This window comes from Acanthopagrus latus, chromosome 13, assembly GCF_904848185.1.
Source record: "Acanthopagrus latus isolate v.2019 chromosome 13, fAcaLat1.1, whole genome shotgun sequence".
NCBI classification, from domain to species: Eukaryota; Metazoa; Chordata; class Actinopteri; order Spariformes; family Sparidae; genus Acanthopagrus; species Acanthopagrus latus.
In genome coordinates, this window is record NC_051051.1 from 24716 (window position 1) to 236010 (window position 211295).

The 211295-nt window shown below is 40.7% G+C and overlaps 7 protein-coding genes, 1 long non-coding RNA gene and 1 pseudogene across 16 annotated transcripts; 2 read left to right on the forward strand and 7 right to left on the reverse strand.

The window, feature by feature from the left end:
• Positions 1–8976: 8976 nt before the first annotated feature.
• tbl2 (transducin beta like 2) lies at positions 8977–14128 on the reverse strand. The gene is made up of 7 exons (XM_037119119.1): positions 13904–14128; positions 12388–12509; positions 11916–12100; positions 11214–11365; positions 10635–10761; positions 9929–10081; positions 8977–9589 (listed from the first exon to the last, which is right to left on the reverse strand). Exons 1-7 carry the CDS (start codon positions 14028–14030, stop codon positions 9130–9132), a joined length of 1326 nt encoding a protein of 441 aa, XP_036975014.1. The 5' UTR covers positions 14031–14128; the 3' UTR covers positions 8977–9129.
• A 1162-nt stretch (positions 14129–15290) lies between these two features.
• Positions 15291–29114, reverse strand: pom121 (POM121 transmembrane nucleoporin). Its single transcript, XM_037119117.1, has 13 exons — positions 28501–29114; positions 26036–26245; positions 24616–24765; positions 24209–24289; positions 23896–24067; positions 23495–23583; positions 23336–23415; positions 22031–22152; positions 21835–21934; positions 19574–19849; positions 17313–18923; positions 17082–17180; positions 15291–16765 (listed from the first exon to the last, which is right to left on the reverse strand). Exons 1-13 carry the CDS (start codon positions 29073–29075, stop codon positions 16665–16667), a joined length of 3666 nt encoding a protein of 1221 aa, XP_036975012.1. The 5' UTR covers positions 29076–29114; the 3' UTR covers positions 15291–16664.
• A 731-nt stretch (positions 29115–29845) lies between these two features.
• Positions 29846–32655, reverse strand: LOC119031364 (annotated as a pseudogene).
• A 2712-nt stretch (positions 32656–35367) lies between these two features.
• zw10 (zw10 kinetochore protein) lies at positions 35368–43816 on the reverse strand. Of its 2 annotated transcripts, none has more exons than XM_037120348.1 (16): positions 43626–43816; positions 43103–43237; positions 42910–43011; positions 42457–42534; positions 41970–42129; positions 41284–41436; positions 40454–40651; positions 40216–40352; positions 39911–40099; positions 39571–39794; positions 38766–38837; positions 38490–38659; positions 38134–38264; positions 37890–38021; positions 37211–37413; positions 35368–36740 (listed from the first exon to the last, which is right to left on the reverse strand). In XM_037120348.1, the coding sequence occupies exons 1-16, from the start codon at positions 43728–43730 to the stop codon at positions 36620–36622; spliced, it is 2310 nt and encodes a 769-aa protein (XP_036976243.1). In that variant the 5' UTR covers positions 43731–43816; the 3' UTR covers positions 35368–36619. The 2 variants fall into 2 exon arrangements, with proteins under 2 accessions (XP_036976243.1, XP_036976244.1); XM_037120349.1 differs by having other exon boundaries at positions 39917–40099; positions 43626–43815.
• Positions 43817–45765: 1949 nt separating this feature from the next.
• dpysl3 (dihydropyrimidinase like 3) lies at positions 45766–92785 on the reverse strand. Of its 3 annotated transcripts, none has more exons than XM_037119726.1 (14): positions 92394–92785; positions 71839–71927; positions 69721–69905; positions 68294–68458; positions 67931–67992; positions 66163–66243; positions 63999–64067; positions 61711–61831; positions 59555–59711; positions 58188–58329; positions 57019–57189; positions 52611–52790; positions 50842–50995; positions 45766–47509 (listed from the first exon to the last, which is right to left on the reverse strand). In XM_037119726.1, the coding sequence occupies exons 1-14, from the start codon at positions 92736–92738 to the stop codon at positions 47415–47417; spliced, it is 2016 nt and encodes a 671-aa protein (XP_036975621.1). In that variant the 5' UTR covers positions 92739–92785; the 3' UTR covers positions 45766–47414. The 3 variants fall into 3 exon arrangements, with proteins under 3 accessions (XP_036975621.1, XP_036975620.1, XP_036975622.1); XM_037119725.1 differs by having other exon boundaries at positions 50824–50995; positions 92394–92784; XM_037119727.1 differs by lacking the exon at positions 92394–92785 and adding an exon at positions 82829–83034 and having other exon boundaries at positions 50824–50995.
• Positions 92786–103823: 11038 nt separating this feature from the next.
• Positions 103824–140307, reverse strand: jakmip2 (janus kinase and microtubule interacting protein 2). 2 transcript variants are annotated; one of them, XM_037119667.1, is made up of 24 exons: positions 140035–140306; positions 125547–125795; positions 123881–124135; positions 123536–123778; positions 122654–122863; positions 119086–119184; positions 118857–119003; positions 118621–118761; positions 117233–117289; positions 116366–116488; positions 116143–116271; positions 114364–114447; positions 112424–112486; positions 111173–111271; positions 110134–110235; positions 109137–109190; positions 108985–109050; positions 108821–108889; positions 107853–107930; positions 107537–107587; positions 107022–107174; positions 106808–106873; positions 106501–106577; positions 103824–103998 (listed from the first exon to the last, which is right to left on the reverse strand). In XM_037119667.1, exons 2-23 carry the CDS (start codon positions 125673–125675, stop codon positions 106527–106529), a joined length of 2469 nt encoding a protein of 822 aa, XP_036975562.1. In that variant the 5' UTR covers positions 125676–125795; positions 140035–140306; the 3' UTR covers positions 103824–103998; positions 106501–106526. The 2 variants fall into 2 exon arrangements, with proteins under 2 accessions (XP_036975562.1, XP_036975564.1); XM_037119669.1 differs by lacking the exon at positions 103824–103998 and having other exon boundaries at positions 106378–106577; positions 140035–140307.
• On the forward strand, positions 104010–106728 carry LOC119031297. Its single transcript, XR_005078564.1, has 2 exons — positions 104010–104868; positions 106303–106728. It is a non-coding gene; the product is annotated as an uncharacterized LOC119031297 (long non-coding RNA).
• Positions 140308–142053: 1746 nt separating the features above from the next.
• LOC119031296 (sodium- and chloride-dependent GABA transporter 2-like) lies at positions 142054–157936 on the forward strand. Its single transcript, XM_037119670.1, has 15 exons — positions 142054–142195; positions 142456–142707; positions 142826–142960; positions 143915–144055; positions 145618–145705; positions 146813–146945; positions 150688–150822; positions 150917–151020; positions 151339–151463; positions 152717–152829; positions 152912–153049; positions 153539–153641; positions 154004–154104; positions 154528–154698; positions 156160–157936. The coding sequence occupies exons 2-15, from the start codon at positions 142518–142520 to the stop codon at positions 156292–156294; spliced, it is 1812 nt and encodes a 603-aa protein (XP_036975565.1). The 5' UTR covers positions 142054–142195; positions 142456–142517; the 3' UTR covers positions 156295–157936.
• A 7239-nt stretch (positions 157937–165175) lies between these two features.
• p4ha2 (procollagen-proline, 2-oxoglutarate 4-dioxygenase (proline 4-hydroxylase), alpha polypeptide 2) lies at positions 165176–196299 on the reverse strand. Of its 5 annotated transcripts, XM_037119708.1 has the most exons (18): positions 195416–195543; positions 186916–187039; positions 185940–186013; positions 184135–184237; positions 182462–182558; positions 182073–182224; positions 180523–180660; positions 179686–179925; positions 177720–177916; positions 177371–177547; positions 176885–176955; positions 175535–175634; positions 175169–175222; positions 173021–173080; positions 172884–172949; positions 171149–171217; positions 167351–167447; positions 165176–166316 (listed from the first exon to the last, which is right to left on the reverse strand). In XM_037119708.1, exons 3-18 carry the CDS (start codon positions 185949–185951, stop codon positions 166246–166248), a joined length of 1704 nt encoding a protein of 567 aa, XP_036975603.1. In that variant the 5' UTR covers positions 185952–186013; positions 186916–187039; positions 195416–195543; the 3' UTR covers positions 165176–166245. The 5 variants fall into 5 exon arrangements, with proteins under 5 accessions (XP_036975603.1, XP_036975604.1, XP_036975600.1 ...); XM_037119709.1 differs by lacking the exon at positions 185940–186013; XM_037119705.1 differs by lacking the exons at positions 185940–186013; positions 186916–187039 and having other exon boundaries at positions 195416–196298.
• Positions 196300–211295: the final 14996 nt, after the last annotated feature.

Genomic DNA, 211295 nt, shown 5'->3' on the forward strand with positions numbered 1-211295 from the left:
AACCCTAACCCTAACCCTAACCCTAACCCTAACCCTAACCCTAACCCCCTAACCCCTAACCCTAACCCAAACCCTAACCCCCCCTCACCCCGCCTTCGTTTCTTTCTCTGACCTGACGCTGGACACGCCCTAGTCAGCATTTTTTGTAGATATTTCAGGCAGTATTTATTGAGCCATTACACACTCTACTGTGGTGTGGATTTGTCCTGCCATTAGGCATAGCTGGTTCGCTAAAGGCGTTCCCCCTCTCAACCAACTCTTCCTCTTCCTCCACCTGTTCTTCTCTCCTCTATCACCGGTCATGCTAGCAAGTGGGAGGTGAGATGGGGACTAACTTGCGGCGGCCCGTGCATTCCTCTGTCTCTCTACCCCAAACTATGTTGTCGTTGGTCAACATAGGGAGAGACTCTGAGTACTTCACCACTATACCTAACCCTAACCCTTATCCCTATCCAGGTGGTATCCCCTAAACTTAACCTTAACCCTAATTTTAAACCCTAAACCCAACCCTAATTTCAGGCCTTGTCATAAATCTTATCACTATTTCATTTTATCCCCTAACCCTAAAATTTGGCCCTTATTGTTTGGGTAGAAATAAATAAATAAATAATTAAATAAATAAATAAATAATTCATACATTTATTAATATATAAAACATAATTTATAAATGTATTATCTATAAAACCATTTGATATATTAATAAAAATATATAGTTGTAATAATAGCTAATATATCTAAAAACATTCATATTTAAAAAAACACATTTTGGGAGGATAATTCATTGTAGAAGGGGAAGATAGGATTAAAAATTCAGAAAGGGTATACAACTTTAATTTTTAACACACAAAAAAAAGAGAGCCTATAAAAGGGGAGGAGCTTGTGGGGAGGCTCATTTTTCTCTGGGACATCGAGGTGGAAACATCTAGAGCCAGCCAGACAAACTATTATTTTTAGTGTGTCCAGTGCCTGAAGAAGACTCAGTTAGTCGAAACGTTGTAGAGGACACACCTATTTTCGTTCATTATTTTATTTTTTCGTTTTTTAATAAAAAAGAAACACTCTTTGGAGTTTTTGTTTTATTAAAAATTTATTTTATTACTTTTCTAAAAAAATACAAATAACCAAAAAAAACAAAAAAGACAAAAACAAAAAAATTAGAGACACAACAAAAGAACTTCACCCATAGTCATGGGTGATTATAATACAGGCTGGACCCTGGTCCAGCGAAGAGGGCGACGCCGGCCGGCTCGCCCACCGTTTCAGGACCGTCGGGGAGGGTGGACGGAGAGAGCCTATGCCGTTCCCTACGGGGGGCGGAATCAGTTCCCTATCCCTAACCCTAACCCTGACTCAACCCTAATTCTGGCTTATTTTTAATTTATATATTTCAATTCATATTTCAAATTTCATTTCATAAATAAATTCATTACAATAAATAAATAAATAAATACATAAATATGAATAAATATATGCTTAAAATTCATACATAGTAGCAGTAATAGTTCATACTATTAAAAACATTCATATTAAAAATACTTTTTTGTCAGGATAGTCGATTTTATAAGGGCAATATAGGGTTAAAACATTCTAAAACAGAAAGACATGAAACCACATTTTTAAACCAATGCAAAAAAAACGGAGTATAAAAGGGGAGGAGCTTTAGGGGAGGCTCATTTTGCTTTTGGATTTCATGAGACGCAGACCTCTTGCCAGCCAGACACAGTTAGTTTTTGTGTGTGTCCATCACCTGAAAAAGACTCAGTGAGAGTCGAAACGTCGTGTTACGGGACACACCTTCTTCAGTTTATTACTTTTAATTTTAGTACATATTTTATTTTTTTATTTTTTCTTAAAAATTAACAAAAAAACAAAAAATATAAAAAAAATATATAAAAACAAAAACAACAAAAACAATTTAGAGAAATAACAAAAGAGATAAGTACACCCTCGTTATGGGTGATTGGATCCTGGTCCAACGGAGGGGGCGACGCCGGCCGGCTCGCCCTCCGTACCAGGACCGTAGGGATGGGTGGATGGCGAGTGCTATTTCCGTTCCCTACGGGGGGCGGAATAACTTTTCTATCCCTAACCCCTAACCCTAACCCCAACTAAAAATACAAACATTTATACTTGATATATATTTAATTTTATGATAAATAAATATTAAACTAGAAATTTTTATACATTATTATATAAATACACCACGACGATAAAGCCCAATTAGTGGATGATGGGGATGGGAGGCTAGCCATCCTTGGGGTGGAGAGTGCACCATGGGGACGACATAGTGGTTCCCATTCTTTCCCTATCACCTAACCCACCTAGATACTTACCTGTACAGGAATAAAACTAACAAAAGACCTACCTGACATACTTACCTGCAATGTGGAAGCCTGACTAACGATATACTTACCTTAATGACTGCGATCAACTAAATTCTTACCTGAAAAAATAGGAAAACAAGAGGAAAAGGATTAATTCTTATACTTCTATGCATAGTGCACAGGATGTCTTAGGGAATTAGGTTTAAACTAGTTCTATTTTTTAGCACTATTTTGTATGATTTAACCACATTTCTTCAATAAGTTGGTTTTTTAACTCAAACAGGATATTTTTCTTATGATTTTACAGGATCTGAACAGAAAAAAACAACAGAAAAACCAGGAAGTTTACTTACCTCATGGCGAAAGCTGTAGAGCTCTCCTCTGCAGGATCCGTAGCAGGGGGGAGGGCGTACTTGTGTACAGTCCCGGGGGAGGGTTAGGCAGCAGAGGCAGTCACTCCTGCTCTGGCATTGAAACAGTGAGGATGTCTGTCAATCAGTGGAATAAACAGCTCTCTATTTACTTAATATTTACTTCATTATTAGTGTGCTTGGCCTGAAGAAGACCTGAAACAGGTCGAAACGTCGCCGGGTAGCAAACTATTTTTTGTTTTCTGCAGCAGCTCAAATTGAGTTGTTTTTTCTTTTAGAAACACTTGGTTTGTTTTGCCGCTTTCACTTTCTTTGTTTTCTTCTTACTCCTTACTGTCTTTCCTTGTCTATATATCTGTTAAATAAAAATATAGCTCCTTATTATCGCATACTGTCTCACAAGCAGACTAGTTTATTATTATATATATCTACCTAGATCAACCCTAAACATAAATATACAAACCTAGTGATTATTTACATACACCGCGAGGTAAAAAGCCGCTGAATGGACGGGGGATGGAGAGAGGTGCGCTACGGGCGCAGAGGAAAGAGGAAATATGATCCCGGCTGGGATTACTTACGACAGGGGCACTGGGGGAAGGACAGTGCACCTCCCGGGCCTCCTCCGGTACGGGCTCAGTTCCCCGCACCTAACCCCTACCCTCTACCCCTTACCAAGTATCACACAACTCCACCAGGGAAAATTATTCCTGGGATCGCAGGGGTAGAGACTTCGGGTGGAAGGTGAGTGCACCACCTGTCTCCCGTGCGGACGGAGGACAGGGCACATCCTTCTTTCCTAACCCTAACCCCCCCTAACCCTAACAGGGGAGTTATCTTCACTACATTAGGGATACATGAGACTACCAACTTCCAATCTAACCTTGACAACAAAGGCATGGACGTGGAAACACAATGATGTCTGTGCTTGCCAAGGAAGGGAAGGCAACCTTCCTACAACTTTATGTTGACTCCCCCCATGCACACATCAAGATGCCATTCAAACCCCCTGTCAGTGGGAGAGTTGTGACATGTGGGTTGTCACACCCTAACTTTCAGGGTGCTATCATGTCAAACGCATCCAACTACATCCACCACATGTGGGAATTGAATGACAGGCTGGTTGTTCGGCTGGCTTGTAGGATTGAGCAGGTGGTAAGGTTTGAGGAAGACATACCAATGGTGGTGGATGCTGCAAACCACTTTCACGGAAAGAAACTACGTGCTGTCTTAAGCCTCTACCGGATGGTTTTGCCATTTGAAGACAATGAGAAGGGAAAGGGCTTGCTGACTGCTTTGAGAGAGGTGACAAATACTCTAGCACAGCTGTGCCAACACAGCAGCGGCGCGGCACGTTTTGATGCCATATGGACGACGTTTCAGGCAGAACTTGCATTGGAGGAGCTGTTGTATGGGCGGCCTCTCTCACCCATGGACTTCCACCTGAGTGTCAGCCTCACTGACCACTCACTCACTCACTCGCTCACGACTAACACTGTGAGCGAATTCAACCTCTCAAGGCAGAGCGGTATCGTAGGATTGGCTCAACACAATGCTGCTGTTTCCAAGGAAACCACTCCCCCGCTGCAGCACTGGACAAGAGATGCCATTCAAAAAATGCGCATTGAGTGGATTTTCCCTCTTTGCCACATACTTGAATCAGCACCCTCAGTGGAAGCATAAACACTCATCAGAGTTCTGATTGGTGATATCTTCAAGGATCATCACATCCCGCTGTTAGGGTTCCAGGGTTGTGCAAGGACCTTGCGACAAAGGAATCCTTCCCTGTCCCCAACACATTTGGCAGGGCACGTCTCCTGGTTAAGGCAGCTGGCAAAGACGTTGACATTTGCCTTCTGAAAGGCTTTTTGGAAGATAAGATGACCTTCTTTCCAGCAGTCAAATTCAGGGACATCAGGGGAAAAAGGAAAGTTTGGTGGAATAGGCGTGACTTTGTCCATCGCCACCAAGGGGAAAAGCAGCCGTCACCCCTCAGCCAAGTGGCAGATATGACTCTGAGGGTGTGCAGCAAAATCCAGAGGTGTGGAATCACCTACTCGAGGGATCTTGAGAAATACCGTGACAACGGCATGCCATAGATGGAGCTGGTGTTGTCAAGACTGCCCACAGGGATGACGACTGCTGGTAGAATGGAAGTAGTCACATTCATAAGTTGTGTGGGTATCATAATGAATGGCGACTACATGGAGTATAACCAACTGACAGATCTGATAACCCACTCCTCCTGCACCCTCTCTCAGGGAAAGCTGCAAAAGCTCCAAATACAGCCGAGATTCTACCTGGCAAAGGTGTACAACGTCATGTGTCCATACCCGTTCGTTTGCAGGCTGTTCTCCCCCCAAGGAAGAAGCAGCAGCCACAGGAGGAGAAGCCTGAGAAGGAGTTCGTCCAGCCGGATGAGACTGACGTGCAGGCAGTTGAGGATCAGGAGGGAATCAGGCCAATGGCAGAGTCGGCTGCCATGTGCAAGCCTGCAAATTCCTCCAAAGACTGGAAAGAGTTGGCAATGGTGAACCTGGACGCTAAAATAAAACCAAAGCAGGCATATGAGATGTACCTGGCAATCTGCAAAAAGCACAATGTGATGATGAGGACTTTCAGATCATTCCAACAGAAAAGGAAGACATTGATGAGTGGGAAGTAGTTTATGGACAAGGCAGTGTGACTCCCCTGCTTTCTTTAATAAACTTGTCCAGGCAGTGTAAGTCCAGAAAGGCATCCTGGGTTATATGAAAATTTGACTGGCTGTAGCCTATAATTTTGGGCAAATATCTAAATACTTTAAAATGATGATTTATGTTACATTGTTTTATTATTTACCCATACAATTTCAGTTGAATACATTTTGTTGGCATTTTAACCTCCACATAGACTGTGCTTTGACGTGGTGTGGAGGCTTATGTGCCTCAGCACTCACAGGGACTCTCCAGAGTGGCTGTACAAAGCACAGCATACGCCTGTGTTGTAAGGCAGGAGTATGCTATGCTGGGTATAGCCACGCTGGAGAATCCCTGAGACGAATGAGGCCAGACGAAATAGTCCAACACTTACCAATTACAACACCACTTCCCTGTTTCACTTACCTTATTTGCACATGACCATGCCGTTTTGACTAGCACATTTTAAAAACAACAAAGTTACCAAAGTGCTGCAAAACAGATACAAAAGTAAAATAAATAAAGTTAAAGTTAAAATACAATACATTAAAAGCATATCAAAAGGCAATATGATCAGATCAAAAAGAAGAGATAAAACACTGACAAATATAAACATACAGTAAAAGCCAGACAGAGACCACACAACTCTCAAGCTGTATTAAAAGCCAAGGAGTAAAAATTAGTTTTTAGGTGAGATTTAAAATTATCCAGGGTGGGGGCCATTTTGACATGGGTGGGTAGCTCATTCCACAGCTTAGGAGCTACCACTGAAAAAGCACAACATACAGAATATGCATAATAATATAATAATTCTAAACACAAAAATACAACACATACATACCAATATTCAAACAGACATATTTCTTATACAAGTAATATGGCTGCAACAATGACTGAACGGTTGCAAATGGAGTTCAATTAAGTTCAATTCACATTGGTCATCCACAAGTGTGTGAGAGCAGTGGCAGTCCGACACAGAGGCCTACAGGGTTTGCCGAAAGCGATTCCAAACTGACTCAGCATTCTACATGGATTAATTGGAGACAAGCATCCAAACACTGTCTTGCCGAGTGTGAGATGAGAATGAGAAAGGCAGAAACAAGTTTTGAAGACAGGAGCCGCTCATGTCTTGGTGCAAGAGGTGAAGGTATGCTAAACGGTTTAATCTCTAAGGGATTTGTTGCATGTAACAGTGTTACTGTTGTTCCTCACTCCAATAAGAAAATTAAGTTTGTACATGTCTGGTCTCGCTATGTTTGAATATCGAAGAAAACTCACCGAAGCACGAGCAAATATCCAAATATCAGTGACATCCTAGCTAGTTCTACACAATGGGGCGTTAACCACATAACTTTATCAGTCTTGGCTGTTGCATTTAGTAATATGTTTATTTAGTATTCAACAGTATCTGTCTGGGTTAAGTAGGGAGGGATGGTTACTTGTGAAATGAGATGTATGCCTCTATGTTTCTTCTTCTAGTAGTTAGCATGAAATGAGTAAGGGACATAGCAGCCTTTTTTGCCCCAGTAAATAAAAAAGTGAGACAAACTTATCAAGGTGTTTAGAGAGCTGAGGAGTTGGTGGAGGGCAAGCCAGAGGAGTTAGTGGAGGTTGGAAAGAAAGCAGGTGATGAAAGACACAGACAGGGAAACTCTTGAGGGTGAGGAGGGAGAAAACATACAGGGATAGAGAGAGGAAGAGCCTGAGGGAAAGCAAGTAGATCCATGTGTTTCAAGTAATGTACCATTAGGTTTGTGATGTAGAAAAGATGTTATTGTACAGGCAATTTGCAAAGCAGTGTCATTACAATTCATAGTACAGTGTGTCCATAAAATGGTGCTTTTCACCATAAATTCCTTTTTTGCATCACTGATATGTAATTCAAAATACTTAACCTACCTACATTTTAAAATAAAGGCATACAAAAGTAAATACATACACAATAAATAAATGTTGCTTACAGTTGTGCCCTGTGTTTACTGTGCATCTTTCCACAGACATCAGCAAATCCACGAACAATGTAGCAGTGCAGTTCAAGTTAAACAAATTCCCAACCACTCTGGCCTAAAGCTCCGTCTCCTGTCCCCCATCAAACTGGTATGAGGGGGTCAGGAGTCCATGCCCACCTTTTGCAGCATTGTCCTACTGTATTTAATTTCTAAATTTTGATGGCCCTACCTCATTGTTTCAATTGATGCACTTTTTATTTACAAAATAAACTTTAGTATGATTTTAATGTAAAGCAAAATTATTTAATTTTTGAATGACATTTTTTGAGTTAGGGTTAGGGTTAACCCTAACCCTATTTTTCAACATGCCACTCAGATTAAACACCCCAGTTAAACTGGTCTAGAAATGCCACTGTGTGACAGTATAAGTGATATGTATGTAAGTGTTTATGGGGGAGGGGGATTGATGGGGTAGATGGAAACAGGCTGAGGGGTTTGGAAGCTTAGCCTTTTCCTGAGAGAAGGTGAAGATAGTGACTTTGGAAGGGGGAAGAAGCCTGGAGAGCGACAGGCAGAGACAACTTATCTGCAGGGGTTATCAGCCCAGACCGGCTTTGGTGCCACACCACAAGACATCCGCCCACCCTTGCAAACACTCCAGGTTGCGTTGGTCCTTTCCAGCTTGTACACTCCCTTGCAGACTCTCTGTGGTGTTTCTCCTGTTCAGCCTCACTTCCTCCTGATCTCTTCCATGCTGTCTGTGTCTAATTGAAAGATCACCCTTCCCCCAACTGCCAGGTGTTCTTAACTTTCCTCGACTCCCTCCCCTTGCCTCTGGGGAGGAAAAGCAATGATGCAATTCCTGCCACAATAGGTAGAAGCCATCAGATGCAGAAATTACTTATTATGCCTTAAAATGATATTTTCAGATACAGGATGGGTCAAGTAAGTTTTTTTTTTACTTTCTTTATAAAGTCAGGCTGCTGTGTATTCCACCCAGTAATCATACTATATAGTCATGTGACTACATTAATCGGTACATGTAACAGCAATGTATACACAACATTTAATTGGTCATGGGGAAAACTAAATTGGTTTTAGACTTAACTATCCCCTCCAGACATTCTCAAATAATATTATCTCAAAACTTCTTAAAATCGTAATGACTGATTCTCTCATTGGAAAACACCTTTAAATGAGGATAATATTTGTGCTTTACAATGAAGTTGCAGAGATGCTGTTCCACAAGTTACATTTGTTAAAGTCCATTCTCAACGTGTACTGGAGGAGGTGTCCACATCAAACTTGTGTCTCACTAGCCCAAAATTCTCTTCCGCGCAAGTTTTACCATGACAAATCTGCTATGACATACACATGGTAAGTAATTTCCCCCTTGAGTAGATCACTGTGCAAACAGACTTCTAGTTAAATTTCTATGAGCAAAACACATTTTTGATTGGAGAGCGAGTGAAAAGGCCCATGTTCCATTCCCTGTCAGGGATGATACATTTTTTTGCTTCTAAATTTCCCATAGGATTATTGAAGTCTCTCTTTAAAGCTGGAGAGGGCAACTATAAAAACAACAACAGAGATTTCATGAGATATGACTTAACATGATGAAGCAGCAATAATAAAAACTTTGGAAATCAAACTGTTATCTTTGCTTAAAAAGATTCTTTATTAAAACTGCATGCAGTTTCCATTACTCCAGACCAGATTTAGTGGCAGAGAGAGAGCTGAGGTTGCAAAACAGATTATCAGTCAAGAGTCAGACATCACAATCAGAGTGTAGTTTCTTGCGGCTGTTTTAGTCGATGGGACCAGCCAGCACTGTGTCCAGGGTGCTCTGAGCCTCTTTGATTTGCTGCTGCAGTCTCTGCTTCATGCCCTCATTCTGGGCCTTCTTCAGCATGTCCTGCATGTCTCTGATGGCTGCTCGGTAGCCCGGGGCATTGTGAAACACTCGGATAGCCTTGTCGCCGCTGCAAACCAAGTAGCGTCCGTTGATATCAAATCTAAGGTCTGTGATCTCCTCGCTGTGGATGCCTAGGAACTCCTCCTCCAGCTCACCGCTGGTAGCGTTGAACATGGTTATGTTACAGCCATCACTGATGGCTACCACCCGGCCGTCTGGAGACAAGGCAACCAGACTACCCTCAGATGATGTACAATGGACTGTTTTCAGGAGGTATGGATCCTGCTGCTTCTTGTACTCCACATCTGTATTCCACAACTTCCACGTGCCGTCTTTGGAGACAGTAACCATTCTAATAAGTTGAAAGAAAGATAACAATATAATTCCATGCAAGTCTAACACAGTAAAATCACTAATAGACAGTTTTGCAGTCTAACCATTTCTTGGCCAAGGGCCGTAACTTCCTGGAGTCTTGTCATCACTAATGCTGCCAGGCAACCACTGGAAGCTGCAAATAACCCCAGTATACCAAAACATATGGGCTTTATACTTTGGTGTTGTTGTGATGTAATAATTTTAAGGGGGATGTATTTTTTGCATTTTGTTTCCTCCTGGTTTCAGACTTTCAGAGCAGCTACAGCAATATTAACCACGTTTAGCGTTGTATTTTAATCAGAGAAGCCTCCGTTACCTGTGAGAGTCATTGGAAAAGGCGAATGCATGAACTCCTGCAGAGTGGCCCTTCAGGTCAAAAGCTCTCACCACCTCTTTAAACTCTCCTCCCTTCCCAAAGCAAACCTCCCACACCTTCACGTCTGGAGTGAAGCCACATGAGGCAACGAACCTGAGCACAAGGATAAAAAGTGTGCACACACAATTACATACAAAAGACTTTGTTGTTACTTCTTCTGTTTTTGGAGAAGTTTTTGACTGAGTGATGAGGATGCTTAATACAGTATGCTAACAAATAACTGGAAATACTGCAATGGCCTTTACTATAACTAAGCCTTTATTTTGAAGAGTAATGATTACAGTACTTGGACGTTTGGGCTGAAAACTAAATGGGATATTTTACTTTGAAACACAATGTAAAGACAGCATAAAAGTCTGGACTAGCTTCTCAATGTATGTTGGGTAAAACAATCAAAGTGTTCCAACATCGCTCTGATGATACTGATGATACAAGATACTCAAGAGGGCATAACCCTCAGTGTCTTAAAACGCTTCATGTTCTAGATACCGGTTTTCATTTTGCCAACATTAAAGAATCTCGTTCTATTTATTACAGTCATAACAGGAACATTATAAATAATTTGATTCATTGTTGTTAAATAAAATCAATCCAACCCTAACCCTTTGAAGTGGAACATTTGTGGTGATGGAGACGTGGGACTGACCTGCCACATGGGGAGATGGCAGCATAAGAATTGGTTATCTGGTTAGTGTTGATAGAGGCAAGAACCTCTCCTTTCAAGTCCCAGACTAGAATGGTAGTGTCAGTGGAGGCACTCATGATGAACTTGCCTGTGGAGAGGAGAAACAGAATCAGCCTGTCAATCATCACACAAACTGATTTTAGAAGCTAATTCATAAAGGATAATATAGATAACAAAAGAAGATATTTTCATTAATTCTGCTCACGTGATTCACTTTGGGATTTAGCCAGACAGGGACTCAGTTTAAAGACTAATTGTTTTTCTTGGTAGAAATGTTTCAAATACACACCTTAAGGCTGCTATGATTATTTACAGCCTCATTCACACAGCGGGCAAATACTGGGTGTACAGGTGTCAGTCAGAGCGATATATTCATTAATTCTGTAGAGTGTTTTTATGTGCTGCTGGTAGCATCCACCCTAAAAACGCCTGTATCCCTGTCAATGGCTGGCTTAAACATAGTAGTAACATAGTATCAACAAAAAAGAAAGCTAGACGTAAGAATTCATGCTTGACTTTGAGACATCATGTGTTCTATACCCGTCTCTGCAATGCCAATGTTGAGGATGGAGGCCTTGTGTTTCTGTGGGAAGTCCTCAGGAGCAGCTTTGAAGCTCAAAGTGCCGTCCTCCTTTTTCATCATTTTGAAGATTCGAATAGTATCTCCATTCGCCAACCAGGTGATAAATGCCCTGCCGTGAAAACATGAGAGTCAGTGAAGAAGGAGGTGAGACTTTCATGTGCCTGAAGCCAAAAGAATGCCCATGAGATGAACCAAAGCCATTTTGCCTTGACAAACCGTTTTTAAGATGTGCAGCACATAACAGTAATCAGAGAAATAAAAAAATAAAAAATCAATATCACAAAGTAATGGTTCATTGCTAGAATTGCTGATGTGGAGGTTAAAAGCTGTGTTATTTGCACAAATTTTATCAAATGAGTTCAGTCTGTTCCACTTTATGATAGATAGACAGATAGACAGATAGACAGATAGACTGATAGATAGAGTTGGGGGGGTATAGATATTAATCACTGAAAGGGAAATTGGGTTATCATAGCAGTGGGTACAATCAATTACATATACAATCAAAATACAAGGGCAAATATGTTCTTTATCTTTTCGTACTGTTTCAAGTTTGTCTTAGTTTAACTTTATCTGAGACTCAAGGTTTGTTTGGGGGATGTCAGAGAATGCTTTGTCAGTGAGGGCCTGCTGAAGGTCAGTAGAAGAGAAGAAGAGACCTGGAGTCTGGGCTAAAGCGGACGAGTGTGGCGTGATCCAGTTCCACATTGGCCCTCAGACACTTGTGTTCCCGCTCCAGAAAGTCTTTCGTGCTCCAGATCCGGACAGTGCGGTCGTCAGCGCATGATGCAAGATACTTCCCGTTACTGCTGAAATCAAGGCATGTCACATTCCCGCTGTGGTTCTGAAATGTACAAGCAAACATATACAAACATGCTGAATGGATGTTAGAGAAGGAGCTTAAAGACACCATTTCTTGCCATCTAAAGTGTAATTAAACATATTGGATACATCTCACTAAAACTGATGCATGTTAATACAACTGTCAGAGACGTTTCTAGTATATTCAAGTAACCAAGCTGAATAGAGATGGGGCCCGTTGATCTTAGCAACAGACAGGTCGCTAAAGAACAGCAGTCTTCAGCTCTTTCAAAGCGGGTGTATTCCCTCTCATTGTGTTTCTTAGATTACCTTCAGTGAGGCTGCCAACAGTGGATGGCTGAACGTGTGCTGTGAGGCTTTGTCCTTGCGGCTGCGCTGCTTCTCCTGCTTCGGTTTTCTGGATGCAGGGCCTTTCGCAACACTGCCTTCAGCTAGGAGACAATGCACACTGTCACTAAAGAACATCTGAATTCAAGAAACTGGAGTAAAGGCAAAGCATGTCGAAGACTAATTAGTCTCTCAAAAAAAGTCTCAAAGACTCTGTATTTGTCAGTTGTAGAAGGTCTCTGGTGCACAGGATCATAGGGGTGGGAGATAATATCCATAGAGTAGTGGCAAATGTCGATACTTTTGCTATGTTAGGATACTTTATTATGTATGTATTTAATTTACACATTACATTAATCATATTACACAAAAATCATTTATTGAGCCATTGTTTCTTTTTAAATCTAAGTTGTGTCAGATGTGTTTTGCTTTCTGATGGCTTATGGCAATCAAGCATATATTAGTATAAACCTACACTCTGTCCTATACAAGGCAATATAAACAGTTCTGTTTTAGAGATCATAATGAAGAGAAAGATGCTTCAGGTAATTTGGAAGTATTAATTCCTGATTAAGTTTACTTTATCAATGCTCTGATGTAATTTGGACTGTAAAGTGCTGTGCTAAACTATAAAACGTCCTGCCATCGTTACCTATATTTGTTACAAGCATTTTTTAAAGCCTGTATCAGGGATCATTGCAAAAAATGTGTGGATGATGATGGATATCACAATTTTTTACTTGCCAATCTCGGGACCGCCCACCAAAATCTGGTAACTGCCAGGGTGTAATTTTACTTTTGAATAACATGTAACACAAACACAGGTCGCAGTCAAGGCACTAAGCTGAGACTATAGCAGTGGTGTTGGAATGAAAACCTGCAGCCACATGGCACTTTACTGGATCAGTTTGACACCACTGGACTATAGTCTTTATTCGAGGTATTTGTAGGGGACGACTGATATCGCCTTTTCAGGGTTCAGACTGACACTGAATAATAGAAAGCATGGAGACTGAAAAACGATATTAGTTTGCAGTAAGACAGCTGACTGAGGCTCTGAAAAGTAATAATATCATCAAACTATGTTCCTTCTCTAATAATCACTTCTGCATTTGCAGTAGTTAGCCTTCAAGTTCAGAAGACGATTGGCGACAAGGGAACGATTACCTATGTTTGCTTAATTAACAGGTAACGCTTGTTCGTGGAGCAGTCATCCCACTGCTCAGTCACATGTAGCATTGAAGGGTTAGGGTGGCCATTGACACACGACAACCCTGACCCTAAAGTTGCATTAGCTTTCATTCCTCGGTTCAGAAAGTGTAATAGTGGACGTGCTCCATGCCTACCACACACACACTGCTCTCCTGCTCCCTCTCGTTATGAATGAACACAGCAGAAGCAACGCGTGTGTCAAAGTGCACAGAGATAGTTGGTGACTCACCGCCCTCCCCTCAGTCCCCGCTCCGGATAGAGTTACGTTAGCTAGTGTGGCTCTTACCGGCAAACTCCGCTGCCTTCTCTATTTCCTCCCGTATTTCTTCTTTCCGTCTGCCCACAGCCAATGCAACCAGAACAACCAGTGCACCCAGTAACAATGTGAGGGCGACCAGTGCGACTAACTCCATATCGAAAGCTTTATGCCACGTACTTCGCCCCGCTACCGTCCACTTCGCTGTTACTCACTACTAGCGCAATGCGCATGCGTCCGAATCTTCTTCGCGACTTTTCCCCCTCCTTCTTCGCTTTAATTATGCGGCAAACCGAGATAACCGCCATTACCGCCATCTACAGGACTCTAGCCGCACACTATCGATTAAATCGCAGTTTCAAACTTAATCTTGACACGATGTTTACTCGCTAGTTTCTCATCTATGAGGAAACAGCAAAGTTTAAAGACAAGGGAGCGAATGAACACCAGAAAGAGACGCCAAGCGGTCTGTGAAAATCAGACGAAATCACTCAAAGTTCAAAGGTCATTACCCAGGAGTACCTGGATGGCAGTTTTAGTGTAGAATTTTAGAGAAAGATCTTCATTTACTGATTTTTTACAATTAATTAATTGTTTTTTTTTTTATACACAGAACATACTCACTGACATTAAAGGACAACTCAATTTCAGACTTTTATTTATATGTGGTGGACCCTGCCAACTTTCTAGTTTCAAACAGTGTTCTGGGGACAATAGTTTCCTCTGAGAACAACTTGTTTATTCAGTTAGGAATCAATATATAAAAACTTTTGCTATCATCACCTAATTAATATTGTAAGTATTGAAATTCAGACTTTGAATTTCCCCTCCCAAAACTACAAAGTACCCCTTTAAATCACCTGAATGTGTGTGTACATTATAGCTGTTAACCTCTTTTGCAATGTTTTCTGTTTTTTCCTCACCCCACGCAAATGTAGATTTCTCGTTTGGACTGTGAGCAACTTATTTCATTATCGGTCAATCTGTGCTTTAATTTCAAATAACCCCTATTGTTTTGTCAATAAAGTTGTGAAAAATGCCTGGTATAATTACAGAGAAGTTGGCCCTCAATTATTTGCCTTCTTCACCCTTTTCATGCAAACCGATGAATAAAAACATCAAATTGTCGTATTTGAGCAGCTGAAACCTGTTAATGTTTTGTAATTAAAAAACAAAAGGCAAATTATTATATTATCTAAGTAAATTCAGATATATTTTCTGTCAATTTACCAAACCTGTTACACCTGTGTGCTCACTATTCAAAAGATGTGTTATCTGTACAGGAAAAAACAAAATACAACAATACTAATATGATGAGCTGTACCCCAAACCCAGACTACCTACTAATTCTGACCTGACTGACAGAGTTTAAGGTATTATATGAAAAACGTAGATGGAAAGGACCCTGAAGAGTTGATTGTGTTTTTGTTGGAACATCAAAAATCCAAAATTCACTTTTTATTAATTCAAAATTAACGATGAAAAACTGCTTCAGATACTTGCTGACTTTTCATAAGCACTGATTATTACTGATAACAGAACTCATTCTGATAAAATAACTCTGACTGCCAACATAAATGGATTTATTGTCATCTTTCCTTGACAAAAGACCTTGGACACTACAAAAATCCCTGCAACATAGTGACTGCAACTGTTATTAACAAGCAGATAAGGGTTTCCACTCTGACATATTTCTGTATTTCTAGTAAATCTATTGTAACAGTGATATTTCAGAGGTGGGGACAATGTGTTGCTGTGCAGATGTTCAAAGACTCACCATTTATTAAGGTAAATCTGTAATAACAGTAGTTAAAAGGTAAAATCGAATTGATCTTCGTGATCTTTCAGTGGATGAACACAGATTCAGTGCCGGGAATAAAGAGAGGTAGTCTGGCACAAACAAACACATCTCAGGAATTAAAGATCACAGATTCTTTTCACAGGCATGAAATTTAAGAATTGGCTTTGGTTGTCAGCACAAGTCAAGAGCAGTCATCCTAACGAAATACTGACCTGCTAATTACATCAGTGTTGGCAATCACTATCAAAAAAAGGCCGTCCACAGGAGGACTCTGGGAATGCTTGCAATGACAAAGAATATGAAATAAAAACACAAGGGTCTGCACAACCTACATTAAGACTAAAGTTGCCCTTTAAGTGCAGAAACACATCATTCATTTAGAGAGCCAATTAAAAAAATAATTTAAAATGCAAACGTCTCATTACTTTACACACACACTGCCGCGTTGTGTACCATATCTGAATCAACTGTGCACTACCCCCTATTCCGACACATTCAGATAATGTACTCAAATATTCGGTAACATACAAACCAGTGAGCTCATCACGTAAAAAAATAAATGTTTGAGCCGAGGCTCCACGTCTTTGCCAGACTCAACATTCTCCTTGAGACAAACCAATGGGAGTGTCCACATACTGTAAAGGAAAGAGAACTTTGGATATGCTTTTGTTCAGAATGAAACTATGTGACTGTCTTTTCTCCTTCTTCAAGTATAGTGCATTTTTATGGATCCCGTCTCCTCACTGCTACATTCCCTCACCGGGTCATGTAGTACTCCAGGCAGCATGAACTCAGCAAGCTGGTGTGCACTTTCTAACTCCTCTGCAAAAACAATGTTTCGGGCCAGCACAACCCACAGGAGCAGGGGCAAGAAGCAGAGGGCAATGTGGTGGCCTGGGTGGGGGAAGTTGGGCTTAGTAGAGAGCAACGTTAACCAGATTAGCCATAGCAGCAACAGCTGAAGTCCTCTGAAAAGCGGTGCTGGACAGGTTACTTTTTCCTGTTGTGTTGCCTCCGCGCCTGCAGCCTCTGCCGTGCTCCAGACGGCTTTGATCCGGCTCCAATCGAGAAGGAGGGAGTCGCCGGAGTCCCTGATATAAAGAAATGCAAAGAACATGTTGGGATGTGCCATTTACATTTCTTTTAATTTCTTCATATTAGGTGTAGTAAGGGGTGCCAGAGTCTCATCTGCTGTATGAGTGATTACACCAGTGGTGCTGGTAAAAAAATAAAAAATACAAAAATCTTAAGCCCTGGCTTCACCTCTTCATCTAATGACTACTACTCATCAAGTTCTATTTTAGAGTGGATAAACACTCAAAGCCCAGCCTAAATAATCGTGGCTGCACAAAGCTCACCTAGACTCAAGAATTTCCGTCACTATCAAAAACCGCATCAATAACTTACCAAAAGGAACAGCATTGAAGCCTTGGACTGGAGTTCCAGGACTTCCAAAGGGAATTGGTCCTGCAGGAGCACTCTGCCCGAAGGATGGGGTAGAAGTTCCTGCAGAGAAACCAGTACACAACTTGATTAAACTAAGCCAAAATTGTGTTTGTGGCTTTGTTAGACATCACACTATCGAAATCCTCTGTAAAATATTAAATGGCAAACAAAACTGTTGTCATTATTTCTTACCAAAGGCTGATTTCTCAGTAGCAGTCGCTCCAAAGTTGAAGTTTCCCATCTGTGGTGCAGGATTATTGGCGACTGGTGTTCCAAACTGGGAACAGGGCATACCAGCACCAAAGTTAAATCCACCAGGTGCTGCCTGAGCAGGGCCAGAGGGAGCCGGCTGAGGAGCTGCACTGCCGAATGTGAAGGTGCCTGAGGAGGAGCTTTGAGTCTGAGCTGCAGCACCAAAGTTTGGCAGAGCTGAGGGTGCAGCTGACGGAGCCGTGGTGCCACCGAACGCAAAACCTGTGGAGCTGGCTCCAAATGCTGGTTTAGCTGTGCTCCCAAAGCTGGAAGTTGTGGTGACAGCAGCTGTCCCAAAAGCGAAAGGGGCTGGGGCTGGGTTAGAGGCAGGTGTGGCTGATGCTCCACCGACTCCAAAAGTGAAGGGTTTTGGTGCCGGTGCTGCAGACGAGCCAAATGTTGGCTGAGCTGTTGGCGCTGGTGCTGCAGACGAGCCAAAGGCTGACTGAGCTGTTGGTGCCGGAGCTGCAGACGAGCCAAAGGTTGACTGAGCCGCTGGGGCCGGTGTTGCTGACGAGCCGAATGTTGACTGTGAAGCTGGTGTTGGAAATGACGACTTTCCAAATGTGAAAGTCGACTGGGTAGTGGCAGCAGCAGTGGTGGAGCTTGTGCTGGCCATGGCAAATCCTCCAAATGAAGCAGTGGTTGTGTTATGGTTGGGTGCTGCCTGGCCAAAGGCGAACATATTCTGGCTGGCTGCTTGAGGGTCTAGATGTGTGGCACCAAATGTGAATGTGCCGTTGCTAGAGGTTGTGGTAGCAGGAGCGGGAGCAGCAGCAACGGGAGGAGCTGCAGCTGACGTAGTGGTGGTAGCAGCTCCAAACTGAAATGTAGTCCCTGTATTAGGGGCCTGCGCTGTGGTTGAGCTGGTACTTGTTGAGGATGGTGCTGACCAGTTTCCAAATAGGGTTGTCACAGCTGGCTGGGCTGTGGGCTGCATGGTGGTGATAGAACCTGTGGATGCTGTGCCAGTGGGGGTGTTGGTCTTGCCAGGATAGGCAGGTGGAGCAACTGTGGTACTGCCTGTGGATCCAAAGAGTGAGGCTGTGCTACTTGAAGAAGCTGTAGAGGTGGGGTTGGTGGTTGTGCTGGATGGACACTGTCCAAAGGCAGCAGCTGAAGTGGCATCTCCGAAAATTGACTTAAAATTTTGGAGAGAGGGCTTGCTCTCTGGGGTTGATGTAGCTGGAGAAGTGGTGGTGGTGACAGCAAAGATGGGCTTGAACCCTGAAGCCAACAGAGGGTTGGTGTTACCAGCTGACCCTGAATTGCTGGATGGGGTAGTGGTAGTAGCAGTGGCCAGGTTAGAGGCTGAAGAAGCAGTAGAGGTGCCAATCTGGCTGGGCACTCCGAACAGACTTGCTCCTGCTACGGGTGGAGTGCTGTTTGGAGCTCTGGAGACCTGACTCAGCACCTGAGTAAAGGCGGATGGCTGCTCCATCCCAGCAGAAGACGACTGAGGCTGGGCAACAGAAGGGAGCTGTGGGGCCACTGCAGTCGAAACCTTCAAGGTTAAGCCCTTGGGTTGTTCCAGTGTGGTTGATGCAGACACTACAGACACAACAAGCCAGTTATGGAGAGAAAAACATGTCAGAATCAAAGAAGAATGGGGTCAAAACATGTGATGAGATATGTGGGACATTCTGGATGAAAGATGTTTAAAATGTTACACAGACTGACAATTATATGAGTTCAGAGTTATTTTAATGACCCTTTTATTATGCAATAAAAAGAAAGACAAAGAATATTGTATAATTTTGAACTTAATGTTCACGTTATTAAAAATTCATAATGAGAATACCAAGCATTTATTAGTTTCTTTTTTAACTTTATCAAAAATTGAGTGAATATCACATTGTAAAAAAGGGGGGGAAAGAGGGGGAATGAAAACTAGATTTTACAAATGCTACTTACAGCCTGTTAATTCTGGAATTTAACCACTCCTGTCTTAAAATGAGTTACTGTGGCATTATTTGCTGCTCATAGGCATTGTCCTCACATTTTTTTGGTCTTTTCATTAACGGAAGCATCGACCTGTTACCAACGTTTGAAAGTGCTCTATTTCAAAACACTGTGGGGGAAGGCGATTAGTCGGAACTACCGTGAAACTAAAGTCTACTGCTCATCTCTAGCTGAGATTTTCTGGAAATTAATGCAAGAGAACTTCAGAACTTACTGTGGAAACAGTTCAGTGGTCATACCTGTAGTTGTGTTAGCAGCAGGTGCAGAGCTAGCAGGATTGTTACTCTTCATTTTCAGCGCCTCAAGAAGCGGGTTGGAGGCTACAGGTGCTGCAGGCCCTGTGCTGACACTGCTGCCTGGACTGGGGTCCAGGTTAATGACTGGCACAACTGAGCTGGAGGATGTGGGCAGAGGGGCTGCTAGAAGGCTGCTCAGGGTGGTGGTGGATCCGGTAGAGGAGGGAGGCTGGGTGGACAAGGTGGCTGGGGGAGAGACAGACTTCTCTGGCTCTGGAGCTACAAGAGGGCAAATTAACAGAAAGTATAGAGGTCAGGGTAGAGGCTTATCCAGGCAACAGCTTCATGAGACTAGTCAAGTCCAATTGTCCTGACACTCAGCCCGGAGGAGCAATTACTCAGCAACATCATCTCAGAAGCAAGCAGAAATGGAAATCTCATATGATTTTTAGAAGAATAAATCTATTATGAAGTTTGAACACTCCAGCAAGATGACTCAATGGGACAGCTGAATCTGTGGTTTTACCTTGTTCACACATATGGACTCACACTGGCAGGTGCCCCTATTCCTGTAATGCTCAGCTAGGACAGTTATTTTCTCGTGTTGCCACATTTGAAATTCTCAGAATAGGAACTGACACAGATTTGCAGAAAGCCGAATGTTTCTTGATTCGACTTTTGAGTCTTGAGTTGCGTGGGGAACAGCGCAATATATTTAAAGGTTTAATTAACAATAAATGGCACACTGACAATGTTAGAATCCGTATGTGTGAGTGGAGCACAACAGCAGCGCATGAATCAAACAGTAGGGATGGGCCAATTACATAAATGTCAAGCCAGATTAATATCAGGTTTCATGCCTGACCAGATCGGTAATATCAAAATAGCTGTTACACATGACATGCTGCCAAGAGCAACATAAGTCCACCATTGTTGGAAACCCAAACAATGACAGCAGCACTACAGTCATGTCATTGTGATGCATAATATTTTTATTTCTCAAAACAATTCAACTATCCATATTCTAAAGATTGACATCAAAATAATGAATAAGATTTCAGCTGAGTAAAACTGGAGGAAAATAAAACACATAAGCTACAGTTAGCAAGTCCATGAGTTTTCTGCAACACACTCCTGCAAATGTTTCACAATAAAAGCCTTATTAAGAAACAGGGTTTCTGTCAACTAAAACACCGGGGCTTCTTATATGTAACAGATACGCGAAATGCTGAGTTTGTATTCACAGCATTAAGCACCAACTTGAGGGCATACAGAAGTGGCGATTCAAGAGGAGGCTTCTTACTAAAGGGTACAACATCAGCCTGCAACACTAGTTAGCTGCAGCATAGCCTGCATCAACTCACCACATAGTATTGTGGCACTGTGTGCACAACTCACAACTCAACCCTAACCCAACAACACAAGACATAAGCATTACAGCACTAATGGAACCGAGCTAATTGGCTATTCCGGGGCTCCTGCTAACTAGCAACACGTTACTAGCTGTCTCCACCCTGCTGGTTCAGTCAGTTGGCAAAAATTCAGACCGGTTGAAGCTCACAGACCTGGAAACCTACCCAAACTTAGTGAACAGTGTACAAGTGAAATAGAAGACGGGGTTATATTGTTTATTGCAAGAATTTTGTTTATAGCAAGAAGCGGGAAGCTGCCCGACTGGACAGACTGGTGAGGAGAGCTGGCTCAGTGGTGGGCACAGAGCTGGACTCTCTGGTGACTGTGGCAGAGAGAAGGACCCTGGACAAACTGCTGTCCATACTAGATAACACCCACCACCCTCTGCACAACATCTTCAGCAGGCAGAGGAGTGTGTTCAGTGGCAGACTGCTGTCTCAATCCTGCTCCACCAACAGACACGATAACTCTTTCGTCCCCCTGGCCATCAGGCTGTACAACAGCTCGCAGTGATGTCAGGAAGCACAATAGACAATGGACAAATGCACTCAAAAGCACTCATCTTTTATAGCCCAATTTAATTTAATTGTACACCGTCCCCTGTCCCCTTAATACTCTTTACCTCTATGTCACTTTATATTTTTATACAGTTGTACAAAACATTTTTATAACATTTTTTATTCCATATTTTTATTTCTACTGTTTCTTTGATATTGTATGTATGTTCAATGTTTGTTATTGCTACTGGATGCTTGAATTTCCTCCAGGATCAATAAAGTATCTATCTATCTATCTATCTATCTATCTATCTATCTATCTATCTATTGATCGTTGTGGCTGCTTCTGCTCACCAGGTGTCTCCAGGACCTTTTGGATCTTACTGATGGCAGCCTTTTTCTCTTCATCCAGGTCCTTCACAGTAATAGTGTAGCCCAGCTCTGGAGGTGGGGGCTGAAAGTCAACAAACACAGATGGTAATCTAGAGCCACAGACTATATGAACAAGGGCATCTAGGAGCATGTAGTCGGAGAATGTGGCACTCCCTACCAGAGAGATCTGGTCATCTCGGTGGCTGGACACCAACTGGATCTTGCGTTTCCTCTTCCCACCACTACCAGTGGAGTCTGTTGAAGTAGTGACTGGGACCTTGGGGACTGTCATCAGTTTGACTGCAACATCATCACATAGTGGAAAATTAATGTAAATCAGAGTATTCAGTGTCATTTTGTCTTATTTAGAATATTGTAATATGTTTTTAAGGTAAAACATATCAGTCTTTTACAGGGATAAAATGTTTTATTCTGGACATATTTCCATTACGGTTCTTTGTGTTCTTTTACAGTAAGATCCTGCTGTAAATCATCAGAGCTGTTGTCTCTGTTGAATGGATTAAGCATCAGCATCTACTGTGCAAATACCAACCCTGAAATATCAGCCAGGTGCAAAGTAGTTCCTTCCTACATTCATTCAGTCATAGCGTTGTAGTCAAATCCCTGTCCTCATGTTATTGAATGTAAAAACAAAATAGAAGTCAGGGCAATGACCATTTGGGCTGGAATGATGCGTCGACGTAACCGGCAACATAGATTCGTCGACATGAATAAATTTCAAAGTCTGAGAATAGCCCCCTCATACAGAGATGCTGCATTAACGCTGCAGCGGCGGTTCGTCAATTCTGTGCCGTTAGTCTTTTACACAGAGCGAAGCACCGCTGGAGTAAAAATGAACCACCGCATAATCCACACAGAAAGCTGCGCTGCAGCTCCTAAAGAGACATGACAGTACATGTTATTATGATCAGTGTGTTTCCCAGGTGTCCCCTCTGTTAATCTAAACCCGCGGACCGTTTATAATGTGTGTTGATTGAGAAGCCAGCCCCTTAAAGATCCTGTGAAGTGAAAGAGTTACATTTTTCGCGCTGAATTACATTATCACATAATCGCCATCACTAAACAGGTCGCTGTGTGACTGTCACTTGCGGGGATGGAGGCCGTTTTCTGGGGGAAAGTTCACTTAAGTCTCGGTCGGGAGGGCTGACCATCGTGGTGATTTCTATCAACACAACCACTTGAGTGAGTTAAAGGTTTTTGCCGTTGACAGACGCTGTTTTTCGGGCAGAAATGTGACAAAGAGTCGGTAGGACAGGCAGGAGGACAGACGCTGCTCCGCCTACAACTGCAGTATTTTTTTCCTCATAAAAGTTACCAACGACAGTTACAATGTTACTTTTGTTTGGTCATGTAACGTTAAACTGACCATAAACCATTTGTAGTCTACATCTGTCTGTATACTTTGTTTTTGCGCCATTGTGTATTTTGTTTATTCAAGCCATTGGAGATTAATGACACTTACAACTAACAGGTGCCTTTTCAAATGCTGCCTGGTCCGACCTCACCGAGGACGCTGAGCTGGGAGACTGCCCGTCATCCTCTCTGGTAAAGAAACCACAAGTTAAAAACAGCATCATTAAACTAAATATGGACGGTAAGCAGGAAACTAGTGGAGACATACCTGAGTCTTTTTGAGGCTCCTTCTGGAGTCTGAGAACGAGATGATCCAGGGCTGGACAGAGGGGAGCTGGCTGCTGACCGTTTCTTCAACTTTGAAAGTAAACATAGAGATTAAGTTTAAAACCTCCCTTTGATGGGGCACCATCTAGCTCAGTTGGTAGAACAGGCATCCCATGTACAGAGGCTTTGCCCTTTGCAGCAGCCCAGGGTTTGAGTCCCAGCCTGGGGCCCTTTGCCGCGTGTCACTCCCCCTTTCTCTCATCCGATTTACTGTAGTACCTTCAGCTGTTCTATCAATAAAGCCGGTAAAGGCCAAAAAATATACCCTTAAAAAAAAGAAAAAAAAATCGACTTGATCTCAGCTGAGACATGTACGGTAAACATTCAGCAGGTAAGTGTTACCTGGCTGATTCCTAGCGTAGAGCTGTAGGAGCTGTAGATAGGGTTTCTTGTGCTCCCTGGAGTTCCTCTTGGGGCATGGGCACCACTGGCAGAACTTATGGAGGATGTGCGAGACCTCTTCATGATAGACTCCTCCACTAATGAGGTCATCCCTCTTTTCAGGCTTCCTGGCCTGGAGAATGGAAAAAGGAAGGCTTTTACACAGCCGCTCTATACTTGGAATATAGCAAGTATAATTAAACGCAGTCAGTAAAACTCAAAGACAAGCCGTAACAATGTAATGAAAAACAGCAGAACACAAAGTAAGACTCACTTAGGGACTAGCTGTGACGGTGTTCCATTCGGTAAAAGAGGCCCAAAAGCAGAATGTGCACTCCCACCACTGTCGTTACGCCTTGGGAAATGAAAATGGATAACAAACATGCATACGACTTTAACTGACAACGTGAATGATCCAAATAATGCTCTTAAATAAGGATGTGTTGTTTTTTGTAAAGGGACAAAAGCTGAAAAAATATCTAAAGCCCTTTTCAGACATAAAATGTGTGGCTTCAACTGTCTGTTAAATTCATGTTGTTTCCTCATTCAGACGCACATGTCTTTAAAGTTAAAATTCCCCCGGGGCTTCAGTCAGACATGACAACACAATTTCAAAGAGACAGAGTGTACTATATATTCCTTATTCAGTTCAGTTGATTTAGTTCAGTTCAGACAAGGTACCTTCTTTTGCTTCTCTGCTCAGTTATGAAGCTTCTGTCCTCATCCTCCACGTCTCTTTTACGGCTTTCCTTCAAAACCTTGAGAACACTTTCCCTAGAGCAGGGGTCTACAGGGGCCCTAGGATGCCCTGCAGCACTGAAGTGGTCAAAACTAAAAACAGAACAAGTCACAGTTGGTCAGTGTTAACATTCCAAACAGCAAAGATACAGTAGAGTACAACCCAGAAAACCAGGATTTCACTGAGCTTGACCTAAAACTTTAGCAATTTGAACTAGTGCTGTGCGATATTGACAAAGCTTTATATCTTGGTAGAGCTACTTTTAGATCCCGATAACAATATATATTTTGAGTCGCTAATAACTTGTTGGCAGCACGTTTTGCAGATTACCATTGTCTGGTTGGTAACTGATTTTTTCCATTTTTAACCCCCTTTTCGGCACCAAATCTTCTTGGGGTTCTGCTTCTGTACCCGCATCTGATGTAACATTACTAGTAACATTATTTTCGTCTTCCATTGCGCTCTCCTCCATCTCCGCCATGCTGCTTTGCCTCTGTTTACTCCCGAGTGACCAGTGCCGTAAACGAGTCCTTGCAGGTGACGTAAAATGCTACCACAAAGCAGAAGCGTTGCTGCAGTTACATTTGCCTTCATACAATGAACTTGTTTTGAACTCAAAATTTGGATATCCAACGATCATTCGGGCATCGAGTTGTGCTTTACACGGCGTACTAAATCACAATCGTAGTGTACGTTAAAGTTAGTCTAGCAAGAGTGCTAAACAAGTAGCCTACACGTTAAAATTATGATAGAAACAAATGAGGGTTATATCCTACGGTAGACATTTTTATATCACACTTTGATATATATTGTAATATCTCACAGCTCTAATTAGAACGACTAATTACTTCTGTCGGTGGGTGAGATAAACTCTTATGTATGGAGGAAATTCATTGTAGTCGTGTCCCATCATGTCAATCGTTAATGTTGTTAAAGTTATGTTACTGTTACTACTAAAATGGCCACAAATGTATTATCTTCATAGTCAAATATCTACTTATATTCTATTGATTAATTTATTAATCCTTTAGTCAAATACGTTTGAAAAATACTTGTTTTGTGTGCCAAACAGGTTCAACAGAAGAGAAAGATGGCAAATGATCACATTTGAAAAGCTGGAATCGGCAAGTATTTGCATTTTTTGGCTCATCAAGTGGATTAAAAGATTCAAATAATTATCAAAATGATTGCAGATCAATTTTCTGGCAGTTGCATAATTATAACAGCCACAAAAAAAAGGCAAAAAAGATAAATATGACCAATTGCATGTTTTTATATAATGTGTGCCATTTATTTCGATACATTATAAAAACTGATGAAAAAGGGCATGATGGCAGACTAAGTCTGTGTGAATGTAGAGACCTGGGCGTGTTGTGGTGGTCAGGCCGAGCGATCTTCACAGTGACGGGGCTCAGGACAGCCGGAGAGTTGCGAGGACTCAGGACATTTTTCTTCCTGAAGCCGTCCCAATTGACAGGAGGTAGAACTCCCACTGATGAGGCACCTGGCTGTTGTAGGGGGTAATGACGCTGGGGGGTGATGGTGAACCTGCCCACTGTGCCCAGTGGCTCCCTGAGGAGTAAAAACAATGTGATGCAGCAGTAGATACATGTAATTACCTCCAATAAACAGCCAAGATTTAGAGGACACATCTACATCAACAGGCATCTGTAGCCGTACCTACAAAACTCTGGCTTTTTTGTGACACCTAAGATGTCTATTATCTGATTGCACTGACCAAAAGTTTGCCTGGGCTGAAAACAACATTTCAGATATATTAGATTTCAAATATTAGGCTAGTTTCAAACGCTGTTTTTTGCCACAGTTACATAGTTTATCTCTGTGGGCAAGCTGTCTTTCAGATCACATAATGTTCCCCTGAAACTAAAATCAGCTTCTACTAGGGATGGACAATATATCGGCAAAAGCAATAATTCGACTTTGTGGTTTAGGACAATTTTAAAAAAATAAAATACATTTTTTAATTTAAAATGAATTTGTTCCAATGCTGCTCCTCATGGGCTCCCATAGTTCATGATGGGCTCCACCCTCCCCAACATAGACTTTCCACAGAGAAACAAAAACAACAACATGCAGTGAGCAAAAAAAAAAAAAAAAAGGCAACTTTCTTGTTAGAGGCTTGGTTTTGTGGCATCGGACGTCTAACAAACCACAGTCTGCGCCAAAGTTTGTTCAAAAGCTGTTGCAACTAAAGGCAGTGGACCGACTCATATCAGAGTGGAACATTTGTTGTTCACTACAGGATGGGTTATGGTTAGGGTAAGACCGCGGCAGCCCACAATCACCCGTTAAAACGCGGCCAACATTAGCGAAAGCTTTTAGTCATTGTGTCCTGTATAAAAAGAAATGGTCCCGGTGGACAGCTGTTACAGATGCAGTCATGTTGCATATCAGTAAAGATAAGGTGGCCGTATATACAGTGGAAAAGCCGGAGGTTCATCCACATCCTGAAAATGTTCGATCCCAGGTTTGTGCTAAGAGGCCGCAACGGGGCTTCGAGCCAGAGGAAACAGACAGGCTCCTGTTCCTGGCCAAAAATGTGTTTAAAAGAATGCCAGCACACACCTCATGTCCTGTACATCTACCAACATGTGATGTTTACAATGCAATGCATGCAGATGTTTAATTTAGTTTACATATCTTCAGGGAGATAAAATGTTTTTTGTTAACAAAAGGCACCTTTTGAAAAATAAAGTATTTAATGAAAGTCATGTTAACATGTATCAATACCAATATGGAAACTGATCTGTTTTTATAATAGCAAGCAATCTGATATGTTAAATTTATGTTTACAAAAGCATTTTTATTACAAAGGGACACATTCTTTCTTTGAAGGTGCACTGTTTAAAATAGGTTAAAAAATAAAAGCATTAAAAAAAGTCATGCCGTTAATAATTTATTTGTAATTTTAAGTTTCTATGTGAGAAGGAAAATTATCGTTTAAAATCATAAATCAAGTTTGGTGTGAAAAAGTGGGAGATTCAATTTATAGGCCATATTGCGTACATTTCTAAAAACAAACATAGGTAAGGCTATGAGATCAAATCACAGAATAAAAAGGGTTAACATGACAAATTGTCAGCTGTTTACGCTTGAATTACTCTTTACAGTAGCTTCTAAGGACCAATATACCTGGTAGTAGCAGCAATTTACAAAAACAAGCCAGACCTTTTCTGGGGCTATCAATGGCATTCTGGGAAACAGAATAGTTAAGCCATTTACTAAAGTTAGTGATATATTTGCTTTTTTTGAGGGGGGGGGGGGTCCAGAGATAATTTATGGACTTATCTGCTATCTGATTGTTTGTTTAAATAATTAAGTATTCTAGTTGTACTCCCTATTCTCTAACATGTCATAATGTCAAACAATGCATGTCTTGATAAATACTGACTATGAACAGCAACAACATAGGAAATATGTCCATGACTTCAATATTTTTAAAGGGCTGATGTTTCCCTTAAAAACTGCCAATATGGTAAATGAAACAAGTTAAGACCACAGACAAGGCATGTTAGTGTTTTCTGTTTCTAAAATCTCAGATGAATTCAAGCCTGTTTCCCATTAATTATGTTTTTTTTTTAATGCATGATGTACAATACATTGCCATAACATCAGTAATAGAGGTTATTATAGTATTCGTCATTAAAATTTTGCCGATAATGATCCTGCCACCGGCTTAGGAGTTAATAATTAATACCCGCCAAGAAATTGAACCTTTATCTTATTCGCCAGTGCCGGTAACGTGCCGCCTCCAAACACACAGCGCTTGCGTTGGCGGTTGTAGCGTGATTTTATGATGAACATACCCAGCAAATGACAGCCTCCTGTTCGGTGTATAGACAGCATGGTTAGGTCTGGATAGTTTTTCCCGCAGCTGCTCTCGGGGATTTCTCCCTGCTCTCGGCCTCCCAGGGTCGGCGGTTGGACTTTCGGGCTTGCCGATGTAACTCCCCATGAGGAAATCCCGAGGGCTGAAAAGAAAGGAGTCAGTTTCCAAGGTTTCCCTCCGATAAATACCTGGTTCACCGAACCTTTCTCTTAAGTGTCCCTCTGACTCCCGGAGGCCAGGGGTTTTGTTTCTGCTACTCTTGGATTTCCCCCGTGCGGCCACCGACACGCCGGTTATCCCCCAACCCACCAACCACCGCCGGAGCACGGGTGGGACGTTAAGCCCAGCCCGCGGATTCAGGCCTAGCCTGGCGGGAAGCGGTTCTTCGCTGTGATAGTAACACACTATACAACAAACTGCAATAATTAAAGTCGCATAAAGAAAAGTGGGGACATAATAGAAAGCAAAACTAACTATGCCTAAAGCAGAGAGAAGCGCTAAATGTTTCTCTCTAGGTGACATGGCGGCAGCGCGCCGCCGGAGGACTTTCATATCCCATCATGCTGCTGTTCTGGCCCCTTCTTCTTCTTTCGAATCAAAGCGCTGGCCGTTTTGGTACAACAGCGCCCCTCATCGGGCTGGAGGTTGTTTTTCCCCACGATTGAACAGTTTCCACAAAATGCTTTGACAATATTCAGTGGTGAAATGTGGCTGCTGAGCTACGCCAGTGCTTTTAATAAGTGCAGTCTTAAGATGTTTGTATTTTACTCGAATTTTACTAGAACTGTATTTTATTTTCATTCTTACAATATGTTCACATCTGGTCACTATTTGGTCACTTCTACCTGCTATGTTCATGCATCATTAATATCTAATTAAATAATGTAATATGTAATAACAATACATTGGACTAGTCTGCTGTATATTGAGTATTCAATTGAATGACCACCAAATATGGTGGCCTTGGTAAATCATAAAGACATTTTAGAAAGTACAATATTTCAGAAAGCACAAACATTTTGGAAAACACAATGGCAAATTTTTACAAAAGACAACATTTGCTAAAAAAAATGCTGAAATGTTTCTTCATTGTGTCTTCTAACATGTTGCTGTGTTATCCTAAATACATTGTTTTGTAAAATTTGGTGTTTTTTGAATGTTATGTCATCCTAAATGTCGTTGAGTTTACGGAAATGTTCTGTGAAATGTTGCGTTTCCTGAAATATTGTGCTCTTGTTGTGTTTTGACCCTCAGGGCCACTGTAACCATAGACCTGAAATTTGAGCTTTAGATTATATGATATCAACCAAGGTAATTTTGTTTGATAAATGAAGACTGTGAAGTTTGACCCTCAAGAGTTGAACGATCCACGAAAAGCAAGTAGGTAATTGGAACATTGAAATAATATTATTTTGCCAACCTAATATTTAAATTGCCTTTAAATGACCATGGATAATTGGTTTCAGCAGGACACTTAAGGGATTTTTATTTTTTAAATATTATTTCAACACAACATCAAACATTGCATAATGCAACACAGATTTATAGGCTTACTATAAGAAAACAGAAAGCAAATCTTTTAAAATCTACAGAACAATAGCAATTCTGGCAGTCCTGAGATCAATATTCAAGATGTATGCTTGTATTCTATCAGGGAATATTAAATCACTTTTAAGTCACTCATTAGGTTGTTATTGTGTTATGTTATTATTTAGCCAACGTTTTCTAAAACACATTTTCTTGTTCCTTTATTGTGCTCCTGTCTTTTGCACTGAACGGGGACATTTGGACTTCAAAGATCTTGTCAAATGCACTGTAGTCCACACGAAACGCCCCTTTCTCCAAGGAAATGCATGACTCAAATCGGTGGCCCCAGAGGACCTCATCTTCAGTGTAAGATGTCCTTGCCTGGCATGTCATACCTGGAAAACAACAACGCATCAATGAGTCATATAAATGTTACATCAGCAGTATTCACATCAGGAGATATGCACTGTTACACACAGACTGATTGACTTTGTCCACTTTTAATCAAATTAATTTCAAATAGGACCTCCATCCATCCATCATCTGTACACATTATATGTACGCCGCTTAATCCTCTGCAGGGTCGCGGGGGGGCTGGAGCCTATCCCAGCTGACTTAGGGCGAAGGCAGGGGACACCCTGGACAGGTCGCCAGTCTATCGCAGCAAATAGGACCTTTTCCCTGTATATCTGGCTTTCCATCCACATCTCACATAACCATCTTTTGATATTCTGTTGCTGTGACAAATAAATTTCCCCATCTGCGGGACATTAAAGAATTTCTGATTCTGATTCCCACGTCCCTGATTGTGCAGAAAAAGTAGGTAATGTGATATAATTAACATCGCAAGATTAGCTATAACAAATATATATGTTTATGATTAGTTAGCTACGCCTGCCATAGTTTTCATATTTTTTGGTCTTGTGACTCAAGTCATTTGGTCCAAGTCAAGGCAAGTCAAGTCCCTACCCTTCACAAATATTCTGCAGTCTTACCTGCAGGTTTCAATCTTTCTAAAGAGCAAAGACAAGCTATCAGTACCTGTCTAAGAATTATATTATTGGCCAATTGATGTAACCTGTTAACCCAAGTAACAGTAACTGCATTAAAACTGAGAATCAATATAAAAGATAAATGTACATTAACAAAACAAATTTAAGCATATTTATTTTTATTTTCTTAAAAAAAGTGGAGTCTTTTATTTTCTCAAGTCAGATCAAGTTATAAGTCATCTAAACAATGACTTGAGTCGACTGAAGTCCAAGTCCCAGTGACTCCAGTCTAAATCCCCAGTGTGCACCGAAAAATTGGTTGAGGATACAATTTGCACGTTGGTTGTTTTCAGCTTGTCAATTACTCAAACATGCCGAAAAAATATAGCTGTGATTACTTAGAATACACATAACAGTATAGACACTGCAAATGAGAGAATCTCAAATCTCACTGCAACAAAGCTTGATCTGATTTCTGCCTTAAATCAACAACACGTTTCATGTCCAGCTTCCTCAGGGTTACACATTAGCAGTGAGTTTTTGATAAATCCTGAACTCAACATTTAGCACCCTGTCTGAAGGAACAAAGTCTACATTAATTTACTGTCATTTAAATCTCTTACTGTGAGGACTACCTAAGTAAAAAACAGTAATTCAACTGAGGGTCCCAGTGTAGCATACCAGAAATCATCAGTAGCATCGAGACCTGCCATCCTAGTCATGCAAAATAAAGACATGTCAAGGACAGCAGCTGTGTTGTGCTTGTGATCAGAGAGAGTCAGAGTAGCTAGAACAGATCTGTATCCTGAAGATGGAGCACGAGGTGATGGTCTTTCCATCCACCCACACTTCTTACTTGATGCATCACTGGCAACTCTCTGTGTGAGGACCTCAAAATGCATCTTTGAAGCTGCTTTACTACAGGCATGACCTCTTTTTGAGGACTGCACAAAACTTGAAAATAGATGTACAAACCTGATGCTTCCACGATGCCCTCCAGGATGACAATGATCTCAAAGGTCTCCCTCCTCAGACGCTCGGACCCCACCTCCCAAAAGGGGCTGCTGTCATTGATGACATGGGTAATGGTCTGGGGTTCCACCAGGAGCAGCCTGTCTCCTCCAGTGTCGTAGCCCAGATTGATTTCTGATTGCTCCAGTGGGATGAACTCGCCCTCCTTAGTCTGCCTGGACTTGATCAGCTTGGCCCGGATTTTGGCGTCAACCATGTGGCTCTCTCTCAGGTCACCAATGCGGAAGAGCATACACAGCTTCTTGTCACGCTCACAAATGACACAGTGCTTGCTGAAGATTAGAGTCTGGGCCCTCTGCTGTGGCCGGGAGATTTTAACAAACATGCAGCCTACCATTAGAGCGTCGATAATGGAGCCAAGGATGGACTGGACCATCAGTAGAATTGTTCCCTCAGGGCAGTTAGCTGTCACCATCCTGGAGCCATACCCAATGGTTCTCTGGCTCTCTAATGACAGCAGGAGGGCTGAAAGAAAGCTGTCTACATTTTGAAAGCATGCTTTCCATTGTGGATCATCAATGTGTGCAATGTCGTCACGCAACCAGGCACCAAAGAAGTAGAATCCACCAAAGACCACCCATGTGAGAATGTAGCACATAGTGAAGACAAGAAGGAACCAGCGATATCTGAGGTCCACTAATGTGGTGAAGATATCTGAGAGAAACCGACTCTTGTCTGCAATAGGTCCGAGATTGACCCTGCACTTGCCATCCTTGGTAACATAACGCTGGCGCTGATTGCTTGCAGTGACATGCAGCAAGTCCTCATCACCTAACAGCTTACAGCGCTTCTTGTGACTCTTTGCAACATGCAGCTTCTCTATTGCAGAGACGGGAACGTTACTGCTGCCAGTGGAGCCTCTCGATTGCCACCTGGTGCTGAAACGTTTGAGGTGTCTGCTGCGACGCGAACGCTGAGGCTTTGGGTTCTCTTCCACTGGTTCCAGAGGTGCTACTTGGATCGTTTGCTGCTTGGGGGGTTCTTGCTTAACCAAAGTCAGAGTCAGAGAGGACTCGCTCCAGGGACCGTGGGTCCGGGAGGGAGAGGCCTCCTGAGTGTTTCGTAGTGGTGAAGTGTGGTGCAAACTGTTGATGAAAGAGGTTCCTTCTGCGTTCATTGTGGAACCATTAATTGGTTTAGTTGTAACCTGAAATGAGGGAACATTTTGTAGGGAATGCAAAAGTGTGCAAACCATCAAATAAATAACTAGTAGATCATAACTGATTCCTACTGAAGGCTGTCTAATTCTAACGATCATATCACATCATCATCAACATATTTTTGAATGTATGGGGACTTTAACGTAGAGAGCTGTACCTTGAAAGGGTAATGGACTGACTCCGGCTGTGGTCGGGGCAGGTATGCCAGCAGATGTTTAGCGGTAAGAGTCTGCGTTGGGGGAATGGAGTTCCTGCGAGGCTCGATCCTTACGGGGGACCTGATGTGACTGCTGCATGGAATGTTTGGTAGTGTCTCTCTGCTGCACATCACAGTGGAGATCATTGCTGATGACCTCAAGATGTTGATTAACCTTCCAGCCTGACTTCTGTTTGGGCAAAAGAACTAAATCGAATCAATAATTTTAGCTTTCAACAGCAGCTACTGAGTCACATGGCAACCAAATCTCTTTTGTTTTGCCAAATCTCTTTGTTTTGTTGCTTGGGTTTGTAGAATTGGAGAAAATACAGTAAGGATCATTAAGAAAGTGGTGACGGCACTGAACTTCTTATTTACATTCTGCTGCCTTCAAAGAGAAAATCCCTGAGATACGTCTGTAGATCAGCCCAAGCTGTGATGTTGAGTGATGATGTTCCCAGAGCAAATATTACTTTACTTCCTTATTAGTACAGCATGAGGTTTCATTGGTCTGAAGTGGGCTGATCAGTGTCTCGGTCACTGCCACAGTTTATTTCCCATGTAAGGATTATCACTAATCCTCAAAATTAATCAGAGAAAGACCAAGGAACATGATGGATTTTAGAAGATTACTGACTGTATTTGCCAGAAAGCTTAAAGAAAGTATTGTCCAGATGTGGCCAAATGAATTGTGAATTCACCTTTCTCTGGTGAAAATATTAAAACAGTGTGGTGTTAACTGTATCACAACACCAGGAGGAGTCAGCTGGGTAGTTTTTTCTGCTGCTTAAAAAGTTTGTTATTAAAAGAGACTACTTGTTGCATTGATTTTTTTAGTTGTTGTATTATCTGACACACAGAAGATGAAATGTGCCTGTACATTAACAAGTGGCAAAAAATATAATGCATAAACACAAACATGTGTCATGTACCATCATTAAAAAATAGAAATGTTACAGATAGATGTGATACAAGATACCTCAAAAAAAGATTTATCATAAACTAATTGAATGATTTTGCTTTAGCTGACTTTTTAGTATGCACTGGTGAAAATCCTCTCCAGCTGCAGAAACCTTCAGTTGTGTAAGTGACTTATTGAAAATCTAAATTACAAATAGTTGCCAATTACTATTTGTAAATCAGAAATGCCAAGCACTCCCAGATTTCTGCTTTTCAAGTGTGACGATCCGCTGCTTATTCTTGCATTTTTTTCATTTTGTTTTGGACTGTTGGTCACACAGAACAAAATACATCTACAGACATCATTACATTTTATTCCCTACCAAATGATTAATCAGTTTATTGAGAAACTAATCTGCAGATTAATCTAATGGCTTATATTTAGCTGTAATCTTATAATTATTGGTAAATTACAAACTAAATAATATGACAACTGTGGTAAAATGTCATAAAACATGGAAATGTGACATTAGAGAGCTGTTTTCCTGATTTATATTCTTAGCTGATGCTTGAAAACACTGAAACTGCAATAGTATTCAAATAATTGTAATTAATCCCACATTTACAAAAGTAAAATAACTTTTTTCTGATTTCCTCCACTGATTATAGCTCATATATCTCAAAATGAAGAGAAAATAATCACATACCTCTGTCAAGCATAACTCAAGATGAAAACAGCTGCTGCTAGGAACACCACTTGCTGGTTGAAGTTTGATCAGATGGAGGAGGAGACTGCAAGGAGCTGCTCCATGACCGCCCAGCTGTTTGTCTCCTCCCCCCTCTGAGCAAATTCTGACATCACTTAACTCAAAGTATTGCAGGTGGCTGTGATAACTTTATGGTCAAAGAACCTCCTATGTGCCATCACATCAGGTCGGCTTATCAAAGTGACATTTGCACAGCAATCTTCATGAACAACAAGCTTATTAACTGTGATTGCCTTTGGATCCATCGCTGGTCAATCATCTGTACTCATCTTGAAGAATCAGTCAATAAACCAGAAAGGCCTTTATTTGCATTCAAATAAACACGCCCAAGCTCTTACACCAAGCATTTCTTTCAGTGCCCCTTTAAAGAAATATTATAACATTTTGGAAAAGCAGTAATTTATTTATACATACAGTATGAAACTTGGCCCGGAGTGGGCCAGCTTAGCTTTGAATAAAGACCAGAAACAGCTCCTCTAAAGCTCATAAACTGACATGTTTTCTCTTGTTATTTAGTCAAAAACAAAGTACAAAACAAGTACAAAAACATAAGTGCAAAACTAAGTTATTTGTTACCTGTGGAAGTCACAAGTTACTCCTCTCATTTTGAAGAAATCAATCACAAGTATTTCTTTCTGTATTTTCAGTATTTTCTTTTCAAAGATGTAGATATTCTTGCTTGGGTTGGTTAAGAAGAACAATAACACTCTCTTGCAAACATGTTCAACTTAGCGTTGCATAGACTGGAAACATAGGGAAACCATAAGCATGTTTCTATCCAGAATCTCCAAATGCTCACATTACATGTCATAATTGAATTTGTCTGTAATGTCCATTTTAACGCATACATTGGTAAGATTATAAGCTTTTGCAATTTCTACAATACAACCCCCCAACACACACATTACTGGGAAAATTGATTAAACTATGTTCATTAAAAAGACTAGAAATTATTCTGAATGGCTGGAAACTTTTGGTAATTTGGACAGGCAATAAATACAATACAGAAGAGTTCAGTTTCATGCCTTGTACAAGAGAAGTTGGTCCAGGGATTCTTGTTAGAACTAAATGATTTGTGAAAGGCAGTTAGGTTCAAACAAACAAACTGTCTCCTGAAATGACATAAGAACAGAAAAGCTGAGACCTCTGAAACAAACTACAGATGAAGTTTGATTAACAATGTGCAGCCAAGTTAACCATGGGAGCAACATCACATGTCAGCAGATGGCGAGCCACTGGTTACACAACCCCAGTTGGCTTTGTAGTGGTAAACCCACAAGCTATACTGATAGCTGATGTAAAGAAGCATTCATGTAATCTTCTGTAGGACTAATTGAAGTCTGAGAAGGAACTTATCCCACAGATTGATTACAACCAGCTTAGACCGTCAATGACAGTGCCTCCATCAGACTGGGCGAACAATTCTCTGGCAAACTGTTCTGCCTACATACAATTAAATGTATATATTAAATGAAACAGATAAAGGAAATTAATAAAAGGCATGAAAAAGTGCAATAAGTTTCTATTTGATTTTAGACAGAGCTACAGCTCTCCTGTCTGTGTTCTGAAACAAGGCTCGGATCAGATTCTTCACCTCTGAACTGCAGAACTCCACCGCCAGTGGACCTTTACCGTCAGCCCACCTGTGAAGAGGAGTCACAGATAGATCAACCAATCAAAAACACTGATGGAACAAAAAATATGATGTAACCAGACATTTTATTTTATAAAAGGAAAAGTCATTATTTAATTGTAAATATACCCTAACCCAGACCAAACAGACGGGAACTATTGGACATAACTTCTTTAATTCTGATAAATCTTATCAAAAAACTGTCTAGCCAACTTAAATGTTTTAATTTGTACAGTTTATTTAAAAACTATCCTAACCTTAACTATAAAGCAGAACAATTGTAGAAAACAATACATTATCTAGATTCTTCAGTATGTTATCATTCATTCTACTGTAGGTACATTTTGGGAAATGGGAAAGCAAAAGGCAGAATGAATATGATAAAACATTTCATAACTTAAAGCCTCAACAGGAGAATTAATTGACATAATTCATCATCAATTTAATATTTTCATCCTCATTGTCAAGTTTCCTTCTTACCTGTCGACTATCTCCTGTAGGTTGGCCCGCAGCACAATAACCAGCTCCTTGAAGGTGCTCCACTTCTTCACATAGAGAGGGACTTCCTCCTGGTATTTCTTGTTCTTGTTTTTTTCAGCCAGAGGAATGAAGACCAGTGGACCCTCCTCGATGATGGTTTGGCACAGAGTGTGAAGGTGCTCCCCATCCTCAGAGGAAATGTCCTGTAGATAGATAAGTGATAAAAACAAATATATCAATGAAAAATCTTTAATGGTCATCAATAAAGATAACGAACTATGTGTATACAGCAGATCATTATCAAGATGATATGACTTTTCTGTGATTTGTGTTTGGGCAAATTTGGGCATTTTATCAACCTACGACTGCATCAAAGATAAAACAACGATGGAATTAGTTCCTCTGAATTTGTCTTCTTTGCCATTAATCTTCATGTACATGAACCCTCCTTTTTTTCTTGTTTTTTTAACCTAATCGTTATTGCCAACAAGTATTCATCTGTTTTTGGAAGTCCTGCTTTTATTTTGAGAATGTACTACATACTACACAGCCAGCTGGACCTCACAATTTAAGTCCAAAACCTGTTTATATCCTGGTTTTTCAACAACTGCTTACTTGCATTTATGAGGCAAGTTCCATGTCTAAGTAAAAGGGTCATGAATTAAGAAAAAAGACAAACCTCAAGCATCATTATTTTGGCAATGACTTCTGTAATAGCTGTGTTGAGGAGGCTGCCCATGGCTTTACAATAGATGCTGACTGGTAGGACATCTTGCCAAACTGTGCCCAACTGCTTCAACTGATGGATGACCTGCAATCAAGCAAACAGATGATCACTCAGTTGATCACAAATGACTGGATGACAAGCTGAATCATATCATCACAACAACTTTGCATTTCATTTTTGTGCCGTATTTTCTCACCTGTCTGACTGCCTTGCTGGCTGCAATGTAGTTGTCTTCATCGTCCAGGTTGCAGAAGTTGTGAGCGGTGGAAAGTCTCTCCAACAGTTCAGCTCTCTGGACGTTCATCTGCGTTAAGAAGCACCGGGCACCTGGAGGAAAATCACAAAAGGGTGCTCAGCACACTCCAATGCAATCTGATTGGATTTTATTAAGTTACATGTAGAAGTGGAAATATTGGCCCACAGAAAGACCAGAAAGGTCATCAAAATAAATGCTGACTTGTTTCAATAACATCACATCAGCAGTTTTGGGAATTAATCTCTGCACCACATTTCATGTCAATGTCGATGACAGTTGTAGAACTGTTAATTTACCCAGCTTCTTGAATCCGGGCACCATGTCAACAAATGTTGCAGTGCCCTCGCTGTGAGGCTCTGGCAGGTGAGCTCTGAAATGGTGACCCAGGGTGAGCAGGTGGTGGGCCAGGTACATGCAGTTGTTGTGTTGGATGGCAGCCAGGTGAGGGAACTTGAGCAAGTTTTCCCTGGATGGAGTAGCAGAAAAACAAGAGACAACCATTGACACCTTCATGGGAAATGTGTTGGTGTGATCTGCTATGTGTCATTAATATATGACAGAAGCATTCTTACTTGTGGTACGTTGGTACAACATCGTAGAACAGCTGGAAGATGTTTCGAACAGTGTAGAAGAGTTGTAATGCACTGAAAGGGACAGCAAATTGCAATTTATTCACAATACAATACTTATCGTGCATCAGTATATATACTACAGAATGCAGTGTCAATTGTGTTTTATTATTCTTATTATCATTATTAACAACAACAACAACAACAATAATAATAATAATAATAATAATTTTTTATGGCTTTATTGATAGGAAAGCTTCAGAAATGACAAGAAACAGGGTGAGTAAGCAGCAAGGGGCCCCAGGAGGTGAATCAAACCCAAGGCTGCTGCAGCGAGGACAAAGTGTCTGTACATGGGATGCCCGCTCTACCAAATGAGTTAATCTGAAGTTTCATGTGCACATAGAGTTTAGAGTACAGCTGCAACCAACAGTCCTTTTATTGATAAGTCAAAATTAACTGGTAACTATTTTGGTAAATCATTAATAGTTTCAGTCATTTTTCACATCTATAGTCAGGATATAGTCTCAGGATTTACTACTTTTCTTTGTCATTAGTGATAGTAAATGAAGAGTCTTTTTTGGACTCTGGTTTTGGATTGTAGTGTTGGACAAAAGAAATCTTAAGACGTCAGGCTGGGCTCTGGGAGACTGTGATGGACGTTTTTCAGAATGTTGTGACAAAAATAAATAAATAAATCAATAATGGAAAAACAATGTTAGTTGCAGCATATTTAGGAGTCCAAAGGTTAGGGTCAACAGAGTAGAGCAACAGTAGCTCAGTTAGGTGATTGTGCACTGAAACGTACCAATATGTGGAGCTTCCAACAGCTTCAAACAGCGTGTTGAGTGCCAGCTCCATCAGCTGCTGCACTGACTCACTGATGCGACACGCCGGCAGACATAGACTCCATGCTGATAGCTGCTTTGAGTTTTCAATTGTCATCTCCTCATTTGTGGTCTCTTGCTTCACTTTCACCTCTGGACCTGGAGCGGGCAGCTTGGGAAGACGCAGCTTGTAGTCTGGTGTGATCTAAGAGAGGAAGATCAGAAAAAACAAAAGGAAGCACTTAAATAATCATATTTTCACAGGTTTTCTTGCAGCGTTTGATTACTGTAACCTGAGACTTCACGAATGAAGACACTCACACATACTTTAACTGTGTTGTGCATCTTGGAGGTCATGAGTTTGCGGGCTGCCACGATGACATCCTTGCACTTCTTGCTGGCAAAGTGACAGTTGACATCTCTGGCATATTTGAGCAGGTCTGTGGAATCGCCCTGCAGAAACTCCAACTCCTTCAAAGACTTCTCAAACTCCTCGGTTTCTTTGATAACCTTGAACACAAATGTATATTGAATAAAAATGTAATTCCCTAACTCTCAACAGACAGTAACATGGCAAAGACAAAAACAATATCATCACACTGCACAAACTGCTGTTAGGCTCTTACAGTGTTATATTTTTCCAACTGGCTGCTGTTGCTGGGAATGGAGTACAGCAGACACTCATGGATGATGCATTGGGAAATGTCCTCCCAAATCAGCTCTCCCAAAATGGCAGACAGCTTTTTATCCCCAATGGACACGTCTGAAAAATTCCAGAGGATGTGACTTGCCTTTCTCAAACTCATTGTGCAGCAGCCTTAAAACACGACTTATCATTTCTGTATGAGCCCGGCCGTACTGTACCTAGCAGGTGTGCATGTAGTGTCTTGAGCACCAGGAGCAGTTTGCTGTAGACCTGTGAGGGAGCTGATCTCTCTTTGTCGCTTTCTTCCAAGCAATGTAATGCCAGGACGATTCCCTCATCCTGCTGGTCAGTCACGCTCACTGACAGTGAGGGGTACATCACTAACGGCTTCAACATGTTCTTCAAGAGCACCTGACCTAGATGATGATGATAGAAACCAGGAGAGAACAGGTTCTGAGTTACGGTTCAATGAGTTGCCTGTTGCAGACTTTGAATAGGATGATGAGATTTTCAGTCACTCAACTTAAACAGTGACGGTGAAATTATTGTTGGAGTACTAGTTAGAGCAAAGACTGAGGTGCCAATAGTGTATAAGTGCCTAACCCGTGTCGCACACTGTCTGACGTCACATCATCGATACCTCTCAAGTCCCACTCACACATATAATTTATATAAATAAATTAACGTGATTTTTAGGAGATAGGCCAGCACTTACCACAAATAAGAGAAATACCTCATATTTGGATAGTGGTTCGAACATGTAAAACCTCCTCAGATGACGTTTATTACTTTTTAATGGCCTTAATTTTTGCTAATTTAATTTACTACCTTTTACTACATTTACAACCCTGCGGACACCCTGAATAAACTGCAGTGGAGGATTGTCAAAGAAGATGCTTTCCATTACAGTTTTTAAACTAGAAAACATCCTGCTCAGCGCATGTTGGTCACAGCTCTCTAAAAAAAAACAAAACAAAGTGGTGCTAATTTCATATTAACTGGAATTAAGTGACAGCTTTTTACAATAAGTAGTGTTTCTTGCTCTTACTGAAGAGTTTGATCTTGTGCTGAAGGTCTCCCTGGATGGCCAGAGCTTGCAGGACAGAACACAGCAGAGCAGGAGGTTTTGGTTCACCGTCCTTACTGCTAGCATGGCTCATATTCAACTCCACCTTCAGGAAGGACTTTGGGCCTGCAGGCTCTAGTGATGAACATACGGTCACTAGCAATGCCTCACAAAAGCAAGATTTTGTCATGTGCCTTATTTGACAAAACATTTTTTTTAATCACAAGGTTCAAACACCATATCAAACAATACCAACAAAACATTGCATTTGAGAGGATGATCCGGAGAATAATTACATTTGTGTTTTATGATGAGTCATGGCTCTTACAATTGTAAGCAATGTTTGGTGGTTAATCATTTCAGCATTACTATTGTCCATACATTTACCTATGATAAAACTAATTTAGACCCTCAAACACCTCTGACTGTTTATCAAAGGTCTATCAGACAGCAGCCATGCACAGGATTTGTGCACAATGCTTAAGTCAGTAAATCCAATCAATTCAGTGCCTGCTTTAAATAATAATAATAATAATAATAATAATAATAATAATAATAATAATAATAATAATAATAATAATAAAACACAAATGGCTAGAATAATTCAGAAAGCTGTACTAGTGCCATATCTGAAACTTATAAAAAATAACAGTTTTCTGAAGTCTTACCCTTTGAGGAAGGTAATTTCCAGATGACAAGGCGCTTCCATTCATCTCCCAGGTGGTAGATTAAATTTTCTCTCTGCACTGTCAACTCAGAACTGAGAGCACTGAGCAGCGGGAGCTGGGAAGTCTTCCAGCCCTTCAGGGAAATCACACTGGCCCTTGCCTGGGGGAAAATCGAAAGTACCCATCAATCAATACGTGGTGGGGATAGTGGCCTTTTTTCTGACATTATTAACATTAGGCAATTAGCTAAAGCCACTTTGCACATAAACAAAAAAAGGGCAGACATAACTTCTGCCTTTTGGAAATAACTCACAGCACATGGCACTGACTAACAGTGATTTGATGTTTGTAAGATGAGATGTTATATTTTGTGTCACTGAATGTGTTGCAGGAGTAGTTCTTGTCTTAAGAAGTTTACCAAATGTTATGTGTCATGATGTCATTTTTTTCTAGCTCAGTGTAGAGGCAAAGTTGTGTGGACTCTTACCCGTTCCAGCTGATTGGCTGCTTCGACAAAATTCTTGTCCTGTGTAGATTTGTTGGATTCCTCCATTGCATTGTGAAACTGAGCCACAAAGAAGATACAGCAACAAGTATGTAAATAATATGTAAATAATGGATGCCCAAAACATCACTTTTTCTCTGCCAATCCATTTCTGAGAGCTAGACTTTTATTTAATATATGGCAACACAAACCTATTCCATTTCTTTTTGAGAAAAAAAATTAAGGTAGAGCTTTTGTTAGCCAAATTGAATTTTAAAAAATCATGTTTTTCCTAAGTGAACTTAGATCCTTTTATTTGAAGGTATAGAACAGCTTATATTCCATATACAATATGTTCATAATCTGGGCATTGGAGCCTTATGGAAACTCTGACACTAGTGACAACATACTACATCACATTTTAATAAAAAAAAATGCCATGTATTGTGTGATGACCTCCTTTAGATGTCCAAGGATTTGTATGATGACAGTGTTTCTCTCCAGCTGCTGCTTCAGCTTTGCATACTCAGTCACAGCCACATGTAGATTCTGCTGCACCTGTGTATCCACAGACCAACAGTTAAAACCTGCGCACTGATCTAACTTTGCCCAACTGTTCTGCTCTTCCTAGGAGCAGTTTCACACGTACCTCATTTTCAATGTGGTTTTTGAGGACATCCATTTCTTTAGAGACCTCATCAACTCGTACCATCAGGTCCTCTGCTCCTTGAAGACCAGGTAGGAAGTCTGAATACTTCTTGTTCATCATTTCACATACTTCTTCCTATTAAAAAAATATGTAAGAAGACAACAGAGTTACTCTTTTGTAATGTGGTATAACTGAAGTCATGATCCAGATAGCCTAACGTCATCAGTCGTAGTTACACTGAACACAATGGAGCCAGGAAGTCAGCTGTCACCACTTTGCACCACATATGGCTAGCTAACGCTAACAGTCTTGCGAACGAAAATGCATTTAATTAAATAAATGAGAGTAGCTTGAAAGTCCGATGTAAACTAATGCTGTAGCAGTTACAGTTAACCTGAAACAAAGTGTTATTCCAGGGATCCCTACTTAAGTCTAGCTATTCATATTCAGTGTTAGCGCTAATGGCTAATGCTAATTGAAACTTTAGTAAGCGGAGCTAATGTTACGCTAGCTAGCGGATTACCTTTGTATCTTCCACCTTGCGTGACATTTTGCTGATTTTACCGGACAGGTCCTCTTTCTCCAGTTTGCCAGAGCTGGCGAGTACTTCTGTCACAAACGACGCCATACTGTACAATAATGGTAACAACCGAGGATCGAGACCCGCCACCTGGATTACAGTTTATATTATGGAGACGGCAGCACCCGCCCAGCCCTCTGATTGGCTGGTACTCGTGGCCTCAGTTGTTCGGATTGGTGAGGTTGAGGCACATCCAAGATGACGTGGATCATCCGCGCCGTTAATGATGGATGGTTTCAGACAGCAGCGACTAAGTTTAGAGCAGTTTCAGCAAATGTTGACATGGAATATATATTTATTGGTACCTCGATTACACGCATGTTCAAAATATGCAATAGCATGTTTTCTGACTGCAGTGGTGGAAAGTATGCAGCGTATGATTTAGTATTTAGTGCTGTACTTAAGTACATTATCGGGGTACTTATTGTACTTCAGTATTTCCATTTTCTTAAACTGCCACAACATTCAGAGGCATTTATTGTACTTCATACGTCTATTTGAGGACTTACTTTGCATTGACATAATAATAATAGACCTACAAATATATAATCAGCAAATAAATTCTGATCCCACAGCCTACCCTCTACAAGAGGAGTTGGACACAGACTTTATGAGCACTACTAAAGAGCACAGTTTAACGACATCATGTCCAGTTGCCAGATTTAGAAGGTACTTTCCTGCAGGCTGTAAGTTCAGGGGCAGGAGATCCAACGTCGCCTTCTCCCTCAACATGCATTTTTTTTTTTTTTTTTTTTTCCTAATGTCCCTAAAAAGTAATTTGCCCATCTGAACTGATTACACAAAAAGTGAAGACAACAGGTCTTATTGAGCAGGACTTGTGCTCTTTGTGTCCACAAATGATGAATAGTTTGGCATCACTTCAAGGTCAGGATGTGTCTCCTCCTGTCAGCAGTCGTGATGCGGCTGACCATTCCTAAGAAAATGGCTGATGTCTCAGCAGAGTCAAACAGTGTCCTCAGGAGGGCTCCTGCACTCCACTGCACCACCTGAGTCTCCTCAGCTGGCACAGTGTAATCATTATTCTAACTTGAGTAATTGGTAATTCATTCAACACTGTTCAAAACAGTGCTTTTGTTACAATCAGTGAAGTCTTCATATAGTAACAGCGCAGACACCTTGTGCAGGCATTGCAGCAGATGTGGTCAGAAATGGACTCGTTCCTGCCTGTACCCAAAGGCTGAGCACAGGCACACATTCAACGTTATGTCTATTTAAAGTGCTCGGCCATCACGAATGACCAACCGCACTATGTAAAAAAAGCCTCCATGTGGAGCACTCTTAGTGTCAGTGTCTCAAACAGGCCTAAGTATAAGCAGGCCTAAGTAATCAATATTTCACTAAATAATCAAATGAAATGGGCTATTCTACATAATAAATACTTTTAGTAGTACAAGTACTTTTTGTACCTTGGGTATAGTTCAATGCTACTCAGGACATAGTATTTCTACATTGTAGTGTATTCTATACATACTGATTTACAGTATCTATGTAGTAATAATTTTCTTTTGCTTCCATGGTCTGTCATGTCATGAGCCACTGTTGAAATTAATGGGCACTGTATCAATAGAGAGATAGTGCTCACTAAATTGGAGTAAAGTGCAGACATATAAACACAGAAAAGGTTTTGGTACAGACTTTTAATGCAATTTGGTTTTAAGCAATTGCGGTTTATGAAAATAGTAATTCAAAGGAGAGTTTTGAGGTGTGAAGTTCATCTGCCTGGATGATACATGAAAAGGAAATTGTGTATGCATTTTTAACTTACAATGCTATTTAGGCAAATTATATCTGCACCCATATTTATGTTTTATTTCAAATGTAAATGTAATACTAACACACATGCAAATATAAAAAAAGTTTAAGGGTTGCTCATGAAACGGAATATTTGATCATCATTTACAATATATTGTCATATTAACATAACCTGAATCCTTTAATTGTAAGATCAAATGAAGCGTGTAACTTTACATCTCATTATTTAAAAAAACATTCTATTCTTTAATAAACACTATTAACATAAACCTCGATTTCTTTAAATTATTTAAAAAAGAGATTTCAAACATTCAGTTGCAACTCATGTTTATTCAGGAAACAAATCATACCTCCACAACACACCTTATTTTTGACCTGCCATCTCTGGGTTTTTGATACAACAGTAAAAAAGAAATAACATAAAAAAACAATTAACAAAGGTCGTCAAACTAACATAAATACAACAAAACACCACTTGTGTCTGCCTCATCAGAGTCTGCCACACCACTGCTAAATAAAAATCGCCATCTCCTTCCCCTCCTCGCTCCCTTCCTCGCTCCCTCTCTCCCCAACGGTGGGACAGTGACTAAAGAAAAGCTTCCCTCACTTCACCAAAACCCCCTGCCTCGTCAAAAAACAGCAGAGACGTTAAAAAAAGCTCTTACGACCTCCAGCACTATCAGATCCAGAGTGTTTAACTGAATTGGACCCACAGTTATTCTTAGGCTGATGATTTATTGGTCTGGATTGCGTTCGAGGACTGCGCTTGAACCTCTTGTCCTCAGAGTGAGAGCTCAGTTTGTCAGCAATGAAAAAGTAAAGCCAAAAGTGAAGTACTGTTATCTGAAAGCAGGTTGTTGTTACTTATTCATTTCATTGCATCTGTTTTTATGTTTTTTTAATCTTTGCCCTCAATTGTAAAGCTAGTTAAGATTGAGCTACAAGGGGCAGTTTAATCGTGTTTCTTTATGTTTTTTTCCTCCTTCTCAAGATGACTTCGGGATGACAGGAGCAGGCAATAAGCTAGAAGCAAATGCAAAGGACGGATTCTTACGATGTTCATTTCTTAAAGAGCTATGATTGAGTGCAGAAAATAAAAAACTGACATGAACCTTTTTGGGGACAAAGAATAGTACAAAATCTTTTCTAAAGCAGGTGTTTCTATATTTAGCTTTTACACCAATAATTATGCAGTCAATACATCATGGGGATGATATTTATCAAGCTCCTCAGGGGGGAGGCTCAGAAGATTGTGGATCACGTCACCCATGTTAGTGTGGCCCATGCAGCCCCACATCCGACGGGGCTCCCGTCTCTGAGATTTGATAAATACATTTTACTTGGTTGAGTGTACCCAAACAGGCTGCAACAACATCATTCACAAAGCTACATTACATTTACCGTACATATAATGCCACCTAGAGCTAACCAATGGTACTGCATGATATTACATGGCTAATGTGGGATCTAGTGTTATAAAGCAGGCTACTGAAAACGGGGTGACGTTGAAAGCCGAACAGGATGAAAGAACCATAGCGTCATTCTGAGCAAAGCCGTATCTCTTTTCCTTTAGGAGTGTAGTTTGTTTTATTTCTTTATTTCTTGAATGTGGTGATAATTCCCTTAACCAAAACACCAGGTGAACACCTTTTCACTGTATTTGTGGTGTATTATAGACTGAGAAGAAGTGAGGCTAAGACGGCTAATGTGAATAGTGGTCTGGGTTAGGGTTAGGGTGACTTTTTCTTTTGTAGGAGAGGAAAAGGGATACAGTTCTCATCTGAGCAAGGTAGCACTGTGACAGGTAAGGCATGAGGATTCAGTGTTTTGCTCTTTTAACTTTTAACTAATTATGGTCCTATGCATCTCCCCCTCCCTCCCTCCCTCCCTCCCTCTAACCCTCCCCCCTCAATCCTGCACTCTGGCTGCTCTCCTTTCGTGGATGCGTCCTCCCACGGTTTAACTGAGGGATGTGATGTTGGAACGGCCACCGGGGGGCACTACAATACGGCGGCCAGCAGGCCTGATTGGGATGTCATCTGGGGTGGGGGGACCTGCAGAGAGAGAAAGGTGGGGTGAGTTACAAGATAAAAGTGAACATGAAGAAGAAAGGGAAAAGCTTTTTGAATTTGAATTAAAAGAGAGCAATTTTAAAAGACTGTATTCATGTTAAAAACCCAACCGATATATCAGTTGGTCAATATTAGTGGGTAATAAGTATCCATCTATATGTTGTCCAATAGGCACTGATGTAATATCGTACTTTTAAAAGATTATTTTGCCAAAAAATATGCTTGGGGGAATTCATGATAATGGAATCACTTAACTTTCTCTGCACTGCTCAATCGTGCTCCTCCACTCTTTGTTTATTTGTCTTACACAGAGCTGATCATTACACCTCATGACTTTACACATATATCCTTTTATGTGTTCTGGATAAGTAGGATGTTGCTTCTTCTGCAACAATTAAATCAAGAGGACTGTAGACTTGTGTGATGATCTGTGGGGAATAGGTTTTCACACTTCCCCAGCCTGATATGGAGACAAAAGGAGTAAGAAAAAGACCCGGTACACCAAAGCAGACCGTACCAGCCAAATTAAAGCACTGGTTCAACTGTAAAATGCCCTGCCTCGGTTTGAGTGTTTGATAACCACATTTTAGGGATCATTTAAAAATGTGTGAATATCAGCCATTATATTGAATTTGGAATGTTTTATATTATCTTATATTATATTTGCATTGGCACCAAATATCAAGCATCAGTCTGGCTCTATTAAAAATGTCCTCAGCTATAATGGTATTATCTAAAATGTATGTTAAAATATCCAAATAGCACAATAAAAAGGATCCATCTTAACAGACCTGTAGACTACAGGCTCCTTTCACTCTCCTCTTGCTCTCCTCTTGAACTAGCGTAATTTGCCAATCTTTTCAAACATACTCCCATCAGAATAGCTTTTATGCTGTCATAGCACTAAAATCCTTGTGTGCACACACATTATTACTTTCCAGGCACTAGAGGTTTTTCAAGACACATCATTATTGATTGTGATTTATAGCATGTGCCACTGAGATGACAGGGGAGGGCACATTTTGCTGCCAAAATGTTAACAAAAGCAGCTACAGTTTGACATAAACCATCTCAAAAGGATGAGCCAGGGCTGCAACACATTATCACTGCATATATAAATGGAAAGTAAGATGATGTCAGAGTATGATGCACTGTTTCTAAGCAAACAATCCTTCGCATCTCCTTCCAGATGAGTAAATTAACTCTGCAGGTGGTGACCGTGGAAAAACTAAAATAGATAAGAGAGTGACTCACACGAGAATACTCACATTCTTAAACACACGCACAGCTATTACAAAGCCTGGGAAACAAGGAGTAGCCTCACTCCCTCTAAAATCATGTTCTCAAATATGGAAATTCTTTCCATCCGAGGTCAGCTTCTTTTTTCATCGATGAGGTATCGCACATAAGCTGCGCTTGTAAAGATAAGTTGTTCACTTTTCTGAGTTAACCACTGTTAAAAAATACAACATGCATTCACAGAAACAGCCAACACCATTCTGACTTAGACAGGGTAGCTATTCCTTATATAAGGTCACACACCGTCACATTTAGTCTGTCAGGGTAGGGCAGAATGACTAGTAGCTACAGTAACAGCTACAGTTGCTCTGTTTGATTATAAAACAGTGGAAACACTGACTGATCTGGTTCATTATTTTACCACCTGACAAAATCTGTCTCTCACACTGGTTGTCTAAATCCGAGATAATCCAATGCAGACCTTACATAGGGGCAAAATCAGGCTGTCACTCAGCAGCTCAGCATAATGGAACAGATGTTAAATGTGAATACAGGGTGTTGTGATGCAAAGCGAATTTTAAGCAGGTCTGACGGTGATGTAAAGCAGTGTGAATTTTCCCTATACAATGTACACTTGAACTGTTAGAGATTTTTTAAGGCGAGCCTTGTTTTAGGTGGTTTATTTCGCCTTCTCTCTGGACTCTGTTCACTGCGGTACAAAGCTGAGCATCTGGGCTGGAGCGGCTCTCTACTTCTCCAAACTGCGCTGATTGGTGATTGCGGTAGGAAACAGATCGACTATAGATATGTACTTTATATGACCCCCCTTCAAACAAAAACTAACTATCCCTTTAATGTACTGCTGATACAAACTGAACATTTCCGACTGCTGTGCCAGCATTCAATGGTGAAACACAAGCTGACTTCTATTTTGAAGTAGGCTGGTCACATGCTATGCACCTAGTGCTTACCACTATCGTTCATCAAAAATGTATCTACAGGGCAAAATCATTTTTTGCATTAGTTGGCAGTGGATCAATTTCAAATATGTCAGGGAGTAATTTTATCTATGTCTATGTAGCGTAAAGAGCTGTTTGATGAGGAGCTGCAGGTGACAGGCTGCATACCTCCAAAATCCAAAACGATGTCAAATAGGCCATTTTGCTTTTCTTTGCTACAATAAATCATCTTCCATCATTTTGTCAGTCAACTGTCCGTAGTCTTCTGACATTTTAGTGAAACATGACTCTTTACATCTGATTTAAAAGAAAAGCAAAACCACAGTGGACGCAATGGCCAAATAAAGAAATATGTGCATGCCCAAGTCTAAATCCCACGGCTTTAGCTTTTAATGGTTTTTATTATGCCTCATTCTAGGCCCCCTCAGCAGCACTAGTTTCTGCATCCATGTATAAAAACACATGCAGGAAAGCAGGATTAGAGAAAGCACAATTTGCTCAGTCAAATGTGCACAGTACAGTAATACACCAAAGGCCTTCACCAATGTCTTTAACTCTGATTCATCGACAAAAACATAACAAGAAATACAGATTTTTATGGTTTTAATATGGGGTAATGTTTATGTCAGACCACACAAGAGCAAACAGACAACTTTAACTGATGTAACAAAGTTTAACTTAATGCCATTAAATGTGTGGTTTACTAAAACTCAACTGAGCAAAGTCAGCCAGCTTAATGACATGCATAAGCAGATAGAATATCACATAGACTGTGTGTAAACCCTTTTATGAAGGAGTGTGATATACTGCAGATAAATGATTGCGCTCATCTTTAATACTTGATACTTGATACTCTTCACAGACTTGATGCTCAACAACATGGGCTGTGAATGCATCATTCATGAAGCAACAACATGCTCAAAATCACCTGACTGCTGTCCTTTACAGCATCAAGTGTTGAGATTAAAGGGCAGGGGCGTGTAGATTGACTGATGCACATGCACAATACTTTGATGTTTCTACATACAGGCCGAAAACAGATGAAACGAAGGACTGCATGATAGAGGGGTGGGGGTTGTAATAAGAAGCTGAGCTCACCGCAGGGTGCAGGGTTACCTGCTAGACTAAATCCAGATTGGTGCAGGTTTCTGACGGGCTGTTTGGTTGGAGAGGTACGTGCCGAGGCCGAGGGGGTACCGCCACGGGACATAGAGAATTCAGACACCGGACCATCGTACATTCCCCTGGGAACTGCCCTCAGGACAGCCAGCTACAGGACCAAGAAGCAGAAGTCAGGATGGAGACGAGGTGGTGGAGAGAGAAATAAATGTAACCAGCTCCACACCTGTTTAGCATTATACAGTTGTTTGTGCAACTGGTGGTGTTTGAATTACATATGCATTTTCCTGCCAAGAACCAGTTCCAGATTTATACAATGAGAGACACACAAACAGAAGTAAGATTGGAGCAGAAATCATCTAATGTTTGTATGTTTTCAAAGCAAGTTGAAACTTTATGTTAGTAGTAAAGAAGCCATTGTCTGTCTGTCTGTGTGTGTCTGTCAGTGGCGTGACTCAGTGGAATCTTGGAAGAGTTAGAAAGAGACATCTGTGAATGAAGAAAGCATAACAGCGACTGCTACCAAGATAAACAGCGCACTGTTACAACAGCTCCATTTTCTCATCACCAGCCAGCTGCAAATTAGGAAATGGTTGGACAATGAGATTTTTGGCCCACAAATAGGACGGCAAGAGAGCAGACAGCAGGGTCTGCTACAAGTTCACATTCTCGTAAATCAAAAGCTTAAATGTGCTCATCTCTTTATAGATTGGACCCTAACCCTAACCCTTCTTTCTTAGCAGTCTTCCATTAGGTTCCCTTTATTTATTTTTCTCGAGGTTATAGCTGCTGTGTCTGGCAGCAATCGATTCAATCTATTCAAATGGTTCTGAAGATAAAGATTTGTATATTTTACAACAAACATCACCATTATTTTGATTTAATACTTAAATGTTGAGTATGTAGGGGTTTGAATGATCTATTTGTAGAAATAATACCATATACTATCTTTTATATTGTATTTCTACAGAGGGAGCACTAATTATGCACTAAACAAGGACCTCATTTGAAATATTATATGTGTAGCTATAGATTTTATACTGTAATTACATTCAGATTTTTAGTCTTCTGTTGACATTTGAGTCTGTAAAGGTCTTTCCAGATAAAGTATAAACCACCCTGAGTAGCTTTTAGAATCAGATCAGCCTTGTGAGACTACAGTAAATTGTCAATTTGGGTATCTTTGGGAACCCCTTTGCTGTGTTTATGAGGTCTCTCTGGAAAGTTATCCAAATCCAAACCTGCTGCATCCTTTTTTAAAAACCAAGATGACGAAGCCTCGACCACCCTCACTGCATGGAGTGCCCTGTGGCTGAACCTTGGAGGCTGATGTCAGACTGACTGTATCTCCCCCACATCCCACTTCAGTGCCTCCACCCTCCTTTCTCTCCCCACTGCAGCTTCGATTTCAGCCCAGACTCCCACACCTCCCGGATACAAACTTGACCACTACCCTCCACCCTACATTATTCTTAATAAATGTGTGTCACTGGGTGAATAAGTGACAAATCATGTTTCTGCCATTGTGCCATTCATATTTCCTTTTGTATTAGGAAGGTGTTTTACATCAGGGTTAGGGTTAGGGTGTTCCTGGATGGATTGTCTGCATCTATTCAGCAGTTCAACTTCATTCTGTAGTAAAAATTTGCAAGGGTAGCATGAAACCATACAATAATCAGTACCAGTAACTAAACTAAATGTGACATACTGTTTAAAGATAAGACATCTGCCTAAACACAATAACTCTTGTGTAACCCTGTATTTACCTGCTTCCTAGCTTTAACACGCTTGTAGGCAAAGTCTGGGAAGGCAGAGCAGGGAATGAAGCGTCCCACACCGGAGGTCACATGAAGGTTTCCATCTTCCAGAATGATCTTCCCCTGGCAGATCACCACAAGCGGGGCTCCACGCAGCTCCATGCCCTCAAACACGTTGTACTCAGCAGTCTGAAACACAAACATAAAATGATTGGATACTTCAGAAAATTAAGCAGTTCATCCTGACTCATAGAGGACATTTGTATCAAATTTGAAGAAAGTCAACCCACAAACAAATTGGATCTGGCCACAGTTGTTGCTGGTGCGGAAGCATACAAACATCCTGCTGTGGAAGAAGTAATCAGATCCTTTATCTTAAGTAAAAGTACTAATATCACACTGTAAAGATAACCCATTCCGAGTAATACTCCTGCATTCAAAACTTTACTTACTTAAGTATGCAAGCATTGTCAGCTGAATCTACTTAAAGTTACGAGTCCTGCAGTAAAATGTTCCATGTCCGTGTTTCACTATTCATGTGATGTCTTTGTCTAATTCATATTACTGCTGCATTATATTCTGTTGGGTCGTTTCATCAACAGCAACACATCATAGTCTATAAGATCATTGTGTGTTTGGATCGTGGCTGTCGTGTGAGTACCACATACGTATAAAAAGTCGACTTTTCCAGTAAAACAGCGCATTTTCAGGATATCTAAATAGTTTATCTGGTTAAGAAGTATGTTCTCAACTCATAACGGAATACTTGATCCTTCAGTTTATCACAAAGGAAGGAAACTGTAGACTGAAAAGTCGGGAGTTACTAAAGCGGTCAGGCAAATGTAGTGCAGTAAAAAGTACCTCATATTTCTGCCTAAGTACAGTTCTGGGTTACACTGCACCACAGAAAACATTATATCATGTCAAGCCCTCAATAGAGCCTCCTGCCAAACAAGCCTAACATTTTAAACCCATCTCACAACTATATATATATACACATATATGTATGTATATATATGTTTGTAAGGTGGATAAAATGAACAGAACAAGGAACAAAAGGGAGCAAATCCAGTGTACAAATGATGAGCAGAGGTTCAAACTAATATCTCCAATGACAGTACAAATTGACAGAGTGGCATTTTCAATTCATTTGTCATGGGGCTTTTGATTTGGAAAATTGAATCAAATCATATTCGCTCAATCAAACTGAATTCTGAGGGAAGACAAAAACATAAATTAACCCCCTCTGTAGAGATGTAGAAGGAGAGGAAGAACAACAGGGGGAGCTGTAGGAGAATGGATGAAGGGAAAAGGAGCAAAGGCACTCCTCCACACTCTCCTTCCCTTTATCATTCATCACCTTGTTTCTTACACTTGTCTGTCTGGCATGTGCAAACAGCTGCCATCATACAGCTGCTGTCTTTCTCTTCCTCTCACTCTCTTCACGTTATCTCTCCAGCTGTTCACTCCTTCATTCATTTACTCCTCTTTCTATATCTGTCTTTCACCCCTTCACTCATTCTTGCTTGATTTATGTTATCCCTCACATTTTTTCAACCTTTTGCCCTCTTCATCCTCCTCCAGTTCCCCTTGTGCCAACTTTTCTTTTCTCTCCATGTTTGTGATCTGTGATGGTCCCCTCCCCTCATTCCATTGTTGCTGATTTCCACTGCACACGGCCCTGTTTTCTGCTGCCGTCCAAATTCAGGCCAGAACAGGACATAACTAAGACCTACTGCATGCCAAACATGATGTCATCACTAAGCTGAGTGTGTCTCACGAGTGTGTGTGTTGCTGCCTGTTTTTGTCTATGTGCATCTGAGTGTTTTTACGTTGACAACAACAAGCAATCCAGACCAGATGTGGGCTCACCGATAACAAGCTAAGACGCTGCACAGTCTAAGTCATATTTACTCTACTGGGGACGGCATTCCTCAACAAAGTGTGCTGGTAAACAGGGGCGCTGCTGTTTGGCTTGCCGTCAGACTGTCCATTAAGGTAGATTTATTGGAAAGTGGGAGCTTCCGTGCGCAAAACTTCTGCTCTCTTCTGTTTTATTTTATCTGGAAGGACGATCGGCAGGAAATGAAAGGGTGACATCATTATGTAAGAACCCGCGGATCCTCGGTGGATGTACTCCACATTTGGAGAAGGCGTATTATTAGTCCAGGTCTCTCTTTCTCTTTCCATTCCTCCATTTAGAGACAGAGTCATGTTATTACTCTCCCGCTAAACTGCTGCAAGTAGGCAAATTCTACTAAAATCTACCAACTGTTTTCACTTTTTAATACACAAATACATATGGTCCAAAACTGAAAAGCCAAAAGCAAGTATGTACTGTGTTATACTGTTAAGATGCAAAATTGTACAGAAGGCTACAGGGGCAACTGAAAAATATATTCAAGTGATACATTCTGTAATCTAAATGTTTATCTCTCTTGTGTTAATGACATGAAAAAGGTTCACATGCCTCTCGGGGCTTCTGTAGAAGGATCCAAAGTTCCTTTGACTGGCTGACTTTCTGCACAATTAGTCACTTGTTATGTGCTAATAAACCAAAAATGTACAATCCTACTGGCTGTTGGAGCCTAGATTGCACAAACACGGCTTGTTCCAAGTTCACTGCTAAAAGAAAAGTGTACAGTGAAAATCGGCAATTCAAAGAAGAATGGACTGAGACATTGGCATTCATTCTCCCTCCAACCAGCACAAGACCCATGTGCTTAATATGCCAGGAGACTATAGCTGTGATAAAGATTTCCAATTTGAAACGGCATTATGAGATTGAAGCATAGGGATTTTGAAGAGCCATTTCCTCAAAATTCAGAGGTGAGAACAACAAAAATAAATGCACTGAGATCGTCATATCAAGCTGCAAGCAGGATTCTTGTCACATCTATGACACAACAACAAAAAGCAAGAGAATGCTAACTTAAAGTGGCGTGGATTTTGGGTAAGCACAAGAAGCCATTCTCAGATGCAGAAATAATATAATATGTTGTTGCAGGTTAACTCTGAGACACCTTTTACATATTCTGGGTTGAATTAAAGAGGCAAAAGGTTTGGGAATTTGTCCAGTGGATTGCCTCAGCTGTCTACAGAAGAACAGGCTGCAATGGTTGCAAGGTAATTCTTGAAGGTATCTGAGCCTGTCAAAGTACGTCCACAAAATATGCTTGTTTTTGCCATTCACATGTTTAGATAGTCATTCTATGAGTCAGACAACACAGTATTGGAAGCATCCTTAAGGAGCTAAACATGGTAGCTGATGGTCTAACGCTGCATGAATTGTTTTTTGTGTTGTGTTAAAGCGTGCTTTTGGTGTTTCAAAGACTTGAGGGTTAGCCTTTAAATTGCAGCCGGGTCAAAAAATGTTTTCTGAATTTTAATATATAACAATTGTGTTGTCTTCAGGCTGTGACCCATGATCAGTGCCTTAAATCGCTAGGCCCCAAATTGCAAAATAATCTGGATAAAAGAAGTGGACCACAAAGCAATTGGTGACCATATTACTCTTTTCTATTTTGATTCAGAATGAATGTTGAAACGTTTCCCAAGAAATCAAATGTATTCTGACTGAAGCTGTTTTTCTTACAAGCAACATATACAGATGTTCCAAATCTCTGCGGTTTATAAAAGAATTTGAAGAATTAGTATCTTGTGTTGCATAATTCTTTTGAACCCACAATGGTCGTCCAATCATGAAAACATTCTGAGTAAGTCATTCAAGTGAAAATGATACAGAGGAGGGAAATATCTCTTGATTATACAGCACATAGAGTCTCTGTAATTGGACCAAACAGGACATTTTGGAAAATGTTTGCATCACTGACAGAATGTTGTGGCTGAATCATCCATATCTGGGGGTTTTTGGATTTAGTGTGGCTCAACTTTACATTGAAGGCTGGTCATGTGGCGGGTGCAGTGCAAGTCGTATTAGTGGCGGACATCCACTGAGACTTCATTTCCGCTCAGAGGAACTGAGAGCTCTCTGGAAGCTGCTCAAAAATGTGTTCTCTCTCTCAATCTCTCTCTCTCTGTCTGTCTCTCTCTTTATCTTACTGTCTCTTGCACATGCACACACACAGAGTTAGACACTTACCTCATATTCTGCTGTACTCTCTGTAAAAATCAGGCCATTTAATGTCATCTTTAAATTTCTCTATCTCTCTTTTTCAAAGCAGCTCTTATATTAAGCCAATCATATTTCTGCACAACAGAATAGATGGATTGGTGTAACAACAATGGCATTATCAAACCAAGTAAGATTAAAGGTGTAAAAAAAAATAGTTTCAGTTGTTTTAAGCTGAATTGTTTCTTAAAATGTCCACCTTAGCTGATCAGTAGAGTGAAAGAAATAGTGAAAGTTGTGTGTGCTGAATCGAACTGAAATTTGTCAATTTTTTGCCATTCGTACCGAGTTGTGTGTCTTGGCAGTGATGGTGCGGATGGAGTCTGTGTCCCAGATGACCAGGTCGGCATCAGAGCCGACGGCAATCCGACCCTTACGAGGGTACAGGTTCAAGATCTTGGCTGCATTGGTGCTGGTGACCGCCACAAACATGTTCTCATCCATTTTACCTGTGGTCTGGGAGGGAAACGGGCAAAAACAGGAGACAATAAACTCTCTTTTTTGTTAAAAAAAAAAAAGGGTGACTGGTACTCCTTTTACCCTGCATGAAAGGTATGATATATACTTATATACTGTATGTAGCTTTTTTTGTTTATTTTGTTGTCTTGTGGTATGCATTGCAAATCCCACTGATTAAAATGTCAATTTGAAATGCTCTGACATCAGATACTACTACAGTTAGGCAATGTCTTATTTTTGGTTTCTTTTCAAGAGTTAGATATGAAGATTGAGACGATGTTCATGTCTGCGTATTATTTGTGGCGTGTCTGTCAGGAGGTGATTTGCTTAGCTTAGCATAAAAGCTAGAAGCGGGATGAAAATAGCTACCCTGGTGCTGTACAAAATGTAAAAATTGCCCACTAGCATCTCAAAAGGGCATGCACATTTCAAGTTTCGATTTTAAGTAACTTTTAAGAGCCTATCTACTTTTTTACAGGCAGCTCAGCACTCCACAGCTGCACGGACCTGCATGCTCTGTGTCTGCTGGCAGCACGCTGATGCTTGTGATAACGAATGAGAAGGAAGGGGAAAAATGAGGGCAGTGTGCTATATCCAAGGGTGAAAGAAAGGACAGATGTGGAGATAGAAAAGGAAAAGTGAAAGGCAGAGACAGTGAAATTAATCTGGAGTGAAGAAGGACTGACAGCTGAGAAGAGAAATATTGGGAAAAGTAGTATAAAAGTATAAAAGGAGGCAGACAGAGAACAAGAATGTCCTTATAAAAAAAAGAATAGAAACCGCAGAGATGAGAGAGATGTGGATTTGACAGCTGAGCAGCAAACAGCAACAAAGTTTAGAAAAATAATGATTTCCTCAGGGGAAGGTTAGAGAGGGAGTAGATCAAGATGAAAATAATGAACTAGAATGAATCTCTCACTTTCTTTACTTTCCATTCTCCTTCTTCTTGAGTTTAAAAAAGAAGAAAGTAAAATATAAACTGAAGTAGTCCTCACCACAGCCTTGTCCCAGATGAGGGACATCCTCTCCTCCACCCCGTTGACACCTTCCGGGATCTGAGTGAAGTCGTCTTTGCCGATGGCCTTCTGGGATACACTGAAGGTACAGTGAGCACTGCCAGTCACACTCAGGTCTCCACTGGAGGACAGAGAAATACAGAGTTAATAGAAATATTAAGATGGAAATACATCTGCACAAATCTTTGTACACCAGAAAAGTTCTGCAATCACAATCTTACCTTTTTATTATATTCTTTTATTTTTACTATTATTATTGTAATATTACTGTCCTCTGGCTGCTGTGACAGAGAAAATTTCCCCATTTGCGGGACAAATAAAGGAATTCTGTTTCTGAAACTGAAGGAAAATATAAATGTATTTACTTGAACGGGATATTTTCTGAACAAGGACTGCTAGTGATTTAAAAATGCCTGGAGCCATTGATTTTTCTTCCAGTACAAGTTTCCTTGTGAAGCTCAAACTCACTTGCCAGACAATGAATGCCAGGATTTATCATAGGCAACTCAAAAACCCACAACTCCAGTTTCATGCATTCATTTAACCGATTAATATGTTTTTTCTGCCTCAAGGGGGTCTCTCCATCTGAACAAAACAAAAGACTTTTGCCAAGTGTTGTGTGAGGGGGGCTGTGCAGGAGAGAGGCAGATGCAGAGTCAGACATTCTGGAGGAACAAACACCCAAATTCATATAGGACTCTGCTCTAATTTGCAGTCCATACAGACGGAGGGAGAGCTCAAAGATAACTTTTCAACTTCAGGGATTAAAAAGTGTATGTATCTTCATTCCTGTAATAATTATAATTTTGACTGCCGACTGGAGATGGAGGAGAAATGAACTTCATGAACATAACTGTAATGTGCTTTGAGCGGTCAGTAGACTGGAAAAGTGCTGTAAAAATGCAAGACCATTTACCATTTGAGATCTGTATTGGTACAGTGTGTGAGGAGTGAGGCTTACTTTTGACTTTTGCATCTTTTAGATTTCTAACATTGCAGCAATGGATATTGCCGAAGGGTTCAAGCGTAAAGGCAACATTTTCAGTAAGAAATGAAATCAGTCATGGTTTATTTATTGACATGTAAAATTTAAACTTTCAAATTTAGGTCACTAACAAGCAGTTTGTGGCTCAGAACAATTAATGAGTATGATACAACTGAGTACACTGTCTAAATGTGCTGTTTCCTGCTTTGCCTTGCAATGTTTTCACTCAACATTAATAATAATAATATGACATAATATCATGTGAAACATTTACTAAAAACATGTTGTATCGTGTCCCAGCTAAGCACAAGATGATAGACAGGTCAGCTACGAAGCCAGAGGGAGGTGCTGTGATATGTACCTGGACAGCAGTGTGTTCAGATAGTCTGGAGTGGTGGGATCAGGGCTGAGAGGAGGTGATGTTACAAAGGAAGCCGCCTTGGCCCAGTTCTTGCTCCAATAATGCGTCCCATCAGTCCCCAGGCTGGCTGTGATTGGCTCCCCAAACACAACATTTCCTGGGAAAAAAAATAACAGCGTAAATCTGTTGAAGTATCCAGTGTAGTGAGCATACAATTATTTTTAGTGATTCTTGGCATTGTCAAAAATACATCAATCAAATCTGATTAAACTGTCAGCAGTTTAAGCTCTCTAAAAGCTTTCAGAGTGTTTGCAGGATAGAAACCACGTACAATCTCTGAAAAGCCAAGCATCACCCTTGTCAATGTAAAAATTTCTCTTTGGATCGATTGTAGCTGAACTTTTCTGCAGTGCATGATGAGCCAGTTTTGCCTGTCACTAACTCTTTTCTGCCTTTGTATTCTTCAGCATTCCTGCTCACTCCCAAAACGCTTGTGAACAGATCCAAACTGAGGTGTCAAGCTCATTAATGACCCTGAAAGGTGCACATTACTGCAAGAAGAAGCCATTTTGAGGTCACCAGAGGCACCTAAACACACATTCTTCTTTTATGCCCACTCTCTTCTTGCTGTACATTCTCAAAAATGTTATATTGCACAATCCATCACTATCAGGCAGCCCCTTGGCTCACTTCTACTCTATACTAGGACGGTGAGGGATGGTCTGTGTGACAGCATAACCATAAAGACAACCTATATGACAAAACTGGAAACTCCTTAGAGAGTAGTATCTTTTCTCATTATGTCAAGCATTGCTTAAGACTGTGTACATCAGCAGCCTCATAAAAGACAGGAAAAAACATCTTATAAGGACCCAGGTGCAGAGAGTGGTACTGGTAGTTTCATTCAAAAAGTCTGAAATAAGACAGAAAGATGGCAACAACTGAGCAGAAAGAAAAAAACAGACAGATCAAAAAAGTGGGCTGCAAAGTAATGAAGATTAAAGGCAGATGTCTTATTTGTTTTGAATTAATTTAAGCACCAAGAATTCACAAAACTTCAGCGAAACACACAAATGATGTGAACAGGATTATAACATGTAATCAGCGTCAAGTTTTGTCTTATTTTAGTAAGTAACATGATATTTGAGGTGATACAAAGATAGATTGGGCTCTACTACTCTTCCATTCAGATAATGTACCAAGACACTACAGGGGATGGGCAATATATTGATATCATATGATTATTGTACCATAAGGCTATACATTGTCTTAGATTTTGGATATTGTTATTATTTGGCACAATTGTTGCCTTTTCATAATTTGAGAGGCTGCATTACAGTGTTCCACTGCTCTACTTGGTCTAATATTTCCCTTAACCTAAGTCGTTGTTTCCACATACTGCTGATTTCTGATCAAAAAGCTAACTGTGTTCATATTTTGTAATAGTACCAAACATCCCCATAATATCATTATTAAGATGCTTGGTCTAAAATATTATGATATTGGATTTTTTCTATATGTCGCCTATAGAGCCTAAAAATATTGGGATATTATTTTAAGGCCATATTGCGCAGCTCTAGTACTAAGGCACCCATCATGATGGGTTGCAAGATTAATCTAAGTGGCCACAAAGTCATTATCAAGGGGAAGTAAAACATTGTTCCCATACAGAATTACATTTGTTTATCTAATCTGTGCTTTTATTTGTGAAATATTGTAAATTAGAATATTGCATATCTCACATGTAAATGTAGCAGCCTAAGACAAGGCAAGTACACATGAGTTTTGTCTTTAGGGGTCACAAGCAAAACATTTTTGGAACAACTGTAGTAAGGCACTGCAATCATCACATAATTAAGTGCTCAATGCTCAAAGATAATGCAAATTAAATAAGGGGTTTTCTGTCTGAGGTAAGATGCCTGTTTTAATCCAATTTCAAACTTTTTATTGCACAGTCTGCTCTTGGTGATACTGTTGTTCACACGGTGGGAGAGTTTGTTTTCTCCACATGCTAACTCCCCCAAAGGCAGTCTCATTTATCCATCTCACATTGTACTCAGTTACTGATACTAGTCACCTAAATACAACCAGATTTTGTTTCTTGTTTTTAATAAATGCTCAATGGATACAATGCTCAATGGATACAAACACATTACCTTTTTTCCGGGCCTGTGAGATGATGTCTGCAGCACTCTTGCTCATGACCCGGGTCACATAGAGAGGACAGTTGGTTTGGCTGGCGATGGTGATGGCACGAAACACCGCCTCAGCCTCCAGCTACAGCAGGGACAGGACACAGTGGTTGTTTTACTCAAATAAACTGCAAGCATCTTAACCACTGCAAATTATATATTTATGGATTATTATTGTCATGTCATTGTCATGTATTATTTGTCATGTCATTGTCATGTCATTGTCCACAGCCGCTTATCCCTTTCCAAGGGGTTGCAGGGTGTTGCTGCTGGAGCCAATCCCAGCCTTATCTCAGGGCGAGGGCAGGGTACTCCCTGGACAAGTCACCAGCTTATCACAGGGCCCTTACTGATGAGCAATGTGGGGTTCAGTATCTTGCTCAAGGACACTTCGACATGCAGCTCAGCCCTGCCCAGAGCCGGGATTTGAACCAGCGACCTTCCGATCACTGGTCGACCTGCTCTACCCGCTGAGCTACAGCCGCCCTGTATTATTTGAATAATTCATTTTGAACCAAAGTGACAAGTGTAAGCTTGTAATTTTAACATAATAATCTGGTAAAGTTTATTTCGTTACGTTGATTTTTGTTAGTTAAACACTCAAAGAGCCAGACACACAGCAGCAGCCAAATATGGCTATTGTTCTAAAATGTTGAACTGCTAATTCTATCCATATGCTCACATAAGTCACATAAAGGAGAGTTTCTCAGCATTTCAGTGATATTCCATATGTCTTGTTTGGCCATTCAGACGCTCCGTAGTGAACATGATTATGCAATTACGTTCTAGTGCATTGATTCATTGAGGAAACCCACATAATTCCTTCAGCTTGGCCAAGGCAACGGCAATGATTGTAGCCAAGCTTCTTTTGTTGTTCATGTTCGCTAGCTAATACATTTCTCTACAATAATGTCACTTTTGCTTCAATGTCCCCTCCTATGTTTAATGAACACATCTACATGGTCAGTATATTGAACAGAGACCTACAGTTGTATAATAAATGGCTGTAACTTGCTTAGGATGATCAGATGTTGACAAAAAAGTCATATGGACGTCTAGAACAGCAAGGTATACTTACATTTTTAAAAACAAAACAAAAAAAGCAACTAGTTCACACTGAAAATATACACACCCATAAAATATAAACACCCACCAAATTTCGACTGCCATTTTTGTTTTTGTTTTTTTCTGGTTAATTCAACTATTTTCAGACAAGAAAACTGTGAAATTGTGACTTTGAATAACAGGAAAAAAACTTAAGGTTCTCCTGAATCAAGTGATGTGTGGCACCTGATGCTGACTGCTAGAATAGGGTAGAACACAAGTGATATGAGTCTGTCACTCTTCTAGTTAAAGTAAATTCATGAGCTGAGCAAAAAAAAAGCTAACTTAAATACCTCATGTGTCTGCACTCCTAACTGGAAGACTTTCAAAATGACCACAATAAAATTCAGTATATGAATCAAAAGTAATCACCAGAGAGCATCTGGCATTTTATTGTGAAATATCCATTCTGTGTTTCCATATCTCTAAAAGTCAGCAAACAACAACAAAAACAACTTTCAGTATGAAATGGTGAAATGTCCACATGGGACGACGTGTTCTGTAACTTGCAAGGTGATGCAAACACCTCAGCTAACTGTGTTCTCAACCTGGGTCCAATAACTGATAAATTAAAACCAAACAGGACACAGACGCCGATAAAACACTGATCCAACTTAGCCTCGGCTCAATTAACTGATGTCAGCAAGCTTTTGATTCTTACGACTCCCGTAAACTGATGCTATAAGACTGGTGGGACAAGACAGAGTGGAAAAATCCCAGTTAAGCTAGAAGTAGACAAGTGGCTGAGACGAGGGCTCAGCTCTCAATTTTTCTGTTTGAAGAAGAAACATTAGCAGCAACAATCAGGGGAACTGGAGAATTTTCGCTCAACACCTCTCTAATCATGTTTGTAACGAGAACAATGTGTTTGTGATGATCAGTCCAAGAACGCCATTGCGGATGATGTAAGTGTATGTGTGTTTATATGGACATGTTTGTACTGCTGTTTGCACTTATTTATAAAATATGGACTTCAGGATTGTGTCCTGAGATCAAAATGTCATTTTCAAGATTCCTCCCAAAACTGGGGATATGTTTATATTACTCATACCAGCACAGAGATAACAATCATTTAAGGAAAATGATTTTTAAAAAGGCATTAAAACACATTGAAACACACAATATTTCAATAAAAACAAATATGCTACCTCTTCTGGCCTGCTTAGCACATGTCCCTCTGGTCCAGTGATACCCATCTGCAGCATGCGGGCCTGCTCCTGTTAAACAAACATGGAAAATTAGGCTGTTACCTGCTCAGATCATCTATATATTCGCAGTAGAGTTTTTGGTGTTAGGGTTAGGGCTGATGTAAGGTTTTTGGTCACACTCCAAACGATATTCTGTTTCTGCTTCTTTGTGCCTGTGTGAAGACTATGAGCAACAGTTTTGTCATCTGGGTCAGGCCACACATGGAGGAGGGCTGTGGGAATCCACAGGCTGTTTAGGGTCTTTGTATACATGTAGACCTACCTCCTGGGTTGCAGTAAATGCACAGAGACACTTAAGCATAGCACCTCTGATTATGGTATTTTTCAACCTGAAGTTTACCGTTTGACTTTGGGTAATGATGGGTCAGGGTTAACCCTAACCCTTGGGTAACTTTGCTGTCATTAAGATAAAGGAAAGGTGGACTTCATGAACTATGCTTATACCACATCTGGGTGAATTATTGATTCTGATTGGCTGCAGGGTGTCAGTTTATTCCCGATATACGGACACCTATGAAACAACTAGTAGTAGTTCCACTGAAACTGTCCACCTGTACCTAGAACGAGTGGCATCAAGTGGTTGCAGACACTTCGAAGTCAGAAGACTTCCTTATCATACTCTTGATGGAAAAATGATTTCCAAGATTCACAAATTCTCTCCAGAGAGTGCAGGGGCCATTTTCCTCTGATGTCATGTTCAGAGTGGGAAATTCAAGTGTCTTACTGCTGTGCTTCACTTTGAGAGTTGTATAAATGTAAGGAATCTTACAAATTCTTAGAATTTAACCACCTCCTGATTGATCAGCAATTAAAAAGACAGTGGACAGTGTAAATTTGGAGGGACATCAGGTCATCATTTAAGCTAAAACAGCAGATATGCTAACCCAATAGATAACAATAGCATTCCACTTCCTAAATAACATTAATGTTTGATTAAATCCAGTGTGCTTTGCTAACTTTAATTATTCAAATCAATAAAGTTGCTGTTTGCTGTAAAGACAGTAAAACATCATTTTGTTTTTTGAACAGTGAACTACATCGTCTTGCTCAACATGTCACCACCACCAACATGGCCACCACTCCGAAACAGAAAAAAGATTTTTAAAACGGTGAAAATCACAGTACATCCACTGACATATTGACAACCGCAGTTACGTGAAAGGAGGGTTTGTCAGTTTCGTGAGCTGCTAATATATGGGACCAGCTCTAAAATGTTTAGGTTTCAGGTTTTGTGAACGGCACTTAATGCAAGTGACAGATGTGTAGTCTTTGTAGTTACATATTTTCTTATATTTCATTATTTTTGTGACCATGTCAAAAGGAAATTTTTTTTTTTTTATTGAAAAGCATCACAAGTGTAGTACATGTTACGAAATTATTTGTCTCTCTCCACTCACTATCATTTATATGTCTTCCCAAACAAGGTGCCATGAGGAAAGCGGTAAGGGGTGTGACTTCGGCTCTCTATTGACATTAATGTCAGTTTTTCTTAAGTGAGCATCTTGTATGTACAAGAGGAACTGCAGCTTTAGAAACTCCTGCAGTGGATTTAGCACTCCTCCATGATGGCTGTCACTTAGTTACAGCACTAACAACATTCATCACACACACATCCAAACAAGGCTGCTCTGTCTCAGGAGATCTGAAGTAAAGTCAGGGCATGACATAATCTGGGAAATTCAGACGATTTTGGTCTTAAAGCTGATGGAAATCAGACTCCCTCAAAGACCTGGTTGGGATTTGTGATGAATCACATCCAACACACACACAGTGACAGACTCCAGAGCTCTGACTAATACCAACCCTCTCAATCCACCAACTGTTACGCTTCATTGATTGTCATTTGACCACAATACGACAGAGCCCTGTGTATACTACACACATTACTGTCCTGCGGGAAACATATTCTCCCTCTTGATGGTGACAGCGTGTTAAGTCTGCAGGTAGAGGAGATTCACTGCAACAGGGCTGAAAAACTGAAATACATCACAATAAACTAAAACAGATTTCAGAGTTGGACACAAGACAAGTCATTTAAGAGAGAGGTTGGTGAAGAATGTGCGAAATAAGAGAAGAAGAGCTGTTTATTTAACTTAATTCTTACCTCTGCGATGATCTCGCCATTCTCAGCGTGGACCTGAGCGATGCCTCCCCTCTCTGCCAAGAAGGTGAAGACCTCATAGAGCTGGAGGAGGAAGACACACAAATTACAGTGGCTCTGCTTTTATATTTAAAATCCTGCCCGGCTGTTTACACAAGAATCAGATGCTCCTTTTAATCTGATGGTCGCCCTCAAGCCTCAATTTAAAAGAAGCCCACAATTTACATGATGTCTACCGCGACACGCTGCAATTATTGTGTGTGGTCTCCTGAAAATGGTTAAACTCATGTGGGATGAGCTGCAGTTGTTGTTATGTTGCCGCACCACAATTCCTCAAGTGAGCTGCATGACATCAGTTTTTCAAGCTGGACTATTTCAGTTTCCTCATGTGCTCCTCTGACCGACCGAATTAGCCATGGCTGCATGAGAAACAAGAAAAATCCTGTCTCGCACTGTGTTGACTGTTATTTCTCTACATTTACCAGCTAACTTACAGTATGAACTCACACTGTACATCCCAGGCTACAAGTTATATGAGGACAGGGTATTTGAAGGGAGAAAAAAAAAAACTTAAAAAAACCCAAGCCTGTAATGCTCCTCTAGAACTTACTAACATACATTTTTTTGCACTGCCTTGGTTCCTAGACCAAGGCAGTGCGATGTTCTCTTGCTTCTCAGTTTCTCAGAAGTCAGCATTTATTGATTATATAGACTGAAATTGCTCTTGTTTGATTGTTTAAATAAGATCACGATGTTTAAACTACACACTGAGAGAAAGGGAGAAAAAAGGGGAAAAAAATGCAAGGTACAATATTGCAAAGAAAATGAAATGATTGATTATTTTTGTGAAGGTAAGACGCCCTGCAATAAAGTACTAAAAAAAAACTACATACTGAGTGAAACTGAGATAAAACCTCACCATGTTCGGGATTTCTAGTGCAGCCGAACTGCACATGAACACATGTACAATGTAAAGGTAAGGTTCAGTCCATGCCCCCTGTGGGACGATTAATGGCCGTCATCGGGGATGTTATTTAAACTATGACTGTACTACTACAGGGTTAGGGTTGTGTGCACTCCTCCAGGGACACAAGGAGTATAGAAGTCAGATGGAGAAAGATCCAACTTCTATACCACCCTAATAAAATTTGAGTCAACATTATGTTACTGCACTGAAATGCTTCCAGAAACATATTTTAGCCTATGACTATTGATGAATTGTTGTGGTTTTATATCCTTCCTTGTGAGTCTGAAATAAAGTGTGGGCTTTATTCAATTGTATTGTTTATCTGTTATACGAGATCCCAGCTGGCCACTACATAGACACAATCAGTTCCTGTTTTATTTTGATCCTCATGTGTCATGTTTATTAGTTATTAGTTTCATCTGTCTCTTATTAGTCTGTTTTGGTCCCTTATTAGTCTGGCCTCCCTTGTGTATTTAAGTCTGTCTTTCCTTCTCTCTTTTTCTTTCTCATGTTTTTTGCAGACTGTCCTTTTTTGTTAGACCGTCCTTTTTGTCGCCTGCCTTTGCGCATTTTTGGATTTTGGTTTATTGAGTTTCCTTGTTGAGCTTCAGTGGAGGAACACAGAAGGGGAGTTTTGTACTTAAAAGACTTTGGAAGTTAACCACTGGCTTATGGCTGGTTGATATTCCTCATCTCTTAAGTGAAGTGAGCAAAACCTGATTCCAAACTGATTAAATGTACATATAAAATTGGAGTATTGTTTGGATCCAGAACCTATCCCGAAAGTGTGCACAGATATTGTACCTCACTGTTGGTCATTTGGTAGTAGTCCTTGTAAGCCATGTAGACCTGGAAAGAGTTCACACCTGTAACAATGGAATACAACATGAAAATAAATGAAAAACCAGGTTCTGATCAGTCATGTTAAGGTGATTTGAGTCTTTTATTCATCAGCTACAAAGTGTGTTTTATATTTCTCTTCAGCATATCATTTCATTACAAATAGCTGAATTCCATTCAAATTTGTATGCCAACGTTGAAATCTAATAATAGAATAGCGAAGCATTTTAGCTTTATTTTCATGCTATCTTCAGTTAGAAGTTGTAATGTGGCAAACTACACAATCCCTTCTTTAGTTAGATGTTACGTTGCACCAGAACTGCCCACCTTTCTCCTTGATGAGGTTATCCACCTCCTGCTTTACGCTGTCGTTCCAGTGGGTGATGTCAACGTGGAGGGAGTAGTCGCAGCAGGCCTTCTCATCTGCCCACTGCCTCCACTGGTCATAGGACTCCATCAGGCTGCTGCCAGGCTCTGGGATCACATGGTCCACTGAAGGAGATGGATGGTAGAGGAGAAAGGACAGAGGAGTGAAGTGATGAGGGGAAGTTTGCAGAAAGAAAAGGTCACAAAGAGGGAACAGAGTGAGTTGAGGTGAAGAGAGTGTGATGTTGGGATTTGTCTGCTGGTGTTTCCACTTTCTGCCTGTAGTACTGATCTTGCATAATCAGCTGTCTGTCTGTGCTCCTGCAGTGCTCAGCCTTTGGGGACCAACCTTGTCAGATGTCACATTACATTGTGAACATCTTTGTCAGTGCTGGGTGTCCTTGATACATTTAGGGGCCAACTTCCAACTTTTTTCCAACTTTTGCTTTTGGTTATTTAACTGTAATACATTTTTCACTGATGAGCTGATTTTTGTGATAAGCATGTGTATACATAATCAACTGTGTCTTATCAAGACTAGAGAGTACAGCTTTTGTATTTGTGCTTGGAGGATGAATATTCACTTGTATATGTGTTGTGTCTCTTTTCACTGAAATTATTCATGGACAGTTAATCCTCGCCATACACAACAGTGTCACTGTGCACAAAACATCCCCCTCCATCTTTCTCAGCTGCGATACAATACGGCTGGCTGCTGGCTCACCACCTGACTGTCTTCTTTATCTTATTAAGGATGACCTAATCTGCTTATATAGACTTTGCATGTTAATAGGATAGAGCTGAAAACAACAACAAAAAAAGCCCACTCCTGTTTACTATCAGTCATCTGAATTACTTGTTTTTTCAGCCTTGCACGAACACAAGTTAGTTAGTAGAAATGGACCCATAGATGTACAATTCACAGAGATAAAGATTAGACTCTCACACATCAACCCCTAGAATACAATCCCTCCATGAATGGATCCTATGAATAGAGCTTAGTACAGTAGCATGCCTGTTAGTGAATGTGTCTGTTTGAATGCACTGGCAGACAAGCAGCAGACTAGCAGCCAGCTCTAAAGAAGTTAATGGTATGTGATAGGGTCTCTCAGCTACACGAAGCCAACATGTAAACCCACACTGTACACAGACGAGCATGCAGACACACACTGGTGTTGTATTTCCATGGGAGCAGAGTGCCCCCCCCCCTCCCCATTCTCACCCCTCACACTCACTCTTTTGTATGGTCCTCTTTTGGAAAACTGCCCAAAACCGCTTCACAACCCTTTCTCTTGTCCTCTGTTGGGGCCCTCCTTCCCCTCCTGGTTTCCCCTCTTTTTAGCTTCACACCCTGTCTGAAACTCAGTAACCTTTCCTGTGGCACTTACCGATCATGGTCGTCCCCCCAGCAAGAGCAGCCTTTGTTCCCTGGGAGAAGTCATCCACAGTTGTTGTTCCACGATATGGCATCTGGAAGTGGGTGTGGATGTCAATGCCACCGGGGATCACCATCTTCCCATTAGCCTCGATGGTCTTCACACCACCGGGCACAATCAGGTTGTCGCCAATCTGCCTGTTGATGGGAAATATTGCTCATAAATTAATGATGAGATGATGTTGCATCCTCTAAAGACATTTAGAAAGCAGAGAATAATACAAACATTGTCATCAGACAATCTACCCATTAGTAGAAAAGAATGGAATCTTGAACGTCACTGACATGTTCAAATTAAGCTGATGTTCTTTTATATACATTTGAGGCTGTTTTTATTGAGTTAAATGTTAATAAACATATTGTTCAAATTGTATTTATTCTTTTATTAAAATGTTTTGAGTGTATTCGGACATTTTACTGACACCCTGAGTGATCTGGTCACAACTTGACAGCGGAAGGATAGGCGTGAACATCCTATAAACGCATTGAGAATGCATTTGAGATCTGATCGCTCAGACCACATTCATTTAACAGTGTTTATACATGTGTGTCCTTGTCCACACCGAAAGAGAATAGAGAACGGATTAGTCACTGACTCATTTCCATGTGGTTCTATAATGTAAATGACACGTTTGGGCTCGCTTAACCTGCTAATGTTAGCAGCAGATGTTTGTGACACAAACTGTTCCAACTAACTGTTGAACTAGTAGACATAAATCCCCAGACTCCCTTACAAATTTTAAGTATCTAAACAAACGTTTAACTTGACAAGCGTTGCAAAATCGCTATGACAAATTCAAACCATTCATGCCTTCTGATATATTTGGCATTAAAATGAAATACCTGAAGTTGTTTCTTTTATTCTAAAAAGTGATGGTTTGTTGCCAGCCTGTCTGCTTCTGTGTCTAAAGTGTGGCATACCTGCCAACCTTTAACAGCTGTACGAACACAGTTTACACTGTTTTAATCATTTACAAAAAAAGAATAAAAGAATCCAGTATTTTATTGAAACATGTCAAATGTGACTGATACGGCCATTATAGGCAACTTAATGTCTGTGGATTAAGTTCCCAGACTCCCATATAAACGTGAGATCCGATCACAAACGGTCACTCGCGACAATGTAGGGTAAGTGGGACGGATGTTAATATCAGGTCTACAAACATATTATGTCTGGACCCCTATTCTCAAACTTCAGACAGCTTATCAGGGCATCCCATTTTACAGATCTTCATTATGTCTTTACGATTGTTGTTTGTGAATTAACAAAACTTGCTAATAAAAATAATAAACTCGCTAGAAAGAAATCTTTCAAACTTGGACTACAAGCAAAAAGAAGTTTGCTTGGTGTTAGAGTGACCCTAAAACAGAGTCAGTCACGCTTGAAGCAGCACACTGTCACCATGTCGACACATCAACATTCACCCCACTTGTTCCCAAAAATCTTGTTGTTCAGACTTTATAAAGGAGGCCAGACCAACAGGCAGAAGCCACAGTGTCTCTGTGAGTCTGCCAGAAGCCCCATGGTCCAGCAGGCATCTGGGTGTTTATCATGCAACACCAGAGTTTCTGTGGATGCCACTCTATGAGCTTCCTCACTAAGTGGCAGGGGGGACAAAGGGCCTGTAACTGCAAAATCAAGTGGGAACAGAAGCAGGAGGAAAGGGAGTCACAGAGACTGATTCAGGGAAACACAGACAGAGGAATTCAAACTTCATCTGGAGGGGTAGGGACTCACTCATACCCTGGTTAGGGTAACCCTGGGGCCGATACCTCATCTACCCAACGACTAAGGCAAACCCTAGAAACAAGGACTCTGTGTGTCTGAATATCAGCTTGAGTTCTCCCCAGGATGTCTTACTTTACATTTGGAACACATGGAAAAGACTTATACATTTCAATACCTGCATAGGAAATATGCAGATCCATACAGGGGAGAGATAACAGCTGAGATGCAAACAATTTAATGAAAGATTGCAAATGGACATGTTAGCTTGAGTGGTGCTGGAGAAATGAAAGCAAATGGGAATAAATAAAAGCAGAGCAGAAAGGAGGACAGTGAAGAACTTACTTAATGAGGCCATCCTCCATGTAGATATCGGCATGGAAGGACTGGTCATCGTTCACAATCCTCCCGCCTTTGATCAGAAGCCTGTCGCTCTATAGAAAAAAAGATGGGAGGAAGGGAGGGACAAGAAGAGGGAAGATTATTTAGTGTAATTTCCTCCCAACACAGACTCAGTTAAGGCTCAAACACCATCAAGTAAAGTACAAGTGAAGGACGATCTATTTCTGTTCTATATTTAGAGGAAGGCAATGTTTCTCTATTTCTGTGTTATTAGATTACGTCCTTCTTTTTCCCTCCCAGAGGAAAATGAACAATGTTTCATTCATTCATTAATTTAGTCATTCTTGGCGAGGATGAGACGGGCTTGTTTGTCAGTCTTATCCCATGTAAACACACCACAGACAGTTTAGCTGAGGACCGCCCTGCAGATATTCCTGCCCACTTAGAGTTTGAATCCCCTGCCAGGAAACCTGTGTTTGCACTGACATGTGCATCTTGATATCCCTGTTAGAGGGGCACTATGTAGTTCTGGGGATGAAATTCAAACTCCAAAAATATTAAAAAAGTAATAATATAAACTCAGAAACATTGATTCTTTTCATAACTGAATAAACAAGCTGTTCTCAGAGGAAAAATCAAAACTGTATGAAACTGTGTTGTCCTTTAAGGGCAGTTAGTTCATTCAGTCATGAGAACAAAGAGAGTCTGTTTAAGATCTTTCTCTTCTGATCAACATTTGTTCACCAAAACTACGCAGTGCTCCTTTGAGTCCATCAAATAATAGTGCGTATGAAAAGACCAGCAGCTAGATGGTATTTCATAAAGGCCGACGAAGCAGTTTTCGTTGTCACTTCTGTTCCCCTGCACCAGACTGAACATGCTGAGGACATTTGGGAGGATGACAGTTTGCTGTTGGAGGCAGAACTGAAGCTGCTTTTAAGGACTGATCATAGCTTAACATCCAGACCCTGTTCAGCCACATTCTGGTATGCAACCATGCAACAAACTGCACATGTTATTTCCTCAGTATGATCCATTTATCCAACAGACCGAGTGCAGTTGCCAACATTGATTACTGATCATTTCATGAGGCAGGATATTCTTTAATCTGCATGAGAAAAAAATCCTCAGACACTGTCACATCTGAGGGACGTCACATCTCGTAATATGGTGTGATCTGGGCGTTGCACCAAGAACTGACTCTAGCAGGCTGTTGTCATGGCGACCGATTGACTGCAGGGAGACTACAGAGGAGGGGAGGCTGGGCGCCTGGTTCCGCTGACTTGTTGGATCACTAGTTCAGTGGAGAACTGGTCATCCAACTGAGTGGAGAGCTGCATTGATAGAGGGGATTTGTTAGTGCAGGTTAAGTTCTGGGGATCCGAGGGAAAACTAATTGTTTAAAGGCTCTCTATATGCTATTTTATACATTATTATAGCATCGTCTATTTGCTCGTCTACGTGAAGCGAAAGCAGAGAAATGGGCAGAGAATGGGTTAATAACAGTACTAAGAGCATGACCTCCCACTCCCACTGGGGAGCCAAGAACTCAGCTATTGTCCTATCGGCTTGCTTCCACCTTTGGATGTTAAATGTCTTAACTGAGATGAATGCTTTCCACAACAATACAGTCACATTAGTTAATTTCAAATAGATAATATAACCAGGGCAAAAAAAACTCTAAAAAAAACTACCCTACTCTTCACACTCTTTTTCTTTCTTTCTCTCTCTATTAATATGCTTTGGGATGGTTGGTCAGGCCGCCATCTTACATATTGCACTTTTAAACTAATGGATATACATTCCTTGGTAACATAGCCTAGGTGTTTGACTCAGCTTGGGACTCTTTGGGACAAACCAAGCTGTCTGACGACATCCCCTTCTGAAATTGTGATGATGAGCATTCTGGCATTTCAGAAACCAGCCAGTAAATCAATACAATAGTTAACTCAAGAGATAAACCAATCATTGAAATGTACATTTTCATGCAGGCGTACCTGATGAATAAATGAACAGAACAAGCAATAGTTGAACATTAAATGTAAGATAAATAATTGATAATGAAAATAATCATTAGGTACAGCACATCATTAATAGTTTTTATATTCTGTGTGGGGAAAAATGGTTCCTTCAAGGCCAAATAAATCAAGCATTGTTCTAATGATACAAACAAATCTATGTGAATCCACCTTAATGGCCTAACTAGTCAACTAGTTAGGTTCCACCCCAAACAAAAGTAGCCTCAGCAAATAATTCCCATCCTATAAAGAAGCAGGACTCGCCCTGCTAAGAAGGACAGACTTCCATATTTTCTCATCAGCCCACGTGTGCAGCGTGTAACAGCCCTGGCTGATGACCCATTGTTTCATCATCGCTGCAGCCGCTCCTTCAGAAAAAAAGCAAAAAGCATAATAGAGTTTTGTATGAGGCTCAAATTATACAAGATCAATAACTGCTGAGCTCATGAGTGCACGCAATGTATATATTATTACATCTTGGTGTTTGTGTGTATGTGATGGTGATGATGATGGAGTAGTGAGAAGCAGAGCCCAGAGCATTCCCGAGAAAGAAACCACACCCTGAAGCAACACATTACAACACACAGTCATCAGCAGCTGGAACGCAGCAGCAGCATAGATCATCCTGCAGAGCATGCTGCCCTGAAACTGTCACTCATTAGCTCACAGACAGTTCCCTTCATACTCTCATTTCTAACTACTCATCATAACTCATTTTCACGTCTTTCATGGAAACACTGCAATACCATTGTAAATCTGATGTGGATTAACATTTAAATTCATAAATTACCTGCACTGACAATACTTAGAAGGACTGATCTACTATCCAAGATTCGCTGCTTCCTAATTGATTAGTTCTCAATTATTTTCATAATCCATTTACATTTAGGAGAATGTTGATTTTTGAGTCTCATTCCCAACACACCACATGCTTCAGGATTACATCCGTTTTTGGCGAGATGGGGATGAGACTCAAAAATCAACATTCTTACAAATAGGACCTTTCAACACTTAAGGAGGTCATATTTCGTTTTTTGCCTTTCCTTTCCTTTATTGTGTTATGTAATCTGTAAAATCCTTAGTTGCGGCCCTCATATGTTAAGAAGAGAGTGTGACTCAACAGCACAGACCTGCTTTCACCAACTGCATCAGATGAGCAAACACTTTTGAACTGATTTATAATACTGCAGTGTGGGGTGTGCCCTCATGCATGGATACCTTACTGAATGGCTGCCTCTCTCTCTCTCTCTCACACACACACACACACACACACACACACACACACAGAAAGAGACCACAATCATTTGACAATCAATAGTTTTCCATTTGCATTACATCCCAACAACTGTCAGTCTGCTTAGTCCTCAGTTAGTGCATCCACCAGTGAAATACGTAGCAAGTTTACAACCGGACTTGACTCATTCCTGGTCGATGGAAAAACAGATGTTGAAAAGCTTAACGCCGACATCATTCATAAATTATAACGGCACAAATCTGCTGAATGGCAACCAATGTGGCAAAACTGTCAAAGAATCTCAATAACACATGACTGAAATTGAAACTGTCCAGCTCTGTCAAAGACACCTCACCTCATTTGAGACAGGAGTTTTTTCATTAACACTTGTTTATCACACTTCATAATTCTAATTGCAGACCCAGCATTTATTCTAGCTTTTTCCTGGAAACTGTGACACCATACTGGCCAACACTCATTTCATTCGAAGAAGCAATATGTTACACATACAACGCTGAAAAGAAAATGTAACATGTATGCACGGTTCTGTAATTTTCTCCTGAAAATGATTCTGCAGCATTTGTACATTCTTTTCACTATTTACACAAGAACAAAAGGGACACTACATACGTCAAAATGTTTTTTCCTTTAAGTGGGAATATTGTGGGTATTCTCCATTACCAATAAATGCCACTGTACATTTTAACAACTTCACAATATGGCTACTTTCTTCCTTAGGGAGCTGAACTCAAACTCTTGTGCCTGTGTAACAGTGGCAGAGTTAAACCATCTGTGCTATTATGTGGTTATGAAAGTAAACCTAATCATTTGTTACAACATTATCGAGACAGCACCATCCACATAATAAAAGGATACCGCAGTCATAATGCTCTTTGGATTGTTGTTGCAGCCCTCAGTTTGGCAAAAACAGTTTAATGGCACTGTATGTGGCTGTATGTGGAGTCCAAGATGGGGCTGGATGTCCACCACTGTTTCAAGATGGTGGCTCTGATATGGTGGTGTCATCATAGTGTGCATATATGTGATGTGAAACTTAGTACTGACCAAGGAATGCTTTATGGAGCTATTACAATACACGATCACCTCTTAAATGTGTAGAGTTAAGAGTAGAGTATCCTGCCAGTCCAGGGATTTTAACCCTTAACTCTACTCTTAACTCTGCTTTCAACTCCTAAACTTAACCCCACTGACCAGCAGTGTTGCCATGGTTACCTTGAAAAAGTAATCTGATTACTCCTTTAAAAGTAACTTAGTTACTTTACTGATTACTTGTTTTTAAAAGTAAATAACTTAGATTACAAGTTACTTTATTTGTTACATTCAGCAGGTGCCGAATTATTTCCCTGAAGAGCAGACTGAGATGTGGGAAATTATGGAAAATAAAATATAATTAGGCCACAAATAATAACACAAGCATACAATGCAGATCTTGTACCAGTGCAGAATTTGATCTTGGTCTAGAATATTAAGATGAGACATCAATATTGAGGTTGATCTTGATTTGTTGTGACCTTCCAGGGTCACTGACCATGTCCTCATTCGTCAATCATGTCTCTAATACAGCAAACGTTTTCTGGAAGAGAAAAATAGTTTCACTAGACAAACTGCATATTGGGACAATAAACTGCATAGTTCAGACAGAAAAAGGAGCACAAATCTGACAACTGAAATGCCTGTGCAGTCAATGTTTATTTACCAAGCTCTTATAAGCCTATAAAAACAAAAGAAAAAACTACACAGAACAACTGAGGCACCAAAATCTACACAGCTGTAGAGCTCAATTCATCTATATATTAATCTCCATACGACCTATATAAGCAAAAGAGACCATCGGCGAGAGGATTGACTTGTTAAAGTTATTCTTAGTGCCTGCCACCAGGTTAATTCAGATTAAATGATTTATGGCATGGAGACCCAAAGAGCCTATGTTTACATTTTCCCAGACAGCGGTTGACAGCGGTTTGTACAATAGCCAGTAAGAACGAAGCGGGAGGGGATTTTTCTTTACAGAAAGCCTGGACAGCCATGGCAGCCTATGACAAAAAAACAGACATAAAGATTAAGAGATGATTAAGTTGATTAAGAGCAGTGGACCCCACCAGTCAGACCAAATGCCACTGCAAGTGATCCAAATGTCTGAGGAGGAGGGAGAAGACAGTTGCATGACAACTAAGCTAACTCATCTTGGACCTGTAGTGGAATTACATATGCTTCTTTCTTTTATTCGGTTCGAAAGCAAATGCACTCGCTAGACGGATCAAAATCTTCAAGACACAAGCAGTGGTGCATAGTGATTTTGTCCACGGGGCGTGGCAGTATCAACGCAAAATAAAAGTTCATTGTAGCTCCTATAAAAGAAAAAAAATCAAACAAATCACAAAACGTTTCAGTTGATCTAAACATGGAAATTTTTGTCAGATCTCTTGTTTTCAAGCGAGGGTTCACTAAGAGCAATCCCTGATCTCATTCACACAGTTACACATCCACAACTGGAAGCAGCCCAGTACTACCACAGTGTGATCTGCTGCCGCTGGAGCTGTTAGGGTTAAGGGCCTTGCCTGAGGGCACCTCAGTGGTGGTAAAGGAGAGGCAAGCTCTTTCTCTCAACCAGATTTATCCTGCCAGTCCAGGGATTTGAACCTTCAAGATAAGATACAATGGTATTCTCTAACCTTTAGGCCACCACTGCCCATAATATATACTAATCTGACTTATGTCTATTTATTTGAGGGGAAACAATTGCAATAAAGAACTGTTAGCAGAGATTTTTTTGGCTCTAACAATCACAAATGTTTCTTGTGTATCTGCTTGTGTGTGTGTGCGGGACCACAGTATGACCCACTCTTATTACTCTGGCAGTGGGTAAACACTAGAGGATTTAGTGTTTTACTAGAGTAAGTGCAGGATTTCCTTCAGCTATCCACAAACTGGGACAGTTGTAGAAGGATTAACACAAACAGCATGCAAACAACACAACTTGGGTCAAACAAACATGCTTATAAAAGGTCTGTCCCAAAATTATTATAATAATTTAATTCAATTATATTTATATTGAATGTGTTTGATCTGCTGTGTGCTGGTTTACAGTTCCATAATTTGAAGTCAATGGAAAAAGTAATGAAGCCCTTTTTACCTTCTTCATCTGCAGCTTCACTCTAGTGTTGACAGGCTCATCTGTTCAATTCATGGCAAAGTTCAGGTGGAAAGAATATCTTGTCTTTCAACTCCTGAATAATAAAGCCCTGAAAATAAACCACTTCTCGCTGCACAGGAAACAGTCATTTTCTGTTACAAAAGCCAGCAGTAATCAAAAATAGACTTCAGGATGTTGTTCTTGTACTACTACGCTGATATGCACTGACAACTCTTTTCCATTTCCACTGGACTGGAGGGAGAAGCGCTCATAAAGTGGGATGCAGATTCCTAATAGCAAGTCATTTGTGCTTAATAAGTGGGAATGGTTGTGGAAAACTCTAGGGCTACAAAACAGGCCGATGAGAGGACATGAGTTGAAGCCCTTGTGAGGGTGGAGGGAGCAGTGGGGAGGCAAGCGGGAAACCAGTGGAAGAGGGAAGTCATCCTGAATGTGCACCAGGGCCTCTGCTTCAGCACTGTTGCCTAGCGCGTGCAAATATTTACTCTTTACCCAAAACTGCACAGGATTTTTTTCACATTCTGGAAAAGCAAAAACAATGAGATGTATCAATCCAAATTAATTGTGGCGGGCCCTGCCAGCCACGGTCAAACAGAAACTGTGCCTCTCTGGAATGCTGATCGTGTGATAGGCAGGAGTGGTGGTAGTAACCCAATATGGATCTGATTAAATCAGACAGGTTCAATTATGAACTCTCTCAGTCAAGATCTGAGAAGTGTCAGTTTCTGTGTGACGGAATCTAAGTGTGTCAAATCACATCCCAAACGACACACCAAAACAAGGGTTGTGTTTTCCTGCCATCTGGGTGGCAACGGGGTGTTTTGTTTGCATTCAAGCCCACTTGCGTCCACTGTTTCATGGCGCAACAACAGGGGGGAATGGGTTGCATTTCCAGGGCACAGCCACTGTCTGCTGGCCCTGCTTCATGCCCACAGATGCCAATTCCAGCTGGAGGGGATTACTGATGACATGTACCCGCCTGGAACAACACTGAGGCTGCTTTGAGTGGGTATGAGGGAGAAGGGAAGAACCACACCTACAAATCTGACAGAGCCACTCTGGCAGTAGACGTAAGGAAACAGCGAGAATAGAACAGACAGAAAATACAGAAAGCCTGAGAGCGGAGGACGCTTTTGCATCTTATTAGTACTTAGCACTCAGTACAACCTTAATACTTTTAATTGGCTCTTCAAAACTGTTACTTGGTAAATTAAAGCAGCTACAAGCCAATTTCCTTTTTTTGGCCTTTATTGATAGATTAGTTGAAGATGTGAATTTCCTTCCACCAGTTTCATTTTTATTGATTCTAGCAGCCCAGGTGGAACGAAGTGGTATGACAGCTATCGCCTCCTGTAAAAAATCTTGATCTGGATAGAGTGTGCATTCCTTTTGGAAATGACAGCAGTTTTAAAACTATTTTCTTTTTTAAATACAACTGTTTGCAGGAGGCATGATGATGAGGTAATGTATCGGTAAGATTAATAACTGCAATAAGTGGATGATTAAACAAAGTAAACTTTGTTGCAGTGCCTTGTACCACCAGGCTAAAGAGCACAGCAGCAAAAATATGTTTTAATTTAGAGACCCTCCTGTAAACACTGATTGTAAAGCAACTTCTTCTTTGTATTATAGCCTGACTTATGATGATATCCGGTACCACATTGGTTTCATTAGTTCTGACAGGCTACATAATCAACAGCTAGCTTCTTCCACACAACGCTCACCTGCTGTTATGAAAACAGAACCTCAGCTGACAGACATTTGGGCAAGATCTTGAAACTTACTGTTGATGAAGACAGTCAACAGAGCAAAGAAAGAGAGACAGAAAGAAAGGCAAGCAAACGTGTCTCCATTAACATAGACAGTTAAAGCAACACTATGTAATGTTGGCAAACTCTTAAAACACTTCTGATACAGAACGTTGATTTATTTTTTGATCTCATTCTCAGGTTGTTTTGCTCACATGTTTTTCTGTTGTACTTCTGAAAAGTAGCTGAAGCCAGGTTTGGGTCCGTCAGATTATGCAGTAGATTTCTATCATACAGGACACATTATACTGTTCAAAATAACTCAAATCAGCTGGAAATATGTAGTGTACAAATACTGATCAAAGTGGTAAAGCAGTGTGCTTTACATCATGTCTGAAGTCCAATTAATTAGTGCCAAGTGAACTGATGATGTGAAACCATTTTATATGTGCGTTTGCTCAAGGACATCAATGAGACACTTTGTGCCATGGATGTAGCTAAATGGCAGTCCAGTTAACATCTTGGTTACATGATGGGTAGAGCTTGTCTTTCAAAACAACACACATTTTCCATCTGAAAAATGTAACTTCAGTGCCAAGATTACATGTATTTTGAGGGCATCCAATTGCACAAAATCACTCATGTTATGCATTTTCCCTTGAGTGTGACTTCTTGCCTCAGCATCAGACTACAAAGAGAGGAGACAGATCTTATCCTTGTGGGTCTGATTTTATCTGTGGATGTGGGTGTTCTACCCTTAAAGAAGCAGCCCAGTCACCAGTCATCAAACCACTAATATGGTCATTTAACATTATAGGCCCACTTGTCATGTCATATCATGTTCATATTGCATGTATCCGACATAACTGTCACATGTGGAGGTGGAGGGGGTGGTGGTGGAGTTGTCGGCAAGACGGTGTGAAACCAGTGAAACTTTTTGCAAACATCTGTAAGCATGACACAACTGGATAATTTTGATGAGCAGTCGGGACATCTGCAGCCATGTTTCTGGGAACAAAACTGGAATTTTCTGATGAGGAGTCAGGAAATTTCCAGCCATGTTTCTTGCAACAAAACCAGGTGTTTCTGATGAGACCTCAGTACATCTCCAGATGTGTTTGTGGGGATTGTAATTCAAGCCAAAACATGATCTTTTCCTAATCCTAACCAAGTGTTTGTTGTTCTTACACCTAACCAGACCATAGGGGCAACAACTGCACAACGTGAAACAGAAAATCAGAACTGAGAAATGTAAAGTTTCGACATATCTGGGGCTTGCAGAAATGTACATTTGCCAACATTTCCTCTGGTGATTGGGTTGAACAGAAGTTCAATATAAAAAAGGAAAACACCCCCTCTCTCCGTAGGGGCACATTTCCATCCATTTAATGACAGTGAAAAACATGCCATGGAAAAATCTGGCCCACTTTCGCATATTATAGAGACATGTCCTACTTTAAGGGTAATGACATTAATGAACCTCTAGAGGCCAAAGCCACCCCAGCCTTCCCCCACATCACCCCTGTGGTGTAATATCACCTAAAGAGACGAGACAAAGGCTGAGTCTCCTACAGCTGAGCAACACACCCTGACTGCAGCCTGGCTGCAACAATGAAAACTGGATGGCAGGCATTTCAGACTCTCTCTCTCTCTCTCTCTCTCTCTCTCTCACACACACACACACACACACACACACACACACATAGAAGCAGGGGGAGTGGGAGAGGTTCCTCTGCAGTTGTAACACACACCAGCCGCCAGCTTGAAAGATGCTGTCTGAATCTTTCCATTCTCCTGATGCAGGACTACAGTACGAGCGACCCGTTACAAGGCCGGCATATCACAGCTCATCACAAATGGGCGTGTGTCCCCCTCCCCACCTATCCTCCTCCTCCTCCTCCTCCTCCACTTTCCTCTGCACCATGTCTGTAGTCTGCAGGGGACACATTTCATTCTGTACATTGAAATAAAACGGAGGAAAATACAGGGCCGATGTACAAGACGTGCACATTTTTTTCACAAAGCTGACTTTGGATTGATTGGTGGGCAGTTAAAAGCCACGTGAAAAATAGGGTAATTAGGTTACAGCATCATTTAAGATACTTTAAGGCATGGCACTTAGAAATATGTGCACTAAATGGCAAGAAAGTCTGTTTAATGATTGGACTAATATCACTGTTGGATAGGAGTGATCAATTAGGCCTACAGCAGTCTCCATCAGAGAGAAAGGGCTGAACACGCTCTCCAAAATGGCTAAAACGTGATTTTAATCTCACCGAAAAGGAATTTTCTGTAATTGTTTCTTCCTTTTAGCAAAATGCAAGTCACCTACAGGAGAAATGAAGAGCCTATGAATTACGCTAATGCCTGATTTTAACGCGACCAAAAGAGATTAAAAAATATGCGTTCATACATGATAAAGTGCAATCAGGTGAGTGTAAACTCTCATGCTGGGCGCTGCAGGAGCATTACAGTGATTTCCTTTCTTTTTTATTTATTTATTATTTTTTTCTGGGCGAGCCGGCTCGCGGCAGCATGGATCCCTCAACAAAGAAGATGCAGGACACCTTTAAGAAAACGCCTCGTCTGCCTGCCTGCTGTCACTGTGGCGGCCAGTCTTGCCATTTCACAGTGCGTATTTCTCCCAGCACTCAAATGTGACAGTACGAGAGGAAACAATGCAGCCAGGAGCTGTGTGTATATATATACATATATATTAATATATCTATGTTCATAAGCCATCACCGCGGATACAGAGATCTGCAGCAGCGGTCATCAAAGTTCCCACAGCCAGTGAAGAACTGCTCCTTTTACTCACTGTGATCTTTGGGATGTTCTTTTTTCCTTGATAAGACATGTTTCGTCCGGTTCCACCTTTAAAATCAGTCTCGGAGAAGCTGTTCCCTCTGTACGGATGCTGCAGCGGGCCTCGCCTGGATGGGAGCTTCGGGAATGGTCGCCCCTCTGTCAGCGCGATGTAAAGTGCCTCGCTGAGCGTCTGAGCCTCCGCCGCCCGGCCCCTCCCTCAATGGGCTCAATGGGGAGAGGCTGCAGTGGCGCAATCTTTCCACCGGAGGGCGCAGTGGAGGCGGCAGCCAGCTGTCAGCATTACTGAGCTGTCACACATTTTTCTTACAAGTCAATAATGAAATATCTGAGATGTTTTTATCGCCTCAGTAGCAAATAATATGGTTTATAATCAACGACTCTGTTCTGTGCCTGTGCACCACTGCCACTAGGGACGGCTGCTGAGAGTAGAAGGCCAATATTGATTGACTGATTGATTGATTGATTGCTTAGAAGAGAGTGTGTAGCACCATTAACCAAAAGGAATGAGCAAAACATATAACCTCCCTTTCACTAGGAAGTCAATTTGAGATAATAATCTCTCTCACAAGTAAGACCAAGCCAATATAGAGTCAACATGACAACATATCAACATCAAATCAGATCACAATAGCAGCAGTAAATATGAGAATACATCTCATAATACAGTGCATGAACACATAAATAATACTTAGGCATTTGTGAAGCAACTGCAGCTGCATTTGACGTGATTTAAATACACAACAGAATGTGTCTAATACGTTCAAGTTAGTTTAATTACCGTTATCGTACAGAAATTCAGCGATATCGTTAAACAAAGGGCTACATGATTATTTTGGCCAAATGGATACATGATAACAATATTGTCGCATTTACTGAAGAAAACTAATCAGCTTTAACTGTGTGTTTTGTCTCCTGTGTGGATAAATTTCTCTCAGGGAGGTGGAGAGAGGCTCGACAGCCACAACTATCAAACATAACAGCCACACTCTCCTTTACATCCCACCACCTTTTCAATTGGCTAATTTTGTCCCCATTATTTTTGTAAAAACATTTTTTAACATGTTTTAAATGTTCAGAAAGCTAACACAAGGAGCTGTGGATGTCATGCATATGGATGATGCTATTGGCTGGTCAATGTTATTGTGCATTTTATGCTAAACGTGTTCAATGCAGTAGTCAAGGATTTAACCTTTCGATTTGCAGCTATGCAGTGTTTTTCTTGATGTCATTATCTATTGTGACCCCATACACATCCCCCATTACATCTCCTAAAACTGCATATGTTCATGATCATTTAAAAAAAATTCTTCTCTTCTGGGCCCTTACCCCACTTTTCACTGACCTCGGTTGCACATGATGATTACTGAAAAGGGATCCAAATAAACTAATAATCAAAAGATCTTCTGTGCTGGACTCTTCACATGATATACTGTATGTGTATCATTAACAATATATCAATATTTCATCTTTGAATATTATGGTTATTGTAGACACTGATATATAATGACACCACAAACACACACTGAATTGATATACTTTTAAAATGTAAAAAAAAAAAAAAAAAAAAAAAGTAGTATAAAGTTTGCAAAATAATTATACTGGACTGTTGAGACAAGCAAGGTTAGTTAAATTTAAACATGTTCCAATGTCTTGTTCATATAAAATATAAACATATGAGATTTAATTAGGAGAGTAAATCATTAATAGTTATTGCTGAAAGACTTCTGTGTTTTGTTTTTCTGGAAACAGAGGAAGTGCAAAATGGTGTAGCAGCTGTCAAAGAGCTGCCCACCACACTGCACACCCACATGTCTACTCTCCACAACACACACACACACACACACACACACACACACACACACACACACACACACACACACACACACACACACAATCTCTGCATGTCCCCACCCAGCCATGTGTCTCTTTTGTTTGGAGCTAAAGTGACCCCCCCCCCCCCAACCCTAATGCACCCATAATGAGGAGGCACATGACTGAGGGTGTGCCTGTGCATGTATGCATGTCTGTTGATATTAATATAAAAATACTTGCTAAGCAGCTTTTCAAACATACACTCATTTGTCTTTGTGTTGAAGTAAGACAGAGATGTATATATTTATCTTTTTATGTCAAGTTTTGGTACATTTATGTGCAAAATTTGTGGATAAATCTAATTAATATCCATGCTGCATATCTCATCTTTTTAGGCCTAAACACGTTGTTTGTTGCAACATTTGTAATGGTTTGTTTGTCAAAAAAAGGAATTCTGATTTACATGTTCTGGCATTTATCAGACGCTTTTCTCCACAGCAACTGATAGTAGTTCATACACACGCTGATGGTGAGTGCCGTGCAAGCTGCCAGCCAGCACATCAGGAGCAGTTTGGTTCAGCATCTTTCCCAAGGACACTTTGACATGCAGACCAGGGGAATCGATCCAGCAACCCTCCGATCACAAGACGCTACTGCTGAGCCACAGCCACTCAAAGAGGCTTATAACATCTGTCACACACACAAAATGAAATTCCTCCATCTTTCTTTCAGAATGCATAATTATCAACCTACATGTGATATCATATATGGTTGTAACATAAGGTTAAAGCTTAGAGTGATCAAAAAGGGAATAATTTCATATTTTTCATATATGTATTTTAATTTTTGTCGCATCAGATACCTGTTTGTGTTGTTGCTTTATATATGTGTGCTCACCTTGTGTTAATGTTTTCAAGTGCAAATAATGACCAACATTTAGATGTAGTATCTCACTTTCAAACTTTCTCTGCAATCTAAATCAATCATATAATCAATGTTGATATTTAGAGGACAAACAAAAAACACATTTTTTCTTACAAATCAAAAGCCACTGATTGTTTCCCTGCTGCCTCTGGCAACAAGAGGACACAGCACCTGCCTGCTGATATGTCCTTTCATGGCAATCAGTCAGTAAAGCGTTACCTCAGCATTCCCAGGCCAACAAACACACTGGAAGTTTGCAGGCTTGCTGCCTCTGCAGAGCACATTAACCAGCTGACAGTGACAGACAGACAGGACTATCAGAGGTGCAGAAAAGACTCTGTCAGGTCATCACCGATGCACCAGCAGACTGAGTGCCTTGGTGACCCTTAATGAAAAAGTTCACTTTATACACATTACTATAATTATTTAATAACTTTGCTAATATGTGATCTCTTTATATATCAGGAAAGCAAAAGGTCTACTTTGACACTGTCAAGTGCAGGAACGTTTTGAATTTCATTCTCAGCAGATTTTGTCTGGGTGAAACTGAACACAAGAAGCCCACAGGCACAAGAATGACGTGATGTCATCATCAATGCAATAGAGGCTGTGATATCCTCGGTCCCTTGTGTCCAACCGCCAACAACTGGATCCTTCATTTCCCATAATGCAACAGTGTCTTTTCATTGATCTGCCCAGGTATTTCAAAAATCACATCCTGGTGTGTTATGCTGACTTTCTGTTATATATCTGAAGTGTCCAATCCCAATCTGTGATAACATTTCGGATATTTGGAAAACAAGATAACTTTACTGCTACATGTTTAAAAAAAAATGAAACAATAAATGGATTAGCTTAAACGTCACTCGGTCACTTGCTCCTCCCAGTCTGACCAACACCCTGCAGGAAAACAAAGAAGGGGAGGTTCGTCCCCAAACCAGCTCCCATGGACATCTGGCAGACCACTCCCTGTTCTGTACTCCATTACAGCAGCTGACTGCACTTGTTAGCTCCCCAGATTGAAGGAAACCAAAAAAATCTATAATTATGATCATTTTTTTTTACATTTGCTACAACATCAACGCAAGCTTATTATGTATGGATGCGATTTTACCACATAAGAATGCTAACTTCAGCATTGTAAAGTGAACAACAGCATTTGCCACTTGCCAGTAGTGGTATGAAAACATTCATGTTCACCTTGACTGTCAGAAGAGTAAGCATGTCCCAACGCTGGTGTCAGTCTGATGTCTTCAAACTGTTTCCAACACAGACAGAATATCTGCCTGCTGAGTTGTGCTGAGTCATCTGCTCCCTCAGGAGGTGCAACACTGCAGTTCAGTTTGAGGCCACATGGGGGAAACTGGCTGCCTGCCACACAGAAGATGACTACTGAACATACATGCTTAGGGGAAAGACAACATCTTGATACCTTATCAAGCTATTGAAGGTTGCTTTTAGGATTCAGAAGAGAAAGTAAAACATTAAGATCAGGATGTGAGGCTTCAACAAAGTTATAATTAGTATGTGTGCACTGGCCCAGTCTCCAACTGTCAGACTGGGAATCAATAAGAGCACAGGAATCACTGAGGCATTCATTATAAGGACAAACAGTTCAAACAACACAGCAAACTTTTTTTTGCTATTCAAAATAAACAAAGCTGTGTGGCTTCGGTCATTCCCCAAACAGGCCTGGACCTCCTCTGCCTCTTCTTCACAAGCTGAATTAAAGTTGAGAGGTGACAGATAAGAGATCTTCCACCACAGCAGAAACAGCAGCAGTATTCAAGTCTCAGAGACAATAAGGGAGGTTTGAATCAAATGGCCTAAAAAGTGTGTGGACTCTGACAGTCAGAAATCATAAACATCATAGATTCTACTGCCAAAATCATAAAAGCTCACAATCACCAGTGCTGAAGAGGTGCTTCTCAAGAGACACATTTGAGAAGGAAGTGTAGTGTTGCTCCAAAGGCATTAACAGAACAAGATGTTGAACTACTAAAAGCAACATTATGTAACTAATATACCTTCAAATGATTATGCTTAATTTTACTCATACCGTATTTTAACCACTCTGTTTCAGTGACCTGTAATAAAGTAACAGTGTCTGTATCTCAGCCACTCCACCCATCTATTGCTTGTTTAGGCCCTATGTCACTTCGATGAGTGGGTCCATTTTTGGTGAAACTGGATCATATTTTATGAAAAGATGTCGTCTGGTTTAATGGCCCCCACACACTGCCCAGACGTCCAACTGCCTTAACCGACCACTCTCCGACCGCTCTGTTGCCTCTTGTCTGACCCATTCAGCAGAAAAGTTGCATTGAAACACACCGCTTCAACGTGCTGCCTACTCCACAGTAGCGTGTACGTTGTGCGCTCGCACAAGATGCAGTAAGCAGGTGGCGCTTGTGTTGTGAATTGTAAACGAGGCTTATGCAGGCAACTATCAAAACGAAATTTAACTATTTCAGATAAACACAGCTGCATACTAAACATGCAGCGAGGCATTACTAAAAGAACTCAAATTAATTTGTCCTGAACAGACATAACAACTAGTCTTGTGCCAGTAGCGCAAAACATGAAAACAAGAAATGACGGAATGGAGTGCAGAGAAAAACAAAGCACACATAATATTCCGCCCTCCCACACACTGTGCTGATTCGCACACCGCCAATCAGAATGGCCATTCAGCTGGCACACAACCAATCAGAAAATCCAATGGCTCAGACATCCGACAGCCCTCCTCCTCAGACTTCATATGCTGAATCGGAGCTGACAACCTCCGAGCGGCTCCGAAAGCTTCCGACGCAGCTGAACACAGAACATATTTGTTCCCGACCTCATCCGAGTCTCCCCAAACGCTTCTGACCTCCACGGTTGGGCCGGTGTGTTCCTGCCTTTACCATCATGTCCTCCAGCTGCTCTGCCTCAACTCGCAGTTATTAACTTTTTTTTCCTGAAAGGAACCTGTAACTGCTGTGAAGTATAGCTACACATTAGTGATAGCTTTACACCGCTATCACAAGGAGGATGATTTCAGGCCCAAGGCCAGAAACTTGGTCCTTGGTGCAGGAACCAAAGCTAGCATCCTCTACAGATGAAGCTAAGACAAGAAAGAGAGACAGTGACCGTCTTTTATTCTTCTTGTCATTGCCAACAGCTCTGCTTAGCAAAATCGCACAAAATACTACACAACATTACTTTAACATATTGTCTTACTCTTAAATATGCCTTTAATATACGGTAAGACACTGCATTGTCATTGGTGTCACTAAAGCAGCACAAACTAAACATGATCATGAACACAGCTGCTGACTGGGACCAGAGCTGACGTCAGGCTGATGATACATTTATGCACCTGAGCAGGCAATTCAATTTCATTAAACTCTATTTGACTGTAACACATGACATATTACATCAGATCATTCCACAGCATTTAACTCTTTCCTGCTCCTAATAAAAATCGATTTGCTTGAGTGTGTGTGTGTGTGTGTGTGTCATTATTTGGCCAGCCCTGCAATGACTAACGAGTAATCAACCTCACTTTGTCTAATGGTGTCTTTTCCTCTCTGAGCCATAATTGCAAGTGCATGCGTGTGCATGTGTGTGTGTGTGAGAGAGAGAGAGGAGGAGAGTGAGAGACATGAATCATCGTGTTGGTGCCCAGAGAGTGATCTCAGTCAAGTGGAGAACCAACTTCTTTATTTGAAACAAATGTTTTTTCATGCTGGATGTCGTAAATATTTAGTGCTCCTGCTTGGTAACACATACAGATGTTATCACTGTCTACCTCTCCCTCTTTTTCAACCATACACCTCGGTTGCCCCTCACAACTCAAAAACAGCTGGAATAACGAGAAGTGTAATGACTTTTAAAGGCTTTGTCATACACATTTGAACTTTACCCATCCTGAGGAAGCAGTAGGCAGGGGTTAACCCTCACACCCGGGAACCAGGTCTAGATCTTAGTCAGTGCCTTTGGTCAAGGGCACTGACGTGAGAATCAACTTGAGGTACATGTTTTAATGGTGGGAGAAACCAGAGTACCCAGAGGAAACCAGTGCAAGCACGGGGAGAACATGTTAACTAAGCACAGAAACGCCCTGGCCCAGGGGAACAGTGCAAACCAATATGCCACCATGCTGATAATAATCAACTGAACCAACCAAAGAACAACCACAGCTGATCCTAGTGGCTGTTGTAAATATTACAGCAGGAGGAAAGTCAGGCGAAATGGTTTCAAGACAACAAAGTCCGCATATGGAAGGGGAATCGTTCAGTCAAATAAGCAAAAGGACTTTTACCCAGGAAACAGCTATTTGTGTTGCTTATGAAAGTCATGTTCATGACACAACTTACATTATATTTTGTAATGTTGGCAGGTTGGTAACTGAAGCTAAATAGGTAATGTCGTTATGTTAAGCCAAACAGAGGATTTCCCAAACATAACAAAGTAGTTTTCTTACCTATACTTTACCTAACTTCAAGCATACAACAAAGGTCAGTCTGTTGCTAGTATGCTGCAATGGTCATTGCAACCACCTGAAAACTCTTTTTTTCTCCTTAACTTTTTTGGTTTTGTACAACATATCACACGAGAACCTCATAACCTAACCCTTCTGTCTCCAAAGAGACTACAGAGTTCAATTAAAACCTCCTCCTCAACAGGTGGATTTCTTTCAAGTCTGCTCTATTACATTGCGCTGAATGTAATGAAGTTTATCTAATGAAGTGGAAGCAGTGAGAAGTTAATGGTGTGATTAATAAAATATTGTCAGAGTTCGAAGGTAGCTCCAAACATATGGGGGGCGGCATCACCCTAAAAATCGTCAACTGCTGCTCTTTTCTAGCTTTTGTAGGATGTAGTTAGCACTGTTAGCTAATAAGCTTCTGACTCAGTTGCTGTGGAGCAAAGTGAGCCATATCTAGCAGCATGAGAGTGAACACTGACACCGAACTGGGACTTAATGCATCCAAGACTGAGAGACGCAACTTTCAGGCCAGGGGTATACAGTGCTGAGGTGATTTACAGCAGCTCTGACCAGAGACACAGCAGGCAGGGATGAAGGAAGTGCACAGAAGAGCCAGCAGGAAAGAGTCAGCCATTATCAGAGGGCCAACAGTTGTGTAGAACCGGAATATCTTACTTGTTGAATTGAGGATTTGTTTCGACCAGAGGTGATTGTGGAAAGACACAACAAGACTGCGTTTGCAAGTTTTATTTAGTTTATGTCAGATTTGAATTACGCTTTCTTGTACAATGAGTTAATGAGGCCATTTAGCTCATCTTAGTTCAGTAAAAAAGAGAAACTTGATGTCAGACAGTTGTATTTTCCTGATTAGTAAGGAAAACAGATTTTTTTGACATGACATTTGCATGAGAGTTTATTTGGTTCAGTAATTACACTTAAAGCTAAGAGAGCTTGTGAAACGTAGCAACAGCTGAAACTACAGCAGCTATGGGACTACTGCCTCTTGTGGTACTAAGTGATGTAAGGGGACAGGGCAGGCCAGGGCTAACTAGTTAGCATGCTAACTTCAGTAGATAATGTCTGTAACACAATGCAAAGACATCTTTGACATTATGGCAAATTTTCACATAATTTAATTGGATTTCTTTAGCAGGCAGTTGTACCAGGTGAAGCTGTTCTGATGGAGGGGCTAGATGGTGTTTTATTATATTTTCCTGTACATGCACTGCAGGTTTTGAGTGAACAAAATGCTTGAATTTCTCAGCTGCATTTCATGAGTATTATGTTTCTGACCTGGGTGAAATAACATCAGCTACACTAAGCATGCACACACTGTAGCAACTCAAGGGCTTTCATTTCAGCTTGCTGCTTCAATGATGGACCACCAGTTGTCTCACAATATTGGCAGGCCGATATGTTTCTAAATGTGTGGTCAACACTTGTTGCATTTGTTTTCAGTATAATATTCAGCGTCATGGTCGCCAGCTCTGTGGTTTCACTAATATAGAAGGAAATAAACTCTGCAGTGGAGCCTGAAGCGATGAAAGAAGTTTTCCTTTGTCCAGCCTTGTTCTGCCTCTGTGGCCTTGGTTGCTTGAATCTTACTGTCTGGACACGCAGGCTGCACTATTCCTCCAGAGTTTAAGTTATATTCAGTGAACAAATGTAACTGAATGTTGGCTAAGTCTGCCTCCTTTCCCAGCCATTGTGCCAAAAAGGCATACCTTAAAAATTGATTCTGTTAGCAGAGAAATGACATTTGCTCCACTCATGGCTGTTGGCTTATAGTTTCCTGCTCTTTCACATGGATTATCACTTATTACTTCAGCGTCAAGATATTATATCTATTCTTTGGTGCTGTTCAATACAATTCCCTAAGGCATGTTTATATTCCCTATACACCTGATCTAACAGGTCACAGAGTGATGTGGCGGCACAGTTTAGGGTTTCATTTATAAACCATATCATCTTATATCCCAAATGCATAGGGCTTAAATTCTGCCTCTTTATCTGTTAAGGTGAATGTGAATGTGGATTTATGGATTTCAGGTTTTCAGGTAGGTGTGGCCCACCAGCATGACAACATCACTGTCATTTCAGGCATTTGTGAATCAGTTAATCTTGCAAATAATTAACTGTCTCCTACACATTTTTGTCTGATATTGTAATGGACGATTTTCCATTATTAAATATCACTCTTAAAAACAACAGAACCCTAACACACACACACACACACACACACACACACACACACACACACACACACACACACAGTGCAGGAAGCACTCCTGTCATTCACACATGCTGCATCAGTCAAGTTACTTCTTCTTCTTCTTCTTCTTACCTTTTCCTCTCCCAGGTCCTGCAGCACTTCTTTCCCGCAGCTGCTTCTGATCTCAGGCTGAGCCGTGTCTCTCTGCCTCTCCGCACCAGCGGTGCTCCTGTACTCAGTGGCCGGGCTCCTCGCCTCCTGGCCGGTCTCTCGCTTGGCGGTCCTCGGGGTGCGGGAGCCCCTCTGGCCGACGCTGAGCGCATCAAAGTCTATGGTTTTACTCTCAAACGCGCCTTCGACGCTGCAAAACAAGCCGCCGTATTTCTGTCGCGGCACCTGGTCGACCGTGCCGGGCCGGGCCAGATAAACCGGCAGCTCGTCCTTTACCTTATCCCGGTTTCCTCCGCGCTCTGCCATGCTGGAGCCGTGCACAAGTGACCGAGAGAGACACGGAAACTAGTGCTGAAGTGGTGTGTGTGTGTGTGTGTGTGTGTGTGTGTGTGTGTGTGTGTGTGTGTGTGTGTGTGTGTGTGTGTGTGTGTGTGTGTGTGGCGTGCTGTGAGGAAGCCTGAGCTGACAGTCAGACAGGAGTTGAGTTAAAGCCAGAGGGGCACTAAGGTGGCGGAGAGGTGGCTTATCTCAGGTTCAAAATGAGTGTATTAAAAAGCATGTTGGATTGTGGAGTTTGAATGTGTTCCACTAAGTTTGTACTTTAAATCAGCCACTGAAGGACCCGAGCTCTCCGTGGACACACTGTAGGCTACAGTGGGCCATTTGGTTTAAAGGAAAAGTTAAGACAAGAGTTAAAATTCAGCCATTACAAGTCACATTTAAATCCTGGATGAACTGTGACTTTCTGGTGAACTGCCTTCCTACCTTCAAGTGAATCACTTTTAAGATAAATAGCAACTGCAAAAACTTTGTAGCTTTGTTCATTATTGAGACAGTAATTTATACATAATGATTTTTTTAAGCTGGATATACAAGTCAAAATAGTGTGCACAGGTCCTTGTATTCAGTCAATTCAATAGTCTGTGACCTTATATGAACTAAGTGTACACTGATGTATCTCTAGTGTGCGATGCTGGAAGACGTATTCAGATCAGTAACACAGCGTAAAAGTACATCACCACAATTAAAAGTTCTGCATTGAAAGCATGAACGTATTTTTGCAAAGTACTGTACTGAGAGTATAAAAGTAAAAGTACTCACTGTGCAGTAAAGGTTTACTGTTACACAGGAGGTCTCTGGATTTGTTGCACGTCACTGCTGCAGATGATTCAGGTTGAGCCCTTCCTGCTGCTTACTGCTCTATAAGATCAGCACGGGGCTTGTATGGCATGTAAGTCAGTCATCTCAAATCTGAAAAAAGAGAAAATGTCTATATTTGTTTTCTGCTTCATTTTCCAGCAGATCCAGCAGGTTTTAAATAGTTTCTGTGGCTTCAGAAGAAGGAGAATTTTCCAAACTCATAAAATGAACTTATAATCATTCAGTTTATCACAGACATTCAAGACCAACACTTTTGGAGACACATGGTTTTCACTGGACAAGAAGAAAAGTAACTAAAGCTGTCAAACAAATGCAGTGCAGTAGAAGAACAATATTTGCCTCTGGGATGTAGTGGAATAGAAGTGTGAAGTAAAGTAGAAATATCTTGAATTTGAATATAAGTGCAGTACTTTAAGGAAATATACTTCTTTACATGCCATCACTTTCAAAGTAGAGCTGTCCCTTCAGCACCGCTTTAAGATGTTTGATATGTCGCCACACCTGTGTTCAAACCTCTGGACCAGGCAGTAACACCTCAACTTAAAGCAGGCTACAGCTGATGTGTCTTCAAGTGCTCATCTGGGCCTTCAGCGGCAACATCCCGGGGTGATGACTAACTTACACAAGCACAAATGAGACAGGACCGTGTCAGCAATGGCCAACGGGAGACAAGCAGCTTTTAGGCAGCAGGACTCAAAACTGAGAAAACTGCTGAGTGTAGAGGGCAGCAAAAGGAAACAGGAGTCAACACCGTCACTCAAATACAATTATGTAACAGCCTTATGTAACAACAGTGAGTCTGTGTGTTTGTACCCTCCTCCTATATTCCAGAATAGCAAGAGGAGAAATGAAACTGGGAATCTCTCTGTCTCGTACAAACCAGTGAGAGCAGTGTTTTCCAATCCTGTTCCTGCAGGTTTTAGATGATTCCCTGCTCCAATGCACCTGATTAACCCGATCAGCTCGTCATCACACGCTGCTGATGCCTCATAATGACACATTCATTTGGATCAGGTGCTTTGAGGCAGGACTGGAAAACACTGAGTGAGAAAGACTTCCAGCTGACTTGTGTTTAATGTGAAGGGTATGTATTACCCTTTTAGATTAGTTTATGATTCAAGTCTTTAATCAAACCAACAGCCCAAATCCCCAAACTCTTTTTTTACTGTGATAAATGACAAAGAAAAGAAAGTTCTTACATTTAAGAACCTGGAAACAGGAAATATTTTGACATTTTGCTTTAAAAGAATGACTGAAGCAGTTAATCGATCATCAGAACAGCTGATGATTAAGTTTCTCTCAAACCAATCATAGACTAATTGTTGCAGCTCAAGTTGATACAGATTAAAAGTAGAGAGAATGAAGGCTGTTCAGTCGTGTTCGCAGTGCGCCTGGTGGGATGTAAGGATAAGATTTTAACTGGGATAGATAAGCTCAAGATAAGCTCCATTATACATTATCATTCCTGATATATAACGAATTGTCACAAGAATGGCCTGCATATTTCTGGCACTGTTACCATGGCAAATGTCACCCCCACAAAGTAAACTGACTCCAGGTGGTTTCAGTGCAGAGTTTTTAGCATATTTGATTGTTATTGGAATAATATCATAAATTGCAGTTGTTTTGGCGAGGACTTTTCATATCATCCCTGACACAGTTTGAGGAAGCCTTGATTTTCACTGTGATGTTGAGGCTGGTTTTCATTAAATGGATTAGAAATATCTGCCCTCCAGATCCCACTGAAGTGCTAAGTGTGTGTGTGTATGAGTGTGACAAAGAGTCCACAGAGAAGACACAGGGTTTCAAGGTCAGCCACACTGTAGGCTACAGTGAAATCCAACAGGGGACATCCTCAGGTCTCATCTAACTGGTTGTCATCACTGAAATGAGGCCTTGGCTGCCGAGGAGGCAACGTCATGGGGCACGGCAGTCAAGCCAGCTTCCAGTATTTCTCTGTTATGCTCCTGAAGAGCCAACGGCAACCAAACGTAAACTTTAAAATGACTGGGACTGATTTCCTTTGTCAGCTTGTGAGACAGAGGAGAGGCAGCTTTTCTTTTAGATCAAAATGTCGCCAGATATGACGATTTCTTTGCTCACACTAAGAGAAGGCCTGTGAGTTTGAATACATAGGAAAGGAGAAAAAACATGGAATGACAGAGCACCTTATTCTGAACAGATGGCTGAGGGCAGTGCATTTTCTTTGTGGTACTAAAACTATGTAAAAAAGGTATGCAGCTCTGTTTCAACACAATTAGACAGTAATATGCTTAGAGAGAGAGGACAAAACTGAGGAAGCTGATAGTATTCTTTAGATTTTCACTCACTGATGCCAACTTCAAAAGACAGATATATTACATGAGAGATGAAGGACAGCACTCAGAAACTGCTGCAGATGTTTGTCTGGACGGAGCCGACTGACTGGAGGCAGCAGAGCCATCAGCACACACTGTCTGACTTTCAGTGTCCATGATTTGTCCTTGTTCTTTCCCCTCTGTGTGTTGTTTCACGCAAACACACAATACTATTTTTTTGTACTGATAAACAATTAACTTGTTAGCTGTTGTCACTGATGCAGTGCGTCTGAGCATTTACCTCTAAATCAGAGATTGTTCATGCAGACTTCTACTCTCTTATCTGGTTCTTTCAGTCCTGCTTTATGATACAATTCACATTATCGCCACACCGCTCTATGCACCCCGCAAGAGGATAAAGATACACTTCACACACACTTTAACATACTTCAGTCACATTCCTTCACTATCAGCCCACCCACATCATCAGAGGTGTACAAGTACTTTGTTAGATTTTTCAAGTATTTGTACTTTTCTTGAGTATTTATTTCTCTGACACCTTTTTACTTGTTCTCCCTACATTTGGACACAAATAACTGTGACTTCTACTCCATACAGTTTTAACATTACTTGAGTAAAGACTGTGTATAACTTTGCCACCACTGCTCATCATAAGGATATTATATCACTGCCCATGGGTTGTCTTCTCCACCTCAAATTGACCAAAGATTTTGCATTGCACCTTTTGACTGACTCACACAAACCTGTAGTTACTGTTAAGCAGTAAGTCAACCCTTACTGAACAAGCATGTATCAACATGTACTGAACAATATGACATATATATGTGACAATACAGACCACTATTTTGTCATTTTGTGATCAGTACAGTAATGTAGCAGCAAACAACTACTTGCTATATAAAGATGAAGTGGAAAACATCCTACCAGAGAATAAAATCTTGCTCCTTATGTGTGTGTTGAGATCCAGACATCTCTGTTCTTGGTTTCAGTGGCCTGGCTGGCTGTGAGTTCTGTGATACAAGCTGCTAAAGGGCTCCAGCTTGACTCTGTAAGCTGTGGCTTATCAGCAAGTAACTTGATGGGTACATAACTTTAGAGGCCACCGTGAGCATTACAGCTAATTAGCTGTATTGTTCTTCAAATGGAATCTCAAGATATTTTAATGTTGTGTATGGCACCTTCTTAAAGTATATGAAAAATGAGTAATTGGCATAATGGTCAATATATAGATAATATATCATATTATATTATCATTATCTCTATATAGATAGATAGATAGATAGATAGATAGATAGATAGATAGATAGATAGATAGATAGATAGATAGATAGATAGATAGATATGTAAACGTCAATATATAGATAATATATCATATTATATTATCATTATCTCTATATAGATAGATAGATAGATAGATAGATAGATAGATAGATAGATAGATAGATAGATAGATAGATATGTAAACAAGTATTACTGTAAATATGCCAGAATTAGCCCACAGGCTAGTTTTCATCTGTAGCTCTGGCAACCTGAAATCAAGAAACAGTTTAAAGTTTAAAACAAGGTTAAAACAAGGATGTCAGGCATGTCAGTCACAATAAAATCAGGGCAAAGACATGGACAGCAGTTGACACAAATGTAATACATAAAAACCTAGAATGTTGATACATTAAATCGACATATGCTAAATATATTTCCATTGCATGAGGGAAGCAGCTCTCTATCAGGATATTGCTCTGACTTAATGAGGCTTTTAAAGCAACGACAGCAGCAGTGCGGGAACAAAGCAGGAGCCTATTGCCCATCTTCAGATTAAAAATGGATGTAAGGTACAGTATGTAGTAAAACGAATGTCCCCCATAAGTCAGTAGTTCTCATGTTAGCACTGGCCTAAGTGCATGTTCATCCAGGCATGATGGAGTAATGGCAGACAGGACAGTTTGGCAAATTCACAGCGAATGCTCTTCTTGTATTTGGCACGAAGGGCTCTTGACGAGTGCGACCTGTACAGAAGTGGGTAACTGGGCCACTGTTCCAAAGGCGAGTCAGCAGGAATTAATTCACATTGTAATGCACCATGACTGACAAGCTCTGTGACAAGTGGGATCAGCACTGGTTCAAATTTGTTGCTACTCATATTGTTTTTCTGTGTTATTTGTTGAGTCATCCAAAAGAATTTGTTGTGCTACAAGAAAATCTAATAATCAAGACTTAGTAACATGTAGACAGTGAGATCTGTGGGTTCAGTCCACAGCATACCTGTCTTTGAGCCTGAACACCGAGTCAGCCAGTCTGCCAGCTGAATGACAGGATGCAATTTAACAGCTAGTTTATTGGTGGCTCTGGCTCAGTGTTATGATATTATATCATTATTGATGTTAACAATGAAAATGAAAAACAGATGGGAAGAAAAATTGAGTTGACTGAAATAAAATCTAGACTAGAATCTAGTCCAGAGAAAACCAAGACAATATTTCATACAGCATTGTAAAAAATACCCACAAATACCCACCATATCATAATAAAACGCTAAAACTAAACTTAGTCTAAAAGGATAGTCTAAAACTAGGCAGTTCTAAACAAGAATAGCACACAGAGTGTATACCTCCACTAAGGCCCAAAAGCCCCCTTTAATTCAATCAACCCTATATTTAAATCTGCAAGATCTGCATTTTTATTAGGATCCGCATCAAATTGTATTCACTCATAGACACTAGCCACCTAGATTTTATTCATCAAGATTCAAGCAGATACTCTAAAAAAACAACAGAAATGTCAACTAGGCCCGACCTTTCATCAGAAAGTGAGAAAACGATCCTGGATTTGCCCCTTTATCCTGGTCTGCACCAGAAGTTAATGGGGTCGTTTCTGGGCTGAGTCTCATCCTGCATCCGAGTTTGGTGGAAATGAATTCAATAGTTTTTGTGTAATCCTGCTGACCAACCAACCAACTGACCAGCCTACCGAGGGTGGAAACACAGCCTCCTTGCCGGGGCTAATAATCTAAACTATAATAAGCTCTAGAAACCATCTGAAACTAAACTGAACTGAAAAGTGAAATTAAGATTAAATGAGAAATAAACTCATTTAATTTGATCTTCTTCCAGGCCCCTGTATGACACAAATTTATTACTGCATATTTTTAGAAACCAGGAAACAATGACTGTAATCATTGGCCTCATTATTCACAGCAGTCGTGGAGCAGTATCCTACAACGGCAGTGACCCTTCGGCAGCACGCCCAGGATAATCTGGACACACAAAGACTTACATCCAGGGCCTTTTTTGGATGCTCAAATGCGCAAGGAAGAAAAGCTGCAGGAGAAAACACACAGCTGCTTTGCACTGTACCTGACAATGCTGATGCACTGCCAAATGATTTAGACTGTAGTAAGTCCCTTATTTTTGCTCATTTGAGTGGTTTTAACACCCTGGACGAAGGTCACTGGTTTGATTGTCCTTGGGCAAGATACCGAACCCCAAACAGCTCCTGATGTGCTGGTCGGCACCTTGCATGGCAGCCACCACCATCAACATACGTATGCTTCGTGTCGGGGTCTGGTTCGTCCTGTCAGGACTTATTTTCCCGATAAAACTGCTGTTCTATACATTATCCCACTTATTGCATGGCTACTTGCCAACAAGAAAAAAAACTTAACACAGTGGATCTTTTAAACTGTATTTGTTTCCATTCATAATGTTTTTCAGCAGAGAAATATACTTTGCCAATCCGATGTTCTTTAGAACATAACTGATCAATCGCCTGCTGAAATTCACGTCCTCTAACCAGTCTTTTAAAACTGACATGGCTGACAACACGTGTCATTTTTTGTGTTCGGTTTGTGTCAATCCTATTTCATCAATGTCTCTGTCATCCAAAACTTTGCGCTGTTTTGCTTCTCCCTCTTCACTGCTTTCCTCTCTTTTTCTTTTCTTGACCAGTGACAACCACTCAGCAATTGGCCAAGACACGAAATCACCGATTTTAGAGGGTGGAGGCAAAAAGGCCACTTTCCTTGAGGACAGTCAAATATGCTTAGCAGCGGTCAATTACACGAAAATGATTGACCGCCGAATGTTGGGATTCTACAGCATATATATATATATACACACACATATATATATACATACACGCACACACATATACATAGATACACATACATATGTACAGGGTTAGGGTTACTGTATATAATACTGTAAGGTGCTTTGAACAAAAGTGTGATAACAGTGATAAATGCCCTAAATGTAAAATGTAAACTCTAGCAAACTGGTCAGTTTGTTAATGCCTTTATCCATTTCCTGTCTTGTTGTGGAAATGAATCTTCCCTCTCAAAGTTACAAAGATGAGTAAGCTAACAAGTGAGTTGCCAGCTACACGTGATTAGTAGGAGTATGAGATATGAAGTCAGAGTTGCTAAGCAGTTGAGTGGAGCAGACCAGGCAGCTGCATCCGCCTGGGACGCTTTGGCTGCTGACCAGCTGCTGCTGAAATAAGGTTAGAGAGCCTTCAAGGATGTGTTGTCAGTCATTTCAATCTTGTGTCCCTTACAGCAAGGCCAGCTAGCTAACAAACAGTGGCACAGCGGTTTTCATGTCATTAGGAATGACTCATCATTAAAGCATGATTCTGAGTTGTGTCAAATGGGGTTAAGATGAAGGTTTGTGCTGGAAAAGCATCTCCAGTAGATTTTCTTGCAGAAGACAGCTGTGTCCACATGCTCACAAAAAACATCACAGACTGAAATGATCTGCAGAAAAAAATGCCTTGCATGGCATGTTTTTAAATTGTTAATCGTTTTTAAAAGGCAGTTATTCAGCCAGAGCGCAATAAATCATCACCAAGTGACCTCTGTGTGGGCGCTGAGAGGAGGACAGATAGACGTGCTTTTATAACAAACATCCTTCGGCAGGACTGGTCTGCAACATAAAACCTGACTCGACCCTGGTTCTCTTCTGGCTTGGCGAGGACTGTCGTTACTACAGTAAAGTGAAAAGACAGACTGTTATCCTGGACTGACTCTGCTCTGTGTGCTGCTCACTTCTTCACAATTGAAGCCTTCATGATTCTCGTAATATACCACAAGTCTTAAAACCGTGCAATAACACTGAGCACTTGTATGTTTGAGCTGTTTAATGAATGAAGCTGTGTAAAACTTCAACTATATCTTCAGTGATGAATAATACTGACCTGTAAAAGCAAAGGATGGACTGTACAGTAGCTACTCCTGCTTACTATTCCTGTCCATTCAGTGAGACATGTGCATCACATGAAAGAATAACCAATACCAGCCACAGCTCACAACCTATTTCCCTCTCGGTGACCTGAACAGAGCAGGACTCCATTAGCCGGGACGACGGCTGACAGACACTAACAGACACTGACAGGAGACGACTATAAAGGGCAACACAAACAAGAGTAGGGCACAAAGTCTGGTTTACTGAGATTAATGAAATATGAGATTAAAAATGTATTCTTGATCTTGGAAAAAGAAGATGGCTAAAGAAATCCATGTCTCACAGCTCTTCAAAATGACAGAAAGCTCCAGAATGGCCATTTCCAGCCTGTTTCCAAGACAAGAATGAACTTTTCGAATCAACTTTTATGCCATAGTTGAAAAATGTGGATGAAATCTGCATTTCATGATGACTGGGCAACAAGAATGTGAGATTATGATTGATCCACCTGCTTAATAATTAACAAACAAAAATAATATGTCAAATCTGTGTAAAGCCAGATAAATAGATGATGACAACAAATGATGATGAATACGAAATGAAATTTCAGTCATTAGCGATCCTCTCCCATGCTGAAAGTCAGTTTCTAAGTCCACAAATCATTTCTGGAGCTTTAGGGCAGCATGTAGCATTCTACTAAACAAATGCTTGCATTCAACACAAATATTACCACACGTACTTGTAATAAAAACATAAAGACAGCTTGTCCTTTGTGGTCAAAGGCCATGATTTTTTATTTTTTATTTTTTACAGCAGTGCTTGATTTTTCAGTTTATTTAATAATCTAGATGTAGAAGTAGGAGGAGGGGTTAAATTCTTGCTGGAAGACACATGGGGTAAAGATAAAAAAAAGTCCTCTGTCAAATAAAAACAAAAAGAATGTACATTAGATTCCATGATAATATCAACCGCCAGAAAAAAAATAACTGTGGAAATAAAAAGAGTGGGAAAGTGCATTTAAGGCAACTGCTAGTTAGCTGAGTTTGCACAGAAATAGTCTCGGTCATTTCCCCTCGGTAGAGTGACAGTCGGAGCTGCTATGTAATGAGATGCCTGGATACCCCCGACCTGTGAGCGGAGCTGGAGGGGTGGGTAAGATGGCAGATACACCAGCTCAGGTACAAAGGGAACAAGCGCGGTCAGCTAGTAAATATTGCAGGGAGTGGAGAGAAGTGGGGCAGGTGTAGCGTTGCGTTCACTTTCTCCTGTTTCATTTTGTGGAAGTGGATACATTAGATTAGCAAAAGAAGGTTGTTAGTATCAAAGATGTATTTTTCTGTTAGTAAAAAAAGAGGGTTGAGAGAGAACCTGCAGTATTTTGATGCTTTTCATGTGATGAATTTTGCTTTTTTTTCATATTTTGTGTGACAGGAAAATACTGATGAGATAATTATTTGAATTTAAACCATCCAACCAGAGCCGATTAAAATATTTTGCAAGATACTCTCAAAATATTTACACGTTTGTTAAAAGATATAACTTTAAAGGGCGAGTTGAAGGTCGCTCCTGCGATACCAGCACCCCCTGCTGGTAGCAAGGAGCAACACATTTGAGACAGTAGAATAATAAATAGAGTATACTGTGTGTGTGACAGAAAATGGGGGAAAAAGAGGAACAGGGAGGCAAATATTCCATTATTCCACATTCATATTCCAGATATAATTTTCGAGGAAATAAAGTTCGTCTTCGCAGCTGTCACCACAATAAAACAATGCAATTTATACCATTAAAGTCATTTATAAACTGCCATCAACTGTTCAAGCTGCATCAGAGAGTAAAATAAAAATGCATCTATTCACAGAAATAAAATGGGGAGACTACATGAAATAATTCAGACACATGTACATATCAACAAATGTATATATTACAGTACAGGATCAGGATGTTTCGTCTCAGTGGAAATCTTGGGACACAGTATCTGAGTGGCAGGAGCTGTAAAAAGAAAGATAACCAGAGACTTAAGCTCTTACAGTCTGATGGTTTTTAAGACAAATTAAGAAGCAAGTTGACAATCCAAAAGTTTTTCTGTGGAGACCCACAGTGGTCAATCTTTTCTTTCTCTCTTCTCTCCAGTCTGTTACCTGTCAACCTGAGTGCCCTGTATCCCTTGTTTAGTGTCCATACACACTAGTCTCTGCACTGTCCTTTTCCAGGTGGAGAGTCGAAGCAGTCTTGTGTAAGCACCATTCTAGGCCCAGCAAGAACCTGAACAGCACGTCCCGAGTGTTCCTTCTTAAAATCTGGCCTGAAACGGCCTCTGCTTTCATGCCATGGGCCCTGAGTTAGCTCGCTGCTGTTCTCCGAGAGGTTGCATTCATGAAGAACGTCCTTTCAAGTTGGACAAGAAAAAGAAGAGAAATTGTGGTGTGGCCGTTTGTTTGCATCTTTGTTTCTGAGTTTTCTGTCTGTTTATAGGTGCTGAATGACATATTATTACCCTGCATGGCAGAGAGAACATTTCCCAGGCTTTGGTTTGGATTTGTCAAAGCATGTGTGTGTGTGTGTGTGTGTGTGTGTGTGTGTGTATGCGTGTTTTTGCATCTGCATGCACGTGTAAACTGTCTGTATGCATGTGTGTATCTGTCTCCCAGCAGTTTGGCGAGATGCTTGATGCCCACCACTGCTTTCCTGGGCAGCATCCTGAGAACCCCACCCCCCACTCAGTTAAAATGACCAAAGAATAATATCTGAAGTGCGAATGTCCATGGGCCAACACACGACACGTCCACCTATACTGACACCGGCCACTGATGGTATGACACTAGCAGCCACTGCTACGTACGTTGCTCCACACTTGTTCAGAAAATAAATAACACTGCAATCACAAACAAGATCTCCACGCTGACCCGCCACCTGAGAGACAGAGAGAGAGGAGAAATATTACATACGCTGCACATTTAGTAACACTTAGAAATCAATATTTATTTAGTGTTTAGTGTTTATGAGTTCAGTGGTGAAAGAATGACAGATAGTTTTAGTAAAATTAGAATGCAACAGTATAAATATTATTTATATTACTTATTACTCATTGTTGTTTTTTTACTTATCCATTTATATTTTACCCGTTATGTCTGTTTTTACAACCTAAATAATTGTTTTTTTGTTTCATTTTGTATGTTTTCTTCTTCTTAATAATAGTTCAGTTAAATTTGACTATCTTAGAATGACCTAGACCTGTAAGAACTTTTTAAAACTGTTAAGAAGTTCTTACATCATTTCTTTTTTCTTTTTCTAACTTTCACTGTCCTAAGTTGGATGATGTGTGTCTGTGTCTCTATGGTTCCCATCTGTGTTGTAAGGACTCTACTACTGCAAACAAAATCTACCTCTGGGTACTAATACCATAAAATTACTATTCAAGTAAAAGTGTCATGGTCCTGAAATTCAGGTCTTTTTATTTGTGTTGCCTTTGGCTCAGTTTCCCTCAGCTGTTCTTCCCCAGCATGATTTTCCCTCCACACCTGACTCACATCAACCTCATCGGCCCTGCCCTGTGTTTTTCCCAGCTTATCAGCTCCTTCCCTTCTCTCCTTACTGATTCCTCTCACCTTTGCATCTCTTAATCTTACCTCATCCCCTCGTCAGTCCAGGTTGCATTTATATCCAGCCGCTAGTTCAGCCTACTCGAGCTGACTTGTGTTTGGCTACTTCTGCTGTTCAGTTTACCCTTTTTCACATTATGAAATAAAGTTCCGCAACTGATCTGCCTGCTGTCTCTTACATGTGGGTACACCTTCTTTTGCCCTCAGCATGACAAAAAGTCCTGCATTTAAAATCATACTGAATTAAAGGTAGGATTATTAGCATCTAAAAGTACCTAGAGTAAGGCACTTATTATACAAAATAACTAAATTCAGACAAACAGATTCACTAGATTTTTGTATTAGTCATGCATTCATGTGTAAGCGTCATTTGTGTTGCAGTTGGTAAATGTGGAGCTCATTTTGTCTACTTATACTGTTGGGTAGCTTATAATCTTCATCAGTGTGTCACAATTGATTTGCTGATTCATATTTTGTCTGAACAATCAACTAAATCTGTAAACAAACTGATACATACAGGTGTCAGGTAATGTGGAGTATAAATGTAGCAGAATAGATGCATACTATAGTTTGAAACACTCATGTAAAAGTATAAGCGCTTCAAATGTATTTAAGCAAATGTACTTTACACGTTTACATTACATCACTGCATTACTTAATGTTCTTCAGTTGACGAACAGAAATTATGTAGTCTCTCTGTTGTGCCTGTATGTCTTGGGATTCTTCTGTCCCACAAACTGTACATATCATTTTCTCTAGTCTCTGGGGAGCATTTTAGCATCTTTGAGCTCATGTTTTGGTATTATACCCCCCAACTTCAGTGTTATGGTTAATTCACAGGGCTGTTGTCCACATATTTCCCTGAGTTAAGCTAAAAAGACTCTATGTACACTGCTTGCGTAGCACCAAGCCGATTACTGGACAATTCTTCAGAATGTGACGCCAGGTGAGGTATAAGGTGATACTGCAGTATAACCGTGTTGTTGTTACAGTTGTTGTGCTGCCCCCAAGTGGCTGAAATACCTAGAAATGCAAAAGATTTGGTGTGCGCTGTTTTATTATTGTGCACATTGAACAACCTAAATTTACTGTGACAATGCTGTGGTTAAATCCTGTTAGGGACAGGCCTCATTTCTGAGATATTGCTCAGACTGTGATTAAAAGGAAACTGGATCTTCCTGTGAGACCAATTACCTCAAAATAATATCAAATAACATAGAAACAGAGGTGTCAACAAACAAATACACGAGAAAGGAAGAGGTGATGATGTTGATGCAACTTTTTGCTTTCTGAGATTTCTGCCTCGATAAGTCAAACTGACATGTTAACAGAAATGCCTGAGTGGACAGGTGCAGAGAGAAAGAAGTAATGATGGCTGGATATTTCTAAGTGAAGACAAGATGAAGGTAGTAAATATGTGTGGTGGAGAGTGAACAGACCAGGGTCGAATACGTTTTGCCACAGGAAAGAGGTAACATTGTGGGGAAAAAGAGAAAATGCTCAAAATGTCACCATTTTACAGTTTGTAGTTAGTCTAAGGTTTCATTTTTGAAACATTTAAGTATTAAATGTTATAACTGTTGTCATTTTCAAATTCCCTGCATGTATTCTGTAGGTCAGAAGTCCGAAGTCCTACCAATGCTTCAGAAATGCATCTTGACTGAGCACTACTCAAGGTCAGTTGAGGCTGCGTTGCCAGTTTTGACCAACATCACTGTGCAAATTGTGCTTCAACAGAAATGTATCTGACCCGAGGTCCAGAAAAGAGACGACAGTTGGTTGAACTTTTCTACTCAAAGCCCTCTGGACTCACCTCTGCTACGGGACATGCCAAAGACTTCAAGGCCAAAGGATAAAGGCAAGAGAAAAGAACAAGAACAGAAACAAAAACTGGAGAAAGAAAGACGAAGAGGGGACAAAGAAAGTGAGAGAATTAGAGGAACACTCAAGTTATGTTAGTAACAGACACTGTAGAGGGAATCACTGTAGAGGGAAACTGGAACTATATCACTAAAACCACACTTCTTAATATAACCTGTAAGCATGTAAGCATCTAATGTGTCATTCTTTACTTTTATGAGAAGGGTTTCTTTTTACAGAGGACATTTAACATGGCGTACCTTTTCCTCTAGATCTTTAATCTGCCTCCTCTGGATTTCTGTCTTGTCTTCAAGATCACGAATTCTCTGCAAATATTCAGAAAGAAAATAAATGGAAATGTGTGTGGAGAGGCAGGCTGAAAATACCACTAACAGCACCTTTGAAAATGAGTGCTTAGGTCTCTCATTTCAAGACACATACACACATCTATCAACGGTACAGACATAGACAGACCTGGTGCGCCTGGTGCAGCAGGTCCATCCTCTCCTGGAGGATCTGGCAGTCATACTCTCGACTCTTCCTCAGCATCTGCCTCCTCAGCTTCTCCACCGCCGTCCGCAGCTCGTCCTTCTGAAGCTCATCCAGGGGCTCACCGTACTTTATCACCTAGAGGAAGAAGATCAATCAAAAAAACACTGCTCAACACATAATACCATCTCTGGTCTTACTCTCATTACGTAAGCACTTAATATCAAGGAATTATGAGATTTCTATGAATATTGTTTCCTTGAAGCCTCTTTATTCTGAATCTGTGTTCATAATTGCAAAGTCTCCGACATTAATTTCCAAGAAATAGTATAAATCAGTCATGCAGACAAGTATGCACATTGTTTGTGATGCATTTCTTGACCTTTTCCTAAATTGATATCATAATTAGATAAAACCTCAGCCACATAGTTGAACAACTTATAATGTTTTAGTTTAAATTTTCATATAAAAGGCTGGAAATATCTCGTGATATGAATCACCTTGTCCTGCTGCAGGGCATTGTATAACGTGGCTTCTAACTCCTGGATTTGCTGTTGGGAAGAGAAACAAAGGAATTATATTACTTTTATTATCATCTGCAACTTGCATAACCCCCAATCCTTCCTGTGGTCATGTCCTGATTCTAACCACAACCATAAACTAAGTCTCAACCTCAATATTAAATCAGAAACCTTGGTGGGACTTTGATCACAATTGATAATTGAGTCCTTACCCTCTGACTTCGGTCCCACAGAGTGATTAAACATGATACACACACACACACACACACACACACACACACACACACAAATGTACCATGTAGGCCTGGTCCAGAGCCTGTTTCCTGTAGTCCAGCTCCTCTTCTAGATATCCTTTCTGTTTACAGAACATCTCCTGTAGTATGAACAGGTCAGAAACAGTGCTTAGGAGAAGACAGTGTTCATTATTATCATTATTATTCAGAATGTTTCTATCAGTCTGCCTCTTGGTCTCAAACACATTTATAGCCATTCTCCTCTTGTCCACCAGGTGTCCCCACACTTTCCCCCCTCACACAATCACCTGACAGTCACATCTGTACCTACTATCCTCATCAACTCTGCAGTTAACTAGCCAAATCTGCCCACTCTGTCACCTGTTTCTACTCTCCCTCAGCAGGTATTTAACCAGCTCATTCCTGGTCTGAATTTAACATTTCCTCTAAACAACACTGACATTGTCCTGCTGTCTTGCCTGTCATCTGCTTTTGGGTCCACTACTTGGAAAAGATAATTGTAAGGAGAAGCTTAATTTAAGTTGGGGGAGGGGGGTGAAAAACAAAAATGGAAAACTGGAAAGGAATGGCTAAGCCAACATGAACTGCTCTAGGTGCTTGGGAACAAACAGAAACAACAAAACACAACAGGCTCTGGCAGCGCCACTCTTTGTATCATCTTGTGTCTTGTACTCACTTTCCACTTCCTGCTCACCTGTGTTCCCAGTGTTCTGTTTCCCTCGTGCTCACCTGTGCTCCTCCCCAGCATGATTTACCCCCCACTCCTGCCTTACCCCATCACCTCATCCCCTCCTTAGCTTAGCTTGTATTTAATTCTACTAAAGCTTGCTTTTTGTCCTTTGCCGTGCCTGCGTCTGTGTCTTGCCATTGTGGACACTGAACTAGAGCTACTGTGATCCATTAAAAGTAAGAAAATATGTACAGTAAATTCAAGCAAGAAAAAAGAAATCAAAAAGGCAAAATCATGCAAACAAAATGTATTTTCCTGATCAGGATTGTTGTGGCTCACCATTTCTATCTCCAAGTCCATCATTTTCTGGTGCAGTGCTGCCTCCGTCCCCTCGATCTGCTGAATCCACTAAAGGGCGAGAAATAGCAAAATCTGAGTCAGCACAGCACAGACTCTTCTGCCTGTTCATGTTTCATGTCCTCATGTTAGGAAGAGCAACTTACCTTTTCTGCTAGTGACAAAACAGTGCTCGCCTGAATGATGGCAACCTGCTCCTCATTTCTTAAGTTCTGTACAAAAGAAAAAAAAATCCTTGATTTGATAAAATGCATATTATAGCACTATATATCGATATGATGAATTTCTTATGAGTTACCCCATTGTCTCCAAGGATATCTAGAAGTTTGATGAGATCGGGTACGCATACATCCTATAAAGAAAAGAGAGGAGCATACACATAACTATTTTGTTTTTATTCAATACTCTTCTCCTCAGTATGAAGTCCAGTGTATATCAATATTGCTTGTAAACTAAGACCAAACCTAAAACAGTGAATGTAAAATGAATGAACCTTTGTATTATAAAATAACCACAGTATGTAGATGGTGGTCAGTATAATGTAACCACAGTAAGTAGTTAGTGACTGATGATAACTGATAACTGATAACTTTTATAATGATAAAAGTAAGAAATGAAAGGTAATCAAGTGTGAAGGATTAAAGCTGCTGTCATATGATGTGAAGTGTGAAGCAAATACACAACACTTTTGTTTTTAAAAATACTGTGTCAAGAGTGATCAGATATAATGGGATATATCAAGAAGAGGACTGGGTTATCAAAGAGCCTGAAGGCCAGAGTTTCTAAGAGCTAATGATCGAGATTGAGGAAAAACACCTGCTTTAAAAAAACCCAAAGTGAACTGAAGAGCTACTTGTGTACGTACAGCAGCACAGAGGCGAAGATACTGGAGTCACGTACGCTAAGCTATGAGCAGGAGGTATCTAGAGAAAAATACCCGTGTCAGCAGAAAAAAAGAAGCGTGGGGATTGGTTTAGACCATGAAGCCTGGGAAGACATTCCCAGTTGTTTGGGTTAAAAAGATGATGCTCAATGCTTTGAACCTCATATCAGTTCACCTTGTTCACAATCTATGTCTGTGTCTGGTCTCGCGCTTTGTTTGCTGGCAAATAAAGTTCTACCGCACTCAGCCTTGAAAACTCCTGGTGACTTTTTTGAACTTTTAGACCAACCAAGAAAAGTGAAGTCGATTTACAACACCTTCACCGCTGTCATCATAGGCACTGTGGCATCTGTGGTGTTCTATGTAATGAATAATGACTATAATAGGCCAGAGTTCTGCTCCTCTAGCATACCTTCACTCCCTCCTTCATACAGTAGATCTGCAGTGCGCTGACTCCCTCAGAGAAGGGATGCATTCTCAGGTGGTTGAATGGAGGAGACTTCCTCTCACGCTCCTACAAAGACAGAAGGTTCACATTTCATGACACCAAGAATGTTCTGTGACTGAGTGGACATTGTTATAGGAGACATTAACCGGCTTTTTCTAGATTGTCCTTTAGAGCCAACAAGAGGTTGTGAGACATTGTTACAGTTTACATGAATACATTTTTTTGAATCTATTCAGCACCAATGTCTAAAGGAAAAACCCAATGCTGCAGATCCCAAAATGATTTGGAGATTTTTACATCCCCGGCATGAAGTCAAGCTTGTACATCCACTTCAGATGTGAAGTGTGTGTCTTTAAGCTTAACAACTTAAAAATGGGTGTAAATAATGTCTGGAAGCTCCGCGCTTTCAGAGACTTGGATTACACTGGATGAAAACACATTTTGGGTGAACTGTTCCTTCAGCAAGTTTCAGCAGGAGGTGCTCTTTACTTTGTTCAGCCATGACAATGCTGACTGCCAATATTTACTGTACTTCACCTACATCAGAGAGATCTGTTCTCCTCTCTGCTTACTAGGTAGCAACTCAGCCCCTCCGGCTGCTGCTGCCAGCGGCTGCAGTGCAGCACAGGCACCACTGTTAGTCAGTTGTCAAGGCGTGTGCATGGGTCAGCCAAAAGTCATCCCGCTACATGTGACGTTATCTCAATTATGAAGTTTGATTGTGCTCTTCAGCTTTCAAAATACAATTCTCATTCTCATCTCAATTGCTCAGTCTTTGTTCCTTTTCAAAAATACGTAATCTTGGAGACACTTCAGGGGAACTCGGCAGTGTGTTCACTGTAGCTGGAGAAAACACTGGCAGCTTTTGTATTTTGGCCAAGATCTGATGATTCTGGTTGAATTTATTTTAGTGAAGATCTTGTTTTAGCAGACAAAATCAGTAACATCTTCACAGAGATTTGTCTTTGACAAAGACTTCATAGAAAAACTCCTCGTGACTCACCTCCAGCTCCAATATCCTAAACTCTAACAGTTCATTCTGGTCTTTACAGTCTTGTAGCTCCAGGTGTGCCCGACTGCACTCTGACTCCAACTTGTCCACCTGGACCACGATAGAGAGAAGAAGAATTAATACAGAGACATGAAGGAGCAGCTGTTCATATATGTACAGTGCATCTGGAAAGTATTCACAGCGCTTCATTTTTTCAAAATGGTTCAGATTAATTTTTTCCTCAAAATTCTGTACGTAATGCCCCCTAATGACATCAGGTTGGGGAGCATCGGTGCACATCCATTTTCAGATCTCTCCAGAGATGTTCAGTTGGGTTCAAGTCTGGACTCTGGCTGGGCCACTTGAGGACAGAGTTGTCCCGTAGCCACACTTTTGTTATCTTGATCTTAGGGTCGTTGTCCTGTTGGAAGATGAAACTTTGCCCTAGTCTGTGGTCCAGAGTGGCCACGCAACCAGCATTAGGAAAAGCCCTGGTGGTTCCAAACTTCTTCCATTTACGGATGATAGAGGCCACTGTGCTCATTGAGACATTTGATGCTGCAGACATTTTTCTGTACCCTTCCCCAGATCCGTGCCTTGATACAATCCTGGCTGTTATGCACTGTCAACTGTGGGACCTTATATAGACAGGCGTGTGCCTTTCCAAATCATGTCCAATTAACTGAATTTACCACAAGTGGACTCCAATCAAGTTGTAGAAACATAGCGAGGATGATCAGTGGAAGCAGGATGCACCTGAGCTCAATTTTGAGTGTAATGTCAAAGGCTGTAAATAGATGTGATTTTTTTCATTTATATTTTCAAAAACTTTGCAAATATTTCAAACAAATGTCTTCCACATCATTATGGGGCATTATGTGTAGAATTTTGACGTAACAATGACTGTAATCCATTTTGGAATAAGGTTGCAACAGAACAGAATGTGGAAAAAGTGAAGCGCTGTGAAGACTTTCCAGATGCACTGACAGAAGAATGGCTATGATATTTTATGCCATATGACAGATGTAAAGTGGCAGTTAGAGATGTCAAAACTGAAGGGAACATTTTCAAGGCTGTCAGGCATTAAACAATGCTGATTACTAAATATTCCATCATCAAACGGATAGAATTTTAAGCTGTGACAAACATGACTTTCAGAACAGCAACAATACACTGTTTGGCAGATTCTGTTTTAACATTGCAATCTACTCAATCGCAAACGTGTGTTCAGATTATCAAAAACCAAACAAAGTTGAGTCCAACCTTCTCTAAAAGCTCCTGATTCCTCCGTAAGAAGAGCTGCTTCTCCTCCACCCATTTGGAGTCCTGACAGAGGACAGACAGATGAAACTGGTTTAATGGTAGCCTGATGGTATGAATCCTAAGATGCTGATGGAGTGAAGTCATTCATACATCTATCCATATATTGAGGCTATGGAGAGGGTCATAAAGAGAAACATCATCATGGTAACTGACCCATTGATTGACCCTCTCTAGTTCACGTACTGTGCAGGCAGAGGGGTCGATTAGACCAAAACACTCATCATTGACCTGGTACCAACCACCTGGAACACCCAAACACCATAGCCAGGCCCCTGTTTGGAGACTTCTCCTGTGCATTAAAGCCCTACAGCCACACATCCTCGCAGAGAAACTCTCCACCCACCTCCACCTTGACCACCAGCTCATCCTGTGGATTACAGATCAACAGGTCACAGAGGGTGCAACAGTTCTCCTGCCGCTGCTCTCAGGCCCCTCACATCACCACAGCTCAGTGCTGCAGGAGTTTGTGCAGTGCTGTGATAGACTGTCTGAGTTAAACACGGAGAGACCAAAGAGATGGTGTTGACCTTTTCCAGCAAACAGAGGGAGCTGGCTGCAGCTGCCTTCAGCACGATCCACGGGAGCTCGTAGAGGACAAATACCTGGCCACAGCACGTTTACATCTGACTCCAACACTGAGGAGCTTCCTCAGGAGATACTGCCAACGCAGGCATCTCCTGAGGAAGCTCAACACTTTGGGGGTAAATAAGAGCATTCTACAGACATTTTATCTCTCCTTCACAGAGAGTGTCCTCACTTTCTCCATCACCTGCTGTTTTCTCTCCATGAGCCTGCAAAACAGGACACACCTGCAGATCAGTCAGCTCTAAAATCAGTGGACTGCCGGTCAGAGCACTTTCCACCGTGTGCACCGTTCCTCCTACGCTCTGTCCCCCCCAACAATAGACAATAAGTGACCTGTTGATGGCCGCTGCTGCATTTCCAAGTTCCCCTCCCTCTCTACTGCAATCTTCAATTTCGCACATTTGTACTAACTTGCTGCTGTCTCTTAATGCACAATCCAATCTGCCTCAATGCTACTTTGCACCTCATATAAATATACGGTAAATAAACTGTATATCTTATTTAGTTTATTTTTTCTTCTTCTATCTGACTTGTTTTGTGTCTGTGTACAGACACTACTCTATGTGCCTTTACTTGCCCCCAAGGACAAATAATGTTTTCTGAATTGAATTGAAGACTGATTGAGGTTCACAGTCATACATCCAAGATCCATTAAGTTGAACTAAATTATGCAATATAAAACAGACACATCTTGTAAATGAGTCTGAAAATGGGAATCGTGCGAGTTGCAGCATAACATGTTTTATCTGATTTGCCTTACTTGAAATGATACGTCCTGTGATGTGACTGTTGCACATGCAACATTTCAATGACAATACTGACACTATATATTGTGCAGCCTTATTTGATAGTTAACTTACAGATTACACTATTTCATCGCCCTTTCTGTCTCTCTCTTGTGGATTAGCTGGGAAAAAAAGTTGTTAAGTTTCTGATTTAATGAAAGCAGACTTTTGAGAGATATGCAGCTCTACAAACACAAGATGATCTTCTAGAATATGAGATATTGCTGTAGAATAAACTAGCTGATAGTGTGTATATGTATTAGTAGCAGCAGTAAAATTCACACTTTTGTTGCTGAAAATATTACATACTATTACTGAAGTAAAAAGGATCTGAATAAGTCCTCCACATCTGTAGATATCAACCAACCTTCCCTCTGTGCAGCTAATCCTTAAGGCATGATGAACACAGTGCTTTGAATTATATTGTTAGGTGTTCCTGTTGCTTTGTCCTCCATCCTACAAGTACATCAATCTGCCTTCATTCATGTGTTCTGGCTTGTGTGTCCTTACTTGTCCCTTCAGGGTCAGTTCCTTCTCCAAGTCCTCTATTTTGGCTTTATACCTATGAACGTCTGCTTGGAGCTGCTCTTGAGCCTGAAACATGAATGAATTAGACATGTATTAGCCACTAGAGCACTGTTGTACTTTATCTATTTCTTCTTATCTTTAGTTTCATTGTTTTTCTTTTAGTGACCTAAGTCTTCATGTCGTGAAAGTCAGTTGAGCTTCATTCTTGTCTCGCTGTTTCTCTGGATCTGTTCTCTCTGGTGCACACTGCAGTGACTAGACAGCACTCACAGCTCGATACACAATGTGTTTATGCACAGACGTGACAGGAAGATACACTGAAAGGATTCCTTGTAAAGAGTGGACCATTATCTAACCGTTGTAGACAGACGTATTGATTTAAGTTTAAGCTCATGTGATATGTGTGAGACAGGCGGTTGAAATGCTCTCAAAGTGCACTTTAATGTTCGGGCTGCAAATACCCCTATTACTGAAGTGTGTCTTGCTTTTTCAAATCCTCAAGTTCAAGAGCTTGTCATTAACATTTTGGAGGGTATAAAGTCCTCTACCCTCTATGAGCTCCTCTATGTTTTTACAGCAAATCCAGGAACCACAACTGGCTTGACTTGAATGGGGTTTTGCACTTTGCTTGTACAGGTGGAGTCACAAATGTCAGCTATTTACAAAAGATTCAGTGAAAACCACTGCCCACTGCTCTCAGTAATGGAATGTAACTAAGAATATTTACTCAAGTATTGCGCTGAATTTTGAGATAGCCCTTACTAGGGTATCACCATTTTCTGCCTTTTGGAGGCAGATATTGTACTCTTAACAAAACTATATATATTTGATTACTTAGTTAATAGTTACTTTGCATACTATCTGCTGCAGTATACATCTCGTTTATCGATCAAATGTGGTGTCACCATTGTCCCTTACTGGACACTCCCCTCACCTCTCTGTCAGTCTGGGATAAAGATTGATTGCCTTTTATATATTCATACCATTTTTGAATTTTTTAAAAATCTACCCGTTTTAAATGTTTTACACATATTACAAGTGTTGCTGGAGATTTGTCCAGACACCGTGACTCTGCTTCTGAACTACTTTTATTACCAGACAATTACTTTTGTTACTTTTGTTTGTAGATTTATCATTAGTCACTTCAAGAATTGAATTTTACTGTGATATTTTAACATGATGTCCTGATGTTTTCTCACCTTTAGGTTATTTCACTGATCTGACCCTTGGTAAAGAATTTATGTAAGACTCAACACTGACATCCTCTGTAATACTGAGCATTAAAGGTCAAAGATCACCCAGATAACTACATGATAAGAATCAACATGGTCCTGAAAAGACTGCTCTTATGTAATGGAATAAATGGCAAAGCTGTTTTAAAATCATGTGTTAGGATGAATGTTTCCGCCTCCAGATAATTGCATTCTGCACAACTCAATTTCCACAGCCTTGTGGCAGCCATATGACACGATGCATGTACTGTGACCTGTCTTAGACCTACCTCCCACAAAACTGGTGATTATCTAGACTTTATATACATTTACTTGCACTGAAATTGTAAAACAGATATTTTAGATGTGTCTGTGATGGTAAATCTGCAGTTTGAATGCCCTTAATGTCTTTTTTAAATACAAGTAGTGGTTCAATATTTTGAAGAAACTAATTATTGGATCGTCTTTAACATCAATTAATCTAATTCAATTAAATTTCACAATGTCCTTAAATAAGAACGAAAACTGATTTCTCTATATGTCTACGTACCCTTGCTTCCATCTCAGCATCTAGAATGCCTCCTTTCTGTTCCTGCAGCAGGGCGTAGGCTCTCTGTAAGGCCTGATACTCCCTGGTCAGCTGACGGAAACGCAGCTCAGACTCCTCGCTGGTTAGACCCTTGTTTGATACACACACAGGTTAGACATCAAAGGGATTTAAACTCAGTGGACATTGACGTAATCCTAAATGTAGTCATGAGACAAGCTCTCACCTCTTCCAGGTCCTCATCAGGAGTAGCAGGAGTTCTGTCCACCCGGAACGAAGCCACTGAGGACGTCTCCGAGTCCATAGACTCTTCATCGTACCCAAAGACGGTGTCGACTACGATGTGCCTCTGCAGAGAAAAGAGTTGAAAGATTTACAGATGTAAAAAAATCTCTGATGGTACAAGCCTTGAGTCTCTTCTTATTTCTGGAGCCACAAGCCAGGACAAGAGTGTAGGGCTGGGGAGGATAGTGATTGGATTTGACTGAGAACCCAAGGAGACGCTGTTATAGCCAAGTGTCAATCACAGGACAGCCCCGACCTGAAACTTCCCCTGTTTTATCATCCACTTACAAACATCATTTACTAAACAAACATGTTGTGTTGAAGAAGACATGGAACTATGATAATTGGGGCCATAAACTAATCAGGAATGTTTTTTTCCTGAGGTGATAACTCAAGGAAACTGAATTCATTTGTTGTCAAAATTGAAACACTACCAGTGATAGGCGATTTACCCAAGTGCTGTTCTTAAATACAGTGTCTTTACTTAAGTATTTCCATTTTCTGCTACGTTATACTCCCCACCACATTTATTTACTAGTTGCTTTGCAGATTCTGATTATTTCATTGTTAATAAGCTTTTATTTGTAATTGATAGTGTGGTGGGCAGGACATTGTGTGAGAGGATTCAGCATCAGTGCCAAAGTAGCAAATTCTTAAATTAGTACATTTTATTGGCAATCTGACAGAAAAAAGATTTTTCTTTCTATGTTTTCTACATGTCACTCTCACAGAGTGTGTTTACTAGTTTCATATGATAGTATGCAAACCAAGTATTAACTCTTTAGGATAAATATCATGTCATCTGTACCTTTATCGGCCTTGAACTTCTTTTATGCCTTTTCTTTCTTAGAAGTTTTTCTCGGTCCTAGAAAGAGAAAAGAGAACACATATGAACAAAAACAAAGTTTTCCTTTTTCCTATTTTCAAATGACATTAAACAAAAAAACACAACAAAACAACAATGATCCCCCGCGACCCTGCAGAGGATTAAGCGGCGTACATATAATGTGTACAGATGATGGATGGATGGATGGACAACAATGATCAAAAAACGCTAAACACCAAACTCCTTCATACAGCTCACAGCACATTTCAGTTTGTTGACTACCATGTTTAAAAATATCATATCGTCCAATAAATGATGCACATAATGCCTCCTGGTCATAGGTTATTATGCATTTCCAATTCTCATTTCACGTCAGTGGTTTTGTGATAATTATGAGCTTTTCATCTCTGTGTTTGCAGTATGTTGATAAAAGAATTCTGCAGAGGCAAGGCTAAGTAGAATGACACAGATCTCAAGCTTGCTGTCGCTCTCTGGTATTCTCAATCAGTGACAAAGTGATGCCCAATGCTTTGCCCTCTGCTCCATCAGAAATCCTATCAAGTACCACCATCCCCTGTCTCTCCTTGTGCAGGCTTTTTTAAAGTCTATTTGCTTGCACCTTCCTACTTCTTCTAATTGGTCACTTTGGTGGATTGTGAATCTATCTTTACAATGGGAGAAAGAGGAGTGACCTATCACCTCCCTCTGGTCTTCTGAACATTACATAATTTCTGTTGATGAGAGATTTAGCGTGTACAGCCTAAAGATGACCGGATAACTGATGACTGTCTCTTTATGCTTATATGGAAATATTTTCATTGAGTCAGCTCTGGACATCTGGCATAAGATGTAAAGTAAGTTTTAATGCTCTATAGGGCCTTGTCCCTTAGCTAAACCTCAACACACCCACAGAGCTGATTAATGGCTTCTGAGGCCCCTGGATGTGTAGACAATCCCAAGCCCTTACTCCTCAACTCACAGTAAGGGAAAACACACTGTTGCAGTTAAGTCTTAGCTCTGAATATGTAACTTTGCAGACCCCTCACAGTCTTAACATTATTACTTTATTGGACTTGAAAAAAAAAGCTGCAGGCACATTTAGTCACTTTAATCCTTAAAAAGGCCGACAGAGTGCAGAATATCTGCTATGAAAATAACAACACACAATTAAGTAATTATATGCCTCACACTCAACTGTGTATGTTTTACAGGAGTTTTCCTTTGAGCAAGGGTAAATGAATATCCCCTTTCCACAGGATTAACCCCCATGACCCAAGATGCTTACTCTGCAAATTATTGAGAAAAGCAGATCAGAGGACACGAGGCACAAATGGACATTTTGAACACCCAGTACGCTGAAAAAAACATACTCTTGTCAGTTCATCGATCATGCTTTGTTGCTCCAGGACTTGAAGCTTAAGAAAGGCTATTTCCTGGTCATCGTGAGCCTGGTCCAGGTCATTCAGAGACTTCAGCTTCTTCAGTGGAGGATGGGAGCTGATCTTCTCCTTCTGAGGACACACAAGATTACAACATCCATCTGTCCATCAAACTGTCCAAAAAAGTACAAAATTAATATGTGATGCCAGTATGACTTTGTGCTGACCATCTCGAGGTTCTCCTTGACCAGGCTCTTGAGTTTGTCCTCCAGCTTCTGGATACTCTGAGTCAAATCATCATTCCTCTTACTCAGAAGCTTGTTCTTGTCCAGCAGAGGTTTACACTGCTTCTCCGACTCTCGAACTCGCTTCAGCTGGTGGGGACAAAGAGACACATGGATGTTTGATATTGCAACGAACGCAAGACAAATATACAGCGAGAGACGAAAGTCATACCAATTCATTCCTCTCATCGACCAGCAGCGAGTTTCGGTCTTCTAATTTGCGTATAGTCGAGTTGAGTTCGGCAATGCGCCTCTGGTTTCTCCTCAGGTCCTGAAAGAAACAAAAACAGAAAAGTTATTAGGATAAAAGAAAAACCTGTAATGATTTAAAGGGAAAACCATGCTGCAGGAATTTGACCACCATCTCCAGAAAATATCATGGTTTCACGTATCAATCACACAATATAACACAGTATTTTCATTAATATTAGTTGTAACAACCCTTAAATCATTTGTGGTTGAACAAATAAATCTTCTGAGAAAAAAAATAAAACTTGAGGCACTCATAAATGGAGCAGGAACACTTGAATTAGATTCTAAGCCTTATCCATGTGCTGACCTTTTCATCAGGAGCACAGACATCTGCCTCTAGTTTGATGATAAATAGACAGCCTGGAGTACACCACCACTCTTTTTCATAAACACACTTTTATATCATATATATATTCTGACATGTTAAGCAATAAATGCGTAGCTTGATATAAACTTGAAATTTTCATTTTTTTTTTTCATGAAAGTACACCAGTAGATTTCAGTACTATACAATGTATGATATCTGATTCTAACGAGCTTAAAACTTGTAATTGCTATTTTACTTCAATATATTGTAATTTTGATATAATTTGTTTCCTTAATTCTTTTAAGTAAAGTCACTTTTCAGATTTTACAGTGCAGAAATACTTGTTTAAATACATACATTGATATATATATATATATATATATATATATATATATATGTGTGTGTGTGTGTGTGTGTGTGTGTGTGTGTGTTATGATCACTTTGTTATCATAGGCGAGTACGACAATGAAATTTTTTGTTCCCAGTCACAGCAAACTCATCATGTCCACTTAGAATTCAGTGTTAGTGGCATGTTGCAGGAGGCTGACTTAAACACAACAAATAGATTAAATCAACTGAGACGACAATAGAATTTCCATATCTGTGAAGGTCAAGACAAGTTTAATCTAATGTGCTTGTATCTCATGGAAATTAAAATCTAACTGTTATAATTGTCACAGTAACACTGGGTCAGTTCATGAAATGACACACTTTAATCGTGATGATTGTTGTGTTCAGTTCAGCTGATCATGAGACTGACAGCTCATGAGCGAGCTGCTTCACTTCTCTCACACTTCCGATGAGCTTTATGGAAGTAAACTGTTGGGCTGTTCAGGCCAGTTTTACGCCTGTGTGCCTTATTCCTTTTGGACAGTTTTAGCATGTGGACCTTCACTTTCTACCAAATATCAGCCAAATTCTGGCTGTTGCTCAGGGGTAGAGCCAGCACCTTGTTATCGGAAGGTTGCCAGTTTGATTCCCCTGGTCCGCATGTCAGAGTGTCCTTGGGCAAGATTCTGAAACCCAAACTGCTCCTGCTGTGCTGGTAAGTAGCTTGCATGGCAGCTGCCACCATCAGGGTGTGAATGTACGCATGAACTACTGTGAGTCACTTTGGACAGAAGCGTCTGATCAATGCCCTCAATATAAAAGTAATCTCTGATTCAAAGCATTGTCACCTGAAAATGCTGCTTGTGGCGGTATCTTATCATTAGTAGGAGTTGTATTTGTTTGAGTCATGTTTAGATCCTACATGGAGTTGGATCAGAGAAACAAAACACATATCGGGCTCATTACTAGGGTTGTTTTTGGCGGCCTGTTTTCATTTTAGTTTTAGTCTAGTCTTTGTGTCAAACTGTCATTTTAGTTTTTATTAGTTTTAGTCATGTTTATACTCTTTTTAGTCTAGTAAAGTTTCAGTCGACTAAAAGTCTGAGCATTTTAGTCTTATTTCAGTCAGAATTACCCATGACTACTTTTGTCTAGTTTAAGTTGACGAGAACTGATGACATTTTAGTCTAGTTTTAGTCAATGAGAATTGTAATTCTCTCTGTAGTCTCTTTTTAGTTATTCAATTTCTATCTGTGTACTTGTATTATATTTGCTATGTTGTACCCTCCTCCCCTCTCACCTATAGGCCTATGTCAATTGGTAACAGCAGCAAGCACGCACACACACACACACACACACACACACGGCTGGTCGACTGTTATGTTCGAGGAGAAGCATCTGTCCTCCTGACTGTCCGACCGACTAAAAACAGCGTCTGTCACCGGCAGGAATTGTTAAGTCACCGAATGTTTGTGATGAAAACAAATCACTGCAGCGGTCAGCCCTCCAAACCGAGACTTCAGTGAACTTTCCCCGGAAAACAGCCTCCGTCCCTGCGAGTGAGTCAGACAGCGTCCAGTTTACTGATGGTGATTTATGTAATTATGTCATTTAAAGTGAAAAACTCTAACTTTGTCACTTTCCAGGATGTTTGGTGGGTCAGGATCTCAATCACACCACATTTTAACAGCATCCATATGATTATAAACTGTCCTCGGGTTTAGACTGACAGGGGACGCCGTGGAAACACCGAAACCCCGGCTGGCCGGCCATCGGTCCCTTTCTTTGTGTCAGACTTAACTTTGTGTCTTGAGTTGTTGTTGACGTTACCCACCGCAGCTGCATCTTCTTAATAATGCTGCATGAGTGAGGACTGGCACAGTGTGATCTGATGCAGCCCCTGAATTAAGACTCAGGAAACAGAAATATTACAAAATAATAATAATAGCGAGATGAAATAACGTTATAACATTTCTTGTCTCGCTCTGGTCAACAAAAATGAAGAGATATTTTAGCAGAGTTTTTATTTTGTAAACCACCTTTAGTCCCGGTTTTACTCGTCAACAGTATTGTATTATGTATTTGATCAGAGTTTTCTTCACATGACCACCATGACCATTACGTTGCATCTCGTCTTGTTTTCATCACGTGATAAAGGTTCGTTGACGATGATAGTCACTAAATCATGACTAGTCATAATTTTCATTGAAGAAAGCAACCTGAAAGGCAAACTGAAAGAGATGAAAATAAAAACCTTGAATCTGGTTCTGCAATAAGATTTAAAATCGGTGTTAACCATGTCGTTAACATGACAACTATGATATCTACCAGGTAAGTACTGGTAGATATCATAGTTGTCATGTTAACGACATGGTTAACTCCGATCAGTTTGAATCTTAAAGATTGCTTTGCCATTATAGCTTAAAAACTAGAAAGTTTACCGAAAAATCTGAAATAGTGCCCCTGTCCAGTATTCTAATTTGAAAGAAGAAGGTGAGTGGTACAGGATCAGGTGATTCAGACAGCACAAATTGATCAGAGGCAGCTTTGCTTGGCTTCATCACAGGTACAAGAATCCCCTTTGTTGACTCAGATTCAGTTTTGCAATTACTCTTGCATGATCAAATCATGTTATGCTCATGACCCAGTCCTCCTATGTCAGCACAAATCTAATTATGCTTCACAAATCTGAGCCTGTGGGCTCCTAAAGGTTGACTTGGAGACTGAGTAATGCTCAAATTTGTTCAAATGCCTCAAATATAAAGAGGCAGAGAGGCTTCCAGTCTCTCTCAAATAAGGCTGATACCAATGTTTGATAGGAAATCCCTCCTTGTAATTCCTCTCTACTTACTGGGCTACCACAATGCTCCGCTCCGTCTCCAGCTCTGCCTGGAATCTCTCTCTTCGGGCTTCCAAGGCCACATTCGGCCTCCTTGACGAGGAAAAGCTGTTCATCCAGGGCGTCCTTCTGAAGCTGCAGCTTCTGTAGGAAGCCTGCCGTTGACTCCAGCTCCTTCTCCAGAGAGAAGATGGTGCGGTCTTTAGATTTGATTTCATCCACCTAGAGGGTAGCAGAAGGACATTTTTCATTATTGCTGTGTCACTCTGGTGTAGTTTAGTTGTCATTCACCTTGTGAAAAGACAAGGAACATAACTATGTTAAAAATCAAATAAGATAAAATGAGAAACACTCTTAAACAGCCTTTTTCTCCATTTCATTTGGGGTCTTTTTTTAGTGATTGCAAGGTCCAATAAGCAATTGAAACATTGTTCTAATACATATCAATTTATAACCAGAAAAAAGAATCATTACATTTAGATGTGCACATGTCAGCCTGGTTGGGCTGAGCTCCCTCTACAGGAACATCGACCTTTTTATCACCCACACTCGTTTATCTGCTTTGTTGATCCTCACATGAATTACTGACGTTACAGCTAGTTGTCTTTATTTGTTTATATTTGAAATCATGTGGCATTATTTTGCAGAATATTTCAGTGTTTATGTTTTTAAGGGCACTTCAACATTTCTAAATATCTTTTTAAACCTACTACATTTGTGTAAACAAAGCACAAACCTCAAAGCCCAAAAACAACTCCACTGAAATGTTTCCCTGTAGCTCCACAAAAACTCTTTGACAACTGTGACAGTAACGTGCTCTGTCCCACTTGTGCTGCATCTAACAGGAGCAGTTTGGATGATGTCAGGTGAGCTTCAGCAGTGATGTGTGCATACCAGTCTGCGGATGTCCTTCTCACAGTCCCACTTGATCTTGGAAATCTGCTCCTGGTGCTGCTGGTGCTCCACACGCAGGTCTCCAGCCTTCATCTTGTCAGCCTGGATCATGTTGCTGAGAGCCTCGTCCGTCTGCTTCTTAGTGGACTTTAGCTCAGCGATCTCCTGCAGGAGCTTCACCCTCTCCACGTCAAAGAAGCGCCGTGCCTCCTCCTTGGCTTCCAGGGTCAGGGCAGTGCGCACCTGAAGACGGGAGTGGAGAAAGAGGAAGACCATTCATGTGGCTTTGCAGAATATTAATTTTTTATGAACTACTATGGCTTCACTCCCCTATCTTCTCCTCACCTTCTCTCCACTGCCATCACGCATAGCACTCAGTGCAGCTTTGAGCCTCTGGTTCTCCTGGTCTTTGATTTTGGCGTGGCGAGCCAGCTCCTGCTCGTGTTGCCGTGTCAGGTTTTCCCTGAGAGCCTGGAGCTCCTTTTGCTTCTCCTCGTGCCACTTGGCCCGCTGCTCTGTTAACATGGCAGTGTGACGGTGCTGCTCCTGCTCTCGCACCCGCTTCACCTCCTGAACCTTGTCGCGCTCCAGTTTGCTCACCTTTGAGAGGAGCGACAGAGGAAAGAGGAATTAGTGGCATACCGTTCTCCAAAAGGACCTCAGTCATTTTCTTTTAATTCAAATATTTTAAAAATGCTCTTATTTCTTTGATTTAAATGAAGCTCATTTAGTCGAGGTAATAATGTCATATTTTTACCAACCAACTTCATGGATGTAACAATGGTTTGAAAAAATGATGGGGACAAAATGACATCAGAGGTTCCTCAAATGAAAAAAAAGTTATCAAAGCTGCTAATAACATCCAAATATCTAGTTATCAGTATAATAACTGCTGCTTTACTGATGCACTAACCCTAATATCATTCCTACTTTTCTTGGTGAATAATGCAGTATCTTTGTGACAGAGATATCTCCCCATTTACTGGCACTGACGTGCGATTTTAAGGACAGACACACAAGACAGCAAATGAAACACAGATAAGATGATTGTTCTCACACAGAACATGCTTTTCCACCTCTGAGTTGTATGTGTCTCACTCTCAGTTCCTGTTTTACTCCAACAACCAACAAGTAAAGCTGAATCCAAATGTCATAGGACAGTCTCATGGCCTCACAGACTTGATGTGATGACAGTGAACACATCACGGTACATATACAACTGGTATCTGTGAGGACTTTTGAATTCAGCTTGAGATAGAACAGTTAAATGTAGCCTGAGTGGTGCCCTCAATGACTTGCAGCGCAAAATCATGATAAGCTCAAATGTAATTGTGATATGTTACTGTCGATTAAAGAATATCACCATCTTAAACATTTTGTCTTATCTATTCCTTTAATTATTCATAGCGACAGTTGAGGGGGCAGACAGGAAATGTGGAGAGAGAGAGAGAGAGAGAGAGAGAGAGAGAGAGAGAGAGAGAGAGAGACAGAGAGAGAGAGAGAGAGAGAGAGAGAGACAGAGAGAGAGAGAGAGAGAGAGAGAGGGCAACATGCAACAAAGGTCGCCGGCTAGATTCAACCCGATGACTGTGTGGCCATTAAGAAAACCATCAATCATGCTGTTTAATATTTAACACTGATCATCCCGGTGTTAACCACATGAGGATGTACATTAACAAGTACACTGCTTAGGAAAGCACAATAGCTTACTGTATGAATGCACAGTGTACTATTCTGTTGACAAGACTTATGCCATACAGAGCATGCATGACAACATAAACATGCCATGTATGGAGACATGTCACAAGATGTACTTGCACTTCCAAGACACTGGTTAGACGTAAGCAGCTTGTCCAAAGGTCACTCTAAGAATTCTATTAGATGATCTATTGACTGGTTTTCAAAAACTTAGCCACTTTGACTTATGACTTTGTGAAAGTAATATTCACCAAGCTAACATTATATTGAAAACATTCAGGGCAAATCAATGTGTTTCCATGTTGTACAGTACCTTGCATTTTTCTTGGTGTAGCTCAATCTGAATGTCAGTCAGCTTGGACCTGAGATCTTCGTTAGCTGCCTGCAGGGCAGAGATGAGCGCCTCGGGCTTCTCACCCTTTGTACGCCCTTTCTTGGCCATTGAGTCGATTACTAGAGAGGTTCTTCTGATGCTTTCATTGAGACGTCACAGAAACTTTCCAAGGCGCTCCCAAGTTTTTCCAGTTCCTCCTCTTCCTCATTCTCTTATCAGACAAAAGGGCTTGATAGATGGAGGAGAGACAAGGAGAGACAGACTTAGACATATGTAGTGTACACTGAAGGAAAGTCATGAGTTGTCACATCAGGGCTTATGATTTTAATACCATCTTAAAATGACTGGCATTTGTTAATAAACTAGAAGTGAATTTCCAGTTCCTTTTTTTCTGCAGTGAACTCCGAGGGGGATCTATCTGCTATCTGCTAACTTACAACAGTCACCATCTATTCATGACCTGGCTGCATTGTTTGGTCTGAACCAGGAATATTGTTTGGTGTCAAGACACCAACTTCCACAGTTTTCTGAGCCTCTGTATTTGGGCCTTTTGCATTCCTTTGACCCTGGTCACAGCAGCTGTGACAGTCAAGGATTTATCAAGCAGTGTGTGACATCAACACTGAAACTCTCAGCATTACAAATGAGTTAGCATCATTGGCCATGTTTACTGTGCTGTAAACAAAGCACCCAGAATATTTCCAGTTGGCATTACATAATGCACTGGAGTGTCAACAGCTGATTAGGCCCACCATTGTCCTTCTAGACACTAAAAGCCTATCCTACAGCTGACATTCAGCCTCGTCAGGGTTTTCTGTTAACCATGGCTTTAAAAAAAATCACTTTTGCTTCAAGTAAATCTCTTGTGTGGACTCCCTCCGTGTTGCATTCCCTGTCAACCATTGACAGAAACAACACAACATAAATAAGAATGGAAAAAAGGTATCAGTGTGGTGCCTGTGTCATAGTGATTAACCCCAGAGCTCTGAAGTAAAGGTGTGATAAGATGTTTGTTTGCATCCAAGCTTAAAGAAAGGAGGCGTAAAATACTAGAAGAGGGTTTTTTAGACTAAATGGTTGTCTGGGTATATGCAAAGTCTGTGGTAATCCTTCCTGCCCAACTCTCAGCCTTTTCCTCATCCACAGCTTGAGGTCAGATGAAAGCCAACAACCCGCTGGGTACTAAAACAGACATGTTTGGAGCTTATATAAGCAGGACGGCACAGACTATCAGAGAGTAAATGACACAAATCAGCCAGAATCACTGTGTGGAAATTAGGAATTTTAGTTGTCATGGAAAGAACTTTTGTCTTTTAAGTAATAGAATAAAGTCCTGACATAAGGTTTGCCTATTTCAGCAATGATATGACCTGGTAAACAAGGAAAGTGTTCTTAATGTACTCCATGGGTGAGTTTAAACTGTGTCATGTAGGCAGAAAATGAAAGGATGTGTGTTCTGCAGAACAAACCATTTGGCTGAGATCACAAAGCCCTTCTAGACAAAGAAGAGACCTTTATTATCTCTAGCTGCACAAGCAACTGAACTGAGTGTGTTTTCCAACAGGCCTCCCTGTCTTACACTGTTTACGTCCTCTTATTTATGTGATTCTGCTGATTGGGTGATATATTATAACTACTGCAAAGTGATTAACACCTAGCAGCACAATGAAAGAGGAGGCGCTCAATGCAGTATTGTGGTTTGATGGTGCAAATGAAGAAATTCATAGTCATTTCCAGTCTGGCTGTCGTCCACAGAGCATTTCATAATTAAAAAAAGAGATTGAAATTTAGATTGTGGATCCAACAGATTGTGGATCCAGTATGCCCAATAATCCACATGTGGTTCAACGTCCCCACATCCAGTACAAGCTTCCTGTTGTCCCAGTTAAGCCAGACAAAATGCAATGCGTAGGCTTCAGGGCACTTTGTAAAGGAATGTCATTGCAAATTATTTACCAACCAGCCTCCAGCTGGAATTTAATTGGATATTGATATTCAACTGGACCAGAAATCCTTTGATTGCTGCTAGGGTAAATAACTTAGACAGAGCATAACTATGTTATTGATTAAACACAAAATGACAGATCAAGTAGAACAACTTAGAACTCCTGAATAATATGTGCTCATACTAATGTTTGGTTTAATTTGCTTCCTAATAGTCTTTTTGTGATTATAGGACAACTGTGTTCAGTTGGTGTGAGCTCCAGTTAATGGAGCGGAACATGAAATATTTACTGTCATGAATGGGATCCCTGTAGAAAAAACAAACCAGAAACCAGAAGTACATAAATATATTAAAGTGCTTCAAAAAGATATTAAGTTCAACTTCCATAAACTAAAAACAAATATATGAATTCAACAATACTCCTAATGGTGTTGTAGTGCACTTATAAAACATGTGTACAATTTTAAATATTACAGTTTAGCACATAAAGGTTCACTGCATACATTTCAAGTTGTGCTTTTCTACAATATTACAACTAAAATATACTTTGTACAATATTAGTGGTTTCAAAATAGCAAACTTAAGGTTTACTAATCATAAACATATAGTGGTGATCAAGCCTTCAGACTTTATATAATCAGTATACTTTGTCCACGAGCGATGCAAAGGATTTCTTACAGTTTTTCTAGTAGTAATAATTCATCTCAAAGATGTTCCACTGGGAATCAACAAGGGCTTATCAGTTTTACAGAAAGATTCCCTGGATCTTTGTGGGCTTTACAGTCTGTACAGTGAGCGACAGCCTCAGTCCTCAGACCCTCGATCAGAGTGAGGAAAAACTTGCCATATTGAAAAATAAACAACTTTTCACAAGGAGAAAAACAAGATGTTAGAAAGTGAGGAGAAGCTACAGAGGAGGAATTCTCCCAGGATGGACAGACGTACAGAGATTTTGCATGTGCAGATTTGAACAGAACAGATTTGCTAATAATGTGAACTGTCTCATTGTTATTTGGAAAGCTCTTTCCAATAACAGCTGACTTTTGCAGATGAGGACGTACATTTAAGTGAAACTCTCGCCAAAATACAACCGAGGCTTTTTTTGTGAATGTATATGAGTCAAACCTTCGTGTAAAAGCATACTTATGACGAAAGAGGCACTTTTAAGATTTACCGTATTTTCGTTTTTTGGGTCAAACTCATTTTCAATGGGAGTGCTATGGGCAAATTAGCGATAGCATTAAAATCTCTGTTTTTAAAACAGTAAGAAGGCTCAACACAACATGAAACTTTGCTCGTAGTATCACCAGGGCCTCTACACATGAACACGAGCATTGAGAATATTATTTGTGTACACAGAGTTTACTAAAAAGGTTTTTGAACGACTCATGTTAGCAGTAGCTTGTTCCGCTTGCAGCCGTCATAGCAGCCGAGAAGTGTCGATCTCAGAATGCGACGTAACATAGAGAAAAGTTAAAGTCACATTAAAGTTTCACTGAGGGACCGTAAATTTAAAGCTCGATCACAATTCATTGCAATAGTTTAGAGAATCTACAGGATAATTACAGTGTCTCCTCATTAATGTTGTCACTTTGTTATATTGGGGCCTATGAAAACAAGCCCAAAACAACTGGCTTCTGTGGTTGAAAAACCTGCGACCCGCTACTACCAATATATAAGCGACTTTACAGAAAAACAAGCCCAAAGTCAATTATAATGAGCAGACTTGGCAACTGTGATGTATTCCCGGCCAGTTAGTGAGAGCCGGTTCTTTCCATCCTTACTCAGCACTACCTTCTGCACCCGTTTAATATTTCATCACACACAGCTGCAGCAGAAAAAGGAGCTTTACCCAATAACTGCATAGGCTAGTAAGCTATTGTTAGCAGACGGTGGACACTGTTTCAGCCTATTCTATACATGTCATCACACTTCTCCAATCCAGACAGGAAGGACGCTGGAGGGAATACCTGAACTGGACATACATAGAAACATTTAATGACGTCTCCCACAGACAAACGATTATTCCATCCAGGAAGTATTCTGCATATTGATCAAAAATGATGACAATAGTTAAAATGTTTTAGTTTTAGATTTTATTTATTATTTTATTTTTTAGCGGGTAAAGCTTAGCAATAACACATGTGATGATGATTCACTGATGACTCATCTACATTCATCTTCTGTCATGCATAGACACCCTCACCTCACCATGACTACTAATACTGTATTAACCTACAAACCATTCACAGCATTCTGATAACGTTCTGAAGGGTTAGACTAGATATGAATTTGCTGGGAGCCTAAGGTAATCTGATTACTGTCCTATTCCATTTTCAGACTGCACTGGGAAATAATCCTCTGGCTAGCCAAACGAACATAACACAGCCACAGACGGGCATCATGGGTGACAGTGGGCCACACACCGGATGTCGCCTCATCTCTCCAACCTTTCATTTCTATTTTGAGTGAATTATTTTCACTGTTTTTTATGACTATGCTCTGTGGATCCTGAACTGATTTTAAAGCCAGGACAAAGGTCATTTTTAGTGCATTTAATATATTTTTCTGGCCGACTATTCTTACAATGCAACTTCTTACATAACAGGCTTAAAACTGAGCTTGATTAACCATACACTGTAAAATCAGACAAAGTCAATTTATTCAAACTTGTTTAACTTAAATTGAATAGACTATATACTTGGTAATTCTGAGGTCATCATTTTCCTTACTTTTTTAAGTTAAATCAACTTTTGAAACCCAGGTTGCACCACAATTTTACACTTTGCAATTGTTGTCATTTTTCTCTAAAGACAAAAACGTGTTATTTTGACACCTTCCTCTACAGTTAAGAAATAACCTAGTGGTTGCAAATCATTTAGTTACTACATTCAGATTGTTATTGTAGCAAATGTTTTAGTGTTACTGACAAAATTGAGCAAACTTCAAATTAGGAATCTAGTACTGACAGACAGCAACTTGCAGAGTAATTTCAATCACTGACACGTGTGTACTTACTGACACAAGTTCATGAAATTCGTATAACTTAGAGTATTAGTTGGCTGTTTGAGTTAGCTGGAGATGTCTGCTGTAGGGATGCCTGTACCGTCTGCCACGGAGCTGAGTGATCTTTATTTCCTGGCACACAAATTGGCCAAAAAAATTCATTTGAAAAATTCAACCATATTTTCAAATTATGCTTTAAAAAAATCAAATAAAAACAGTCCAACAAGAAGGCTTTATCCACTCAGCTGCTAGCTCACCAAGCACCACTTAGTGAATGCTCAGCACACCAGAGGGTCAAATGAATAAAGGAAACATGTTTTGTTGAATTAAGCCGATTATTTGAAACTGTTGCCGACTTAGCCTACATCAACCAGATATGTAACAACACTAGCAGTGATTTGAAATCATTTTACTGCTGTAACAAAAGCCGTGGCTCTTAAGGATCTATTTTGGACCAAAGTAAAATTGAATAAAGAAAATTCAGGGATACCAAACTAATTTGTTAATACGTTATTTACATACTAGATATGCATCGAGCTTGTGCACCCACTCCAGACAGGGGTGCACGTTAGCACTTTAATCTCAGCAGCTACAGTGTACATAATATCCTAACAAATAAACATATAATCTGAGGGCTTCAGAAGAAAACACAAGCTGTATGAAGCCTCCAGAAATGTGGACCACGAGAACTGACTTTCCTTTGGCATGAGGGTGAGTAAATAATGGCTACATTTTTATTTTTGGGAAAACTTTTCCTTTAACCATCTCCAGTGGGAAATATTAGCAGCTAAATGCTCCACCATGTTCACGAGCTAGCTGCTAACTTTGTTTGTCTGCCATTTGGTGCTGGGCAGCTAGCATTAATATACAGAGGGTTTATTCTACTGAAATGTTAGCATTTATTGACTCGTGTTTGTGGTCTTTTGAAAAAATGAAGTCTGATTTTCACTTCTCTTTTCCATTTTTTGCCTTTTACATTTCTCCGATGGGTTGCTTGACTGCATCTTCGCCTTTCCCATGAAGCACACTGGCACCGTGACCCAATTTTGACTCCTCAGACATCAGTTTCGGCTGATAGCACTGGATTTTACAGCCAGAGTCTCAAAGGATACAAAAAGAAGGGCAAGCATGCCTCGCTGCTGCCTGCCGCCTTCAGTCTGATGCTACTCAGTGTCCTCATGGTGAAAGCCATGCCTGCAAGTGTTTCATGGTTTATGAGATTTAAGGCCACACATTTCTCCTTCACTACACACAGACTTCACATCTTTTTCATGCTGCATTTAGGAATGTTTCGCATCAGTTTTTGCCAAATTTTGTATCAGTTTTTGCCAAATTTTGCTCATTAACTGTCTTTCACTTCTATGAGTCACATGAGAAGGTGCAACTTGCATCAATATTAAGCTTTCAACATCTAGAAATGGGCATTTAATCTAAAGTTTTGACCATGTAAAGGTTGAGATTAAACAGAAGTGGGTGATTTCCTTTCTGCTCACAAACAAAATGCTATTGAGTTATGCAGTCTTTCATTTCCCAAAATAAATCTTTCAACATAGAGCCAACATTTGCTATATCAGGACCGACCATCTGTCATCCATTACCCAGGCAAACTGCTGTGCAAGCTATATTTTGCCTTGGGTTAGGGCTGGATTAAAGAATAAGATCAGCTTTGGTTGCTTTTTGGGATAATATTTGGAGTTTCCATAAGCCCTCTAAAACGGTGTGAGGATAGCAGCCAGCCAGGCAAGACACTGTAGCACTGGAAGGAAACAGTTGATAAAATGTAGGTCAGAACTGAGAAGTGGGAAGAAGAACAAGAACAGATACTGGTAAAAAATGTGGGAAACAGCTGCACAAACCCTCAATATTGAGTTATTAATCCAAACCAAGTAATCGTTAAGTGTTTCCATACGTTTATCAAAGACTATCATTCATTTAAAGCCATTTTGATGTCAGCAAATATAGCCGTAGATCAATTTTAGGAAAGTGAGGGTGGAATTCTAGTGGATCAAATGCCAAAATGTTGAGGAAAAAGCCCAAAGGAAAAGCATCTCTGAATATTTAATCTGGTTATGATTGATACTTTTGATCTATTACATAATTAGATTTACCCCCTTGTGGTTTTATGCCTCCACCAACCAGTCGAGTTGAAGTTTATAGTCATGTCTGTCCGGACTCATAATATTTGCACAAAAGACTTTGAAGGAATTTGATCAAAGTGAATAAATGTATTCATTATTTTGCAAAATGGAAGTTATGCCTATACTGACAGGTATATGTGCTGAGGAACTTTTCTACTCAGTGACTCTGTGTCTTTCCTGAAGCGCACAGAGGACTGATATTGAGCTTCAGTGACCTGAAGCTCAATATCAGCAAAACTAATGAGATTTTGGTTGACGACTGTATTCCAACTGATGTTGTTCTGTCAGACCCTTCAGATAAATATTGATCTACAATACAGAGATATATAAGTAAAATGGATTTGACTTTCTAAAGCTTTGTTTTGTTCTGTTGTTTTGTTTGTTAGTGTGTAAGTTAAATTAGAGAAACACAAAGCAGAGTCAGTTTCTTGTCCATTCTTGTCCAGTAAGCCTGATTGTGATCAGACATAAAGATGCTACACACTCTCACATATTCTCTTGTCACTCCTAAGATATCATAGTCACAAGACTCAGATGCAGGTGTAACAGACAGACAGACAGACAGGCAGACAGACAGCACCAACAGGTAATGCCTCCGGTAGAGAGGTACAGATATATGGAAGCTTCGACGGAACAAAACATGAAATAAATATACTAGCCTTTGACTTAGACCTGATCACAAAATATACAATACAATTAATATTAACACATAATGAGAAATGAGAAGGACTTTCCCCAATACCAGACGAAGTTAATTATCTGTCTTCACTAACACTGATGATGGTGCTGAGCATTTACACAGTTTACAACAGTTTCAACTCCATTAGTCAATCCAGGTTTTCCACGGCTAGCCAGAGGGTAATACATCACATACAAAGGGGAGGAGTTTCAATGTCTAACCAATCACAAACACAGACAGATGAACTGGCAGCAGAAATATAGATTGTATTAAAGAAGAGCAAACTATCAACTAATAGAAGAGGATGAAACATGTAACCCAGACTCAAAGCTGCCTGCAGCAGGAAGGACAGCTGACACTGTGTGGATGCCTGAAGGAACAGCCTGTCATTAGGCCACCAGCACATCTGAAGATCATAACATTTGTGCCTTCCTTTAAATGAATGTATTGCTTAGTAAGCTTGTGTGATTTGGTTTTATATGTATGTATATAAAAACATAATTCTAAGTGATACTTTCATATCTCATGCCAAGGCCTTTGGGGCTTCAATCAGTCTGTGTAGTAGGATGACATCAGTAAGACACGATGAAAAGGCTCTGGCATTAAAGGAGCACGCCAATCATGATCCACACAGAAATCATGGGATCATCTGTGAGGATGATGAGGATGATGATGCCATTTACCAGAATTCATTCGCCAATAAGGTGGTGCTTTTAAATGTGTTGAATCAATGATTTATCAATGATGATCAATGTGAAGAGTAAGTATAACTGTGAGGCTCCCCAGAAAGAAGTGAACCCCTGAAAAACCTTGATGTGTGTGTTACTTACTGCACTTCTATCCATCATCCTATCGTGAATTTTTAGTCCTAGCAAACAGAATCATACATTTTGATTATTCTGTTTGCTACTCAAGGTTACGCAACTGAGTCAGCTGAAGCTAGTCAGACTGACGCCAGCCCTGATGTCAACTGAAGTTTAATCAGTCCCGGGTTCAAAATGCCACCACATCGTCTGGAGTCAAGCAGCACTCTCCTGCTCGTTTGTGGATTATGCTGTGACTGCTTTTTAGTTTAGCCAAAAAATGACTTCTAATCCATCTGCTTCAGGTCAAAACATCATGAACAGAGCTCTAATAAATCTGAACATACTGCAGAAAAGTGCATCATGTGGTCTGATCCATGGTTTGAATGTGTTTTCACATAATATATAATGATACAAATTCCCTGAATAAGGTTTGTGGACTCACACTAGATATTCTGCAACGACTCAGCAAAAGTTAGTCAGACTGATGGCAGCACTGCCCTGATGTCAGTGAGCGACTTCAGTCTAATCAGTCTGGGATCTGGCTGTGATGTAATTTGGTTTAAAGGGTCATCGTGTCGGCTGAAGTCAAGCAGCACTCTCCTGCTCATTCATGGATTATGTTTTGACTGCAGTTAAGTTCAGTCCAAAAATGACTTGTAATCCAAAACAACAGCAGAGTGTATGAACATGCTTCCTCCTCCGTGTCTGCAGGTCACCTGAATGATCAGTTAACATAGTGGTTTTGAAAGCACTTAGTGATTGTCAAACAATGACACGGCTTGGAGCTGTCAGAATTTATTGACCTAACCCTGAACTTTCTCCAGGATTTCTCACATTTAAAAGTATATTAGTTGTCATAACTGAATAATACTGATCAGTTTGATCCACAGGAGTGGCTGGTTGAGTATGTTTGTGTTTCTACAGATGGTCTAATCTCAGCTGATGAAACTTTAGTTCTTTACAGTGAGTTTAACATTTTGATCTTCATTAACTTGTTGAGCAGCACTGATGCCATCCCAGACTGGAAGTAACTAATTACAGCTACTGTAAATAAGTTATATCTTGGGGTATTTTTTACTTTTGAAGTATTTCTACATGTCTACATTTTTATTTATGAAATAATATGATGTGTCCAGTAATGCAACAACACATGATGGCAGGGAGATCCAGAAATTAAAGGGAAAGTCCTCAGAAAATATGAAAATTTAGTCATTATCTCCACACCCTCATGCTGATAGAAAGTTGGGTGAAAAAATATTTCTGGAGCTTCACAGCAAAACAGTCTCACAACATTCTCAAGGAACAACAGAAATGGACGGGGACCTGAACAGAAACTTAAAACAACAACCAAAAAAAAAAAAATGGCTCCATACAGCTTTTGTGGTGTGATCTAAGTCTCCTGAGGACCCGCAGTCCCAAACCGATGTGAAAAGATCTTATTTACACCTTGCTGTACAGTACAAGAACCAAAAAAATAGATCACATCACTCCAGTTCTTAAATCTTTACACTGGCTTCCTGTCTGTCAAAGAATATACCACCATCACCACCACCTCCTCCACAAAAGCAGCAGGAACAGACCCAGCCAGGCAGACCGTCCTATGTCGAGGTCGTCAGTGGAGCAGCAGGCCCCGCCCACAGAGAAATTGAGAGCCATCCAGGACATGCTGAGCACATTATGCTCTCATCTTATGGGCCACAGTCATGGTCAGTGGTAATGAGCAGGTAGTGGTTCTTTAACAAAATGTCCACAAAGTAAACTAAACACTGTGTATACACACGTTAAACACTTCATGGTATGAAAATGTATGGTTTATGTAATCATCACACTGTAAAGTTATTTTATGTTCAAAACAGTTATTTGTTTTTTTCTCTTTTTTTTAAAGTGACAATCTGTTACAGCTGCAATGAAATCATTTAGCATGTCTCTTTGGAATATTCAGGGTTTAAACTCTTATTTATTTTGTTTAAAAAGTAGAAACCTTGACTTCTTAGACAAAGTTAACAATGTAGATATTGTTATTTTACAGGAGACTTGGTGCTAAGGAGATGCCCCCACTGGTTGTCCCCCTAACTATAGAGAGTTTATAGTCCCATCAACAAAACTAAATGGAGTCACCCGGGGTAGAGACTCAGGGGAAATGTTGATGTGGTATAAGTTAATTTAATAAGCAAACTTAATAGAAATAATGAAAAAGGGAAATATCACATTTGGTAAAAAAATGAAAAACAATATGATTTTTTAATGTTCAATTTATATTCCCCCAATAGAATCTCCATATTTCAATGAGGAGATTTTCTCCACCATAGAAGCAGAGATCAGCCATTTCTAGGCCCGGGGATCTGTGCTGATCACTGGAGATTTAAATGCTAGAACTGGTGAGGAGCTAGACTTTACTAGTACTGGGGGTGACAGTTACATCACTGGAACTAACCTTGACTTCCCTATCCTTCCCAACAGGAATAATTATGACAAAAACACAAACAGGAGTGGAAAACAAGTCTTACAGCTTTGCAGAGAGCTGGGTCTGTACATTGTCAATGGAAGGCTGCGAGGGGACTCCTTTGGAAGGTATACGTATTGTTCAAACCTCGGCAGCAGCACTGTTGATTATGCTATAACAGATTTAGACCAAACCTCTTTGAGAGCCTTCACGGTGAAAGAACAAACACCTCTATCAGATCACTCTCAGATCACTTTGTATCTGGAAAGAGCAGACACAGGTAACACATTTTCTCAGCCATGTAAACTGTACAAAATAAAGAAGCAATACAAATGGGCACAAAACAGCCTGGAACAGTACCAGGATGCAATGGTCAGTGAAGAAATCCAGTCTCTTCTAGACTCCAACCTGGTCCAGAGCTACCCTCAGAATCCAGAGGGTGTAGAGCTGTGTCTGGTAAACATTATCCACATATTACATCATTTGGCCTCATTATCAAACTTAAAATGCAAAACAAAACACTCAAAGAAAATGAACAGGGAGAGGTGGTTTGATCCAGACTGCAAAACCATCAGGAAGATGCAGAGTTCTGCAAAAGTATCCTCTGGGTACAAAGAAAAACACCAAACTCTGCATGCAGGGCCGAGTTAGGCCAATATCCTTCACTTCTAGATATTCAAAAAAGATCTATTAAGTTCTGGAGCCATATCAAAACGAGCGACCCTGCCTCTTACCATTATAAAGCCCTTGCCTACCAGTAGTTGAGCATAGAAAGGAGTCCCTCAGCTAACTGGTCCTGAGGCTGGCTGACCTTTCACCTTCTGAAATCACAAACCCCGGTCAGCCTCAGAGCAGTTACACTATCACTCAGAAGATTAGACCTAACCAAATTATAACTAAAGAAAAAGAAAAATACACAACTTATTGGAATGATATTCTACGCTCACAACACAAACTGGAAACATCTCTGACCCTAAACAGACAGTATGCTGTGGCACAGTACCTAACCACAGAACCGAATCAGAACCTGAGAGAGACAGTGACAGTGTGCAGACTGAGTGACCACAGTCTGGCAGTAGAACAGGACAGACACCATCAGACCTGCTGCACAGAGGACAGGCTGTGCTGTCACTGTGATGAGGGAGCTGGAGAAGCACAACTACACTTTCTAACGCAGTGTCACAAATACAGACACATCAGAGAGGAATTCTTTCCACTATTTCAAAATCATTGCCCTGAATTCGGGGGTTTGACAGAAAGGGAGAAAAGACCCCTCATTCTGGGGGAAAAGAGAGAATGTGCAGTGTTGGCTGCTAAATATGTCACTTCCTGCCACAACAAACGAGACAACCAGCAGGACATAGATACAGTCAGATAGACATTTATAAATATACTTGTATTTACAAATGTCTACCGCCATCCATCTTCTTTAATTTTGTAGTCTATTTTATTCATTCATTTATCAACATTATTTATCTATATTATTATCTATAATAATATATATTATCTATATTATATATTACTATTACGATTACCCCCACTATTAACATCTCTTCCTTTTAGCTTTTTAGCTTGATTGCTCATGTTACCTGTACATTTATATATATATATAGATATATATATCTATATATATATACACACACACATATATACACACACATATGTACATATATATAAATATTCAATTCAAACATTCAATTCAAACAGCTATATATATATATATATATATATATATATATATATATATATATATATATATATATATATATATATATATATATATATATATATATATATATATATGTATGCCTGCTGTTGGTTTATAAAGCACTAAATGGTTTCTGAACCATCCAGACCTGTGAGGTCACTGGGCTCAGGTCTGCTTTCAGTCGCTGGAGTCAGACCTAAACATGGAGAAGCAGCGTTCAGTTATTATGACCCACATATCTAAAACAACTCTCACCTGTTTTAAATCAGGACTGAGGAGCTTTCTGTTTACCATTGCTACTGCTACTAGTACTAGTACTACTTCACTGAAGTACTACTGAGTACAACGACTACTACTAAAAGCTCTGAACTTTATTCTGTAAAGTTCGTGTCTCTTTTAAACCTTTTCTATTTTAGCCTATTTACCCATTTCTTAACTTGTATGTACGTATGTTTTGTTTCTTGATGTCTTTTTAAATGTATTTGAAATGCAATTTTTAATTGATTTCAATGTTATCTGTATGCCATTGTAAAGGACTCTGAGCTGCATTGTGTCTGAATAGTTACATACCTCATAGCTAACACTTTTAGTTTAGCGGGCAACTACTGGCAAGATTTCTGCTAAAATGGTGTAAATAATGTCATTTCATATCAATTTGGGATCTCACAGCTTTTGAAAATGTGCATTACACAGGATCTGAGATACCAAATTGATTCAAACTGATGTTTTTTGCACCCTTGATGCGCATTTGAGCTTATGCACCCAACAGAAACATCATGTGTATGACCCCTGCTGCCCGTCTGTATGAGCTCACAGTGTCTGATCCCTCAGCTTTATCTCGCTCCATCACTGTATGCAACAATCCAGCAGCTCTCCTTTTTGCAATTCAATCCATAAACTACTAACTGGTGGGCAGTTCTCTACCCTACATCTGTGCTGACCCTTACAAACAACAGCGTGACAAATGCCCTCCCAGCAGGGTGATGTGTGTTAAACCAGGCCAGTGTGAGTCCCTGAGGCAGCTGCAGGCTCCAGACCCCCTCTCCCCTCAGTCTGGAGGCCCTGCCTGCCCGCTCTGGACTGTAGCATCCTTTTTCAACATCACTGCAGCATCCTTTCAAGACGTGTCCGGTAACGTGTGTAGGCTTTTCAAGCAGAATAATGCACATACAGCAAACCATTCGAGCGTAATTATCTGTAGAAGGCGATGGGCATCTGGCTGCACCTGAGGCACGAGCACCGACAGCTGGAAGCGTCACTGCACAACAAGTGCAACAAACCTACCAGAAACACACACACACACACACACACACACACACACACACACACACACACACACACACACACACACACAGATGATGCTCGGTGCAGCGGGAGCCTCGTCGTGTGTCTGGAAGACGGCCCTGTGTGCTTCACGCTCCATCCTCGTCATCCTGCCCGAGCAGGCCGAGCGCCGCCGCTTCAGACACGCAGGCTCCACCGACGCTGCACGCGCACATTAAACCATCTTCTCGCTGTCGAGCACGACGGCGGCCTGCGTGTCTCAAATGTGACCTATCTGATTCAAATAACGAGTCAAATATGTATTCTCGCTCCGCTGCTTTTGAGATGATCAGCCTGACTCCAACACCAGGCCCGCTAGTCCCAGTAACTCCCAGTCAGACGGTCTAAATCCCTCCACCACCAGCAGCACCACCCCCAGCAGCAGAAGCAGCATTCACACGCAGCTTCCGTCGCCTTACCTCGTAATCGATCCTCATCGTGCGCGGAGTCCTAATCTGTGAGAAACCGTGTCCATGACATCTTCTTTTTCTTCTTCTTTTACCCCGGAAGAAATCGCTCCCGTCCGCTGCGAGCTCAGCATCAGCAGCAGCCCGTACAATGAAGCGGTGATGGCCGGTGGTGATGATGCTGGGAGCCCCGCCCTCCTCTCCGTGCAGCCAGGATGAGCTCACTGGTTTCCAGCTCCACGCTCCAGTCAGTGCCGCCGCAGTCCACCAGCGCTCTGTTAAAGGGGCACTGTGTAGGTTTGGACAAGAGATTCAAAATGATACAGAGGTAATAATACAAACTCAGGAATATTTCATCTTTTCCATCACTGAATAAACAAGCTGTTCTCAGAGGAAAACAAGAAGCGTGGCAGGGTCCGCCACATATACACAAAGTACAACAGTATGAACCTGTGAAGGTGGGTTTGTTTATCCAGTCATGAGAACTATGAGAGTTTATTATTATTGTTTATTAAGTTTGATTGAACATAAAAACATCCGTCAGTTATTCTCCTCTGATTAAAATCTCTTATCAAAACTACGTAAGGTGACTTTAAAGGAAACCAACAGCCAGCAATTTGTGTGTGTGTGAGTGTGTGTGTTTATATTGAAGGAATGAATAAATAAAAAGATGGAAATAAAGTTTTGGATCAGTGGTAGATACAGAACAAAAAGGAAAACTCAAATGATTTGACCTTCAACTATTTAGGAAAGTCTTTACAACCTTTAAAGCTGATACGTTTAATGAATAACTTTCTGAATCACATTATACTTCACATCATACTTCCCACATTCTTGTCAATGTATGATACCCTTTACCACAACTAATTTCAGATCATATTTGCTCTCTTGGATTGAGTAAAGCTTTCTGTGCAGTCTGGGACTGACGATGTCCAAACATTCACCCCTTGTTGTATGATGATCATTGAATTCCATAACATGGAAGAGAGGATTTGTGTGAGCACAATAATAACACATATCCCTTGCACTGAGACGGTTTATGTTATAGTGGTTTTAAAGGTCGAGCACACAGTCACGTACACATGTACTTGTAGGTCTCGTGTTTCGTCCTCACGGTTCACAGGCAGGGTGTCTCCTACAACCAGCTTATTGCATTAAAATGGACAAACCGGCTCCAAACGATTATCTGCAACAGTTGTTCAAACTGTCAACAGTCTCTTTCCAGTATGTAGCATTTTGTCTAAATGTGAGCTGCAATACAAATTAAGAAAGAGGCAGCGCCATCTACTGGCGGCTGCCAGCACCGTGGGCGACCCTCTGTTGTCTGAACTGAGATCAGACCTCACTCAAATGCACCTGAGTAAGATCGAGACGTTTTACATCAGTACTTGGGGCTGGTGGTACACAAATGCAGCTTACGGATACACTGAAAGACGTAGTAAGAGTCCATGGCAGAATATATACTGTTGCGGGATGGAGATTTAAGGAACAAGTAGGAATTAACGGTGACACGCTTGAGATCTGCGGTGTATTAACTCTTTTCGAACTCGTGAGTCAACTCAGCAGGATATCTGTTCGATACATCACTGTCACTCACGGTGCGAGAGCCTCACACCAAACCACGCCCACCCGCATCCCGAACGTCCCGACACGTTACAGTATTTACATGTAAGCACACTCTCATACATCAGCCCTGTGATGTACAGTAACTACTTCAGTATTAAGTTGCAGAAAATTACAGTGACCAAATTATTATTCAATTCAGTAACTAAGTGAAAATACTTCGTTACACTCCATATAGAAACTAGCAGATGATGTCGGGTCATGAACTCCTCTCAGCCGCAGTGTTCACTCCCTTCATGTCAGTTCCAGTTGAAGTGGAACGAAGGAGCTGTGGAGACCTTCACTGTCGCTCTGTGGAGCCGGTGACTGAAGGCGGACCAGCTGATTGGTACCGCCCCGCGTGCAGCTTCCAATCTTCTCTGACTCCCTTCAATAAATAACATCTCTGTGTGTGCAGCCTGAAGAGTCCCAGTATCGGGACCCTCAGAGCCGCGGTCACATCTCCACCTCACAGAGGTTCGGTCCACTGCCATCCAACCTACAGCTCACACTCCTTCTCTGCTCTGTGGAGCGACTCTCAGCCTGGTGTTGGTGGCGCTGCAGGACCATAGTAAGTAGATATCTTGGTTTACCAGTGATCGGTGCTATTCTTCTCTTGTCACACAGTTTTAAGTTTAAGCACAGAGAATGTCTGGTTCGGGTTAGAACAGAAAACACAGCGTGGGCTTTAAATAGCTCCACAAACACAGCTTTCTGTAAAAACACTGGGATACAACATTTCCCGGGTTGTCCTTTAAGACATTCAGACGTGTCCCCTTCAGGAATTGTTCTTAATGTTTTCTGTTCATTTTACCCCGATCTCCCCTTCAGATATCTTGCACAGGAGGAAAGTTGCACCCAAGGAGTAAACTAAGTGATTTAAAGGGAAGAAGATGGCCATGAACGGAAAGAAAGGTACCTGCGCAACACCTGTGCCAAAGGGATACACACAGACACCCAACGAGCTGGAGGAACGGGGCTACTGGGGAACCAAAGCCGAGTTCATCCTGACTGTGATGGGAGCGATCATCGGACCGGGGAATGTTTGGAGGTTCCCCTACCTGTGCTACAGAAACGGCGGAGGTAAAATTTGACGCAGCAGCTGTAGCTCACAGAATCCCCGATCTGAGACAGTTATTGGATTAAAAAAAATCTTTGCTCACGGTATTTTGAAGGAAAGACCCTCTGTTTATTTTTACAGGTGTGTTCTTCATCCCATACCTGTTGTTCATGGTAACATGCGGAATCCCACTATTCTTCCTTGAGACTGCCTTAGGACAGTACACCAACCAGGGGGGAATCACGTGCTGGAGAAAGATTTGTCCGCTTTTCCAGGGTAATTAAAAACGCTCACTTTAGACTCCTCAGAAAAATATTAATGATGTTATATTTAATGCGTCGTCATATTTCTCAACCGACCTGTCATAGTTATCGCCGGACACAATATAATCACCGTGCGTAATTACGCACAAAGTCTATCCTTTTGGCATTATCACAATTTGGCACTAGACTGGTTTGAAGCAGGTAATATAAAGATATGTTTTGAGTAACTGGCACCGGATGGTACAGTAAGACGTGCCCAAGTCATACTTGAGTGAAAGTAAAGATGTTGTGTTCAGTCACAATCCAACTGTAGACTTTTGATAATCAGAATCTTTGTTTTTCTTTATTCATTTCAAGATAAAATAACTAACTGAAATTGTGCTATCAAAAAAACTTTTTTTTTTTTTTTTTAAGATTTACTTCATGCAGCAAAAGCTACAGGCTGGATTTCAATCCCTGGTCTCCAGCTCACTAGTCTGAGTGAGACATGTACTTTACCAGATGATCTATTTGTCAGTTTTATCATGTATTATGTTTTAGTCATCCAACCTTTATTAAGTAGGCTAAAGTTCCAAAGTTGTCTCTCATTCACACTATTGAGCTGGAGACCAGGGGTTGAACTCTAGCATGCAGCTTTGGCTGCATGAAGTAAATCTTGGCAAATATATGTAAAAAAAAAACAAAAAAAACTTTTATTCTAATTCTTCACTGGACATATTTTCAGTGTTGTCAAAGATACTGAACTGACATCTGTTGGATATGTTTTTGCTCAGTGGGTAGCAGAGTAAAAGTGGAGTGGAAGTATAAAGTAGCAGAAAATGGAAATACTCAGGTAAAGAACAAGCACTTGAGTAAATGTACTTAGTTACATTCCATCACTACCCACAGACAGTGTGAAGTGCAACAACTGAATCATTTTTGTGTGCTACCCTTACTTGTTTTGTCTTTTTCTCCTTTTTTTCCCCAGGCATGGGTTATGCCAGTCACTTAATCATCACATTCAGCGCCACTTCCTATATTGTCATAATGGCCTGGGCATTTTTTTACCTCTTCTCATCCTTCAGTGCGGATTTGCCTTGGGCCACATGTGGACACTACTGGAACACAGGTAGGCTGTTTTGTCCTGCAGCCGTTAGCGAAAGCTGTTTGAGAGAAGTGTTGTTTATAAAGATGACATAAAGAGAGTTCTTTTATCTGGTTGGATTACTCAGGAACACTTTGTGTCTCAGCACCTATAGCTCACAACATTTTTGTGTTATGGATTTCAAATTATGACACATGGTACCCATATGTGTCTACTACTGTACACATAGGAATGTTTCAGACTGCTCTAATCATATCACAGCAATCGCCAACTCATGCCCAATACAGGGACGTTCTGTGGTTACAAGCTGCCCCACCACCTGTCAAGTCAGTCAACCGTATGTCATTCAAAAGTGAGACCACACCGCAGAGTTTGGCTCCGAAGAAGTGAGAACCAATCAGGTCATGCCATGTTGTTCTCATCTCCATCTGACTGGAGGTGTTGATGTTGTATTCATCTGTAAGTTAATATGCAAACTAAAAGCAGCACCTAAATCCAAACATAAAAACTCCCCCCAGGTCCAAAATCCAATGTGTGCAGCGCCTCAGTTAGGTAACCATTCAAACCAGCCTCTCTTCTTGACTGATCTGCTTAATATCACATGGGATAGCCTGCACCTTTCCACTGCGTCACATGTAGATCTGACAGTTTTCTCACCTGCAGACTTGGCATGCTGAATGAGAAAATATCTTTAGTGCTGTACTTACTGTGCTGTAAATAGGCCTACTTTACAACATGTTGTAACATATAGGCCATGGGTCTACAGTATAATCCTGAACACACTTTTATCCTGAGAACTTTGTTTGTTCCAAAGTGAATTCTCTTTTTTTCTTTTCTTTTGTTTGTAATAAATCTGCAGCAGTTCAGTTCTGTACAGTGCTGTAGCAAATCATTACTGTATCACTGTCGATCACAAGAATTAATGTCATGCTTTTTTGTAATATGCTCCTCATAAGTCTCAACAAGATGCTCATCAAAATAAGTAAGACTTTACAAGTGTTAATAATAGCATAATAATCAAGTTTATTGTAGTATCATATTTTCAGACTGTTATAAGCATTTACAAGAAACTATAGAGTTAGATGAGTTTCTTATAGTTGTTTGTATTAATATTACAAACACATCTGAGCTCAGTTAACTCAATAAAACTGTTAATAAGTGCATAACAAATCATTTATTAACCTTAATGAGTCAATGTTCCCACCTTAGAGCCAGTAGCAGAGTCTATGAAACTGTTAAGTTTCTTGTAAGTACAGTCTTATAATCTAACAATTAACATTTTTTCAATGCCATCACTACACCTAGCTTGTCCTACTGTTGTTGTTAGTAAGCATTTTATAAGGGTTTATAAGGGCCTTATCATTAACTAATGCTTATTATGATGGTTACCAATTCTTTTTATGACTTTACATCTTGTTGAGTTTAGTCTACTTTAGAAAAGCGTATTCTCCTCAGAGAACAGGTGAATGTGTACAGGTGAACACAGGGACACACTACAAAAAGTACCAAACACAGATATGAAACAGCAAAAACGGTAATCTCAGCTGTAATCTGTAATCTCCCAGTGTTTTATTTTCTTACATTAGACTCATGCTTGGACGTCAGCCAACCAAATGTGAGCCTCAGCGTGTCATCCAGACTGAACACCACTCTTCCTGTTGTGGAGTTCTGGCAGTAAGCATTAGTCAGCTTTCACAAGCCTTTATAAAAAAAAAACTAACTTTTTATTTCCATCCTTTTTTATCTCTTTCCTCAAACCTCCTGGTCATAGCGTGGTGTAGTTTGTAGTCCTAAAACCTGGAAATCAATTAGCAGTTTTGTATATCTGGTTCCCGCATTTCAAAGTCTCTGGGTTTTTTTATTTAGCGGTTCTCAGTGAAATAGAGACGCAGAAATAAAGTCAGAAATTAATCTCTTAAGCCACCAACGTCCTCACAGTGAACACAGAGACTCACCTACTCAATAATCCGTCTTTACAGGCCGACTTTAGTTACAAACTATTCCAACTTAACTGTACAACGTGTACATTGATCAGTTTATACAAAACCTGGATAGTAATTGTGTAGTAAGGCTCTTAGTGGCGGTGACGCTTCAGGGATACGACAGTAGTGAAGTGTGTTTGTAGCCTAACATTAGCTTTTTAATTTAATCAAGTTAATTTACGCTTCAGAATCACAAAAGTAATGTTCATCTGTGAAGATTATCTGGATGAATATTTACATTTTTAGGGCATCTATTTAGGGCAGACTCTTCTGTCCAAAGTGACTTACAGTAATTCATACATACATTCATACACTGATGGTGGTGGCTGCCATGCAAGGTGCCGACCAGCACATCAGCAGCAGTGTGGAGTTCAGGATCTTGCCCAAGGACACTTCAACATGCAGACCAGGGGACTTGAACCAGCAACCTTCATATAACAAGATGCTGGCTTTACCTCCGAGCCACAGCCACCTGCAAAACATGCAAGTAACATAAACTTGTGTTTGCCACAGATATTATTTTTGGGCGATATTTCAAAGGGATAAGGACTTTTTGTCAAGGGAACCACAGTGATGCTAACTTCTGGGTTAGCCTCCAAAAATACATCATTGCTTCACCACTCTGTTCTGCTTCCTCCTTCCTCCTCATCTCTCAGACTTGCTTTGAGTTTGTCCCCTTACTTCTTCTCATTTACCCACCCACTCCCTCCATGTAGTTATTTTTCCCTCCCTTTTTGCCTGTCATTCACATTTGCTCTCCCTCTCACCCTCCCACTCCCACCATCACTCCTCTGTCCAGGCACCGGGTTTTAAAAATCTCTGGCAGTATTGAAGAGGTTGGCAGCTTGAGATGGGAGCTGGCCCTGTGTCTCATCCTAACCTGGGTCATCTGCTACTTCTGCGTTTGGAAAGGAATCAAGTCAACAGGAAAGGTGACATCTACACATCTAGGTCACCCTTTTGACTCACATGGATCCTGTCCACTGAAGTACTGAGTTCTGAGTGCAAAACCAGGTGCCTGGTGCCTGATGCCAGCAACTGTTTGCAGGTCTTTAAAAGATGGTTCACACAATATTTGCCTTATTTTTTAATCCATAGTAATCACAATATTCCCGGTGAATACTTTATCGTCATGTTATTGTTCATTGAGGAGCTGCTGGTTGTCAGTGCAGTTGTTAGCAGTTACTTAAGCAACATGTAAAGCTATCTGTCCAGAGCTGCTCCAGGCAGAGGGCCGTGGAGGGAGAACCAGCAAACCTTTTTTTAGGGTATGTAGTTGAGATATGAAGTGAGACATGTGGACCATGATCTGATGAAAAATCAAAGTCCAAAATTCCAAATGTTTAGAATCCAAAATGTTATTACTTGTAATAAATTGTATTTTTAGATTTTTTGATTCCTGAACAATAGTTTGGTGTGAATACATAACTAAATGTGTAACTTCACTCACACACTCACATTAAATGCTTATAATAGAGTACGACAATATAGCATGACATTAGTTCTGTGGTTAGCTGGCTAGCTAATGTAGCAAAGAATTGGTATATTTTAGTGTTTCACTTGATTGTTTATTCTGTGACATATTGGAATTTTTGTTTTGTGTTTTGTTAATATTTTGGTCCCCAAAACTAATGTGACACATTTCGTATAGCTGACATGGCCCCCCAGGCAGATCTGTCACAGATGCAGTAAGTGGTCAAAGGAAAAATGATTCACAAGGAGCTGCGTCACTGTACCCCAAAAAAGGGAAGCCAGGGCCCCCTCCTGGAGTCAGGACTAGGAGGTCAGCATGCTTTTCAGCCCACAGCCTGCCCAGCAGGCATTGTGGTTAGTTTCATTTTCATCTGGGTGACAGCGAAGGCAGGCAACTTCTAGCTTGTGATATATCACTTAAATATCAGCTCTCTGGCAGAGATGGAAACAGAGCTCTCTGGCTAGATGACAGTACATTAGAGAGCCCTACATTATCTCAGATTTTGGATATCATTATATTGTGAAATCGTGGCATTACTGGCTGTAAAATGTTTACAGGCCAACACAACCTACATAAAAGTATAAACAAAAACATGTAAATCCAGAGGGGAAGTCCAGTGCCAGCTACCTGGACAACAAACCAAAATCCAAATGAAACGTGCCCCTACAAACCCCAGTTAAGTAAAATGTCAAACCGAAGGTGTATGGGGGCTTCTGGTTTCAACAGGTTCAGCAACAAACACAGTTTCCTCACTAGAACGACATGGAGCAGCCAAGAAAACACAACAGGGCCTAAACAAAGTTTTTGGCTGGCAGTCTCAGGGGCTGAGGTTCTTAGTGAGTCCAGGACAAATGCAGAATGAGGATGAGGGCCCCCTGGGGGCCATCTCCCCACCTCTTTAAAGCCTTCACAAAAAGCAATCCTCACACCGTGATTGGCTGAGAGGGGAACGTCCCAAGCTGCTTCCACTACTCAATCAGGAGTCAGGCTCCCCACCTGCACACAGGTGATCTGAATCACCTGCAATCAGTCCATAACGAAGAAAGATAGCTATTTCAAGAGACAAGTCTCTTGTCTTTAACTATTCATATATTATATCCGCATTACTGATGATAATTTATCAAATGTCACATATTTTATCAAAGTGCTAATATTCATCACTATAATACTGTTACTATATCAATATCAAGGTATTTAGTCAAAGATATTACGAGATTTGATTCTGTCATCCAGTCCAAGCATTTATGATGAGCTGTGGAGGATATGTCCTGTGTATTGTTAGATAGCCTAAAAATATTACAATATTATTTTAGGCCACAGCTTGTTAGTTAGAATGTTGTTAGCTGGTGATATAGCCTGTGATAGAGGTGTCGAGTGAGTGGGTGGGCGGGGGGAAGGCGATCGCCAAGAAATTCTGTGCAGTTTTGGTGCCCCTCCCCCACATTTCCTGAGTGCAACAGCACTGTTGTAAATACAGATCTCAGGTCTGTGGCAGTTTGTCATACATAATGTAGGTGCTAACTACAAACAAATCTCATTACATCTTAAAAATGTTATGTCTTGAAAAGTTGATGTAAATATGTAACTAACGCTGTGATCCTACATTCGCACTGAAGTTACATACTGCAGAAACAAGTGATGGGGGAGCAGAGGGGCGTTTGCTGGAATTTGAGGGAGGATAAGTTACATGATGCTGCTTCTCAGACAGCTGAAATGTAAGTCTGGTTTGGGCTTGATAAAGTTGTTGACAGCACGGCCTGATACCCACTACCTGGCCATTTTGATAACTGTGTGCATAAGAATTTGTATTTAGCGTCCAATATGGCTTGGTGCTGTAAAATAATAGTGTAATATATTCAGGCTATATCGCAATACATGATCTATACATACATGATCAAATCTCCTCAAAGCAGTTCATTAATGCTAAGACTAGGCCACAAAATCAAATATTAAGATGTCAAAGTCAAAGTGCGTCTCAATAAGTGGGTCCACAATATTCTGCACCAGTATTCAAAATCAGATGCTACACCTTAACCATGAGGCTTTGTTACCTCGCACCAGATCCATCATGTTCATTCATGTTAACAGAAGGGCTGAAATGATTAGTCGATAACTATTTTGACAGTAAATAAATTAGTCCTTATCATTTATCAGGCAAATAATCGGAACATTAGCTGTTTCCAAATGTGAAGATTTGCTGCTTTTCTGTTGTTCTGTATCACTGTAAGTGAGCCGTTTTGGGTTTTGGACTGCTCATTGAAAGACATCATATTTTACCATTCTCTGAGGTTTTATAGACTTTGATTTAAAAAAAAACAAAACATAAACAATCACGTTGGTCAGTAGAGCAATGGCTGATAAACCTAGTGGTAGTGGGTTCCTGTCTCAGTGGGACCGACCATATACATGTGAACTAACTCCCCTTGTGTTTTCTTTCAAAACACAAGAGGAAGAAAGGGCCCCGCCATCATGGAGAGACCCAGAGGTATTTCTAGAGTCTGTCGGGGCCCCATATCCATCATCACCATTATGTTATCAATTATCTGACACTAAATTAAACATTTTTTAACATAAATAATATGAAATTAGAATGACTTAGCAGCTTCAGCCCCTGTCTGAAATTAGATTTTAAAAATTTTGAACCCTGTCAGGATGTCACCTGGGCATCAAATGTGAATGTTGAAGCGAAAATGTCAAAAGACATTAATTTCTGCACTTCAGTCTTTTCAACATTGGCAAAGGTGTTGAACTGGTGTATTTAGGATATGTTAGTGCTCAGTGGGAACAGAACAGTGCAACAACTTCAGACCAGTTTCGGGTCAAACGTTGGCAAGATCTGAGACCTTCATTGATGAGGAGCAGACTAGCTTCCTTGCACCTGACCAAAGTCGCCACACTATGGAACATTTAAAAAGAAATGGCACTTTGCAGCTGGGCATTTTTATAATTAGTCCTAGAAAAATGCTGTCAAACAAACCATGCACCAATCAAGTGCATTAAACCATGTCACAGGAACTGCATGATGTGACTGCGGTGAATGGACACTTATCTGATGAGATTAGAAAGGGCTACCAGACAAGTTGTGTTATGAGCCCCACACTCACGGCCCTCTAACCCTTCGCATGAGATGTGGTCGTTCTGTAACACCACAGAAATGAGCCGGCTGGGTCAAGCTAACTTTGTTTCCTCTTTCCTTCCAGGCAGCGTATTTCACAGCCACCTTCCCTTATGCAATGCTGTTGGTTCTGCTTATACGTGGTGTTACCTTGCCGGGGGCGATGGACGGGATCATTTACTACCTTTACCCTGACATCTCTCGCCTTTCAGACCCCCAAGTAAAACCACACACAAAACCTATGGAGCAGTGCCCATACACTATTTCCTCTACTTAGAGACATGCATGTACACACGTTTGTTTGACATTTTCAGGTGTGGATGGATGCTGGCACTCAGATCTTCTTCTCATATGCAATCGGCCTTGGGTTCCTAACCTCTCTTGGAAGTTATAACACATACAACAACGACTGTTACAGGTGAGCACACTGCTGATCTGTAAAAGCTGTATTCAGCTCTATCCTCACAGAAAATACTCAGTGTTTCTCAAGTTTGATACAAATTGTGTGGACATTTTCTGTCATATTGAGTGAATTTCATGCTGCAAAGCCAAGAATTGAATCAGATAATCAAGTCAAGTTAGTTCATGGGCCTGGAATTCATATTACCTAATAAATGTTCATGTACTTCTACAATCATTCATATGTATCCATCCATCCATCTGTCCGTCCGTCCGTCCGTCCGTCCGTCCATCCATCCATCCATCCTCTCCTCATTTGCCTTCATTTTTCTTTCAGGGACTGTTTCTACTTGTGTTTGCTGAACAGTGCCACCAGCATTGTGTCAGGCTTTGCCATTTTCTCAGTTTTGGGGTTCATGACCTATGAACAAGGAGTGGATATTTCTGAAGTAGCTGAATCAGGCAAGTATCTGTAACTCTGTGGTGCCAATCACAGTGACTGTTGTCTCGATACATGTCCTGTAACTGCTGGTGAGGTACCATTTGTTTCTGTGTGAAATCATGTGATGATTCTTTGTCCTTTATCTTGCCAACCTAAGATACTTTCAGGCAGATTGGTACGTTCTCCTGTCATCTTTTTTTCCTTTGATAGCATGATTGCTTCTGACCATGGAGCAAAAGGAATGCAGGGCTAAAGATTAGATTAAGAATAAGATTAAGATTAATAAAATTTAGTTCTGAAATCATAGTGTTGTCGGACAGTGGGATGAACAGCTAGAAAAAGGATCACAGTCTGTTATATTATGAGATAGGAATACATATGTTTAATTGTCAGTGAAACACAACAGACCTTTTGCTTCTATAATGTAACTAAGACAAGAAACTCTTTGTGTATGTCCTTTTATTATCGTCTACACAACAAGGACCTCATGGATTTATGTGATTCAAGAATGTAAATTAAAGTGTGCCATGAGGATCGGGCTTCGTCATGAGGCCCATTTCAGTCACAAAGAGACCGAACACAGAACTTAGAGGCTCGGCCTGTTTCCATGTGGTTCATGTTAGTGTGATGGGTTCTTACGAAGTCAACAAAACCACTTCACTTACGTCAGTAACGTGGACTGTAACGTGTTGCGTTACATAACGAGTAAGACATTACTGAAATATCATTAGTAACCTGTTACGTTAGTAAAATATAATACTGTACTGTTACCTTTGTAAATGACAAACACATGATGTATGTCAACTTTAAAGATATTTTTTCAATTCTGTTCGTCATTGAATTAGTCAACATATGACTCTGAACGTATGTTATTAAATAGACTATCTCCAAAATCAAAACCCACAACTGAATCCTTGAAGAGCCGAAACTAACTCTCCTGTCATCTAACTCCAGCTGTCAATATGAGCTGCTGTGATTTTCACTTCAAATGATCTTTTGAACTGACAGAAATCGTATCTGTGATTATGTGTTATTATTTACAGTGTGCTAGAAGCTGTTTGTTACCTGTCCTGTTATGTGAATATTGCAGTCTCTGCCTGTGTTTTCTTAACTCCATGTTTTAAATGAAACATAACATTTAAATGATCAAACTGTTCCACTGTTTGTATTAATCAGTAACCATCAAATGGAAACCCTCAATCGCATTCAGATCCGAATAGACAAAAATGTGATTTTGTGTTTGTACCTTGTTACTTTGTGCGCCTGAATGTAGGTCCAGGTTTGGCATTCATCGTCTACCCACGTGCTGTTGCCATGATGCCCATGCCTCAGGTGTGGTCCGTGTGTTTCTTCATCATGATCATTCTGCTGGGATTGGACAGTCAGGTACCAGCCAAACATCCCTGAAACATTGAATATGTAAATGAATGAAGAAGCCCTGATGCTCTTGCCATCTGGTTCCTTCCAGTTCGTTGGTCTGGAGTGTCTGATGACGTCCCTGGTAGATCTGTTCCCAACTTACCTGCGAAAAGGCTTCAGACGTGAGCTCCTTCTCCTGGTTATCTGCAGCACCAGCTGTTTGCTGGGACTCTCTCTGGTCACTGAGGTGTGTACTGTTGCACTCCATGCTGGACAGCTAGCTAAACTTTCCTCTGTATTATCTGCCATATTATTTATGTGGTGCCTTAAAATACAGGTTGAATATTGCAAAAAGCAAAGAAGATAATGCAGTGAAAGAGGCCTTAAAGCAACTCTAAACCACAAAGTCAACCCAGAGAACATGGAGAGATTGTTCAGTGTGATGATGTCAGTCCTGATAGTAATGCCATACTGGTGCTTTATAATAATGACCATGTGATCAGGGCTGTTTATCGTTATTAGGGTTTGGCTGGGGTCGGGTTTCTTTTTTTCAGCCAACAATGATTTGAAAAAACTAAATTCACATGTTAAATACAGTATGAAAAAAACTGGTTTGCATTTTGTCAAAGTACTGAGGCCGATGTACAGATTCTGTAGGATCAGTTTTCTAAGAATTTGTTTTAAAAAGCTTAATTATTATTGATATTGGTTATTAAAGTTACTTCCTGGTTTATAGGGAGGGATGTACCTGCTCCAGCTGTTGGACCATCATGTCTGCAGTGGCACCACCCTGCTCCTCCTCTCCCTCAGCCAGTCTGTCAGCATTGGCTGGGTGTACGGTAAGTCAGGGACGACACAATCAACCACTGCAAAATACTTTTAGTGGGGCAAATAACACTTGGTGCATGTAAGAGTGGGAGTACATATGCATGATCTGATATCCCCAAGTTTGTGTTCTCATAATTAATTCATGTTGCGCCGGCTCCTTCATTTCACCTGACCGATCAAAAAAAACATAATAAGTAAACCATATAATAAAATGTCCTCATTGGGATAAAACTATAGTCTCAACCTATTCAGCCACAAGGGCCTAATCAAAAATCATAAGTAGAAATTATGTTCCTGGAAAAACTTTGAAGTATGATGTGCCAGAAACAACCGGGTCAGACTGACCTTTCTGTTATCTTTCCTTACTCTAAAGGTTCTGACCGCTTTTACAACAACATCGCAGACATGATTGGTTATCGTCCATTCCCACTGATGAAGTACTGCTGGACCTACATTACTCCCTTCATCTGTTTTGTAAGGCTCTACCTTTCTCATGTGAAGTATGATTTTAACATGACATTCTTGAGAGAAATGAGGACCACCCCAGTGTGATTTATGTGCACATGGATCGCAGGCAGAGATGCACACAGCTGTGAATACACACACAGATGGTGGACTATCACTTCATCTTCTTACCTTTTTGCTTATGAATTATTTTCCTCTGGGTTAATTTGAAGTCCCTCCCCGCTCAACATGTTAATGAAAGAAGTGAGCTTATTCAGATTCACTCCTCCAGTGCTTCTGCATGTGTTTTGTTATGTTTTTATGTCCAGTATGTAAAGACTTTTTTGGGAAAGAGAAGAGCTTGTGAGGTTAGGGTTTATTTGTCTTTTGTGTCATATATTTAGCCAGATTGCGATGTTTAACACCAACCCACTGTGTCTCCTTTGTTTACAGGGCACGTTCATCTTCTCTATTGTCAAATACTCCCCGCTGAAGTTCAGTAACACTTATGTTTATCCACTCTGGGCCAACATCTTGGGCTGGTTCATCGCCACTGTCTCCCTCTCCCTCATCCCACTGTTTGTGTTATATAAATTAAAGCATGGAGAAGGCACTCTTCAACAGGTGAGCACGGTCTTGCTGAATTAATGTTAAGAACAAAGTTACACTGGAAGCAAAATACTCACTGACTCACTGATGTATATGTGGTAGCTCGGGCTGGTTGTCATGGATGTGTTGCTGGGAGGTTACATTCACTGAGAATGCAGTGTTGAAAAAAGGCCTGTTTCAATTTGTCACAGGTTTGTTCAGTGCTCCACAATTCACAAAGAGCTAGGTTATGAACAAATGTCAGCTCAGTGTGTTTGTACTGGCCTCACTCAAAGCTTCACCGTCCTGATGGGACAGGAGATCCGAGTCTCCATTAGACCCCTGGTGTTTCTCCAGGAACACTTCTTCACCTCTCTCACATGGTACACATACTAGTGGGATTATATTACTTGCAAAACATTTCAGTTGTGAACTTTGTACCATGCCCTGCTTGAGGATAAGTCTGGTGATACTGTAGATTGTTCTTATTTGTGTAGAACACATGGAAACGTCGTTGTCTTTGGATCCAAGCCTTCCTGTGGACCCCATGGTACCTTATTTCAAGAATCTTTGTATGGTATTGAATAACACACATGATATGTGCATCAAACAGATTATTTTTCAAGTCAATGAAGTTACTGTTTGTCCTAAAGACAGTTAAATATCGTCTAGTTTTGTGTTTAAGCACTCAGTGAACCACACCGTCCCTCTCAACAGGATTCACCGACCTGGCGGCCGCATCGGCTCAGAAATGGAGCAGCTGTACAATGTTTAAGTTACAGGTTTTGGTGACCGTTTATCGAGATGATGTCAATAACATGACCGCTGGCTGTGTAATCTTATGATTATGTACTTTCACAGTCTTATGAACTGAATGCGTGCACTTGTGTGTTTGTATTGTTAGCACTTCAATCACAACACTTATGCACTGAAAGTATCTTTGACAAACAACAGTTACGATCCTCAGACGAGGGCTTGACAATTATTTCTATATTTCTTTTTCTACCCTCTCGAGGTCCACTGGAAGTGCCGCGACGTCGGCTATGTATGGATTTTTGCACTGCTACTCGTTTCACACCGTTACCATCACATACACAAAAAGTTGATCAAATTGTGCGGCTGGGCTGTTCTAAGAGATCGGCCAACGTCCTGTTTGATCAAAACGCAACCGGGGTTCACAAACACTCTTGTCTCGGTCGCACTGCATCACTTTATTTAACCTAATTTAAAGGTTAGGTTTCTACCAGGACCTGTTAGCAGGACCACGCACTGGATAACACTGCTGAATTAATTCTCTTGAAACTTGGATGGAGGAGTGCAACTTGCAAATAATACCATATAATAAAAAGATAAGTTATTTCTTAAAAGTAATAAATTGTAAAGTGCAAAACCGTTTGAAAATTCAGATTCTGTACTCTGTTATGGTACTGTTCATGTTTTATCTTCAGCTCTTCAGTGAATTTCTCTTGACTCTTGTATTTCTTTTATTCCCCTCAGCGATTTTTGCTGCTCTGCCAGCCCGTGGACGACCTATCCATGCAAAACAAACATCTTTCTGCACAAGGAACCAATGGCACGACTTCTCTCACAGAGCTCAAACCTTTATCCCACAGTGGGGAGGTCACTCAGTGAATATGGTGTTAATGTGTTGTTCATCTGAGAGGTGTATTGTAATTTAGTGTAAATGTGGGGCATTTTGTGGAGTAAGTGCACCCCTGGGAAATGCAGACAGAGGTAGGGAAACATCCTGTCCACCCTGAGGTGAATTTGGTGCACAAGAACACAGTGACTACACAAATGAGCATAAAACTACCACTATTACTCATATTGCTTCAATATCATATCAGTTAATGTGAGCAATGTTGCTGTGAACGTCTCACAGGGTGTGTTCTTGCTTCTGTTTCTGTGCTGTGACCATGTAAGTTCCTGAAAGGCTTCACCAACTAAGGAGACTTCTGGCGGTCTCTTTTTATTTTGTTAGTTTGACAAACAGCTTAAATTGTTCAGTTGTTCAGTGGGGGTGGATTTATCTTTCTATTAAAACCCAAATGTTATCCTTAGCAGCTTGATAAATGTTGTGTCACCACTTTACCATTAAGTGGGTGCGATGAAACTGCCCCATTTGTAAAGGTGGATTAAATGTGTTTCTCCTGAATATAGATGTGGCCTATGCCAGAAGTGACAGCTGTAACAGTTGTGTTATCGGCGTCATTTAAAGGTGCAATAAGAAGAATTTTTAAAGAATTTTAAGAATTTTGTATGAAAACGTTTTAGACTTGATTATCAACAGAACATGGAGGAATAACAGGTTTTACTTTATGACTTATCGTGTTGCAGTGTTAAGAGCAACCAGCTAGCCCCCAGCGCAGTCTGGGCTCAAAGCATCTGTACAAGAATTGTAAACATCAACACTTCCCTGGTGCTCCAGGGTCCCTGACTGGACCGCTAGCTGCACGGCTAACTGAGCTAACTAGCTAACAGATCTTACATATTGCACCTTTAAAGCATAGACACAGGCTAAAATCACAAAGGTCAGTTTATTAACTATTTGAAGCATTTTAATGTGTTTTTCTGCCTGTATTGATAAAATACTGATGTTTCTTTGGTAATGTGCATGATACATTCGCTAATTTTGTATTTTAAAACATTTAACATGTATTAACCACTTTTTATTTGCCATATGAGATGATTGTAATGTGAGGTATAATGTCTCTTGGTTGCCTACAGAAGCCTGTGGATGATGTGTTTATGTAGTGTATGCTGGACTGTGGATTTCTTTATGAAGGAGTCCAAATGATGTGAATGCCTTGACTCAGTGCCGCTCTGCTCCACTAACAGAGAGCTAACGTTACTTAAACTACTCTGACAACCGGCGTCCAGCACAACACAGATGTTCCACAGAGCTACTTTAAGCAGCTGTGTTATTTTAACCATTCGCTTAGTGCTGTCTGCAATTTTGCCCTGTACAGCACTGCAGTATGTCACATATGGTATGTATGTAATCACACCTTTATGTAATGTGCCTTTTAAAACTACTGTACTGTAATGCTAGAATCAAAGACTTCCTCTTGTCTTCACTCACACTCACACACAGCAGATTAAGACCATTGGACCATTTCTTTGTGAGTGTGAGTGTCATTGTTCGGCGAGGTGAGTTTGTACAGCATCAGATATGTTCAGCCCAGGTTCAGAACATGGCTTCAACCCTTGTTGGACTCAGTAGGTCCTGACATTGGACTTGGTCAAGAATAAATTTTTCCATTTACACAAAAAACCTGTTTCTCCGACTCTTTTTCTTTTTTTCAAGTGTCATTATCATGTTATGGATTTCATGTTCTGCACGTATGAAGCTACATGCTGCTGTTTTTATTAATGCTTGTTGTTTATTGATTGTTTTTGTACTTGATGTAAGGCGACCTTGAGTGCCATGAAAGGCGCCGCCAAATAAAATGTATTATTATTATTATTATTATCATTACTACAGGTAAACAAATAAACAGAGCTGGTAGAAGATTATTACATTTAAGTCGATGTGATCACATTATCATGTCACATAAGAGGAAAATTAAACCCCTTATTTTTTACAATGAGTGTCTCTGCATAAACCATCTTGATTGTTGAATTCAATAATCTAACTGGCCTGATTGCCGCTGGGCTTTGCACATTATCTTAACACATTTGTTCATTGTGGAATGTGCTGCTGTTTCCTTCGTCCAGTCTGTCGCCTCTGTCTCTGCGTTATCTTATCATTACTTTCTAAGTCCTGTAGCGCACTTTAAATCTGTCTTGTCCTTCCTTACTAGTACTGTAATGTAATAAAAAAAGGAACAACAACTCACACTAATCAATTCTAATTCACTGCTGTCACACAGATGTTAAAACAGCAGGACACTGGATGTCAAAACATTTTCTACATTTTCTCTTTCAAACTCGTGGAACCGCAACACTGAAAACGGCTGAACATGTGTGAGATTTGTTCTTCCAGTGGCTTCAGTCCTTTTCAAATGTTAAACTTCTAAAATCATTACGACTTTAATAGAGGGATTATTTCAATTAACACAATATTAATCAATCTACAATCTGCCACAATTTCATTTCAAGAGCTGCAACTAATGATTATTTTCCTAATCGATTATGTGTCTATTTTCACAAATAATTGATTGATCTTTTAGTTTTTATCAAAATATCAAAAAATATGAAAAATTCTCATCACTCATCTCATCACTCAAGGGTCATATTTTCAGTATAATCTGTCAGATTTCCCCCATGTTCCCCATGTTTCACCTTTTACGTCTGCCATTATCTCTCATGCACTTTCACAGCAATTCAATCTCTCTGTCTAGTGACTCAATTGGAGTCACATGACTCACAGTATAGTCTAAGTCTTCAGTAAAGTTTAGAATGGACAATGTAATTGCTATCGAACAATGACCCAATTGGTGTTTGGATTGGTCCCAATAAACCTCGCTTTCACTTTGCAATTTCGTCTGTCAGCGGACATGAAATCTCAAGTGAAGATGAAGGATGACTCAGTCCAGTCAGCCTGGCACCATTCTCCACAGCTCCTTTGACATCTTCATTACAGACTTAGTGAAAGAATAAACTCCTGTTTTGTTGTTGGTAGTTGTTTGAGGAACAGAAATCATTCAGTTATCTTTGCAACTATGGCAAAAAGCAACACAGTAGTAAATAATCACAGCATTTTTCATTGTGTTTTCTAAAAATGTTGACATGTTTGGTGTGAGACAAAATGTTTCCCACAAATTGGTTGTTGATATGGATTCAGACGAGTCCGCTGCATGGACAAATAGATGATACAGTTAAACCCTTTAGGAGAAAGGCTGCTAATGTGGCTCAGGGGCAATATCTCAAACACCCACACATGTTAACTGAAACTGTCACAGCATTGATATATCAACACAAATGAGTAATGTCATGCATTGTTGTTGTTAGTCTGCCTCTGGTTAGATGTTGCGGTTGGTTGGGCTGAAAGTCTGGTGTCTCTATGCTTTTCTAGCAGTGGGTTTGTAGAACCAACAGCCAGCCGTGGTGCTGATTCAGTGGATTTTGAGCTGGACATAGAAAATACTGCAAACGAAGTAATGTTATATCCTGGTCGGGTTTACTGTTTTTCCTAGCTCAGAGTGTGTGGAGGCGCTGGCATCCCTGCAGACACCCGCTGTCTGCTCTCTCTAGTCCAGAGACACAGCAGTGACAGCTGAGGTCCATTTGCCAGTGAAAAGTACTGATCACAATCAGCTGTGTCAGGACTGAACCAGTGCTGGTTGCTTCTTCTCCAAACCAAATGAAGAAACACACAGACACAACCAGAGCTCAGGGTCTCAAACTGTCCCTCAGAATGAACAGAACACAGTTATGTTAAATTAACTGTTGTGTCATCTAAACTAGGTAGGCAAAAAGAGTATAAATTCCCATGTAAACACGTTCATATGAATCATTAAGTAATGTGTTTAGTGAGGTCACTGTGCCCTCGACCTCTGACCTCTCACCACCAACACCGAATCAGTTCAGCCTTTACTCTTCTTGAGATATCACATTCAAAAGGACCGGATGGGCATTCAGAGGGACAATCTGAAAAATAAAAAGCAGTGGGATCCATAATAACGCACAAATGAGAGGTGCAGTTACAGATGAATTTTGATTGTTGAGCACTTCTTAAGCTTTGTGTTTTGTTTTCATCACCTTATTGTGTCATGGGCTCTGTGTCTTACAGTTAATATGAGGTCATTTTACATTTTAAAACCAGGCTTTAGCTAGTATGATTTTCGCAGGGCTGGCTCTGCAGTTAATCTTAATCTATGTAATATTATTTCGTTATCAGGTTATCAGTCAGGAAGCCTGAAGCTTTTTCCTTAAATAAACCTTCAGGATTTGTTAACTGCGTAGCCTATGACTGTCTGTGGAGGCCTTTGAGTATGTTTTTTTTTTTCTTTTTTAGCACTTTATTTATAAAGATTTTTAAGTTTAAACCACACAAAAAACACACAGAATCTAAACAAAATACACAGAGCACAAGAAGACGAGACAAAACAAAACAAGACAAACTACCAGCCCACAGTAGTATAAACATTAAAAAAGTAATACAGTCATATAAGTCAGTCCACGTACTGAATCAAGAGGACAGAGGTAGGTTTTAAGGTCCAAAACAGAGTCCAAAGAGCCAAGATCAAGAGCGTTCAAGGAGAGGCTTGGACAAATGCACAAAGCACAATGCAATCGGTACAGAACAAAATGAGACAGAATAATATAGTTCAGCGTAACTAGTCCAGGGGATCAAGTTTATCACTTCGAATGTGTTCAATAAAGGGTCCCCAGACTTCAAGGAACTTGTGGTGAGTGTCTGACAGAGTATATCGAATTTCTTCCAGGTAAATACAGGAAACCATATCATACAACCATTTTTAAAACAAGGAGGAGAAGCTGATTTCCAATCTCTAAGAATAACTTGTTTTGCTACGACCATACCAAACATAAGGGCTTGTTGTAGCGATGAGGGAAGAGTGAGAGAAAATTTAGAACAGCCCAATGTTATCAGGAGACTGTCAGGGGTCAATTATTTGCTGTATTTAACACTGTACAAGTGGAAAATGTCATGCCAAAAAATCCTAAGCTTAGGGCAGGAACAGAAAAGGTGACCCAGAGTCCCGTTGTCTGATTTGCATTTGTCACAGAGGGAAAGATCCTATTCAGCCTGGTCTTGGAGTAATGCTGCCGGTGATGACTTTAAACTGAACAAGTTGGAGTCTAGCATTGATAGAGCAAGATCTGATCCTAGTCAGCCTGAGCCCACAGCGCATCCGAAATCTCATCACCGATGTCCGATACCCAGGCGTCTTTAATGTGGAGAAAAGGGGCTGCCAAACTAAAAAGATTAACAAACTGAGAGATCAGGCATTTGGAGGTGGGGGGTTTGGTCATTAGCTCATAGAAGACGTGTAGTTCAGGCAACATTTCAAAATGAGGGATCGACTGCCTGACAAAATTTCTGACTTGCAAGTATCGAAAAAAATGACTGGAAGGGAGACCAAATTTATCCTGCAGTTGAGCAAAGGTCGCAAAGTGGTCGTTGACGTAAAGCTCTATGATGGCGGTCAAGCCTTTGTTGGACCACTGTACATAAGCAGCATCCATCGTGCCCGGTTTAAAATAAGGATTCTGACATATAGGAGCGTAGGTGGACACTCCGGGAAGATCTAGCACACCCTTAATCTGTTTGAAAATCTTAAATGTGTTACGCATAACAAAATCATCCTTAAAACATCTAAAAGGTAAATTTTGTTTATAGAATAGAATGGCTGCTAAGGAGGCACCCGCACGCACTGAAGCTACGTGGGTCTCAATTCCAGGCCAGATGGGATGGAGGGAGCCTGTTTGCTCTACCGCAGCTACAGAGTGACTCCAAAAAACCAATGCTCTGGCATTACAGGCCCAATAGTAATGGGAGCTGTTGATTTCTGTAGGTGTGCCTTAGAGATACGAGAAAGTTTGTCAGCCCAGACGAAGGGAACGATGATGGAATCTAACATCTTGAAGAAAGAGGTTGTAAGATATATGGGTATGTTTTGAAAGAGATACATACATTTGGGGAGCACAACCATCTTGACAATGTTGACACGCCCTATTAGTGACAGAGGAAGGAGTTTCCACCTATCTATCATGATTTTAAGTTTACCGATCAAGTCAGAGAAATTCAACTTAAAAAGGAGCTTTGGGTTCCTGGTGATATTGATCCCAAGATACATAAAATACTTGGTGGAAACTTTAAAAGGTAAAGGAAGGCAGAGTAAAACCCATCAGACAGAGGCATAAACAGACTTTTTTCCCAGTTAGTGGTAAAACCAGAGAGCTGTCCAAAATTCTTTAGAAGTCTTAAAAGTGGACTGAGAGACAACCTAACATCCGATAAAGTCAGGATCACATCATCACAGCATATAAACCTATAGGGCTATCAGATGCACTGTCACCGATGCCAGCAATCTGGGGAAGAGACCTAATGGAAATAGCCAGGGGTTCCAGAGCGAGAGCGAAGAGCAAAGGGGAGAGGCTGCATCCCTGTCTAGTTCCAAGTTGCAATGAGAAAGGTGGAGATCTGATATGGTTAGTCAAGACCGTTGACTTGGGGCAAGCATACAGCATTTTTAAAAGGGTCATGAATTTATCACCAAAGCCAAATTTTTTGAGGGTTGCGAACATGTATCTCCATTCAATTTGATCAAAAGCTTGCTTAGCGTCTAATGAAATAACGGCGGAGTCTGATGGATTGGTGGAATACATAATATTTAGTAGACAACGAGTGTTGGAGAAGGAGAACCTATCTGAGATAAAGCCCGTCTGATCGGGGTGGATTAATGTGCCAACATGTTTGCTTAATCAGTTAGTCATTACTTTTGCAACAATCTTTTGGTCGTTGTTTAGCAGGCTTAAAGGGCGATAGGACATTAGTACAACATTGGTACTGTCCCTATCTTTTTTCTGGAGAAGGCAAATATTGGCGTCATATACACTGTTAGGAAAAATTCCATCTTTCACAGAGCAATTTATCATTTGGAGGAGAAGAGGGGTGATTACATCTGTATGTTTTTATAGAATTCTATTCCAAAGCCACTGGGGCCACAAGCTTTAATGTTGGAAAAGAAATGAATGACTATTTTTATTTCTTCTAGTGTGAAGTCAGAATCCAATTCTAGCTTAGCGGCTTCACTAAGAGGTGGGATGCTGAATGAGTTGAGAAAACGATCAAGGTCGGAGTCAGAGGGCTTAGATTTAGAGGTGTACGACTGACTGAAAAAATCAAAAAATCTGTTGTTAATCAATTTAGGGGCAGTTATTAATTGTCCAGTGGGAGAAGAAATTTTATGTATTGCCCTGTCAGCCTGTACACCTTCTAACTGTCTAGCAAGTAACTTATCAGGTTTATCTCCCAGCTCGAAGTGCTTTTGCTGAAGTTTACAGATGTAGCTTCTAACCTGTTCACCCAGCATCTGATTATACTCATATTTTATCTTCAGGATGGCACTAAGGGTGTCGGCATTGTTTGTATTGCAATAAGTGTCCTCCAAAGTCGCCAACTCTCAGCCTCAATAACTGCGAGACGCCTCAGCCTGGACCTTTTAATGTCGGACTGATATGAGATGATGTGACCCTGCAGTACCACTTTAAATGATTCACATAAAACTGAGTCAGAGACTGCCCCATTATCGTTACACCTTTGAGTCTGTTTTCTCCAAATGTACTATCCAGACAGCAGCAGGACACTCCATTTTATTGGTTTATGTCCAGGAATGAAGGTTGAGATCACAATTCTTGGGATAATAGTCTCTTGACATTGAACACATGCAGGCCTATAAGTCCCTGTTGTTTCATCGGCTTCAGTGCCATAAGGAATACATTAGAGTTCATATAAATGACAGATGTCAGAGGAGATCCAGGCAAGTAGACAGAACAAAGCGTAGGACTATGTGACTGGCAAACCACAGTAATGAGCACTGTGATTATTTTTGTTGTTTCCATACAGACTGATGATTTAAAATTCTACAGGTTGAATTAAATGTAGTTGCCTACTGCAAGTCTTATTAACATAGTAAACAACAACTGTGCTGAAGTATCAAGAAATAAGTGGTGGACCACTGAAGCGTGATTTAACTCAATACAACTAAACTAAAAAGTAAAGAAAAAGAAAATACTTTACGATTTGATCAACTATCCACATTTTCATTTATCACACATCAACATGACATGTGGCAGTTGAGAGTAATGAAAACTAGTTGGCAAGCAAGGACAGTAAAATGGGTAGCTTAAAATAGTGGTAAACCCAATACAAGAAAAGATAATCCTTTATTAGTCGCACAATGGGGACATTGTCATTATTACAGCAGCAAAGCAGATAGCAAAAGTACTGAGCAAGTAGAAAAAACAGTAAGAACAATATAGACAGTATGAATAAAAAATAAGAATTCACATTTACACCATTGCTCATTTTTGGTCCTGAAATTGACCATCAGCATACTGAGCAGTGATGGTTGTACAGTCTTAAGGCAGCAGGAGGGAAGGAGCTGCAATATCACTCCGACACACATTCTCAAGGTGAAGCCCTGCCCTTAAAGGACCTCTGTACTGAAACATTTCAACATAACATTCTGTTATCTGTTTTTCATGCTCCAGCCATTTATCAACTGACATGTAGCCAGAATGGAGGCCCACCATTGTACTTGGCATGTACAATGATAACTGTCACACATGTTCACAGCTATGAATAAAGAAAAATACATGTATTTATTTATTTATACATTTATTGTCCTGTGTTGACCTAATGGTGCTTATCTTTACCCCTGCAGCTCTGACGAATGAATTCAGCTTCCCACGCCTCCCACTCTACCAAAAGAATCACTCCACTTTCCCTGGTCTTTTTCAATACAGCGATACGCTTCTAGCACCACACCTCGGTCCTTCTGTGCTTTAGAGCAAAACAAAAAACGATGCCAAAGTCAAAACATTTTAATAAAAGACACTGTTTATTGACTTGCTTGTTTGTCATCTTATGGAAAGAGCATACAGCGTAACAACAGTGTAATAATTTAAACACTACATAAATAAAACGTGGACACTTTTGGAGGAAATGTATTTCTCCATCAGGTTCAAAGGGGAATAAAACAGTTAGGGTGCCAATGATATGAAACAAACGAACAACAGAGTGAAATGGATTCTAGCACCATTTTATTCACAAAATAAAGCTGTTAGTAAATCATGAAGATACAGTAAAGCCACTTTTGTCAAATGGCTGACAATGCCTTGGAATATTTTTCCATTATTGCCCCCAAATCTTCTATTTGATCTGTTGTTGTTTTCCATAGCCTGGATCTTAAATGAATCTCTCAATCTCTCATGTCAGCCGCCACCATCAGTGTATGAGAGTATGAATTACTCTAAGTCGCTTTGGACAAAAGCATCTGCTAAATGTAAAATTAGTGAATAATTAAGTTTTAATGTCAATATCACCACTAATGCTTTTACTTCACTAGAAAACAGTTGATGCTCACCGTGGGAAGAAAAAGATGAGTGGTACAGTGTCGGAAACTGTTCAGCTCAAAGTTTTAGTTTTTTGGCATCGCTGATAGAAATATTTGGCAGAGGGCTCAAAAGTTTGGATTTTTTTCATGAAGATCTGAATGAAAATAGGCACAATTGGAAAACGAGATTGCATTGAAACAGCTTGGTGTTTTATTTAAATGCTCATGAGCTGAGTCTATATACAGTACTGCACATTTTCAGTATATTTCTAACTCAGTTCACTTGCTGAATTTAAGTGGGGGTGGTGTGCAAATGGAGTTGGAAAGGGAACTGAGTTGTTAGAAAAGAGATTATCCAGCAAAATCCCCGACACCAAGTCTCCATTTCCTCGAAAACATTTCTTAATCACGTAGACCAGTTGAGGGAGAAAAAAACACTTGCATAAGTGTGCACAATGTGTCTGAGAGTTGCATAAATTCCAGAATTAAGGCACTTTGTGTGTGTGTGTGTGTGTGTTCTAGTGTTGTAGCATGTTCCATAGGTGTGGGTCAAAATTCAATCCACTTCTGTCAGGCCACAGGGTCTCCTGAACTCTTGACCTCGCTCGTGAATCCACTTGTTTGACACTGGCAAAACAGAAAAAAACAAAACAAAATGTCATTGAGTAAAACATTGCTAAATCAGATTAGTCATACCTCTATTGCTGTGATAGTTTAAAAGCATTACCCCTCTATGGTTAAGCGTATTGTGTATTAATTTATAGGTGTTTCAAAACATGGATCTTTTGGTCATCTAAGAAGAGGATGAGTCGACTAACCCTTGATTTGATCACATATTTGTGAAAATTAACCCGAAAGTAAGCATCAGCCTGATTCCTTTGACAAAAACTGGGATTAGACTGGGATTAGATTATTGCTCTTTGTCAAACACAAGTTTACACACATTTTGTTCGGCAAAATTTTTTTTTAACAACTTTTCTGAATTTTTCAGCATAGATGCAATCACCAGCAGTAAAGAGCTCACATCAGGCTATAACTGAGTGAAATGTCACCACCACTAAGCTTCCTACTACATTTATACACACTTTGGTATACACACTTTACAATACATTGATCTCAAGTGACGGATTGCTAGATACCTCTTTGAGTAACACTGAGGGTATTTTGTGAATTGCCTCAAATAACCCTAGAGTGCCTCATTGGGTAAGATCTAGAAAACTAAATATACAAGCGTCTTCTCTGTTCACTACATCGCAAAGACTAGTCAAATATATTGTAAATGGCCATGAACATTAACCTCGAATATGCAGGACCTTATCTTGGCAGAGGTTTGTTTCCTTATAAAACATTTATCAGCCTCATAGGTCTAATTGTCCACATCACATTTTACAATAGGCCACAGGAATGTTTTGTGCATGAGCCATATATTCACTAAAGTATCCTTTTCACATCAAAGGTAACAAGATGAACAACTACACCATGGGTGTCACATATGTGATGCAATGGCCTGCTGGGAGCAGTTCTATGAAAGGAGAGTGGGAAAAATCACACACAAAAACCAAATAACACATACAGTACATCTCTTCTATGGATTGCAGATGGAAGAGATTTCCATGTTGAATCTTAACACTTCATAGTGATGAATCTAAATTTGGACTCACCCCATTTACTTCCCACTAAGACTGGACAGGCTGCATGTCTGGTCCTATAGTCTCCCTCTCCACTCTTGAAAAGATTGTACCAGAACACTGCTGTCCCCTGTGGAGAAATGACACAAACTTTATGGTAATATCCAAGTGTGCAAGAGAGAAGGAATGTGGACATACACATGCAGGAAGGAAAACAACTGGAGGAGAAGTGGCTTCACGCTGTGGATGATTTATTGCAGCAGTATGTTGATCCATATTTTCTTCCAGCGGACTTTGGTTGCTTAACAACTACAATAGGCTTTTGTTTGCCTCATAAACAAAAAGCATATTGAGACCGTTTTGCAGCCAAAGTGGCTGAGTCAAACATGAAGATCTTAAAAAGCAGAGCCTGCAGGGGGAATCTGAGAACATATTATTGTATTATTAGATTATTATTGTGCCCGAATATTGTGAGGAAAATATGATAAAATTTGTAATGGGGATGATTAACGAGACACTGGAAACAAGAGGTGAGCCATTCAGAAGGCGCCATGATTTACATTTACATAGAGGACATTCAGCAGATGCTTTAGTCCAAAGCAACTTACAATAAGTACGTTAGGAGGGAGTCATGCTCTGCGGGGTTGAGGTGAAGTCTGAACAATTGAGTCTTGAGTATTCTGCTGAAGACAGAGAGAGACTCTGCTGTCCTCACGTTGGTCGGGAGTTCGTTCCACCACTGAGGCTCCAGAACAGAGAAGAGTCGTGACTTCGCTGAGCGACCTTTGTTTGCTCTCAGTGATGGTGGTACCAGCTGGCCCGCTGATGTAGAAGAGTGAAGTGCTCTCTTAGGGGCATGTGGTTTGATCAGTGTTTGGAGGTAGACGGGTGCAGTTCCATTGACGGCCTTGAAGTCCAGCACCATCTTCTGGAATCGACTGCAGGCCCCAACAGGAAATCAGTGGAGGTCATGGACGAGGCGGGTCACATGGTAGAATTTGGGTAGATTCTAAACGAGGCATGCTGCAGCATTCACTGCAGTGGTTTAGTCACAGAGGCTGAGAGTCAAGCCAAGAGGGAGCTGCAGCAGTCCAGGCAAGAGTTGATCTGCACTTGGACCAGGACTTGTGTTGCATCCTTTATGAGGAAAGACCGAATCCTGCGGATGTTGTAGAGGGCAAATCTGTAGGATCGGGCCACAGCAGTGATGTTGGGGGTGCAGGACAGTCGATGATTACGCCCAGGTTCCTCGAAGTCGATGGAGGTGATACCACAACATGCTTGACAGTGACTGACAGGTCCATGTGAGCGCAGTCTGTTCCCAAGATGAAGAGGAGTTCAGGTTTATTAAGCTTGAGTTTGAGGTGATGAGCAGCTGTCCAAGCGGAGATGTCTGCAGACATTCAGAGATGAGCGTCACAACATGGGTGTTGGAGGAGGATGAGGGAAAAGAGAGGAACAGTTGGGTGTCATCAGCATAACAGTGGTCAGACAATCCATGTGATGAGACTGCAGAGCCCAGTGATCTAGTGTATAATAAAACAGAACCGGTCCTGATACTGAGCCTTGAGGGACACCAGTTTCCAGAAAGCAGAGTTTGGACAAGGAGCTGTTCCAGGTGACCTGAAAGGTCCAGTTTGTCAGGTATGATGTAGAGCCTGACAGATAAAGAATTTTTAAGGACGATACTGATGCAAATATTTGGTGATTTAAAAATCCGATAGTCTGATAGATAGGCCGATATATACGTGTGTGTGTAAAAAATATCCAGAAAAGCGGAACAAACATAAACAGATGTCCGTAACATTAGTTATTTGTAGTTATTTATGAGTCCACACTGAAATAACATGATAACGCAGTTTAAAAATAAACTTATTTGTTTTATTGTCACAACACAACAGAGGAACATCAAAACATATTATAGGGTTTGTGGCGTTCTAAACACGAGTGTTGCCAACAGGGACATTGTAGAGCAGGGCTGCCCATATTTTTTTTAGCTTGCAAGCTACTTTCAAAATGACCTGGTCAAAATGATCTCTCTACATTAAAAATGCTATACATCTGTGTACTTTATATAACACAATGCATAACTGATATAAAGAGAATAATGTAACCCTTGGTATTGCACATAAAAACTGACAGCAGTAATGCACACAGGTCACAAACAGCCATCAATATTGCACACAGTTTACACACCCAGCTGTTAGCCTCACAGATCAGCTGTTAGCCTAGCAACGTTAACTTTCAAATCGACAATTCAATACTCTGTGGTCTGTCCATCACTGGATCATTGGATCCATCATCATTGGTCCTCCCTCCACCACAACTTCAGGGTTATTCACGGCCTGGCTCCTTTGTCACTCTCCTCTGCTGCTGTGGTCTCCCCCGGCTCGCAGCGATGTTGGATGGTCGCTGCTCTGCCGTTACTGGCGGCGTCTTTAGGTGTGCAGCGCAGGAGCTCCTGGACCTCTGCTGTCACTTCACCCCAGGATCCATCGCTGGAACTAGATGTCTCAGTCTCCTGCGTCGCCCCCCGCTGTGTACGGGACCTCCGGACGCAAGTTTGTTTATATGGATGGTGCTATTCCCTCTGTGCGGACTGACAGGCGCTCCAGTTATTCTTTGTTCTGTTTATTCACTTTGTTAGGTGTCCTGGGGTACCCTGAAAGGCGCTACATAAATTACATCTATTTTCATTATGATTATTATTAAAGATGTCCACTCTTCACGTTCTTTGCGTTCTTTCATGGGCAGTAATGAAGCCGCTAACCAGGACACTTAGCTTCTTGTGCTTTGCAGTTGCTAGCGTGTCTGTGCATGCATGGTGACCCATGACACGTGACACGTGACCTGCACAAGAAGAGATCTCAGACCGGCCGTCCTGTACATCAATCAGATGGCATAGACTCAACCTGTTGTAGAGTGCCGTCTGGTGGACACCAACACTCATAACATGGTTGAAGGTTGTTTCACCCATCTCACTGGAGTGACCAGTCCTGAAGCCTGACTGATTTGGGTCAAGGAAGTTGTTTTGTGAAAGACAGGAGGACAGTTGATTGTCTACCGCCTGTTTAAGGGTTTTAGTGAGGAATGAAAGAAAAGATACAGGTCTGTAGCATCGGATGTCAGCTGAGTCTAGGGTGGGTTTCTTTAAGAGTAGCTTTACTGTGGCCGTTTTGAAAGGAGCTGGAGGCCTGAAGTGAGGGAGGAGTTGATTGGGGTAGACCATTCTTTACAATAAGAACACAGAATTTGCAAAAACACTGATCCCAATTGCCATGTTTTTAACATTATCAATTATACGTATAATTATTACACCGGTCATCATTTTAGTTCATAATTAAAGTTGCAAGCGATTAAATGCATTGGAGTTGAAACTGAGTTGGAAAAGATGAAAGACTGTTTTAACAATCAAAAGTAAAACCTCTGTAAAGGATCAGAGATACAACAATACTCTACAAGAATACAACAATTCCAATACTGACGTGCTTAACCTACATGAATTAATGACTGAATTAATATGAATTACCAACACAAGCACAGTGTGCCTTGTTCAGTTTGTATCATACAGTGATATTTAGTACATGGAGGTTTGATGTGATCATATAAACATACAAACATTTACATCTTTCATTAATATTCATAGCCAAATATTGTCTTTGGCAAATTGCCACGCAATATAGAATGATGGATACGGAACCTCACAAGGACATCTGCAGCACATTAATCATTAAACTGACACACACACACACACACACACACACACACACACACACACACACACACACACACACACACACACACACACACACACACACACACTCCTTTCACCTTTCGAGGCCAGATTGCTGCTCCAAAGTCAGGGAAGACTGTGGCCCCTCCTGCCTCCACATCGCTCATCTGAAAAGAGACAACAACTGGTTGGAGACTTCTTCTGAACGTTCCTGGAACAATCCACTCTGGTATTCAACCATCCTCGAGGGAGTGTTTTTAGTAACTACACATCTGTGTTTGAGGTTTAGAAAAACATATGAAAATGCTTTACTTTTCAAGGCAACATATCAAATGATAACATGAATAGCACATGATGCTAGTAACATTTACTTTTCTTTAGGGTGACATCGATGTCATAATAATGAACATAATTTGAAAATGTCTGTATACACCAATGAATATCAGTGGATGCAAATCAACTGACAAAATACTGGTTAACAGTTTTTATTTAGTCACAAGAGAAAACAAAATATTAACAATTGCTTGACAAGTTGTTTATAATAACAATGTGAAGGTCTTGCAAAATGAAAGTGCACAAAATGAAAAATTACACAGATTCACAGATGACAGGAGTGTAAGGAAGTTGCTATATGTACTGCAATGACAGTGTTTACATGCACATCTTAATCAGAAAATAATTCATTCATAATAAGGCCCAAGGTGGAATATACTGTTAACATGACCTGTATCAAAATCTGACTATCATTATATCTGGAATAACAGTCTAACATCAGTGTGCATGTAAACGTAGTCACTGAGAAGAAAGAGTGAAGAAGTGCCTGTTTCAGAACGATAGTAAAGAGAATTTGGTATTTCCTTTAACTGACCCATCGATTGTTCCAAACACAAATTCCCAGTTTTACTTGACTGTGACGATCAGCAGTGTCCCGTAATATGAGGGGCTAACTTGATGTCAAGCAATGACCGATTATCTAAAATATATACTGGACTGTCGTTTTGTGAGACATTTTCAATGTACTCTATGTTTTAAGAGTCCTGGACCATCACTTTAACAATTATTTCAGCTATACTTTATGAATGTAAACAATGTATTTGCTGTTACCTGACCATATGTCCCCACTAAGGGTTTCATTGTATTCTGACCTGCTTTATCCTTTAACCCTCCTCATTTACTGGCCAGATTATTAGGTACACCTGTAAATTGTCAAGCAATGAAAGACTAAAGCTCTGCCATAAATTGTAGTTTTATGAAGCTTATGGTTTGTCTGTCTTATTTCTATTACATTTTTAAAGGCAAAATGTACGTCAGAGCTGTTGTGTTAGCTTGCATTACATTCTACGGGTGTAGCTTATTAAGTGGCCAGTGAATGTAGATCAATAATGCACTGAAGCCACATACACATCATGTAGCAGATAAACCTCAATTAATAACTGCTTCAGAAGAAAAAAAAAACATAAAGTAGATATCCCTATATATATTTTTCTCTTTTCAGACATGGATTTATTTCCCCACAGCCTGGTGTTAGCAAAAGTAAAAGAGAAAGTGTCTCCTACATCAGCGGGTTAATGGGGGATAACCAACACAACTCTCCACAATATGTACTGGAACTGATTGACCAAAAAACTGGATACTATGATATTTTATCTCTAAGGTTTCTTGGCCATCCGAGTGATGGAATATTTATCTAGCACCATTGTTATGGTATAATCTCTAATTCCACACAGAGACCAATTAGTGAACTTCTATGAAGTCAATCAACCCAAGTCCAAGATTGAACCAGAGCTTATGCATTTGCCCGACGACCAACGACGACTGGATGCACATACTTACGTAGTTCAAAAAAGTTGCCACACGATTTCCAGTGCCTAATCTTTTGAAAGCATCAGGCTCATCTTTCTACAAAGATAAAATTCAAGAGTGAAAATACACGATGAAAACACTGCTCGCTCGCTGACACATATACTTACGTAGTTTAGGAATGTAGCAAGTCTATTTCCATCGACCTTGAGGTTGCTGTCAAAAGGGCGCTGCAACAGACGTTTTAAACGTTTAACCCATCAAAAAGACTCACACTAGGAGCCCGCCACTCAGGGCAACAACTACACTCCCATCAAATCTAATCTACTAAAATATGTGTCAGAAATGTTACTGAATCACCACTGCTTTGCATGTTTTAGCTTCAAATGTATGTATAAAAAACAAATTTAAAACATAATATACACATGAATAAAGACAGCACGAAGCACTGCTTTGTACTGAGGAAGATGCACAAATGATAATGTCAGTTACTTCAAGGGAACACAGAACATAACAACCATTAGGCTTCTCCATCACTTCATACTTACTTTATCTGGGGTGAGTAAAATATCAAAAGCAATGACCCTTCCCGTCATGTACGTATATAGCTGCACTTACATGCCATGGATCACATGAAATTCCGAGAGAGGTTTCACAGATATTACACACAGAGGTAACATAGATCATGCTGTAGTAATACATCAAATCTGGGACATCAATGGATATTTCAGGAGGAGAAACATGTGAGTGGGTTAACCAAAGTTGAAGAAGTGAATGAACCCAAGAAAGGAAGATGAGTATGTGAGCATGAGTCCGAGGAAGAAGCTGTTGTAATGGCCAAAGTGCTTTGAAAAATCGAGCTTTGCATACTGAAAGTATTTAACAAAGCGGTTAGTAAGACAAGAGGTCTGGATCAAAATAAGAGTGACTATGGAGGTGGTTAAAGGTTACAGCTAACTGTAATGGCTCCCTGTGTGTAGTATTTGTGGAATGATCAAATACATGTAGAATTTCGGGCTGGGGGCAGCACTGGAATACAAAACAGTTGAAGTACGGACAAAAATTAGGTACCTTTAAACTTTTAACCTTTAAAATCTATTCATAATGCTTCCATTCAAAAAATACCATTAACTTAATTCAAAATTTTAGGTACTATGTGGTTGTTCTGAGGGAAAAATATAAATTGGAACATGGTGGACTAATATGTTTGGAACAACCTTTAGTCTTAAAGTCTTTATAGTTTCTGTTATTTTATAAAATGTAAAAGGCTTCAAGCCAATTTAAGGACAACTGGTACAATAATTTGTAATTAAGTGGGAGAAGGGAGTGAAATTGATCCAGACTAGGGATGGATAAGAAGAGGGAATGGGACCAGAGGGGAACAAGTATGTCCACACTTAGTTAACGGTAAATTACAGCTATAACAGGAAAATATATTGAAATTCATTGCTCAGGTAGCATTAGTGAGGAGGGGCGAAGAGGGAGAGAAGCAGAAATAACTAAGTATGTGGATGTTTAATATATGAAATAAGAAAAGAGTTCATAAACAGGGAAAGTATAGCAGCGATCCTATTTGTTATAGAGATGTCACGTTAAAGGTCTATGACATCATGCTAAAAGGTCTATGATGTCATATAAAGGTCTATGACAACATGTTAAAAAGGTCTATGATGTCATGTTAAAGATCTATGACATTGTGTTAAAGGTCTATGATGTCATGTTAAAGATCTATGACATTGTGTTAGAGGTCTATGATGTCATATAAAGGTCTATGATGTCATGTTAAAGATCTATGACATTGTGTTAGAGGTCTATGATGTCATGTTAAAGATCTATGACATTGTGTTAGAGGTCTATGATGTCATGTTAAAGATCTATGACATTGTGTTAGAGGTCTATGATGTCATATAAAGGTCTATGATGTCAAGTTAAAGATCTATGACATTGTGTTAGAGGTCTATGATGTCATGTTAAAGATCTATGACATTGTGTTAGAGGTCTTTGATGTCATGTTAAAGGAGTGATTATCAATGAAGATCATTAAATTAGGGGATGACATTTCTGTTAGGTCGCTTAAAATCACCTCAATTCAATTTAAGACATAGTTAGAGCTATACATGCACAATTATTTTGAACAAAAGTGTGTGTCTGTGTGTGTGTGTGTGTGTGTGTGTGTGTGTGTGTGTGTGTGTGTGTGCGTGTTTGTGTGTGTGAATGGCTCTGTCTCTTGTGTTTCCTGTAGTCTGTCCTCTTTCCTGGCTGTCTTGAAGTAGGTCAAGTTATGTCACTATAATTCAACACCCACAAAGTGAACTCACCCTTGAGAAGTCATAATGCGGCTCATACTGTCCTCCAACTCCATAGTTGGCAACCTGGTCAGCCAATGACAAAGGTGATTTATATAAGAATAATTTTTTAACATGATTAATAATTCATTGGCAGATTATGATGCATGTAAATGTGGAGTCAGGCATTATAGATCGAGTTGGTTTTTAATCCTTTTAAAAGGCTTTCTTGTGCTGACAGGAAACATCTAATCCTTTGCCTTATTTTGTGACTTGTCGTGTTCCTTTAGACCCAATTAATGTTATATTCTTTGACAAAAACAGAGAAATGAAAATTTCAGTGTATCTATGACATGAAGATGTTGTAATACAGTAATTCTGTGGTAAGTATCAGATTACCTGTAGTAACTCTGCAGTGTCGACTGTAAGGCCTGTGATGTCTTCTATTCTCTGATTGACTCTTGCAATGACAGGGTCATCCTCCGCTTCCAACCATGCACTAAAAACAACAGTAAAACAAAGACATGCATAGTACAGTATATATACAGAATATAAACACTTTTGTATAGAACCTTTACATACATATATATATTTTTTGACCACCTGAAAAATGTCAAAAGCAGATTTCCATCTAAATGTAGCAACATTTTTTAGTGAATCTTCAGAAATCTGCAAAAGAAAATGCAAATGTGTTGCATTTCCATCCACTGCTGTGCCAATATTAGAAGTTGGCTCCTTGAGATAGGTGGCTGATTACGCCAATGCTCCAGCAGAGCATGTGAGGGGAGCTGAGCGGCGAGAATTTCCGCTCCCCGCTTACGTGGGTGTTCGCTCCTTCGCTCCATCGTTATACCAGACAGCTCCGCTCTATGCTCACCTAACATTTCATTCAGCTCTAATTTAAAAGAGGGAGCAATTCCTGACGTTGCACCTATATGACCTGTCTGCTTGCTTTTCGAAATATTTTACAAACTCCATCTCTCAACGAATGACCTCTGATGTAGGCTAACCCTTGAAGGCACACGTGAGTCTGTGTGGACTTGTGCATGCCCTAGACTCATGGAGAGCGGTATCGGAATGGAACTGGAGCGAAACGGAACCATCGCTCTGGCCTTTGGATTAAAACGTGCTCTGCGCTCCGAATATATTTTGCATGCTCCGCTCCCCGCTCGCTCCGCGCTTCGCTCCAGTCATGATTCTTGTAGATGAAGTGGGCGCGAAGAGATTACAAGTTTAAGAAAGTACCAACCAAATATTGAATGGGCAAAAGAAGTATGGAAGTTTATTCTGTGTAGAACTTAGAAGTAAGTATACAGTCTGCCGACATTTCCTTCTCTACAGCCGACATCACATAAATCACAAGTTTACTTTGCACTCTTTATTTCAATCAATACATAAACCTTTCCAGGTCCTCCAACTTAGAAAACCTTCATTGTGATATTTTGACCATTTTAAACTTTCTTTATGTGCTATTTGAGAATACGCTTAAAAAAAGAGGTGGAAGGAAACACGACTTCCACAGTGGATTACAGTGAACAGAGTGTCCTTGTAGCAGCTCAGGTAATGTTTCTGGTAGTATGAGTGAAGAGACACCATAGAAAAAAGCAAAACTCCAGAATCCCTCAAAATAGGTACTGCAAACTGCATTAATAATAAGGAATAAAAAGCTTATAAAAAATAGCTTTATCTTTTCATTCATGACCAGTAACCAAGACAGTACCCAGGGAACCTTTGTCCTGAATGACTTACCTTTTTGACACTCTGTAGTTGGCTGTGGTCAGGACGCCTGTTTTGGGGTCACGGACAGTAGCTCTGGCAAGCTTAAGAAAGAAATATATCAAACAAGTATGAATACATAGATTGTACATTTAATATAAATACAAACAATTTACCTATTTGCATTTATTTGTGTACAAAGTGAACATACATTTTAAAGCCAGCCAGGCAACTTTTACTTAAAACTCACTTTCAATTACTGTTATCAAAATACTTATACACAAAAATGTGTGGCTAAAGGAGAAAAGAAAATTTTGTAACAGAACTGTCAAATCCAAAATATGGGTGTTGCATTCAGATTAAAAATGGCCGCTCATCAGTCTGAGTGCACCTGTAAAACCATCCGTTAGAAGTACAGTATCTGCACTGACAACCGTAATCTGATGCTAACGCTCTCCCTCTAATGTTTTTCATCTCGTGTAAAAGGCATCATGATATATTTATTTCTTTCCATCTCACCCTGGGTTTAGCCAGCTCCTTAATCTTCCCAATCTCTTCATCTGACAGGATGTTCAGGTAGCGTACGATGTGGGGGCTGTCCCACTCGTCCTCCTCTTTCATGGGCTTCAGCAGGAGACGAGGGTTCATCTGACCATCCTGGTAGCGGCAGAACAAACGGCTGCGCCTTGCTTCGTTCTGATAAAATGCACAGAATAAACAGAGATAATAAATAATAAATAAATAATAAACCCTTTGATGTCATTAATGGGAACTCATTCATTTGAACTGGTCCAATAGGAAGGAGTGCAGCCTGTGCTGCACAAGTTGCCTAATTCTCAACATGGCATGACGTCCCTTCATATCTCACCATCTTCTGCCCCTCCCCTCTGCAGAGGGCCTCGTAGGTCTCTCGCTCTGGGAGATGGTCTTTAGGTCTGCTGTAGGTTCCCAGCTGGATGGGCTCCTCAGAGGGAGGCTCATAGGCCTGGTTCATTTCATTGAGCTGCTTGAACAGCAACTTCTCAAAGTAACGGAGGTTTCCTCCCGCCCTCTGGTGGCTGGAGTCTGTCAGTACAAGAAAAGTTTAGTTGACAGTGGTTATTGATGAACATGAACCCAAATACTTCACTGAAGTCCAGTTTTAACATATTTTCAGTCGAATATTTTGAACTATATTTCCCTCCATAGGAAAACCGCAATGTTTTGTTTAACAGCAAAGCTAGTACTTGTTTCTATTTACTCTGAAGATTAATGCAAACATAATTTCTTCATAACATCAAAAACTGAATGAAGCAGCTCAAGTTAGTACCACATTAAACAGCTACATCAATTAAACACTAATACAGTATGTTAATGCATCAATAATAATGATGTTACAACTCTACACAATGAGTACTTTTACTTTTGATTGTTTGAGTACAATTGAGTACATATGGTTTAATGCATCAAATGTATGTTCATCCAAGTAAATTATCTCAATACCCTCTCCAGTGCAACACATCTTTACTGTCTCGCTCATGTCCTTTGGTTAATGTGTGCTATACTGATGTAAAAGTGGACCATATGCAGAGCACACCCCCCTGTGGAGTTGTGAGGAAATACACTGAATCCGCAGTGAGCAGAGGAGTACCAGCAGGAGCACACAGGGCCTCTTGATCATCGTGTAGGAGCAGAGCTGCCTTGTGTACCCACAGGAACGTCAGCAGTAAATGTGCTGGAACTTAAATATTGACTAGTTTGGGCTCTTTGGCAGGGGGGAAATTTGTAGTTCGTTGGAGGTAATTAAACAACACAAATGAGTATGTGTTCCCTTTTCCATGAGCACTGCAGCACACTGGTTCTGTTCTGGAGGATGCCCAATATGATGAACGATGACCACCTGGAGAAACAATCAAAACTTTGACAGATGTCTCTCACACCTGAGGTAACAATATTTATGTGGGTGATGAGACAGCATCTGTTTCATTATATCATTTCATACATGATCTTTGTTGTCTTATCTAGCTGTATATTAACTGTTTGCTGTACTTACCCATCTATATATTTGCTCATGTGCCAATTATGGGAGTTTTTCTTGACTTATGACTGTATGTTCGTTTACTTCTGTTGCTCTTCACAACAAATCAAATGTACTTTATATTTTATGTTTCTTTTCACATTAACCTGTGAATAAATCTGCCATCTGATTGCTGTTTCCCTGCATTTTCTACTTATGTTTTAACTCTAATAATAATAATCTGGATTATAGCTTTCTTTTTCTTCTCCAATACTGTTTCTGTTCTCTATTTGAGATATATAGTGTGACCTGTTATACGTGAATCTCTGCTACTTCTGCTACATGGGCTCTTCCTCTGTTCAGTTCAAGCAACCTGTAAACAAGCATACCACAGCTCTAACATGATGGCCTGCAGCTGTCAACACAGCCCCTGATGCTGAGACTAAAATAACAGTCACAAACCTCGGGCCCTTACTCTGGATGGACTACACCCTGCAGCACTGGTAAACCGAGAGCACCACTGCAGTGATGGAGGAGGGTGTGGTGTAGTGATTAGTGTAACAGCAAGAAGACAACCCATCAATTACCCAACAGGAGAGGACTGCGGCTGTATTGGTCAGCTAGCTGGTCCCTCTAAGTGTTAAGGAAGGCAACTCCAAACAGACTTAAATACAAGTCAAAAGATCTATTTTAGAGAGCCACTGAGCCATAGATTCTGGTTGCAAGACAGACAAATAGTGAGACTAACTCAGGCTGAGATTAATAGATGAGAGAGTATGCGTATTAGTAAGCACACTGATTAAAATATATATCTCAGGTAACGCTGTCTGTCCCTTACCAATAGCCACAAGTCGGCGTGTCAGCTCAATGGCCCGAGGCAGGTCACCCATTTGGTAAACAGAGTAGCTGAGGTAGTCCAAAATGTCCGCCTTGGAAACCACAGCTTCCTCCCCAGCATCGAGCTGCTTCAAGGCCTGCTGCATCCACAGCACTGCATGGTAGTAGTCTGCTTCATTATATGCCGTCTTTCCCATGTCGTAGCAATCATCCACTGACAGAAATGCATCAGAGTGTACACCTGGGGCAAAGATACACTAAATTACAATACTGACCATACTGTACTGGGATTTTAATATCTTCTTTTTTTGACACATTATGATATTTCATTCATTACTGGTGGATAACGTTTATTACCTGTGTCTCGTGTGAGGAGTTATAGTTTTATCAATTAAATTGTTTGATGATGTGCAAGTTGACACATGCAGAGTCTATCTAAGGTCACTGGATCCCAACTCAGGATGAGCTGGCACAGATGCACACATACAAAGAAACTGCTGCTAAGCACAGACACATTTCTACACACACAAATACACACCTTTCCATATTTGTGCATTATCAAACTGAACTTGAACCTAATATCCTTTCTGTTGAACAAGTGAGGACTGGTCAACATGAGCTAGTTTCACAAAAATGTACTGTGTGAGGAGGGTCCAGAACACAAGATGTTTACTGCTGACTGCAGAATATACACACACCAACACACCATTTAGAATCATTATGGGTGGGGGGAGTTCCTTCCTCTCATTTCCTTGATGTATAAATGTCAACACTAATTTACCCCTCTTCACTTATTCATGTTCTCTCAAAATGATCAGTGCACACTCATCTTGATTACCTGGCAGCTTTCCTCTGGAGAAAGCCTCAGAATCCAGTTGGTACGTGTCCTGAAGACGCATCAACGCCTTGGCTGCACCCGTTGCATCCTCTTCATCTGGGAAATACTGTCTGTGTGTGGAAATGTTGGAAATGAACCCTGTAGAAGAAGGAGGGAAATGTCAGGATGTTTTTGAGAATAAAATACACAAATTATGAGTCAAATAAAATCTCCCAAAATGAATTGAAGGATGTTAACAAAGCAACATAAAGCTAAAATGATGTACAGAACTGTACAGTAACCTTCAAAACCATCTGTTCAGGATGTTTTAGCCAGTTTTGTGACTTTGACTTATTCACTGGTAGAAAACAACTGGGCCTTAGTGGCCAGCTAGTTAAATCTTCCATTAAGCACATTTGAATATACTGAATGCACATTAGAGGATCATGAATGGTGTGATTATACTTGCAGATACATGCATACATGCAGACATTAAATCATAAAGGAATGAAAACTGTGCATTTAAACTCCTTTGATCAAACATTTTATTCCCTTTACTTGAACTTGAACAAGACAGTTTAAAGATTGTATTAAAGTTGGAGGCAATGCTCCTCTTACAGTCGAGTGAGAGAGCTTCATTTAGATTCAAATGTAGATACATTCAACAATACAACTACACATCATCTGCTTGCTTCTAATGGGCTTTTGTTACCATGGCTCCCCTCTTTCTTCTCCTACTCTCCCGCCCGTCTAATTTATCTGTTTGCAGCTAAAATTATTCATGAAAACTAAGCCCACAATGGCTTTTAGTAATGTCTTTGATGTAATCAGGCCTGTGACTGTCAGCCAGCACAAATCTTCCTGACGCAGCGGGTCCAGACTTTCTGCACATAATCTGAGCCTCTGTTCTGAGTGACCAATATTATCCTTCTTATGCTGCCAATACCAGCCAATACACTTTAGATCAGTCTTTTGTATGTGGCTAATGATGACTATTAACAAGAATCAGGCGTTGAGGAAAAGATAATACTTTGTTCATCACTACATATCAGATATCACCATCTGCTGATCCCGAGGAAATTCCCATGAGCAGATGTAGCATTTTCATTTCATCCATTATCATGGTAGAAACTCTGTGGTATTAAGACAGAGGTGCCTCCAAACCAGAAGTCCTCAAGCAAACAAAAACATTTTGGGGGAACTTAAAATTATGCTGATGGAAACAGCAACTGCCTGTGATTTATAGATGGATCATTCATTTTGCAGAGAGAAAGGAGGAAGACGCAACTAGCTTGGGGAAAATAACAGCAACAAGTTTGTTGGTCTTTTTGGTCTGAGCTATTGCACCCAGGCAGGCACAGTTTACACACAGTCTCTGCTTGTTACCCCCACAAACATCTGTATAGTGTCAATCAGGCAACAGACCCACAGCTGCATGTGGCCAGACAACACAGTCCAGGAGGAAAACAGATACTGTATGTTTTATAGCTTATCACAAAGAAAACATCAGTGCTAGAAGAAAGGCAACATGACACCACTCTCCAGCTCCACTCCCCCTTCCTTCCTCTTACCATCAGAGGGGTTCTGAAGCACCAGGCTCTCCAGTTCAGTCCACTCTGTGTTGAGTCTCTTCATCAGTTTGTAGGCATTCACTGGATGGCCCAGGTAGCCCTCTGGGTCAGAGGTGGACACTTTGGTCAGATCATCAAGTTTGTTGGCCCAGCTAAAGTACAGATGGACATAAAGTGTTACAGCTGTAAATAATCTACAAAGTTTAGAGGTTAAATGTCTCTTAAGTGGTCTCCTAACAGCTCATGGATGTCTTAAAAATGACAAGGAGCCCCAAGTAGTCTACTTTTTTGTAGAGGTCACAAGCAATATACAGGAAATACCAAGTCAATATTCAAAGCACTGTACTCAACTATAGTATACAGTCTACAGAGACAGTTTGTAAATGTACCTTTTGACAGCAGAAAGCTTGGACTCCTCTGCTTTTATGTACTCCCTCAGAGACTGGACCAGCTCCTTCTCTGTGTAGATCAGATCTGTCATCTGGCCTGCAGAGAGAGAGAGAGAGACAGGGAGGTTGTGGGTGAGTGAGAGGTGCCACTCAACATTAAATCAATATCCCTTTCCTCCCTCAAAAAGATGCATCGCCTTTAAAATGAATTAAATGAAAAGGAGTAATAAAAGCATCACATGAAATTGAAAGATTTCATTGAAAGAACAAACAAATGTTATGTGCATGTCCTCTAAACAAATCTAACTTCTTCTGATGGAAAACTAATAGAGAAGCAAGTACTGACAACATTCTCCTCTGCTGTGTTCTGTTTTAAAAGCCTATCAAATGTATTTCTGGTAACACAGATTACTACTGGGGTAAAAATAAATCTTCAGCCACAAACTGTGGTGCTTTGATTGTATAGAACTGAGCAGACTACAGCGGCTGTTCAGCCGTGAGCCTTTGAGAAGGAGACGACTGGGGTGTAGGACACCTCTTAATAATTCCATGGAAACGCTGAGCCGTGATTAATTCTCCGGGGTTGCCAGGGAAGAGGAATTATGAGATTCTTTCATTGTTTTAGTGCGCAACCAACATAACTGACCAGCCAACTGCAGTCAGTCAGCGTGATTTAAGTGACTGTTCAGCTCATGAAATGCAACCTGCTGAGTGATGTGATGCATCCTGAACACCAAACACACTTTTAGATATTACATGAAAGAAGCTTAAAGGAAATATTTTACTTTTGTTTCTTCTGAAATTACATCAGGAAAACTTAATTTCACTTGCAGAAAGCATGCAGACTGTAAAACAATGAAACCTTTTTATTTTTTTCACAGATCTGATTTGTGGAATGAACGGACCACAATTATTTCTCTTAGAAGTTATTCTTGGTGCCTTAAAATAAACTCAGACTTTCTGGCCTTCTGGCCACTTCCTCCATCTAAAACCTCTTTTATAGCGAAGGAAACACATGCATTCCTGAGCCCAAAACTCTATTCTCTTCTACATGTGGAAGTAATGCAAGCCATGCTGATACTCTTTTCTTTGATTAAGCCAAAGTTGCATTGTGTTCTATGCCCTGAGGGGAATCTAGACTGAAGCTGAAGCAAAAAAAAAAAAAAAAGGTGAAACCATCAGGAGGTTGTAAGTGTTAATCACTCAGTAAGTTCAAACAGAAAGTAAAGCAGTGGCATGCAAAGATTAACATATATCAGAGGTCCACAGTCTCAGTCTACATGTGTTAACAAAAACACAACAGGCCTTTAAACTTGACAATATGTATCCATGCCTGCAGTACTGATACATGACAACCTTCTTGCTAGTCCATTTCTTTTTGACATAATCTATAATAAGACATACTGCCAAAACAAGTCTATTAGTAGTACTGTGGTTAAGACAACAAGACAACAAGTTTTATTGTGTAATAACAACTTTCTGAGTTCAATATACACAATACTGGCAAAAAAACTGGCCTCAATGTCACTTTCAATGTGCAAAGAAAGCATATAGCAAAGTAGCAAACCGAGTCAAGAAACTCCCACAAGGGATCAAATTAAAGCTAGAAACAGATTCAACAATGATTTTAATCTATGAAAGGAAAACATGTCACATGGGCTGTTTAAACCTACTGATGGAGGTGAAGATCTCTGCCTGTGTAGTCCAGCAGGAGCAGCACCACCACAGCACAGCCCAGAGGATGCAAGACTTCCTCATTCTGTCTCTTCCAATAACCTGCAAGGACAAACATATGACAACATGTCATGACATATTTACAGAATACAAGCTAGTTTTCATGTGGTTAATATTGATGTCTCCTCCAACAGTCTGTTATTCTTTGCAGGATTATTGAACAATTTGTGCAAGACGGCAAAATATGGAACATTCAAAAGTGAATCTTTTCCCCTTTTTAACATTGTGCCCAACATCAATTGGCAATGTGCTGTTCCGTCTTATTCTTAAACCACATATTCAAGTGAACTCACACTTTATGACCCTGACTGAACAGTTTTTACAATGATGCTGTGTTTCCGCACTGAATTACATGATGGTCTAACAACATTCAAAGTTTCCAGCACGTTTCCTGTAATGAGTCAGCAATCCCTCCATGTGCTCACAATAGCTGCTGCGCCCAGTTCCCATTACCAAAGAAAAAGAGCAGACATGGAGAAGTGTTTGTTTGGAATAAACCATTCTGTATCCACAAAACACATGAAATGTATCCGTAATATTCACACTGCAAACACAGCCAGACAAACAAAATGTATGGTATAATAATACAGCACATTGTCCAGACAGCTAATGAATATGCAGTCAGCATCAATTAATTTCCCCTTTCCTTTATTGTACTCTGGCGTTCAGCCAGATGCCAAATGAAAAATGTCTACATGAAACTTCGACAGTGTCCTTTGTGATACAATTAAAAACCAGAGCTTGTGTTGCAGGAATGCACAAGTAACTGGCCCTCAAAATGAAGACCTTCGATCAAGCACACCAGGTTATATCCTTCAAATGCTGAGTTTTTTGGCCAATTACAGGCTGCAGACACAAGCTGCAAACACAGTAGTGAAATGAGTTGTTGATGGAGTGAACTTGTTAGCAAACGGTTGCCAATTTATGCATCCAGCAGTTATGGAGCACGCAAGTCCAAAATCCACTCTGGTTTTAGGTCTGGCTTTGGTCTCCAACAATTCCTTTAAAAAAAATAAAATAGACAATATCAGTTCAAACAGCAGCATATTGTTCCTAAGTTTATTGTGATTTCTGTGTCAGAAGTTGCCATATTTCCTCCACTATTATCTTATCTGTCTGAGCTATGGGAACCTTCAGTGATTATATAGAGCCAACCATTGAGCTCAAGTTGAAAAGGCAGAGCTAAACAATAGTGTGTGACCTGGCAGAGACTCTTTGCTCCCCATCCAGCACTGAGACCAGCTTTGTTTGTGAAAAGTGAAACTGCTCCACTTTCTCTTCCAAGGTGTCACCTAATTCTGGTTCACCACATCACTTCTCAGTGATGACTGTTTACTGTTGGCTCTGTCAAGCATGTACATATATCCACGCACACTCGTAGCCTTCTCACCGCGCAACTATCTAATCAAAGGCTTTGGAGACAGACGTCCTGGAGCAGCACCTTAATTGTTACTGTGGTAATCATTTGGTGAGGAATCTGCTCCAGGTAAAAGAGAAATCATTTCACTGACAAGGGACCTGCTGACACAATGTGAGTTGACTCTCTAATTCAATTTAAATCTAGTTAAATTAACCCTTTGTAAAGCTCTTTGAAATCAAACATGAAGAGAGAATAGACAAATGGACCTTTAAATAAGGCAAACAGTGGGTGTTATTGGCAAAGAGCTGTGAAATGGCTTCCAATGGTTCAGCAGGACAGTGTGAATTTTAATCATGCTTTACCAGAAGTCTGAGCCCTGCATACCTTGTAAGACATTAAGCCAAACTCCAGATGACCTGATGGGAGATGCCTGGCTGAGGGGATCTCTTGATAACTGTCTGATAAATCATAGAACAGGAAAGAAAAATAACATTTCAGACCTGCTGTCACTGTTCTGTTTGGTAAAAAAAAGAGGGAGTTAAAGTTTTAGCAACTATAATTAAAGTAATTTTGCTGGAATGTACCACATTGGGTGTCTGCATATAGGTCCATGTAAAATATGTCTGCATAAAAGTTCACAGTGCAACACATGTGCAGCATTACTTGGGCTTGTGACTAAAAGCATTTGATCAAATTTCTTAAAATAGAAGTCATTCTGTCTCCTCCATGATGTACAAGAGCTGCAGAGCTGTCCTAACTTGTCTCCAAACATGCCTGCATTCTCCACAGATGGGGAAGAACCGAATGCCACAGTTAAAATCAAATCATGCCTCCTCTCAAGTGTTGAATAGATGTAGCTTTCTTCTGGCTGACAAAGTCAATTTATGCCTGTTTGTCAAAGCCCTTATAATTTAAGAAAATACAGCTACAAAATGCCACACACACTGAATAATTTCCACCACCTAAAATGATTATTCAAAGGACTAAACACTTATTGGTTATGCATGCATGGTCATTGTGGTCAGTTGGCTTGGGTGCACATGGACGCTCCTGGAACGTAACAGCAGACGAGCGCCACTGCCATTGCCTGAATTATCTGTGCAGCAGACACTACACTACAATGGGACACTACAATATAATAGCTGTGGGCAAGTAGCACTTTTGACTGTACATCAGGACACATGAACACCATGAACTTCTCGGGTTTGTCTTTTTAGTACTAACTAAGCTCCAAGAAGGCTGTTGGTTTACTTGGTGAGTGCCTCAGACTTCCTCAGTATGCAACTATAAATCAAAGGATCACATCTTTCTTCTTGTAATTTACAGCCTATGCGATGATGTAGCCCAAATACAGCCTTGCCTGTAGTTGCAGGTTGTAACACACGTGTCACATTCCTGGGGAGAGGCCTGTTACATTTACCACCTCACATTCTCCAGTCCTCGTGACCTTCGCCTGGCATTTCTGGCAAATGTAGGGAGTAGCACTGAGGACAAGACAGGATATGAGATGAAGAGGTCATGAGAGGACAGGACCAGACATACACTCAAACAGTCCAACATGTCTTCCTTTGCTGGTGAGACTTGTGTTTTATGTATGAGCAAAGCTGTAAAGCCACAAAATCTGTCTGCACTTCCCTCAAAATATAATAGATCGGATAACTATCAGAAATTGATATAACATGTTTTCTCTCTCTTATCAGTTGGTTTCTCCTTTCTCCAATCTTGGTGCCAAATCTGGATCAAGATTAAATCTGTACTTGCAGAAACACTCATTATACCTGATCAATTAATGAAGCTCTTAAAGCAATTCAGTGGGCAGGCTCTTAGTTATCTACAGAGAACACATTCATCAACATATATCATTGTTTCACATAACCAACAACCGGCATCACAGCAAGGAGGCAAAATCTTACAAGTTCCTGCAATGAGATATTGGCCTGTTAATTATTCTGAGCCCGGTGCCTGTATATCAAAAACAGTTGGCCACAAAAACAGTGCAGCACAATCTTTCAATGAACCTGACGTACACCTCTGAGGCTGGTTCAATATGTTAGAAAATAATCCTGGTCTGGTTTGCAAAGCTTCTTGTTGGACAATTCTAATGTGACTATAACAACTTGTTTTTGTTCCCTCATTGGTTTACAAGTGAGTACCAGTCTCCTGCAATGAATGATGACAGCAAACCACAGAACTCATCTCCAGCCAACGATGGACGTCATGTTCCTCCAGACTTGTGCTGTTTTACATGGAGAAGCGGGTCGAGGAGAGCGATAAGAAACCAAACAAACACACTCTGGCAAAGCAGTCAGGATCTAAGGTCTGCAATGGGGCAGGGCTCTACAAACCCCCAGTTACATTTTCAACATCTGTAGTGTTCGTGCTCTTCTCTTCTCACTGGACTTCACTCATCAACAAATCTGCAGAGAAAAACCTGGCTGGTTTGAGCAACAGATGTGTTGGGTCACACCAAGTTCCAGTTGGGTGAGGTTATTAAAATACATCTGTTTTTCAGTTTTGAGGGGAAGCAGGTAAAACATCTGTCAAGATAAGAGGATTTTACAATAAAACTGATCTTCTTCATCATTTTCCCCGGGACACTTTGAAAAACAAAACAAAACAAAAAAAACCCATTTCCTAGGAAATTCAAATGAGAGCAGAGCCAAACGGCACTGGAACTGACGCAAGCTGAATGTTGTCATGACAACGGAGGCAATAGTTCAATATTGTTGCAAAAGACCAATTCCACAGCATTTGTTAGACATGTGTTCTCCTCAGGTGGAGGAGTTTAAGTATCTTGGGGTCTTGTTCACGAGTGAGGGAAGGATGGAGCGTGAGATTGACAGGCGGATCGGTGCGGCGGCCGCAGTAATGCGGTCGTTATACCGGTCTGTCGTGGTGAAGAGAGAGCTGAGTCGAAAGGCGAAGCTCTCGATTTACCGGTCAATCTACGTTCCTACCCTCACCTATTGTCATGAACTTTGGGTCATGACCGAAAGAATAAAATCCTGGATACAAGCGGCTGAAATGAGTTTCCTCCGCAGGGTGGCAGGGCGCTCCCTTAGAGATAGGGTGAGGAGCTCTGTCACCCGGGAGGAGCTCGGAGTAGAGCCGCTGCTCCTCCACATCGAGAGGAGCCAGTTGAGGTGGCTCGGGCATCTGTTTCGGATGCCCCCGGGACGCCTTCCTCGGGAGGTGTTCCTGGCATGTCCCGCTGGGAGGAGACCCCGGGGAAGTCCCAGGACACGCTGGAGCGACTATGTCGCCCAGCTGGCCTGGGAACGCCTTGGGATCCTCCCAGAAGAGCTGGAGGAAGTGTCCGGGGTGAGGGAAGTCTGGGTGTCCCTTCTCAGACAGCTGCCCCCGCGACCCGGTACCGGATAAAGCGGAAGAAGATGGATGGATGGATGGATGGATGGAGAGCTAAACTAGCATTTAGAATCATATCAACAACTTATATTTAAGATGTAGTCAAATGAAAGAGGTCAAAGAAGAGGCTGAGACAAATGCAAAGGAACAGAATGAGCACAACAGAGCTGCAGCCTGGTTACAAACCTCTAGTGTTGGGTGAAATATCACTATACTGAATAATGGAAACAGTTTCAAGACTTTCTTCCTGCAGTGTTGATAAACCACCAGCTTTTGCTTTCTCACTCTATCTTCTCTCCAACAAGTTGTTATACAACATTGTTTTTTCAAGGGCTAATCTACAGAGAAAAATATTAATGTTTCTTAAACAAATGACAAAAAGTGAAGCATTCAGCGTTTCCTCTGGTCTTCCTGTTGTACTCTGCTACTTGCCAAAAGAAGAGAAGGAAGGTCATAAGCTGTTGTCATAATATTGCCTTATTATATCTATCTTTTAATACAAATATAAAGGTTAGAAAATGATGGAAAACATTATATTATATTATATATACATTTTTATTGTTGTTGTTTTTCCTACAAACCATCACACATATTTTTTCTGTGTGTATGTATGGTTTTACATGTGTATGTATGTGTGCATATGTGCATAGATAGTTATACCTTCATTTCTGTCAACATCATAATGAACATGAATTAAAAATTGTTCACAAAAAAGAAAGCATTATATTGACGTTAGACACTCCAGTATCATGACGGTGCTACAAACCAAAATTCACTGGAATCAAACAGACACCATGCTGAAAAAAATGTATGATTTTCAGAGCAAAACATAAAGCATGGTGCAGAATTTCCAGGGAACGGACCCCTACCCCCACAAACTGTAAGACTCAAGTTTGAAAACATTCTGCGTGGTGGCAGCTTTTTTGCAGAGATATTGTGGCAGTTCACTTTTATCTACATTACATTTTGGCAGTGAAGACCAAATTCCTGTATTTTGATACAACTGGTCAGAGAGCAGTTATCTATGCTAATTAAGGATTGGAAGTTGCAGGCCAGATCCGCAAGATGCTTGCCAAGTTTTTCCACACTGTGAAGCGAAGTGGTGTACGGCGATTATAACACATGGTTGATGCTAAAAAGGAATTTTCTGACTGATGTTAATCAAGAAACAGGACTAGTGCATACCCCCCACACACAGAATACAGCCAAACATATGATGCCAGCATACACATGCATGCAGAGTGGAATATGCATGTAACATAACACGCCACTTATGCACAGTATATACATGTGCACACAGTCACCACAGGCTGTGAACATGCTCAGACGATCACTGCCTGTCAGGCACAAGAAGATATTTCTGTCTACAGCAGCCAAGAAAACAATTTCAAATTTGAACTTGGAACTTGTCATGGCTGCTGCAAGAAGAATTCATCCTCAATTAGATTATACTCAACTTAGACTAAAATACATCTTTTATAGATGATGCAATATGCAAGATCTTTGGCTTTGCTGACAGGACAGAGAACATTGGTTGTCTCTGAAGCAACCACTCAACTGACTCAGGACAGTCAAGTCTGACAAAGTGCTTTGACTCTCACTTCCACAAAACATCACAGGGTCAAAGAGGTTCCTAGTCTTTTAAGAAGTTCTGCAACTGCAAGCCAGCCTCTCATTGAAAATATTACTAACATTAGCACTTTACTCTGTTCCTGCTCCGAGACAACAGAAGTGAGCATTCCCAACATAGTTTTGCTGACCCTGTAAACTAGTCAGCATTTACACAACTCTGGACAAGCTTCAGAGCAGCCTCAGCAACAGACTCATTCAACCTGCTGCCTAAAGGAGCGGCCCAGAAATCCTTCCAACCTGGTGCCATCAGACTTTATAAAGCTCACTTTAAATTATTATAACAGTAAATAAAACTGTGCCTTATCTCTTGTTCCTTTTACATTTGAATGTGCTTCTTGTAATTCACCTACACCTATATAAACATCAGCCAAATGAAGGTAATGTCAGGCCATGTTAAGGGTTAAAACCTTTTCTACGTCCTAATCCAAGACTTCTGCTGAGCATGTGGTTAACAGACATTATAGGACATTTGTTTCAGATGCAGTGAGAGTTAAAAGAAACATCTGAGCGCAGCTAAAAATAGGCTAGGTTTTACCTTGAGGCGGACCTTTTCTAAACGTGCACCCCCCTGAATGGGACTAAACATCCAAATGTGGCAGCTGGACTCACCTGGCAGCACCAGTGAACTGTTACAAGATTGCTGTGTCAAAGATTCATCTCTGCCTGGTGGGAGAGCTTATTCATATCGCAGTTACTGTTTAGACAGTGTGGATCATTTTAAACCATCTATTACCATAAAGAGAGAGCCAGGCCCAAAGTTGCATGCATTACTTTACATAAGCAAGCATGCACATGTGCACTTCCACAAACGATGTCTGGTATGTAAACACTGAATGAATAATGTTCAATAGATAACACACAAAGCTAAGCATTGCTCCTCTCTTATAAAAAGAAACACACAGACATGGAGGCTGGCTGCATGGTTAGACTACCAGTCAGAGACTCACATAACTTAATAAGGCTGTGCCATGTTTCAGCTTTATCTTGCATCATCCTCCTGAGCGAGCATGTCACCTGCCTTCCAGGCCCAATTACAGCTGACAGATCTATGGCAACCATCCATTTGTTGCGTCCCATTTATACAAAATCCATTCACTGCCACATCAAATTACTGTCTGCATATAAACCACTGCAGGGCATCACTCACCTGGCGTGCACACAGCCCTTTACACTGGGATCATCTGTACAGTAACAAAGCCAACGTATTTTATTTTAAATCATTTGAATCTATGAACTGCCAGCTGTTAAGCCACTGTGAATTCACTTGAACAAAGGATGGGCTCAACAGCAAAAGCAATTAGTGGATTATTTGATTAGCTGATCGACAGAAAAGATTGTATTCTGCAAGAGTCTGACTGATAAAGAGTTGTTTGAGGCAGATACATCCCAATGATTGATATCTGGGAGTTTTACATTTCTTGGCAAATACTGTGAATGACTGTAAACAGGAATTCATCTGTCTACACACCCAGTAGGTGTGATCATATATAATAGTTAATAATGTTATTGGTTACACATTTTCTAATCTCACCTGCTGAATATCAGGTGTACTAGTGCATCCAATTCAGAGCTTTCCCTGTAAGCTGATAACAATATATTGGCTGGATACTTTACAGAGGAAAATCAACTGGTCAATCTCTCTGCTGAACAAACTATGTAAAGGTACAGCAACTTCAATAGAGGCCCATCTGCAGCCAGCTAAAATCAGGCGACATATCGAGTCTGCGTTAGCTTGTGTTTTCGGGAAAAGTGTGATTTTTGTTAAGACATGGTAGAGTTGTCCCAATACTGGAATTTCCAACTTGTTATAATAATCAGAATCATATTGAAAAATCACTATCTTGGCAACACAAAGGCATGGTTTAAGGCCATGTCCACATGTACCAAAACAATCTTTTCCCCCCGTTTACTTGGCATCATTCCAAGAATATTTTCATCCATGGATCCACTGTAAACGACTCAACACGCTTAAGTTCATATTCCAGGCCTATAGGTGGCACTTGAAATCCACTAAAAATGGAGAAGAAGAGACAGAGCATGCACATAAAGCCTGCGCGCTGTATACAAACAGACAGTAGAAGGAGAAGGAAAATGGCTAGTCGGTTGTCCATAATCCTTTTTTTTGCTCAGCATCGTGGCAGAGGAGCAGAATATTTTTGCCCTAGTAACCCTGACAGGCTCAATATCTTCTGCAGGATGAACACAAGAATGTAGTCCACCATTGTTGTTGTTCTTACGAGACGTCGTGGGGTTAAGAGGTCGAAGACTACAGGTCGAGGGGTGGGGCGATGGCGTCATCGATGTGCAAAATATGCAGATTCGCCGTCCACACGAGAATGCAAGGACGGCGTTTTCTGCGTTTTCTGCCACCCTGAGACCCGATTTCAAAAAAGGAGCCATGTGGACGATCAGCCAAAACAATGCGAAATGTGCGTTTACACACAAAAGCGTTTCCATGTGGATGGCCCCTAAAATGAGCCACACTCTCTATACAGTGACTCTGTGGTTTGAATGGCAGAGACACAGCAGTCTGGTAATGGTTTAGAGGTGCTTCCACAGTCAGGGCACGTTAGGATGTTTAGTCACGTCCTAGCCAATTTCTTGTTCGCAATATGTCTGCCGACATAAAGTCAAGAAAATAATCTGAAAATCAAGCAATAAAGGAAGTCAATGTTGGTTGCAGCCCTTTATTCCTCTAAAGAAGAAAAAAAATCCCATGCACCTCTTTGTTTATGCAGGAGTTGGGATATCGCTCTCTGAGATTTCACATGTGGTCTATGGATTGAACAGCAATGATAATTATATCAATACATGGGTAACATCTCTTCCCAAACACTGTGTTCTTATTACTCTGCATAAGCCACAGAACAGACATTCAATGGAGCAGCTTCCGAATATTCAGAGACCTTTTCATGACCTTTGGCTGGGTTTTATCAATACTAAAAGAGACACAATGTAATTCTTGAGAGGTAATTCAAACCATTTATAATATTAATGATTAGGGTGGGTCCAAACATCCATTCACATGAGAATAATGATTCCACATGATTTACATGCCTATTAATGAGGTAATGATGCACACTCAGAAAATACTTATCTTTTCCATAATTGAATAAACAAGCTGTTCTCAGAAGAAACGACGGTTCCCAGAAGACTGTTGGAAGCTGGAAAAGGTGGCAGGGTCCGCCAAATATAAACCAAGTATGCCATCATGATACCCAGTGTTTCCCATACATGGCTGTGCTTGGATGGCCCGCCCAGGTACACGGAGAACAGCCCAGGAAGCCCCACCCACCTCTTCTCACACACATGCACAACGCAGCACGCATCAGCTCTGTCATCAGCTATTTACTTCAGTGTTTCCCACATGTTAATCTATTTGTGGTGTTCCACCACCATATCAATATCGTTCGCCACATACTGGTTTTGTTTTTGCACATAATGTTGTCACTCACTCAACACAGCTCACCTGTCAGTGAAGAACACGATGTTATATACTTTGATTCAGTGGATAGCGGTGTGTCATTGTGTGGCCCATAGAGCATGCACCCTAGAGACTTCCAGCGACAGAGCCGGCTATCTTCCAGTTTAGCACCTGGCTAACTTGACTGAGAATAAAATAATTTAATTGCATGGCTCTTCTAGACTTTCAAAATGTTACTGGACCAAATGGCTCAAATTATGACAGTGAAACGAGTCATGTCTCACAGGTTGTGACACTGACAACATCATCCACCAATTTACAGCCCCATCTTTCACATGTAAGCTTATGGAAAAACTCTTTCTTGGCTGTAGGGCATGAAGTGACACTGTAGTTTCACGTTCAGCCACTAAACAAAATTGCCTTCAAACCCTGACCCACTTCCTGCGGGCTTGGGTTAACCAGAACTTCCTCTACAAAGCCTCATCATTGAGACTAAGACCCCAGGAAGAGCAAGTGGCCCTAAATCCAGTTTTCATAGTGTCAAGTCATGTAATTACATCGTCACGTCATGCACAAAAGACTTTTTCCCATGAGCTAACGTAGCGAAAGTGAACGTCTGTGAAACAGTGGACAAGACTGGACTCATTTCCTGTCAGACCACTCGGTCCAACAACATTTGAAAAGTCTAGATGAGCCGCACGATGACATAATCTTATCCCCAATCAATGTAGCCGGGTGCTAATGCTAAACCAGAAGCTTGTCAGGAGTCTCTGGTGTGCACGCTCTATGTGGTGGTGGGGTCTGCCACAGAACAGGCTAACTAATCTAAAGAGTATGCAAGTTTGTTGAGTCAATATAATGAACAGAGTTTGTTTGGACCTGAAACAAACCTTCTGATTCAAATTTCCTCCCAGAACTACACTGGGCACCTTTAAACAGAGGAGAGGGACTTGGAGCTCTGGCTGATCCGGAGTCTGCTCATCATCTCAGCTGGACGGTGGCGTCCCGGTGACGTCAGCCTGGTTGTTTCTAGAATCCCCACCACTTGAGCAGCGAGTGTCCTGCCGCCCGTCTGTTAGCTGCTCACCCACCCAAACGTAAAAACAAGTGTCAGCTTTAGTAAGAGCGAGCAGCCACGAGGCTGACTTTCACCTCCAACACTTTCACAAGTTTGTGTGTGAAACAACCCGTCCGGGTCGCAGTCCGCCGCCGGAGCCGACAACATGTCGGGATAAGCCCAGCGGCTGAGGAGCGACGCGTCGCTGCTCCGCCGTCTCGGAACCGATTTCAGCGTCAGAAACAAGCTGCCCATCAGAACCGGACCTGTTGGACCCAGTTATTGACAACCGTCCCGGCATGTTCGCTAAGCACACGAGCTCAACGGTTCAACCCCCTTCAGACGTGAGAGAAGCTCTACGTCACGTCTCATGTTCCTTACCTTCAGTCTCGGGTCTGACACAGTACCGCCGCTGCTCGCTGTCCGGACTCCGCTCGGTACCCCGGGTTGTGAGTAGGACAGAGAGGGGTTTTCAGTCGCTGCCACGTACAGAACCTCCCGGAGGACTGATGGACCGTAATGCTTCCGGTAGAGGCGCAAGGACATTCTTCTGTGGAGTTGTGCTGCGTCGCGCTCTAGTGCGCCTCCGACTTCAACTGATGGTTGTATCACACAAAGGCAGTGTTGTATTCCACTGGACTGAATGTGTAACTCAACAGCAGTATGTGTTATGGGGTGTACATTGTTGTTTAAAGAATTAAGAATACCAGGATAGCAGAATGTTTTCTGATCCTTTCAAATTCCCACCATGTAAGAAATCCAGAGCCCAACCAAGAGGCCTGCAGAGTTCTGGAGTCTGACTCACATGACAGTGTCAGGCTCATCCATGCAGACAGAATGGTTTGGTGAGTGTGGAAATGATAAAACAAGAGAAGAAGTATTATCTGATGACATCATACTATGCATAGCACCAGGGACCAACTCCAGATCCTAACCAGGGCCTGTGGTCCAGGGTCCTGACCCACACAAGTAACTCCACTGCCAACTACTCTCACTTAAGACAGAACAGAGCACTCTGTTCCTGGGTTTGCTGGTTAAAGCAGGCGGATTATTTAATCCTGTCAACAAAGTTTATACGAACTTGACTGTTGTTGTCTAACGTGGAAGAATTAAAAATTGATATTTCAGAAAAGGGAATGGGAAACATGGGAAACAATATGTGGTTTACATTTTGAGTGAGGCATATCTTGTTCTGAGCTATGTTCAGTAAAAAAGATCAAGTTTTCTGATTGGACAATGTGTTAATATTGATTTATTTATGGTAAATAAATGTGTGAGGCCAGTATGGGGTGGAGAAGTTTAAGTATCTTGGGGTCTTGTTCACGAGTGAGGGAAGGCCTGTAATTCTAATCAGTTGGTGTATCGGTCAATTGAAAGTAAAGCAGATTCGCCCCTTTCAGTGTCTATTTCTTTTCCTTTCCTTTCCTTTAAATCCTTTGATGTCCTGCAGATGTGGGAAATTTGTTTGTCACAGAAGTGTCAGAACACAACAGAGCTATAGCAAAATAGACAATATAAGATAGACAATATAATTAAAAAGGAAAGAAAATAGAATCGACATATATACATATTTACATGATATAGCGCAAGATTGGACAGTGAATACATTTTATATACAGATTTTAAATATAGATAATAAACATGGGTATTGCTGTATTAACCTATTACTGATGTATGGTCATGTAGGCTAAACAGATTAAATGTGTGTCTTGTCTTTAAATGATATTCTTGTTGTTTTATACATTTGCTTATATTTTGAGTGCCTGGATAGTACAGGCCTACTCTTCTTCATTTTCCTCCTGACACATGTGTAGCTACAGAACATTTTATACACACAGTCCTGCATGTAGGCACAACGCTACACGAGTCGGCCTGGCCGACCTGTCATTTCCATTATTGGTACAAGCCAAGGGTTGTAGTCCCTTTTAAGAGTTCAAGTGATGATGTAAGAATCTGGGATATTACATTATAAACTACATGTCAGCAACCAATAATCATTTCGTCTACAACAGTACGCCAATACATCAATAAGACAAGTAAGCACAAGATAAGTTTACCCAAAATATGCCGAGCCTGATGGGGAACTAAAGCACACGACATGGCTCAGTGTCTGTTCTGCAGCTGTACATTCTGCGTAGAGTGGATGTATGCATTGTATTCACAGGTTTTGAAAATTATCCATCAAAAGAGCCTCTTACAGAAAACCAAGAATGGTGTTAGATGAATGTTCAAAACCCTGCGTGCCTGAACAGTTGGGTCTTTTAGGATATTTACGGTACTGTTATCCATGCAGTCCATCACGTTTACAGGTTGTAAGTGTTTCCAGGGCTGATCTGTGGATGAGCACCATCTGCAGAAATACATGTGGACATGGTTTTTCAGTGACCTGCTATCCTTCAGCTCTCTCTGACCTTTCTCTCCATTCCATCACACAGTATTTAAGAAAGCCAGTGTGTGACTGTCAGGACATACATTCTCTTTGCTTGGCAGAGCAGCATGCTGCTGTCACACATGTGGCAGGCTGACACACTGTATGATGAAACACTGCTTGTGATTGCATTACACACTTGGATAATTTCTGTCATGAAGAACAGCGGATTTTAGGTCTTTATGAAAGGAAATGATAATTTGCTTTTGGTCAGTGAGTATTATTAAAGTGTTGTTAGATGATTTTGCTCTATTAAGTTGGATTTCGGTGCATTATAAACCTTGTGTTTAGACTTTTACACTTATGATATGATGTAGATCCACACGCTTATCTGATTTCTGATTAGAAATGTAATCCAAAACAGATTTATAGTGCTGAGAATCTTGTGTGATGACGCCTGTAGGACAGTGTAACCAGCAGGGGTCGACAAAAGAACCCCGTCTGATAAATATTCAAACAGCTCTTATACAAACAAACTTAACAGAGTGATGATTCAAATTATCAGCGCAGAGAGAGGGAACATTAGGAGCTATTGTCTCAGCTATTATGTGGATGAAACTGTATTCAGTGGACATCTTCTCTCTGTGATATCAGTCTTGGTGCATTTAAACTGACCCTAATCCCTTTCCTGCAGTCATGCCTCGTGTCCTGAGGGCTTCAGTGTTCTTGCCCCTCCACATCATGACTCATGATGACTCATGAGGAGTGGACGCACATCTCAGATAATGAGAGAAGACACTGCTAATATGTCGTGCATAACAAGTCAGTGGATTTATTTACGTGCATGGTTTCAAACAAACTTTGCAGCACATGTCTGACATGTTTAACATTTTATCAACCTTGGACCTTTATGTTACATTTTTTACTTATGAACATGCTTATAAACTGGAGTCATGTTTCAGAAGTCTGCTGTAGATGATAAAGCTGTGTTTCTGTTTGGGACACCAGATGTAAGAGATTTTTATGTGCTTCATATCTGGGATTTGTATGTAAAATACTTTTAATGCAGAATAACCCTCACAAACACTGTGTTTTACATTCCTTTGAGGGACTTTTTTTCTCCATGAAGAGTGAAATGTGTCTTTATTTGGTGTGAGAGCAATGTTTAGTCACCTTTAGTGAACCTAGTTTGTAGAGAAGGGAAGCAGCACCACTGTTATACTTTCCTGCATAGGCCTATTTAATAGGTCATTTATTGTTATTATTTTCCAAATACTGTGAGACTGTGTGGTCTGTTGGATGCCAGACAATGAGGAGTTAAAGACGACGGACAATGCAGACAACAGACAACGCAACGCAGGGCTAATCTATCAAACCAGGCTTTGTAGGGTGTAGGACAACCAACCGGAACTTAACACATTTGAAAACTGATTTAGTTATGTGTATTTGTGTTAAGTGAAAGGGGAGAAAGCTTTAAAATACACAGTGTATTTCACCACTGTAACAGGGACAATGTGTGCAGGGATGGAGATGTGCAACAAACTGTCAGGCCTGGGCAAAAAGGAGGACTCCAGTGCAAAAGGAGAACGATTAAGGCAGGCTTTTATTCTGAAAATCACTTGTGTCTTCTTCAGAATGAGTGATACACAATCCAGCTATGAAATCTAACCTCGTCAAAACAGACAAAGGACTAAGAACAGAAAATAAGGCAGGAACACACCTGGCAAAAACAAACAGAAAATCCCTCCCAAGGAAAGAAAATACAAACAGCTATAACTACACTGATCTATGAAGGAATATACTATGAAACATATGCAAAGAAAAGTCGCTCACAAGGAGTAAAAAATCAAAAGGCTGCAAAACTTAAACTACGCTGCTCTGAGCTATGAATCTACAAACAAAAAAAAAAAAAAAACACTCCCAAGGAGCAAAAGCAGGAACACTATGAAAACTTAAACTAGCTTAAGAAACAAGCTGACTAAAAACAGTACAAAACAAAATTCACTCTTCTTCAGAGGTATTCAGGAAATCAGAATAATACAAACGAGAATACTTGGCAAAGAACTGTGGCTGGGCTGATAATCAGGGCTGGAGGTACACGACAAGACAAAATACTCTGACAACGAGATACGGGGAGACACAGACTATCAGACACATCAGGGAAGGGGACACAGGTGGAAATAATCAGGAATCAGGGGAGACGTCAGACCAGTGACACACAAGGAAGGGAAAGTGACCTCAAACGAGAGGAGAGTTACTTTTCAAAATAAAATAGGAAGTTCACAAGACAGAATCCCCAAGACAAGACACCCCTCACCCCGGTGTGACACAATCATTCAAGACTGACATGCTGTTTAAAATAGATCCTGTTTGAGATCTTTGAAAAAATGATTCCAGCATTTAATCAGACAAATCAAACTTGTATCAACCGTTAACAGATCAGCTGCACTGCACTGTTCACTGGTATCCACTGAGTGTCAGCAGTATTCAACACATACAAACACTTTGACATCATTTCGTACCATTAAAGCAGTAATGTGTGTCTCCTCAAGATCTCTTGTCTGACGTCTGCTTTTGTTTGTGGTATAATTCAATGTTTTTTGCTTTTGAGGAATTTTTCCACACCGTTTTCTCACTGAGCAACAAATAGGTTTGTATGACATTTGTTTTTCCTTCAGGGTTGACTGATATGCATGAACAACAGATCAGCAGACAAACATTAATCCAATATTCTAATGCTTCACGGCTGACAGTGGTGGTTCTAATGGGGGCCCGTGGCCTCCAAAGGGTTGCAGGATGATAAGCAGGAGAGGAGAGCATAAACTCATGTTTGCTTTTCACATTCACCTTTGAGCTTCTTTCATCCTGTGAATTAACTAAAGAATTGGAAATGATTTTAACATGAACAGTTGAACAGTTTAGAAGCAGTAAACCATTCCAACCTGCGATGAGGGATCACAAGAGTAAGAGGCTGTTAAAATAAAACTGCCCGTCCTGCCTGATCTCATCACAACTGGATGGCTCTAAGTCTGTCACAAGGAACACGATGTTTCTACAAACTTAGAAATATCTTTCTTTATAACATTTGCTGAATTAACAAGAAGGCCCAAATAATTAAGAACTTTTCGTTGTGTTTCACAAAACACTTTGACGAGTATTTTTAAGGAGAGTCTGGGGAATTTCTCCAAAGGCATCAAAGTACTTTATATAGGTTAGTGTTAACTGTATTTGTAAAAATCAGAGATGTTTACCATCAACAAAACTCAATAAAAGATAAAAGATTTCATCTTTTGTGAAATTTACAATAAATCAGTTGAAATTGTGTGTTTCACACAGCTGCTAATTGTTGGCAGGTAAGATGCCCTTTAGACACAGAGGCAGACGGGCTGGTACAGTGATGCTGCACCAAAGGACCACTTCATGAATTGCATTCAGTTTACTAAATGGCACAGGTGACTTAAAATATGTCATAGCCGTTTCACAAAGTTTGCTGAGTTTCTCTTCTCTCAACAACTCTAAAAAAAACACTAAAAATTGTGATTTGTTAATGAAGTTTGGTGATATTGGGTTAGTTCAGTGACAGTGTGCTCACAAACAGCTGCTGCTGACTTTTGCAAAATACAGTGTAAGAGAGAGCAAATTGTTCTCATGCTGTTCATGCTTTGGTCAACAGGTGTCACTCTTCTTCTCCAATTAAATTTTCAACACATTAATAACATTAAATGCACCATAAGTCATCACAGTCTCACATCATCTGTTACATTTCTCTGTAATACGCAGATGCAACAGCTTGTCTGTTTGTTGGTAGTGATTCTGCAGTTGTAGCAAGCCACCTTTCACACAAATACCACCACAATGCAGAATAATAAACCCTATCATAAATCTGTCCTTGTTGACACAACAGGGCGTCTCTGCTCTGAGCTAAACACAAAGGCATTTTGCTTGCTGTGCTGTCAAGGTTGAGGAATAACAGCCCAACCATCAGGTAATTTTCACACCTGAGCAGAGGCTGTGTGCTACAAAAAGGCTGGGAGACTGTGATTAAGTAATCACACACAGGGAACTGAATGTCTGGCATGTCACACACGCTGAAGGAACCATCAGAGTCGTAAACAAACAGTAAAGCCGGGTGTAGAAGCGTGTCATCCATCTTTAAGCAACAGTGTCGGAGGCTTTGTTTCATGAATGTGACGTCTACGTTCAAATATGTTCAGTGTGGAATCAGCCGCTTCACATTTTTGTGAGTGTTGCATGATGACAAAATGACTTCAGAGAAACCAAGCATCTACTTCCACCCAGTCATTTAGCGGAGGTTAAGGTTTTCCAGATGTTTCGAGGGCTTCCTCGAGCTAAGCCTCATCCTGTGCTTGGCTCGGGCTGGTGACTCGTGCACAGGAGAGGTCACGAGGTCAAAGATGCTGCCTTGTTTTGCAGAGATGATTTAGAGAGGGTACACTCACCAGAGACAATGCAGTGCACGTGTGTGTCTTCACTCTGACCTTTTGCTTGTGGGCCTGTCTGAGGGAGTGAAAATGAAGACACGCAGAGAAGGTTTGAGGTTTCATACGATTTAATCAACTTCATCAGCCATTTATTTAACCCTGGTGGGAGTCAAACAACACAGTGAGACGCAGAGAGAACGATACAAAGGGAGTGTGCGTCTGGTTTGGCCACTCCGAACAGCTAATAAGGCAGAGAGAGGATGGTCATGCCGTCTGCTGTGTGACAGGAAGATGCACCTTTTGTTTCAACCTAAAATGTCCTTAAACAGTTTGAATCAAGCATCAACAGTTGTTCCAGATTGTCTATTTTATTATTATTATTATTCATTTTATTTTATTGTCTACTTTAATACGTTGTTTTAAAGTCTATTTATTTAATGTCTATTTTAGTATTTTATTTATATCCTTATCTCTTGTTGCCATTCATGCTGTATTTCTATTTCTACTTTGCACGGAGCATTGGAACAAAAAGAATTCCCCCTGGGGATTAAAAAAGTATTCTGATTCTAAAAGATAATAATTCATACTGTGAAAGCTATTCTTCAGAGATTAAACTTGATTAGTCTGAAGCAGGGCACACAAGGTGTGACCCAGGGACCAAATCAGGAAAGATCTGCTGTTTAAAACTCAAAGAAACTCTGCGTGTGATGCCATGAAATAATAAATAGCACAACATGTCTCCTCTTCTCTTTCTACTTCAGCTTTTCTTCTTCTTTTAATGTCTTCAAGCATGTAAGCACACGTGTGTTTGAGAGTGATTGTGAGGAAGTGTTTCTGTTTGCACACACCTTGTTTGACCAAAGGCTCTTGTCACCGGAGCATTATCGACCCATTCAGCGTATCAGTGATTTACGACCTCACCAATATTGACACAGCTCTTTCCAGTGAAAGGGCCGGCAGCTCGAGCAGATGCACAAACAGGTCGCAGCCCATTATGGCTGTGAAATACAGAAGGAAGCAGGCGAGGCGAGGCGCGTCCCTGACCGGCCCGGCCCAGGATGGCTCACCTGTCTTGAAGAAACTCAAAAGGTTGGACGTATCCTTCTACGATGCATGTGATTATGTACGTGCACTTACAGTAAAGGGGTATTCCACCCAAAATAGGACTGACTGTTTATAATATGATGCTAAATAAATCAAATCTTTCATGCCTTGTGGCAGAAATGACATACTCTGTGCTTAATGGATATTAGATATCAAATGTTAAACTAATAAATATTTTTGAATAATCTTTGGTTGCAGCCTCAAGTATTTATTGAACATAAACTAGAAAGTACACGTCAGCTTTCAGAGTTTATTTTCACCTGAAGTTCTAAAGTCAGGGTTCATTGTCCAGGATCCCTGACGAGGTCGCCTCCAGCGATACATCATGCATTATGACCTGACATACACTGAAACCAACACACCCTTCTCTCCCAGAACTGGCCTCCTGTTGGTTTATGATGCAAACAAGATGGTCGACGCTCGGGTGAAGACCAGGCAACAGCTGAACCTTAACAAACATGTCCCTGGAGGTTGTGTCTCCAGAGAGAGAAGCGCTGCCAGTCCAGAGAAGGCTGTGGTGGTTTTACCGCACAAGGACCGCAATCCTCCCTCCAGTCTGCTGTGAGAATAGTTCCCACAGCAATAACATGTGAATGAGAAAGGCAGATTAGCAGACGCTGGCTGACTGTGTCCTTTATGTAGTGAGAGATGGCTGGTGCTCTGTGGCTCAGTCAGCACGGTTGCCTGTTTTCAGTAATTTTCAAACATTTTGAGTGCTTTTTTCATTTGACTTTCAAGAGTTAAAGTCCGCTGAGAGGATCCCTGTGATTTCAGTCTACCAAACTAAACCTGACTCACAGCTTGGTAGTCAACAGATTCCCAGTCAGGAAGGAAGTCGAATAATCTTCGCTGTGTAAATTATGAGCCCAGCAAATCCACAAAGGCATACTTTTTTGTGACTTTGGGATTGTAGTGCTGCTGCTGCTCGTCAGATTACATCAACATCCAGAGCACTTTGTTCTCATTTGGAACAGCTGGTTGACTGGTAACAGCATGGGGAGGCATAGAAAAATACACTCCCTCAGACATGTGCTGAAGCAATCAACGAGTGGAGGAGGGAGGATAGAGGATGGATGACGTCAGCTTTCAAATCAGAGCTTAGACAGAGAGAGAGACAGAGTCGGGGAGACCAGGTATTCTTCCCATTTCACACAGAATCTCACCGCAGAAAGTGAAGAGGATTCCTGGCAGGATGACACAGACAGAGAGACAGACAGAGAAAGAGAGGAGAAACAAACATGGAACTGTGCCAATCAGATATGACTATTTATATTTTCGGTACTTTCTATCTATCAGTGAATCTAAACCCTCTCAAAACAAAACTGAACATAGCATTAGTATCTGTGGGGATTTCCAAGATTCCAAACATGTCCAGGCCAGACATGATGTCACTTAGTAGCTACAAAAATAACTCTGCAGATGCTTAGTGCACCTGTAAACACATTATGTGTCGCAGGTACCGGGAGTGGAGATTAGAGATTACATGATGACGTCCCAGCAGCAGCCCAGTTAGTGACTGTAATGGACCCACAGTGGCCCGATTGTTGAGGTTCAGCTACTGAGCGGTTTCCGTTCACACTGTGTGGCCCTTTTTGTGTTTCTGGTCTATATCTGTCTATTTTTTCAGAGAACACTTTTGAGATTAAGCTATTTCATGAAGAAAAAGTCATATGGAAATAAACTTGATTTAACTGTAGGTTGACCTAAATCTGAGAAGTTTCCTCTGTGTAATGAAAACATGTTGTTAATGTTGGCCGGTGGGGATCCACCACAAAACCCCAACTCAGCTGACCCATTTTAGCTCCTGACTGCCTGACAAAACGCTGACCTGTTCAGCTGACAGGGAACAAATCCTGCACACTTTGTATGGAAGCAGAGGAAGGCCATGAAAAGCAACTGAACTGCTGTTTGTATACACACCATTCAAAACTCCACTTAAGTTTCTAATATCGATGCTTTGGGTTGCCGAGCCTCCGGCTCAGTAACAATTACAATAAACTGTCTTTTCTCCAGAATGTCCAGAATCATCATGAACATGGCAAAGAGGAGAACATACAGGCGGAGACAGACACAGCACACAGACTGAGGACCCACCTTTTTAACCAGGCTTTCATTGAAATTTAAATTCTTTTTAATTCCTTTATGCCGTGCTACTCAGAGCACTTTTATTTATTTATTTACTTATTTATTTATTTAAATATTTATTTATTTAAATCCTTTTTATTTTATTTATTTATTTTTTCTTTTACTGTTTTAATCTCTCATATTTTAGCCTTTATGCATTTATGTTTTAGTCTCTCAGGTCTTTAGCCTTTATGCTTTTGTTTTTTAGTCCCTCGTGTTTTCAGCTTCTATGCTTTTTGCTTTATTTTACTGTTTTAGTCTGTCAGGTTTTAATCTCCAGTGTTTCCTCCTGGGGGCCTGCCAGGCTGGGGGTGGTCTCTGGTCTGGCCGGGGGCGGTGCTGTCCCATGGACGGCTCCGGCCCGGGTGACCAGAGGGCTCTGCACCTTGGTGTGGGGCCTCCTGTCTGCCCGGGTTTGGGTGGTCCCTGTGGCGGTGCTCCCTGCAGCCTTGGCCGAGATCTCTCCCGGTGTGGTTGGCTCCCCAAAGGTAGCTTCCTCCATGCACCAGGTCTCGCTGCCCGGCTGCGTCTCTTTAGTGACAGCTACTGTATGGGTGTGTATGAGTGTGCGTGTCTGCGTGCATATGTGTGAGTGTGTGTATGAGTGTGTATGTCTCTGTGCATGTCTGAGGGGGTGGGAGGGTTGGCTTCTTTTAATTTTCTTCTCCTAACTTTATTTTGCTGTTTCTATTTTTCTGCTGTTGTTTGTTTATTTCTGTGAGGCACTTTGAGGTACTTTTTTCTGTATGAAAAGCGCCATATAAATAAAGATTGATTGATTGATTGATTGATTGATGGACCCTGACATGGCTATGCAGCATAAAAGAGATGCATCCCACGATAGTCTGGAAGTCATCATGGTTAAAACTCTCCATCTTTAAGGCCCCCTAAAGCCACCGAGGTCCCTGAAGCCCCCGACAGGCTGTAAACAGGTTCTGAGAGCATTCTGCACACACACACGCACGCGCACACACATGCATGCGTGCATGCACGTGCACGCATGCAAACACACATGCACACACACAAACCCTACAGCTAGTTATGGTGGAAAGATAAGGGGATGAATCTGTTTTTCATCACATTTGATGCTTTTCGTTGGCTTTAATCGTCTTCATCACACAATAATTGCGGCTTAAAAACACATTTTTCTGCATGATGAAAAGGAAATTATAGACAAGGAATTTTCTTAAATGGATTTATTCCAAACCCACTTTGAAGCAGAAAAAGAATGGCTGGGGTGGGGCCACTGAAGAAATGTGTATTTTTATGCGTGTATGCAAACTGTCCACAGAACATACATACTGTTTTTAAATGAGCAGTTATCTCTAAATGATATTTTTTCTACCTCAGTTTTCATAATGTTCATGCACATATGATGTTCTGTTATTTTCCTTTGTATATAGCTTCATACATTTCTGTCACCTTGATGTTGAAAACCCAATCATCAGGAGAGATCAAACATTTCAAACATTTCTTTATGTTGCAGCTTTTGTTCAGGTTCAATTTTCTATTTCTCGTCACAAAGCTGTGCTTTTTCTCTGCTTGGGTTTAAGCACAACAACATCTTGGTTAGAGTTAGAAAACTTCTTGTTCTTGTTGTTCGGGTCAGGGGTTAACCCTGATGTGAAAGTCCTCTGATAAGCATATAACGTGAATGTGATATCCTACTTCTGGTACAAATGTCAACCTCTATCATCAAAGATTATGTGATAACACTATATCCTGGTGACTGGGCTGGACATTCAGGTTCTCTTCCCTGTATGTAACTTTATATCATATTTTCACATTTGCTGTTTGCACAACACATGTACCAGTTATACATGTGACAAGTAAATCTCTTGAATCTTGACACAATGATGTCATGCTGCATAAAAGTGGCCTAATTTCCTTCAAGCTAAGTCAAAATGAAAAAGAGACGCCTTGTCGGAATCATTCTCATCCAAACACATATATTTTAGAATGATATGAAGCCCATGATTCAGATACTCGACTACACAACTTGGGTATAATTTCTTTTTTCATATTCATGGTGGAGCCTTTGGAAGGTCAAGTGTGTATTCTGCTGCCTGGCTTAAGTCCAGCTAAGGCTTTTGGTGCACAGAGAGGAAGGCAGGTAAACAAGCTTTGAAAAAATGAAATGAAACAAAAGCCAGACACAGAGTGATTTCCTGAGAGTGTGTGAGAGGAGCGTAGAGGTTAGTGTGAGTAGGTGGGTGAATGAGTGTGTTCTGTTTGGTCGTTCCTTTTATGTTTGTTTCTCACTAGTAGTGTTTGACATTCCAGTGCAGGGACAGACCCACGTATTCATAACGGATGAAGGGGAACACAAAAAGAAGAATACAACTGTTTATGTAATCGTATATATATAAACGCTTTAGTTTGTGTCTTCAAAACCTCACAAATTCTTTCTTCTGTCTTTTTTTAACGTGGTTTTGTTGAGCTGTTCATAACTGTGACATTTCCCTCTAAACAACGGCTCCCAGAGAGTCTGTAATGGTCTGTTTGTCAGCGTGTGCTGTCTTATTGTTAGGTGTATCTCTGTTGCAGCTGCTAACCAGTAGCTGTAATTCATCCCATGTTCCAGCACTCGTCACAGAGCAGCACTGATTCTATGATGTGGACGCTGCCTCTGCTGAACTACTGTACTGACTGTGGCTTAAAGTCAAATGGAGACTTGTGGGATATGACTGGTTTCCACTACAGACCAAAAAAGGTCGGTGAGTTTCAGAGTGAGCAACACAAAAACATGGACACGTTACTAACAACTGCCGATTCCTTCCCTCCACATCCAGAAATAAATAAAACCATTTTCACTGCTGATGTTCTCTTAGCCTGGAGATCTCCGAAAATTCCCCATTATGTCAAAAATGAGTGAGAGTGAGCATCTTAAACAGGGTTCGTGTTGTGTCATATATCCTCTAAGCAACTAGCAACCATTTGTGTGTTAGATTTTAACAAAAATCTTAAGTCAGACTTAAAATGAGCCTCCTGCACCTCCACCATCTCTTGTGGCACTCAAAGTCAGAAATAGTTTCACTGCTGGACTTGGAGTTTGAAATCGGAGAGGATTTCATGGGCCTTGCTGCCAAGAATTTCCATTTTGAGGGTCCAGACTATTAGGTAAAATACCTGATTTAATTTAATACTGCAATCATCCTGCTCAAATCTCTCTTTGTCTTAGCTTCAGAAGTGTGTTCATGATTGCCTTGTGTGGCTGAAATGCATGTTGATGGACTGGCCTGTGCGGGACTTCCCCTTCACCTTCTGATGTGTGTAATCTTTTAGCTCTGCTTCACAACACCTGCTGCTCGTGTGACACCTCAGAGTCCGAGATAGTGACGTGTTGTGGTGAGTGCTGCAGGGAACACAGAAAAACACTCTCCTTTTGTTCATTTTCTCTGTTTTGAGGTAAACACTATAGAGTGTGTACATACACGTTACGAGCCTCGCAGTTTTACTGGCACATGAGAGTCCCAGTATAAAGTACAAAGCTACAGAGTGAACTTAGTAACACTCCCATAGCCAACAAAGAAGTTTCCAATTACTAACCACTATTAACACAGAGAGGGATCGCAGGGCACCAAGCTTGTTAAATCCCTTGAGACCCGTTTACTACCCAGGATTGTGAAAACAAAGCTACTATAACATACCTCAAGTGATGACACTACAACAGAACACAGTGGCTGTGTTCAAGTGAAAGTATGAATACAGGTGGAAGCAAAAGTTCTGTGTTCAAAATTTTCCTTAAAGGGATAGTTAGTGTTTTTTGAAGTGGGGTCATATAAAGTGCATATCTATAGTCGACCTGTTCTCTACTGTAATCACCGATCAGCCCAACCTCAGTTTGGAGAAGCAGTGAGCTGCTCCAACCCAGATGCTCAGCTTTGTACTGCAGTGAACAGAGTCCAGAGAAAAAGAGAAATAAACCACCTAAAACAAGGCTCACCTTAAAAAATCTATAACAGTTCAAGTGTGTGTTGTATAGGGAAAATTCACACCGCTTTACATCGCCGTCAGACCGCCCTTTATTTTGGCACTACATTTTCTCAACCGTAGAACCTCCGTATCCCTACGCATTAGTGAACTGGGCAACAGCTGATCTGTGAGCTGTGGAACGAGAGGTTTACTTTGGCTAAAAATGAATTTAACTCTCCGTATCCCTTCGCATTAGCGCAACTGCGTTGGGATACGGAGGTTAGATATGTACTTTATATGACCCCACTTCAAAAAACACCAAGTATCCCTTTAAAGCTCAACAAGACTAAATGAGTCGCATGTTTTATTTTAACAGTTGGGGTTTGGTATTTTTTCGGAGTTTGGGAACGTGTTTTGCAACATGCTAGTTGAATGTGACAGTGGGAACACTTTTCATAATAAAACAATAAAACAATAGAATTTTAAAAAAGGCATTAGAAGCAAAACATTTAAGAAGCAGACACAAGGTTTGTCCCTCAACTAATCAGGACTTGGTTGCTAACTGGAACTACTTTCTGCCAAAGACCCCTGATTACAAGTAAACCTATGGTCATCAAGATCATTGTATCTGGGTTGAAGTGGAAATGTCAGAGACTGACATCCTAAAAACTGAAAAAAAATGTTTGAATAAGCTCTAGAGGTGAAAGTATGGCAGTTTTAGCAGCACTGATTCATTAATATGTAATATTGAGTCCATCATATACTTTTGGTTTATTAAGTGTATAATGATTGTCATGCACATCTAACAACACCAGAAGCCTGTCTGACATGGAATTACTGAGGCCAGACAGGCAGTGGCATGAGCGTGTTTGCTGGCAGGCATCGCAGCAGCCTGCTGAACTGAAGCCTGACTGTAAACACAAACACAGTTGTGAATGTGCTGAGCGCGGTCGTCTGCAGCTGGCATGTGCACACGTGGGAAACATTTGTATGTCTTTCCCAGGTCAGAAACATCCAGCACATCAGCACAAAACATGCACTGTTGGAGTGTTAATCTGCTGAAATATCTCTCTGTGGGACTTTAGTAATGATTCAATTATGTGTAAATCAAGATCAGATGATTCCCAAAACTGGACTCGACGCCTGGAGCATCATTTGCCTTATTTTCAGTTTTCTTTCTGTCCCCCGGCATCAGTGCTATCAGACACTTTGTTTACGAGGGAGGCATTTTCACGTACAACCAGGAAAAGATCTGTTAGGGACTTAATGTCTGACAGGTGTGAAGTGTTATCATCAGTGCAGCTGGTTTGATACCAGAATGGAAATCTACAGGAAACCTGGGGCTGATCACAAAAACACATGCAGGTACAGCACGTGTCCTTCAAACAAATAAAAACCAAACCCAAAATATCTTTGCCTCTATGCCACTTTACAGCATTCTGACACATTCAACCATCCCTGACTGCCTCCTTCCTGCTCCTACATCTGAGTGAACCACAGTCATCCTACAGTGACTGGAGGGCTGGCTAAAGTTTATATATATATATATACATACATTTTGTGTTAACTTTCATCCAGTTTTCCTTTTTATCTGGTGACAGTGCTGTTACTCATGGTCTGGTTAGGTTCAGGCACAAAAGAAACTTGGTTAGAGTGAGGAAAAAATCACATTCAGGCCTTAAGTACACACTGGTTTCACTCTGATGTCGATGTCGATTTATTTCCTGTGTGAGAGACGATGTAGCTCAGAAAGCAGGTTTGGTATGGAGAGGTGTAGGATGGATGGATTTCTCGTGCTGATTTCGAGTCAAACAATAACTTCAGTGTATTTGTGCACTTGGAGAGACTGTAACCTTTAATCGTAACTGCGACCTTTTGTGATGGCTTGAGCAGGTCATCGTATTCGTCTCCCACGATTAAGAAGACATCTGAATGTCCAGTGATGCCTCTGGTAACATAAACCGTTTACAGGCAGTACAGAAGTGGGAGGGTGCTGGTTTAGACCTGAAGCATCAGATGGGCTCACTCTGGTATAATGAGGGCGGTTGGTCTCATTTAGGGTTTTTGTTTATGGCACTGGAGAGAAGTTATCTATAGCATGTTCAGGTTTCAGTTGATGGTTTGGTTAAAATTATTTTGGTGGCTTAGCAATTCATCCTGGCGAGCTTAATTAGACAGTCTGTGACAGAAGTTTGGAAGAGAGGAGGGAGGAAGAGCGTGAGAAAAGAAAAAACAAGTCACAGTTTCCCTCCAGACAAAATCAAATATAACCAGAGAAATACGACCTCACTCGATTGCTCGATCTGCA

Coding starts and splice junctions, on each gene's coding strand:
- tbl2 (XM_037119119.1), bottom strand. CDS start 14,030: ATGGAGTTAGTCGCACTGGTCGCCCTCACATTGTTACTGGGTGCACTG. Junction 12,101..12,387: donor TGTTGGCAGCCTCACTGAAG/GTAATCTAAGAA, acceptor TGTACATTTCAG/AACCACAGCGGGAATGTGAC. Junction 10,082..10,634: donor GCCATCTCCCCATGTGGCAG/GTCAGTCCCACG, acceptor CCTTGTGCTCAG/GTTCGTTGCCTCATGTGGCT.
- pom121 (XM_037119117.1), bottom strand. CDS start 29,075: ATGAAAGTCCTCCGGCGGCGCGCTGCCGCCATGTCACCTAGAGAGAAA. Junction 26,246..28,500: donor AGGAGGCTGTCATTTGCTGG/GTATGTTCATCA, acceptor TTTACTCCTCAG/GGAGCCACTGGGCACAGTGG. Junction 17,181..17,312: donor TACTGAGAAATCAGCCTTTG/GTAAGAAATAAT, acceptor GTTTCTCTGCAG/GAACTTCTACCCCATCCTTC.
- zw10 (XM_037120348.1), bottom strand. CDS start 43,730: ATGGCGTCGTTTGTGACAGAAGTACTCGCCAGCTCTGGCAAACTGGAG. Junction 38,660..38,765: donor GTTGTACCAACGTACCACAA/GTAAGAATGCTT, acceptor TACTCCATCCAG/GGAAAACTTGCTCAAGTTCC. Junction 38,265..38,489: donor GCCCGGATTCAAGAAGCTGG/GTAAATTAACAG, acceptor ATTTTCCTCCAG/GTGCCCGGTGCTTCTTAACG.
- dpysl3 (XM_037119725.1), bottom strand. CDS start 92,738: ATGGCAGAGCGCGGAGGAAACCGGGATAAGGTAAAGGACGAGCTGCCG. Junction 59,712..61,710: donor CTCACAGGCCCGGAAAAAAG/GTAATGTGTTTG, acceptor TTTTTTTCCCAG/GAAATGTTGTGTTTGGGGAG. Junction 47,510..50,823: donor AGGTAACCCTGCACCCTGCG/GTGAGCTCAGCT, acceptor CTCTCTCTGCAG/GTCCCCCCACCCCAGATGAC.
- jakmip2 (XM_037119667.1), bottom strand. CDS start 125,675: ATGGCCAAGAAAGGGCGTACAAAGGGTGAGAAGCCCGAGGCGCTCATC. Junction 119,185..122,653: donor CGGAGCATTGTGGTAGCCCA/GTAAGTAGAGAG, acceptor TGTTTCTTTCAG/GACCTGAGGAGAAACCAGAG. Junction 107,588..107,852: donor CTCTGGACCAGGCCTACATG/GTACATTTGTGT, acceptor TCTTCCCAACAG/CAAATCCAGGAGTTAGAAGC.
- LOC119031296 (XM_037119670.1), top strand. CDS start 142,518: ATGGCCATGAACGGAAAGAAAGGTACCTGCGCAACACCTGTGCCAAAG. Junction 144,056..145,617: donor TGGACACTACTGGAACACAG/GTAGGCTGTTTT, acceptor TTCTTACATTAG/ACTCATGCTTGGACGTCAGC. Junction 152,830..152,911: donor TGCTGGGATTGGACAGTCAG/GTACCAGCCAAA, acceptor GGTTCCTTCCAG/TTCGTTGGTCTGGAGTGTCT.
- p4ha2 (XM_037119705.1), bottom strand. CDS start 195,580: ATGTCCTTGCGCCTCTACCGGAAGCATTACGGTCCATCAGTCCTCCGG. Junction 182,225..182,461: donor AAGCTTTCTGCTGTCAAAAG/GTACATTTACAA, acceptor TCTGTACTTTAG/CTGGGCCAACAAACTTGATG. Junction 179,926..180,522: donor CTCCAGAGGAAAGCTGCCAG/GTAATCAAGATG, acceptor TCTTTGCCCCAG/GTGTACACTCTGATGCATTT.